Source organism: Sciurus vulgaris, assembly GCF_902686455.1.
Source record: "Sciurus vulgaris genome assembly, chromosome: 9".
NCBI classification, from domain to species: Eukaryota; Metazoa; Chordata; class Mammalia; order Rodentia; family Sciuridae; genus Sciurus; species Sciurus vulgaris.
The window spans coordinates 115,131,008-115,389,175 of NC_136469.1; the positions used below are offsets into that span (position 1 = coordinate 115,131,008).

A 258,168-nucleotide genomic window follows, 5' to 3' on the forward strand; every position below is an offset into this window, starting at 1 on the left:
AATCTGTTTCACGGACTGGTGCCTGGACCTGTTTTTAATCATTTGGGACCCTGCTGGGTTGCAGGACACTGTGCCACCAGGTGGCAGAGGATACGGACACACGGCACATAAGCCACAGAGTCAAACCTGATTCCTGAGCTGCCACTGGATGCTGGAGTCCTCTTTCTGTTTGGTTTTAACCAGATCCTTTATATATGAGTTCTTTTTATTGTATTGTGTTCCTTCCCCCAAAAACAAAGCCTAAAAATTCAACTTGAGTGCTCAAGTTAACTGGGTTCCACTTGAGGCCCAGTCCTAGTTGGAGCAAAACTCCTACTTGGCTCCCACAAAGCGCCTGGCCACGCTGAAATATGCAATGACTTTAGCATTCACTTGGCCCAGATATTTTCATTTTGCTTCCCGTTTAGTCAGAGAAATTCTAGATATTTCTGCAGTGTGTGATTGCCTGGTTTATTTATAAGAACCATTCATGGGGATGGAACTTCTCTTGTGTCTGGAGCTGTATGTATTATCACAATTATGAAATATTTATTTTCTTAGATCAGTTTAAGCTGATAAGGCACTTTTGAGGCATTAAAAAATCTTGTAGATCAAGATAGTTTAGGTAAGAATATGGTTTTTCTGGTGGGGATAAATCAGATGACTCTGTGGCCTCTCCCTTGATTGAGCTGTAACCGTAAGTGGGCATGACCATCATGCAGCTCTTTGCAGAAGTGGGGTCCCCCGGTTAGGAAGACTGCTGCCAGCCTCCCTGACTTCTCTGGCTCTCACCCCAGCTGGGAAGTACAGCCCCCAGAGACCTGGGGAGACAGGGCTGTTGCAGAGACAGTGACCAGCAACGAGTGTTCCAGGCCACAGGGCCTTTCTCAACCGCACTGGGCACAAGAAGATCAAGGAAGATATTTTATATTAATGAAGGGTTGAACAGGCTTAAGGATTTAAAACCCAAGCACAAATCTATCAGAAGGTGAGTTCTGGCAGTTTCTATCAAAAATGGAAGACACATCTTCACTTGTTCAGTGTCTGAGCATCTCTTGTGCTCAGGTGTTGCTCTAGGCTATAACAGTGAGGAAAGCAGGCCTTGCCCCACTAACCTTCCTTTTCTGTGGCCAGGACAAATAATAAGCAACCCAACTTGCAATAGGTTGTTGGAGAGCAGTAAAGAACCTGGATGGTAAAAGGAGAATACAGGCATGGAGAGGATGGGGCAGACGGTGTGGGGTGAGCCTCCAGCGTGGTCAGGAGTAACATTTGAGCTGAGGCTCCAGGGAAGTCATTAGCTGTGTGTGGTGGGAGGCAGGTGGAGGGAGCTCTGGAGGCTTCATTTTTGTCTTGTATGTTTCTGTTGTATGTTGGAGCATTCATCACCACGTGTATCCACCACAATGGAAAAAAGGTGTACACATGCCGACAATGCAGCAACCGGGTGTTAGTCGGTTTTCATTGCAGTGACTAAAATACCTGATGAGAATAACTTGAAAGAGGAAAAGTTTATTTGGGCTCATATTTCAGAAGTTTCAGTCCATGGTAGGCTGAACCCATTGTTCTGGGCCTAAGGTGAAGCAGAACCTCATGGTGGAAGGGCCTGGGAGAGGAAGGTTACTCAACTCTTGGCTGCTGGGAAGCAGGGAAAGAAAAGGCAGGCACCCAGGATATATAAACCCAAAGGTATGCCCCCAGGTGGCTTCTTTCTCTAGCCATACCCTACTGCCTACCGTTACCACCCATTGAACCATCAAATTGTTAATGTAGATTAATCCACAGATTAGGTTACATTTTTCATAATCTAATCATTCCCCACCCCCAAAATTCCCATATTAACACGGAGCTTTGGGGGGATACCTCATAACCAAACCGTGAAACTTGATTCTTTACTGGAGGACTCCTCAGCACCCTGAACACATGCTAACACACTTTTAATCTTCCTGAGAGGCAAAATTCTTAAAGTGGTGGCCTTCAGTACACTTTCAAGCAAGGTGCACTGATGGATCAACACTGCATCATAGAACCTTCCCAGTCCAGGAAGCAGTTAGAGGGGACTCAGGCTGGACACAGCCACAGCAAAAGCTGTCCCAGGCATTCTGTAGGGCTCAGACTGTCCTTCCACACTGGCAGCTCTGCCTTCAGATTCGACAGCTCTTTCAGACGTGTGTGTGTCCATCTGAATGCGAACCAGGACCAGTAGTCTGTCTTGCAAGGTCTCTCAAAACTTCTCTGCCTTCTCTTGTTCCCTCCATGTTTTGAAGCAGATTTTTCTTCCTCCCCTCACCTGCACCTGTCCTGTTTTTGAGTGGGGGACAGTGGATGTGGGGACATTAAAATTTAGCTCCAGGTGATCATTAATTTTTAAGTTTCATCTATTTATCCCAAAGATGCTCATGTACACAGAGCTCCGAGTGACCTATCAAAAACACCAGAAGTTCAACGATTTTACCCTCAATGCTTGCTACCCAACCAGTAGCTATGATCATGTCTTTCCCTGTTAAGTGAGCTAACATTCCTCTGAGTAGCTGACAACAGAGGCTGGCATATGGCAACTGTTGTTTGTTTTTTAGCTACTATTGTATCATTGTGCTATATACTCAACATTTCTAACTATTTAAGAGTGTCCAAAATTACTCAGATTTTCAATAATTGAATTTATACTATGAATATAGAACAGATAAACCTGTCTCATGACCTGCAAAATATGAAGGTCTTTATAGCAATCAGAAATCAAGAATAAAACCACAAATCAAGAATTAAGAGCCTCTTCACGGTCATGCTGTTGCTGACCCAGTTGTCTCCCATTCTGGACTCGTCCAATGGGACTCTTCCCCTCTGCACAGTGGTTCTCAAACTGTAGCATGCATCAGAAACCCCGGGAGGACTGGTTAAAGGAGTGTCGATGCCACACTCCAGAATTTCTGAACTAACAGGTTGAAAAAGAACCAATTCATGCATTTCTAGCAAGTTTCAGTAGGCACTGATACCATTGGTCTATGGTCTACACGTTGGGACCCACTGCCCTACAGTGAGTTTAGAATCTGACATCAAAGTGCATCTTGTTCAAATCAGGTCACTTGTCTAGCTTGTCAGTATCAATCAAGGTCCTGCCATTCATTGCATCCAAAAGGCAGGCTCCCTAGATCCCCATATAGGTCACTGATACAAATGTGCACCACTGGCTAAGGACCCATAAAATACATTGTCCTTTAATAAATTAAGATCCAGCTCAGGCAATTAAATTCATGGCTCTTAGGCTCACCTTGGTCTATTATCAATTACAGCAGTAGTTTTCAATCTTGTTAAACTTGAAAATCACTGAGGAGTTTAGCAAACAGAGAAACAATGTCTAGTGTAGGTAGTGCCCTGGCGAGTCTTGAGTTTATTACCCACATTGGTACTGTTAAAAATCTCTCGGGTTATTCTAACATACAACTGAGACTCAGAAGCACCATCTACAGTTCTATAAATTTATCCTGTTAAGTCAATCCATCTGAACTATCTTGTCCATGTAACTTTTCTTTAATAAGCTTTATTTTAAGCTAGCGTCATAGATGTTGTCAAAAGCTTTGCTGGCACTAAGGTTTGCTTTTCTACAGCTTCCCATCTTATGTTTGGTTGTTACACTTTGAGAAACATAAAATTATATTGGCCCAGCATGAAATGATCTTAGGGGCTCATAATGATTCTAACTATCACCGACTTTAAATGTTTACAATCTGGGGAGGAATTTTGCCTGGGGCAACTTGAAGCTCACAGAACTGGGTCCATTTAGCTTATAGCATCATAATGTAATGATAATTCACAGTTATTGTTTGTTAACTGGTGTTAGCCACACAGCTCATTGCTTTTCATAAATATTCACACAACAGTCCCTGGAAATAATGCCATTCCATTTGACAGACAATCAGCACTGGATCCAGTGACACCACGGCCTGTCCTTATAACCACTGGATGTTGCTTCAATTTACAGTTACCAAGTTTCATCTTGTTCCTCAAATATTTTGAGGATGTTATAGATTTGAGAAAGTATGAAATAACTGGACCAAAGTAAAACTGAAGAGGATCAAAATGAGATATGGGTCAGAACCAAATGACTGCACTTTGGCTAATGGGAAGGCCACCAATTTGACTTTGAATGTTTTGAAAATGTATGATCAAAATAGGATCATGTGTTCAGCTGCACAGCTGAAATTGAACTAAAAACAAACATAGTTTGGGAGAAGTACCTGAAAAGTTCTAGAGGCTTCTTAAAGAAGGCACCAAGAGGGCTGGGGAGATAGCTCAGCTGGTAGAGTGCTTGCCTCGCAAACACAAGGCTCTGAGTTCGATCCCCAGCACCACACAAACACACACACACACACAAAGGCACCAAGGATTTAAGGAATGTTTGCAAGAACATTCCCACAATCCATGCAGACAAGTTTCACCTGGCTCTGAGCCACAATTCAGACCACCAAGTTCCTGCCTTCCCACCTACTACCTCATTTAAAAAATTGATAATTTTGGCTAGCTCTATAATCTTCAAAGATCTGCATTCCCATTTCGATACCTCTTTCTACTACTGTCAACTATTGTTATTCATACCAAGAGAATACTAACAGCAATTGAGCAATTATTTTTCCTCTTCTGTTCACATTTTCTCTGGATCCTGAAATGAAATTTGAATAGTCCGGATTTACTTTTGGAGAGTTTCACAAACTCTCTTTACATTCTCATGCCATGAAATCACACCCGACTTTCCTCCAGACTTTGAGGAACGTCTTCCCAATGCCTAGCTTCCCCTTGTTGATAATCATAGCATGAAGTTAATAGGGCTGGGCCTGCAGGTGAAGTCACCATCAGCGGGAACAACAAGGCCACTTCCTGCCAGGCACCATTACTATACCATCTCACCAACTCATGTCTCCTTGCAGTTTGATGCTACATTGAGAACAGCAAAGTCTCTTGTGTTCATTGAAATAGTGGATCCAGACAATAATTTATCTTTTCTATTTATGGGACAATACAGTAGTGGGAAATTTATCCTGAGAAGTATTTTTGTTTTATCTGAAAAAGCATGCTGTCAAGTGGGTGTCTTTCTCTGTTTGAGCTGCTTAGACTGGGTGATTTATAAACAATAGGGAGTTTATTGTTCATAGTTCTGGAAGCCAAGAAATCCAAAACTAAGACACAGGAGGACAAGGGCCTGCTCTTCATAGATGAGGCACCTCCTTGCCATATCTTCCCATGGTTGGAAGGGCATGGCATCTCCTTGGAGCTTCTTTTATATATATATAGATGGATGTAATACCTTTATTTTATTCATTTATTTGTATGTGGTGCTGAGGATTGAACCAGCAGGTGCCAGGTAAGTGCTCCTCCACTGAGCCACAACCCAGCCCCTGAAACTTCTTTTATGACATTAATCTCCTTCATGAGTGGAGTGTATACATAACTCAGCCACTTCCAAAGATCCCCACCTCTGAATGCAATCACACTAGATATTAGGATCCAACATACGAATTTTAGGGGGACACCAACATTCAGACCATAGCAGATTTGGAGTTTTTGGAAGAACTTGTTACAAGACACAAGCTTGGACAGAACTGTCTATCTTTGGGAAAGGAATCTTCCCTCTTCTACTGAACTTCTCAGAATACCCTCACCCAACTCCTTTGTTAACTGGTTTCTTTTCTTATCCTTCTAGTCTCCCTGGAATTCCAGCTCTTCAGCTGAGCCTTCTCTGATCATTTCAATCTCCTATCCCTTCCTAGATAAAAAGTCAATGATGGCAGATACTGATCATGTGGCCCAAGGATCTAGCACAAGGCTTGGTGCGTAGTAGGGAGCACTATAACCCTTTCTGGGAAGAGGACACCAGCAAGCAGGTAAGACATCGTGGCTGTGGAGCTGACCCTGAAGAGGCAGGGAGGTCCAGCTCAACCGTGAAGATGAGGCTTAGTGATAATGAGAGGGATCCTGAGTGGAAAAGCTAATTTTAACCTTCCTAATAACCAAGCTATTTAGGCTGAGTGTAGGAAATGTAGAGTTGCTGGCCATGTTCTTCAAAGAAAGAAATTCCTTTGGAATTTTTGATAGAAAATTCAGGAAGAACTGAGGTAAGTGGAATATGATACCAGTAAATAGATCTCCAAGCCAACTTGTCTCTACCTTCCTAATGCACTAGTTCACCATCTCACAGGTTTTCAAGGTAGGACATCGGTGTCACCCTGCAGAGCCCGAGCTCAACAATAACAGTCGGCTTTTCCCAGAGAGAGAAGAAATTAGGAATAATGGTTACACGATTTAAAAAGAAATTTCTAGAAGAGCAGGAAGGAGACACTCCTTGGTCGGCAAGTTGGCTGGCAACATAGATCCAAATATGGAATAAGAGAAAAATAAGGGAAGGAAATTGTAGTCAGAAGATTGAGGAAAAACAGACAAACCTGCCCGTGAGAAAGAATAAAACAAAGGTGTGTGACCCCCCACCCCCGGCCATGTCAGGCTGTCCCAGTTAGTCCCACTCAAGTAACAGTGCCATGATTCACAGGCTCCAATCTTCACACACACACACACTGTTCAGTTCCTCTCTGATCTACCCAGCCAAGCACTTTGCAAGCCCTGACCATGAATCTCCTATAGTTCTGCAGGAAGGGGCTGCTGCAGAGACGACATGCCTACCCAGGTACATGCAGGTAAGCAGGTCACATGATGGCCAGAAACTTCTACCTCCACCCTGCCACTATTATCTAGAGCAGAGGGCTCCAAGTGGTCTGAACCCAGAAAAGTTCACTGAGAAAGTGCTATGGAGAGGGCTTTTCAGAAAGAATGTTTGAAAGTGTTTCCATTGTTTAGATCCATGTTTGGCAAAAATCGTGCGAGGGTGTTACTCAAACAAACTTGGAAATGCTTTTATAATTTGTTCAAGTTTCCAAATAAAGAGTTTCAGTGTTTTAAAGCCTTTGGTTAAAAATTATAAAACTCTAACACATTTGATTAGTTTGAATTACCTGCCATCAGAGAGGATAGAAATTCACTAGCCAGATTTCAACAAAGTCCTCTAACTGGTGAACAAAAATGCATACTGGGCATTGTGACTCAGTGTGACCATTAGTGTTCTTCCTTCATGGAGTTACTAGGTAAGAGAGGCTACCTTTTTTTTCAGCTGTGAGTGTGCATCAAAACCAACTGTCTCAGTCAGACACAGTGGATGCATGCCAGTAATCTCAGTGACTTAGGAGGCTGAGGCAGGAGGATCACCAATTTGAGGCCAGTCTCAGCAACTTAGTGAGACTTGTCTTAAAAATCAGAAAGGGTTGGAGATATAGCCCACTGGTAGAGTGCAACTGGCTTCAAACCCCAGTACTCAAAACAACAAAAAAAAAACCATCAAATTAGGTTTAACTTAGAAATTGACATCTGAATTAGTAGATCACAGTCTTAAAACAACATTTAAAATAATATTAAAAAGACTGGATAGGGCTGGGTGTGGTGGTGCATGCCTGTAATCCCAGCATCTTGGGAGACTGAAGCAGGAGGATTCGAAGTTCAAAGGCAGCCTCAGTAACTTAGCAAGGTCTAAGCAACTCAGTGAGACCCTGTCTCTAAGTAAAATATAAAAAGGGGCTGGGGGAAGAGAGACTGGGGAATGTGGCTCAGTGGTTAAGCACCCCTGGGTTCAATCCCCAGTACCCGCCACCCCGCCCCCAAATAAAAAAAAACTGGATAGGGCTGGGGTTATGGCTCAGTGGTAGAACACTTACCTATCATGGACAAGGGTCTGGGTTCAATCCTCAGTACCACAAAATGCAACCAAAAACCCCAGTGGATAGCAACATTTGAAAACAATTTACTTCATTCAAAACTTCTACAGTCTAATTCAGTTATGCACAAAATGTATTAATAAACATACTCATGGTGGTGTAAGTCCAAACACCTTCCTATGAGGGCTTACAACACAAATGGGTGATTAATTCACAGATTTTTTCTAAGAAGGCCTTTATCTACTCAGAGCATTGTTTTAGTGTTATCAATTTAGATGGTCCAAAAAATTACCATTGTGGCTGCTCCAGAGCAGAATGCTTATTCCCTAGTCATTGCAATAATTTCTAGAGATAACAGAGAAAAACTGGACCTCGTGGCAGGGCTTCCCTCTGTACAACCAAAGGCAACTGTGTTGATATATTTCTTCTAAAAACATTTCAATGTAAATGTTTTTTAATGTCCAAAACCAACAAAGAGGAATCAAGAATAAACAGCGCCCCTAATGGATAAATGGATGAAGGCTGTACCTAACTGAGACCCTCTTGCAGCATGCCGCTGCCTTGGAGACCACTCTCAGGGGTGCTCACAGGGGAGTCTGCCAGTTTTTAATTCATGGTAAATAAAGCCATTAAAAGAACTTCAGGAGTGACCCAGATGTGGGTTCCTCATGGAACAGAAGACCCTGTGAACATGAAGCAGCCGTCTCTGCTTTATAAAAATTTGTTCTTATCATTTATACATGATAGAATGTATTTTGACATATTGTACATATATGGAGTGTAACTTGATTCTTCTGGTTGTACATGATGTAGAATTACGTTGGTCATATAATCATATATGCATATAGGAGAGTAATGTCTGATTCATTCTACTATTTTTCCTTTTCCCACCCCCCCGCCATCAAAATCGGTTCCTGAAATGGACTGGAATTGAAGTTGGGTGGTATTCACTTGGGCAGGTAGGAGAGTGGGGGTCTACTCTGGTCCTATAGCTGACCTTTCTGATCTTGACTTAGCACTTCCTATACAAAATGAGGTAGGAGTTGATTCTCTAGTACGCAGAGTTAGGTTCCCTTCAGCTTCTCTAGTCCAAGATTATTTTGAGCCATAACAAACCCATAAAGCAGAGTTCAGATTTAAGAGAGGATGGTTTGTAAATACTGTACTACAGAGGACACTTTTGAATTTTCGCTTAAAGAATATTTGGTAACACCAGGCAGATGGGAGCAGATGAAGGGTGGGAGGGAGTCTGGGACGCCAGCATGGGTTTCCTGTAGTTTTTCGTCTCCAGTATTTCACCATCAGTGGCAAAAATCCACCTACGAATCTGAACTCTGTGAATGATTAATCATACACTTTGATGAAAGGCCTCTGTGTCATGCATCTTACATGCATGCTGACATTCAAATTAGGTGTTCCAAAGTTAACTGCAGCTTGTACTATGTCAACTTGGTTAATTCAAAACCATATTTCCCAGAGTCCCCTTCCCTGGTGGTTCCAAGTCAAGACTGACTCCGAGATGTGCTGCTGTGAGCTTTGGAAGGCAAAAGGGAAGTCATTTTCCTCTAATGGTCACTGTTGTCCAGTGTGTAACAGGGGTGTCTGGTCAGTTCTATTGTGCTCTTTGTTGTCTGCTTCATTTCCACCTCTACTTCCCAAGTGTTGACCCAGGCTGGCCCCAGACCCCTGGCTATATACACCCACTGGGTAATCACTTTGACAACAGCTTCCCCTAGTGCTGCACACCTCCTGCCAGGCCCCCTTCAGCAGCTAGCTGTGCTTTGCATCTCAGCTGGATAACTGGTGACTTTTCTTGATTCCCACAGCTCCTTCTTGGCGCTTGCTCTTTGGTTTGGTCTAATTCCTATAACAAAATCCAGATCCCTCACAGCCCCCAGCACTCAGAATTCTTCTCTGATTCCCCAAACCAGACACACAAGCCCACAAATGGACTTAGCTTTTCTCTCTATATGTAACTCTGAAGAGGGAAGCAAAGTGAGTGTTTACCAAGTCGTATCCAAGTTCTACATAGTGTGTGCTTCCTGAGGGCTCATAATGTCCAGTGTGAGAAGTATCAGTGATACCCAAAAAGCAGGACTTGCAGAACAGGTGTGTGCACATAGAGTTGTGTTCGGGGAAATATAACATGTCTTTAAAAATCTACCTCCAAGAATCTCCACAGTGACAGGAGTTGCCTCTGTTTCCTTGGTAAGTTCCAGGCTGACTGTCCAACCTACACCGATGGCTTGTGTCAAAGGTGTTCTTGCCCAATGCAATCTCAGAACAGCACTCACTGTCACATACACCTGGTGGAGCTGGTCCTCATCTGTGCTAATACCAGCACCCTATGTAGGTCCCACAATACCACAAATGCCTGGGTAAAGATGCTTGGAGACACCAATCCCTCCAATGATCTCATCGATGGCTAGTTAACATTCATATCTGGACCCACAGGTGTGTGTGAGGCACTCCTAGGCTGCAAAGCAAAGTTCCAAAGTTAAAAAGAACAAACACCATAAAAACATGGGCGTGGATTATTTACTGTTTTATTGCTTTCTTGTTTCTTACTTAAAGGAGAGTTAATGTTTTTGAATAAGAGTAGTAAGATGTCCAAAATTCAACATTATGAAACATTCGAATAGTAAAATATGATGTGGAAAGGAGCCCTCAAACAATAACTCCTCTAAGCTATCTGGTGGAACCACTTGGGAGAGTGGCTACTAGACTTTACTGCTATCATCTTGGTTTATGAGGAGAACCACTATCCTCTGACCCAGGGAACGGGAAGGAGTCTCAAATGCCAACCAACCGCTCAGGCACAGGGAACAGCATTTTGGTCTCCCTTTGAAATGGCCAGGAGATTCAAATGACTCTAAGTATAGCAATCCCTCCTTTCATCCCAGGTTTAAAAGAGACCCCACCATTAGAGTCAAAAGAAACTCCTACAGAACAGAAGACAGACCAGAAATGCGTGCTGTCCAGGAGTGAGCTGTGCCCGCGCAGTTCTTCTCTAATTCTCTAAGAAAACAGCCCATTCTAAGAGCAGGGGAGGCCCTTGCACAGTGACCAGCTGAACCAGGGCAACTGTGAGCAGCATGTCGCTTGAAGGGCCGGGTCCTCATCATCCTGAGGGAGGGAGTCGCTGGGTTGTTAGTTCTGTTCAAAACACACATTCTGCCTATGGGAAACTGTCAGCTGCCACACATCTCATTGCAAAGTTCCGCCTGATCTGTTTTACAAGTCCCAGAATATTGGACACCCTTGAAAATCTCAATGTGCCCTGCTTCTTCTACAAGGAACTAGATTTTCAAGGGATGGAAAGAACTGAAGAGTTCAAAGTGATGTGACTCAAAGGAACGTGTGGCTGCAGTACATCATACAACAGGCAAAGATAAATACATGACTCCACAGTACGAAAGTGCAGCTTCCGTGAAGAAGCGAACACCTCAGGCTGCACAACCGCAGGCACACACCGGGCGCACAGCTGGAGTCCAAACACTGGTGATTTCCCTTAACATTTTACCTACCATGACTTTGATCGACTACATAAAAACAAGCAAATAGTATGGAACATTACAATTATTTTAAAGAAGGTAAACTTCTTTAAATACCAAAGATAGTAGCCAGGTTTACTTAAGAGTGATCAAGATGTCCTATTTAAATAAATCCATTTCAGTCCTTCCCCATGGTCATCTTAGGTTTCCGTAATGAGAATGGACAAGGGCCAACTGCACCTCATGGGTGACAGAGGGTGTGGTCATGCAAACCCCCTTTTGAATGACAGACCCACCCTTAGCCTGAGGAATCATCTTTGAGCCCTTCCCGCTTCTGGAGCTCAGTATTATGAGTGCTCTTTACAACACAGTGCTACTCAAAGAGGAAATAACCAGGAAAGGTAAAGGTGCATTTATTCATGTCCATGCCATCTAAAAGCTACTGAGCACAGTAATCAAGCTGGAGAAGGGACAAATCACAACCTAAAACAGCAAAAAAAAAAAAAAAAAAAAAAACTGGGACATGGGCCCGCTGAATTGCAAGTCTGAGCTCGAAAGAAAACCTCCCTGAGAAGTTTGCTTCACGCTGTTTTCTCCCTCCAGCATCTTCTGTCTCTCCTAGTTAAGGCCTGGACAGTGTTGGGATAGTGTACCATTTCTCCAGAACCGTCAGTCCCCCGAGGGCTCGGGCTGGGTGCAGTCTGGCTCCCTAGTGCCTGGCTCCGCAGGCTGGCTCCGCAGTTCCTCCACCATCTGAAGCAGGGCGGACCTCTCCAGTTCCAGAGCCAACATGGCCTGCTTCAGCTTGCTCTCGCTGCTCAGGAGCTTCTCTACTGTGGCTTCGAGGCTTTGGATCCTGCCATTTGCCACCTGGAGAATGGAAGGAGAAATGAGAACGCACCTGCCATGGTAACACAGGCGGGGCTGCCGCGCACTCCGCTGCCCAGTCTTGAGCGCACTCTTGGCAGAGACAAACCTATAGCTGACTATTAGTTCTGGCCATACAGGGAGCCCTTTTCCAGCTTTTCTTGCAGGCAAGTTGGGCAGACCCTTACGAACACCCAAGGGCCTCTAGCACTCTCTTCCCTGCTGTACTGCCTACTCTGCGTGCCAGCTGTTGAGATGGCCGCATTGATGATCCCCTTGACTACTGGGAGATAGGGACGACACAGCCAAAGAGCCCTTCAGGGGGAAGGAGTGGAGTCCAGGGACACAGAGACTTCTTGTGCTGGGCTGCTGAGATGGGAGCTTTCTATACGACTTGCCCGCAGCCTGGCCTATTCTGACTAATACAGCTCCATGTACAAAACTGATTCCAGACTGACGAGTGGTCAAAATGGTTTCTAAGTGATGGTCCAAGAACTAATAGCTCTCTAACCAAAAATATTTTCTTTTGGTACCAGGATTTGAACCCTGGGGCACCAAACCACTGAGCTACATCCCAGCCCCCCCAGCCCCTTTTTTTGATAGGGCCTCACTAAGTTGCTGAGGCTGGCTTTGAACTGTGATGCTCCTGCCTCAGCCTCCTGAGTCCCTGGATTACAGGTGTGCCACCATGCCTGGCTTCTTTTTCTTATTTCACACAGAGTAACAAGACATAACAAACATTGGCCTTTCTCTTGGAACGATGGCGGCCCAGCATTCTGCTGAGAGGGTGCAGGCCCTGGCTCACTGACCGGTCACCACCCTCACTCTGGCTCTACAGAAGGACCGAGGATCGCATGCACCTCACCTCCGCAGCACCTAACACAATCCGTGCTAGGTAAGCAGAGCTCCAGGTGCTTCTCTAGCAACTTGGGCCTCCTCTCCAGTCTACTAGGGCAGGCTTCCCAGGCAACAAGCATCTGCTTGGTGGCATGGAGGGGCTCCCCGAGGACACGCAGCAGCACTGACACTTATGCTGAGGTCCCCAGGGCCCACCTAGCCCGTGCTTCAGCTTGCAGCTGCACGGGCAGTGCTCTGGTTAGTACAGGACAACTCTTATCTCATTGATCAGTCCAGTCCTTTCCATGCCCACTTATTTTAGGTGGGAAAAATGGTACAACTGTATTTTTTTCTTACTTTCAAAACCAGGAAAAGATTTTTTATTAGGACAATCCCTGTGCTGAACAGAAAACTCATGACTCCAAGTCTAGCTCCAGTTGTGTCACTGGAACACTCAAATTAAAAGGAGGAAAGGCCTAAAAGGCACAGCTGGTCAGCTCTATGCACATCTCTGTGCAGTACTCTCTGATCCTCAAAACCCTACCCATCATCAACACCTGGGCCAGGACCCACCTCACCACTCTGAAGTCCCACTGCACTTCAAGGGGTACCACACTACTCAGAGAACAGCAAACTAGTTCATGTGGTCACTTAACATGCAGCTGAGTAGTGAACTAATTTTGCACAGTTAGCAGTGAACTAATTTGCAAGGTCATTTCCTGTTCTGCAAGAATGGCAGCTCTCCTCAGTAAGAATGGAGCTCTTTTATAGAAAAAAATCACTTCTCTCACATGGTCTGGCCTCCTACAGACTCTAGCTCAATGTGGGTGCTCAAGAGCTTGTAGCTGCTGATTATAGTGAAAAACCCTACACGCACTGCCATGTGGCGATGCCTGGCGTGTCTATGCAGTCACTGTAAGCACTGCTGGGCAAACAGGTCAAAGAACTTCACCTCCTCCTTGGAGAACATTCCTATGTGTTTAACAAACAAAAAAGGACGCTGGTATGTTCATCAACCTATATGAACAAAACCAAGTTAGGAAATAGGTCAGTTTTGATACTGGGAGGGATTTATACACAAAACTTCGGAATTATACTGGATACCTTTCGTGTATAAAATGGAGGCAAGCTTCCCACATGTGAGATGGGTATTCCCAGAGGGGATGAGGAAACTACATCCAAAACCCACACTGACATACCACTACCCAGCCCAACTCTTGAAGAGCTGCGGTGTCCTACTCAGCCTGGTGGTCCCCAGCAGAGCAAGGACTTAGTAACTATGGTGCTGTCTTGGATTTTTCACTGTTGTGACCAAAAGAACTGATAAACACAATTTTAGAAGAGGAAAAGTTTAGTTGGGGCTCAAAGTTTCAGAATATTCAGTCCATAGATGGCAAACTCCACTGTTCTGGGTCTGAGGTAAGGCAGAACACCAAGGCAGAAAGGTGTGGAGGAAGAAAGAAGTTCAAGACATGGGATTAGGGGGAGAGAGGGGGAGAAGGGGAGGGGGAGAAGGGGAGGGGGAGAAGGGGGAGGGGAGGAGGGAGGAAGGGCGAGGGAGAGAGAACAAGAACATGTGCTCCCCTCACCACAGCCAAAATTAACCTCCAAAGGCATGCCCTCAGTGACACACCTCCTCCAACCACACCCTATGTGCCTATAGTTATCACCCTGTTAATCCCTATTAGGAGACTGATGCACTGATTAGGTTTAAAATCTGATAACAATCATTTCACCTCTGAACTTTCTTACACTGTCTCACACACGAGCTTTTGGGGGACAACTCATACCTAAGCCATAAAACTGAGATAAACTGGAGTCCTGAATAATTTTTCCACAAATGTAGAACCTTTGGTCAAGACCAAGACCATTCCAGACAAAACATCTATAATTACCAGTTTTTTTTTCCTTGAGGAATGAACATCTGAGCTGTTTTTCTCAACTCTCTGACCTTTCTAAAGCTGTACAGTATCACAGAAGCTGCATCAAATGGCTTCCCACTCTTCATCACCAAAAAACACCTGGGCAGTAGCCTAAGAAAATGAGCCTTTTATGTGAGTCCAGTTGGTCTTAACAAGCCAAATGCTTTCAGTGAGAATGGGAGCTGAGTTACATGTGTTTCCATCACGTTATATTTCAGGGACCTGCTGCTGGCTCAGAAGCCATTTAAAATGGCCACCTGCACTGTGACCTGCGCTGTAATCTCGCAGGCCAGATGAGGCTTTCTGTCTCCCCGAGATTTCCCTTCAGGTTAAAGTTCAGACTTCTGGGGACAATGTACACAGGCAAATTTCAGTTAGAACAACTCACTCTTGGGGTGAAAAATAAATTAGGTTCCAGAATGTGACTGGTAGTGAGGACTGGGTAAGGGAAGAATTTTGTTTTTGTTCCTGTATAGCTACTACTAGGGTACTACCAGGCTCTGCGAGGGAAAATGCCTTTCAGACAAGAGTTGATCTATCAGGTTCTCAAATATTGGCCTCTTTCATATCACAGCCAAGCTCCAGTCTGCAAAGCAGCAACTTTCTACAGAGCGACTCAGGCTCACATCATGGTGGAAGGTTTATCCTACCCCACAGCCCACCCACAGCCCAGGGACTCCATAAAATACATATTTTGGGGGAAATATCCATTTTTCTCCACAGCAACTTAAAATTTTAAAAATGCCCTCACAACAATCCCTGAACAATGACAGCATTCACCCATTTGTGACATTAAAAAAGTGGAACACATGGCCACTTCATGCCATCGGACTGACAAGGGAACTGTACTCTGCAGCGAGGTCTTCTTTCATCCTTGTCACACAGATTAGGGAACAAGACAGAGGGGTAGTATTCTGCTCAGGTGACAGCGTGGGTGGGGCTGCTCCACCTCTGGCAGGGTCAGGGCCTGGACTGCCTCAGTGCTGCTCCACCTCAGCCCTGTGTGCAGAGACCCTGGGCCTCTCTCCTTATGTCCTCACCCACATCAAGACAGAACTTTCTAGAGGGGATCTTGCATTTACACCAAGGATTCACAAGTAACAACTGGCTATTTTAGTTTATTTTGCTAGGTAGATTTCTGTGTCACTTTGCTCCGCTCCGCCCCTCCACAGACCCAGCTTGTCTCCCTCATGGCAGTTAAAGCTCTCACCTCTCATTTCCTCTAAACACAACTCTGGGCGCTTGGCTTTTAGTGCCATAGCATCCTAAACCAAGTTCATCTCTAGGTGTCTCCTAAAAGGGTAAGTAAGGAAAAGCCTCCCAGAAAGCCCGGGGACTGTCTGACCTTAGCGAGGATAATATGTCTGTTCCGTAATAAAAAGACCTATTCTCCTTGGATACCTTTGATCCCAACTACAAACAGATCGGGGTGAGAAAGGTCCCCTGGTCATGGGAAAGCCCAGCCTGCTGATGCCTTTGGTGAGTTAATGAACTACTATGCACTGTGGCTCAGGAAGCTGTTTAATAAATATGCTCTACCTGCAATTGCTCAAGGAGGTCAAGGTTCTGTTTGCGTAAGCTGCTGTTGGTTTTCTCTAATTTATCCATTCTTTGGTTGTCACTGAGAGGAGAGGAATCAATAAGTTCTTCTTGAAGCACATGGTACTCAACTTCATAAGCCTGTAACTGTTTAGCGATGTCCATCTCAAACACCTGTTAGATACAGAAAGGCCATCAGGCTCCAAACAGGAGAAAAAATTCACATGTAAGCCTACACACACACACACACACACACACACACACACACACACACACACAAAATTATGTCACTAAGCATCTACCAATCAACCCCTCATAATTAGCAATGTACCTGGTAAGACATGATAAATAAGGAAAATTCTCTATGCTGAAGAGGTAATAATTTTATTTGGGAAGAAAGAAGAGGCATCTAGAAACAATTCCAAGGTAATAATAAGTACAGGTTCTTGATACTCATCTTCCAAAAGCCAAAATCTTATTTTTAAAAAGACTTCCAAAAATTTATTTTTAGTTACTATTACTTCTTTCCTCCAAAATTCTATTAGGTTAGATACATAAACTTTGGGTTAAAGGGGAAAAAAAAAAAAAAAAAAAAAAAAAAAAGAATCAAAGTCTATCTGCACAGTCACCAAAGTCAAAGTTTAATTATAACTCAGCTGGGTTTTCAGGGTTGCAAGAACAGCTAAGTAACAGAACTGTGTCCTTTGTACAGATATGCAGAAATGAGCCAAAACCTCAATGCCACCCACTCAGATGAGTGAATGTGAAACAATGCCTGAGTTGTCTCCCTTCCTATCACAGTAGTAGTGATGAAAAAACCACGTGTGTGAAATGCAACCCTGCATGCACAATTGACTCAGGGATAGCGTTTGTACTTTCTCTTGGTGAGAAAGCCACAGGGCTTGATGGGGCAGGTGGGCGGACAGTCAGGAGACAGATGCTGCTGTTGCCCAACACGTCCCCTTTCCTTCCCATGATCTCTCGAGTAACAGGGAGTGAGACCCCAGTGTGGAGCTGAGAAAGCAGTCAAGCTGGGACCAGGCAAGAGCCTGCTTGATCAGAACACACTCGAGTGAAGTGAGGTTTTGCAAGAGCAGAGCTGCCTCTACCGCGCTTCCTTACAAAGCAAACTCCAACATAGCTAAAAACCAGTGGGAAGCTAGCGTCCCCTGATGGCACCTTGTGAGCATCCTAGCTAATCTACCTCCCTTGACATCAATTTTTTTTCAAAAGCTATGTTTACTTTGTCACCATTCTCAATAATCTTGTTTTCTCTGAATGGTGAATTCTTCAGCTTCCTGGTTTTCAGTTTAATACAGTGATTAACACTAAATGGATACAAAAGTCATTCTATGACTAAGAATCAAACTACACGAGATCATGTGTGAGACCATGAATCAAGTGGGTGACAGAGAAAAACTGACTGTGTTGAACTCATTTGCTCTGGCCCGCAAAGTGACGGAGAGGCCAGTGGCGATCACCACCTCCGTTGTAGAGTCAAGGTCACTGAGTTCCAGGCTTTGAGTCAGCCTTGGAACTGCAGTTCTACTGACGACTCTCTGAATGACCTTGAGAGCATTACTTAACCTCCCCATTCTCAGTTCCTGGCCTCCAACATGGGGTGGATGACACCTGCTACCAGCACTGCACTGAGGATGAAATGAGGTACTCACACAGTACCCTGCACATGCCCAGCTGCACACACCTGTCACAAACCCCCACTCTTCAATCTTGTGCCTCAGCAAAACTACCATGGATGCCACATCATGGAACTTTTGAAGCCACCACGATGTTTTCCAAGGTGCTGGGGATTCGAACCCCGGCCTGTGCGCACGCAAGGCAAGTGCTCTGTGAGCTGAGCTATCTGCCCACTCCCTATCATGGAACTTTTGAAAAGCAAAAACCACAAAAGTGCTGTGGCACTAGAGTGTAATTATAAATCTGGTACTAAGTGTCCTAAATATAATTACTTATTTTGTCCACCAAGATTTATTTTTAAATCATATCCTAACCTGGAAAACTTAGGAACAAAGCCTCTGGTCCTTTATACAGACGGACGGCCTATTAGGCTAATGGCGCTCAGCTGTGGTTAAGGGTGCACACTCCTTCAGGCTTCCGGTACTCTGTAGGAGCTACTCTGGGTCTTAATCATCTCAGCTTAATTGCATCATCACCTCCTGACTGCCAACACACTTAGAGACCTTAATTTTGCAGTTATGCCCCGGAACTGATCCCTAACCATGGCAGTGTGTGGCGGGTGGGGAAAGAATCCTGGTCCCTGAACAATGTGTTCAGCCCCGGGGCCAATTACTTGGGTAAGGGACGAAGAGAGGAGGGGTGGCAAGAGGGATCCTTGTCCTTGCACACTTAGAGGACCCAAGCAACCCACTGCTGGTGCCAGTTCTTAGCTAGAGAAAGAGCAGGAAGGTCTAAGATTAAAGCCTGAACAAAAAAAGGGGGAATGTTAAAAAATACCTGCCTCAACCAGGGGCGCAGCGCAGGAGCCAGAGTGGAGGAATGGTGCTCAAGTGCTCAGCTCTGCCTGGCACAAGTCACTCCCTGAGCACCGTCCCTCCACAGCTGCAAGGCACTGGTTCCTCTGTGAGGGAAGCTGACTCTAATCTTTCTCCTGGGTCCACTGCAGAGTGACTCCACTTGAGATGCAATTATTGGGGATCTGTGCTTTCCCACCACCCTGACTCTCTGTTTCTCCAAGGTTTCCAGGAAAGTTCCAGAACTGGGACAGGAGAAAAGGGAACGTTCTTTTTTTCTGTTTGTCAAAGTAGGAATTAACTATTTTCCTAATTTCAATATCTTGCCACAAAGATACATCATTCATTTTTTTGTTATTAAAACAATAGAGCTATATTATGGGAAGCGTGCAAAATAAAAGAAAAATTACCAATAAAACTCCCATCATCTTATTGTATTTCTCATCTTTATTTCCATAAACATTTTTGTAGTTAAAAACATAAAATTTCTTATCTTTTCATTTAACAGTATATTCTAAGAGATCTTTCATGTTGTTTAAGTCTATAACTATAATTATAAATGACTTCATGTGTACTGCCAATTTATCATACCATGACTATGTCAAGTGTTGGACATCTTGTTACTTTCAAATTTTTGTTATTAAAAATGACAACTTCAACATAATACCCTTATACAAATGGATTTTCCACATTTTGGATTGCATCCTAAGGATACACCCCAGGAACTGACACTACTGAGTTAAAGGTTATGAATATGTTACTGGCTAGTAATACATATTGCCAAATTGCTTCCCAAGTGGGAACAGTCAAGGTACAACACCACTAGCAATATACCAATGTGCCAGATACAATATACTCTTGGTGCTGTATACTGGCATTAAAAAAAGTCAGTTTTGTCATCTGGTAGGTAAAGCATTGTAATATTATGCATAAATTTAAATTATGCATAAATCTAAATATTTTTCCAGGCATGTGTTTACTGGCTCTCCCCTTCAGTGAATTGTTTGTTTATGTTCTTGGCTCATTTGCTATTGGAGACTCAGTGTTTCTCTTGTAGTTCATGGATGCTGTATAATAAAAGCATTAACTCTGGTGGTCTGTAGAACTAGCCATGTACTTTCCACCTTCCTAACCCCCAGACCCTGCTCCCCAACCTGCTGGTCCAATGACATACCAGGGCCAGACAGTGGAAGCAGTTGGCATAGGTGCTGGCAACAAGAGGCGCACTGTCTGCGGTGAATTTAAAAGCAGTGAAGTCAACTATGAGTTGGTCTGCTTTCATTACCACCACATGTGAGCAATTCTAAACAATGCCAGTGGTAAAATACTTCTCTGCTGTCCCACCCTCTTGGCGGGGCACTGATGGTCCTTTTACAAAACTAATCATTTCAACAGCACAAACAGCCCAAGACCAGACGACTCCCTCCCTGAAGGACAGAAGAGGCCACCTCACAGTTGCTGTATCTTCTGAACACTGGAACTTTGTTAGGGTTCTTCTTTCCACCCTACAGAGCTCAATTGCAAGAGACCTGTTCTTAAAGTTGCAGAGCTTTCAAATCGTCCTGTGGGTGTGAGTCCCCTGGTGATCTTGTAAAATTGCAGATTTTGACTGGGCAGTCTGGGTTGGGCCCCAGGTTCTGATCTAATGATAATGCTGGGGCCACAATGAATAGACCCATTAAGGATGCTGAAAGAGGCCAGGGGTCCTGCCTCCCAACTGAGTCTCCTTAGTCATATAGCACTCACTGTGACAAGACTATAACACTGCCCTCCTCCCCTCCATGACCACTACCCGAGCTCCCCTCTCTCTGGGTCAGATGATGCTACGGTTTACATGCATCTGACAGCTCCCTCAATGAGTACAAGGTCACACTGAGGAACTGCCTCAGAGACCCTGGGTCTTCTACCTGCACACCCATGGCTGCTCCGGCCTATGTGTACTGAGCCAGAGCTCCAGAACCCTGTCCTTGGCCTCAGAGTCTCTCTCCCATCTGGAATGTAGGCTGTGACACAACTGATCGAGCTGACTATAGAGAGAGCACATAATGAAATGGGGCTATGGCTATCACAGAGAAACCCCCAGACTCTATATCCCACCCCAGCCTGTCATATACAGAGCCCCATGCTCTGACACATGCAATGAGCACACACATTATCTCCACCCTGTGGACCTCCCAGGTTCCGGCCTGGAAGTTCTCTAAGGTTGCCTAGGAACTGCACTGCACCCCAGACCTGATCTCTATGCCGGACTCAAGATGCAAGCACCCTCTGGTAGGGAAGAGGCAGCAAGCCTGATACAGCACTCAGATGCCAGATTCTAGACAGAAACAGAAGGCAAAGAGTTACGTAGAGTTTATCTGTTTTCTACCAAGACCACTGGTGGAATGAAAACCTGGGCCTCAAATGCAGATTCTGTGTAACCTACACCCTTATCCACCCCCTCCCCCAGAGGAGAGAAGTCTGACTACTGCAACACCCCAGGAACCTGGAACTGCCTGTTCTCCCACTCCATGCCTCTGGCATGTGTCGTTATCTTCCAGCTCAGGGGTCAGCAAGCTACAGCCTGTGGACCAATTTGTTTCATCTCCTATTTTTGTAAATAAAGTTTTATTGTAACACAGGCAAGTCATCCCTTTACATGTTGTCGATAGTTTTTCAGTGCTACAAAGGCAGAGCCGAGTAGCTGCAGCAGAGACCTTGTGAGCTGCAAAGTCTAAAACACTTCCTGCCATGATGCAAGGTTCTGGCTGACCCTTGACTTAGCTTATTCTTCTAAGTCTGCCTGGACTCTACCACCTAACTCCAGCAGAAGCCTTCAGGAACCCATGGCCTTGCCCCCACAGGTCTGCCCTTATGCATGCAGTGCTGAATATGTTACTCTCTACAACTCATTTCCTTACCATAAAAATGGGAATCCTAATACTGTCTCCCAGACTTGTTAAGGAGTCAGTGGAATACTGCATGTCAAGTTCATAACAGTTCCCTGAACAAATCAGGTACGTCTATACACAAATTCTCTTCCCATTTGTACACTTCCAACATTTTAAAGAGTACCTGATGCATACTAGGACACCAGGTGCTTTTGGTAAGTACTACCCTTTACAGAATAGGGGGGAAATGGGGTTCTTTCTGGAGCTCCACACCCAGGAGGTTAACTGAATGTAACTGAGAGGCCTGTCCCAGAGCCAGGGAAAGCTGGCAGTGGGCACTCACTGGATGAAGACTTGGTCTAGGTAAGTAAGGTTCTCTAGTTTGCCCCAGAAACTATGAAATGGACATGTATGCAAAAAAAGAAATAAGAATGGAATGAATGTAAATATGCGAGAAATGAAATAACACAGACGATGGATAGTTCAGTATTAGGATGCAGGTATAACAAAGAAAACTCCATAATTAAATGACTCCCAGAGGCACTGGATGTTGAACAGCTGCTAAAGCAATGTGAGATGAATTACGTTGAAGCCCCACCTTTCCCCTTCACCACAAAGTGAGTGTGGGCCAGTTAATTAACCACTTTATACCCTCTCAGGAATGCAATCAGGACTGAATGAGATCATGTGCATGTGTAGATTTCCTAGAAGCTAGCAAAAAGCAAAAATAAGCCAAAGCTGTCCACCTCCAGAGGACTGTGTCAGCAAAGTCAAATAACATCAAAAACGCAGCTTATTAGTTAACTAAAGATCAGCATGGAGTGGAAGGGAAATCCTCTTTCACACTGGCATACGCAATAAACAGAGATCCAAGGTAACAATAGGTATGAAAACTCTCCTTTTTCAGACCAGATGTATCTTTTTCTGTGCTTAACATCTAAGGTGGAGCAGCAAGTGAAGATCACAAACGCTGAGTCTGGATGCAAACCACTGGAACCACTGGATTGTATGGGCTAGCAGAAATAACCAGAACAAGGATTTTTTAAAAATAGCTTCATTCCTATTTGCTTTTACCTGATTGCTCTACATTTTCATTACGTTTGGAAGAGGTTTTAAGGCTTAGGAGAGGCCTGACTGTTCAGTGACCCAGAGATGAAACCCCTTCCAGCACATTTTGGCCACCTGGCCTCTGAACACTTTGATGGGGACCGCCCTCTGCTAAGCAGCTCAGCCCTTCATTATCAGCAATAGTTACTGGAAGATTCTTCCTTACACAGAACTGAAATCTACTCTCAAGGCCAATCAAACCATTTACCATCTGGTTGAGTTGTAATTCTCAGCTAAATCTACCTGTAAATCTCCATCATTTCACACAGCAACAACTCTACCACATATAGAAACCAGAGGCACTGCAGCCACAGATGTAGAACTGAAATCTGGGGGAAAAACCACATTGAACAGTCATAGAATATATGCCCCTATCACAACTCTGCTATCAAAGAGTTAATTTCAGGTAATTTCAATTAATACCATTCATCAGAAAAATCATTCATTTAATGAACCCCTACACTGTAAAAATGTATGCACTTCAGGAGAATAAACTAGAGCCAAAGGCTACTAAATGAAAACAACTACTAATGACTTGAACTTGCTGCCACACCTGAACACTGCCCCCAGGTTTCCTTGCATCGTTTCACCACAACACTCAACAGCATACATACCCAGTCACAATCACGTAGCACATATTTGTGATGTGCCTCCTACACGCCAGGCACTGTGCGAGATGCTCTTCAGAACACAAATCAGCAAGAAACAGCTCCTACTCAAAAAAAATTTAAGCTTTTACAGACCCAGGATCCCTTATGTATTTGGAAGGTCAGGACTGAATCGTACCTGATTGATGGTCTTCTCCATTTGTACCAAGCCCAAGTTAGGAAGTGTGTTTTTGATAAAGTCCACTATGGTTTCTAAGTTTTCATGTTGCAGAATCAAGGGCTTATGGCTTCCCAAAAGACTTAGAGCCACTTTAAATATGACCTCTGACCCCTGAAGAAAGATCATATCTGGGAAAACAGAAACACACAGTTAAGCCATGCCTATTTCTAACAAAATACCTTTCTGTTTCCTTTTCTTCACATCACAGAGCAGAAGGATGGGAAACATAACCCCAAACTGCAAATTTTATTTCCTTTTTCAGACCCTGCTATTTCAGATAGGGTTGTCAAGACAATACCACAAATAATAATAATAAAAAAATAAACATACTGCTTAGATTTTTGTCACAGGTTCATATAAATCTTTTTTTCCACTCTGAAACTGATTCAAATTTAAGTATGCTTTAAAAGTTAGACTGAGAAAGAGAAAATGGTTTGTATTTTTTTCTGGGAATGTTCTGAATTTAAAGAAGATACTAAAACATTTTTTTAATGGATAAAACTGAAAACTTATGGAAATTAAGACAGAATGAATGAAATAGTTTTCTAATGGGGATGGAATTAAAAGAGCTTTAAAAACTAAAAAAGTCTACACCATTGCAAAAGTGCATTATATAAATGAGCATCCTGAATTTCAATGTAATAATGGAGAAAAAAACCCCTCATTTTTCTCATTGAGTTTAAAGAACTTTGTCACGGTTAGTTTCAAGTTCTTGCTGTATTTTCTTAGAATAAATGGCAAATCATAACAACTCCTACATTGATAACACATAGTGCAAGGGCAGGTGGGCAAGTGGCCAAGTCAACCAACTGAAGAGCAACCTAGCCGTCTCCCCCTTTCTTGGGGAAGTGGAGTTACTAGAGAAAGAGAAGCAAATGCCCTGGGGTTAAAGCAAAGCCATAGCAACTAGTGATTAAGTGACAACTCAGGCAAGTTACCTAATAACTAGAATAATAACATAAGAAAAAATGTGATTTTTAAAGACAAAAGCAGAAATAAAATCAGCGGCAAGAGTGAATTTCTTTTTCTTCCTCATTTGCTTTTTGGTTATAGGATAATGGAAAGGATGAAGCAGTTATAAATGTCAATTCAAGAAATTTGAGGAAAACAAAAGAGGTGAGAGGAGGAATCCCACCATGCCACCTTTCCAGGAGGACAGGGCTGATAACATGTGAGAGCCATTAAGCAGCAGCTAAGCAAAGGCTGACTGCTGCTCTGCCCATGGGGAGCTCAGTCAGAGCAGTCTCCAAAGCACAAGGAGAAACAAGAGGCCTGGGACCCTGTCAGGTTAGCCCTTGAGATGCTGAGACTCCACAAAGCCCTAACTAACCACAACTGGAGCTGGTGCTGGCTGGGACGGGTCCTATGCTAGGTGTTGGGCAGCCCTGAGATCAGCCTGCCTTGGCTAATCAGCACAGGTACCACACCACTTTCACTGACATTCCAGTTGCTAACAGTGCTGGGTGGCCCCAGGATGGAAAGGAACACCCGCTATCTTGCTTCCTTCTTAGGGCTGGCTATTGAGGCTGCGAAGAAAATTAGAGAACTGATGGCATCTTTGAAAACTAAACTCCTTCAGGGAAGTACAATCCATAATGAGGAAGTGCCATGAAAAGAATATTCCTGTAAATGTCTGTTTATAAAATATATGGTCTATCCATATAATTCACCAGTACAGGAAATAAAACAAAAAGATCTATAATAGTACTGTAAGATGCATTTTTAAACAGAAATTATATTGCTAAAAACAAAATGATAAAGTAAATTTGAAGTTTAGTGGTTAAGCTAGTAAGACTTCCTTTTAATATATGAACATTTTATAGCTGAACAAAAACTTATCTTTCAGAATAAAAATTGACCTTTTTTGGCAAGGATCTTGGAGAAAGGATTTCATTACCAGATCAGTGATTTCCTATGGCTTGGGATCTTTAGTCTCTGAGGAATAAGTACCTAAAAATTAGATGCATTACCACCACATCTAAGCCAACTGAGATAATTACTGGGAGCTTTCAATAGCATGATCAAATATGAAATCCAAATCAGTGGTTTCAGGGTCAAAAACAGGTCTTCTGACTTTCAAATCCTTACAATCTTGGTTTTCACAACAATGTATTACAGTGTTTTTTACAATTCTAGACTAGGACTTTACTGGATTGTGTGAAGAAAATGAAAGGAAATTTGGAGAAGTGTTTGTGTTTGATTTTATTGCCATGTTAAAAAAAAACAACAAAATTTAACCCTGGTCGTGTATTTTATTGGGTCTGTTTGCATTTAATGGAATAAAAAGGACATATTCTTTCCTATACTATTCAAGACCTCTAAGAGCTGTCTTCCTGAGGAGTTTCTTCTAATTTAACGTAAGCATTAGTTGAGCAGCTAATATATAAACAGGCACGAAGGATTCTGCCCTGAACAAAGTACAGAGAACGACTTCAGAGACACCAGTGCAGAGACACCAGGGGGCTTGCTATGAGAATAAAGATGAAGGCGAAAGACTAGGGCAAGTGCTGAAGAGCCAATGGAGACCTGCTAGGTAAGAAGCCAGGCACTAATGTCCTGAGCAGGACAAGGCTATGTACAGGTGGGGGGTGTGAGAGAAGCTCCTTCTGCACAGGGGCCTGAGGGCACTTTGGCAGGGGGAGAACCCTGGCTCTGCGGCAGACTGTGGGGTGCACAGCTGGCTCACCAAGGCCTTCCACTCCCACTCTGGCCTTCAAGCCTTCCAGACTGCCCGCTCCTTTGCTCTCAATGGGTCAGTGCCTTGGTAGGGAGGTGATGCTAATGACATTCAGGTCATGGGTCTCAGCCTGACCAGGGCTCCTTAGCTTCAGAGAGAAAAGGTGCCTATCATGGAGCCCACTGGTTCCTGTCAGCAAGCTCTTGAAACACGGCTAATCGAGGTGAATGCTCCACTCACACCTCCCCTACCTCCTGCTCCCTGGGCCCACCTCAGCCCAGAAGTTTCTGGCAGACTGGGTAGGTCTTAAACCAGGATTTCATTTGGGTACCTATGAAGGAACATGCTGGAAGGGTTGAAGAAAACAACCTCCACTGGCATGGGTCAATCGGGCTCCTAAATCTGACGGGGGCTGCAACTATGGCTCAGTGGTAGATACTCAGCACCACATAAAAATAAATAAGATAAAGGGATTGTGTCCATCTACAACTAAAAAAATTTTTAAAAATCTACCTGATGACATCTGGGACAGCATCTGTATTTACATCATCAGTACTTTTCCCCTCACCCTGAAAATCCAAGAAATTAAAGGGAGCCTTTCAATAGTTGTGAAAAAGGTTATGATAACCCCCCACTGCCTCACCCCAAGTATTTTAATTTTGTCTGGCTTCCAATCCATATCATTTGCATGCTGAAATTTTTTTTAAACCAGTAATTGTCCTGGGAAAGGCACACTAACGTCCTGACTAGAAACCACAGTATGCAGAGAGAACTGCCGAGGTATCAAGCTGTGAGGCAGCAGCCCAGGCACAAGGGCACTCCACTTCCCCTCCGGAGGACTTTCCTCCTGTCTCCTCCCTTCCTTCTCTGCTTTCTCAAGCCTCCTAAAAACAGGCAGGAAGTTGAGGGAATGTTCAATCTGGCTGACTTCGCAACTGTGCACATCATTCGCTGAGAATGCCAGTAACTGCTTCCCTTGGAAGATGCTGCAGAGGCCAGTTCCCCTGTTCCCACGGATGGGACCTCTACTTACAATCCTGTGATCTCAATTCAAAGTTTCCTCTGTGAACTCACGTGGTGTCTCTTCCAGCCACCTGTCTTTGTCCAGGCTAAGCCCTCTCTCTCTTTGACTTTCTCCCAGGAGGCCGCAGTCCTCTGGTTGTGGCGCCCCATATTTCTATCAGGAGCAGACAGGGAGCCAGGAAGGCTGACAACAATTTGTTCATTAATTCAGGTACTGGGGAGTAAACCCAAGGGAGCCCCACCACTGAGCTACATCCTAGCTCTTTTTATTTTTTATTTATTTTTTTATTTTGAGACAGGGTCTCAACAAGTTGCCCAGGTTTGTCTTGAACTTCCTATCTTCCTGTCTCAGCATCCTGAGTAGATGGAATTGCAGGCATGCACCACCACACCCAGCTTACTATACGGATTTTTAAAAACTCACTTCATTGTCACTGCATGACATTGCCCAAATGGCCAGACGGTTTCCTGGTCATACAGACAAACTTGTTTTCCCAGTCTATTTTTGTCCAAAAATTTCATTGAAGCCTGCACTGCACTATAGGCGGCTTATGCGAAAACCTGCAGTTTCATGCCCCACCACCTCATCATCTCCTTGGCAGGACATCCTGAAGGAAAATACCAGGAGCCCAACACTGCAGCCTCCTCTACCAGCAGGAGCAAGCAGCTCCTATTTTCTAGATTTTCCCCTACAGGCAGCTATGGTTACAAGGAGAACAGAATAAGCATTTCCCCCAGGGCCCTGTTAACCCCAACCAGAAACATACAGAGGAGAGTTGTGTGGCACCTGGCAGGATGACAGCTAGCCAGTGTGACTACCACACAAGGCTGAGGCACACACATCATTGGCAGCTGCCCTTCAGATAGCAAATCCTTAATTTCCTTAATTTGAAGTGACCTGTAATTCATACGTGAGCTATGCTGATGTAAGTGGAGAATCTCTTACTTATGTATGAAATAGTGCACAGTCAACAAAGGTCCATTTGTTTTTAGGGTTTATCCAGGCTTAGAGGCTTATGATGAAATGGGCCCTTAGCCAAAAAAGATGACAGTCTAGATGGCAGGCTTCAGAATTTGAAACTAAGCTACCTACAACCCGGAGCTCAACAAACAGGGTTAAATCACCGACACTGTATTTAGAAATGGCTTTTAAAAACTATCTTTTCAGTGGAGCCAACTAATTTTTCAAGTCCTGAAGGCTACAAGGACTATGGGAAAACATCCAATAGTGTCTGCAGAGCAACGTCGCAGCACAGGACTGCCTTGAGATACCATGGCTGCCTGTAATCCCCAGAGTCCTCGATCAGCCAGACAGGAACCCAATTAATCCAGTGGGGGACTGTGGGACCCAGGGATTAGGCAACACTGGCACCTTTATGCTGCATAAGAAACTCAAAAACCCACCACTGCCTCCACAGAGAAAAACATCCTCCTCAGCTTTTACCATGAGCTCATTTCTAGAAGGCGCTTCACAGAGCTCTAAATCATTCCACAACAGAAGGGCGCTTTGCTTTTTTTTTCATGTCCTTCGCCCACTTATGCAGCCTAAGGAAAGACTTCTCCCCAGAGCCCAGAACTCCCGGCAGGCAGCAGCTCCAGCAGTGGCCCACAGGCAGGGGTGACTCAGTGACTACCATGCAGCCCCTCCCAGCTCCAGCTGGTGGTCAGCCCAGCCCCCTGGGGAGAACTTTGATCATAAACCATGGAATGCAATGCCTGGGCTATTTTCAAACAAATGGCATTCCCTCCTTCCTCCCTCAATCCTCAGTCCTCTTTGTGACCTTGCAGGAAAAATGATGAGAAACTATAAAGTGGACTGATGATTTGTTTTTTCATTTATCCAAAGTAAAAAACACAAATTATTGGCAACAAAACAGCAAGAAAAACTGAAGGCCACAGCTAGAGATCTAATATTTGTATTTTTTTCTGCAAATACTGGGGATGGAATACAGGGCTTTGAGCATGCAAGGCGAGCACTCTACCACCAAGCTATATCCCCAGCCCTTTTTATTTTATTATTGATATAGGGTCTAAGTTATCCAGCTTGGCCTCGAACGTGGAATCTTCTGCCTCAGCTTCCTAAGGAGCCGGGATTATAGGGTATGCCATCACACCTGGCTTTTTACATAGCTAGAGATCTTATTGTTTTTGTAACTCTTTTGTTAGTGAAGTACTGAGGGTTTTAATTATTTGTTTTGACTATGGTCTAAAGCTTCATGAAATCTCACTCATGATTTGCTTAACCAGGAGGTAGTTTTTAGTTCTCTTTTAGTGATTAATTTTTCTGGGGGGGGGGCTAGAAAATAAAAATTGATTTGAAAAGATAGTTAATGCAAAAGGACAGTGAATATTTTAAGAACAGAGATTCCTTTAGTAAAGCCAAGTGGGGATTCTTCAAAGGTCCTTGTGGATAGAAGTGCATAATGTCAGAAATCCAGCCCCAGCACTCTGTGGAAGGTGAGGAGAAAAGAAGAGTTAGTGCTCACTTAGATTAAAAAGCAAATGTTAGGATTTCTATAATTTGGATATACAAGATGTCTACCAAAGTACGCCTAAAATAGTACTCTCGGTGTTTTTGTATATTCCCTTTAAGATGTTCTCTGATTCTATAAATAAATCTTTGAAAGATTACATGTTTTTAAACTATCAAATGACTTTTTATAAAGGACGTTTAAATACACTTGATATGTGATAATTATCCATTTTTTAGCAACCTCCTCCTTTACAATAAGAAAATAAGTGAAAAGAACCTGAATTGTCAAAAAAAGTTAGTTTCATCTTAACGTGGGGAAAATAAGCTTACAGGAATTGATTGTGCTCCCGTTATTTCACAGGGTCCCTGACATGCAAGAGGATGGCCCTGTCCCTGCCATTTCAAGGAGGTTGTGAGACTTTGCCTGTGAACCCCCATGTTTCTCAAAGAGTAAATCAGGAAAAGGGTAGGTTTGGCATGTGGAGTCTAAGGTCACAGGAGGGCATGGCAGGGGGTGTGAGAGGTGTCAGAGCAGAAGAGGAGAGAATCACCCACATAGAGGGGCCTCGGGTCCTGACAAGGGTCTTCCAGAGTGACTGGAGAAAATGAGAGCCACAGGCAGTGAGAGAAAAGAAGGGAAGGAGGAGACACAAAAAGAACCTAGAAAAAGCACCAGGCCAGAGGCCGGGGGTGGACATGTAGAAAGCAGAGCTCCTCGACCAAGGCTGCCGCCCACTTCCCTGAGGGAGAGCCCCGTATGAGAGAAACTGAACTCTCAAGGTGGAGGCAGCCAGGCAAGCCCCAGTACTTCCAGAAGCTAAGCAGGACCCAGGAGTCCCCAAACCAACCCTAACTAAACCCAGACTATCAATAATACCCTGCTTCTAGTGAGTGACACAGTTACAAAGTTGGGCAGAACCAAGATCGAGTGACAAGAAATGTTTTTCGTCCCACAGGTAACAGGAGAATGCTCACCAAAGACTCTGGCTACGAAGCCCAGCGGGAATTGTGAGGCGAACACAGTGAGGAACCAGGGTGCAGCATAGAGGCTGGGACCGATCTCGTGCTCCTCTAAGTGATCGTAGAGGTCTCTGTGGTAGTCATGGAGAAGCCGCGAGAGCTGGTACATCTGGATCTGCAGGGACAGATGCCCGTAGGTGCTGAGAATCCAAGATGGGCTGTGCGCACTAACTTTCCCATCCTCGTGTCTAAGAGAATCATGACACTTCAACCTTTCCAGTTGGCTGAGGCAGCCACTGACCTCAGCTACTAGCTCCTCCAACAATGCTTCCTGGGGGGACCGCAGTATAAGAGGCATTGGCTCGGAGGAGGCCCAGGACACTAGTGTTGGGTCTCTGGACACTTCCTTTTTACTGTCCCCTGTGTTCCTTGGTTAAGGGAATCTAAACATCTGCCTTGTGCTAGCATTTTAAAAATTCTCGTACAAATACACAGATGCAGGCGAATGAGAAATAAAAGGCCAGTCTCTCTGCTAAGAATAAACTGAGGCCACATCACAATTCCAGAGAAGTTCACCGTACATGTTCACTCAGTCAGTCCCTCAGGACTCCCAAAACTACTCAAAGGCAGGACAAGTGTAATTTCTTTAGATTTATAACATATGGAACACATAGATCCTGGGCAAGATCACACAGGAAGTCAAGTATTTTTCTTAAGGTGAATAACTTTTTCCAATTAAAGTTGAACTCCAAAGTCAAGGGTTCCTTCCTTAGAGAATGATACAGTTCTGGCAGGAAGCTCACTCCAGTTCCCCGCAGCCCCACGGTCCTCAGGGGTTTTTGAGCCAGCCCAGCAGTCCCATGACCTGGGCCTAAAGAAATAACAACCCAACAAGGGTTAGAATCCAACTGAGATGCTCCAAGCTGGGTATGTACTACCCCAAATGGGAAAAATAAAGTAAAACCACTTCAGAGTCCTAAAATAAAAACTTCTTTTAAACATCAGCCATAGCTCTTCTGTATCTAAAGCCTAATCAACTGAGGCCACTGGCCCACCAAAGACTTGTGTTATGCTACATTATAGGAAATTTTTAAAAAAATCCACTCTCTGATGACAGCTGCTTATACAGTAAAGATAACAAAAGGGAACATAGGAAGACCCTGATAATGTGTGGAAAGTGCTATGTGGTCAAATCTTTCAGGGGACAAAACAGTTTCCTTCTATGAGATCATGTTAATGTGGTTCATATTCACAAGTGGACGCAAAACGATTTTCGATCACGTAATCTGGTATTCTCAAAGTCTTTAGCTCTAATGATACTTTCTAAGGCTCTGAAATTATAGCACACTGCTGGGAAATGAACACATCAACTCATTTCAACATTTTAAGTGACATTTAGATGTATTCTCGAAGAAGGATCCAGCCCTCTCCCCCGCTCTGAAATGCAGAGGGCAGGGCCTGGCATGTGGCCATGCTGCTGTTTGGCCTCCTTTGACAGACCTGGTCATTCAGTACATACTGCCTATCCCCGCTCCATCCTGGGCACCACTATAGAAACTAGACACTAGCAAAACCCTCCCCTCCCATAAAGCTTACATGCCATGTCAAGTCAGAAAACAAGGTCAATGAGCAAACGAACAAAAAAAGGTAATTTCTGGCAGTAAAGATGTTATGCCAAAGAAATGAGGAGGCTGAAGTGACAGTGAGGTTGGGGTGCAAGAGGGAGGTCATGGCATACAGTGATCAGGAAGAGCTTCTCCCAGGATGTGGCATCTGAGCTGAACCCTGGATGACAGGGCTGGGAAGCAGGTCCTGGGAAGAGGAGGCTGCAGTTAGACTGCCTGAAGTTAATGAAGGGCAGAAGATGGAAGGTCCCAGAGACAGAGGCCTGGGTTTAAATGCCAGCTCTGCCACTTGCTAGCTGTGTAATCTGGCCCAAAGATGTGACTGCTTTGAGCCTCAGTTTTCCTATAAACAAAAGGAGCCAATTAACAGTATCCTCCTGTGGGTCATGGTGCAGGTATATAAAGCACAAGAAACAAGGCCTAGCACAGAAAATCTATCAGCAATGTAGAATATTAGAAGGTTCATGGGTGTTAGAAAGACTCCTTAGGTTTACATGAGGTGACAACACACACTTTTAGCATTGTTTTTATTATTAAAGACATAAGGAATGCTCTGTACCTGTAAAATTATCATGTCCGGCCGATATTGCTTCCGCAGTCCCATGTCAAACATCAAAAACTTGAGCATTTTAAATGCCTCTTCCTCACTCATATGAAGCAGCAAAATGCCTGCCACAAAGCTGAGACCTTGGCAGTATCCTACTTCCTGGTCTAGAAGTGAGTAGGCCTTCAAAATGTTGTAAAGAGACAGCTGCCCTGCTCCGAGCTGAGCAGAGAAGTACGGATGTGTTGGAAAGGTTCGCCCTGGGAAACGAATACAGAAAAATTGTAATAAAATAAGAAAGACTACTACTGAGCCAGAAATGCAATGTGCTTCAGGTTAAAGCAACGATCCTCAGAAGTTGGATCATAACATAAATCAGCCTTTAACACCACCTCTGCTCTCTAAACAAGGTCAGCTGGTTGTTTTTGGAATAATGTTTGCAATTCAAAAATTAGCAATAAATCAACTTTTTATATTTTTGGTGATTTGGGTGAAAGAAATCAGAATGATCTTTGATCCTGCAAATATGTAGATTTCAATATAAAACAAAACCATTGAACTTCCATTCTCAAGAGGAACATGAAAGCCCTAGTTTCCTGACCCCCACCCTACTCTCTTGCTACAGACCCTCCCAGTCAGCCTTTCCAAGACCACATGGACTCTGTTGGCAAATGATTCTCATCACACGCACATTTCTGCACTCCAAACCACAGGCATGGTCTCCAACAGGCTGGCGGGCAGAGGGTGTTTTCTTTCACACAAGAGTTGACTTCAAGAAGAGTTAAAAAAATAATAGAGAGCTCTCAAAAATCTTGATTATTTTCACAAAAAAAATTGACATTCAAATAAAACTTAAGGATTTGGGAGGGGGGCAGTAGGCTTTTTGTGGTTTTTGTCCTCTCCTTTTGGAATGTGATGCATGGGAGGCGGGTTTCCAGGGGGCGAAAGAGTGCCTGGTTAAGATTTGCAGGTGTGCTTGAACACAGGTGAGAATGTTGGGCTGGGTCAGGTCAACAAAGGTGCATCTGGCCACACATTAATTATAGTTATTCAGTTTCAGCAGAGGAGTGGGATACACTCATATGTTCTTCCTCGGCTTCCTGAGAAAGCAGTTAAGTCATCCAGATGTGGCTGAAGAGTATAACAGTCTCCTCCTTTCCTGGTTTCCTGTTCTGTAGTCACTTCTTCCTGCTCTACCTCTTCCGAACGATTCTTTCCCAAATACTCCTTATTCATGTAAGTCTGCTGCTAGAAAGTAATCAAAACCAGTGCTCAAAGAACAAATGCTCTACTCTACTAGTCTGGAGCCCCACCCACTCACCTCCCACCTCTGGCACATACAGCTCCAGTTTACTTCTCTGAACCTTGGCCTCTTCCTCTTTAAAATAAGCAGAACAGCAAGACACATATCTGGCAGATATACACCATACATTCTCAAAACCCCACTTCCAAGACAGAAAAAAAAAAAAAAAGAGGTATACATACCACAGTTCTGAAGCACCAGTGCAAAATAATTTACATTTAAGGTAGAGGAGTGTCCCTGCATTAGTTTATTAACTATAATGTTCCATAGAAGCCTGGAAATTTCATTTTTACTAACACACTTCCAGAGGCAAAGGAAAGTTTCAGCCCAATAACTGATTTCACAAAATTTGGAATTCAATTATGTACAACACAAAGCTAATAGGAATTCCAGGTAATAACAACAAACTATCACCTTCTAGATTCACTGAACACCTGTGAACCCTAGTCTTTCCCATCTTTAGTTACTATCAAACCAGTCAAGTCATACATGTTGCAGAGTTTTAGAAAGTGTAATTGATTTGTTTATGTCAGAAACCTATCCAAGCTAACAAGTTTCTCAGTGTGTTCCCTGAGATTCTAAATGCAATTTCCTGTCAAGGAGTGCTGTACTCAGTACAATCAGATGGGTGCTCAGGTCCTTACCAGGTAGGGGAAGAGCACTGAGCCGTGGCCTTCAGCTCCTGACTGACAGGAGAATGACTGTCATCTGACTCTGTGGCACAGCCCAATATCTACACTGCATTCTAGTTCTACCTTACCTTCTTAGAGGCCAATAGTTCACAACTGTGGTTAGTCAGAGGGCCCTGGAGGTGTGGGGGTCCCCTTTCAGGGGCCACATTTCCCTTTTCCAATTACAGATCTGTGGAGTCAGTGTTTTCTTTGTGTACTTGAAATAACATAACCACAACAGAGAGAATAAAGCAAATACGATAATCCAGCTGATTCTATTAAATCAGACATTAGACACTTCTTAACATAAAACGTCAGTGTTCTCACCTTTTCTGGAAATAGTCATTTCCACAATACATTTATATGTATGAGTTTATTATAGTTATTTTAAAATAAATATGTAAGTATTTTTAAACTTCACCAGTTTTATTTAATTTTTTAATATTTTTACAGACTGCATTTTGATTCATTGTACACAAATGGGGTACAACTTTTTCGTTTCTATGGTTGTACACGACGTAGATTTGCACCATTCATGTAACCATACATGTACATAGGTAATGATGTCTGTCTTACTCCACTATCTTTCCTATCCCTGCCCTCTCCCCCCGGCCTTATTTCCCTCTACACAATCCAGAGTTCTTCCATTAGTTTTAATTTCTAATGTGGTGAATACCAATAGAAATTGTCCATGTAAACAAAAGCTCTTTGGGCTATTCAATAATTTTAAGTGAAAGGGATCTGGATATCAGAATTTTTGGAATACCACAACTGCACACATTCCTGACAGTCCAGGTATGGAGGGGGATGCAGACTATCAGAGAATGGACCATTTGGATTAAAAATGTTCCTCAGAAAATCCTATTTATATAGTCCAGCATTGGTGCTGCAGATGGCTAGCCCCAAACTAGAAGGCACTTAGCTACCACTAGGGAGAAAAAACACAGTTCTCAAAGATCATACATGTGAAGCTCATCTGCAGTAGGGCCTGGGGCCTGCAGAGCACACACCTGAGGACATGGTCAGCCCCTTGCACTTCACTGCTCACTCAAAGCACAGTCACTATGAGCAAAATACTGTTTGTTGCTTGCTAAGTTGAAAGTTTGCGAAAAGATCCTAGACTGTCTCTGACTCAAGACAGACAGGCTTTAGAAGTCTCACTCCCACCCCCCACCCCAGACGCACACTGGCTCTGGAAGACTCCAGTTTAGGGAAACGAAGCTCATTTCTGCAAACTAGATAAAAACTGTGGAGACCTTCCTGTAAGTGAATTGAAATAAGAGCCCTGCCTCTTTAAAACGTCCTGTACAGTTTTACCACAAAGTAAAGAACTGCAGGTCTTTACAATTTCTAGCTAAAGCTATCTACCTTTCATGTGCAAAGTGAGAATGATATTTATAAGATTCAGTGGAAAATCAATTCATCATAAATGTGTAAGTTTACTGCTGGCTTCTCTATTCTGCACCATTGGTCTATATGCCTGTTATTATGCCAAGATAATACTGTTTTGATTACTACGCTTAAAATTTTGTAACACGGATCTAGGAAGTCAGGATTTTTGTCTCACAAATTCAAGGCAAGAGCAAAGTGACAAGATTTATTAGAGTAATAGAAAGAAAGAAAGCAGAGCTCTTGAAGGCAAGGGTTCTCAAGAGAGGGATGCCAGTGAGTGTCTGTTGTCTAGGGGTTTTTAAAGACATATCTGATTTTCAACAGAGGTGCTTAGAACATAGAGTAAGGAAAGGATTTCATCTCAACAAATGGTGTCAGGGACACTGGATATAATCATGCAAAAAATGAAACTGGATATCTGTCTCACGACATGTGCAAAATCAAATCAAAATACACTGAGGACTTAAGCATAACATTTGAAACGGTGAAACAGGAGGAAAATCCTTTTGAAATCAATCTTGGAAACAATTGTTTGGCTATTACTACCAGAGTATGGGTTGTTATTGTTATAGCAACAATAGACAAATAGAGTTAGATCAAAGGTAAGTGTGCATAGCAAAACAACAACCAAAAAAACTTACAGAAAACTATTTGCAAGTCATATATTCAATATTGGGTGAATTTCCAAAATATATAAGAACCTCATATAACTCAATACTAAAAAATCCCAATAACCTGATCTAAAAATGGGGAGACAAATGGATAAGCAAAAATACATTTAAAAATACATACACAGGGGCTGCAGATGTGGCTCAGTGGTAAAGTGCTTGCCTAGCATGTATGAGGCACTGGGTTCGATTCTCAGCACCACATAAAAATGAATAAATAAAATAAAGGTATATAAAAAAAAAGAAACCTTAAAAAGACACACACACAACAAGAAGAAAAAAAATAATTCACACATCACAAATTCAACAGGCCTAAGAAAAGTGCTCAAAATCTTTAATTATCAGAGAAACAGAAATCAAAACCACAATATGGTATGACCTCACACCTTTCCAGGACAACTGTTATTAAAAAACAAAACAAAACAACAACAACAACAAACGAACAAATGTTAATAATTGTTACGAGGTTTTAGAGAAAAGGGAGCCCCTGTACACTTTTGGAATCCAAAGTACTGTAGTCTTTATGCTTTATGGAAAAAAAAGTTCACCCCCAAATTAAAAATAAAACTCCAAATGATTTATCAATCACACTGTGATTGATTCAGCTTCCCTGTACTGGCCACCTAAATTCCAGTCTGAGTTCTGTGAGACAGAACATTCATATGCAAGTGACATGAGGCAGATTTGTTATATACAGATAGGCATCAAAGGACAACAGAGGTCTGGAATTCATGAGTTCCTCCAAGCCTCAGGAAAGCTGGCTGGGTGAATGGAGCCTTTTCTGCACTTTCTCCAACTGCCCCTGCTGCTGAGGGACTCTGAAGACAGGCTTCCTTGGGTTTTATAGCTTCTAGGATTTATACCCTAAGGGCAACACCAAGGCTTGGTCAAAGAGTTGAAGAGCATCCTATTTCCAGGAGAGGTCTGTAACAGAGTTCATGCTGTTCTTCCCTGCTCCAACTTGTCTGAGGATACTGATTCCCAGGATAGTCTGCCTTTACTTTATAAGTGAGCAAAGCGAGTTAGAACTGGTGCGGTCTAAGGCTACTCAGAAAACTGTCCTGCATTGACCTTTGGGTTTACATGCAAAGAACTTGAAAAGAGGATTAGGAAAAGATGCATACATGCTCGTGTTCATTTCAGCATTACTCAGTCCATGTGTTTTAAAAAATTGTCTTTGTATATTCTCAAAATCTCCACAGTATTTTAATAACATTGCTCTTTGTTTTTTGAGAGGAAGATTACAATCCACAAAAAGAATGTTTTCTGATATACATCTATTTTTGTTCCAGTGTTTGAGTTGACATAATTGTCCAGCACATATCACTCACCTGCATTATTGCTCATTTTATTATTATTATTGTACTGCCCACTTGTACAGGAGACAGAGGGTGAAGCACTTGTTAATCCCTCAAGAGACTGACTACCAACTGGTATAATTTCAGTGACATACAATAATATTTTCAATTTCTAAAAGTACTGTGCAATTGGTTAAAAACTCTTCTGTTGCTGATGATTGTTGGGTTATAAAAGAATATCCATGATCAACTCTTAACTGATTCAAAAAAAATTAAAAATTAAAAATTAAAAAAAAGATTCAGTGGAGAATGTCAAACGTGAGCAAAAAGAAAATCCCTTAATCATATTAAAGCAAATGAAGCAATTTTGCATCTTGTCTAAGTGGAGAAACATGCTAGGAAGACTGGATAAGGAGATCCACCACTTAAATGTCTAAGCAACCTGGAATTTAACTTTCATGGAAATCTCTGCCCTCTAGGTGTTCCCAAGAATTGCACTCATCTAAGGGATGCTTTTTCAGAATCAGTCTCTGCTCCCCTTCAGGCTCCAGGAGCAGGGTGAAGAGCCTTCCCCAGCAATTCCCAGGGGAACTGCATCAGATCATCTGGGGTTTGTTGAACCTGCACCTTCCAGGTTGGCCCTTCAGAAACATGTTTATAAGCTCCTCAAGGTATCCTGCAGGTGGCTCCTGTCCAATGCAGTGAGAAGCACTGTCCAGTCTGAGTGTCCTGCCTCATTCTACACAGAGCCCACCTGACCACACCTTGGATGAGGTCCCAGCTCACTTTGTCAACTACACTGCAGCTGCTATCAGAGGCCTGAGGTCTCTCAATGGAAACATGGTGCCACCTGCAAAGCTTTTCATTCTGGCTGATGCTCTGAACAATCATCTCTAATGACTTTCTTTTGCTCATTTCCTCAGGGGCCTGGAGATCCCTAAATCTCTGCAGTGGTACTGGAAACCAGAAAGCCCACCCTGACCTCCAGCTGCTGGGCTGGTTCCTTATTTGCAGAAGAAAGAGTAACCCACAAGCAAATGATATGCAGAATTCCTTCCTGGATGAAGATCTGTGGTCCTAACATTTTCTTAAATTGTTGCATTTGGCTTTGAGCAGAATTTGAAAAGAGGGGTATTCAAGACGGCGGACTAGAGGGTGGCTGCATTTCATGTTGCTCTAGGACTCAGGATTCAAAAGAGGAGATATTGAGAGACTTGGGACCAACTCAAAGCAGCCGGGTGAGTCTCTCCCGTTGGGGAGGCATCCCGGATGGGGCGGTAGTCCCAGAACGCAGGGAACTTTGTGAAGTAGAGCTGCCCGGCATGACACCCCTCCCCCCGCTGGGGTGGTGAGCTCAGACGGCTGGGAGCGTTGTGGAGGAGGCCGCTCAGCACAGCGCTTGGAATCAGACCAACCACTGGGGCTCCAGGCGGCTGCCCAGAGGAGGAGCTGCGAGGAGAGCTGTTTGGACTCAGAGCGATCACTCCTGAACACCGGGGCCTGCCCAGAGGAGTAGGAGTGCAGTGGGTCGCTTGGACTCGGAGCGACTGCACCAGAGCTATAGGCAGTTGCCAGAGGAAGAGCTGCGCAGAGAGCAATTTGGACTCAGAGCGACCACTTCTGAACACCGAGGGACTGCCTGGAGGAGGAGCGCGGCAGGTCGCTTGGACTCACAGTGACTGCATCAGAGCTCCAGGCAGCTGCTCAGAGGAGGAGGCGAGCGGTGAGTTGTTTGGACTCAAAGCGACCGCTCCTGAACACTGGGGGGGCTGCCCGGAGGAGGAGGAGGAACGGGGCGGGTCACTTGGACTCAGAGTGACTGCCCAGGGCTACGGGTGGTTGGCGGGAGGAGGCGGCGTGCAGTGAGTTGTTTGGACTCCGAGTGACCGCACCGGAACACCTGTCGGCTGTCTGGAGGAAGAGGCGTGCAGCGGGTCACTGGGACTCGGAGCGATTGTACGGGGCTCCAGGTGGCTGCTCACAGGAGGGGCCACATAGCCAGGCGATTAGGTGCAGAGCAGGGTCCCAGGACCTAGGAGGCTTCTTGGTGGAAGAGCCGCACAGAGAAACACTTAGGGGCGGAGCGAAGGTTCCAGGAGGGCGGGCAGATTCTCTGAGGATGGGCAGCCTAAGGAGACTCGTCTTGGAAGGGTGAGGCTCCCAGGCCCAGGAGGTAGGTCTGGGCCCCTGGGAACATTGCAGAGGAAGGCAGCCCAGCCCAGGTGGTAGTTGGAGATTGAGGGGAACCGCTAGGAGGGGAACTGACCAGCGAGACCTCCCCACCGGGTGAGTCTTCCCTGCCAGGTGAGGTTTTCCCACAAGGACGATAAAACCAGAGACATAGGCCCAAACAGGCCTTGCCTCAGCCCACAGCCTAGGTCCCCTTTGGATGACCATTGGTCAACAAGTGGAGGCACCTCTTTTCCACTAGCAGGGAATATACCCCACCTGAAGGCCACCACTCCTAGAGAGGCAGCTTCCTTGTGGAGCACCGCACTATTAACTTCCTCCAAGACTTCAGCCCACTGAAGGCTAAGGGGGGATATATATAGAAATCTTCAGGGACATTGTAAGTCAATAGAGGAAATCTGCAATATCTCAGCGGTCCACTGATACCTGAACAATATGAGAAAACAAGGGAAGAAAATGCCCCAAACAAATCTAGATGTTACATCAATAAAACCCAATGACAACACGGCAGAAGAAATGACAGAAAAGGAGTTCAGAATGTACATAATTCAAATGATCAGGGAAGAAAACGAGGAGATGAAAGAGCAAATGCAGGCACTGAATGATCGCACCAATTGACAGTTAAAAGAGCAAAATCATTTCAATAAAGAGTTGGAGATATTGAAAGAAAAAAAAAAGCAGAAATCCTTGAAATGAAGGAAACAATAAACCAAATTAAGAACTCCATAGAAAGCATATCCAATAGGATAGAACACCTGGAAGACAGAACCTCAGACATTGAAGACAAAATATTTAACCTTGAAAACAAAGTTGAACAAACAGAGAAGATGGTAAGAAATCATGAACAGAATCTACAAGAACTATGGGATATCATGAAAAGGCCAAATTTAAGAATTATTGGGATTGAGGAAGGCTTAGAGAAACAAACCAAAGGAATGAACAATCTATTCAATGAAATAATATCAGAAAATTTCCCAAATCTGAAGAATGAAATGGAAAATCAAGTTCAAGAGGCTTATAGGGCTCCAAATACACAAAATTACAACAGACCCACACCAAGGCACATTATAATGAAAATACCTAACATACAAAATAAAGACAGAATTTTAAAGGCTGTGAGAGAAAAGAACCAAATTACATTCAGGGGGAAACCAATACGGATATCAGCAGATTTTTCAATCTAGACCCTAAAAGCTAGAAGGGCCTGGAACAACACTTTTCAAGCCCTGAAAGAAAACGGACGCCAACCAAGAATCTTATACCCAGCAAAACTTACCTTCAAATTTGACGATGAAATAAAATACTTCCATGATAAACAAAAGCTAAAAGAATTTACAAAAAGAAAGCCAGCATTACAGAACATTCTCAGCAAAATATTCCATGAGGAAGAGATGAAAAACAAAGAAGCAAATCAGCAAAGGGAGGAATTATCCTAAAGGAATTGTCAAATAAAGGAGGAACCAAGTCGTGTCAAATAAATAAATAAATGAAATGAACCAAATGACCGGGAATACAAATCATATCTCAATAATAACCCTGAAAGTTAAGGGCCTGAATTCATCAATCAAAAGACACAGACTGGCAGACTGGATTAAAAAGAAAGAAAGATTCAACAATATGTTGCCTCACCTCATAGAAAAAGATACTCATAGACTAAAGGTGAAAGGATGGGAAAAAACATACCATGCACATGGACTCAGCAAAAAAGCTGGAGTTTCCATCCTCATTTCAGATAATGTGGACTTCAAGCCAAAACTAGTGAGAAGGGATAAAGAAGGACATTTCATACTGCTTAAGGGAAGCATAAATCAGCAAGATATAACAATCATAAACATCTATGCCCCAAACAGTGGCTCATCCATGTATGTCAAACAAATCCTTCTCAATTTCAGAAACCAAATAGACCATAACACAATAATACTAGGTGATTGTAACACGCCTCTCTCACCACTGGACAGATCTTCCAAACAAAAATTGAACAAAGAAACCATAGATCTCAACAACACAATCAATAATTTACACTGAACAGACATTTATAGAGTATACCATCCAACCAAGAGCGAACACACTTTCTTCTCAGCAGCACATGGATCCTTCTCTAAAATAGACCACATATTATGCCACAAAGCTAATGTTAGCAAATACAAAAGATAGAGACACTACTTTGTATTCTATCAGATCATAATGGATTGAAGTTAGAAATAAATGAAAGAGTAAAAAACAGAAATTACTCCAACACCTGGAGATGGAGCAGCAGAAGACAGGAAATAGTTAAAATCAGAGCTAAAATCAACAAAATTGAAACAAAAGAAACAATACAAAAAATTGACAAAATAAATAGTTGGTTCTTCGAAAAAATAAACAAAATTGATAAACCTTTAGCCACACTAACAAAGAGAAGACGAGAGAAAACCCAAATCACTAAAATTCGGAATGAACAAGGAAATATCACAACAGACAGGATTGAAATACAAAACATAATTAGAAGCTATTTTGAAAATCTATACTCCAACAAAATAGAAAATTTCGAAGACATCAACAGGTTTCTAGAGACATATGAATTGCCTAAACTGAACGAGGAGGACATACACAATTTAAATAGACCAATTTCAAGTACTGAAATAGAAGAAGTCATCAAAAGCCTACCAACAAAGAAAAGTCCGGGACCAGATGGGTTCTCAGCCGAGTTCTACAAAACCTTTAAAGAAGAGCTCATTCCAATACTTCTCAAAGAAATTCCATAAAATAGAAGAGGAGGGAACCCTCCCAAATTCATTCTATGAAGCCAATATCACACTGATACCTAAACCAGACAGAGACACATCGAGGAAAGAAAATTTCAGACCAATATCCTTAATGAACATCGATGCAAAAATTCTCAACAAAATTTTAGCAAATCGCATACAAAAATATATTAAAAAGATAGTACACCATGATCAAGTGGGTTTCATCCCAGGGATGCAAGGTTGGTTCAACATCAGGAAATCAATAAACGTAATTCACTATATTAATAGACTTAAAGTCAAGAATCACATGATTATTTCAATAGATGCAGAAAAAGCATTTGATAAAATACAGCACCCCTTCATACTCAAAACACTAGAAAAAATAGGGATAGTGGGAACATTCCTTAACATTGTAAAGGCCATTTATGCTAAGCCCATGGCTAATATCATTCTAAATGGTGAAAACTGAAAGCATTCCCCCTAAAAACTGGAACAAGGCAGGGATACCCTTTCACCACTTCTATTCAATATCATCCTTGAATCTCTAGCCAGAGCAATTAGACAGACCAAAGAAATTAAAGGGATACGAATAGGAAAAGAAGAACTCAAACTATCCCTATTTGCGGATGATATGATTATATACTTGGAGGAACCAGGAAATTCCACCAGAACAGTTTTAGAACTCATAAGTGAATTCAGTAAAGTAGCGGGATATAAGATCAATGCACATAAATGTAATGCATTTTTATACATAAGTGATGAATCTTTGGAAAGAATAATTAGGAAAACTACCCCATTCACAATAGCCTCGAAAAAAATAAAATACTTGGGAATCAATCTCACAAAAGAGGTGAAAGATCTGTACAATGACAACTACAGAACACTAAAGAAAGAAATTGAAGAAAACCTTAGAAGATGGAAAGATCTCCCATGTTCTTGGATAGGCAGAATTAATATTGTCAAAATGGCCATACTACCTAAAGTGCTATACAGATTCAATGCAACTCCAATTAAAATCCCAATGACATACCTTACAGAAATAGAGCAAGCAATTGTGAAATTCATCTGGAAGAATAAGAAACCCAGAATAGCTAAAGCAATCCTTAGCAAGAAGAGTGAAACGGGGTATCGCAATACCAGATCTTCAACTGTACTACAAAGCAATAGTAACAAAAATGGCATGGTATTGGCACCAAAATAGAAAGGTAGATCAATGGTACAGAATAGAGGACATGGACACAAACCCAAATAAATACAATTTTCTCATACTAGACAAAGGGGCCAAAAATATGCAATGGAGAAAAGATAGCCTCTTCAACAAAAGGTACTGGGAGAATTGGAAATCCATATGCAACAGAATGAAACTAAACCCATATCTCTCATCATGCACGAAACTAAACTCAAAATGGATTAAGGACCTCGGAATCAGACCAGAGACCCTGCAGATTATAGAAGAAAAAGTAGGTCCAGATCTTCAACATATTGGCTTAGGACCAGACTTCCTCAAGAGGACTCCCATAGCACAAGAAATAAAAGCAAGAATCAATAACTGGGATAGATTCACACTAAAAAGCTTTCTCTCAGCAAAGGAAACTATCAGCAATGCGAAGAAAGAGCCTACAGAGTGGGAGAAAATCTTTGCCAATCATACTTCAAATAGAGCACTAATCTACAGAATCTATAAAGAACTCAAAAAACTTTACACCAAGAATACAAATAATCCAATCAACAAATGGGCTAAGGAAATGAATAGACACTTCACAGAAGAAGATCTACAAGCAATCAACAAACATGAAAAAATGTTCAACATCTCTAGTAATAAGAGAAATGCAAATCAAAACCACCCTAAGATTCCATCTCACCCCAGTTAGAAGGGTGATTATCAAGAATACAAGCAACAACAGGTGTTGGCGAGGATGTGGGGAGAAAGGTACACTCATACATTGCTGGTGGGGCTGCAAATTAGTGCAGCCACTCTGAAAAGCAGTATGGAAATTCCTTAGAAAACTTGGAATGGAACCACCATTTGACCCAGCTATCCCACTCCTTGGCCTATACCCAAAGGACTTAAAATCAGCATACTACAGAGATACAGCCACATCAATGTTCATAGCTGCTCAAGTCACAATAGCCAGATTGTGGAACCAACCTAGATGTCCTTCAGTTGATGAATGGATAAAAAAAACTGTGGTTTATATATACAATGGACTATTACTCAGCCATAAAGAATGATAAAATTATGGCATTTGCAGGCAAATGGATTAAATTGGAGAATATCATGCTAAGTGAGATAAGCCAATCTCAAAAAACCAAAGGACGAATGATATCGCTAAGAAGTGGATGATGACACATAATGGGGGGAGGGAGGGGTTTGTGTTAGGGTTAGAGTTAGGGTTAGGGAGGGGGCAAGAATGGAGGAAGGAAGGACTGTATAGAGGGAAAAGAGGGGTGGGAGGGGTGGGGGGAAGGGAAAAAATAACAGAACGAATCAAACAACATTACCCTATGTAAATTTATGATTACACCAATGGTATGCCTTTACGCCAGGTACAAATAGAGAAACAACATGTATCCCATTTGTTTACAATTTAAAAAAAATGAATTTGAAAAGAGGAACTGAAGGGGAAAAAATGCGCTTTGTATTACTTCTTAGACTTTCAAATAACTTCATCATCAGTTGTCTAATGACTGCCTTCCCTCGGGAATATGTGCGTCCTAAAGGCGAGAACACACCAGGTGCTCAGGAACTATCTGGAATTCCCATCAATGGCACGGTTGGAAGACGAAGCAAGGAGAGCTCTTCCCTAGCGAATTATTTCTAGGACACCTCTGACAGCACAGTGACTGCTGGTGCTAGCTCCTCACGGCCCTGTGTACATCTGTGCCCAACTCCACCACCCGACTTCATGCTGGTAGCTTAAAACTGACTGCAGTAGTGTCTGGACACCATGGAAATCTGCAAATACTTAACTGCAGTGCTTCTTTGGGGGATGGTGGGAAGAACCGGTTGTTAGCACATGCTGGCACACCACAACTGACTCGAGGGAATTGGGAAGATTGCAGACCTCTAATAGGAAATGAAATCGCACCCCGTTTCACTTACATTTTATCGCCTGCCTTTAGTGATATCACTCTGAGGTTACAGGGCACATTTAAATGACCAAATACAATTTCATGATGTGACCGCAATGGTATCAGAAATGACAGCATACACTGGCATAGTGCAGGCAGCCGCTGGTGCAGGAATTTATTAGACCCTGGGACTGGGACTGTTCAGCTGACCTCCACAGAGCAGTTTCTCAAACCAGACTCCAACCCAAAGATGAAAGAGTAGGCAGTGCTCCCACCGTACCCATCAGCAAGGAACAGCAAAGGGTGTGGCACGCACTGCCACTACCAGCCAGGCAAGGGGAAGGGAGACACTGCTCCTTATGTGAGGTCACCATAAACACCCTCATCCAACAGCCTCACTGTTGAAGGTCCAGTGCTCCTTGACTTCTATTGATTCTAAAAAGGCAAGGAGAAAAATTCTTTTTGGACACTTGGACCAGTTCCTTTTCAATCAGCCACTAGGCAGGTTTTAAACATCTGGGTAAAATACATCCAGTTCAAGCATGACAGGTGCCAGGTTGGAGTCTTGACCTAAGGGTATCCTTGACACGTGCGCTGTGCCGCTCCTACAGCACGGGCAGCCTGAGTTCATCTAGTCTCACAGGCCCAGGACACCTAGAAGCCCATTCAAAAATCCCACTTGTGGGTACAGAGAAATTCATGAGACCCTCACAGGGCCCTACAGAGTGCCACCACTTTAGTGACCTATAACACACGTTAATGGGACTGCAACAAAGCAATCTGGGAAATGAGTTCCCGTTCCTGCTCTCTGCTTTAGCAGGGATTCTGTGTCTCTGAACTGTCAAGTATTCTTCCAGATAAATCCCTCCTACACAGGAGAGGCCGGACAGCTTCACCAGGTGGAAGCAGTTAACTGCTAAAGGTATTCCAGATAGGAAGCAAAGTGAGCCTGAAAGGAGGCTCCAGGTAGTTGCTCAGTTTCACCTGCAGCCCCCACGGTGGGCAGAATGAGAGCAGAAGCCCCAGCCAGAAGGCAGAAAGCTTGGTGGTCCATGTCGTCCACCCAGAACAGAGCCAAAGACTAGAGAAGAGGAAGGTCAGGGTCATCTGAATCCTGGACAATGGGTGAAGCATTGTCCAGGCATAAAGAGTGGGGCAGGTTTCTGAGTGACCTGCCAGATGTCACCTGCTAAGCCACCAGAGCAGTCATTTCCTCCTGGGCCCACATGCAGGGATGAGGGGAGCAGAGCCACGAGAGATGGAAGCAACAGGTATCTCAGAGGGGCAGGACATGGAGGCCACTGAGCAGCCTATGGCTTAGGCAAAGCACTCAACCCCTCAGGGCTTCATTCATCTCCTCTAATGTGGAACTAACTTCATCCCCAATTCCATGCAGGGCTGCATAAAGATGAAACCTGACCAAGTGTGAGAAAACACTTTACAAACTGTGAAACACCACCCGACTAAAGGACCATGATTCTTACTCTTTGGAGGTACAAATTTTGCAAAATGTTCTTTAAACTAAAAGCCAATTTCAGAAAGTTAAGCAAGAAGCAGGGGGAGGGGAACTCATGAAAGACCAAAATACATCTAACCAGCGAGCTCCCTGTTCTGGCCAGCATATGGATGCCACTTAAGAAAAACAGGACTGACTGGACTTCACTCTGTACCACACACCTATATGGCCACAAGGTGGCCAGGGTGTAGTTGAAACAAAGTGCACACTCCACAACTGAGCGGGTGCAGCATGGCCTGGGTGAGGGGCAACAGGACCCCACTGCTGGGTCTGGGCCAATGTCCAGGCTTCTCAGGGTCAAGTTGGGGAGAGGAGCTGACCAGGGAGGGTCCCTGGATAACCTCGCAAAGTGAGTTGGAAAACATATCATGGTCCTTTTAGGCCCTTGGGAGAGTGTCTGGAGCATACTGAAAATGGAGGCTGGGTCAGGTGTGGCTAAGAGGTGAGGAAAGGGTTTAGCACTGGGGGACAGGGGACAATGCAGCTGGCTTTGGGGGCACAGAAGGGAGAGGTTGGGGATGGGAAGTGACAGAACATACAGTAGCTAGGCTCTGCCGTCCTCAGCAGGCCACCTGGAGGCAGGTGGGAGGCCTGGCTGGGCGGTGGCTCTGGGGCTGTTCTGCACTGTCTCCTCCCTCAGAGAAAAGTGCTGACACTGGAGCACAGGAAAGCTGATTCTGCCTGTGGAAGAGGAACAAAGAGGAGAACGCTCCCTCCTCCCATCCACGAAGGAGTACGCGGGATGGGAGCAACTCTCCGTACTCACTCCCTTTCAACCTCCCACCCTGAATTTATTTTTCACTCCATTTCACATGATAGGAACATGATGTCATTTTCTCTGTTACTCATCACATTAGCAGCACAGCTACTGCCAATTCACAAAACTGCTATCCCTGGGGTCAGTGGGCCAAATGGGCTCCAGCCACCCAGGCCTGTCACAGCATCACCCTTCACCCACCCAGCCGCTGCCATCACAGTCTGTGGGGCTTCTGGGCGCGGGGGCCTTACTGCAATGCAGAGCTAATAGCAGATTTAGGTCCTGGCACCTCTGCTCAGGTGACCGTAATGTCTCTGTGCTTCAGGCTCCTCATTCCAGGATAAAGGGCTAACGCCTCAGGGCTGTGGTGAGAGTAGTGTGAAAATGCAGCGCTAGTGCAGTGCCTCTCAGTCAACACCCAGGGAGAGTTACTGACATCTACTATGTGACAGGCACTGTCCTAAGAGCGAGTGGAGGGTATACTGGTGAAACAGTGGAGATTAGTGAGAGCTGCACCCTGCAGGGGAGAGCTGCAGGGTGCCGGAGTCAAGAGCATGGTTTGGGCACCACACTGCTTCACAGCAAATGGGCTGTGTCATTTTGAACAAGTTGCTTAAGCTCTGTTTTAATTTTCTCAATAATCTCTCTGTGATAGTGCTGTGAGGACTAACTAAAGTAGATTGACCTTACACAACATTCAGTCCAAGATACTAATAAGTATTAGCCTCAAGTAACAACACGGTGTGAATATAAATGTTATTCATCAAGGGGAAAGCGCATGGGGCAGAGTGGAAGGGCTCAGCAGAGGCACCTAGACCAGGCTGCACTTGGAAAAGAGGCCACAGCCAGGGACAGTTTCTGAAAGATGACATTTAAGGTTAGGAAACTTGCTACTTACTGCCTGATCCCACGCACTTCCTCTGCCTCCCCCTCCATCAAGGCTGCTGGTCTGCACACACTCTCAAGTTGTCAGGGACCCTGGAGGGGGAGGCTGCAGTGGTGGCAGTAGGACAGGTATTCTGGTAGCGGGGCCACCTGCTCTACTGGCAGCACACCAGGCTCCTGAGCCTGTTCCCCACCAGTGAAGACTGGGCCCTAATGAGAGGGAGCGGACAAGCAGTCACATCACTGCAAACCCTGCAGGGCTCCTGTCAGTCAGAGGGTCTTTTGTGCTCCACCATTAAGTTCCAATTCAGAGATGTCTTCACTATGGCAACTACACATATATCTGATACACTGTTTCTATCTTCGTGTTTTTTTTTTTTAAACTGGTCAAGAGATTAGGTGGCACCCCATTTTCAAAGTAAAATCACCCCAAATGCACGCGCGCGCGCGCACACACACACACACACACACACACACACACTGGGCTTCCTATAATTTTCCTAATGAATTCTGTTTGTGAGCAGTAAAGACAAGGGAGCGGCTCCTGTAATTAAACCAAGCCTGTATGTTTCCCAGGATGTTCCTTCAGCTGACTATAAAAATGTCCTATCGACACCTGAATTACCGACTGAACTACAGTTAGGACCTAATGAATGGCCTTAATGAATTACCCCCCCAAGCAGGGGGAGCCAGCTGCCAGTGAAAACAGAGATTTTTATATACTTGAAGAGGACATTTGCGATTACTCTAGGGCTTTTTAAATTAAAAGTCTCAGTCGTAAATTTTGATTGCTAAACCTAAAGGCAGATCACTAAATAACTTGGACAGTCTCTTCAGATTTTTCGAGCGAGGGAGCCGTCCATTTCCATCTGCAGTCGATAGTTCAGACTCACCAAGGTCAATAAGAATGGCGTGCTGCTGGGAGGTTAGCTGCTTTAGGAGCTCTTTGTAGGGCACATCCTTTGGCTGCTGTTTACTAGGAAACGGGTGTTTAAGGTGGAATTGTTCTGCTAGAAATTTCCAGATTTCACCCCGGTGATGACGAGGCACACCTTTGGGGGGAGGCAGAAAATACAAAGGCACAATTTATGCATAGAACACAAGTTAATAATAACAATGAGCTGTGTTTTATTTCACTGAACCAACCTTCTCTTTGCATTATGAATTCACAGCCCAGGAACAGGAGGAAAACAATCCCAAATTTATCTCCTGCTTCCTCATGACCAACCCCCGACCTCCCCCTCACTTCCCCAGCCCTGTCCCTGGTTCCCTTCATCTTTGATTTGTTTTGTTTTTGGTGGAGGGGTGCCAGGGATTGAACCCAGGGGTGCCTAAACACTGAGCCACATCCCCAGCCCTTTTTATATTTTATTTTGAGACAGGGTCTCGCTAAGTTGCTGAGGCTGGCTTTGAACTTGTGATCCTCCTGCCTCAGCCTCCCAAGCCCCTGGGATTACAGATGTGCACCAAGCCGCCTGGCTCCTTTCCCTTTCAAAGACGTTCTACACTGGGACTGTTAGACTGCTATACAAGGAATAAATCGGTGAACATGACACAAGCCCCAACCTGATGCCAATTAATAATGTCCTAGGGAAATAAGAACGAGCATGACAGACTACAGAACAAACTGTAAAAGGGACAGAACCCAAGTGAGGCAGAGCTCAGATGAAGGAGAGCCACCTCACTGCGACCTGAGCAACGCAGGATCCACAGAATCCATCATTCAGTAAGTCAAGCCTTAAGGATGAAGGAAAAGAAAGAAAAACAAACAAGAGAGGGATCCTTAAGGATCCTTGAGTTGCTGCCGGCACCTCATACTTTAGGTGTAGGAAGTACTCTGTTTTCTCTTTTTACATCTATGAATTATTTTTTTTTTTTTTTAAAGTTGGCCTGTGGGAGAAACACAAGGTCCCAATTAACTGACCACATCCAAGCCTTCTCTGAATGTTTATCCCAGCATGAATCTGATGACTCTGCACAGTAAATTGAATGGTGCCCCTCCTCAAAAGGATATGTCCACTTCCTAATCCCTGGAGCCTATGAATATTCCTTATTTGGACAAAGGGTTTTTGCAGATTTAATTAGGTAAGGATCCTGGGATGAGGAGATGATTCTGGATCATCCAAGATGGGCCCTAGATCCAGTGACAAGTATCCCTATAACAGACACACAGATGCCTGGAAAGCATGAGGCCCTGGGTTCAATACCCAGTACCATCCAAAAAAAAAAAAAAAAAAAGGGTTAACAGACACACAGAGGGCAAGATGGAGGAGCGGGAGGAAGAAGCCGCGTGACCATGAAGGAAGAGGCAGAGGATGCAGATACTCAAGATGCTGGCAGCCAGCAGAAGCTGGAAAGGCCTGAGTGTAGTCCTGCTGACACCTTGGCTTTGGACCTCCAGAACTGTGAAGAAAAACTTGTTTAAGGCAACAATGCTGTGGTGATTTGTTACAGAGAACTAGGAAATCCTGATACCTGCTTTTTGGTGTGATTCCATTTCTTCTCTCCTTCCCTACCCATTCAGAAATATGTAGGGTACAACATACACCACTCTAATACTTCAAACTCAGACCAGAAGCAAACATGAGCAGGAAACCAGTCAGCATGGTAAGTGATTTATAGTGGGGCTTTCTTTATGGAACATTCTCTGGCAAAATGGAAAATATTCCCAAGTTATGAGATGTCCTCTTATGATAATTTCCTCTTATTACTAAATCATTCCCATTATCTTATCAGACATTTTGTTTATTTGGAGGAAGAGAATACTGGCTGTGTCACTAGGGAGCACCAGATATGCTGGGATTCAAGAGTGAGTTTAGATTCTGATTTCAAGCAAAGGATCATGCAAACGGGACCCAACATTTCTGCTAAGAATGGCCTGGAATGCCCTCTCTGTGCTGTTGTGCTTTTCTTGTTAACTCAAGAGAGGGACCTGGTGGGGAGTGTTCCAGGTCTGACAGGCAGGGTTTTGGGTAGGCAGGAGGCCATTCCTCCACCCTTCATGTAAAGAACTTTTTATTTTTACTGACTTGAGTAGTATCATATGCACCCTGGAGGCTGAAAAAGGAGAAGATACAAAGAAGAAAGTGAAAACCACCTACACTACAGTGATCAGTTAATTTACCATCCAAAACAGAAACTTCTGAAAGTGAAGGAGGAAGGCTACTGATTATTTTACCAAGACAAGAGCTGGAAACCAGGATGGCACCAGGTGAACCAGGAGGCATGGTCGCCCTGCCTATTACCCAGGTTTCTGCAGACACAAGGATACTTCTCCATGTATATGCTATGGGAATATCAACTGCACGAGATCACACTGTACTGTGCTTTATTTCTCATTGAACAACTTGTCCGAAACATCTACTGTGTTATTTTCAAGGAGTATGACATGGAATGGTCATGACTGGGTTCTTCTGGGTCTGGCTGTTAAACAGTGTCACAAGAAGCCTGTGAGCTACTACAGTGCATTTTTGACTAGCTGATTCCTAGAGAAAGTTTATCAGATGGAACTGCTGGGTCAAAGCTAAGCAGAGTTTACATCTGGATATTTCTAACTGCTCAGGTGGCCACTCTGCAATTCTATTCCTAGGAAAACATGCTCCAGCTTTCTAAGATTTTATATTTAGGAATATTTACAGAAATCTTTCTGAACCAAACTAAATTCTGAATTACCTGAAATTCCACAGAAATATTCTTCTGACTCCTTAATCCAGCCACTTCCATCTAATCTTAACTTTAAATTTTTATGAATCCCTTTATTTCTGTCATATGGGAAGGGGGGCTATAGATCATTGAGAGGAAGGGTCTTATCACCCATGCAAGGACTATCTTCTCTTTCCAAGGTCTCTGAGGTGACTAGGTCTCTATTTGAAAGGTCCAAGTGATGGTTATGATTCAATCTCACTTTTAAAATTCTGGACCACATGAAGGACAGTGGCACTAGCATGGAGTCATTCAGTCTTTCTGTGTTGAAGCTGGCTGACTGATGAAGCCCTGAACTGTTAGAGGATGGCTCTTGCAGCAAAGTGATGTGATGAGGTCAGGGATGGAGGAGGAACCCTGGTCAGCCTCAGTCCATAAAATATAAACTGTCCAGTCATCCCTGCCAGACTTCACCACTCACAGCCCAGGTTCCTAGAGCGTTTCTCCTGGTCTCCTCCTAAAACACACAGTGAGAAACCAATGACGAGGTGCTGAGAAGCTCCAACATCTGAAATAGCTACCAAAGAACACACGAGGCCTTCTGAAGAAGGAACGTCGTCAAGAATAAGAAGTGTTCTTTCCTGCCTGGAGCCACCTGGTCTAAGAGTATACCTCCAACAACCACGACAGTTACAAAAAAACGTCAGAACGACAATGTAGTCTTAAAGTCCTCTGCTTGGTCCCAGCCTCTCATGCTACCAGTGAGGAGGCAGGAGCCCAGAAAGGTGAGGACACCTGCCGAAGGTCAAAATGGAAGCAGTTATCAATTCAGAACCTCAGTCTTCACCTGTGCACACATTCCTGGCTTCTGAGAACAGCACAGTTGAGGCAGTGTGGGAGTCAGAACCCTAGCAGGGTGACCAGTTCTGTGGACCTTAGGCCATCGTTATCAGTTGTTCTAAACCTAAGGGTCCTTATTCATGGTAAAGGGAAAGTTGCAACCAGCAATAACTACCCATCCATAGTATCACTAATATGGATGCTGTCAAAACTCAGTGAAAGGTTTTTTAATGCCTAAAAGACAATGGTAGAAAAACTGCTTTGTTCTACCAACTCTTTTAGAGATGAAAAATATATGTAATGTGCTTCTTCTGCATGAAAGACAAAGTCAGGAAAAAAATAGGTAAAAACACATACATAGAGTACATAGAAACAAAGGTATAAATTCCCAACAGCTGGCGACTCAGGACCAGGTCCATTTGAACTCAACAGCAGCAGATGTAGATAATACTCAGGAGGCTTCTACTCCTGCAGTAGATGCCTTTGTAAAGGAAATTTCACTTGAATACAAGCATTTATTGAAATTAAGCTATAAAATGATACTTATCAAACTATCTTTGTGAAAGATCAGTTTTCCAGTTTAAAATTTTTTCTAATCCACTGCAGACTGATGTTTGTATAATACATAGTAAAAATGAATTGTAGAAGACAAAATAAGAGAAACAAAATGACAAAATGTAAGTCCACATTTTTTTTACGAGGGTAACTGTGTTAAATTGCTGGAAACATTTTCAAATGCTTAGCCTCAACTTCTGTACTTACCTCTTCAGGAATCAGTAAGAGTTCAGACTGACAGACTAAACTGAGACAGTAGCCAGTACAGCCCACTCTTCAGAGCCTTATGGAATAGCAGAAACACACTATGCATTTCATGTGTGTTGAAATGGGGGCTCAGAGAGGTTAAGGCTTTGCCTAATGTCACACTGCACAGTGGCAGGGCTGGGATCCAACTCCAAACCACCTAAAGCGGTAAGGTCTGTTGCCCTACACACTGTTGTCTCCCTAGAGTACTTGGGGAGTACCACGCAATTAGTTCTTAGTTGACTATTTAATTCAGAGGATATCATCAGATCATCATGCAGTTTATAGGCAACTAAACCCTTGGATTTTTCTCTGTTGTCCTCATGCTTTCTAGGCATAGTTAATTTAAGAAGTTATCATGAAAGATAATGAAACTAACATCAATTAAGATCTCAAAAAATAGAGTAGGTAATAACATGATGAAAAGGAAAGAGATGGCCATCAGCATTGAACTTGAACATGTCTTTATTCCACACTTCTCCCAGTCATCATGAGGGTGAGGCTGGCTGGCTGATTCCAGATAAGCTTACCTTGCCCAACTGCCGAGTGCATTTTTTCCATATCAAACTTGATTTTTGATCTTCCTGGAGTGCTAAGCATCTTTTCCCATACCATAGTTACTTCTTTAAGACAAGGAGTGATTTCTTCATAATCGAGCTTCAGGCGCTTGTTCAGCAAGTCATTCTCAGAGGCTAGAAGTGACCAGGTGAGAGTGGGTTAGTGGACACCACAGCTACAGCCACCTTACCCACATGGCTGCCACTTTTGGCTACTAAGAGGTGGAGTAGAAACAGCCACTGCGCAGGTCAAGGTTGAGTCACCCCTCTTCCTCGTCCTGGAAACACTAAAACACGGGAGGCACCCTTGATATCTCTTACCCTTTTACTCCAGCGCGTCCTGTTGGTCCTACTATAAGATAAATTCCACTTCTGTTCAATTCTTTTCATCTTCACAGCTACCCTATCAAATCATAGACACATCAAAAGGCAAGAGCTATGTGCTGAAATTCCCAGTGTGTGGCATGGTTAGAATGCAATCTTTGTTTTCATCCAAACGGGGAAAGGCTCTCTAAGGTAGTTCCTCCATGTTTAGAGCCAAGCCTCCTTTATCTAGTGTCTACAGTTGTCTTGTTTCCGCTTCCTGAAGCTAAACAGAATTCCATTCCTGTAATCCGACACTTCTTCATATATATGAAGAGAGCTGTTGTGCTCCACCAAACCCACTCAGTCTAAAGCTATAGTAAGAAGAATTAGACCTAAATTACCCAATGGGGTGGGGGTGGGGGTATCAATAAAGGAAAACTTCTGATGATTAAATTGATTCCCCAGTTCAATCTCTCATTTCAGGGACTGGAAACTGAAGGTCAGTGAGATTAAGCAAGTTGCGTGGGGTTGTTCACTCCAGGAGCTGAGTGCTTCCAGGCCAGTTCTGCCCTTCCTCTCACTTGAACAGCTATTCATCTACCATCTTTACCCTGTCCTTTTACTTTAAAAAATATTTTTTTCTAGGTCCTGATAAATACTACATCTCTGAAATTCACATTTTTAAAAAATGTCAACCTTAGGTTGTTTTTGGTATGAGAAAACACAATAAATTCACTAGAGGTAAACTAACCTTTGCAGTAAAACTGGGTTCAGGACTTGCTGAGCTGAAAAGACTGGTTTATACTGGGGGTCTCAGCACCAGCCCAGGTTCTCTGGCAGTGAATTCTGCCACAAACACTTCTGATTACCCCAACACAGCATAGCACACCAAGCAAGGAACTTCCTCTGAAGTCCACAGAACCTCACACAGCCAGAGAGCTGGCCAGAAGACTCGGCTGCAAAGGCTAATTCTGTGTATTTTGCTATGCTTTGGAGCGCCATCCTGTGTTTGAGAACCCTGACAAAAAAGCTGGGAAGACAGGACTAAATGAAACCAAATGTAATTCTGCATGAGTTGTCTGAACATCTTTTACCACATAACATGGATATATAAGCCAACTTGGACTTCGTGACTAATGGTCAGGTCTGATGAAGGCCCATCACACAGGGTGGACTGTCCCTGCCCATCCTCAATCCTGCCCTGTTATCCACCGCTTTCACAAACAAAACTCTGGAGTAAACTACACCATCTGTTGAAAACTTAGAAAGCTAAGTGGTTCAGTAATTAAATAATCTCCATTCTTGTAGAGATTTTAGGAGAGCTACACTAAGGATTTAATTTATTTTTTTACAACAAATATGCATTATTTAACTAGGAAAAAGCTTTTGTAAATCAAAATACCTTTAACTGCAATTGAAAATTTAATATCGCATTATGTGGAGATGTAATAATATCAGCATTTAATCTTAGTTAAACATAAAATTCAGAATTATATGAATTAATCTGACAAGCAATAACATGCTGACCCCAAACCATGGTTACATTGACCTACATCTTGCTGCCCTGCATTACAATGTTCACATATGCATTTAAAAATGGTGGGTGGGGGAGATATCAGGTGTAATGGTTCATGTCTGTAATCCAGGCTACTCTGGTGGATGAATGCAGAGGATCACAAGTTCAAGGCCAGCCTGGGCAACTTAGTAAGGCCCTGTCACAAAATAAAAAATTAAAAGGGCCCAGGATGTAGCTCAGTAGGAAAGCACTTGCCTTAGAATGTGGGAAACCCTAGGTTCCATCCCCAGCCCTGCACGAAAACTAAAAACCTTGCAGAGAGGTTCAAAGGAAAACTGCTGGCTTGAGAAAGGTGATGCATTTTAGTCCCAACACCACCACAAATTAGCTATGTAACTTTGGGGAAATCACAACCTCAGCTGCCAAGAGCCTACAAGGGAGTGAGGTGGACTCTAGTGATGTGGTTTGGTCCTTTCCAGGGTGCAGTGCTTCCAGAAGCAATAGACATTTGATCTCTGTAGTCAAAAGTCAGGAAACAGGCCTAACTAGAGGAGGAACTCCTCATGCATATCCTTTTAATTTCTTTCCCAAAGAGCATCCAAGTCAGCTTGAACCCTTGACCAATTTCAAGAGATGCAATTTAACCTCCTTTTAAGAAGCAAATGAAAAAAAAATATCATAGAATGACTGTCTCTCCAGTAACTGGTCTTTGTTAAATCTTGCTCCTTTATTTAATGGAATAGTTCTATCCCCACCCCCAAATGACCCCATACAAAACTCCCTAAATATTTTCCAGCAATCAGTCTGTTATTGCTGATTATTTTTCTCAGAAATATGGGAACTGCAGAGAATAATGGAGCAAGTTGATCTATATTCAGCAAATTGATCATGATTTAACCACAAAGACAAATATATGTCAAACAATACAGAGCTAGGAAGAGAAACAAATTCAAATAATAAAAATAAAAGGCCACAAGAACTGAACATTGCCAAAAAGCTGGATGAAACAAGGAAGCAGTTGAAAGATGCTGGCAAGGGCCAGTGACCTTAACGCAACACCTGGCAAGATGTCCAGGAAACGCCTACCTGCTCTTCCTGGTCTGTCCAGTCATCACTGGCCCAGCGGCATACACTCTTTTGGTGGTACACTGATCTCACCTCATTAATTACAGTTGCAATTTCTCTTAACATTCCCAAGAAGTCAGCCAGCATCATTCCCCCTCTGTAGCTTCACCCTGATTTTGCGTGGCTGTCATTTGCAAGACGACTGGCCGACAGACCATTAAGCATCCTGACCCACGTGAGGAACATAACTGCCTCTTTGCTTCTCAATAAAAAGCCCAATATACACATGATCAAAAATGCTGTGCTCCAAAGCTTTCACTTAGCTGATGATATTCTTAGTAATGCCATGCCCACTGTTACAGTTTAGATGTGGTGTTCCCCAAAAGCTCACATGTGAGAAAATGCAAGGAGGTTTGGAGGAGAAATGACTGGGTTACAGACTTAACCTAATCAGTGGATCAATCCCTGATGGGGTTAACTGAGTTCTAAGTGGAGGCAGGTGGGTTGTGGCTGGAGGAGGAGGTTCACTGCTGGTGTGGCTTTGGGGTGTATATTTGTATCTGGCAAGCGGAGGCCTCTGTCTGTCTCTCTCTCTCTCTCTGCTTTCTGATCATCCTGTAAGCTGTCTCCCTCTGCCATACTCTTCCACCATGATGGAGGTGGCTGTATATGGACTGACACCTCTAAAACCATGAGCCCTTAAATAAACTTTTTCTCCTCTACAGTTGTTCTGGTTGCGTCTTTCAGTCACAGCAGCTAAAAAGCTGAGTAAGACACCAATCAAATATTTTTAAGACGCCTGCTTATAGAATTACCTTCAAAAACTCATAAGAAAATGGTAGAAAAATAAAGCTGAAAAAAATTCAGTACTCACCCACTCTAAACTGCCCTCCCTGTGCCAATGCCTTCCACAGCATCCCCATGGGATGATCCATCACTCTCAGCTTCAATACTGCACACTAAAGAGCTGGTTTCACCTGAAAGTAGCTATTCCAACCACTAAACTACTTTCATATCAAAAGGTCTTATTATTTCATATTTCACTTCTTTTTGGTCAAAATGATATACCTACCTTGACTCTTCATCTTGCTATATTTCATGAATCTGAAGAGGAGCAGAGGTTCCTATACAACTGGAACTCATGGGATACAATGTATTCTTGGGGAGTTTTATAATAGATTTGGTATCAAAATTACTTTCAGATCCATACATATACCAAGGTCAAGATTAAAAGACAGAAATCTGCAATCCGGGTTAATGCTCAATGGAATGTACTCTCATTCTAAGACTCCTTCAGGCAATGGCAACATAACAGAACCCCTGCTACTGTTTCCCTTTGAGAGAGTATGTTCAGACTTCCTAAAATCTTCATTAATGTACATCCAGACAGTTCTCTTTCCACAGGCCATGTACACTTATATTCCTAAGCTATTCTGACAATGATATTCATTGGTTCAAGAATCAGTATGGAAACAAAATGAACAGACTCTAAACTTTCATGTCTTTGTCCTATTTTGACACTGTTGATATCAGCACAGGCACAGCGCAGCTCATGCTTTTTCAAGTTACATGCAACTCAGTAAAAAGGCCCCGAGTGAGGTTATGAACTTTAAGGACTTCCATAGAATCAGTCTGTACCTAACACCCAAGCAGAGAATATGGCTGAGGTTAAAGTAGGGAGACAGAAGAAAACAAAACAAAAACGACCATTCAGAAGTCTGAGTAAACTGCAGCTTGTATCTCAGAAGTTCTAGACACTGTGCTAATAATGACCAACTAGGAACAATGAATATAGTTGGGGAGGGGGACTGCTTTAAATCTCTAGAAGGTAAACAGTGTTGACATTACTTTGAAAAAGTAAACATATCTCACTGAGATGTATGATAGATTATCTTTTTTTTGTTTTAAGAATGCACGCTTGTGTCTGATGTAATTCACTTTAGTATCACAATGAATTAAGACCATCAGCCCTGTTCGATTTCAAAACAGCAAACCAACCTTGTAACTTCTGGTTTTCCTTCTCCATCCTGAGGAGCAGTATCTGTTGCAGAATAGCCTTTTTCCACAGCTCACGAAGCTCCCTCGATGTCCTCTTCCTTTCCTCTGGTACAGGGCCAAAGGGCCCATCTTCACACACTGGTTCTAAAGGAGACCGTGGGGGAAGCTCTCCCAGCTCTGAATAATCTGGAGAGGAAAGAAGATAGTACAGAATGATAATTTTTCAGCAATGACAAAATTTTAAGTATATTCAAACATAGCGCCAAATCAGCAAATTCTTCTCGTTTACATAAAACTTAACGATATCACCAAATTTAAAATTTATGTTTTAATATGCATTGGAATAAACTAAGTCTGAGCCACAAACATGAAACACTGACATGTCGGCAAGTAAGCAAAAGCTGTAGTAGCAGAGGGAATATTTAAAAATATTTAAGTTGCAAGGTATATTCTAAAGAAGTTGTGTAATGACTGCATTATTGATAATAATAGCAAATATTCTTATGATGGCTACTGTGTACCACACTCTATGGGCTGTATGTATATCATTTAACATCATCACCCTAAAGACACAGATATGCAATACCATTCAGTTTTTTTAAAAAAGTAAACCAAGGCACAGAGTCACACAAAATTAGAAAGTAGCAAAGCCCAGACTGGAACCCAAGCAGCCTGGCTTCCATATGCATTTGCACTGTGTTATGTGGCTAGGTACTCTGAATGAAGATTAAAACACGTTTAATAGTCAACAAAAACGGTGACCATTAATGGATCATCTACCAACGATTAGGCATTGAGCCAGGCATTTTCACACAGGCTCACTGAATCCTGATGACAATGCCAAAAAGCAGATATTAGTCTGACAAAGAAACTAAGGCTTGGAGAGGCCAAGTAACTTACCTGGAATTCCAGCCCATTATCTGTCTAGCTCAGAGCCCATCTGCTTCTTGCTAGATATTCCTTCTACTCAAATGTTTCCCTATTACAAGTTTCTAAATGTCTATATATTAGTTTAAATCTCTTTATATTTTATGAGTCTGTACCTTTCTCACCTATATAAAATACGCTGCTGGCACACTGTGTCATAACTCACAAATACCATACAGACATGTACAGAGAATGTCCCACCCTCTCACTGTGACGCTGGCTATGAAGAACAGTAGCAGTTCCTATGTAAGTGGACCTCATGGAACTTAGCACCCTCCTGTGTGAACTCAATCTATTCAATAAAACCCTGATTTCAATACACACCATGAAAAATCTCCACAGGCAACCTGAGCCTCAACCACCCACAACACAACCTACAAACTCTTTTAGCTGATAGTTCCAACACCATTCCACATGACTGTAACTTCCAATATAGTCATTAGCATCAACTGCTACCCTCGTCTAAAGTTGGACTTGTTTTCCTGCCATGAAACCTACGAGATCAAACAAGATTACCAAGTGTTTAATTTCTTAAAGTAACTTGTCCATTTTAACCCCTCTTAATATTACTGGATTAAAAAATACATAAACACTAAGAATACTTTGTGATTTCAGTTAAATATGGAGCTCTAAATTAAAGATTTCCATACACCATTTCTTTATACTCCTATCAAATAAAAATTCTACTTTCTTTAGAAATAACCAGAAAGTTTATACATATTCTAAGAGAAAGGATATTTGTAATGTTCAACTAAAAAGTGGGAATTACAATCATCTATATAGTATTGGGTGTAATTCCCTAGGGACCCACATGTAAAGGCGTGGTCTCCAGGTGGTATTAAAGGTTCATGAACCTTTAAGAGGTGGGACCTAGGGAGAGCTCTTGGGGTGTACCCTCCAAAAAGAATATAAGATTCTGGTTTCTGCCCCTCTTTCTTTGCTTCCTGGTCCAAGATGTGACCACTCAAACCCATGGGGCTCTAACCCATGTTAGACTTGAAAACTCTTGAGCTAAATAAACCATTTATCTGTATTAAGTTAGCTGCCTGAGGTCTTTCCTTGTAGTAATGCAGATCTGGTTAATACAAGTATCATCTATTCTATAAACAGTGTGAAAGGCAGCACAGTGTAGTGATCAACAGGGCCGGCTCAGAAACCAGGCTGACCCAGTATTCATCAAGATATGCCATTTATTGCCTGTGTGCTAGTCAGCAAGTTACTTAACCTCTCTATGCCTCAACTTCCCGACCTATCACATCGGAAGGACAGACCATGTTTCAGAGCAGTATCAAAGACTGACTTAATACGTAAGATACAAAACACCTAGAACACAGCCCAACACACAGCAAGAATGCAATAAATATTAGCTCTTACTGATTGTCTCATATATTAAGGGCACAGAAAAAAATGCTGAAAAGAAATACACTGAAATCATACCTACTCAACTATAAAAATACTGAAAAGAAATACATTGAAATTTTGCCTACTTAACTGTAGATCCTAAGAAGGCCAGATCCTTCCTTGTCAACAATGGTTTGCTCATCACTGAGTACTAGCAGGTACTACATAAATAACTGCTGAATAAAGGAAGAGGTAAATAGGTGTATGCTGTTATTATTTCCTGAAGTTTCTAAGTGTGTAACAATAAATACTTTTACACTTAAAATTAAAGGAAAATAATGCAAATCTATTTTTGATTAAAATCAAAGTTGGAAATGTGTTCTCCTGAAAAATACTTAAAAACAAATCAACCCCCATACATACTTAGGATTAGTCATTACTAAATACGTTTAAATTAATTGTTATTTAAAAGGAACTTTGTCAGTACTCATATTCTGCAGCTTGAAGTCTTCCATTTGAGCTTTCTCTTTCTCTCTAACCATCTCTGCGAAACACTGCCTTATGATTAAAGTTCTGCTTTATCTTATACAGGAAGCATTTATACTCCCACCGGCTTGCAAAGGACTATTTCAAAAGAGGCACTTGCGAGAAGTCCTGCCTGATGGGGCAAGTGGATGGGCAGTAGAGAGCAGCGCCGGGACGTGCTTTCATGCAAGTATAGGAGCACCTGGGCCTGTGCGCTTAACAGAGGGCGAGCCCCACGCACCACCAGGTGCAGCCGACTAAGAAATCCTTTCCTCTTTTCAACTCTACTGATGAACAAGGGCTCTTCTCATCAGCCTTCCTTCCTCCAGTTCCATCCTTTCTATTTACTTCTCCTCCCGAGTGTCTTAACTGCTACCTTGTTACTTTGAAGTTCTGTATCATTATGGACAGAGCAGCTGCAACTCAGGCAGGACACTGCGACATTCCTAGTAGCTTAGACTGGTTGGTCCCAGGTCCACCTCTTGGCCAACAGCACTGTTGACAAGGACCACAGAGGCTTTGACTTTAGTACACACAGAAATTAGAATGTGGTGGTGACAACAGTGATCCGGAAGGCACAAACTGCCTCCCTGATTTCTATGTTTGCCTCCTTCTTCTGATTGTCAGTCATTAGATACAGTTTGTTGAGTGACGAGTCCTTGACACAAATAAGCTTATCTGACTTTCATGAAATAGATGACATTATTATCCCCATTTTGCAGTCCAAATAACTAAGACAGTGAGCTTTGTAACTGGGTCAAGGTCATATGGCAAGTAAGAGCAGAGGCATGATTTGAAGTAAGGTATATTTTCCTGCAAAATAAAAAGTACCTAGTCTTGCTTCTCTAACTTTGACATGCACAACAAGCATTAAACGAGACTCTTTCTAAAATGTAGATTCTGATTCAGTCCATCTGAGGGGAGCCCAGGAGTGCATGCTATCAGGCTTCAGGGTGATACAGCTACTGCTGGCTCTGGAAGCACACTCTGAACAGTGGAGGTCCACACTGCACTTCTCTGGCCCTTGAACAACCCCGCAGCCTTACCATCACATCAGCTCTTCCTTCCAACCCTGTTATCACTGACAGCATGGTTCAAATGCTGCTGCTGTGAGCTGCCTGAATTTAGGCCTCTAACACATGACAAGAATTTGTCCCACACTTGGTCAGGGTACCACAGTCAAGGACAGAACACAAAGAAGTTATTATCAATATTAATTTCACCCATGAATGAACCAAATAAAAGCTGACCCTTTGTAAAGGTCAGAAAATAAACCTAATAGTTTACAGCAGGGTTTTTCAACCTCAGCACTAGTGACATTTTGGGGTGAATAATCCTTTGTCACAGGGATAGTTTTGTGCACTGCAGAATGTTTTGGAGCATCCTTGGGTACTACCCATGAGATGATGGTAGTGTCCAGCCACCCTATGAAGGAAAAAATAAAAATAAAAAAAGCTCTAGATATCACTAAATAGGTGGAAGGAGGGACAAAACCCATCCCATGAAAATCCCTGATTCCGAAAGAAAACAAACTCACTTTTCTCTCCCAAACTCTAGGAAGAGAGAAAAATATATCTTCTTCACCCAAATGTATTTAACATGGTAAAATTATTAATTTTAGAGTTCAATAAGAACAAATTTTTAAAATATATCTTGTTCATGTTAAGAATAGACCAGTTACAAATTAGTTTAGCAATTTATAAACGGGGATAAAAAAATATTTGTTTGTTCTAAATTTGGTCTGGCTCAATCAGTCCAAGTGGGTTGTTTTCTCATCAATGCAACAAGATCCAGATTTGGGACAAGGTTATAGTTTTGCAATCAGTTCTCTTTTGCATGTATGAATTTTTTTGATTCAATCTTGTGACATGTGAACTCCCATACACAGAGGCTTAGGTAGGGAAATAAAATGAAAATGTTGGATGGCTGTTGGCTAAGAACCCTGTTCTCACAATAAATATGGGCATTATTTTTAACATGGATAATTCCTAAGTCTGTCACACCAGTATTTATGTGTTCTGTGCTAAGTGATCTAGGAAGGGCTACTTCTACATATCTAATAGTCTCCAGAGCAATCCTGTAGATCAGGCTTCTTTCTTCTACTTGTGTTCTCCCAGAGTTACCCAGAGGCCCAGGTGGAAAAGCAGGGCTCAGAAGCACAGAGGTTGCCCTGGGGCTGCTCCACCCCTCTCTTCCCCTCCCGGGCTATTGGTGCCTCTTTATAAACATGTGTGCCTTTTTGGGTTCCAGTTCCTCAATGCAAAATGTGGAAAAACGACATTCACCTCCAACTGCCTGAATGTGGAGACCACAGGCACTGACAGACATATTTATAAAGTCTACAAAGCCACAAAACCAAAGGGCTAGGACAATGCAGTAGTCCAGGATTAGATTTTACTATTCTGACATCCTCTATAATGACAGGATGTAGAATACTTAAGTTATGTAGACTTCCAGACAATAGCCTCCAATGGATTCTAAGAATTTAAAACCAGTCATAATTCAGGGGTACTGAGAGACAATTGTCTCCATTTAAATCATCGCTGTGACATTCCCAAAAGAGTTGTAAATATAATCCATGCTGGTGCATAGTTTCAGTGCCAAATTACTTTCCAACAACCTTGGCTGCTACTCTCTCCTTTCTCTCTGCTCACAAATGTGCAGGAAAGAGTGTAACACTGGATCGCTGCTGTGACCAGAATCAGTACTGTGACAGAAAAGGAGAGAAAGCCACGCATACACCCTCCTCCTCGCCCAGTATCTGGCTCTCTAAAGCGTGGATCGAAGGGCTCCTCTCTTGTACTTTCACAAAACACAACATTAAATTTTGAGCTCGGTTCTCCCTTTATAGACATGACATTAAGTCCCATGTTAGTGGCCTGGAAGAGAAGCTCCAGGAAGAAAATGAAGACACAGACCTTTATTCTCCAGTTTTCTGGCTTTCTACTGAGGGTTAGCCCACCACAGAACATTTTATACACTCCCAGTCCTCCTGAAAATCCTGAACTCCCATGCCAAAAGTAAAGTAATTTTTGAAAATTTCAGTTACTCTGAAACTGTTTTAATAACACAAGCAGCTTTTGGAAATGAAAATTCAAACTGAACATGAACTCTCTGGAGAAGGGTAACAACTACAGGGATTAACATCTGCAGCATCTGTTGTTACGAACAGCCAAAGAACATTTCCTTAAAAAACAAACTAAATGACCATGTAGGCTTCTGCTGTCAAACTGTTTACAGAGTATGAACAACTTTACTTCTACTACCACAAAAGGCAGAGGCCAGGAACTCGGAGACTTCTGTATTCCCATGCCCAATGCACACGAATATCCCTCAATGAGCAGATTCATCTACCCAAGATTCAGCCAGGACTTCTTTGTACATTTTATGGAAAATAATCCAACAAGAATCTCATTATTTTCTACAGTTATATTACATATTAGTCTAGCTATAGAAGAATGTAGTACTTTAAAAATTAATTTGGATAAATAAAGTAATTTTAAGTTCTTGCCACATGCATGGAATGTTGCTAGAAATCCAGGTATGAACAAGACACAGCACCTCATATTTTAACAGGTAACTGAGAGAAGTGCATGACTATGAGAAAAAGGAAATACAAAGAAAGTGTTCTAGAGGTTCAGGAAAGAAGGATGGATTCCTGCCATTTCTCAGGTTTACAGCATGGGCCCTGGAGCCATGACTGGGATCAAATCCTGCTCCACCAGGAATCCATTTAGTCAACCCCAAACAGGTTATACGATCACTTCACACCTCAGTTTTGCTTAACTGCGAAACTTACATAATACTGCTTGTCACAAAGAATTATAATAAGCATTAAATAGGCAAATATGTGTGTCAGGGGGAAACTGCCCAGCCCCAGTAGGATGTCAATCACCAAGCTTAACAGCAGCATGAACACCATCAGTTTTTTGGAAAGGGGTTCATACTTAATGAACAGGTAAAATTCAGACAGGTGGAAATGATTGGAGATATTTCAGGTAAATAGACCAGTACAAATAAGGTAACTATCAACTCATTATTGCTAATGACTCACTTTGGCTAAGGGTCAGATGTTACACATGTGACATGAGAAGATGGGGTTGGCGAGCCTTGGCGAGAGGCCTTGGATGCCTGGCCAGTCTCTGTTTTAATAAGTTATTGGAAAGTCCAGAAGACCAGGGAGTTTTTAAAGATAAAACTGGTTTCATATACACATTCTTCAGTACTGGAAAGAAACTGGTCATCAGGGAGTACGTGGGCCCCATGCATCAGCCAAACAAAAGACCGTTACAAAACAGTGTGGATAAGAGTTTGCAAAAAAGTTATGAACCCAGAATAGAATTGGGCCCTGCCTAAGATGGGGAGCAATGGGAGGAACAGGGAGGAGAGGGATGGGGAGGCAGGCACACAAATTCGAAAAGGCAGCCAAGATCTGCAGAACAGAAGCAGGGGCCTTGCCGAGATCTTCATTCTCACCTCTCCAACACTAGCCATCCACCGTGAGTTCCATGGCTATGTGAAGATGACAGAGATGAAGCCAAAAGCTCACACCGGCCTGGTCTGGGCTATGACAGCAGCTCTAAGGAGAAGCCATCAAGGTCACATAGCAGTGGGACTCCAGGCAAGAGGGCCAGGAGATGGTGTAGGGCACAGGCCTGAAGAAGCAGACAACAGGCACAGTAGGAATGCCGGTCTGCCTCTGGCTTCCTCCCTCCTAGTCCTGGCTCATCTGTGGGGGCAGAAGGCACCAAGAGCTTTGCCTGACCCCAGCTGTGGGGAGGCTGTGGCTCTTAAAGCTGAGGTGTACAGAAGCTTGGGAAGAACCAAAAAAAAGTTGTCAACAAACTTTAAGGCATGTGACAAAACTACATCCTTTGAAATAAATGACATTTGCTTTTGAATTTGCAAAGGAAGCGATGCTATACTTTTTGAGGCTGAAAGTTAGGGCTCTCCTCTTTTTATTTAAAGATAAAAAAAAAAACTAAAGAGAAACAAATATTCAATCTTAGAATATAAAATGCCGACCTTTGTAATAGTTTGCTCTATTCCCACTTACATCACACTGGTTTCAAACTGTAGCCCACAGAAGCCCTTGGTGCATGCCAGCAGAACATGTCCCTGAGGAGTGTGCTCAGAAGTCAGGCAGCGTCCAGCCAGTAGCCACTGCATGATGGCTGCCCCTTCACCCCATGCTCACTTTCCTCCCGTCTTCAGGGCCATGAGGTTTGTGGTCAGCACTCCCAGAAGCACTGGAACTCAGAGCAGAAAGGGATGACCTCGCTCAACCCTCTTCCCTTCCAGGATATGGAAACTGAGGCTCAAAGAGGTCTAAAGTCACAGTTTCTGAGCACTTACTATGTCCCAGGCAGTGTGCTTTACAAGTACCCACTGATTTCAACTTCACAACCACCATATAAACTGGGGACTTTTTATTCCTCCATGACAAAAATTTGGGACATAGAACTAGCTGGTTAGTGGAGCCAGGACTAGAACTCAGATCCCAGGCTTGCTCATTCCAGTGCCTCAGGGCGACAGGAATGAATGCAAAGAGGAAAGGGAGAAATCACTTTAGCACACCAGGGCAGCTGCTTACTTCGTCCCTCAGTTTCCATCCGTAAATCACTGACGTCAATAGCATTTGTCTCTCACAGCTTTCTTGTGGGGATTAAATGGAAAACTTGAGAGCACTTTAGTCGGTACTTGGACAAGAGGAAGTGTTGTATTCTTATTAACATCATTATTTATTTCGTTCCCAAAATAAAGAAATCTGTTGGTAAAATTTTTCCTTTGCTTAGACTACTCCACATGCAGACAAGTAGGGATAAAAAGGAACTGACACACTAGAGAGCACTAGAGGCGAGAAACACTTGTTCTACAAAGAGAGAGAGAATAACAGTGTAGTTCCAGCTGCTTCCCCCAACAAGAGGAGGTCCCTCGTCAAAGCCTCGGTGTGTCCAGGATCCATGGTCACGTGGAGGCAGAGGTGGGCAGGGGCCGCCATTACTACAAGGGCTGGGAGGCCCTTCTGGTCTCTCCTTAGTTGGCTGACGCCCCTCCTCCTCCACCAAAGCTCAGCTCTTAGGTCACACCCTCTGAGATGCTTCCTCCTGTTGCTCCCTGTCCAGCTCGGTACTGAGGTGCTCACGGCACTGACTGGTGCAAACTCTGGCTAAGCCCCTCAGCCATTTTGAGCATAGATAATAAATGCAAGAGGGGCCCAGAGAAGCAGATCAGGTCATCCTGGAGCATCGTGGGGAAGAATGAGCAGAAGGGAAAGAAGCAGACTCCAGGCCCAAGTGACTGCGGTGTAGACATGAAAAAATGACTTGCCATTAAGTTCTGTGTCAGAGAGTCAGTGAATAGGAACCACATGGGGATTTACCCTGACACCCACACTTGGCCCTCTGATCTCATCCACATGGATTTTTAAAAACACGTCAGACCATCCAACATTTATCATTTATGTCATTAATGCTATGTGGTTGCATGACTATGGTTGTTGATCAAACTGGCTCTGTATGGACCTCACTGTGGGCACAGAAGATCAGATCTGCCTGACTGGCCTCTCTAATGGCATGGGGGTCACTGTCAGTCTACAGAAGTGGTTCTCAGAGTGCAGCCCCCTCACCAGCAGCAGATTCCCTGGAAGCTTGTTAGAAATGCAGGCTCTCAACCCCACCCAGCCAGACCTGCTGGATCACAAACTCTGGGGTAGACCAGCAGCTGGGTTTGCACAACTGGGAAATCTAATAATGAACACCAGTGTTTGAAAACTTCTGGCTTTTGGCGTTCAGCACTTTTTCAATTATTTTACTCAGTTACTCTAGGTTATTTAAAGTTAACTGGTGTCACATTATGTGACAATGTGATACTAGAGATCATGGTGTACTTTAAATAAATTATTTCAAATTAATTAAGAAATGACTTCATCTGTTAAGGGTGACATGACTATTAAAGTTTAAAAACGTATCCTGCTTTTCAAACAGTGGTCAAAAAGCATTATCTTCATCAAAGACAATTGTTTGAACTAAAATTAAGATCATTTTCTTAAGAAATGCATTCAGAAAGTGGCCCCTCCCTGCTGACCCAAATCGACCACCCACACTATTATAGCAATAATAAATTTCCTTCCAGATCTGAACATAAATAGTCAGAGACATAGACCAATGAGTCACCCAACACAAACAGAAAAATATACTACTAAAAGCTAAGATCATGATTTCCCAATCTGTGTTATTTAGCCATCTGCAGAAAAGCAGCTTGTTTACAGCATGGTTCTAAGCACCCCCACTGTGTGGGCACCTCCTTTCCAGCTCTGGCCTCTGCAAATCAGGACACTACAAATACCCCACTCTGCCAAGAAAGGTGTAGTAGGACCTGGGGCCTTTTTGCTTCCCAGTTTTACTGAGGCATGGCGAATCCAACTTCCTCACCCTCAAACTTCTCCTGCCTGTAGCACAAGGCATATGCAGGACCAAAACTAGACCTGGAAAGAATAAAGTGACTGTACGATGTACACAGTTTTCAAATTTCACCCCACAAAGTCGTGTGTAAAGTCTGTGCTAGCAACCAGGGGAGTGAAGGGGAACAGAGCTATTAGGTTGGGCTGCTATAACAAAACACCACAGACACAGTGGCTTAACAGACACGTATTTCTCACTTTCTGGAGGAAGTTCAAGATCAGGGTGTCATTCTGTTGAGGGTCATCTTTCTGACTTGCTAATGTCTTCCTTCCTACTATATCCTCACATGGTGGAGAGAGGACGTTCTGGAGCCTCTTCCTTTTATAAGGGCACTAATTCCTTTGATGAGGGTTTTACACACGTGACCTCATCTGAAACAAATTGTCTCCCAAAGGTCTACCTCTAAACACCATCTCACTGGGGCTTAGGGACTCAGCATATGGATCTGGGCAGGGGGGACAAAAACATTCAGTCCATATAAAGAGCAAATGTTGTTTGAAGCTACCATTCCATTCCATTTCAGTAAAGCAGGTTCAACTTAATGTTTTAGAGGGCCTCTCTAAATGTTCCTTTGAAGAGTTCAGTTACCACCAAAGTGGTACACTTCTGTAATCCCACTGACTCAGGAGGTGGAGGCAGGAGGATCACAAGCAAATTCAAATCCAGCCTCAGCAACTTAGCAAGGCCCGAAGTAACCTAGCAAGAACCCATCTCAAAATGAAAAATAAAAACGGCTACGGATGTGGCTCAGTGGTAAAGCATCCCTGGTACCAAAAGAAAAAAAAAAAAAAAAAAGCCATATGGAGGTGAGGCAAGGCACACTTTCCCACAATGGAGTTAAGTTAGCAGCCAAAGAAAAAGGGAAAGTTTTAAAAGCACACTTAACACTTTTTGTTATGACCAAAAAGAAGAGGATGACCTGGCACTGAGTCCTGATGGGTTGACAAAATTCAAATTGTCTTTCTTATTCTTTGTTCTTACAGGGGGAAAGAAAACCTGGGGGCCACAAAGAGGGATCTGTCTGAGTACATGTAGCTACTACTCCAGCACAGAGCTGTCCTTCCTCCAGCTCTGTGATCTCAAATCATAGCACCTGGCCTGTAAATCATTAACACAGCAACTGACCTGTGCTGCACAAGTAGCATCTTTTATATCCACTCTTCTTTAAGCCACGTCCTAGGTTAGGGCTTAAAAGTACTCTGCCATCTCATCTACCTCCTACCCAACTTCTTTACCCAGGCTGTTAGTGCAGGACATACTGACTGACCCCACAAGCAGGAAGGTCAAGGCAGCTCTTCTAACCCAACCCTTCCTGGCACACCAGCCCAGGAAGATGCTTAACTGACCTGTGCGTCCCAATTTCCAGATCATGGAGTGACATGGAGGGAGAACACAGCAACAACACTGCAGACTCCAGACAGGACATGATCATAGGCTTTTGATATAAAATCAGACAAAATACTATCCAGGCAAAAAAGAATTAAAGTTTTGTGAAAGAATTAAGAGTTAAGACATAGTTCCTACCGTATGACATTTGTAATATAGATAGGTGGATTTAGTGTATTTAATTTGTACGTAAATATGCTAATTTTATTAAGCTTGGAGCAAACAAGGACTGTTTTCTTGTGATAAAACTGGAACCCCCAAATTATTGAGGTTTATGCCATGACAACAACAAAACCCCATAGGGATTTTAACAGTAGCAGCTTTCCAATGCAGAACCTTGAACTTGACTCTCTCCTGTACCCAGCATTTCCCCATCCTTCCTCCTTGGCACTTCTTGTCTCCCTGAATACACCTGCACACTTCTTTATCCAGTGTCAAATCCAGCTTCAATCTGATCCCAAGGGAGGGCTCTGTGAACAAACCATGTCCTGTAGCTGTATGTTAAACGACACAGCACAAATCCACCTCATCATGTGATGGGCAGGGTATCATCTTTGTAAATTTTGAAATTTCACCAAAAACTATACCAGTGTGCCTTCGCAATGTGATGATAAAGACTGTGCATCTCGAGAGGCAGCATGAATAGCTATCAAGGCCATCAAGGTCTGCGAGACACAACTTGGACTGAGGGCAGTCATGAGGCAGGGAAGGGGTGGGGCTGCTGTGTACTGTAGGAGAGAGAAGCCAGAGTCCCCACTCTGAGTTTACTGGTAACATGATACAACAGACCGAATGGCAATTTTCAAGAAGAACCCAAATTCTCCCTCTGCAGTCCAAGAGGTTTCTAGACATGCTGATTGGCTTTTTCTTCCCTTAAAATCGTCCTACTTCCCAAACGTAAGCACTCAGCATTTTCCTATATTCTCCCTCTGGTCTTCCACTGACTCTTCACAGTATGACATTTGTAATACTTCTGGGCATCATGCGCATTGCCTTGGTCCATAACCAACTTTTGAAGCATCATAATGGGATACAGTTTGAAAGGTCTGAGCACACCCAAGCAGGGGCAAGGCTCAGAAGGCAGAAGATCATGACCCTTGACTCACACAGAGGTCAGAGTAGGACATGCACACTTAAATGTCTGAGAGGGCACTGGAAGCCTTTCAATGGATAAAAAATCAGCAGGGCCACATCACAGCCCTATGCTGGACAGACACTGGAAAGAACTGGAAAGAACTGCTAAGAAAAGGAAGAAAATGGGATTAGAAGCAGATGGCTTTAAAAGGAGCTTAGGAAGAGGTGACTGGGGAGTGTAGAAAAGAAACACGTGACCACTAGAAGCAGGAATGGTCAAGGTGTGTCCAGTGATCCACAAAGAAGCCCTGTCTGGGCTGTTGCTTGCATGGCCACCCTGGATTCAGGAGAGCTCTCAGCCTCAGTGGCCAACAAGGACCTAATTGTTAAAAACTCCAGCTAGAAACTCTGCTGCCTCCCCTCTGCCTCACACGCATCTGGGACTGAAAAACCCAGCCCCACCCATCCATTGCACAATGCTTATCTAGATGTGATCTAAGGTCGGAATCTGTGAAAGGAAGCCCATGACCTAAATGTTAGGAAATACTTTTGTGCTTTGCTGAGGAGAGGGGATGGGGAAGTCCACAAGATGAAACAAGAGGTTTAAAATAGTAAACCCAGTTCTTCCCTCAACTCACACAATGTTCACTGGGTATATGTGGAAATGTGACCTTTCCACCTGGGAAACCCCAGTCTCACGACTTTCCTTATAATGCCAATTTTCTGCCTGAATCAACTTGGGAAAGCGGCTTTCCTTCCAGGGAGCCAGAACCATCAAGCACCTGGAAAATGGTTCGAGTGGTTTCAGGTTTCCACATTCTCATCTAGTAAATGGAAACAGACTATCTAATCATTGAGTTGGCTTCTGTCCCATAAAGGGGAGTACACTGAGATATGTTTAAAACCTGGCATGGTGGTACACTCTGTAGCACCAGTTACCCAGGAGGCTGAGGAGAGAGGGTCCCTTGACCCCAGGAGTTCAAGGGCAGCCTAGGCAACATGGTGAGGCCCCATCACAAAAAAAGTAAACAAAAATAAAACCTTGATATATTTCAAATGCTTAAATGCAATCTGTGGACAAGTCAAGTTCAAATGTCTTTTGAAAATGGTTTTTGTGATAAGTGAACTTCTTAAAACATTACAACAGTTCTGGAAGTCTCCACTGACTAAATGAATACAGCAAATCCCAGCACACTAAGCTTCCATTTAGAATTGTTAAAAACTGATAGTTATGAATAGGTGCAGTGATGTACACTTATAATCCAAGTTACTCAAGAGGCTGAGGCAGGAGGATCACAAGTTCAAGGTCAGTCTGGGCAACTCACAAGTCCTAAAAGTGATTTTCAAAGTGAAGGAGGTTAGGATGGGAATAGGGAAGCGTAACAAATCAGACCTACGTCCCTGTTCACATGTGAATACACGACCTGATGAGATCCTAAGTGGAATGAGTCACACTCCAAGTACATAGTCAGAGTACACTCTACTGTCATCAGTACTTAACAAGAACCATTTTTTTAAAAAAGTGAAGAGGTAAGTGTAGAATTAAAGAAAAGCTGCCATTTCTGGAGGAGGCATCTTTCACTGACTGATCCCACATCCCTACTTTAGAAGTGGGTGCGATCACTGTGCCATGTTATAGCTGCAGATACTGCAGAACAGGGAAATCAAGCAACTGCTTTTGGCCCAACAGCTCAAAAATGCAAGAGCTAGGATTTAAGTCTGATTTAAAAATCATACTCAAAGCCACGTGCACTGGCACACACCTATAATCATAGCTACTTGGGAGAACGAGACAGGAGGATCACAAGTTCAAAGTCATATTGGGCAACTTGGCAAGACTATGTTTCAAAATAAAATTAAAAAGCTGGGAATACAGCTCAGTTACAGAGTGTGTGCCTGGCATGTGTGAGTACTGAGTTTAACCCCCAGCACCATACAAGCACACAAAAAAATTTAAAAGTAGGCATAGAACCTGAATAGACATTCTTCAAAGATAATACATAAATGCCAACAAGGTTATAAAAAGATGTTCAACATCACCAGTCATCAGAAAAGTGCAAAACCACAGTAACACCTCATACCATTAGGATGTCCCTGTCAAAATAACCAGGAAGAAATAAACACTGGCAAGGATGTGGAGAAATCAGAACTCCTGGGCACTGCTGATGGGAATGTTCGGGAAAAAAGTACAGATGCCTCAAAAAATTAAAAATAGAAGTACCATATGATTCAGCACTCCCACTTCTGGGTATATACTCAAAAGAATCAAAAGCAGGATCTCAAAGAGATCATTGTCACCCATATTCACAGCAGCATTATTCACAATAGTCAAGAGATGGACAATGCTAATGCACAAACCAAGGGTGGCACGTACACACGACGGAATGTAATTCAGCCTTAGAAAAAGGAAAACCTGTCCTCTGATACAATGCAGATGAACCTGGAAGACATTATGCTAAGTGAAATAAACCAGAAACAAGAAGACAAACCCTGCATGAATCTGCTCAGGTGAGCAATCTAAAAGAGCCAAGCTCACAGAAACAGAGCAGAATGGTGGCTGCCGGGGCTAGGGCAGGGGAAGGAGGAGTGCTTGATGGGTATGGAGTTTCAATTTTACAACTGAAAAAGCTCTGCAGACTCATTTACCACGTCATGAATGTACTTAACACCACTGAACTTACACTTAAAAATGGCAGAGGTGGTAATTTTATGTTATGTGTTCTTTACCACAATTAAAGACAATTTTAGAAAATTTAAAACTCTAACTCTTAACCAAGGCACTTCAGCCCATCAGGCCTTTCTGAAGTTACACATGACTTTTTCCCTCAAGTGGACAAGGCCATTAGCAGAAATATTCATCACAACAGGAACTACTAACCAGCACTGAGTTTCACTTTCTTTTGCCTTATGACATATCAAGAAAACAAGGGAGTGCAGGCTAGAATGAGCAGTGGGAAAAACTCACAGGGCCCCTGTTTGAAAAAATTCCATGGCTTGGAAAAGGTGAGGAGGGGAGACAAGAGGCTTGGTGTAAGTGAAGATCTCAGATCCTGGGACATCCTCCCAAAGGTCACAGCAGCCAAAACAGGAAATCACAACATTCCCAACCCTTCTCTCTGCCACATACGCTCACGTCTTTCTTAGGTCTCTGGATGTCTGAGCACTCACACCTCTGCCTTATTTAGTCCACACTCTCATACATTCTGTAGTCCTGCCTCTCATGGAACACAAGGGTTACTCCTAGCCCCACCTTACAAAGCCACAGAGGCAGGGGAGCAAGCCCAAAGCCCTGGAGGGATGAAGCAGGGTGGCACCCCAAAGTGCAGACCCACCCAACCCAGTGCTATAGTTGGCTAACAGGAAGCTGGCCCTAGGCACTATTCCTAAATAGAGGGTAATGAAGCTCCTGTGGGCATTATAGTCTTTGGGCCTCAGTCTTCTCATCTGTAAAATGAGGCATTGGATTAAAAACTCCCTTTCTAATATGAACAGTTCCAAATATTCAGGTCATCAACAATATCAAGTGAATTCACAGCGTTCCACAGACTCAGGGTATTACAATGGGAGCATTTAAGTAAACCAAAGAATGTCTTTTGTCATCCCAGAGTCTACAGACTCAGACAAAAACCAACACAGACATGCAGACCACAGGGACAGAACTATGCCACTTCTAAAAGAATGAAGTGGTAAGAGGATAAGAATCAAACCATTGCTGACCCACGTGGATGAGATGATTAGAGATCACAACCAAAAAGCTGTGAGCAGGGAGAGAGGGGGACGTGGGGTGGACTGGGGTTTGTGTTAATGCGGGATGACCAGAAAAGAAAAAGATCAGCAGTGAGAGGCACCCAGGGCAGCAACTCTGGCCATTATGACACTAAAATTAACCAATGTGATATGTGGTGGTTTTTCTTCTTTTTTCCTCAATACTGGGAACTGGACCCCAAGACACTACCTCCCCAGCGCTGCCCCCACCCCTTTTTAAAAAGTTTTGAGTCAGGGTCTTGCTAAATGGCCCAGGCTGGCCTTGACTTGTGATCCTCCTGCCTCAGCTTCCAAGTCACTGGGATTACAGGTGTGCACCAACACACCCAGATATGTTTGCCTTTCTCACCTCACTGATGACTTGAGATTGTTCTTTAGAAATGATAGACACTGTATCGTCCGAAACTTTAAATGACTTCAACCAGGGTTTAAACCTTATATGCTATACTAATTTAGAAATAGAACATAGTGATTTGGACTTTCCGATTTACAACAACTTAAAAAAAATGCTTTTAGGTTTTTAGAAAAACAATAGAGAAGATGAAATACAGTGTCTTTTAAGTTACTGGATATAAAGTAAAAGGATATAGAAATCATGGACTTTTTTATATTTCCCAAAAAACAAATTCCTAAACTATTCGCTGAAAATATAATATACTAAAATTTTATTTCTACTAGATCTAAAGAAATCTGTAGTCTCATTGAACATTATGCAATCAAGGTTTGGGGACACCTGAAGGCTCTTTCTTTGGGGGTGGTGGGGCGGGATCAACAGATGGCCAGTGGCAAGTGAGGCATCCAAGCCACCTGCAGCTCTGCTATCCCCAGAAAACAAGCGGCAGGAGGGTCAAGAACAAGAAACCCTTCAAAAGAACATCACGTATCTCCAACTTCTGGATTTGATTTTTGCAAATTAAAGCTGCCACTTCCACAACTCGAACTACAGACCATCCCAAGTTTAATAATTCCATGGAAGAAAAAGGGGAACCTCAAATAATTATCTGTAGTTTCAGCTCACAAGAGAGAAATGGTCTTAAAATCAATTTCATTTTTAATAAATCTGATAACATCATGACTTGTGACAGAAACATGCTTCTTTATGTAGGCGAAATGTATTTCAAATGTTCCTTTATTAATTACACATTAATTTTTCCTATTATCAAAGTATTGCATTATAAAATTTTAAAGAGAGACAAGGGAAAACATCACCCATCATACCTTCTCATAACTTCTACAGAATATCAGTGTTTTCTTTGTATCTTTCTCCAAGTGTGTTATTTCTTATATAGCATAATCAAAGTAGTTGTAAAAAAATACTTTTATAATAAAAATACCTATAGCTGGTTAGGTCCAAAATTGTACATTCCTTTATCCAAAAGAAATCAAGTACCATCCATGAGCCAAACTCCGTGGAAAGTCCTAGGTCTCTGACAAGATAGTGTCACTGTCCCCACCAGGCTTCAGGTGGATTTTGCAAATGCACTAAGTGCTCTCAAATGCTTGGTAAGACTTAAGCAGATGCAGGAGCATGTCGAGGCCTCACATCAGTGATGCTTACACCAGCCTGGAGCCCAGGTCCATGGTGTGAGATCAGCAAGGGCTCCCTGGGGGCCTATGCTTGAAGGACACCCTGAACACCTTTGGTTGTGGAACCACATGAAAACTATTTCATCCAAAGAATCCCAAACTCCTGTTATAGGATAAATATATCAATCAAACTCTGTTCCTAGCAGAGGACTTTGACCAATGGTTAGCCAATCTCTACCCAAGTCCTTCAGGTAATAAGAAATTCACACTACTTACCCCTGCACAATCTTACTTAGAATAACCATCAACTGAAAAAGTTAGTTTCATTGTCCCCTGCCTTTGGTAGATAAATGATATAATTACTAAGACCACACCAACTTATGGTGGCAGGGGGCTGTGCCCCTCCTCCCAGCTCTGGCCCACTCCATACTCCTACGACCAGATGACAGCTGGGTGGGTCCTGTGGCCACGGTGGTACCACATTTCTCCCGTCACTCCTGGGCAAGCTAATCAGAGCTGGGCCAATCAGTCCTACCTCTCAAAAACTGCAATAAAACACAGGCCAGCAGTAGGTACATGGCTACCTCCAGAGCTAAGAGGTCACACAGCTCGGGAGTTGGCATGAACCTATAAGGGATGAGTGAGCTGGCAGAACTGGCATGCAGAATAAAGAAGCAAACAGAAGAAAAAAAATGATATGACTCCAAACAGAGAGCTAGAGACGTCCCTGATTCCTGACAACTTCCTAGTTCCCCGCTCTTACCCTTATCTTGATTTCTAAAGTCTTCTTCTGGGTAAGTCAGTTTGAGTCATTTTCTGACTCTTGGAACTAAACAATCATTGATGAAAACAGGCCTACACTCAGCTGTTCCCTAAGCGTCCCCTGAGGAACGCCTACTTGCAATGGGCATGCAGGGATAGCTCAGAAGCTGAAAGCAGCTTCCTGTCTCAGAGAACTCAATCAGGGAAAACAGGATGGTGATACTCAATCAGATATAGATTAATGGAAAGAGATGGGAATGCAGATATGACTGACAAGATTTCAGTCCATTCTACCACTGACTGCCTGTGAACCCTCAGTGGGTCCCATCCCCATACACACAGCCTCAGTACCTTCACCAGTTAAATAAAGGGTTTGGAATGGATGACTTTCAAAGTCACCACTTGCTTTTAGGATTTCTTCAAAGTGGTACACTTGAAACCTCTTACATATTCATAATCAGCAACATTATTTTTAAGAGTGGTGTGGGTTGCCGGCTATCTTGACTCTGTGCAAAGTTTACCACTTCAGTTAGGAGCCAGTGAAACTCAGCACCACCCTGCAACCCTCGTTTGTGTTTCTGAAGGGTGGAGTCGGGGAAGGGCACTCTTGGAGAGCTCATCAGCTCGGGCAGTGTGTCCACGAGAGCCTCTGGGATGAGAGAATGCTGTAGGGCTGTGCTCTAACACTATAGCCCCTGGCCTCTGTGGTTCTGGACCACCTGACATGAGGCTAGTGTGAGCAAAGAAAATTGTTGAGTGTGATTAGTTAACATTCCAGGTTAAACAACTGTATGTGGACAGTGACTGCCATACTAGACAACACAGCTGTGGATATCAACATACAAGCCCTTAAGGGACAACAGGAATAGAGAAGCTGACTATTCCCATGTGGGAAGGAAACAGTGGCACTGGGTCCTGAAGAGGACACTGAAAAGTCTTCCAGTGCCAAAGTACCATGTGGGGTACAGAAGGGAGAAAATGAAGAGGAAGAACCTTCTGGGCAATAAAAATGGTCTATCCAAAACCATGGCTGCCCAAGGAACCCAGCACAGCAGGGGACAGCAGCACATTTCGCAGTCAGTACTGCAGGCCCCCAGCCCCCCACCCTTCTCCTAAGTACCAGGCAAGGTGGCAATGTACCCAGCCCCCTTGTGGCTGGCCAGAAGTCCGTCATGGAGCAGTCTTGCTCTCTGGATACAGAGGGGTCACCCTTTCCTCCTTGATGCTTCCTTCTTTGTTCTAGGTGGAAATGGAGGAGAACCCGAAAGTGGAGGCATCTGGGAGGATGAAATGGAAAGAAAGAAGGGGCTGGGCTGACCTCAAGGAGCCACCAAACCAGCTCTGCTCTACCATTCCAGGTTTCTTCTTATGGGGAAAAAATTAGTCCCTCTTTGGTGACACCCATGGGCAGGCGAGCAGATGCAATCTCTAAATGATGTCAATTTTGGACCCTGGAAGAGAAGTTCTGGACCATGTGAAAACTACACGATAAAGACGGTGAGCACCAGGCGGGGAGGAGGACCCCCACACAGTGGAAATCCAGGGACTGCGCCAGGTGCTGAAGAACAACCACATGCAGCCTGCTGCACGTGGGGACAGACGCCGTCCAAGACTGAGGTCGCAGCATCAGGGACAGTGCGGTGGGGGGCGGGGGGGGGGTCTGAATAAGGTACACATTGGCTTCTTTGAGGGAGGGTGATGAATCTGAAGTGGCCATGGGAAGGAACACCACCTGAAGGAAGGACACCACCTCACCTCTGACTTCCAACCTCCGTCTCACCCGTGAGGTTGAAGAAGCCCACTATGACTACCCTGCCCTCCCTCAGCCCTAACCACAAGCTTTGGCAAGAGAAAAAAAAAGGCTGTAACCGTAGGACTAGAGAAACCTTCCTTCAATCACAGGGGAAGATGCTCCTGCAAACTACAATCCCCAAATCTAGAGCGGCCGAGTGAGACGGGAGTTCACTTTCCATCACAGAAGTCATCAGCAGAGTCCTCATGCTAAAGACTCTAGGCAGGAAGAGGCCACACTCCTCCCCTTTCAGTGGAAATCTATCCTCCTCCCAAGAATCAAATTCACAAGTCTGGCAGTATAATCATGTCAGAATCATGCAAGACCATAATCACAGTGCTCTTGCTTTGGTGAATGAGGTTTCAAATCTTGTTAGGGCTCACACTGCAAATATTTTCATTTATATGAAAGTGATGAAACAAATTTACTTGGAAAAAATCCATTTAGAAAGCAGTTTAATGCACCCCTTGGCTTTATCTCAGGAATTTTACAAAGTCAAGAGCTCCCTGACTGTGCCTAAAGTTGTAACCCTGGAGTTGCCAACTCATGCACAGTGGGCACGCCCAGCTTTGCCCTCTACAGGAGAAAACGTTCTTTCATCTAAAGTGTAAATAACAGAAACCATCCAACTAGGTAGATTCCAATTCTGCTCAAGTTTTAGGATCACCAGTAATGCCCCAAATGTGTGCTTTACAGGCAAGCGTTAACACTCGATTCTAGAATACTTCCAACACAAGACTGTGCTTTCACTGCGACTCAGCCTTTTGCTGCACAAGCACTAATTTAAGTGAGCAAACTAGTCAAAACTCTTGATAATTTATTCCTAAAACTGTTAGCGGTTCATTTCTGTGACTGAGAGAGTGGATGTGGAATTAAGCTCATTCAATCTGAACTTGAGCTATGTGAACTGAGAGATGTGGGAGTCACAGGCACATTATTTAGTCCTTCTACCCCACTGCTTAAAAACAGGGCAGTGACACCTATAATATGTTGGTTGAGTCTAACTGCCTGTAAGTTCAGACACCAAATACTTAATGTGATAAAGACAACTATAATGGTTATTATTGATACTAGATTTGTTTTATGGCAAAGAAAAGAGGATTGATTGGCTATTTCATAAGGTCCTATAGGATCCATTTGTTTTTCAATCCACTGTTTATTTTACTGATAATCCACGGTTTTTGGCCAGCATTTAGGTCAGAATAGGATGTTCTTGTGTTTATTAGCCATTGGGGCTTGAAGAGGATTCAAGTTCCAGAATCAGAGACTGGGGTGAGGTCCAGCAGTGTGTGTTTCCACAGGTCGTGGGGGGTCCTAGGGGATTCCAGGACACACTCAGCTTGAGAACAGCTGAGAGAAATGTAGCACCATGCAAATGCCACTAACCTGTGAACCTCAGGCAGCCTTTCAGGAGCAAAGGCAAGCTGTGGGAGCCCCAGGGAGGCTCGCCAGGGACTTGGCTTCCCCCGTGCTCAGAGGGCAGCATCAGGACCCAAGACAACCTCCCTTTCAGTCTGGAGCAGAAGACAGACAGACAGACAGAGCCAGCCAGCAGGGAAGCCCAGCTGGTGGAACCGGGCCTCTCCCACCCACACTGGCCTCACCACCCTAGCCCAGCCCTCTGGAAAAGGAGGTTCCACATAGGCTAACACTTAAAACCCTTTCTTAACTTTCATCCACAAAATACCCTTCACATCAGTGTTCACAGCAGGAATCCTAACAGCCCAAAGGTGGAAACAACCCATGTGTCCATTGACTGCCAAATGGATAAGCAAAATGTAATATGCCCATACAATGGAATACTAATCTCCATAAAGAGATGAAGTACCAATAACTATTACAACATGATGAAGTTTGAAGGTATTATGCTAAATGAAAGAAGCCAGATACAAAGAACCACATAATATATAACTACATTTACATGAAATGTCCAAAATAGGCAAATATACAGACAGAAAGTAGATCTATGATTGGCTTGGGGTGGGGTGGAGGTTGGTATAGTGCTTTGGGCAATGAGAACTGCAGGAATGTTTTAAAATTATATTGCTGTGATTGCACTATTTGCAAACACACCTTAAAAACAATACTGAAACTGCTTTAAATGGGGGACTAGTATAATAAACGATTTCATCTCAATCAAGCTGTTTTTAAAGAAAAACAAGCCTTTTCTGTCAAGAAAAGCTAATCCAACCATTCCCCAATAGAGCAGAAAGAGCACAGGAGTGGGGAGGGCCAGGACAGGCCAGCAGACACCTGTACTGCAGTAGGTCAGGAGCTGAAACTCCTGGGTCCTGTGAGGACAGGGTCAGCCCCTACAGGCCCTGGGCCTCCTTAAATTTTACACCCAGGAAATCTGCTGGCCTCACCTCCTCCCAGCCCTGACTTTGAGGCTGTTTTGGGTCCAGACAGGCCTACAAATTTTATGCCTCTGGAAGTATTTTCAAACTATTTGCTTTAAATACTTCATGGCTCCCTGTGCCTAGAGATTAAAATTTGAAGGTGACAAATTGAGATCTTCTGCTCTGGGCTTTGTCCTGTGGGCAATCACACACCAGGGACACACTAAGGAAGAACTCCCTGCCAGCAAGCTAGGCAAGGTACTGTAAGCACTGTCAGTGTCACTTGACACCCTGATGGGAGCTAAGGGATTCAAACCAGGCTATCTAACTCCAGTGCCTCTAGGAACCTGTTCCCAAAGCCTTCTTCCCAAGCAGCAGTGACAAGATAATGTCCTCCTATCCCAGCCTGTAGCTCTAGACCTCACGCAAAGCTCAAGGACGAGCTATTTAACCATCAGTGGTTCACCAGGAAAAGCTCAACCAATGCTACCTTAAAAATGTTAATAGGCACAAAAATAGCAAGGCAAGGTAAAAGCTTGCCATTCACTGTGGCTTCCCTGACTTCTAAGGTGACCTGCCAAGAAGCACAACATGGGAAAAAGAATCTACTGCTTAAACTCTAGAAATTCACTGACAATCAGATTCTTGGTTTGCAATACTATATCTTGAACCTGGTCTTTATCCAGCACAGAAAAGCAAAATTATACAGAAAGTAAATTAAGAACAAGCTTTATTAAAAAGGCATGTGTCTTGCTGGCAACTGGAGACAAGCTTTTCCTTCCTTGTTTAGCCCATGCCATAAAGCCCTGTTGAAAAAAGAGAAACACCTCAATTTCAGAACATAGTTCTCTATTCAAGTAAGTTGCGGATGGATAAGGAATATAAATATTACAACAGGTCCAAAACAAAAACACTGGGGCTGAAGGGGAAGCAAGCATACTCTTTGGGGGCACTGAAAGAACAAGGGAGCAACACTGCCATCAAGTGGCAATAGTTGTTCAAGTCACCCTCTGAGGTCTACTGGATTAAGGATCAGAATCCTGGGGAGAGGGTTGGAGAAAAGGAGAAGGAAGGAGAAGGGGGCGGGGGGGGGCGGAGGATGAAGAAAGAGAAGAGGAAGGAGAGGAGGAGGAAGAGAAGAGAAGAAGCAGCTGACTCATGCCAGGTTCCATACCCACACCCATAACTCCAGTGAGACAAAGGGGCAGTCCAGCTTTGTATTTTGAAATCTCCCCAGGTCACTGTGGTGTCCAGTGAAAAGTTGAGAACCGCGGATCAAAACAGAAAGATCAGATACGATGTCACTATGGTGCTAATTTCCAGTAAAGTTTTACTTGCTGTGAGGCACAGGAGTGCACACCTAGGGAGGCTGAGACAGGAGGATCACAAGTTTGAGGCCAGCCTCAACAACTTACTATGACCCTATCTCAAAATATAAAAAGGGTTGGGGATATAGTTCATTGGCAAAGTACCCCTGGGTTCTATCCTCAGTACCATTAAAAAAAAAAAAAAAAAAAAGTTTTACTTGTTATTCTACTAATATCATTCATTAAAATTTCCCAAATGTACATAAATTCCTGTAAATCTGGCCATACACAACAAAAATCATAGTCATAAAATGCTTTTGACATTTTTTACAATACGTCATCATAGCATTCAGATTATATAGTTTTCCCATTACTGTTTATGCCCAAATTTGTATCTAATGTTTACTAGACTTAACCTTACCACAAATGGGGCATATCAACAGAGAAGTACTCAAAACACACACACACACACAAACCCTCTGAACTTCCATTCACTAGACTATTTGCTTGTATAATGGGTTTCATATCAATAAAATGTTCTTATCAACATGAAAATAGATTTTCTTTCCTTTTTCTTTTTCTTCCCAAGACATGTAAACTCTGAAAGCATTTATTGTTGGTAAAATGTACAACATAATCTGAAATCCTTAAGCGAGAAGTATTAGACTAGACTACAATCGTTCTCTAGCACACAGGTTAACAGAAGCATCTGCCTTTGGTTACGTATCATGTTGTGTTATCATTAAGTGACCTTTTTGTTTTGCTCGGCGGTTTTCAACTTTTTGCTGGGCACCACGGTCACCTGAGGAATTTCAAAATACGAAGCTGGATCTGCTCCTTAGTCTCACAGAGTCAATTACGTATTTACATATATATTACATGTTAAATTATTATGTAACAATTATATAATAATTTCTTAACAATAACAAATTTTCTTTTGTTTGATACACTGGAAAAAGAGGCTGTGGAATGTAAGTACCATCAAATATGTAGTCAGAAGCTGCTTTTCAGCCTTGCTAGCTGGCCTGACAATTAGGTTAGAGCCCAGGGCTAAGAAAACTAACACCTGCAGGTGTCCTGTGCCCTCAGTACCATCCAAAGCCAAAACTCCCCACAGCGGGAAATGGCGGCAGAAAGGGGAAGCACCATGTGTGGTCTCATTTGGCACTTCATCGAATTTCCTTCGTATCTACTATCACATGTTCCTTACCACAGCATTTTCCCCACCTCACTAGCTCTTTGCTTCTCCAGACCTTCAACACTTCTCAGAAAAAGGTATGGCTCAGTGAGAGAGCATGTGCCTAGCAGGCTTGAGGTCTGGGTTCCACCCGCAGCAAGGCAAAGAGGACCAAAAAAGAAAAAGTCACTGATAAACCCAAATTGATTTGAGGATTGAGATAGGAAACCCCTTGAGTCAGAGAGCAGCCTAATGGAGAGGCGCAGATAAAGACTAGAAGATCTGGTTTGGACTCACTGTGGCTCCTTATTCTAGGCCCTTGCTGCTCAGAGCATACCAGATGCATGAGTATCCCTGGGGAACTTGCAGAAATGGAGATACTCAGGACCCTCCCAGACCTACTGCATCAGAATCTGCCTTTTAACTAGAATCCCAGAGGTCTCTGAGGGATGAGAGCACTCCTCCTGCCGGCCTTCAGCAAAGGGCTGGGTGGCTCAACAGTGAGACTCTGAAAGAGGCCAAGTGTGCTGCAAGGGCACGAGCATCATCACCCTCCACTCAGGGCCCTTGGCTGTGCCCCAAACACACTCCCAACCTCACAACAGCGTCGCCATGGTTCACTAGCACTCGCCTCTGTGGAGTGAATAGTTTACCAAATGTGGTCCTTTCAAATTCTCAGCATCGCACAAACCTTTCACCCAAAGACCCCACAGCACAAAGAAGAGACGACATGCCTTCCCGGGGTCTCTACAGCAATAGCAATAATGACTGCCAGAAACCTAGAGCCCTGTGCTTTAAATTTAAGGCATCATGAAGCTTTTAGCATCCCATTTCATGATCTATGTTTGTTCTGTTACAAAAGCATTTGTCTTGCTAAGTGTATGAGTAAAAATTGCTCGTTTCCTACTTATGCAGTTTCCTTTTTGTGTAGAACCTGTTGTGCACCTGACCTACTGCCTAAGAGAGAGACATACCCCTTAGAGGTTCAGAATTAAATCCTGCCCTCTTAGGATTTAATTAAAGCTGAAATTCTTTTTCTAAAAAATATTTTTAGTTGTAGATGGACACAGTACCTTTATTTTTATTTTATTTATTTATTTTTATGTGGTGCTCATAATCAAAACCCAGGGTCTCACACATGCTAGGCAAGCACTCTACCACTGAGCTACAACTCCAGCCCAAAGCTGGAATTCTTAAAAAAGATCAACTAGTCACTGATAAAAGAAAAATAGGGGCTGGGGATATAGCTCAGTTGTAGAAGGCCTGCCTAGTACTCACAAATTCCCAGCACTGGAAAATAAAAATTAAAAGAAAAAAATCTGATGGACTTGGGAATGTTTGCCCAGGCTTATTTAGACATATATGAGTAAATTCCTAAATACAGATTAACCTCCTACCTCCTTCAGGCAGTGTTCCAAAGTGTAAAATTCAGATACTTGCAACTTAATTACTTCACAAGAAGATTGTATCTAGAAAGAGTCACACATCCCTGAGTAAATGACAGGCTAACGCAGTTGGAGACAGTATTTGCATAGTCTAATCTCTCTACCTCTGTCCACAGCGCTTGACACTCTCTTTTTTTTTTTTTTCTTTTTTTTTTTGGTACCAGGGATTGAACTCAGGGGCACTCAACCACTGAGCCACATCTCCAGTCCTATTTCATCTATTTCATATTTTACCTAGAGACGGGGTCTCACTGAGTTGCTCAGTGCCTCCCCACAGCTGCGGGGATTACAGGCACGCACTGCTGCATCCAGCTCTATTTCCTCTTCTAAAATTTAGTTGAAGCCACACTCCTTACTAACACTCTGTCTCCAGGCTTTAACTCATCTAAAAAACAGAACTCCCAAATTACAAACAATCCTATTTACCCTTTAGTAGTGTTACTATTCCTAAGCAAACGGTGGATCTTAAATTTCTGGCAGTTGGTCCTAGCAGTATTTTCTGAGCGGAAGGAAGAGGAAGGGACAGTACAAGTATTCCTGTCTCGAGTTTTTCACGACCAGGCTTCCTGGAGTTTAGCCAAAGTGTGCACTGCCAGAGCATAAAGGCAGAGTGGTCCATCACTCTGAGCATCTGACACTGATTTATGAGGCAACATGCTTCTCCACAGAAACATGTATGACCTTCATGCCCAAGAAAGGGGTCTCAGCCACTCACGGGTCGAGGCACTAACAGAGAGCAGAAGCAGAGACTCTTGGCACTGCCTCTGGCAGTACACACTTTGGTAGGGACAGTACAAACTCCACTAGGACCTCTGGGGAAAGCAGCCTCAGCGCCTCTCAACTGTCTTTTTCTCTCCCTCAGTTGCAGTGGACTAAATGGAGGGCTGACCATGTATGCCAAAGTGGTCACAGACCACAGAAGGCTTTGGCATCTCTGCACCCTGAGGATGGGAAGCAGACAGTGGCAGAGGATGAAGACAACTGATTTAGGAGAAGAAAAGACACAAACAGAAATCAATCTCCCACCCCTCTTCTGCACTCTGGTTCCAATGCTAACTAATGTGGAAGGAGGAGAGAGAGAGCTGATGGCAGACAAGTCCACACATAACTCTCAGAACTGTACTTTTCATCAGAGCCAGACCCTGGCCAACAGGGAGACACCTGAGCAGACCCACGTGAGGAAGAAGCCTGCAGGAACTCCCTGTGGCTGGAGCTCCACAACATGACGTACAGCAGGCCACAGCCAGCAGCTCATGCTGGGCATCCCTGGCTGAAGCCCAGGGCAAGTACCAGTCAGAGCTGAGCTGTGGAGCACACCGGCAAGCTGAGCTCCTGCACTGCATTAAACATTTTAAAACCCACATCGTCAACATATTTCAGTTTTAACAACCAATTCCAGTGAGGTCTGGTCACCTCAATACTGGGGCACCAATCTGAAATACTGAAACTGATTCTGCTGTGCTATTGGTTTGGGACTGAAATCACAGCTCAAGTCCTCCTCCACGGCTGTCTCCGCCTCCCTCTGCAGCCTGTGGGCTAATCTGGAGGACTGAGGCACTGCCATCCTGCTCATGCAGGCAGAGAGGGGAATCAAAGTTCCGCCACTCAGCACAGTAGCTCCACCAAGGCCCACAGCTGGAAGGTGCTGGCAGAGTGGCCCCAGGAGGAGGGGCTATGGCAAGAGAAGCTGAGTGCCAGGAGCACCAGGGACCGCCACATCATGGGAGGGAACTTTCCACTGGAAACATTCACTTTGATTTTGTTTCCAACGTTATGAATTTTGAATATTTTTAAAAATGTATCAGTAAGGACATCATGCTCCTTTGTTTCAATTGGTGTGGTAAAAGGCACAGACTAGACCGCAGGTTAGAAATTCAGATAGCTCGATACAGCTCACAGCCCCTAATGCGGGAAGACTGCTGGGATCCGCGTGCTGCCTCCGTCACGGCCCAGGCTTTCCCACAGAACGTGGGAGCGCTGCTACCCTGAGCGAGTTTTAATGCCCTTCTCCAAATGCACCTTCAGAGCCGCCTCGGTCTTCTGGATGCTGAAGAAGCCAGCTCTCTGCCCTCGGTCAATCCAAGGGGCCTCCTGGGGTCCTGACACTCTTCCTCCATTTCACCAGGGGCAGCCTTACCCTCGTATCTTCCGGGGGAGTCGCACGCCTTCTGTGGGGTGGCCACGCGCAGGAAAATCTGCTGCCTCCACGAGTGCCGCCGGGCCTTCACCGGGGTCCCGCCAGAGTCACCGAGGTGGTTTACTTTGGATTCAAAGTCCCTAAAATTATAAGGTAGTGGATTTATGACTGGTGGGGAAGCATTAATGTTTTTTTCACTTGACTTTTTAAAAGCAAAACACTCAATTATGAATTATTTTTGCATGAACAATTCACTAGTCACAGCAGTTTCAGCACATTCACGGTGGTCAGTATTCCTAAAGGTCTGCCTTCCTACAGGCCATGAAAAGAGCGGGAATGCACACCCTGAAACAGTTTCTACTGGAAACGGTGTTAAGAAATGCTCCACAGATCACAGCTTCCACTTCAGAAAACAGAAGCTGCCTAGAGGGGGCGCTGTTACAAGGACCCTAGGACCCAGTCCGAGCGCAAATATTTTCTCAGCATGGGTCTACATAGGGTCTACACCTCCACAACTGCCACCAAAATCGAAAAGCTGTGGTTTAGCTACATAGAACCATCCAGGCAATCATTATGCTGTTGCTTGTTGGTGACGATGGCTTTGTATTTAAAACTACAAAAGGAAGCATGATTGACAATATTTATAAATAACAATTTAATCATAAACCATCTTCCTATTCACAGGACCACTTGGGGAGGTGGTTGTAATTTACCCTTAAGTATGGACACACAATAGAAGCTATCTCCCCAACTTAAAGATCAGACACACTATTTAGGACAGCCACAAATGCTCCACCCAGTGACACTGCTCTATGACATTAATAAGAAACTTACATCAAAACTGGAGGGCACATTTTTTAAAAAGACATTCAGTAAGAAAAAAACATATGAGAAAGAAGATACAATAGATTTAGCTTGAGTGATTTTTTTTACATGGCATTAGAAGTTAAAATAACCCCATATATCTAACAGTTCCAGGTTTGATATATCTAAATCAAGCCCTACCTTTTTGTGTTCATAAAGTCAGAGGTGTTATTTTCATCTACAGGAGCCAGAAATTTTAGAAAATTTGGCACAGAGGAGGAAGAATGAAGTTTTTTCCGCAGGGCATTACGATACGAGATGCTGAGAGTTTGGTCAGAAAGTTTAGGGTAAAGAAATATAAACAAAGTAAAAAATATAAGCTTCAGAATTTTAAACAACACACATTTTCATTCTACTGCTAAGAAAAGTAGACCAGATAAGAAATTTAAAATAGTTTACAAATAAGATTCAACTTTCACTTTTAGTCAATAAGATTCAATTTTAAATTAATGGAATCAATGAATGCATTTTTTTAAATGTCTACTTTATAAATGACTCTTTCTTTCAAACTGAAAAAAATAATAATTTTCCTGACAGAAAGTTTCTGATATGGCACAAACGGTAGTATACAAAGTCAAATGAAGTTGCTCATGTGTGTGTTTGTGTGTGTACACCAACAGCAGGGGAATATGAAAATAAGTACATACAAAGTCTGCCATCAAGACTGTTTTCAATATTTTTAAGAAAATTAACAATAAAATTTAAACAACAGTGAAAATAGTAAGATCAAATCTAAACAAAACTAAATGCACACACAAGCGAGGGTTGGGTGCGCTGTGTGGCCATCCCCCCGGCAGGTGCTCAGCCAGGGTGAACTCCCGGTAAAGACAGACGACACTGAGCTTGCCATGCGAGTGTGCTCACCTCTTCGGCACAGCATTCCCACTTTGTTCTCCACTGGAATTATGTTTTAGGTACTTAAAAAAGTTTGGCGAGGAGGCGGAGGGATTAAGACGAGGTGGAGGAGCAGGCATGGAAGGCTGGCCTGAGCAAGGCTTAGACTCGCCCGCAGGTGGATGGTCCATGCTAAACAGCAATCGGAGAGAGCATGGGGTTAGAGGGGAAAGGGAGGCAGAGGGGAAAAGGGAGGCAGAGGGGAGGGCTGAAGCAGGAGGAAGAAAGGAAGCAAAGGAAGGAGCATAGAGGGCTGCCTTGTCTCATCTCTCAACACAAACTATACAGAGGCACAGGGTTCTTCCCACTTCTCTCCCACCTCTGCTCTCCCCAGCAGAGGCATTTTCCAGTGAAAACAGCGCATACCAGAGGTCATTCTTGATCGTTCCCACTTGTCTATGCTCCAGTGTTATTATACTTTTTTCTCTACTCCCTTTCTGGCAACTGACAGGAAAAAAAATTTTAATTACAACAAAAACAAAAGAAAAAGAAAAATATCCAAGGTTTTAAAAACCTATTTCCTTTTGAAACAATATCCTGCCCTACGTTTCAATGTCTTACTTCCTACAGTCAGGAGAAAAAAGAGTTTGCAAGAGGGAAAGCAAGCAAGATGACCATTCTAGAGAGGAGGACAGCCATTTCCCTGCCCTTCTCCCCTCTCATCATCGATGTCAGACATGATCCAGTTCAAAGCTACATTCTTAAGGGAGAAAGGAAAGACAGTGATACTGAGTTGTGGCATCTTAGGCTGTGTGCAAAAGAAGGCTTGTCAGAAGAACCAGGACTTTCCAGATGGCAGTGCTTCCACTACCAAAAATGCCAGAAAGAGAGGAGTGGGTGCACAGGAGTCAGGCAGAGTAGAAGTAGCACGTGGAGAGGGTGCTGGGAAACAACAGAAACTTATGTGGCTACAGCCAGGTCACGCCGTTCTCAATGTAATTATTAAAAAGTTGCTGGTGGACGACCTGCTTCTGTGATCACAGTTGTCCAGCTGAATTCAAAGAACCAGTGATGCTATCCAATGAGTGACTAAGAACAGAGTCGGCAGGCTCTGCTACATGAGTCCAAGGTGGTGAATGAATGTCACTTTTTGAAACATTTCACACACCACTGCACACACTCGCACAGCTACACCACGCCTGCACTACCTCCACAGGTAGTGCAAACCAGACAAGCTCTGGAGCTACTGCTGTCACCAGAGGAAGGCAGCCATCATTTGCAGGTCTGGCCCTAATTCATACTTACCAGCTGAGTGCTTTAAAGAGATTTTTAAAGGTAATTCTGTGTCTATTCATAGTCTCTGGCACTTAGGATTAATCACTTAAGGGGCCTGGAAGGAACAGGGAAAACTGTCACCATATTCTTCACCCTTCTTTATTCCAATTGTTCATTTGAAGCCCAATTACTTAAATTTGCAAATCTTGTTACAAGAATCCAGAATTCTGAGAGTGCAAAAAATTTTAGACAATCCAAGAAATTTTAGATAACGTCTACTCCAAGATTTGCTCAGGTCACAACTAGCTGAAGAAAGATGGAGAAACAGAACCCAGGCTACTGGATTCATCCCTGTATGCAAGGCCTGCCTCTCCCACTCTGCCCGTACAAATACAATGCCTCAATTCCACCACAGCTCATTCTAGGTCTCCAAGTGAGAGTCTGCTCACCCACTTGCCAGTTTGGTCAAGGCCAGCTGCCAAGTTCCAAAGTCAACAGTCTCTCTTACATTATTTGAGGAGTAATTCTACATGTTAAGGACCATTCTGCTCAGTTTTACTTGCTCCCTGACAATACCCTCACTTGAACAGTAGCAAGCATCCCCTATCTGCAAACTTCCTAGGGGAACTGAGGAGAATATATCACTGCTACCAGTTTTATCTTTTTAAGCCCAGAGTAAAACCTGACTCAGGTTTTTCTTTCACCCAGTAAGCATCCCTTGGACCCGCATACCTGGTTAGTCAGATACATCCCTGCTATTTACACAACACATTTTATGTTTTAAACAAATCTTACTTTCGTTCGTGAGGCGTCTCTGTGCTCACTGAGTGATACCTCATAAGTTTTCTCTGAGAGACCCCTGGAGAGCCCTGAGTGGGCTCTGGAAGTTCTGGGCACCCCACTGGGAAATGACTCAGGGTGTTCGCTCGCCTCCGGAAGGTCTGCTGAGGGGAGAGCGAACCAGGCTCTTCTGTGAAATGGCCCTCCGAGTCACTGGACAGGTCATCTGAAGAGCCAAGGAGCTTGAAGGAACTCTCAGAGATGGGCAAGGCCTCCTTGTCACCCACAGACGGCTCCTGGCAGCAAACAGACAACAGATCAGACATACTACAGGGGAATTTGTGGAACTTAGAAATCTCTACTCCCAGAGGAGGAAAACATTTTAATATATAGACACATCTGATTAGAACTCTTTCTAGTGGTCACCAAAAATATGACATAAAAATCCATCTTGTCAGAGACACAAGATGCTAGTCAGCTGAAGAAATGGGGAAAGTGCCCCAATTCAAGAATCGGTCATCACACGGCTATCCTGAGCAACACTATGAGTAGTTCCTGGAAAACAGGGGTCTCCTACACTTTCAAGTGGCACCAGTGCTGTTCACCTTGTCTCTGCTGTTTCATCAAGTTTATCTTTGCCAAGTGTGTTCGCATTACACCTCAAGGCTCTCTCTGAATCGGATCTAGGTGCTGAGGTTTTACTTGGTAAACTTGCGACTAAAACCTAGCTTTATTATTCTTAGATTTTGGAAATTTTCTCTATAGACACTTGTTATGATTCAGGGGAAAACGCTCAACTTCTTCCTGCACCTCATTTTCTTATCTACAAATAAGAGAGTACACTGAAAATTTACCTCACTGTTTCATAAACAAAGCAAGATAATACAGCTTAAGTATTTTGTGTGCCATAAAACGTAATACAAATGCAAGTTCCTGTTTCATTAAGGACTGCCCAGAACTGAGTTCTCAAACATTAAGAATCATAGCAACATTTAACACTGTATGTTTTAAGATGCTGTTTTCTTGAAGGAATGAACCACTACCATTTATGCACACCAGTGCTCAGCACTACATTCAAGACATGGCAATGGCCAATACATTCTTATCAAATCAAAAAATGACAAAATAGAGGAAGTGTACCAGCAGGCCCCTACTGAAACTGCTAGGAGGGACAGGTACATCAGCATAAACAGACAGAAAAGGAATGAGTGCATCTAATGCTGTAATGGAGAACCTAAATTCTACCTTTTCATTTGATACACAGTTGAATACCTTTTGGATGATAGATATTGGGGATTTTAACTTCAAAGAATTAGTTTATTAGAGAGGTTATATATGCTTAATTTTATAGGAATTACATAGGGAAAGTTTAGTTCCCAACATACTATAAATGTTATTTTTGTAATAAAATTTTTCATTCTTTAAAACTCTATATTTCTGAAGATCTCTTTGAGGATTTAAAATTTTGTTTAAGATAACATATCACAGAAAACAATCTCCATCATGCAAACTTATTCATCTAAATGTGGATTAACTTTCCTCTGATTTATATGCAAGAGCCCTTAACTCATAGCTTATTTTGTCGACTAAAGAGGTCAGATATAGTGCTTCTTTGCAACTGGAGGATGATCATTTATTAGAAGAGATCCAAGTATGTACTTTACATACTTGGGGAACTTTACAGCAATTCCCCAGTTCAGGATTAAGAAATGAAAAAAGTGAAGAAGTGCACCAAACATATACAATCTATACAGTAGCTTCTGAAAAGTTTCATTTCTCTCTTATGATTACTCTAAAAACTGAAGCTACTGCATATATTTCCACCTTGGAAATGAATAAAAAGCAAGCAATAAGACTTCCTGAAATAGTCACTTGAGTGGCTTTCTCAACAGTGTCTACCTGATGCTGGGGCTATTTGTATCTTTTATCTCTGACCTACGAGGTAGGCTCCTAAGAGAAGGTGCTATGACTTACTCATCTATGACAGATAAATCATAACATTTCTACCCTTGGACTCCAGGGCAGGATCAGTGTGTATTAGATGGAGGCTAGATGACACTGTGGTTCACTATATTTTAATTCAGAAAATCACCTTTAGAAGACTGAAATCTAGGGTCTCACTCCCCAAAGGGGGTCTATAGGCCAGCAACATGATCTTCGCACTGGTCAGAAATGTGACATTTCAGACTTCATGCCTGACCTAATGAACCTGAATCTGCACATTAACCAGAACCCCTACCTTAAAATTTGAGAAGCACTTAGTAAGAAATGCTTCTCAAACCATACAGTGTGGCACACTAGTAGGTTAGTGGTATCAATTTAGTGGCCTTTCATGAGCAGTTTCTAAATAAAACAGGTCAAAAAAAAAAAAATACAAGTATATATTGCATACGATTCAAAGTAAATAACCATTTTGTGGATTTTCAATTTCATGTGCATGTATAAACATGTTTGTGAACTACATCACAATGTTAAATGTATTTCTTACTGTTGGTTATGGCCTCAAAACTTTGAAAGTCACACATCTAGAAGAGATCACAGAAGAATTTAAACCATTCCTGTGGTAAGGAGCTGGCCTCCACAAAATTCCTCATTCTTGCATCAGAGCATACTCTGATAACAGAAAGAAAGCTGGCCTCTTCAGCAAAACCCCAAACCCACTTTTTGGCAATTATGTTGCGAAACTAATCAGGTTCAGATATGCCTAAATATCTAGGAAGAAGGATATGAGGCAAGGACATATACCCGGGCTTGCTATCAAAGAGAACTATATACTACTAAAATTGTGTTTGGTGGCAGGGAAGAAGAATGAAGCTAGATGCTTATTTAGAAAAATGTTAATGATTACAATCACGGAGCCACCTAGAGGATAAAGTTTCAGGAATTTCAGTAGCGTATTACTCTGAATTCACAAACCCCCTTTTGAGGTTCTCTCAATTTTAATTATTTTTATTATTGGAAAATCTACTTGGGAAAGAAATTTTAGCTTAGTTGTCTAAAATTGTGATCGTTTGTTTATGGAACAGCATCTGCTTTTTAATGTAAAACTTTTATGTCATGGTAGAACTACATGACAGGCCCTCTACCTGCACCAAGAAGGCTGGAAGCACCATTTTTTTTTTTTTTTTTTTTTTTTTTTTTGTATGAGGATTCTTTTGTTCTTTTCAAAGGAGATCTATAGTTAGAAGATGAGCGTTGAGATAACTGTTGGCTAGTTTCTTCAGTACCATAAAAAGAGATAAACATGCTTACTTTGCTGATGTTACTTAATGTGCTAGACACAGAGCTGTCCAGATCCACACTGGTAGAATGTTCCTGCAGGCCTTTGGCTTTATTACCCTACATGAAGAAAAGGCAGTTGAGTTATGACCCCTGAGGCTTTTGCAAAAGCATCAGCTACAGGCATCTTGTTCTATTTATATGAACTCCAGAAAAAAACACCTACTGAGAATTGCTGCTAAGCATTATAAACATTAAGAAAATCAACATTTCTGTCATTTTTTTTTTTTTTTTTTTAAAGTACCACTCCAGGCTAAATGTTTCAAAACACTTGTGGATCCAGTCATTTGGCAGGAAAAATAGGCTGGAGAAAGACAATCCATCTACGAAGAAAAGCAGGTGCTCAAGCAAGCACTCTCTACTCCTCCTTCCCAAGTCACGAGTCATCACAACCAGCCAGCTGCACAGCCTGCCAACATTCTGTCCCTCTGGAAGCTCTCGAATGCAGTCCTTGTTTTAAAATTGAACAGTTTCTAATTATCTCAGGGGATGTTTAATTATCTCAGGGATGTTACAAATTTTGTCAGAAATATCTTTGAACAAAATAAATTTTAATTTTCTTTAAATAAATAAAGCACATTTCAAAGGGAATTTGCCATAAAATCACAAAGAATCACAACGAAATAGTGCAAGCTCCAAAAAGGTGTGAAACTTGGGACAGAAAATCAAATGTTGATTTCTCAGAAGTGTCACCAAGGCTATTTTATACTCATGGAATTGGGGCAGGGAGATTTCTTAAAGAACTCCCAGATGGATACGTATGTGTACTTTGTTCTTCCTCTGCAGCTATAGTTGTTAACTTTTTTCTGTAAACAGTCAGAAAAGCTTTTATGCACTGTGAGTCATATGTTGTCTGTGGCAAGTACTCAGTTTTACACAAAAACAGCCTTAGACAACAGGAAAGTGGATGGACATAACTGTTCCAATACTATTTTATGTACAATGGAGGTGGTTGGGTAGACCCCTGCTACAGAGTTCCAGACACCTAACAACAGTAGCTGACAGGAACTGGTTTTTTAAGTTGTAACTAAAAACCAGGAAGAACAAAACCCACAACACAGTCTATCTGTTCTCTTTAAGGGCTGGTCAATGAAGAACACTATTTAGGAAGGAGGAAAAACATCCCATGGGATAAAATACAAAAGACTGGAGAATATTTCTTTTAAAACCCAGACTGAGCTGGGCACAGTGGCACACACCTGCAATCCTAGCAACTTGGGAGGCTGAGGCACAAGGATCACAAGTTCAAAACCAGCTTCAGCAACTAAGTGAGGCTCTAAGCAACTTGTCTCAAAATAAAAAATAAAAAGGGCCAGGGATGTGGATCAGTGCACCCCTGGGTTCAATCTCCAGTATCAAAAAAAGAAAAACAGAAAACAGACTGACTTAAAAACAATTTAAAATGTAGATAAAATTGTTTTAAGACTGAGAAGACATAAAAAAGGTTGTACATTTTTTACCTTTATGATGAACACTGATATAATAAAATCATAGAACTGAATTTCACACTTTCTTAAAAAGTGATTTAACTTAAATTAGAAGAAATTAGGCCACTTACCCGGGACAAAATACTTTCTAAAGACTCTGTTAAAGATCTCTTTGCTTTGTTTTTCAGCATATCTAGCCTAAATCGAGTGGCACTGGCTGGCAATTCACTTCCAATATTCTCTGCTGCAATCTGTGATGCCTGAAAACATGAGATCATGAAGAGTTCAGTGATGTTAGCTTCCTTAAGAAACTTCTAGGATTCATCTTTTTGAAACCAGGCCATCATTCTGAATTTGCCTGTGAGCTCATCTGCTCCTTAGTGAAATGACTACAGATTCAGGAGAAATTTGTCCTCAAAAGCTTGCTTTGATTATCCCAAGCAAAATGAGGAAATATGAAGCCCATCCGTTAGAGGAGTTCTCTCTCCCTTAACTAACAATAATATAAAACTGAAATCATAAAGGAGTTTGACAACCACTAAATGTAGTTTACTGCTACTTATTAATAAGGAGGTATGTTCAAAAAGGAAAAAAAAAATGAAAAAACCTAAATTAAATTGCTTCTTATATGGATTCTCACCCGATTGCTTCCAGCTAGACAATTCTGTTAGAAAAACACACAAATGGGCTGGGGAGATAGCTCAGTCAGTAGAGTGCTTGCCTTGCAAGCACAAGGCCCTGGGTTTGATCCCCAGCACCGCAAAAAAAGTGTATGGCAGGAAAAACACACAAATAAGCAAATGCCCAACTACTCTGAATTCCAACACATTCTTTGTTGTAGTTATTACATATGTCACACAAATAAAAAAGTGTAGAGACTACTGTAACAAATACCTCTGCTACCACCCAGGTTTAGCCAAGCTCACATTGCCAGGGTTAGAGGACGGAGCTAATACCCAGGTCAAATGCCTCACACTGGTCCCCAGCCATGTGGCCTTGTTCAGCTTATTACCTGCCCTCTCAGTTCATCACTTGAAGACTGAACTTTCCTCACAGGGCTGTTACAAGATGTTAATGAATTAACACACATTAAAACACTTGAAGCAGACTGGACCTCAAAATGTTAGCTTTCATGCCAACATCTACTCTATATGCCTCCTACTCTTAAAAGGAAGCATTACAGACATCCTGAAATCCTGTGGTCAACACCACCCCACTCCATATAACCAGTCTCCTAAATTTGGCTTTTATATCAATTCAAATTTTGTACATTTACATGTATGTATCCAAAGAACATAAATGTTGGTTTATGTGTAGCTGAAACTTTAAAGTTTACTGTACAAATTCTTCTGTAGTTATCTCTCTCCTTGTTGTTGTACTGGGGATTTATCCAGGTGGACAAATGTTCTTTGACATCTGACATCAGAGTGTAGTACCTCAACTATAAATCCAACTTATTCATGTTCCTCTTGTTAAACATTTGTCCCCTTTCTTTGCTCCTATGAAGGAGTCTGCAGTGATCGCTCCTATACAGACGTTCTTCCACTCATATGAAAGGTTATGCAAGGTAAATCATTAGGATGCCCTTGCTGGGTCACTGAAATTATGCATCTTTAGCAATAAAAGATATTGTCAAGTTTCTCTCCCCTAAATGGTACCAATGCATGGTACCAGAATTAGCACAGGAGAGTCACATTTACAGAGTATTATCATATTTTACATTTCTGTCGAACCTATTGCTATTAAGCATCTTTTAATTTTATTCAGTAATCTGATGCTCAAAGACACTACATCTTTTTCTTAAATAATGAAATCCTAATTTGCCAATGAATGTTACACATGTTTCAAGGCATAAGAAAAGGTTCTGATAATAGATACATTCAATTTTGTATAAAAATAACAACACACTGCAAAAAGTGACTTCTGGCTTGGAAATTCCTTCTAGAAGGGAGACTACCACTTACTTTTGTTTTTTCCTAGTCCTGAGCACACAAAACATTATATCTCAAAACCCTAGCAAAGAACAGATCAACACAAAAAGCAGTAGAAGACAAAAAAATAATTAAAATCAGAGCTGGAATCAATGAAATTGAAATAGAAGAAAAAAACTGACAAAACAAAAAGTTGTTTCTTCGAAAAAATAAACAAAATTGATGAATCCTTAGCCACACTAATGAAGAGAAAGAAAGAAAACTCAAATTACTAAAATTTGTGATGAAAAAGGAAATATCATGAGAGACACCACTGAAATACAAAACATAGTGAGAAGCTGTTTTGAAAATTTATACTGCAACAAAACAGAAAATCCCAAAGACATCGACAGGATTCTAGAGACACATGCTCCTCCCAAAATGAATCAGGAAGGCATACACATATAAGCAGATCAATTTCAAGCAATGAAATAGAAGAAGCCATCAAAAGCCTACCAACCAAAAAAAGCCCAGGACCAGAAGGATTCGCAGGCAAGTTCTACCAGACCTTCAAAGAACTAATTCAAATACTCCTCAAATTATTCCATGAAATAGAAAAGGAGGAAACCCTTCCAAATTCATTCTATGAAGTTAGTATCACCCTGATACCAAAACTAGACAAAGACACATCAAGGAAAGAAAACTTCAGACCAATATCTCTCATGAACATAGATGCAAAATTCTTTTAACAAAATTTTGGCAAATCTCATACAGAAACATATTAAAAAGATAGTGCACCATGATCAAGTGGGGTTCATCCAAGGGATACAAGGTTGGTTCAACATGTAGAAATCAATAAATGTAATTCACCACATCAACAGACTTAAAAGTTAAGAATCATATGATTATTTTGATAGATGCAGAAAAAGCACTTGATAAAATACAGCACCCCTTCAATGTCAAAACACTAGAAAAGGGATAGTAGGAACATACCTCAACATTGTAAAGGCCATCTATGCTAAGCCCAAGGCCAACATCATTCTAAATGGAGAAAAACTGAAAGCATTCCCCCTAAAAACTGGAACAAGGCAGGGATGCTCTGTTTCACCACTTCTATTCAACATTGTCCTTGAAACGCTAACCAGAGCAATTCAACAGACCAAAGAAATTAAAGGGATACAAATAGGAAAAGAAGAACTCAAACTATCGCTATTTGCCAACAACATGATTCTTTATTTAGAGGATCCAAAAAATTCCACCAGAAACTTCTAGAACTCACAAAAGAATTCAGCAAAGTAGCAGGATATAAAATCAACACTCATAAATCTAATGCATTTCTATTCATAGGTGATGAATCCTCTGAAAGAGAATTAGGAAAACTACCCCATTCACAATAGCCTCAAAAAAAAAAAAAAATACAATATTTGGGAATCAATCTAATTAAAGAGATGAAACACCTCTACAATGAGAACTACAGAACACTAAAGAAAAAAATTAAAGAAAACCTTAGAAGATGAAAAGATCTCCCATGTTTGGATAGGCAAGGCAGAATTAATACTGTCAAAATGACCATACTACCAAAAGCACTATACAGAAAAAAAGGTAGACTCAAATCTTCATCATGTCGGCTTAGGACCAGACTTCCTTAACGAGACTCCCAAAGCACAAGAAATAAAAGGAGGAATCAATAAATGGGATGGTTTCAAACTAAAAAGCTTTTTCTCAGCAAAGGAAACGATCAACAATGTGAAGAGCGAGCTACAGAGTGGGAGAAAATCTTTACCCACACGCATTTCAGCTAGAGCACTGACTTCCAAAAAGAACTCAAAAAACTTTATACCAAAAATATAAATCACCCAATCAATACATGGGCTAAGGAACTGAGCAGACACTTCAAAGAATAAGATACACAAGCTATCAACAGAGAAATGAAAAATGTTCAACATCTCTAGTAATAAGAGAAATGCAAATCAAAACTACCCTACAATTTCATCTCACCCCAATTACAATGGCGATTATCAAGAATACAACCAACAACAGGTGTTGGCGAGGATGTGGGGGGAAAAGGCACACTCAGATATTATTGGTGGTATTGCAAATTGGTGCAGTCACTCTGGAAAGCAGTATGGAGATTCCTTAGAAAACTTGGAATGGAACCACCATTTAAACCAGTTATCCCACTCCTTGGCCTACACCCAAAGAACTCAAAATCAGCGTACTACAGTGACACAGCCACATCAATGTTTATAGCAGCTCAATTCACAATAGCTAGATTGTGGAACCAACCTAGATGCCCCTCAATTGATGACTGGATAAAGAAACTGTGGTATGGAATATTACTCAGCCATAAAGAAGAGTAAAATTATGGCATTTGCAGATAAATGGATGGAGTTAGAGAATATCATGCTAAGTGAAATAAGCCAATCCCAAAACACCAAAGGCCGAATGTTTTCTCTGATAAGTGAATGATGATACATAGTGGGGAAGGGGAGGGAGAATGGAGGAACATTGGATTGTGTAGAAGGAAATGAGGGGAGGGGATGAGGAGAAGGAAAGATAATGGAATGAGACAAACATCATTACCCTATGTACATGTATGACTGTACAAATGGAGTGACTCTACATCATGTACAACCAGAGAAATGAAGTCATACCCCATTTGTGTACAATGAATGAAAAAAAATAAAATAAATAAAAACCCCAGTGGACACTACAATGACAATTTGTGTGACTTGCTATGTACAAACTTTACCTCCAGAAAGTTAAAAATGAATACTGAATTCTACTTAATAAGATGCATGCTAAAGTTTTTAGGGATAAAAAGCTTATCAGAAACTTTCTTCAAAAGGCATCAAAAAATAAGGTGAACTAAAAGATGGACAGATTTGTATATTAGAGCAACTCTAACAGAATGGTAAAATCTGCAAAATCCGGAGGGTGGGTATCTAAGTGCATGGCAGAATCCTTTCAACCTTCCTGTATGTTTGAAACTTTCCTAATAAAATGTCAGAAGAAAGGCAGGCAGACAGACAAACTTACTGGAAAATGGACCCAGACTAATCAATAAGTAGTTATATAGCACTAAATTCTGTTAAATTCCTTAAAAAATAATGATCAAAATAATGTACCTAGACCTCAGACAAATCAGCTTGACTGCACATTAGCAAATCAGCTGACCTCTGTTCCCACCATAAAATGTTACTTCCCACACAAAAACACTGTTTCAGCAAGAAACTGTATCTAGTGGCTAGCAGCATTCAGCAAGTCATAGTTGATTTAATATTAATTTTTGTGCCACCCCTGTAGATACAAATACAAGTAGAAAAGATAGGCCCACTGACTGAGACAGGACATCCTGTTAATATGTATATGTTAACTGCTAACTCTTAGGTCTTTGCCCATACTGACTCCTTTTCCATAAGATCAGAAACTTTGTTCAGTTTCTTTCTGATAAAAATCAATTCCTCTGTCAGCATTTGACACTGTCCTTTCAGTCTGAAAAGTTCATAGATGTCACTGCTGATATGTGCTGATTAAGACTCACGCTCCTCTGTACACATTGAAGGCTGGTGACTAGGGAATTGTCTGTCAAAGTCATGGTCCTACCCGACTAAAAAGGCAACAAAATCCATGGGGTTAAACTATCTGACAGCAAAAAAGGCAAGCAGGATTCCATCTCATGTGATCCACCTATAAGGCAGCTACTGCTCTGAAAGACCTTGCTGCTCAGAGCCCATGGGGTGTCCAGGCTGGAGCTGCCAACCACAAGCCCAGACATGGCTACCAGCCTTCCAGGTCACAGACTGTTTAGAAACCCACAGTGACAGAGTGCTGCAGACCCCAGTTCTGCTTGTAAGGCTCTCTTACGTTAAAGCCTCTGTTTTGAAAATGGAAAATAAAAATTGAATTTATTTCTCCACTGGACAGATCTATGCTCAAATCATAAAGATATTACACTGGTCCATAAAATTGAGTTTGCACTTAGGTCAAAACTTTCCATCTACCATAAACGCTTCATTCATTTCCCTGACAGTTAAGAATTATTTCGAAATTATCGATTTCCTGTTGGAACAAGTCAGATTGACTCAGAAAAAAAGAAAATAAGAACAAGGAAAAGACTATTACTAGCACACAAGAAAAATGTTTTAAAAGGTACACAGAAGGAAAAGAAATAGGTTGAAAAGTGCACTAGAGAATTCACTGGAAACCAACTGGGGCTGTCCATTCACACGTGGACAGGAGGGTGTGGAACCCGAGTTTTCCTCCAGGTCCAGACTAGGGAAGGAGGAACAGCAGCAAACCACAGCTGAGATCCAAAGAGATGACTTACTGGCCTCAGCAGCACTACTGTGGGGCCCTAGTGGTCAATGTGCACAGGTTAACTCATGGAACAGTGTCTGGGAGCTCCAGAATTCAGAAGGAGGACATGACTGTCAAAGCCCACTGGAAGGCAGAAATCAAGTAAGGGCAGTTGCTAAGTGCGCATCCAATTAAAACTGCACCAAGATTAGCCAAATTATATTGCTACATTGTGTGCATGCATGAATATTTAACAGTGAAGTCCACCATTTTGTATGATTATAATACACCAATAAGAAATATAGCAAAAAAAAAAAAAAAAAACTGCTGGAGTTTAGGTTTCTGGACAGTGAAGGGTATCCATAGGGAGAGCAGAGCACTGAGCACGAACGTGCCTTTTACCTTTGGAATAGGCACTCACACAGGGTTAAAAAGATGAAGGCAGGGCTGGGGATATAGCTCAGTTGGTAGAGTGTTTGCCTCGCAAGCACAAGGCCTTGGGTTCAATCCCCAGTACCACAAAAAAAAAAAGAGATGAAGGCAGATGGGGTGCAGTGGCAAATGCCAGTAATCCCAGGAACTTGGAGGCTAAGGAAGGAGGAAGATCTCAAGTTCAAAGCCTGTCTCAGCAATTTAGAAACGCCCTAAAGCAATTTAGTGAGACACTGTCTCAAAATTTTAAAATAAACTAAAAATGGTTAGGGAATGTAGCTCACTAGGAAAGCACCCATGGGTTCAATCCCCAGAACCAAAACAAAAAAGGTAAAGGCAGGATGCTTTTGGAAAACTAATAAACTTTAACATCTTTCACTTATACTGATTTTTATCTAAATTTTCTGGAAATATAAAACACATATGGTTTGAAGCTATTACTGATGAATTGATTTACGTGGAGTTAAGAGACACAGGAAAATGAACCATGGCATCATGTACAATAAACCTCAAACTCAAAGGTATTTGAAGGTAGGTAGCCCGAGCCCCCAACATGGTACCCCACCAACAACAAAGCTAAATAAAGCTTGTGGGCAGAAGATAGGACTCTTAATCCAGACTGTATAACACTGTATTTGACATACTGTTAATGCTACCTTGTTGTCTCATAGCATTTACACTATAAAGCACTTGCAGGCACTCTGTGTAATTCCACAGCAACCATGCAGTGTCATTCCCATTTCTTAAGGGAGAAAGGTAAGGGGACATGAGCAGCTCCCCCAGTCACAGAGCTCCCACAGCAGTATCCATTCTGAACCTAACTCTCCTGTGCTCTAAGAACTCTGCAGATCAGAGCACCTGCTCTAACCCCCAGGAGACCCAGAAACTCCTTTCATCTTCTTCAAGCATAATCCAGCCCAGGCAAATTTTCCCTATATATGTAACAAGTGAAAAGGGAACAGAAAAAGATGTTTGTTTCAGCCTTCAGAAAATCCCCAAGGCTCTGCATATATGCTGTCTTGGAAAAAGGTTAGAGGCAAAAGTGGCCTACCTGCTTCATCTCCCCAACGTGGATGTGTTCTTTCTGTTTCTCTTCATATAAACTTCTCAGAAAAGAAATTATCAACTCATTCTCTCGCTGTTCATTCCTTGGTCTCAATTTCTTTTAAAAAATCAGAAACATAATATATTACATTTATTTTTTAATTATCAACAAAATAGTTAAACCATCCCTTTGGAAGTGACAACAGACTAGTGCGCTTTTATTCGATCATCTCACCAGGGGGCGCCAACGATCTTAGTAGTGAAGACAACTTTTTAAAAGGGACAGACAGTGGTGCTAGCAATCCAGATTTAGCTTTTGATCCCTGATGTTCTACTACGAAAAATTTAACATCAGATTGAGGCAGGCAAAATATTTAATCGACAGTTTTTAAAACGCAAGGAAGAAACAAAATCCATGTAAACACCCGGAGGTCAGGAGTCATTATAAGCTCTTTCAGTTAGGGAACCGGAAAGGAATACAGTAACTGAATTCAGGATTACAGTTTCACATGCCAAATATGTTCATCATGAAGCACTCTGAGGAATCCCACGAGGCATGAGCTTCCACACAAAATCTGATGGCTGTTCTCTCCCTCTCTCGCTCCTCCCCTACTCCATTTCTCCCTCCTCTACATTTTAAGTCTTTAATTTTTAGACAGAGCAGTGGCAAAGGACTAGAAATCAAGACATGCAGGTTCTAGTTGCTGACCAAAGCAGAGTCACTCTGTCTTAACCCCACCCCAACCCCAGTTAAAAGGAGAACTGTGCACAAAATAAATCAGAATGCTTCCACCATCTCCCACGTTATTCAGATTTGAAAAATCAGAATCCATTTTTATAAGGTCATCTAATTTAACATTATTTTCTCTGAATGTGAAGAAAACAAAATGAATTACTCTGGAGACAGTTTCTGATCTATGAACTCTAGAAATATATCTCTTATACTGACAGTTATCCACTGCCCTGTTCTCCTTCTCTAACTCCAAATTTCCAGTCTGCCTTTAACCCAAAGATCGAGTATGCTAAGTGGATCAACTACACAGAGTTGATTCTTGGGTCAAGGCTACTCCTGATATTTATTACCCTTCATGTTGCAGTATTAAAAGCAAAGGTGACCCACTGTCATCCAGATCTTCTGAAGCACCCTCCCTTGAAGGAACAGATCATTTCAAAGTAGTTGTTCCTGTTACTCAAGGAAAAAGACAGTAGATGATCAGGACAGTTTCTTTTCATTAAGTGTGGGAAGCCATCCTTATTTAGCAGACTCAGACTAGGTTGAGCCATGGGATGCGGAGGCCTGGCTTCCAGGAACTAACAGCCATGGAGGTCTGTCCTGGATTGCCAGGAAGCATGTGGTGCCGCATGGGAATGGTTCCCTATCTCCTACCGGAATATTTCCCCAAAGAGAACGGCTCCCCTAACTCCACCTTATCCTGTCCATCACAGAAGAAATTCCTCCAGGTCCTGGCCCCCTTTCCCTGTGTATTATAAATAAAAGAGAGTTGGGTAAGCTGTTGTTGTTAGAGGCCAGAGCTGGTATGGCCAGACCCGTCATGCCCCATCTCGTTTAGAAAGAATATTGGCTCTTGTGTGTTTATTGAGTATATAGTTTTGGGGCAGTTGAGTGATATACAGCCAAATCCTCCTCTGGCAGTTATCCCTTTTCTCATCCACGTGGGACATGATTGAGAGATCCCCCACAATTAAGGACCTACTGCTCTTTTCAAATTTCAGATTTCAGTATTAAATATTTGAGGTCAAACAGACCTCAGCTCCAGACCACAGGTCCTGATGTCACAAAATTTTACATGTTATATGCAACAAGTGGGTTTTTTCCCAGAAAAAGTTTCCATTAGATCCTCAAAAAAGGAAAGTGGTATGCAAGTACCAAGATCCAACTTAATTACTGCTAGATCCAGAAGGTTATAGATATACTGAGATTAAAAGTTCCCAGAACAACAGAAGCTCTCATTCATTGCTGGCTGGGCTGCAAAACAGTATAGTGGCTATGAAAGACAGTTTGGCAGTTCCTTATAAAATTAAATGTACCCTTACCACATGAAGTAGCAATTGTACTCCTTGGTATTTACCCAAATGAGCTGAAAACATATGTCCACACACAAACCTGTATGTGGATGTTTACAGCAGCTCTATTCATGATTATTAACACTTGGAAGCAACCGAGATGTCCTACAAGGCAGATGGATAAACTGCAACAATCCATGGAATGGAGTATTTCTCAGCAGTACAAAGAGATGAGCTGCTAGATCACGAAAAGACACGGAGGAACCTTAAGTACACATCATTGAGCCACCGTGAAAAGGCTATCTGCTATGTTATTTCAACTATACTAACAGACTATGAAGACAGAAAAAAAAAAAAAATCAGTGGCTGCCAGAAGCTGGGGGAAAGGAGGGATACATAGGCTGAGCACAAGGGTTTTTTAGAGTAATGAAACTATTCTGTATGATCTGTAATGGTGGGTACAAGACATTATACATTTGTCCAAACCCGATAATGTATAACAACAAGAGAGAATCCTAATGTCAACTATGGGCTTTAGTTAATAATGTAGCAAATACTAGCTCATCGGTTGTAACAAATGTACCACACCAATGCAAAAATACTGTTAATAAGGGGAAACTGAAAAGTTACATGGGAACACTGTACTTTCCACCCAATTTTTCTGTAAACCTAAAATAACTGCTTTAAAATTAAATTTAAAAAGGCAGAGGGAAGCAGACAGACAGGAATTATAGACAGACAGGAATTACGAGAGGCCTCTGAGCAGGGGCAGGCAGCAGTAGGTCGACCCACCCTTTGGCTCCTGTATCTTTAAACCTGAGTTACTCACGGGAAAGTGTGTACTTTGCTTGGAAAAATTCTTCTTGATTGCTTGTTTCATAATACCAAAAAAGGCTAAGCATGCAATTAATGAGAAAGGAAGAGTATTACTACATTTTTTTCCTCCAAATATACATGAAAGAGACTACCAGAGGCAGAAAATGACATGACAAATGGGTGCAGTGCACTCTTACAATTACTTCCCATTTGAAACTGAAGCCCCTAACCAGAGATCGAATCCCAAAGCTGCCACACATCACAGAGGAAGTTGCTACAGCAGAGAATCACATGTCTGTGGGGTCACACAAGGTCAAGAAATAAATCTTTCCTCAAAATGATTTTAAAATATGACTAGAAGCTGCCCTCCCATTGGGTTCAAACAGATTAGCCAGGTGTCACCATCCTGAAACCTCCTGAGACCACCATCCTCAGGAGTGGCAAATCATCACTTCTTAAAAGTGATTTATTTTTCCAGGCATTCATTAATCAGACAAATTCAAAGAAAATAATGGTGAATCAAGTTGCATAACATCACTTTGCAGTCAAAAATGTCACATGGATTGTTCACAATCTATGGTGTCAGAAATGTGTATGATGATTGGGTGGGGTGGGGGCAGTAACCAGGTGGGGCTCTGAGGCACTGGGGCTCGACTTCTTTTCTTGGCGCTGAATTCGTAGGTATGTTCACCTTATAGAAAGTCACTGAGCTGGAAGCAGTGGCACACACCTGTAATCCCAATTACTCAGGAGGCAAGAGGATCCAAGTTCAAGACCAGCCTTGGTAAACTCAGGGAGACCCTGTCTCAAAATCAAATAAAAAGGGCTTGGGATGTAGCTCAGTGGTAGAGGGCTTGCCTAGCGTGCCTGAGGCCCTGGATTCAATCCCCAGCACTACCAAAATAAAGTCACTGAACTACACACCATCAATATGTGTGCTCTTCTATAGGTATGTTACACTTCGATTTCAAATTTAAACAACAAATTGCCTGCTGAAAGCAATGCTATTTTTGTTACATGGTTCTTAACCTCATTTCTATGAGCATCTTATAAAATTTTAAAGGTCACTGAAAAATAAATTTCTAACACTGATAATGAATGCCACAATGCTGAGAAAGTCTGTGGTGTTCCGAAGAACCTATTTAAAAGGACAATGTAGGTGATGGTAGGGAGGGCGGGGGAAAGTGTTGGGGAGTGATATTGGTCAAATTATATGGTTACAGTGTATGCATGCACAAATATGTAACAACAAATCCCATCATTTAAGTTCAATTATAATGCACCAATAAAAAAACGTGGGAAAAAATAGAACTATATTTGAAAAAAGTATAAGGAACTTATAAGAATTTTTAAAATAAATAAAAATTTAAAAGACTGCATTTGGATACATTTTTGATATCTTTTAAAAAATTATAATAAAACCTTTATTTGAAATAATTTTTAAAACCACAGGAAATCCAACCAATTTTCTAAATTCCTTAAAAAATGAACAGTTTCTTCTAACCATTAATCCTTAAGTTGTGAAAAGTCATGCTATTTAATGAATTACTGATGCCTACTGAATATAAATCTACTTGATTTATCTGCTCAGTACTTAATTAAACCATTCCCTGAAATACACTCATTCTAACTAGAAGAGTTAGACTTTGAGGTTTTTATGTTTAACTGGCCCTACTTCAGCTTGAAAAGTAATTCTTCGAGCTGAAGGTCACCAATCTGGACCTAGTGCATTCTGTGGCTGTGGCACTGTACAAGAGCAGCAAGACCCCAGGGCATCATCTTCATATATGCCAGATGCATATGAAAAGTACACAGGTCAATCAGGTCATAAATAAAAAGTTGGCTTTGTGGTATCATGCATCTTCTCTTAAATAAGCAGAAGGGCCAAGCTGCCCACATGCCATCTGACCCTGAGTCCTCTAGGGGTGCTCAAGGTCAGCAACAACCATCCCTGGTATCATCTGCATAGTTATTATTTATTTATTTATTTTTCCTCATGGTTGTTACTTTTTTATATTAAATTTATTCACAAAACACTGAATATGGCATGTATGCTTTCATAACTATTTAAGTATTCCTAAGCCATTAATTTCAGTAATTAATTTACCTCATGAAAATTTGCCCTTGACACCAAGTACTCTCCAGCAAAGACTACAAAGAAAAACATACACTATCCCATTAAAACAGGATTCACAAAACAGCAAAGCTACCTTTCTCTTTATGACCTTTTTGAAATGCACAATTTTCAAACAGATTATCAGGTACTGCTACCTCAAGACAAACCAATGATTTGGTTTAGAAAATACTTTAGGAAAACCAAGAAGACCATCAATAAGGTATTAGAAGAAAAGAGCCAAGCCAGCTTGTATCATTCAAGAAAGAGCCTTGCTGACAACCAAAATATAAACTGGACTTTTAAAGCCACTTTACAGTCACTTCTCTTTGGTTCACAGCAACCAAATATACTGCAGTCTAGAACAACACATTGAGCTCTGGGATATGGACTGAATGTTGTTTTTTTTAAGGGAACTTTTGTCACCTGCTTTTTGTGTTTCCTCAAGTCTCTTTGCCATAATGTGTGGGGTATATGAAATCCTGCAGTGGAGCAGAAGCTCTCAGAATCATACCAACAGCAACTCCTTACTGCTGCAAAACATGTGTGTATTGCCAAAACCAAGTCACCACACTGTTCTAGGGAAAGCTATGTGCCGATGCCTAAATAAAAGTGAAAACCCACACTAGGGAGGGAGGTATGTGCTCCACTCTTGCCAGGAAGATGCTCCCCAAACTGACTTGGCAGCTCTAGACCAGGAACTGGATCAGCTCTGTCCTGAGCTTCAACTGTAAGTGCATTAACAAGTAGCAGCAAATAGTCTGTCCATTTCTGAAGTCCAAGTACAAATCGCATTACATTTATCCAAGAGGTTTCTTTAAGAAAAAACAAAGTAGTGAGTCTCAAGTTGATTCAGTAAACAAAAACAAAGGCTAGTAGAAATTACCCTCTGGGCCATTTGTGAAATTTAAAAAACTTTCCCGTGCTTTCCTTCTACAAGTAGGTGCCGATCTCACTGCAGGCAGAGAACAAGGGAACAGAAGAACTCCAGCATATGATTAAAAAGGACACTAATCTTTCACCGAAATAAAAAAAATAGATTGTGGGCCCTATCTGTGAACTTTTCCCATAATGGCCAGTCCTGTTTTGCTCAATCACTCCTTTATTTGTAGAACCTGCTGGTCACCACGTCCCTCTCCAAAAAAAGATATTTATTCTTTGTCCTGGTGTGCTCACCTACCTAATAAAGTGCAAGGAAACCACAGAAAATGCTTTTGGGCTAAAGCAGACATGAAATTTATGATGAGTTCATTAAAGATTCACGTAGAACAGACCACAGACATGCCAGCATACGCAGCATGGGTTCCCAGAGATATGATGCAGCTAAACGCTGTGTAAGAGCTGTTTTCCAGGTTGTTTAACTTGGAAAGCCAATCAACGTGGTTTTATTCTAGTTTGTGTTTTTTTTTTTTTTTTTTCTTTCTGGTTTGATATCTCATGTGATTCTAAGTAGATAACATGACCAAAATTTGTTTTCAAAACTTAAAAAAAAAAAGGGAAGGAGAAACAGCTCTGTTCAAATTCACGTACAAAATGTTTCATTTAATTCCCATATTTCAGCAAAACCCTGAGCAGGAAGGAGCTGGCAGAGGTTCCCAGGGGCCAGAGTAGAGTGTGGGAACCAGCATACAGGTCCTCTCCTCCAGGCTAAGGTTCTCTTCCTTTTGCAATTTGCCCTCTGAGTCCAACATAACGTTCTAGGAGAGGTGTCACTTCTCCCCAGTTTTCCCATGAAGGCCGAGACAGGAGCCCCTCTGCAGGACTGGTAAAGCTCACACCAAGAGGAACCCGGGCCATGACAACACCACTTCACTACTCTGTGCACAAACAGTTCACAGGTCAGAGGCCTGCCTTTTCTTTCCTGCTAGAAATTAAAAACTGTACTGTACCTGAACCTCCTCAAAAATAGTTGCCTGTTCCTGGTTAGTTAATGTTGTCAGGTGTTTTTGGAGTTCTAGTTTAGTTTTGGAAGAATTCATTCCTATTGAGAGAGGAAAAAAAAAAAGACATGAAAAGCTACTTAGCGAGTTACGTGGCAGTCGGCGTCTTCTATGCTCGCTCTCTTCATTTCCTTACCCACCACCCACTTCAGGCTGCCAAGGTTTCGTGGGACTTCCCATCAGTGAGTGTCCCAGGTCACTGTCACCATCTTTCAAATGAGTGCTGATGTGGTAGGCACTGTGTTTGAGCATCTCACCTGCATCATTTCCTGTAATTCTCAAAACCACCTGATGAAGAGGGTGTTGTTACTCCCATTTCAGTTAGAAAAACTGAGGCCTAAAGAGTTTACATAATTTCCAAAGACCATCCACTTGGGCTCTACCTCAGGTCTGCAAGGTTCCAAATTATTTTCTCCAGGTTAAAACACTTCACACAATCAGAACACTCTCCTCAGAAAAACTATAAATTCACATGGACATTTATATGTAAACATGAAAACTTTTCCTTAAGAAAAAACAACTACTCTTGATTTTGAAAACTGACCCACATTTTTCTCGTGTGAGATTTCCTTCACATAAAATTCAAGTGGCTAACAATCATCCTTTACTATCACTATCACATTTATTAATAGTGTTTAGACCATTTGATTGACATCACAAAGGGTCTGAGGTACAGTTAGAATAAAATCACTATGTAAACTTTTAGTGCCCATCAGAATCTGATATTTAAGTTGTTCCATCCCCACACAAATATGACTCAGGCCCTGTTCTGTGTTTCCTTGATGACCAGAGATAAATGCTACACAAGATGAGAAGATTGAGAACAAAAGAATTTGCTGACCCAGTTGCCATGAAGAAAAAAACTGCCACCGGTTCCTTTTCTTCCAAGGGTAGTCCTCCTTACTCACCACCACCCCTGCTCATCCCTGGGGATGCCCCGGGCAGGGGCTTGACGGAAGGCTCAGAGCCAACAACAGTGGCAGACCCACTTCATGATGGGGACAGCAAGAGGAAACCCTGCTAAGCCAGGTACCCATCTGTAGTAACCTGGAAATTATACCTTTACCTGACACCTGAGTCTGCTTGAAACCCAGAGAAACCGGTGACTGCCTGGTCAGGAGGCCTAGCAGCAGCCTCTGCTCATGTCCCCCTGGAACTGCAGGCAGAGCCCCCTCCTAACAGGCTGAGTTGAGACAGAAGTGGCTGCCCCATTTCACTGCTGCTGCAAACCTCTGCATCCAGAGTCATTCTCTTTTATTTGTTTGTTTATTTGAACCCAAGATAACCCTAAGAGGCTACCCCATGTTTTGTGAATGACTGGTACACCACTTCTCTCAACACTTCATGGGTACTATCTCATTTATTCCTCAAAATTATCCTTGAAGTGGGCACTGTATTTTTAGGAAGTATAGATAAAGAACTGAGACACAACAGAGTCAAGCATTTGTCCAAGGTCACCAGTATCACTACGGACAGAGTTAGAATCCGAACCACATCTGTCTGCCTCCAGAAAGCAGATTCTTACAGATTCAACCAACTCCCTGGATTAGGAGAGCCAAGTCTCCTGAGCCAGGTGGCTTTAAAACAGAGTGAATTCAGAGGTGGGCTAAGTTGCAAAGGATAGGTGGCCTTATCAACATGCAATTCACATACTCTTATGGCCAGCTGTCTATCACACAAAGCCAGGGCAGCTGTAGAGTCATATAGGTCAAGCACAGGACTGAGGAAAGCTGACCTCTTAACAGGCTGTATATGAATTCAGAGTGGCTTTTCCAGCATCACTGACACCTACTGTATTTATTCTACTTTACAGATTCTGGGGCACAACTTAATGACAACAACCAATTAAGAAAACACAGTCTCTAATTTTCCTTGTGACCATATCACTGGTCCACTCCACATTTTATGGAGCTCGTGGTCAAACCATAACTTCCTGTTAGGACTAGCTTTAAAGCAACATGCAACAATTTTTAAAAACTGTTTAATTCTACTTATTAGGAACACAATAGCAAAAAGCAAGAAACTCCAAAACTGTCCTTAAAATAATCACCTCCTCTGCTAAGGATGCTTCTGATAATGTGCCATTCATACTTCTAGAAATGCTTCATTTCATGTAGGTAAACATACTTTCCCCAGACTTCTGAGGGCACTATTTAATGGTTTGTTTTTACATTAATAGAGCTCTTTGCCTTGGTTGGATTTTGTAAAAAATGAATTAAATGATAATTTCTAAAACTATAGCAGCAAAATTCCTACCCTGATTAAAATTTTCAGTTATAACTTTCTTAAGTCTAAGCCAGACCAAAGAAAGATTTATCAAGTAGAATCCTGGAAGCATTCCAGTACTGCAGATCATGATCTGCTTTATCTTCAAGGCCAAAGTCATTGCTGGCTTCTTACTAAACTCTTAAGGGACATTTCCATCATCATTTGCCTTATCTTGACAACCACTAAGGAAAGGGTAGTGATCCTCTGGGTTGGGAGCACTAGTTAAAGCAAAACTTTGCTCATTCCCAGAAATATTTTGTTTAATGTCAGCAAATAGCAACCACTTGGAAAACATAGTCAAAATATGAATCATGTTCACTTTTAAGAGCACTGTAATGCACAATGAACCTTCCCAGACTTTAAAATGTCACCTATTAATCTATCTCAATTTAAAGGAGAAACCAGATACCACTTCACATCCATTAAGATAGCTATCATCAAAGAAAGAAAGAAAAAAGGCTGTTTCTTTGTTTGCTGTTTCTCTCTGAAGATGGCCTACATTCTCCCTTGAATGTTCCTCTGCTTTCCTAAATAAATCTCTGTCAGTCTCTGACTTGGGCAAGTTGAAATTCTTTTTGCATCATGTATGCTAAGAACCCCACTGGTCATGACTTTCTCTGGGAACTCCTCAGACCCTTCTTCAGAGACATCTCTTCCCATGATGTCTCTTGGTGGCCTGTATTAGGATCTTCACAGGCATCAATTTTGTTTTATAAGTGAAGTCTGCTTTTGTGCCTCAGCCCCTTTGAACCTGTTGCTAAAGAAGCTAAACCTGTCACATTAAAACATCTCCCTGAGCTGAAAGAATACCTCCATTCTGATGGCCCATGCTTCACTGAGACCACTCCCCTAATGGTTGGAGCCAAGAATAATGAGAGAAAATAAAGGAAGAAGAGATGCTCTGGAACTCATTAAGGGAACAAAGAAGAACAAAATAGTTTTGTTAGAATTTAATTTCTTTACTGGAACAAGGGATTAACTTGGAAGAGTTGGGGGTTGTAATATTAAATTCGATAGACTGAAAATTTGATTTCATTTAACTCATTAAATAGTCATAAAAAAAGAAAAACAGAAAATAACAAGTTTTGGTGGGGATGTAGAAAAAATGGAAATTGTCAACTTCAGTGACAATGGAAATGTAAAATGATATAACTGTTGTAGAATTTTTGGCTCTTCCTAGAAAAATTAAGCATGGAATTGCCATATGATCCAGCAATGTCAATTCTAAAGAACTAAAAGCAGAAATCTGAATGGATATTTGTATACCAACATTCACAGTAGCATTATTCACAATAGCCAAAAGGTAGAAATAATCCAAAGTCCACAAATGAATAAATGAAATGTGGTGTAAACATGCAATAGAATATAATTCAGCCTTAAAAAGGAATGAAATTCTGACACAGCTACAACACAAATTAATTGAGAAGACATTATGCTAAGTGAAATAAACTAGAAAAAAGAAGACAAATACTACATAATTCCACTTATATGAATTACCTAGAGTAGTAGATGCCAGAGGCTGGGAGAGTAGAAAAGAGGAGTTAGTACTGAAGGAGCTGCAACTGGGGGAGATGAGAGATGGATGGTGGTGATGGTTACCCAAAAATGTAAATGCATTTAATTCCACTCAATTGCAGGCTTTAAAAAAAAATTAAAATGGCAAACTTTGTTATGTGTACTTTTATAATTATAAAAAAGGAAATAAGATCTGAATATCAATGTGGTTTTTCTTTACATAATTACAGTTTATAGTAAGTATTCTAGCTACATAAGAAATGAAATCTTTGCTTTTTATAGAAACATGGGTAGTTTAAATCATACGACACTCCAAAACCACACAAAATTGTTTCAGAGATTCTCCCATAAATGGAACAAGGTGCAAAAATCAAGAAGAGTAAGGCATAAACCCCTTCACCTCTGTATTCCCTCAGTGGGCACTGTCACCGATACCTCAGCTCCTCCATGTCCCCTCTCAGGAAGAGAGATAACCAGAATCTCTCTTTCTGCCTGAGGTAGATTTCCCACCCTCCTTCAGGAGGGACCCCTCCAGTTCATCCTGACCATGCTCAAACTTCTCTCCAATTCTACAAAAGCAGTCAGCTGATACTCAGGGTCTTCCCCCAACATGCCCTTATTCTGCAAAGACAAGAGCAGCAGGTAACAGCAAAGGCTTTGCCACCTGGGGCTGGATCCTGAGTTCATTAGATATTAGCTTATTTCTAGATGTCTCCAATTTATTTATTTGTAAAATATGCAAAATAAATGGGGCCTTTCCTTCCCACAAATACAGAAAATATTAAAAGGATAATGGCATGTGCTAACGAAAGCACTTAGCACCGTGCCTGGCACATCTTCAGCAAATATCAGCAGCAAACCCTAACATTTCATTAGTTTCTCCCTGCAATGAGTTTCTAAGAAGCCAAGGTCAATACAGTCGCTACATCTGTTACACTTTCCCATTCACTCCTCAACTACAACTTGTCTTCTGCTCTGCTCTTCATTACAACAGTGCTGGCAGAGGTCACTGATCACCTTCTAATGGAGAAGCCTAATAAAAATTCTTTACATCTTCTCTTACTAGACCTCCCACAGTGGCCAACATGACTGACCATACACAACTTCAATAATCATGAGGCAACTAGTTTGGTCACCTTTGTTTCCCTAACTCCCCGACTGTCCTCAGAGTACCTCGGATGGGGAGATGGCAAAAGGGGGGAAATGGTTATCTATATATCCCCAGCACCACACAAAATACCTGACACACAGAAGATACCCACTGCACAGTGAGTGTACCTACAACCCCTGCCACTAAAAGGACCCTCTGTTAGGCAGAACCTTGCAGCAAATGCTACAATCTATGGTTTTTCTGGACCTTTAACAACCCTATGTAGAGGCTGCAAGTGCCCCTACTCACCCTCTATCCTCTCACAGAGCTTGTGCAGGGCCTGCAAGGGGCAGCCCTCACACAGCTGGGCTGGAGCTTTTGCTGTCTGCTGCACCGCAGCCACTGTGAAAGCCTGTTTCAGGGTCATCATGATTTCATCAACCTAATGGAAGAAAAGAGAAATCATAACCAGCAAAAAGTCAATTTAAAATCGGATGGGCTGCAATGTCAAGAAAGCTATGGAAGAGAGTTGGCAATTTAAGATTACTCTGGAGTGCGCTGCACAGGTTGACAGACAACAATGATACTGACATTAGGATTATTGTCTGAGAAATACTAATTAGAGGCTCAGGGTTCTTAAAGCAGCTAAGGTAAAAAGTAAAAGTATAAATTAAATACTGAGTGAACAGCAAATTCCTCTGATTGAAAGTTCAATGACATTTTAAAATGCTACGTTAGACCAGAAGGTGAAAGTGAGCATGTTCTTCAAAAACAATTTAAATTTAAAATGCATATCCAAATAAGTCTCAGATATGTACTACTTAGTTATTAGTCATGAGCAAATAATTAAGACCAAATGACATGTCAATGAGGCTATACAGTTTTGCTAAGGACAGAAAAATCGGTGAGGCTGAAATTCCTTGTCAATAAGACTTCTAGGTAAGAAGCACTCATCCTTTCTCACCAGAGCTTCATTTGTGCACTGGAACACGTAACAGACAAAATGGAAGCCACCACCTCCTGAAGACTCCCGGCAGATAAACCCAAAGTGGTCCACATGTCTAATGCCCTGTGGAAGGCAAGGGAAGACAAACAAACATTGGGTTGTATCCAGCAGAGCGAACACTGCCAAAAATGCAAATGAAGACGCATGCAGCACTTACAAAATTACTATTTTCTCAGATATTTTAAAATCAAAAAATATTTTAAATCATCACTCAGATAAGAGAATTAACTTTGCTCCACTAAATTATTACTCTGCCTCCCAGTGAGAGAACTAAGTTTTGGTACTCATTCTAGCATGACAAAAAAAAAAAATATTAGAACTTTTCTTAAAGTACAAAAAAACTGCTTGAAAAACAAAGGCAAACTAGAGATTAATAATGAAATGCAACTGTGTGTGCGTACACATACACATGCAAACTCACATACATATAAAAATTTAAAAAAAAAAAGATTTAAAACAGTTGTAATTCTAAAATAACAAACAAGTTACTGGGGATGGGGATGTTGCTCAGTGGTACAATGTTGCCTAGCATGTAGAAGGCTCTGGGTTTGATCTTCAGTATCATAAAAATAAACAAACAAAAAAAGAGGTAAATACTGAAGTAAACTAGTTTGACAATGAAGTTAAAAAAAAAAAATCACACATATACAGAGTAGAGAAGCTTTAAGCATAAGATACTCAGGTCAAGGTTCTGCCATTGTTTCCTAAGAGCTCTTTCAAATAAACATTTATATATAAACATGTTTTGAAAGCATCAGCCAACAGAAGCAACTTAATACAGATGAGATATCCCCTGTAAATATTAACACATCAAGGTCTTCTGAAAGTCTCAGCACAGAGTTGAGTGCTGACAGACTGGAGTTCAGGGGATCACAGAAACCCAGGCTGTACTTCTTCAGGAAATAAACTATCACATCATAAAAGAAAATATTTAACATTAATATTTCAACCTAAACAGAAGCAAATCAAGATCAAAATTTTGTGAATATTCTCACTTTCAGGCTGATTATTTTCCAGTAAGTAATCCCTGATATATCCTGGCATCTCAATCGATGTTCCCCAGTAGCATATTAAGCACATACTAGTGACTGCTGCTTACAGAAATATGACTTAGGAAAATATCTTTGAAAATGGGTCCCTATTTCATCTATTAAGAAAGAACATTAATGCAACAACAAATCCCACCATTATATACAACTATAATGCATCAATTAAAAAATGTGGGGAAAAAAAGAAAAAGACAAAGACCACTATTTTCATATTTTGGAAAAAATTACTTTTGAACAATTAAGCACATCAAATTATAAATCACCAAATACTAAGACTTTCACATATCTTACTATGGAAATCTAAAATCATAGTTTAAAAGAATAGCCAAACACTAACTTAAGAGATTCCGTATTTGTTAGAATGAAACTGACACAGCTCATTATACTTGAAAGATTCCTCAAACATGAATTCCTATGAAACACTGCTGGGAAATTATTAATATGGAAGATTTCATGGATAAATACATTCTGGGTAAAACCATCAAAGATAAGCCCTATCTACTATACGTTAAGAGAGAAGAAATAAGATGATATATTGATACCAAAAAGTTATGAAATTTTTGTAAAGGATTAGTATATACATATTTATATGCTTGAGTAAACATATATAAGACATATGAATAGACCCACAACACTAGAAATCATGACTAGGGAATACCAAGAACTGAAAAAAATAGAAAGTAGATCTATTTTCTCCAGTATGCTGTTGCTAAGAGAAAATCTTTTCATTTCAAGATTATATTTATAATTTGCCTTAATAGTCTAAAAGAGAAAGAAACACAACATAATAAATCAAACACTTAGAAAACACTTGTTATACCTTTAGCACAGAAGTATGACAAATATTAAAGGAATTCTTTAACAAATTCATTTGCAATCTAACCAATAACCAGTCTCCATTTACCTGAGAGCAAAAGGATATCTCCTTAAAATTTTTCTCCAGTGCTATTTTTTTGGTGTCAGGACTGATGAGGTAAACTTCAGACTGGCCAATCTTAAAAGACAAAAAAAGAAACCAGTTTCTTATGAAAGTTGAATTCATATTTATCATACAAACTGTCTCAGGTCACGACCTATGAAAATAAAAGAGGAAAAGGGGGCATGCTCTCATAAAGTTCTAACTATAGAGTTATGGGAAATCATTTCAAAGGTTCTAATTTATCCACAGATTTCAAGTGGCACAGGACAACTGAAGCACATTCATCTACACAGGCAGCAATCTTCTTCGAGAGGAAAGGACCAAAAGTTAGCAATAAGCTCAGAATATTGACACCTTCATAAGAGGTTTCTACATAAGTGAATATTGAAAAAAAAAAAATGTTTTGAAATAATTATTTTTTACCATTTGTAGAGTACACATAATGTGTTAGGCATTTATATACTAGAGACCTGACATTTTAAAGTTGGAGCACTAGCATAAATTAACACCTCCACATTCACTGGAGATGTCCTAAAACACCTATTATACTGGAATGCTGTGAAGCAACCCCTTCGGCAGAGTGGCCCTGCCTGGCTCTGGACAACCGCCTCCCTGGACTCTAGGCCTCCATACTCCTAAGCTTCTTGGTTCCTCTGTGTGTTGTTTCTGCAGATTTAATTCCTCCTCAGGATCAACCCATTAGTCAGATCCTGACGCTGTTACTGCTATTCAGTCCCTTTTTCTCTAAATTATTTGCAACTTTAAGTAAAATATAAAGCAGATAATACAAAACTGCTGGCAATTGGGATAGAATCAAGAGTAATTATACTCTCAATAAGGAGGTCCAAGAACAACCCTGCCTTTCAGGCCTTCTCACCCGCTGCTCTCTGAACTCACAAGACCCTGCCAGTTGGCCACACAGAAACCTTAGTTCTGTGAAAAGTCACCTCCTGGCCAGGTGTACTGGCATGTGCCTGTATTCCCAACTTCTTGGGAAGCTGGTGCAGGAGGATTCCAAGTTCTAGGCCAGCCCCAGCAATTTAGTAAGACCTTGTTTCAAAATAAATTAGAAAATAAAAAGCTCAGTGGTAGAGCACTCCTGAGTTCAATCTCTGGTAACACAGACATACACACACATAAATCACTTCCACAAAGAAGCCACTCCTGATACCCTGAGCGTTCTCACAGCACCCTCTACTTCTCTGCAGTATTCATGGCAATTGTAATTAGATAACTATCAGTGCTATCAGCTGCCCATCTTGCTTGCTAGAACCTAAATTCCACACATGCAGAGACCATACCCATCTCATTCACTACTGTGTCTCTAGCATGTTGCAAGAGTCCATGTGCAGCTGGGCACGGTGGCACATGCCTGTAATCCCAGTGGCTCAGGAGGCTGAGTCAGGTGGACCACAAGTTCAAAGCCAGCCTCAGCAACTTAACAAGATCCTAAGCAACTCAGCAAGACCCGGTCTCTAAATAATATATTAAAAAGAACTGGCTCAGTGGTAAAGCACCCCTGGGTTCAATCCCTGGTTCAAAAAAATAAAAAAGGAGTCCATGTACACAACAGTCACACAGTAAGAACATGCAGATAAATGCACTGAAGCAGTTATCTAAATGATAATTTTGTTGTTGTTGTTGTTGCTTGAGGGGGAGGGGGGACTCATAGACTACAGATTAAAGTGCAAGTCTGACTGGCCGACACAGCACTCTTCAGCATACAAGGTCAACAATGAAAGAGGAAGAAATCAGAACTGGGGTTATGGCTCAGTGGTAGAGCATTTGCCTTGCATGTGTGAGTCACCAGGTTCGATCCTCAACACCACATAAAATGAATAAGTAAAGGTAAAAAAATTTTAATGGACTGTTCGATTTCAGTTAAAGGTTAATCAAAGTAAAGATTAAGAAGAAAAAAAAAAAGAGGAAGAAATCAGTCCCATTTACCCTGTCACACCACCTGGATTTTACACCTGCACACATTCACACAACATTAACGCTAATGGCCAGCTTCCTCACTCCAAGCATTTCATTGCTTTGGGTCAAGCAACGCTACTATATCACATTACATAATAATGTGTCACATTTAAGGCAATTTTGCCCACTATGGAAAGTCAGCATTAAGAAGAGGCAGAAAGGGGATCAAAGAAAACTAGCTCCTCACATCAGCAGGAACCAACTCACTGTAGGGAGACCCAGGGCCCTCCCCAGGAAGGCAAGCCTCCAAAAGAAACCAGAGTAGTTGGAATCCAGGAGCCCTCTGCCAAGGGATAGTTCCCACACCCATCCCTTTTCTGGCTTGTGGCTCACGGTCAGTTTAACAATTTTCTTCTAGGAAAACACCAAGCAACTAGCTAAACTAATATTTCAGTTTGGATATAAACTTCAAATATAAGGTTATTCACAAACCAAATTATCCAGATTAACAAAGGGTGAAAGTTTTATAAAAAAATACAATAGTAAAGAGAACATTTTCCACCTAAATGATTTCGCTGAAATACATTACTTGAAATTAGTATTTTTGAAAATCCCTCTTTTGGCCTCTTTTCCATATCCGAACTATTCTTTCCCTTGAAAAGGTAGAGTTAAAACCCTGGGAAGTGAAAATAAAACAAAAATTATACAAGCATGTGAGATGGATTCTCTTTATGCTTCCTTTTGGTGGTTTTAAAGGCTTATGGCTAATATATGGATCTTATCCTCAGTAAAAAATAATTCAGTATGAAAAGATATGGATTCCCACATAAATCCAAAAGCAATTTACTAAGAATCTTCACTCAACAAAGCAGACTTTCTGTTGAACAGGTGTCACACCGCAGATGAGCACACGCTTGACAATATTTTACCGTGAAGAGCATAGTTCGATTCTCCTCAATATCTGTTGGCTGCACAATATTGTGTCCACTAATTAGGTGGTTCTCAATGTCGTTTTCCTCAAAAGAGCTGAAGAAACTGCTGCTTCGGAGGCTGGTGTCCTGAAACTCCTTCCTGAAGGCCAGCGAGCGCAGGCCGGGCTGGGAGAAGGACTTGCGCATGGGCCTGCGGGGCTCCGTTGCCCCGTCCCAGTCCGCCCGGCGGCTGCAGCTGATGTGGTTGAACTTCTCGATGCACTCGTCGATCAGTGCCGGCGGGGCCTTCTTGTGAGCCACTGTCACGCGGCCGCAGAAGAGCACCTCGAACTTCTTGGCGAATGTGTCGTCGAACTCCGAGGGGCAACGCAGCTCCTCCTGGCGGGCGATCTTCCCAGCCTGGCGGATGGAGCTAATGATCTCAGGCACCTGAGCAAAAGAGAGTGTCAATCAGGACCTCAGCTGAGGACGCCACATGGACACCCAGGGAACCAACACACCGCACCCTCTACACAAGGGCCACCCTACTGGTCACTGCATAAGCACGATGCAGAGGGCGGGGAGGAAAACACACAACTTCCCAGAGAAGGGAAGGGAGCAGTATTCACTAAGCACGAGTCAGGGGCTTCACTAGAGGGCCCTACAAGGTGAGCAATCTACACCACAGCATCATGCAGCAGGCCTTGGATTCAAATCTAGATTGGTGCCAGTCCAAAGCCAAAGGTGCTCTCCGGAGAAGCTGTCATCTCCATGTTTGTCTCCAACATGGCTCACCAAAACATGACTCAGGGGCTGGGGGTCATGGCCCTGAGTTGCATCATCAGAACCACATAAAAACAAAATAAAGGTATTGTGTCACCTACAACTAAAATATATATTTTAAAAAATTACTCAGTTATTCTAGACTTCATGGCAGTACGCCATGGAAGCCTTTCCCAGTAAATAATGGCATAAATAGGAAATCATCTTCTGAACTATGTATGAAGATCACAGCATTATTATTTTCTTCAATGACAAGCTATTGTTCAGCCCTGTATTTCCTAGAAGATGTGGAGTGACAACATAGCTAATAGGTTTTACTCAAGGAACGAGCAACCAGGGCTCATATCCTCAAGCAATACCCTGGAGCTGCTCGCTAGGGCCCATAAAGCTCTTGGCTTCTCATGTAAAAATCATGATTAAAAGAAGGTACCAAAGGGTTTCACTGGCTCTGATGTCTCTACCACTACACCCTCTAATTGTTAACTTCTGACAAGATTCAACAAAGCATATCAGATATAAAGATGAAACCACACTGCAGTGAATACACATCTGTCAGCTGCTTAGATGATAAACAGCCACAACAACCAGTTCAATATTCAAGGCTCATGATAAGGAGGGATGAAATTAATCTTCAACACCAAGAGTCTTGTTTTTGTTATGACCTAACACCTAAACTGATTTTTTCCATTTTTCTATATAAGGAAAATTCAATTGATGGCCTAATGCTCATAGGTCCAATGTCTATTTAACAACATTTACAGAGGGGAAAAAAAAAATGTCCCCTTTCCAATTCAAGTCAAAGATCAATATGCATAGTAAAGGGAGGTGGTTTGAGTAGGTTTTAAAAGTATGCTTGTTTTCTGTGTCCATGACATAAAGACTCAACAACTCAAAAAACTTTCTCTTTGTCATTAAATATCAAGCACACCTTAGATTATTTTTCTGATCCAGGCATGTGTGTGCACTTGTAATCCCAGCTACTTTGAAGGCTGAGGCAGGAGGATCACAAGCTCCAGGCTACCTGGGCAACTTGGCACGCCCTGCCTCACAATGAAATAAAAAAGAGAAGGTAATATAATATTTCTGCCATAAAGACTAGGATATATTCTCTCTCAAGGTATTTTATCATACAAAGAATCAAAGTGCTTTTAAAAAAGTTTTAATCTAAAATTTGGGCAGATGTCACTAAATATATACTACACTGCCAAATAATTATACATCATGTGGAGGCCATGAAATTGTTGATCAATAGAAAAAAGAGAACAGAGAAAAGAAAGAGCAGAAAGCCTGGCTTTCAATCCTACCTTTGCCAATCATTCAACTACAGAACATTGGCAAAAATAGCCAGTTTCTTTCTGGGGAAAAAATGCTTAGAAGAATATAATAGTTCTAAGATTTTCCAGGAAAAACTGTTATTTCTGTGTGGTTAAAATATTAGTATTTTTTCAAACCAAAACAACCAATCTATACAAGTCACTTTTCTTAGCAAATGTGTGAGATTACTTTATCAGGAGTCATATGAATCTTCTCAATTATTAATCCTACTCCATGAGCCAAAAATTCAAAGTTTACTCAGACCTTTGGGGTTTGTTAAAACACTTGAATGTTTCTATATATCCACTGCAACTGAAGAAAGCAGTGGTGTTCTTTCATTATATATATATATTTATATTATATATATAAGTGGAGAGAAAATGTGAGAAGTCACATGAACTTATGGCAACTCAGCAGTAAGTGGAACAAATCCAAGAGGACATGACTGTCCCCTGGCTTCACAGAGTCAGATGCAGCTGAAGAGCACATCAACATACTGGTCAGAGTTGAGGCTATGGACTTTTTCCAACCAAAAATCTGATACTGTTAGTGAAATCTAAAAAAGATACAGCCAATCTCTCCTTGCTCTGATGAATTCTATTATTCAGGCATGGCTGAGCTCAAGAATTATTGATGAACAGGCTAAAGAGCATCCTGCCATTCAAAAGCACCAAGAAGCTGTGTGTAATATGGGTATAAAGAAGATAATTGGGTTTTCAAAAAAAAATAAAATAAAAATCCCTGAGATCCTGATCAAAAGAATACTATAATTTTGGGATATTATGGAATATCTGAAGGCAAATGGCACACTGCCAAATATATTTTCACCAGTAAGTTGTGAATGTTAAAAATATAATGCTTTTTATATTTTACTTCTAAGTTATTTGTGTGTCCTAAGACTAAAAGATGGGCTCTACCTGTAAGTTTTTAAAACTTTACCAAGAAGTTCAGTTTCCCTTATCAGAACAGAGTTGGAGAATTGCTTTTTGAAAAATACAGACACAATGTCCACTTGTCTGAAATCCTAGTTCCCTATTCTTCACAGCTCTGTCCTAGACTCACCTGTGCTGACTTTTTTGCACAGGGGAATTGAGCCCTTCATTTCATTTCCAAACATTCTTCAGGGGTATCTTTAGATGTCAGGGATGCAATGTGGGAGATGAATGCAAGTGAATCCCTACCTGGCTGGGAGTCGGGGACCCCAGGCCGTTTAGATTGAACCACTAATGGTAATGGAGATGAGGTAAGCTGGGAGACTGAACCAAGAACTACGCACTCAAGATTGAGAAGAGGCTGAATGAAGGTTCTGGCAGACAGAATCTGGCATCTACAAGGATGGCTGTGCCATGAGTTTAGGCAGGCAGAAAAGGAATAACAGATTTGGGGAGATGAGTTCTGCTCTTGTGACCAAGAGAAAGCAAAGGCATCTAAACTTAGGTCCAAGACAAGACATCAGCCCATGTACAGGAGGTAACTGAAGTTTTGGGAACAGAAAAAAGGAACATAAAAGAAGGGAGCAAAGATGGGCCTGGGATACCCAACATTTCAAGGATGGAGAAACTGAGGAATAGTAGGCAGAGGAGGAGGAGAGAATCAAGGCAAGCCTGCGGTTAGAGATGCAGAGAAGGGGCCACCCCATCTATAAGACAGGAAGAGTAGTGGACTAAGACTAGGTTCAGGGCTGAGAAGGGTGGGCTGGAGTTGGCAGCTCATACAGACATGTAAAAAGAGAAGTAAGGGGGTTGGGCTGTCAGTACTACTCCCAAAATAAGCATAACTGAAAAATGTCTAAGGGTGAAACTTCAGTCTATAAAAACATGTATTTCAAGTTACAATATTTACTGCAAATAAATAGACCCTCTGAGGTTAAATACACTGAGGCCACTGGAGTTTGTTGATTCCCACTGATAAGATCCGGTACTTTCAATGAAAATCTTATTTTGTTTAGTCAGAGCAGTGATCTCTACGTCATTTCTGTTTGCAGATAAGCAGATTAGTAAATCAAAACTAATTATAGTGAAAGTTGAAATGTGAAAAGCATTTTACTGGAATAAACAAGGATTTGGATTTGGTTTTAATTCCTCATGTACTGGGAATCACAATAAAAATGCTAGATAATTAAGATCAATCAACAACAATTAATGAAGAAACAAGCACATTTAGATACATAAAAATTAGGGCCAGGTGTGGTGGCACAAGCCTGTAATCCCAGCAGCTTGGAAAGCTGAGGCAGGAGGTTCGAGAGTTCAAAGCCAGTCTCAGCAACTCAGTGAGACCCTGTCTCTAATTGATACATTTTAAAAGGGCTGGGGATGTGGCTTAGTGGTTAAGCACTCCTACATTCAATCCCTGGTACAAAAAAAAAAAAAAAAAAAAAAGCAGGGGTGCAGTTCCATGATTGAGTACTTGGCTTAACATTGCTTAAAACAAGGCCCTGGTTGGATCCCCAAGTACCGCACACACAAAAAAATTACCAAACTCTCCAGGCATGATGGCACACACCTGTTAATCCCAGCAGCTCAGGAGATTGAGGCCTGATCTCCAGTTCAAAGCCAGTCTTGGCAAAAGTGAAGCACTAAGCAACTCAGTGAGACCCTGTCTCTAAATAAAATATAAAACAGGGCCAGGGATGTGGCTCAGTGGTCAAGTGCCCCTGAGTTCAATCCCCAGTACCAAAAATAAATTTTTTAAAAAATTAAGAAGGACTGGGGTGCAGTTCAGCAGTACAGTGCCTGCATAACATGTCAAAGCCCTGGGTTCCATCCCCAGAACCTTGAAAAACAAAAAAAAGAAAATGAACATCAGTAATTGCAGACTCTCTTCCTCCCTTTAGGAGTGGATGTGCATGCAATGCTCTGACCAACAGCTAAAGAACAGCTCAGACCCCCAACCCTATTTGTGGATGACCATGCAAGGAATAGCTCCATCCAGGGCCGTGATTATCAGCTTTACAAGCCAAGAAAACCCACTCAGATCTCCTGAGGAGTACTGTTGTCTTTGCTTGGGCAATTCATGAAACAGGCATTGTAAATACTATTGTTCAGGAAAGTAGGAACTCCCAAAATCTGTTGTGTAGTCAGTTTTCTTATGGCATGTTACACAAGAAACAGTGTAGCTCAAGTTTCCAAGAAAAGTGGCTTCCCCCAAAAAAGGAGGGTTGGGGCAACTTAAAATTATTCAAATAATTCACATAATCTTGTTTCCAAGTTTTGCGGAGACTGAAATCTATTTTGCTGTGACTCCCAAGGTACTTTCAGTTTTAGTTAATATTTATTCTTTTCTTGAAGAATAACACTCTAGCAGAGACCATTCTAAAGACAACGGACATTGGGTTAGTAACAGTACCACATTCTTGGCTATGTGTACATTGCATTGCCCGAGCCACCACAGGACAGAGAAGAGCAGTACTAAAATGTGTAAGTACATTAACTCAAATCAAAACAAAAACATCTACTGACCTCAGCAATGACCTATTCTAACAGTATATTAAATACTCACTTCTCTCCTGGAAGGCACAGCCAACAGCCCAAGAGTCAAGGGCATGTGCACATGGGAATGAGGGAGGCACTGGAGAAAGAAGGAAAAGGAAGAGCTGACGGGCAGGCAGGAAAGTGCTGCCACGGGATGCACAGACTCAGCCAGGAGTGGTCAAGTGTCCCTGAGTTCAATCCCTGGTACCCCTCCCCCCAAATTTTTTTTAATTACCAAACTCCTCTTCTTTCAATATATTTAAATTTACACTAAAGTTCAAATTTGAGGGTAAATTTGTACTTTGTTCACAACCAAAGCAAGATTCTATGGAATTTGCACACTAAGAAATGTAAAGGATGAAGTTTCTGGATCAGGCTTTAAGTGATGTTGTTTTAGAAGAAGGAAAATGATGCTTCCAAGAGAATTAGAAATATTCACTTCAGTAAATAAAGTCCTTATTTAAGCATTTGGGTCAACTTTCTTTTTAAGGATTTAGGGATTTTAAGGGATTATAAACATACTGCAATTGTAATTTTATTCACAAGGATTTAGGATAAAGCTTCTGAAATAATATTTAGAACAGAAAGTCACTTCTTTGCATTTACAGTTTTCTTTTTCTGCAAACTAGTAAAAAATGAATAATAAATATACCTAAAGAAGTCTGGTATTTGTATTCAAGATACCAGCAATTTCTTCTGTTAAATAATATTAAAACAATCTAAAGCTGCAAAAATATGGCAAAACACATTGCTTTGTCCTTTAGATGAAACATTTTCTCACTTCAAGAAGTTAAAACTAGCACTTCAAACAGAAAATAATCTATTCAGCATAATTATTTTCTAGAAGGAAGACACTTTGCTGTGATTAATTAGTGGTTATTTGTGTATATTGGTCATAAACAAGGAAAAAGGGCGGAAAACAAATCACTTTTTCTCATTCTACTTGTATGCCTTTAATTTCACACACACAAAAAAAAAACACAAGAAAATATCTTAATAGTGCCCACCACTTATATCAGAGAGAAAAAGATACCCAGATGTGACAAGTACGAAGTACTCAGGTGCAGACCAGTTCAGCCTGCCAGGACTAGATTCGCCCATGAAGATCTGAATGCACCTGCTCCAATGAACAAGACCAGACTCCCCTGGCCTTAGAGGACTCAAAGCCTAGGAAATAAGAGATATGTCTAAATACATGACTTCCAGTATAAAGGGACAGATGCTAACACACAACTATGAGTGAGTGGCAGCACTGCCTGCATGCTGAGGGTAGCCCCGTGCAGAAGTCTGTTCTGTCCATCATGGATCCATGTGATGAACTAATGCCTGAACTCGTGCTCTGTGGTCCCAATTAGCGAACAGGTAGGATTCATATGTTCTGTCTTCTCAAAAGAGAGATCAGACATGCTTATTGGTTGAATGAGGTAGCGTCTGGGCAGGAGGCAATGCTAATGACCCAGTCCCTAGAAACCACCTCATCACATATAAAACAGAAGTAGTACTATTCGGTTTCCCTATTTCTGAAATGGCAAACTGGATAAACAATAAGTAGCCTTTAAACCCCATAAGGGTGGTCTTCACAAACATAAAATGCAGCATTATACTCCAAAATAATCATCTGAAAAATTCACCATAGCCATTCACTAAACCAACCAACACCTCGCTGTCGTCTTGGGTCCAGAAGCCTGGATTTATCACCTATCTTGAGTCATGCCAGAGGTGAGGTGGTTGCTTCGCAGGGATGTGGGTCCACAGCACCATCCTATTTAGCCCTCAGCAAAGTGTGAACAGTGCAAAAGCAGTCAAACTGCACAGTGGATCCTACCACACTTGGAGCAGAGACAATCTGGTAAAGACAAAAATACCAAATCCATCTAGAGGGGATAAAGAACTACATATGCAAGTGACTAAACAAGGTAGAAGCCAAATGCTAGAGGAAGAAGATGACAGAGAAAGAAAATCTCAGCACAGTGCATTCCAAATAAATTAGGCAGAGTCAACAGGATGCCTTAAATCATTCCTAAACTCTGTTCTTCTTAAAATAATACCAGTCACCAAAACTCCCAGGGAGTCTAAGCTGATTCATTTTTTTCCCTATAAAAAAAGAGGGCTTAATAAAATTTTAGATTATATCGAAAGTGTTCAGAAACAGAGCCAAAGTGGAATTCATGTCTGATGGCTTGCTTGCACGTTATTCCCATGCACTTGCTGCTGTGTAAACTGAGTAAGTACTGGAATGGACAAAATTGGACCAGAAAATACAGGTCATTTGCAAAGTGTCTACACACTGCCTCATACATGGGTCAAAATGTGCCTCTCAGACATCATTTTGTTTCTCCTGAAAGGCAATTTTCTCACATTGCACCAGGGCCTAAGTCTGAAGTCAAATGGTGTCAGTCCTCAGTGACTGAGGCCCCTGAGGTATCATGTGGCTCCATTCTCACTGGGATTCACATTCATGCCTTGTTTACCTATCAGCAGAATGCAACTCAGTGAAAACACAGCAAAGGAATGTTCTCACTGTTAGCAGTATCTCCAAGAGCAGGACTTCATCTTGCATATAAAAGATAAGGCTTCCCTCGCCCAAAGCATTGAAGGAAAAAAACAAAAGTTCCCTGTGCAGATGTGGAACTCAGATCTCAAGCAACGAGAAATAGAGATGTCCCCAAGGAGGCTGCCCTTCTGAGCAACCTCCACAACTCAAACTTACGTTGGTGAACATACGCACACCAGATAGCAACATCAGGGAAGGAAAACATCATTGAACACACACACTACCTAAGCCACAAGCAGTCTAGTACTTTTCATCAAACCCTGACCTTAATTCTCAGCATAATGTGCAATGCCCAAGATTAACACATAACTAGGCCCAGATGGTCAGCACCTTACAAACTCAGTCTATCTCAACCACAAGAATGAAATGAGTTTATCAGAACTGAGACATCCACTGAGATATGTAAACTTTGATCTTTCATTCTTCCCCTCTCTATCCCCCCCCTTGCCTGAAGAGGAAAATTTCATAAGCATATATTTTTATCTCTGGAACATACACCTCTTGCACCAATCCCCAGGTCCCCCAGTCCAAATTAGAAGCAGCAGAGGTGTCTCTAAGCTAAAGGGACTGGGATCCCCAAGAGGCCAGTCATTTTATGGCCAAGATGTCATGGCTGGTTACTACTGAGCAGAATGGACAGGGAAAAAACCAAAACAAAGCCTCTCCTCGGTCCCCTCCCCTCAAGGAGGCAAAGGCTGGCCCTGGCTTCTTCCAAGAGCAGAGTAGCTAAAAGGGCCAACCTCAAGAACCAAGGAAGAACAAGTATTAATGTTTTATCACTTCTCAATAATCCATTCTCCTTTTTAAAAACAGCAGTAAGAGTTACTCTTCAGATAACTTTGATTCCTAATAATGTTTAATAAATGTGCCCCAAAAGGAAAATACAGAGATATATAAAGACACCCACAACCGCATGTCCAGAAACATCTACAGTTAATAGTTTTTCTTCTGCATGGTTCTTTGTGTATGTCTAATGGCAATTTTCTTTACCAGAAAAGGGATCACAATGCTCTGTAACATTTATTATCATGGGCATATTTCATTGACGTCAACCCATGCAGAATCATCTCGTTCCTTCCCAGTAACTACTAGATAATTTGTGGCTTAGGTAGTGAGTGCATTCAACACTATGAGCACTGTAGATGAGGTATATGGTCTGGATCTTAAATGTCCCCTAAAAGCTTGAGTGTTGATGGCTAGGACCCTGCTGGTGGTATCAGGGGACACAAGGTTAAGGGAATAATTCAACAAAATGGGCTCACTGTGCTGATCCCCACAGGCTTTCTTTTATAAGAAGCAATTTACCTGCAACCCTGCCTGGCCTAAGTGGACAGGATATGTCACATTCCTTATCAAACTACCTGTTAACTGCAGGAGAAAAGCAGACCCAAGATAATGTCAATGAGAAGAACCCAGGAGATTTTTATGACCAGATCCTGAAACTCTGGGAGATAAAAGTAGTTCCTCCTAACCATAAAGTTTGTAAAAATGTATGGTTAAGAATCCAATTAGGGTGGGTCGGCGTGGGCCCAGGTAACCTAGAGTTGCCATGAAAGTGGGGACTTGAAAATCTGATGTCATCCTGCTGTCACTCGAAAGTCAAGAGGAAGACCTGGAAGGGACTCTATGGAAACTTCTCTGGGATCCCCAATAAAACTGGAGTGTAAGAAAGGCACATTGTCCCTCTCCTCTCTGAAAGGACCCACTCTTTCCCTTAAGATTGTTCCCCTTTCCCTTTTCCTATCCCTTCAATAAATTCATTCCTGTTACTCTAAGCAACATGTTAGAGATCTTTCTGACTTCACCTCAAGAATAAGGGGTTTGAAGAAGAGGCCTTCACATTGCCTCAGTCTCTCAGAAGGCTGGAGAAGCTCTGTAACAGTGGCACTACTGGTGGAAGATGGCGAAACTTTTAGGAGATGGGGTCTCACTGGAGGAAGCAGGTCACCAGGGGTGTGTCCTTGAAGGGATCTGGGGCTTGGCCTCTTCTTGTCTCCCTCTTTGCTTCCCAGCAGACACAAAATGAGCAGCTCTTCTCCACCATGTATTTCACCATGATGTCTGGTTCCCCAAAAGCCCAAAAGCAACAGAGTCAAGTGACCATGGACTAAAAACCATGAGCCAAAATAAACCTTCCCCCCTTATAAGCTATTTATCTCTGATATTTGTTACAGCCACAGAAAGTTGACTAACACACATGGAAAATACATGGGTTTTTTTTTTTTTTTTAAGCCTACTCAGGATCCATCATGATTATTACTTAATAAATCATTCTGATAAATGCACAATGAGTACCCCAACCTTTTCCCAGACCCCAAGCTGTTGCATTTTAGAATAAGGTGTTTGTGTGCTGGGTAGAATGGTCACCAGGACAATTTTGGGGAATGAAGTCAATATTGCTCACTAGACCACAAACATTTCATTGGGAGGCAGAGGGAGGACCTGGGAGCAGAAATTGATATAGAATAACCTCTAAAAAGACAGATGGACTCTGGCTGCTGGTCACAATCATCAGGAGAAAGTCAGCCCACCTCCAACCACAACTGGAGTCATGAAAACTCTTTTTGCGCTGACAGGTCCTGCAGGGAATTCTGTAACTGGAATGCTAAAATAAGCTCCACATGTCATTAATTCCTGTGGAAACCAGGCAAGCCACCCAAATCTTAGAACCTCTGTTACCTCTTCTATCAAACTGGGACATTATCAGCTACCTTGTAGAGTTATTCTGAGACAAATTAGTGAGTGTGAATGTTCAGAACAGAACCTAGCACATAGTGGCTGCCAATGAATGCTGTTCTCATGTTTGCAAGGCAAAGAAAGGGCACTTTTCTATTAAAGTAACAGTACTCAGAGGCAACAGGCTCACTACTATTCAATTTGCCTTCAGTACAGAACTGATAATAAAGGACAAAAGAGTTATTCTATACCATCATTCTGGCAACAGGTAATGCCAATCACATCCCAAAATGTTTGAATTTCCAAATATTCTGTATGCAACATAAATCTCTTCTACCTCACCCCACCCTCAACTTCCCAGCAATTCCACAGATATAAGAGAAGTGTTTAGATTAAAAGTGGGGCTGAGAAAGTGGAACATGCCCTTCTCCTTCCACTAACTCTACACATCTCAAGGACCCACAGGAACAGAGCATGAAACCACCACCTTACAAAAGACACACAGTCTGTAAGTTATTTGTAGGGCACATTCACTAGAGCCCTACAAATGGAGAGCTAAATTCTTAAATGCTCTAATGTCAGCTTCAAGAGAGTAGAATTACCACATCACTCACTGAGGCAAGCCAAAGAGCCCAAAGCAGCGCCCAGCACAGCAAAGGTCCTCATCATATGTGTTTAATATATGAATGACTGCAATGCAAGCTAAAACTTAATGGCTTCAAAGTTTGTAAATGATGAGAAACATGGCAAATAGACCTTGGAAATCTGGGATAAGCCTGTGGCACACATCTCCATCATGAAGCCTGTGCACAGTAGGCTAGTGACAAGTACTTGCACAAGGAACAAATGATGTAAAAATAGGAAACATGAAGCACTGAGAATAAGTCCTTTTGATTTGTAAGATGTTTCTAGACAGCCGAAGACTGACCTTTTTAAGCACCTATTTTTATGTTAACCATGTTCCATGTTCGGATGGGAATCATTTAGTGTATTTTTTCAAAGGCTATACAGAATGCAATTTAACCCTCTCCTTTTTGTAATGAACATGTACTACAATGACCACAAGGGCTAGTGTGGTGGTGGTAAGCTGTGTGCTGTCAGGGCTGGGTGACAGCGAGACTACTGGGGCTCAGCGGGCTTCCCAGGGGAACAGTGGTCTCTCAGCTCTCAACAACAAACCCCACATTCCTCCAGGTCCTCTCTAAGCAAATGGTGTTGGCCTGTTCTCTCAAATGCATCTCAGGGATTGATTCTTAAAGAGTTTATGCCACAGACCCTCTGAGAGCCTGGTAAAGCCTAAGGACCATTCTCAGAATTCAGTTTTTCAAGGCATAAAATATTCAAGGGAATACAAAAGGACTTAATTATACTGAAATGTAATTACCTAGATAATTATGATACAGTATTATGCATTTGTCACCATTATTTAATGAAGTCTATTGGTAAGTCACTTACCTATGTCATTCAAAATAATAAGCATACACAGAATTTTAAAGAAATGTATAACTGAAAGGCAATATGAAAATAACTGTGATATGACCATAAAGAAATATTTGGTCTTGATTTCTGGCAAAAGAGCGTCTAAAACCTTCCAAACCTCTTGGAATTTCCTGAGTGATGGGGTAATAGGAAAACCTTTTGTTATCCACAGTAAGCCCCTTTCAACCATACCTAAGTTTATGCTAATGAGGTAACCCTCAGTCCCTAGAAAAGCTCAGGACAGGGGCTGGTTGCCAGAGGATTACAGGGTTGGAACATGAGCCTCACCCCTTAGAAGGGATCAAAGTTGTAAATCAGTTAATCACCAACAAACAGGTAGTGATTTAATCAACCACATCTACCTGACAGAACCTCCATTAAAAAAAAAAAGGGGGGGGGGGGTTCAGAGAGTTTCCCATTTAGTGAACAGATCAAAGTGGTACACAGGAGCACAGTCTCACACCTCCCAATCCCAACCCATATCTTGCCCTATGCTTCTCTTCCATTATGACTGTCCTAAGTTGTATCCTTAAAAATAAAATGGTAAACATAAACAAGGAGGTTCTGAGTTCTGTGAGCCATTCTAGCGAACTGTAGACCCAAAAAAGGGGTTGTGGGAAATCCTGATTTCAGAAGTACAGGAGACCTGGACTTGCCATCTACACCTGGTAGGTGTAGTCTTGTAAGACTAACCTCTTACACTGGCTGCAGAATCTCATTAGCTGGGTAGTCAATGTCAGAACTGAACTGAACCTCTGGCCACCCCAGCTACTGCCCAGAGGGCTGGAAAGCTGATTGTTGATGGGGTAAAAATCCATTTGACATCAGAAGTATTGGGAGTGAAAACAGATCACAGAGCTGTGGTTTTGCTGAAGATACTGTCACAGGAACTGCTCATGCAGTTTTGTTTGATGACTACTAATAATTGAAGTATGTTAGATTTTAGTTGGAAGTTAGTGAAAATAAAGATGTAATTTTTCCCCCAAAGCACAGACCCCTCGACTTCTTTTTCAGCCCCACTGTAAGGACCACTGAACTAAAGGAAGACCCTGAGGTAGAGGGAAACTAGCAAGAACTCAAAGATAAAACCATCACCACCATTCACCTCTTGGACCATGGTGTGCATATACTACATGTATAAAAAATGCCTCAAAACCACCCCCACCATACCAATGTGAACATAAATCCAGCCGAAAATGTGAAAGCCTTGCCAGAAAATAAAGTCAACAATATCTACAATGAGAAGTTAAAATGACATCATGTAATCTACAAGGAAAGCAAACTCAAATGAAGCAAACCATAAGTGTCTATTAGTTAGAAGAATTAATTTGTACATAACAAATTTACCAATACAAAAACATCACAACTCTATTCAAGTATTATAAGGGCTCAGTTTAAGACACGTGATTTATTGCCTAAGTTAGTCCTTGAACGTGATAACTTAGTCCAATACAGAAAGATGGAAAACTATTTTTAACCATTAACTTTACACTATTCCTGACAATGGAGAACAGGAAACCCAAGACAAACTAACTTTGAAACCTCATTTCAAGAAACTATTGTTTGGGTTGCAGCTCACATTTAACAAACAGAAGGCAAGGAGGTGAGCCTTTATTCTAGAACGTTCTTCCATCCCCTCTACTAGTATCTGATTCTTCTGGATCCAGTTCAACTATCTCCTCTATTCCATTTCCCAGAGGGCTGCTCTCCCAGGTTCCCATGGCACCTGGTGCCAGAGCTGGGGTAGGGTACTGTTTGACTCATTTCCATGGTTGCTGCAGGCCTGTGTCAGGGTGTTTGCTAACTACACAACTTTAATGTGTGAGGTAAACAAAAAGCAGTTTCCTGTTTCTCTACCTTCAAGTGTAAACTGGAAAATGCAACACTAATTCACCTCAATTTAAATAAATTAACTAGGTAACAGTGCAGGTAAGCTGTATTGGTTAAAATGAAAACCAAAAGGTAAGGTGGCTTCATTTTCTAATTTTACTTAATATTATGTAAGGAAAGTGTGATCAAGCAAGTTTTATACAACCAAGGGCACACCGCAGGCAGGAGGGTGTGCTGACTTTCTGACGTGGTGCTGTTCTTCACGCCCAGAGCGAATAAATGACTTAGGAAGGAATGAGCACATGACTGAGGAGAAAGAAAAGCACCACCTGAGTGGGGCGAGACAACTCCAATGGAGAGAAGAGGGTGAAGCCAAGACCCAGAGAAGGTAAAACTGGGAAGAATCAGTCACAGGACGTGAGGAGAGGGGCAGGGTGCTGCTCAGTGTTCAGAAGCAGAACCACTGTGACCAAATAACCAAATCCAGAAATCTCACTACAAATGACAGCTTAATATTCATAGGAGATTTCCGTCTTCTCAGGGACATCATATTCCCAAACAAAAAGTGGGGACTGTGTATGTCGTGAACCCAGGGTGCGCTGCAGTTCAAAACTTAAGGCAATCCCCCAGTCCATTTTGGCAGCCTAGACAAAAATTCTGAGATTTAAAACAAAAAGAAGTAGTACTGCAGTACAGTGTGAAAAGCAGTTATTTCTTCTATTTCAGCAAAAGAGATACAATTTTAAATAGGACTTATCAACAAAAAAGACCTGGATGGGGCTCCTGCCATAGGCTCCAGGCAGCAGAAACATGGCAGTCTGTTATTTTTGCATATCAGTGTGGCAATTGTATCAATTTATACATACTGCTTTTACCACTTCAGCAAGGTTATTTTTAGTTTTTTAAAAAGCACTATTTTCTTAAAACTAGTCCTTTAAAGATTACTGTCTACCATTGTTAGGTAAAGACTTGAGGGCAAAATTACTTGGAGAGAAGGAAAAAAAAAATCTACATTTTAAAAGTATGATGATAAATTATTTCAACATATAAGTGGAAATGGCTTAGGTTTCTAAGTGCCCCACAATGCATCACTATAGAGCATCCAGTCTTTAAGTGATGAAAACAAAATAAACTTCAAAATCTATAGAAACCAAAAAATTTAGATGACATACCTGAAGCAATAATCAAGACTATCTCTATATATGTATAGGTAATTAAGGAGAAAACCTATACCTTCATTTAAAATTGTGATAATACTAAAAACTGTCCTGTTTTATGAAGCTGATGGTTCAAGTTTCAGTTTAGATAAAACAGTAGACTGTTTAATCACATACATACTCTCTGCTCATTTTAGGAATTACAGGAAAATGAACATAATTCAAATTATTACATTTGTATACAGACGTACAGAATGGAATCACCTTGAAAACATCAATATTAAGTCTTTTTAAAACACAAAAAAAATCCACAGTTACCAAGCAAATATACTGCGCCTTTGTTGACATTATTAAAAGGCGAGCCCCAGAACCCCACACCTAAAAGACAAGAACCCATGTGTGGCAGATTTTGGTAAGCTGAGTGTGGATCTCAGTCCTCATTCATGTCTCTGGCTGGCTGCCTGCCTTTGAACAGTACACAACCTGCACAAATACAGCCCTGTCACCAGTACCTGTGAGATCCGTGACAATTTCCAAATGAATTTCAAAAGTTACTAATGCATAAATGTCACACTCAATCTCAGGAAAGGGTTCCTTAACATCTTGTAAAGACGTATTCACAATTTTGAAATAGATCACCTAGTTTTTACAGCATTAACTGCATTCTTGAGTAAAACCTATCACACATGTCCATGAATCTTCAACTTCATTCAGTTTGGGTGGTAGAAACAGGTCTTTTCTCTCACAGCATTTTGGTCTTTTTCTTAACAGAAACTGTATTCACCAGTGGTCATTCCTTTTCTTTAATCTTGATCAAAGACAAATCAGATGAACTTTTGGCCAATAACAGTTGCTAATTAAAAGCAATCTAATCTATTCTATACATTATAGACTTTATGTAATATCAAGTGTTAATAATAACACTGTAACAATAACAATACTATTTGTTGCTCCTTAGCTTTCTCCCTGTTATTAATGCTACAGAGCTTCAGTATGTTTATAAAACCACTTTATCCGAGGCAAATGATACCTCAAAAGCGGAATAGAGAAACAAATACTTCCTTCCTGCTTTCACTGATGAAGAAATACAAGAAAGCAAAGAAATACAAGACAAAAATGAAACAACATAAAGTCACACAGAAAATAAAATTATCCAAGTCTCAATTTGTAACAGTGCCTCGCCTTCAGCTAAAGTTTCCTCCATTACTAAATGAGAGAGAAAACCAGATCTCCTCTTGGGACCAATTACCCCACCATATCAGCTCCCCCATGGTCGTTTACTCATCATGTCCCATACAAAACTGCGGCACTCCAATCACTTTTAGTTTCAAATTGTAGTATGCTATTAAAACAAATTAGCTAACAGAATGTAAACACACACACACACACACACACACAAAAAAAAAACCTCGGCATCAAAAACATGGTAATAGATATAATATACAGAAAGTATATATGTAATTTGCAAAACACACACAAAAAAAATGATAAAAAGCAAAAACCCTGCAGCTGGTAAGTACTCGTGGGGTAGACCCAGTATGCCAAAAGTTCATGTGAAAAAGATTTAAGGATTTTAGTTGACCGCAAGCTCAGACTAAGCCCACAGAATGGCCTGGATACCAAAAGAATGAGAGGGAATAAAAAGCCCAGGGCTCAGGACAATGTTCTCCTTACATCAAGAGACAGGTCAGAGCCCCCATCCTTCTTGCTGATGAGGCCACATAGGAAGTTTTGTGTTTGGTTTTAGGACACTTTAAAAGCAGCAGCAGCAGCAGCAGCAGCAAGGGTGACATGTTGGTCTGCAGAGCCCTGAACAGAGACCAGGGGAAGGAGCTAGGGCTTGTGCCCGGGGAGAGGGAAGCCCAGAAGCACATCTGTCTTGTGGAAAGCAGTGTTGTTACCTCTGTTCCTCTCTCGTAATTGCGGGGAGGGGGGGGGTGATGTGACACAATGTTGGGTGACTTGAATGTGATTTGAATGTCACACTGACCCCATACATATGGACAATTACTATGTCTCAATTTTTTTTTTTCTTTTTTCTTTTTAAGTTTATAGGCAAAAGGGCCTGCTGAGCGGGAGTGGGCAAGCACAGCTATGCACCCACCCGGCTCCTCCACTTGGAGTGGGAGTCAGAGATGACTTCATCTTCACAAGATCAGTTAGTTATTTTACAATCCGGAACATTCCTAGAGAACCAACATCGAAACCAAGGCTGAGAAGAGATAAAGACCGGCTGCTCCAGCCAAGAGCTGCTGCTGGGAACCTGCCCACAGCTGGCTGTGTCTCCCATGCCAAGGGAGCACTACTGTGTGTCCAAGGGAATCTGAACTCACTGGAACTGAACTTTGGTCCACCCACACAATCAAGGAACAAGATTCCATCTCTCAAGTTGGAACTGTAGTCTGAATTCTAACATTTTCAAAAGTGACACTTTATTGTGATACAAGGATAAGGGGGGAAAATAAAATAAGCCCTAAGGGCAGAAGTGGGGTAATGAACTCTGAGGTAATTACTTCCTTCAGAAGTATCTATTAAAATGCTCTTCCTGGCCACAGACAAACTGGGTAAGACTTTTCATTGTGCTCTGCTTTCCTCTCTACCTTCTCTTTCTAGGAATCTCATTTACTCTCCCAAAGTCAACAAAGATGATTTCTTAATCAACATCATGAGTGCTTCTTTCTTAGACTTGACTGAAATTTCTAGATACCTCTTTAAAGAACCACTTAGTCTTTGTGCACCTTGACCTTAAAACATTCAAATCAAGTTCATTCTCTCTGCCCTACAATAGGACTCTCTCCTTATTTTCTATTTCCCAAATATTTTCTAAGTCACTGGGCCCAAAACCTGGAAAGTGGCTTTAACTCCTTTCTCCTTATATCCATCTTTCCATCAGCTATCATGAGCCTAAAATCTCAAGTGCTGGTCCAGGCCTGCGCTCAGCAGAACATAAGACCCTCAAGCCCAAGGATCTGCTTCTGGCCTTTCCCTGCATCCATCTTCTGCTCTCCACTGACAGCCTAATCTTCCAGAAGCATTGCCTGATGGAGTCTGCCTACCACTCAAAAACCATCCAGAGCCCTTCTCTAATCTCTGTTAAAACACAGACACCCAGTCGACTCAGGGTTCTCTATTATGGAGCTCTGACTGACTCACTGCCTTATTTCACTCTGTTTCCCTTCAAGTTCCCTTTTTACCAAACATGTTTTGCACAAGTCCCAAGCCTGTGTCCATCTGTGATCACACCTCCATGCCTTTGCTCATGCAGCTTCTTCCATCTGGAATGTTTTTCCATTGCCCTGGATGAGACCCCTCAACTCACTCATTCAACCTATTCATTTCAGAGATTAGAAAATAAAGCCACAGAAGGCTACAATGACTGTCCTCAGGTCACAGTCAGATTGGACAGAACTGGATCTCTCCAGTTAGGGCTATTCTTCTAGACTACACCAGCTCCCATGATTTGCTTTTAATTGGGATAAAACAGTCTTTGGTGTAAAATTTCCTTATTTTTAAACTAAACCCTCAGGCCCAGTAATTTTTAAAAAATATAAATAGAGTAGCCAGTGCCCACATTTCCAGTATGTTGGCAGGGGGTGGGGGGGTCTCTATACTCACAGTCAGCAGATTTTTACCTCTGAGTTTAGCAGCAGGTTCTATGTGCATGTAAAGGGTTTTGGTACCAATCCTGGAGTGTGTGCATGAAGGGATTAAGGAAGACTCACCCTGCCCCAACAGATAGGAGCAGGTAGGCTCCAATGCCTCTATCTATTCAATCAGGATTAAAACAAAATTTGTTAGAGAGATCTAAAGACTTCCCAAACCAGCAGAGGACACTGTGGCTCTTTCTGAACACCTGCATCTAAACCACATCATGCTCTTAGACTGAAAATCATGTTTTTAAGAAGGAAGATATTTAAGACTAACAGTTTACAACTAGTTCTGGTTATCCCTGATAATATCAATGAGATTGTAAAGTGGGATTGACTATATTTGTAAGATTACTACCACTATCTATCAAAAGGTTACCAGGAGGTCCAAGAGCTTCCCAGCCAGTTTTATGGCAAGACCACTATGTAACTACTTTCTCTGAGCTCAGGGATGGATCATGTCTCCCATTCTGCATGCACAGAGGACACACACAGTGATGTATCAGAGTTGACACTGAATTTGGAGAAACAACCAGATTCTTGGCCAAGAATGTCTGGGAACACTACTGGGAACACTACTCACCAAAATAATGTGCAGTAACTGCAGAACAACCAATACAGAGTTGTATGCTCTGGTGGTCTACTAGATGGAGCTTTCTCTGGGGTTTGTCTGAGAGAGAGAAGTGGGGAGGGGGATACCAGCTGACTGACACACACTGGAGAATTGGCAAAAATCAAGTTTTGGCATGACATCCTATCACTCACACCAAAATTGGGTGGGAGAAACTCGCAGGGTTGCCTTTACTGAAATACCAGGGAATGTAAATTCCATGTATTATTCATATACTCTTAGAAATGGGATATATTTTAGAATCCCTTCCACTCACTTGGAAACTCAGGAACAAGGTTATTTCAGGAACAATAAGAAAGTTTGGGCCATAGTAGATTAGTAATATTTCATGCTTACTATGAATTTATTAAAAATCAATACACAAGTCACAAACTCAGCACTCATTAAGTGGGTTTTTGATTTGTTTTTCTGAAGTGAAATTTTAGAAGTTCTAGCATTTTGCATTTGGAAATTTACAAGTGTTCTTTAAAAAAATAAAAGAGCCTGACACAATAGAGACCATAACAATAGACCTGTGCAAATGTCTCTAAGCAAATATTGTCTCAAAAATCTTAGTTTATTTTCACCTAATGACTGGTTTCCTTTGGATCCACCCTGTTAAAAGAACTTCCTCAAAATACCATTCAGCTAATTCTCTGTCTTTGGCAGGCCTACACTAATAAACTGTGCTAAACAAATAAACTTCCTTCCTATTTTTAAAGTTTTCCAAAATTGGAGATTCTCCATCCATGGTTGGCAAACTATCTTCTGGGGTTTAACAGCCTTGGCAATAAAGAAATTCTTCATAGTATTTTAAGAAAAAAAAAAAAAAAAGAACAGAAACTGTTGAGCAGTCCCTCCCTACCCTATTTTAAGGAAGGGGAAATAAAGGTACAGATTTGTGACCTTCAGCAAGGTCGCTCAGGCTACTGGTAGCAGAAGCAGTATAATTCTCTCTGTCCCATTTTCCCCTTATCTGATCTAAATTGCCTGTAGCCTGATGAAAGCATTTGTTCCTGTTCCGTACTACTGAGCCAGGGCTTATGTTTAACTCCTGCCCAACAGATAGAATCTAAATGTTAACAACAAGTGCAGAGGATACAAGGAGCTCTAAAGACAGTGTCAGAACACCTTGTTTTAATCTCAGCTGAGACACTGGGTGAGCCATCTCACCTATGGAGCACTTCATGATTCTCACCTTTAAAAGGAGGGAACAGAACTAAGTAAATGCAAAGGTCTCCTCCACTGCTAAGTTCAGTGAAGACAATGGCGCCGACAGTGTGGCTCGCATTTACCCAGGGCTTCCTTTGAGCCAGGTTCCATTCCACGTACATACGCTATGTGACTAACTTCTAAACAGCCTGGACGAGAAATAAATTGCCCAAAGTCATACCTCCACTGGTAACAGGTAAAGAGGCTTGTCCTGGGCTTCTAGAGGCCCTTTTCTTCCCTTAGGGTTGGATGATGTTAGATCATTGGCCTGAACTGCAGTCACAAAAACACAGATTCTCAACTAAGAACAATCATAGCCATAATTCAACACAATGCTCTCATTTTAAAGATCAAGGGCTGAGGCCCAGAGACCCGTAACTTGTCCAAGATCAAAAAACGTATGCCTACACCTATTCATTCCAACACAAGTTCATGCTAAAGAAAGCTTGGACATTTATACTCACTTGCATCACCTAGTTTGCCACCCACATGGAACTATCTGATGGACAGTAGGCAATGATGACCTTTCTCATGTCACCCAGCCAAGGCTGAACAGCAAAGAGAACAAACCTGGGTCTCCAGACCATACCATGAACTCCCCATCTGATGTGATACCAGAGACAGGAGAAATGTCCAACATGGTGGACATATGAGACATGGGTTCATGGTGCTTTGAAAGGAATATCAGATAATAAATAAGCATTCTAAAGCTTCCAGTTCAAGTCATCAAGAGAAGGAAAGCTTAGGCTGGAGTCACCTCAAAACTGCTCTCTCAGGCTGGGGAGATAGCTCAGTAGGTAGAGTGCTTGCCTTGCAAGAACAAGGCCCTGGGTTCAATCCCCAACACCACCAAAAAATAAAAAAAAAAAACTTATTTCTCTTGGCCTATCACTGAATTGCCCTTAACATTTTTCCAATCTTGACCTACCTGCAAATCCTCTACCACTGGTCTCTTATTTCCTGTCTTCATCCCTCTCTAATCAAGAACATCACAAAAAAAGAACTTTTACACTTGTTGTGTAGTTTCAATCTTGTACACCTATTTCAAAAAACAGGTTAGTTGAACATTTTACGCCTCTCACCTGAGAAAAAAACGTTCAGTTTCTCAGTGGGACAAGATATTGTTCAAAATTCTGTCAACCACGTTTCACATTCTGAACATGTGCCATCATTCCCTCTTGACAGAGGGAGCAGAGCCATGGCAGTTAAAAATGAATTCAGAGCAGGACAATTCAAGCTTTAATCTTAACAGCTGTGACTTCTATTGTACAATATTGTGATTATAGTTAACAATATATCACATCCTTGAAAAATGCTGAGGGTGGATGTGAAGTGTTTTCACGGCAAAAATGATGTGTATGAGGTTATGCTACCAAGCTAGATTTAGTCACTCCACAACATCTATATAATTCAAAACACATGTTGTAATGGTAAATACATACAAAGTAAATGTGCATTTAAAAAAATTTTAGAAGTAGCTTAAAAGAGAAGTTAGTTACCTCTCTTGAACTTCAATTTCTTCATATGCCTTTCCAAAAAACAAAAATGTAAGAGGGAATAACAACACTACAATTACTTCACGAATTAAATTATGGAACTTGACTCCCCTCGACACAAAGGCTGCCATCATATTAATTCAAAATCATTTATTATGAATCGTAATCACCTCTTCTCCTCCTTGGTTATATTAAAGCTAACCTAATTTTCTTCCTTTTATATGTTCGTTGCAGGTGATATTTTCCCAAGCAAAATCAATCTCCCACATTAGAGAAGAGATACATTACGCATGTCTCCATTTCCCAAGGACACCACCCTGGAACAGGAGACTAAGTGGGTCAGTGGGTCACTGCAGCCCAGTATTAGGGAGCCAAGTCATCACACTGGACTTTGTGGATTTTGACTCTCTGCAGACACTCAGGCTTTGGTTCCTTCCTGCACACAGTACACAGGACAGGTTAGTGCTCCCAGGCTGCAGGGACGTTTATGACACCCTTCACGTGCCAAAGGATCTCTACCCATCCCAACTGCTGCTCAGATTTCCTTTCCTTGACCCTTTCCCTACAGACACCATGGCCTGAAATTTTCATGTATATTCTTGAGTGATTAAGTATTCTGACATACAATGTACTGTTGCAAACACATAGTTTTGATTTTGGCAGAATATTCTGAAGGCAGAGCGCAAACAAATCAGCAAGGCAACACTAACAAGATACACAAAAACCTGAGGTTAAGGAATTTGGGCTTAAGTTCTGCCATAAACTAGCTATATGACCTTATTCAAAATATTTCATTGTTCTGGGTATCAGTGTCCCGAAGCAGAAAACAACAAATGGAAGCACATTGCTACATTCAGGTTACACTAGAATTACATTACTAAGTTATCCCAGAATGTCCACCATCCTAGCCATGATTATTGACAGGGTATGCTGAGATAAAAGAAAAGGGTCACTCTTAATTCTGAATCTCCCTGAATCCAGGTTAATTTGTGAGTGCCTTCCTCAAGTGAGATGCCTTCCTCAAGGTTTAAAATCCCTGGTCTCAAAACAAGGCAAAAAGAGTTGGAAAGCAACCCTGAATAACACTGAAACATGCTGGAAAACTACCACTAGTATTTCCTAACTATTCTTTTACATAATTTACCACATCAATGACCTATAATTATTATTTTTTAAAGACTACACTCAGACTTCACCTTCTCATCTCCTCAAAATTATGACTGAGTGATTTCTTGGGCATCCACCTAGATTATCACAAAATTAAACTATGGAGGCTTGCGGGTGTAGCTCAGTGGTACAGTGTTTGCCCAGCATGCAAGAGGCCCCAGTTTGATCCTCTGTGCTAGAAAAAAAAAAAAAAAATTATCATCAGAGGTCTCCCTCTCCCCAACAGATTGCGAGTTGCCCAAAGGCTGGACAGTGTCCTATTTGTCTCTGATCCACCCAGTTAACATCATGCCCGTCCAATAGCCACTGACTTCAACTGCCCACTCAACCAACTTTAAATAGTTCGTTTGCAGTTAGTCTTCACAATTTCCTAGGCAGATTTTGTTATTATTCAATTTTTGAAAACAATCTAAAAAAACAGAAAAGTAAATATAGAACATATGAAGTTCATTTTACAGAGGAGAAAACAAGCTTAACAAAGTTCAACCAAAGTAAAGGAATGAAGACTGTGAGCCTCTTGAAATCTCATTACATGACAGGTATAAAAATAATTTGTAGGAAAAGAAAGGGCATGAAAATCAAGATCTTTTCCCATCATGTCTTTCATATAAATCTAACAAAACAGCATAGTGCTGGTTCATCACTTTTCCAGTAACAAAATCAGAAATAAACTTTAGAATGGAGAAATCAGATACTTTAGATTCACAAATATAACCCAAAAAAAAGGTTTTTTTAGTTTTACAGATGTTCCTGAATAAATATGGGTACATTATAAAATAGACCCAAAAAGGACTAATGTATTATTTCTAGTCTTTAGGAAAATGCAAATTAAAACCAGGGGATACCATTTTTATGCCTTTTAGAATAACCAAAATCCAGAACACCTCAACATCAAATGCCATAGGGATACAGAACAGAAACTCTTATTTATTGCTGTGGAAATGCAAAATGGTATAGGCACTTTGAGAGGCAGTTTGGCAGTTTCTCACAAAACTAAACATACTCTTACTATGTGACTTTGCAATAACAATTCCTCAGTATCTTTCAAAGAAGTTGGAAATGTACATCTACGAAAAAAAATCTGATATGCAGACGTTCACAGTGGCATGACTCAAAACTAGGAAGCAACCAAGATATCCTCCTAGAGGTAAAGGGATCAACTACAGTGCATCTGGACAACAACATGAGCTATCAAGCCATGAAAAGACAAAGGAAACTTAAGTGCATATTACTAAGTGAAAGAAGCTAATCTGAAAAAGCTACACAGTGTACAATTCCAACTACATGACATTCTCCATAGGCAAAAGTAGACAGTAAAATAAAATCAGGTTTTCAAGGGTTCAGGAGAAGGATGAAGGAACAGTCAGAGAAGAGAAGATTTGGAGGGCAATGAAACCATTTATATACTATGATAGCTGATACATGTCATTACAGATTTGTCCAAAACCATATTTCACTGCATAATTGTTGCAGGTTTTATACCAAATTTTGAGGCCATTATGTAAAGCTTTTTTTAAAAAAATCTGCAAGTATCTCTTCAAAATCATTTATTACTAAACTGTCTTTGGTGCAAGGTTAGGACACATGGAATACTCATCAATATACGTTAGTGCAGTGGTGAAACAGGCATACACCACCATGTGAACTACGGGCTTTGGGTGACAAATGGTGTGTCAGTGTGGGTTTATCAACTATAACAAACTATGCTGGTGGGGGATGCTAACAAAAGGGGAGGCTGTGCGTGTCTGGATGCAGGGAACTATGGGATCAAAACTGCTCTAAAAATTATCTTTTTTATAAAAAGAAAAGTAGGAAATACGTCCTTTTCAAATAATACCTGACTCCTAGTCTGTGACAATATCCTAATGGTATGTGCAGTAAAGTTAAATACACAGGAAAAAAGGGAAGGTCAAAGTTTATCTGTTTTTTTTTTTTTTTTTTCAATTTGATAAACTGAACAATGCATAAAAAGTTCAAAGTTTTTATGTTTTAGCATAAAGGTCACAAAAATATGCAGTACAAACTTTTCCTTCCTTTCCTATTCCCCAGACACCTAATTTTAAGATCACTGTTGATTTAATTTTTGCTTCATGGGACACTTATTCCACTATTATCCTCCCAAAAGATATAAGGGATTAATATAAAATCATGACATTTGTTCTAAAAGATATGAATTCTTATGTCCAAGGATGAGTGTGACAGAAAATACATGCACTGAGAACCTTACTATTCAAAGTGTGGTCCCAGACCAGCTGCTAGCACTGCATCACCTGAGAGCTTATTGGGAATGCAGCATCAGTATTACTGGGAACTTGATGGAAATGCAGAATACTAAACCGGATCTACCAAACCAGAGCTAATGTTATAAGACACCAAGTGATCTGATAAACTGGTATATAAGACACACCGCCTTTGTTTTCATGGAGTTTACAGGCTAGGGAAGACTATACAAGGCATTGTACAGAGAAGACACCTACAAGAGTTTGGGAAAGATCAGTCTTGGTCCTTAATGGATCCTCACTGCCCTAGGATAAAATGGCAGCTCATAAAGAGGGAATCTGTAAACCATGCAAATCCTGGAGCCCACTTACCTGTCCAGTCTCACCTCTGAGATTCAGCATAGCAGTCTCCTTCCACCCCACAACCACCTATGACTAGTTCCCCCAACATTTCCAGGTCTTTGCATGAGGTTCTCCAACTGCCTGGCACACCCTGCCCTTCCCGTTACCCTCCACCCTATTTAGTACATTCACACAATGAATGGATGATTAATCAGAGATGTGTCAGGAAAGGTATGAAGAATTAGAAGGGGTGTTCTGTTGTGTGTCTCGCTGCAGATCAAACCCAGGAAAATCCTCATGGCAGGCAAGCACTCCACCATGGAACTACATCCCCAGCCCTATCTATCAAAGGGCTGACGGTCAGCAATGGAAGATGAGGGAACAGAAATGGAGCCTAACATCAGTTTAGGGTATTTGTCCAGGAGAACAGACTGTATTTTAATTGGTTTCTTCTCATTATGACACCTACTCTAGGTTGTTCTACTGTGTATTAGGTGGGGTTTCTACCCCTGCCTTCCTCCATCCTCTCTTAGTAAAAACCAATCTGTGCACAAGTTATCAGCACTCTTTGTGACCAGAGTTCCCAGAGACCAAAGAAAGGCTGGTAACACTTTATATAAATAGGCATGGTGCTCCACAGCAACTCTGCTGAAATCTTGGTGGGGGTTATACCAGCTTTACTAAGCAGAGGCAGCACATTTTTCAAATTCAATGAATGGTTTGACTATGAGAAGGTGTTCTTGCCTCTTTATTAAACTCAAACAAGTACTAATTAAATCTAACATGAGTTAATACAATTTAAAAAAAAAATTTTTTTTAAAGAATCCATCACCTTAACCTAGGATATACCTCAAGGACAAACCAACATCAGACTGACTTCAAGCAAGACAGAAGAACCGATGCCTATAAATACTTGCGGTGGACATGTTCACAACTCACAGTTGACTAGCTCTGTGCTGGTCAACAGAAGGGCAAGTCCAACTAGCCAGGGGCACCCAAGGTGGGCTGGTTCAGTCTGAAGGAAACCTCCAAGGCAAATAAACAAGCCAGAGTGAGGACAGGACTGTGCCTGAACCTATGGTTAAAAGCAGCAGATCAAAGAACAAAACGTACTCAGCACACAAGAAGCAATTAGTTACTTGGTCATTTGTACCAATCTCAGACAAACAAGATAGTAAGGCCATCATGTCACATCATTTCTGAAAGAACAGTGACATGGCCCCCAATGTTCTGCTCTTACCACTCAAGTCCAAGCTACCACCATCACCTTCTAATAGAACCAGAACGGCCTAAGTGGTCTCTCTGCTTCCATCCAAAATATGCATCAGCTAGTCACCCTCTCTTTTACACACCCTAACAGCTTCCCACTACACTTAGGAGCAGATCCAAACCCTGCACTGGTGACTACAGAACCCTAGCTGGCCTTGCCCAGTTTCCCCTCCCGGTCTGGGGGGAGGCAGGCCTTTCTGCACACAGTTGTACTCCAGCAACCTGGGCCGCCTTCTCAGTACTGTGCCGCCTTCTCAGTACTGTGCCTGGAGCATGCTGTGCCCTGTCACCATTCACAAAATGCCAACCTGCACTACCCCAGCCCCCAGTCCCTCTTAGTTTGCTTCTCTTCCCACCACTGACTACATCTGAAACTGCCTCTGTTTATCTATTTCTAGCTGTTTTGCTGTCTCTCTCGCCTAGAAATGCAAACTTTATATAGAGGAAACTGATCTGCCTGTTGCTAAATCCCTAGCTCATTGAACAGTACCAGATACATATCATACAGATACTAATCATGAGTTATCTGTTTTTTAACACATTGTTAAAAGACATGTTGAGTAAATAATGGCTATAAACCTATGTTTTAGGAAAGGCCAAAATATGGAAAACTTGGTTTTACCTAAAATACTAATTAGCAATCACTTGCTTTAAAAAACAATTGCTTCCCTAATGCATTTTTAAATACTTGGTTTACATATCTTCAGTGTGCTTATCAATCTTTTAAAAATATTTATTTTTAAGGGATAAATCTTTTGTGAAAAGTGAATCAATTTCCCCAGGATATAATATTGCCTGGTACATAAAAAGTACCCAAATATCTACTCTATATAAACCCATGAGGACTGGAAACTAATACCCAGCAAAAACTATACAAAACTGCACTTGAATTTGAAATAGCAAACTGGGGTATATTTAGGTCTCATTTTCCATTTTATCTGATAAACTGACATATATATATATTTAATAAACTGACGTGTATAGATAGATAGATATAAAATCCATTATCTTGACATACTAACAACAATCTTAGCCACAATCTTCACAGGCAGGTGCAAATTTGATTAAATACAGCAAGTTACCTAGCAGTTCTGATGCAGTTAGTTTTCACTAACAAATACATGGAGACATGGAGATATCAACAGATATACTTGAAACTACCAGATTGAAGGGGACATCTGTAGGTTTAGCATTAAAAAATCACAAAGCTTGAGAAGTTCATTTTTAATTATAATCTTTGTAATTATAAAAAAAAAAAGTCGTGTCCCCAACAAAGCAGAAACAAAAAAGAAATCACACTTTTATGAGCCCAGCCCCATTTGTGATTCAATGCCCACCTGCCCTAATGTTCCAAATCATACCTAATTTTTAAAAGTGCAACTTACTTTTTTATTCTTTTAAAATAATCTCTTTAATCTAAAACTCATTCCAGTTTTGGCTTTATTCCTACAACATGAAATTATCCTACCAATTCAATGTTCATACAATATTAATGCATCACCCAAGAAAAACAAATTCATGCGCAGGTATCATAATGATCAACTGACATCCACTCTCCTTCCCCACCAGGCGTTGGGCTGCACAAAGGTCAAAATGGAAAAGAAACCAACTGCTAAATGGATGCATGTGTGTTTGTGAGGCTTGTGTTTATGTGCATTTGTGAGTTCTTGAAGGAACATTTTTAAATAATCAAAGATAAATGCACTCTAGTTTCATACACATTTTCTATTACCATTACCTTTCATCTCTGCTTTTAGAGCATTTCGTAGTTCACAAGAGTGTTGTCTCTTCACCATAAACAGAATAGGCCCTATAGAACATCACTCTTAGAAATCAATAATCTCAAGAAATTAACTTTTGAAGAATAATTTTACTTTCTAAATTTCTCACAGAACACATTGTCTTAAAAAGTTAGAATATAATTTGTAATAAACTGCACAAGCTAGAGAAAATTATAAAATAAATCCATTTTCAAAAATTATGTGACAGTTACAGATAAATTTGCTCCAAAAACATTTAATAGGTTCTTTCTGCTGTTGTTCTGTCATTTAAATAACAACTTTGGAATAAGCTGATTCAGAATCCAAATCAGCTGTCAGCATACAATTCATTCACATGAACTCTTCAAAAGCACTGCCAGTTGGAGGAGGATAACAATCTTAAGGTCTTGATGTTTTTAAAAATATGGCTTTGGTTGGTATTTTCACTGTCCCTCTGCAGTGACGTAAACAGAAGTCCATCTCACTCCTATAATGCACAGAAGCTTATTAATTATGCTATGGAAAAGTAAATAAAATTTAAAAACAGGACTAGCAACAAGTTCTTTAAAATTTACTCCTTACTGATTTTTAATTAAAACAAGTCAGGTTTTTTTAAGTATTTTTGTTAGTTGTCCATGGTCCTTTATTATTTATGTATTTTTATATAAATATGCGGTGCTGAGGACCAAACCCAGGGCGTCACACATGCCAGGCACACATGCCACTGAGCCACAACCCCAGCTCCAGAACTCAGTTTCAATTTTCTCCCCCTTTGGACTTACAGTTCAACAATGTACAGCAACACAATATAAAAGACCCAAATTCTCAAGAAGGTATGAGTAAGTAAAATACAATCACAATCTGAATTACATTTTATACTACACACCATTTTCAAAATTTAGCATTATTTATTAAAGGTTAATCTTCACATAAGAAAATGTGGATATTATCAATTTATTCTTCAGTACAAAATTATAGTGGCTCCAAACTTTTTTGAAAGTTATCTCGTCTCACTACCAGCTGTTTCTAGTGAGGATTCAGAGATGGTATGTCACTACACGGTGCCTAATACCTAGTGCTATCTAATTTCTGTCTCCATTTTCTTATCACTTAAATAATAGCAGAAGCCACATCTGCTCACAAACAGGTATTCATAAAAATGTAATTAGGAAATAACACCGTAAAAGTCTCACATCATAACTAGTGCTATAACCACCTAATTATTATTTGCTAAGGTCAGAGCATGGCTAACGGGTTCTCTCAATATGAGCTTGTTCCTCACCTGCCACACACAGAAGGCAAGAGAAGCCGAGGGGCCAGCTCAGGGGGTCCCGGGGTGGGAGGAGGGCGCCCGACTGACCAGCAGGTCTCAAAAGGCTGCCAGGGATTAGAAATCAAAACACTCAAACACCTGGTGTTACAGGAGCGTATAACAAAACTTCTGTGTTCTCCCCAGCTGGTGGGAGCCCTAGAAGTCTACGCCAGCGCCTTTATTCCAGCAGGGGTGGAATTTGCCCGTTTGTAACCCTCGGGGGTTCTGAAAGCACTAATGTTCTAGAAATAAAAATTACAGAACAGAAAGCAAAAAGCTACGCTTCAAACTCAGCCCGCAGCACTTGCCCCCGACCGCGGGCTGAACCCCGAAGGCGGAGGCCGCCGGGCGCTCCGGGTTCAGCCTGCAGGCAGCCGACCTCCCCGCGGCCGGCCGCGCACAGCCCCGCGCCGAGGGCGGCGGCGTCGGGCCCCGGCGTCCCGCCTCGCACGCCGCACCTGGGAAATGGGCGCGACGCCACCTGGCCCGCGCGCCCCGCGGGGACCCAGACTAATGAATGAAAGTGCGGGGAAACGAGCTGCGCAGCGCCCCCCGCCGCCGGCGGCCGCGCCGAGCCTACGCCGGACCAGGCCGGCCGGGACGCGGGCGCCGCAGGGCGGTCCGCTCCGGTAACGGGCGCCGACCAGCCGCTGCCCCGACGCCGCCTACCTTGGCCACCCAGCTGAACAATGGTGACATCGCGGGCCGGGCGGCGGCTCCTCGCCCGCCGGCTCCCGCTTACTCCGGCCGCCGGCCCGTGGGCCCGCGGGCAGCCGGGGGCGGGCTCGGGGCGCGCCGGGGCCCGGGCATCCTCCCCTCAGAGGCGGCGGCGAGGGTGGCGGGCTCCTCCCCGCTCGTCACTGCCCGTGAGGTCGCGCCCGCCGGGCCGAGAAAGGGAAGTGGGAGGGGACAGCGCGGGGGAGGGGGCGCCTGGGGAGGGGGCGGGAGGGAGCGCGCCGACCCCGCCCTCACCCCGCCCACCCAGCCCGGCTCGCGGCGGGAAGTTGGGAAGCGCGAGGGTCGAGCTCCTCCTGGCTGCCCCGGCTGTGTCGAAACCCCGGTGTTTGGAGGTGCGGGTTGCCAAGACTCTGGGCGACTTCGTACAACTTTCAGAAATCTGAAATTCCTTTCTCTCTGGGGTTTGATTTTTTAATAAAAACTCAAGAATTGGGAGCGAACGCAAAGCCCGCCCAACTTTCCAGGGGTTCCCCCCACCCCCAAAGCGTTTCTTTCTGGGCGCTCGGGATTGCTGGTAACAAAAGCGCCAGTGTTTCCCCAGCGCCTAATACCTTTATGTAATCAGAGGTGGTTTTCTTGGAGTCGTAAAACTGCTACTGAGACTTGAAATGGGGCAGAGGCAGAGCCTTCAGCTCCTGCCAAGCCGGAGGTTGCAGCAACCTGAGAAAGCTAGGTTGCATCAGTTTTCTTCCCCAAGGCTAGATGATGAGACGAGGTGGTCAGTTTATGGCTACAAAGGTTGAGCTGAGTTTCAAACCCAGACACTCCTGAGTCCCACGCTGAGGAAGAAAAAAAAAAAAAAAAGAAAGTCCAAAGGTCTATGAGCTGATGAGTGATGCATGCGTCAGGCTGAGCTACTCCCTGAGCTCCTTTTCAGGCCCTCTGGCCAAGGAACCCAAGATTTCTGCTTCTCTTCTCCTATTGTTATATTGTGTGCATTATCCTCAGGATGGACCAGTAAGATTTTAATGTTCCCTAAATAAATGGCTTCTGAGTTTAACAAGTGTGTTACCCCCAAACCGAAACCCGTATTATAATAATTTATGTGGGTCAGAAATCTGGTGGCATCTTGGCTTGATGCCTGTGTCAGTCAAGCTGTTAGCTGTGGCTGCAGTCCTCTCAGGATGGGTGGGACTAAAGGAAAAAATCCCAAGCCAGTTCACCTGGTGATAGGATTTAGGTCCCCAGGGGTGGTTAGACCCAGGGTCTCAGCATTTTGTGGTCCCCGCCAAAGGCTATTTAGCTCTCTCAAAAGAGAGCACATGTCCAAAAAAGAAGTCAGCCATTTTATAAATTATTCAAAAGTGACATCCCAGCACTGTGCTGTGTTCTATTCCTTGGAAGTACAAATAACTCTGTTCCACATTGGGGAGATTACACAAGGGCATGAATATCAAAGGGGAGGATCATGGGGGTAAGAGTCATCCTTTTTCTCTTCTTCCGGTAGGTATAGGAACAAAACAAACCATAAAAGCATGGGGAAAGTCCAAAGTGATATCCCAACAAAGGCTCTGAGTAACTGAAAGGGGCCTTAGGAGCATCTTAAGGAAGGGCAGTTCATTCTTTTAAGCAGCAATGCTCCCTAAAGATCACTAAGAGGTGGAGAAGGGGAGTGTTTGAAGTCATTTAGGCAGATCTCCTATTACCACATCACTTTCTCAAGCAAACAGAAGACATGAAGGCTAAGAGCATCATTAAAGTGAGAACACTTCTGGCCTCTACCACCTTACTACTCAAGGTGTGGCCCATGGACCAACAGCTACCACATCAGCTGGTAATTTGATGGAAATGCTGAGTCTCAGCCCCTGCCCTAATGCAGACCTTCTGATTCAGGACTTTTCATCTTTCCATGATTCCCATTATGGCATTATGATACACTTTTTTGGTTTTTGTCCATAACTCCCTCCCCAAAGTTGGCCATAGAAACTAGAATTTCTCACAGGGCATGGTGGGGCATGCTTGTAATCCCAGCAACTTAGGAGACTGAAGCAGGAGGATCACAATTTGAGACCAGCATGAGCAATTAGCAAGGCCCTCTCTCAAAATAAAATTTAAAAGATCTAGGGATGTGGCTCAGTGGTAAAGCACTGGTTCAATCCCCAGTACCAAAAAAAGAGGGGTGGGGCATGTAGGGACTGGGTATGTATGCAGGTGATACAGTCTTGCCTATCATGTGTGAGGCTCTGGTTCAGGGAGGGAGGGAGGGAGGGAGGGAGGGAAGGAAGGAAGGAAGGAAGGAAGGAAGGAAGGGAGGGAGGGAGGGAGGGAGGGGAAGGGAAGGGGAGGGAGGGGAAGGGAAGGGGAGGGAGGGGAAGGGAAGGGGAGGGAGGGAGGGGAAGGGAAGGGGAGGGAGGGAGGGGAAGGGAAGGGGAGGGAGGGGAAGGGAAGGGGAGGGAAGGAGGGAGCCAAACAAGGAAGGAAAGGAAACTAGAATTTGTTTTCCCCAAAGCAGGTTATAACCATAAAAATGCTAATCTTCCTCCACCTGTCTTGGAGTTGGCCATTATCTTAATGGCCTACCCTTTGCCCAGTAGCCGGTCATAAGATCCTCCTCATTCCAGAGGGGGCCTGCCCCCATACCCTGAAGAAAAGAATGGGGCACAGAGAGGTCAAGATTAATACTGAAACTGACAGGCCTTGCTGGGTTCCTTATGTCCCTGGCCCCAGATCTATTGGCAGTCGTGCCTATGCAATGCGGCCTTCACAAAACCCAAAATGACAGCATCCAGGGAGCTTCTGGATAGTAGAACCTATGGAGGTTTCTGGAGGTGGCACACCCTGCAAGGGCATGGGAGCTCCATTCTCCTTCCGCACCTCATCCTGGGCATCCCTTCATCTGTATCCTTTGTCATATCTTTCATAATAAACCAGTAAATGTGTTTCCCAAAGTTCTGTGAGTCACAAAAGCAAATTAAACCTGAGGAGGGAGTTGTGAGAACCCTGAGTTATAGCAGATGAGCCGGAAGCACAGGGGAAAATAACCTGAGACTTCAAAATGGGCATCTAATGTGGTAGAGGGGGCAGCCTTTGGGACAGAACCCCCAACCTGTGGGATCTGACACTTTTCTTCAGGTGGATAGTGTAAGAACTGAATTGGAATAGATGACACCCAGCTGGGGTCCATTGCTGCAGAAATGACTGCTTGCTTGCTGGTGAGGAGAAGGCCCCACACCTTTTGAGGCCATGTCAGTCTCCTGTGTTGATTTTGGTGTGAAAGCAGAGGACAGACAGGCAGTTTGTTTTTTCCTAGACAAACCTGAGGACAAGTTGCACATTAGAGTTTGAAAAACACTAATATGTGGGATTTATTGACATTAGTCTTAAAAAATAATACTAATAGATTATTGACCAACAACCCTTTGGGATGGTATGAACCAGCTAAGCTAGAGAGAGACCTGGAGAGTCTGGACATGAATGGACTGGGCAGCAAGAACCAGACTTCACAAGCTGAACCCATGACAAACATTATCATATGCCATTAAACCAGCCCCCAAACTGAGCTCTCCAAAAATTCCCAGACCCTAGACAACTCTGGGGAGAGAGTAAGAAGTCCCCAGAATTGGCTAAAGAAGTTTGAAGTACCTGGAATTTATTGAGTTAAGTTTTCTGCCATCACAGGGAGGGAAGGCACAAAAGAGAGATTACACTAAATTTAGGAGAAGGAAAAACTACATTTCTTTCAAAAAAAAAATAATAATGTCTGATCAAATTCTGAATGTAACAGTTACAACAGGAATGTGTGCATACAGGTGAAATAGAGACGTGAAGGTGGCATTGTTTAATTCTAGAACCAGAGCTGGGCAGGTAGTTCAGTGGCAGAGTGTTTGCCTAGCATGCATGAGCTCCTGGGTTCAATGCCCAGTACTGAAAAAGAAAACTGAATCCAGTCCCCCATAAGTACTCCTTCAGGGTAGAGGCTTGACCTAGTTTGAACTTGTATGAAGTTTGCATATGTATCTTTTAGGTTCACAGAGGTCTTTCTCAGATCCAGGTCTCCTGTCCCAATCCAGAAGTGGGCAGAAACATTCCTTTCTTGGGAAAGTAGGAGTCTTTCCATTGGGTGACTTGACAGTAATTTGTGGAACTTTAACACCAAGTATTTTGAGAAATCTACATGTAAGTTCCTATTTTCATTTACTGCCAACATATACCTTGTCAGTCACATCGCACAAAGAAATTCTGTTACAATCTGGAATTTCATTATGGGGAAACTGTTCACATCAGATAATCTAACTGATATGACACCTAAATAAAACAATTTTCCTTAAAAGCACTTGCCCTAGCATCTGAAAAATGTATCCTTCCCCGCCCCCTAGAAACTGTGTATTCCCCCATGAAAGGACTTTGTATATACCAGGCAGCAGAAATTTTTAACGGCTCCCAAGGGATTTTTAGGCAGTGCGGCTAAAACTGGGAATTTCTACAAACAGAATAATCATTGCTCAAAGATACTGATGGTTCCCAGCCCTGACAGTCTAGCAGTCATCTATAATGCAAGGGTAGGTTAGCAGGGAGGCAAAGCAGATGATCTGGCTGCTTTGGGACAAGGTCAAATTCTCAGAGACCTCAAAGGGCAGGCAGGTCACACAAATATGTGAGTGAGGGCCAAATGTGAGGCAATAAAGAATGAAAGAACAGTGGCACGTTGGAGAATGTACATTCAATCATTAATACACCCTGCCCAGCCAAGCAAAATGTGTCAATCAACTAAATTCAGCCAGAGAGGTCATTATTGGGGTTGACTTCTGGGTCTCCTTAAAATTTGGATCAGACATATGATATATAACATATTATATTCATTTATATCATAAATATTTACATATATTCTAATAAATTATTCCGAGTATCAGTCTATGAAGAATCACTTCCATAGTTTTAGATTCTTTATTTTAAAATATGTGCATATATGATTGCCCTGTGGAGAGCAACAGGCAATTTAAACGGAACTGCAGAGTTCTAACTTAACAGTGGCCCTACAGAAAATCCAGGATTGCTAACCTCTGAGTGACTTTAAAAGGATGCTTGAATGTCTCACCACCTCAGTTTTCCTAAGACATTAAGGGCAGACTTTAAAAGGTGTGGCAGTGAGGCAGGTGCAGGACTGAAGGTTGCATCATACTGTCTTACCATACCCCCCGAATCAATCCACTCTCTCCTGCACAGCTCTCCTGTCCAAGTTCCTCTTTTTAGGAGGACTTATAAGCAAGGGCAGCAAAATGACCTGAGAACTAAGGCGATGGCAGACAGGCTGCCCTCCACCAACTCAGAAGTGGAGGTCAGGGAGGTGGCACAACATACAAATGCATGACCTCACCAGGCCAACCCCTTCCTCCCCATCACAAGATCTAAGTAAAAATAGACCCATTGTAATATAACTCAAGGAGGAAATTCAACTGAGTTCCAAGTGAATCAGAACCACTTGGCAACTGACCAGGAATTTACTCAGTTTACAAATATGAATATTCATTAGCACCTACTGTGAAAGCCACCTAGTCCCTGCAGGGAATACTAGTAGAGGTGAGGCAGACAGACCTGAATCCTGCCTTCACCATCTCCGTGAGGCATGTCTGTAATCCCAGCGGCTCCAGAGGCTGAGGCAGGAGGATCACAAGTTCAAAGTCAGTCTCAGAAAGGCCTAAGCAACTCAGTGACCCTGTCTCTAAATAAAATATTTAAAAGGACTGGGGATGTGAATCAGTGATTAAGCACCCCTGGGTTCAATTCCTGGTACCGATCAATCAATCAATCAATCAATCAATCTGCCCTCAAGGAACATAATGGTAGTAGGAAGCTGAGGCAGAGAAAAGTGAAAAATGCCCCTGGAAAGACCAAGGTGAGGCTTCAAGGTGCCTTCAGAGAAGGCAACATAAATTCAGGTTACAAAGGAAGAATGGGGTTCCTGCCTGGAAGATGCCAGGCCTTCACCAGGTGGTGGTGAGGGAGTAGCCTGTCCAGGAAGAAAGCAGAAAGCTTTCTTCACACCAAGTCTACACCAATGCAGACTTGGTGTACTCCTGTTCATCTCTGGAAATCAGGTCTGCATAGGAGAATGTAGCACGATACTCAGTTTACACAGTGAGAGTATTTTAATAAGTGGTAGTTCGGTAGTTGGGTGGTATGTAGTCATCACTTATAAGCATAAAAGTTTGTTTCTAGAAAAACAAGTTTCTGTTTTTGGGTTTTGGTTGTTTTGCTAAAGATAATATCAAGTATAGAAAACCCAATACTGAAAATCCCTCTGTGTGAACTGAAAACATACCCATGCAAAAACCTATCTATAAGCCAGGCAGTGTTGCATGCCTGTAATTTAGGCAACTTGGGAGGTTGAGACAGGAGGTTGGAAAGTTTGAGACCAGCCTTATCAACTTAGTGAACTTAGTAAGAGCCTAAGCAACTTAGCAAGACCCTGTCTCAAAATTAAAAAAAAAAAAAAAGTCTGGGGACGTAGCTCAGAGGTAAAGCACTCCCAGGTTCAATCCCTAGTACCAAAAAAATAAACACGAAAACAAAAAAAACTTGGCATGAATGTTCACAGAAGCATGATCAATAACAACCATAAAGTGGAAACAATCCAAAGTCCTTCAAATGATGAATGGATAAATAATATGGGGTAGGTGCAAACAATGGGATACTATTTAACTATTAAAATAAATGAGGGTTGAGGCTATAGCTCAGTGGTAGAGTGCTTGCCTAGCATGTGTGAGGCAATGGGTTCCATCCTTAGCACCACATAAAAATAAATAATAATTTTTAAAATATAAATAAAGTACTGATACATGCCACAACATAGATGAACCTAGAATACATTGTTACTTGAAGTAAGCTAGTCACAAAAGACTATATGTTGTAACATTCCATTTATACAAAATATCTAGAGTAGGCAAATCTATAGAGACAGAAAGCAGATTAATGGTTGCCTAGGACTGGAGTTGGGGGAAAATGAAGAGAGACTGCAAATGCGTACCTGGTTTCTTTTTGCAGTGATGAAAATGTTTTGGAATTAGATAGTGGTGCTGATTGCATAACTTTGTGTACATACTATAAACCTCAATTTTGTGTTATGTGATTCATATTCAATTTCAAAAATCTCTCTATGTGATAATAGCTGAACAGCTTTGGGCGCGTTAATTCCCTGAGTCTTCATCATAATGGAATAAAGGAGATGTTACACGTAAAGCGCTGACCCGAATGCTGGCACTTACTAGGTACTCAGCAAACGTGAGCTTTAGTGACCGTGGAGGTGGAGGTAACAGCAGTTGCTATTGGAGTAATGATGGGTATAATAAGCAGAACAGAAATGATAGTCCAGGGGCCTCAAGTCCAGAGCCGCCTTCACAAACACTCAAAATATGACAAGAGAAACAAGATCAAAGTGTTAGACAGAACTAACTCCAGGATGGGGAGGCCTCCTGGACATCTCTGGATGTTTTCCTCTCCCTTTTTATGAGTTGCTATGTCTAGCAACAAGATCATTCTGTTTGCTACTTTCACTCCATAAGCCAAACCGTGAATCACCCAAGTTTCTCTGGCAAATTCCTATCATTCTAGCTGAGCAGAGACCTGGTGTGCATTAGCATCACTAGCCCTCAGAAATTCCTCCCAAGGTCTTGGACCGTGCTTTCTCAGACTCTGACCCTCATTTTCTCCTTTCCCCCTCCTCAGCCCTTCCTGTCCATACCCCTGGCTTTCTCTCAAGAACACACTCAAACTCACTTTTTAAGTCATACCACAGTTAAAATGGAATCTTCCAGTGGCCTGAATTGAGTACTTGAAAATCAACTTCCAAGCAGACATTGCTCAATAAATTGGTAAATAAAGAAGAGAGAAAGCGGGGGGCGGGGAGATCGAAGGACAAATTTGGTGAGAACTTATTTGGGGGCAGGCCGTAAGTTCAGGGAATTACCTAAAGAACATTGCACAGGTTGAGTATTCTTTATCCAAAATGCTTGAGACCAGAAGAATTTTGGATTTCAGATTTAATGAGCTATTTTAGGGATGGGACCCAAGTATGAACATGAAATTCACTTATGTTTCATATGTACCTTACGTATATGGCCGAAAGATAATCTTATACAATACTTTTAGAGCACCTGCATTTCGACTGTGACTGGTCACATGGGTCAGGTGTGGAATTTTCCACCTGTGGAGTCATGTTGGTATTGAAAAGTTTTCCCATTTTGAAGCAGTTCAGATTTTGGATTTTCAAATTAGGGATGTTCAACCTGTACTTTGTAACATTTAAATTAAGGTCTCTAATTTTATATTTTATTTTGTGTGTTAAATTGTAGCTGCTTGTTAGCCAGAATAACAGCAAGCAGATTTAATAAGAACATTTTTAGTGGCTCCAGACACCTTCCCTAAATTTATCCAAAAGTCTTACAAAATTAAAAGCTGGCTGCAGCCCAATAAGAAATACTAGGAAGACTGCAGAATGAAGGAGAGTCATTGAATTGGTCACTCCAGAGAGGACAAAACAGTAATGAACTCCTGGAGAATAAAGTTCACACCAGTTCTGAGATGCCTTTTTCCTCCATGCATGCAGAAGTATTGCCAAAACAGAAATGTACTTCATGACACAAATTTATCCCTTCAAGTAAAATAATAATCAATTCATTAAAAATGCTTTCAGAATTTCAAAACCAGCTATATTATTATATTGTGTGATTTAAACATCTGTTCTCAATGTTTTGTTTATTATGTATAGTAAGTGTGTTTACTTTTTAGCTTAGAAGACATTCCAGAAATAGAAACAGCGTTTACCTATTTTTAGCTCAGTCTATAAAGTTTAAACAAATAATCTTTCCAAAGCACTGTGCAGATGTTTCAAATTCATGGAAAAATCCAGCAGTAACGAGCTCATAAAAGAAAACAGTAAAAATTTAGTCAAGATTTTGACATCCACACCCTGCGTTATAACTAAACATCGGCTCTCAGCTTTAAACTCACACATATTACTGAAAGTTATAATGGAAACATTTAAAAAATGTCCATTTATATAGCACTAATCTCACACCCCCCAATATAATTTCCTTTCTAAACTGAAAGTTATTATCCTCCTTAAAAGATGAGACTGATAAGTACCAATTTCTATTTCCTGATCAAATCTATTAGTGAATAAAAATCTCATCCAAACTTCCTCTTTTCCTCTGCTTCCATAGTAGGTCATAATTTCCTATATATTTTATTTATTTATTTATTTATTTTTTGCAGTACTGGGGATCGAACTCAGGGCCTTGTGCTTGCGAGGCAAGCACTCTACCAGCTGAGCTATTTCCCCAGCCCCTCCTATATATTTTATAAGATGGTTGCATTTACCTTTGAATATGATTTCTTTGCTAAAACTACTACCATTTACCTAAATAAAATTCCTTTAAAATTGACCAGTTTTAAACACAGACAAAGCTCTTTGTGAAAGTCCCCACTCTTTTCAACTAAATTTTTCTGTTTCCGTTATGTAAGATCAGAACTACACAGCCAGCACCTAGGAAGAATGGTTCAACTCTTCTGCATTTGCTACTGAATCCATGACAGAGCCTCTAGGCTCTGCACAGTTGCCTAGAACGATTTGCATTTGTTTCCTTGCTGTAACAAAAGATTCCAATAAAGTGCACCAAGCCACGGTACACTTGGATTTTACCAATAATCTGCTTATTCTCTTCATAATTTTCAGATGTATTAAATGAGCAAACTTTCCAGAAATCAAGGCCCACGTGCCACATTCCTCAGTAAATGCCCCTCTGAACAACTTTTAAGTAAAAAATGTCTCTGGGTTCAACGCTTAGCAAAGGAATGCATTCACTATAAAATAAACCATCATGCGCATCCTGATTTCTACACACAGCTGGAAAGGGATATAACTGACGACAACGTCTACCGGCTTTGACAAGCATAATGGTTGAGAAAATACAAGAAGGAAACGGCTTCCTTTTTCTATCTGTGTTGGAATCTCATCCAGTTCCACAAACACTTTTAAGTGGGAAGTCTGAGTCATTGCTTTTCTCACCTGGAATTTTCCAAACATGACCAGGGTTATGCTCTGGGTGAGGTGAAGATAAATCCAACTATCAGATGAGGGCTAGGAGTTATCTAAATTGTTTGATTTGCACTTGGATTTTGGAGCCTTTCTCTCTGTGAGGCAGCACTGAAGGAACAGGGCATCAGGTGTCTAGGTGTGAGCTTCTACCTACTGGTGATCAGCTGTGTGACCTTAGGTAGTTCATATAGCATCTCTGGATTTGCTTCCACCTTATAAATTGTGGACATTTGCCCAGTGTGGTGGTGTAGACCTGTAATCCCAGAGACTTAGAAGGCTGAGGCAGGAGGATCACAAGTTCTAGGCCAGCTTTGGTAACTTAGCAATATCCTATCTCAAAAAAAAAAAAAAAAAAAAAAAGGTAAGATGAGGGCGGGGGATATAGAGTTCCATGGTAGTGTGCCACTGAGTTCAATCTCCAGTACTGCCAAAAAAAATTGTGCAGTTTAGAGTTATGATCTCCCAGGTCCCCTCCAAGCTTCCCTCTGAATGCCGAGATGTATGCTAAATTAAATACCTATGATGTGTTTGGTTTGGGTCTGGAAGCCTTAGCTCAGTGTCAAGGAACTAAATATACTTGCTCATCAATATCAAGATCATATTGTGGGAAGGGCACCAAAGCTCCTATACGAATGAATACGAACTCTGGGCAAGGGTCAACTGCCTCCTTTCTGAGATATCCCTTCTCCAAGGTCAAGGTCAAGAAGAAAGCAATATCCCCATTGAGCACTTATCACATGGCAGGAGTTTCACATCTCATTAATCTGCACAATCCAAGGACGTTAGAGAAATAATAGAAATAGAACATAATGAGCTTTCTACCTGTTAGACACAACTAAACCCAGAAAACTCCTGGACAGCATCCACTGTGCCCCAGGCATTGTTTAAACATCTAGAATGCAGGAAGTAGGGAGTGTGATGACATATTGGGATGGGAAAACTGAGCACCTAGTTGGGAAAGGGCCAAAGCAGGATACAGGCACGGGCATTGCCAACTTAACCAATTTACCTCATCATCCTGATTATTATCTCAAAATGCTGCTGCAAGGTATTATTTATTCTGTTTTGATTTCTGGGTTCAGAAAAGTAGGATAATTCACTCACTCCAGGTCATGCCTGGGTAGAGCCAAAGCTCCCTCTGCATCCTGCAGCGTCTCCATGTACCACAGGTCAGAAGCCCTCCAGGCAGATCCTAACCACTATGAACACAGGGTTTTGTGCTCTAAGATTTCAAGGATCTGACATGGCCAAGAGAAGTTCTCAAGACATCCACCAGGCTCTGCCAGTTTCCAACCAAAGCAGCTTTTTCAGGGAAGGAGTTTGGCCTCCCACATGGGACTGGAGGGCTGAGCCAATAATAGTAATAGACTGAATAAGTGGAGGTTGGCTTGAAATGGCAACAGATCCTAATGAATAACTGAAAGAATGAGAGAAGAAAGAAAGAAGGGGAAGAAAGGAAGAGGGAAAGGAAGTGAGTCCTCTTTGGAATTGAGGCAGGGGGACAGGCAGGCCAGAAGCTGGTAAGAAGGAAATGAAGCCTGTCATGAGCGCCCACGGAGGCCCTGGTGAGAGCTGTAAGCTTGACACCTGAACCCAATGCAAAGCAAGGACTGGGCTTCTGGACTTGGGAAAGGCAGGAAAAGTGGTTTTCCCTGTGAAAAACTGGCCTGGGGTGGGCTGGGGGCCCAGGAAATTTGGTTGTATGAGGTTTGGCTCCTGCGCAAGCCTAATGGGAACCTGATTCTTTAGTTATGTCGATGGATCTAAGACGAGATTTAAATCATCTTACACAAAGCATATCACCCCTCTCCTCTCCAACTGTGAGATGGGGGCTGAAGGCTAGCAGAATCCAAGAAAGGGGCACACGGCTCCTCTGAGTTGGTCACAGCTGCTAAATGATTCCGATCATCAAGTGGGGATTTCACACAGCCAACCCCTGCCCACCATGTGCACAGCACTGAACTTAAACCACTGAAGGATCCACTTCAGTTATTCGTCAGTCACTCAACTGCACATCATTGCACACTGTCCCTGAGGATGCGACAGTAAACACGCCACCTGCCCCTGGAGGATCAGGTTATGGTCCAGCAAGCCCACGCAGCAAGTAAACAGGAAACAGCACAATGGGTGAGAAGAGCAGGAAGGAGGAGAAGGAGTGCTATGAAGGCAACAGGGAAGGCCCCTGCCCATCATCACAGCCCTACCAGAGGGCGGGGAGCGCATGCACGCCCCAAAGGCCACAGAGAGATTAACCACTTGAGATGAAAGAGGAGACAGATTATTCCCAACCTACAAAGGACCAGAATCTGATACTGGGCTTTTAATTACAGGATCCTTGTTTTCTAAGGTCTTTAAAAAATTGTAACATTTTCCACCAAATTAAATAACATATGACAGACACCCATTGCTGGGGTCCAAATACATATCTATCTATCTATCTTTTTTTTTTTTTTTGTACCTGGGATTGAACCCAGGGGTGCTCAACCACTGAGCCACATCCCCAGCCCTTTTCTGTATTTTACATACAGACAGGGTCTTGCTGACTTGCTTAGGGCCTCACCAAGTTGTTGAGGCTGGTTTTGAACTCATGATCCTCCTGCCTCAGCCTCCCGAGCCACTGAGATTACAGCATGCACCAAACTGCCTGGCTAAGGACACTTACATTTTTAGGGTGCAGGGCATAACACCAGCACCTCTATAGTTGTCTCCTTGTGCACCTGTCCAATTACTGGGTGTCTTAGTCTGGGCTGTTTTATCAAATTTCCATAGACTAGAGGCTTAAACAACAAACATTTCTCACAGTTCTAGAGCTTGGTAAATTCAAGATCAAGGTGCCAGCAGACCCAGTGTCCACTGAGATCTGCTTCCTGGTTGGCACAAAGCTGCCTTCTTGTATCCTTGGGTGGTGGAGAGAAGAGGGAGAGGGAGAGGAAGCAAGCTCTCTCATGTTTGTTCTTATAAGGGCACATATCCCAGCAAGAGGGTTCCACTCTCATGACCTAATTACCTCCCAAAGTCCAATAATACCAACTCATTGGGGATTATTGTCTCAACACTTAGATTTAGGGGGACACAGACACGCAGTCCATGACTCTGAATTACAGATGCTCACCTCTTTGACTTACTTCCCATCGCCATCCTCCTCTGCAGAATGACCTTATCGATTCAGATTCTGACCAGGAGTGACTGCAATCCTGTTCCCTCACCAACGCTGATGGTCTCAAACTCTGAAGTTTTGTAATTCAAATGGGCACTGAATGCTATTTTCTTACTTTAATCTGTCTTTCCCTGACTGCCCACTCTTTCATATGCCCACATCTAATAGACACTCTTCCTGCACCTGTGTGAACACAGGGCAATAAGCAAGTCACTTTTAAAAGATTTTAGTGTTTATCTTAAGCTTTTATACTTAAGAAATTTTCTCTGATTTTTAAATATCATGGAGGCAAAAAGAAAAATTAAGGGGGAGAGTGGGTCACAAAATTTTCTCTCCTATATGGAGCAGTAGGGCAGACTAAGGGTGAAATGTGCCTCTTTTCTGGAGGTCAGTTCTGAGCATCCTGTGATTCAGAGGGAATCTGGAACCTTCCCCCTCATTGCCTCTGCTGGTCCTTAAATAGTCACATGCAGATGGTGTTTTGTGGAATAACAAGTCTAGAGATCTAACGATAGTCACTTTCAGTAGAAGAAGCAAAACCACTAGCATGCATGATGAAGGCCAGTTTGTGATCATGAAAACTCACTGAGCCTTGGGATTCAGCCACACAGCCCCTCAACCTCAGAGGGGACGCAGACTGACACCAGACACCTGTGTCTCTTTCAAAAGTTTGAACAGAATTCAAGGCATGGACAGAAATGTGCTTTAAGTTAAAAAACCAGAATTCATGAATATTATTTGACCAAAATGAGTGTTAGTAGTGTGTTCCTTGCTGCAAATATATTCCCTGTGCCTTCAGCATGCCACTTGACTCTCAACCTTCTCTTGATCATCTCCCCTGGTTTCTAGAACCTCCTTAAGGCTTCCATCTGGCTCTCTCTAGGCTGGGAATGCAAGATGTGGGAAGCTCTTGACCTGACCCTGGCTTTTTCCCTTCTATCCTTTGCTATTTCCTGTCTCCTGTTTTTTCTGAGGGAATAAATCATGTTCACATATCCCAAAAAGGTGGGGGCCTCACTATAAAGGAATGTATAAGCAGGGAACAGACGAGGGAGAATAAGGGCAGAACAAGACCTACTTATATTTAAATAGACTGTTAATAATAGTGGGAACCATTGTTGTAATAACTAACTCACTACTTAGCACAGGGTTTGGGAGCCAGCATGACCCCATGTAGAGAGCACAGGCCTGAGGTCAGAGAGACCTAGCTGGGAATCTCAGCAGCACAACTTTCTGTTGACTATGAGATTTGGGAAAGTCACCTAGCATCTAAGCCCTATTTCCACATCCATAAAATAGAAGTGATGGCAGTTTTATAGGTGCTGTGAAATGTTGAAGGACCTCTCAGTTCAAGTAAAGAGCAGCCAGCGAATAAATGCAGCTGTCTTCATAGTATTTTCTAATTTTTTTTTTTTTTTATTTTGTGGTACTAGGGATTGAACTCAGAACCTTACACACTGAGCCCCATCCTCAGACCTTTCTCAAGGTATCTCGAAATTTTTATTGCGAGATACAGTCTTGCTAATTGGCCAAGTTGGTGATGCTCCTGCCTCAGCCTCCTGGTTTTTGGGATTATAGGTGTGCACCACCATGCCTAATTTATAATGTACTTTTGCATATATGATTTGACTTCTTACTCAACTTTAACAAATTCAAGTCTTCCTTTTTTTTTTTTTTTTTTTTTTTTAAACTAAGAGTGTCCCCAAAGTTCCTCTAATCTCAAGAGGGCAACATGTTTCACCCTGGCTTATCTCTTTAGTCAACTCTGATGCGTTGGTAGTGGAGATCCATCATGCAGTGTGGCTTAGTCCACTTTCCATTGCCATAACAGAATCCTGAGAATGAGTAATTTATAAAGAATAGAAGTTCTAGAGGCTGGGAAGTCCCAGACTAGCCATATCTGGTAAGGGAGGGAGGGACTTAAGGGAAAGAGGAAGAGTGAGTGGAAGAGAAAACACAAGGGGCAGCCTTGTTTTACAACAATTGGTTCTTAAAATCGTGAATCCAGTTCCCTAGAAAGAGAATTCACTCACTCAGGAAAGACATTAATCCATTCATGAGGGCTCCATCCCACAACCCAAGCACCTTCCCATAGGCCCCGCCTGCCCACACTGCTGCCTTGGGATGAAGCCATAAGCTGAGTTTTGGTGGGGACACACCACATGAGAACAATAGCACAGGGGTAGGGAGAAGGAAGAGGCCCTGTCTGGGGAACTCTAGGCATCTGCCATGGACACAGGGTACTGGAGTGTTGGAACGATTTTGCATTTGTCACCCTTACTCCAACGTAGATCAACCTCTTGATTTATAGCAGCAAAAAGTCACTTCTGTGTCTAAGGCCTAAATAGAAATTGAAGGAATTTTTTCAGAGAGCTCTTTCAACTCAGTGATAAATATACTTTTCTTTATCTCATTCCAGAAATTTTTAACCCATAGCCATGTTTGTGTCTATATTTGAGCCCATATGCAAAACTGTCCCTATTTATATATGACCATTTAAAAATATACCTATTTTTAGAGCATTTGCCTAGCATGTACTAGGCCCTAGAGTCAATCCCCAGGATTAAACACACACACACACACACACACACACACACACACACAATCATTATTACACACACACACCTGTATTGAAGGCTAACTTACCACCTGCAATGCAATGGGCCAAAGGTATTATTAGAACTCTTACATTTAACCCAAGACAGCTAGATTGTGAGTGACAAAGCCATGACATAGACCTGGTGTATCTGTGGTTGATTTAATCGCTAAGTGGTGCCTATAAACCCAAGTGCCATCAGGGGTCAGGCGGAGAATGTAAATATGTGACTTGGCAGGAGAAGGCAATAGGAAGTGAGGAAAGGGCTGGGGTAGAGTGTGCATGCCAGTCTGCAGGTGTTCGAATTCAACTGTTTTTCTTCAAACACTATACTAGGAAAATTAAAAACAGCAACAAAAAGAACACAATGCCCCCTCGTTACACCATCAGCAGAAACTATTGCTACTTGTCTTCTTGCAAAGTGTGTTTCTTTGTTTTGTTTTTGCAGTGCTGGGCATCAAACCTAGGGCCTCACACATGCAGGCAAGCACTCTACCCCTGAGCTACATCTCTACCCTCAAAATGTTTTGACCTATTTGTTTTTATGAAGATCCTTGAAAGCTTCTCTGTATCTAGGGAGAACAGATTAAAAGACATAGCATATGTGTCCCAAGGAAAGGATACAGACTGAAGAAGTGCAAGTGTAAAAGCAAATCCAATCCAGGAAAGCTCTCTGGAGGAGGTGGCATTTGGTCTGGGAGAGATGGGCTGCTTTTCTAATTGGGGTGGTGGTGGTGGTGGTCTATTCATTTGCTTTGTTTTGTTATGTGATGGGGATGGAACCCAGGGTCTTGCACATCTAAGCAAGCACTCTATATCCTCAGCCCCGTTGCTGTGCCATTTTGCTGGAGAGTAGAGTACGTCATTTTGGAGTTGGAGGAAAGGGTGTGAAGCATCACCTGAGACTAGCTGTGGTCCAGGTTCCTGACTGCCAAGCTAAGGCCTCTGGTGTTTATTGGTTTGAGACGAAAATGGCCACGCAGAGAATGAATCTGCAATGTTGCTCTTACAGAAACTTAACATGAAGAGTGCTTCTTTCCTAGACAATTCCAACTCTGAAAAAGTTGTCACTACTCAGCATATGTTCTTAAAAGTAAACTTGGTCAGCGGAACTGTACATGAGAAAGGGGGGCACAGAAACTGGCAGCAAAACCAGACACTGTGGCCACCTGGGTTTCCCTGCTCTAAGTAGAGATCGACAAATATGGAGTGTTTAAAAATATAGAACTATAGGGGCTGGGGTTGTGGCTCAGTGGTAGAGCACTTGCCTGGCATGTGTGAGCCCTGGGTTCGATCCTCAGCACTGCATATAAATAAATAAAACAAAAGGTCCATTGACAACAAAAAATATATATTTAAAATATGTATATTTAAAATATATCTATATATATAACTACAGCTGGAGTCATGTTTTCCAGAAGTTTCCACAAGTGACTGCTGATAATGTCATCTGGCATTTTAAAATAAAATATACCATCAACAAAACATCATGAAAAACTATCATCAGATGCCTTATAAATGGAGAAATGGAAGTTTCCTTTGGAAGGAAGGGAGGGGAGAAATGTAGTATGTCAAGAAATGTACATCAAGTGCACCAATTAACTTTTTAAGAGGTAATAATAGGGAAAAACAATCTACTTTGAACTTTTATGAAAAAATGGTATAGGCTGAAAAGAAATTGGAATTTGGAGTCAGAAAATCTATGTTGGAATCTCCACTCTCTCCCCTCATTATATATTCTCATCTACTGATAAATTTTCATCTCTAAAAGGGTAACATTACTTATCTTAGTGATTGTAAAGGACAAAGGCATTGTATGATATCATGTATCATGCGCATCTACCTGGTTTCTTCTTTTGGACAGAAAAAGACATGCTTGCTATATTGTATTGCTGAGGGCATGAGACTTATGCAAACTTATCAGCTGGTTATTACCTCCCAACCCAGGAAAGGATCCTAACTGTTTACACAGTTAGTTTGACCCTTCATGCAAGGGGTAAGTTATCTGCAAGTGGTGCAGATAACTCCAAACCAGATAACAATCATTCTTTATGCCTCATATGGCATGCATTAAGTGGCTGCCCTGGGAAAATTCCTTACTGTATCCACCCTGTACTAGGGATTGAATCCAGGGCCTAAAGCACTCCAGGCAAACACTATACCACTGTGCTATATCCCCAGACCTTTTTATTTATTTTTATTTAGAGACAGGGTCTTGCCAAGTTGCTCATATTGGCCTCAAACTTGTGATCCTCCTGTCTTTGCCTTCAGAGCAATTGGGATTACAGATGTGTGCCACCAAGCCTGGCTTGTATTCTTCTTTTCTTAAGTTAATATTAAAATCTGCTGGTACTCCTTAGCATACCACACGAGGTTCGGGGGGAAAAGACACAGAATGGAGGTATAGGGAAAAGTCTCCTGGGAGTCTTAAGTGTGTTCAAGCAAAGAAAAATAAAGAAAAATTGCTGGAAATGTGTTAATTCATCCATAAATATTTATTGAGCATCTATTTGAGGTCAAGTACTGTGTAGGCTGAGGAGATACAAACAAAAACTCCTGCCCTCGTGAAATTTACATCCTAGTAAAGAGATGAACATTGACAAAACAAAATTTTAAGTGGCATACTATATTAGAAGTTCACTGAAAGCAGACTGTGTGGATTATTACCTATACACATGAACAGAAAAGTGAAAAGTCCAAATTTTGAGGTTAAGCTCTCTCATTGTTATTAGCATTGATCATTCTTGACACACAGGTGCTCATGACAAATAAAGGGCAGTGTTTTGTGCAAGGGAGTAAAATAAAATCTGCAAATTGTAGTGTTGGGGGTACTACTGTTCCTCGGTATTGAAGAAGGATACATTCCAAGACCCTCAGTGGATGCCAGAAACCTTGAATCATTACCAAACCCTCTATGTGCTACATATTTTCCCTAAACATACATACCTATGATAAAGCTTAGTTTATAAATTAGGTCAATAAGAAATTAATAACAGCAATAACAACAGAACAATTATAAAAGGTGCATGAACATAGTCTCTTTCTCAAAATATCTTATTACACTTTCACCTTTTCACTTAAAGAAAGCACTTAACAGCTTCTCTTTCGCTCATGTCTCACTCAGATCACTTCAAAGTTCTCCTTTCAATTATCGAATCACCACCATCACTACTCTTGCACTTTGGGGCCACTATTAAGTAAAATAAAAGTTGCTTGAACATAAGCACTGAGATGCTGTGGCAGTCCATCTGATAACAAATGGCTGCTAGATGACTGACCAGTAGGTAGCGTATACAGTAGGGATATGCTGGGAAAAGAAATCACATTCCTGGCACGAGATTTCATTATGCTACTGAGAATGGAATGCAATTTCAAACAAAACTGCAGATAAGGGGTACTACTATATGTATGCACATAGGAATCTCTCAGTATGTCTGTATTATCTTAAAAAAAAAAAAACTGGGGAAGGCATATGCTCCAGAAGCAAGAGGAAAGGGGACACTCCTTTCTTACTTTTTATAGTTTCTTAAATTTGTCAGGTTGCAAATGGTTTTTAATTTGGTTTATTTCACATAGTTTTTCAAATAAATAAAAATTAAAATTGAGTTAGGAGCTGAAGAGGTAGCTGGGTTCAGAGGGTGCTCACCTAGCGTGCACAAGGGCTAAGGTTCGAATCCCCAGCGCCTCAGACGAAAAGAAAAATTGAGTTAAACAGAGGAACAAAGCTGAGTCTGGTGGTGCATACCTATAATCCCAGTGATCTGGGGACTGAGCAAAAGGACTGAAAGTTCAAGTTCAGTCTAGGCAACTTAATGGAATCTCATCTCAGAGACAGAGAGAGAGAGAGGCGAGAGAGAGAGAGAGAGAGAGAGAGAGAGAGAGAGAGAGAGAGAGAGGGAGCGAGGGAGGGAGGGAGGGAGGGAGGGAGGGAGAGGAGATAGTCCTGTATGTACTGACATAGAAATCAGTTTGTGACACATTAAGTGGAAAAATCAAGGTTCTAGAGCTTTGTATCCCATTATTGTGTGTGTGTGTGTGTGTGTGTGTGTGTGTGTGTGTGTGTGTAATGCACAGATGATTTATTTTGTTTATTTATGTGGTGCTGGGGGCCTCATGCATGTCAGGCAAGAGTTCTACCACTGAGTCACATCCCCAGTCCCATAGACATTTTTTTTTTTAAGTCAGCTAGTATCAGAGAGCTGAGTGAGTCATCCTATCGAAGTCTCAGGGACATCTCTCTTCATCATCCTCTGCAGGCAGTACCACCAGCTCAAGGCTGCTTCTAAGCAGTCTTCTAAATGTACCCCTTCCTCTGCTCCACCTGAGACTGTGCTGGGTCAATCCTCATCATGTCTCACTCAGATCACTTCAAAGGTCTGCTTTCAATTCTCCACGTGGCTGGGTTTACTTCTCGAAACACAGATCTGAGATGTCACTGTCTGGATTCCCCAGTGATGACCAGGTCACATTCATTTTTGTTTTAAATTATTTATTTATTTATTTATTTATTTATTTATTCATTCATTCATTCATTCATTCATTCGTTTTTATGTGGTGCTGAAAATCGAACCCAGTGCCTCACACATGCTAGGCACGCGCTCTGCAACTGAGCCACAACTGAAGCCTCAATGTCCATTCTTGTCCTGATTTCCAAGACCCTTCCAAATCTGGCCTCAACCTATGGCAGATACTGATTGCTATCTACTAATACGTCCCCCAGTTTGTCTTTACTACCAGAACCCTAATACTGTTCAGACAATGGACAGACTCTTGATCAGTTAGCCCTACAGGCTGCTCATTAGTGGGCACATAGAAGATAATCAACTGCTTTACCTGAATGAATAGTACCATTAATCAGGCCATTCCCCTTCCCAAAGAGTAGGCTAAAAGTCAACACGGGTTGACTGGGTTTAGTTTGGCAAGGGGGGTGATATTAGAAGAATTCTGCACCGTCTTTCCTGCCTGGAACTCACTGGTGTGAGGAATCAGAGCAGCATCTTGAAACTCTGAGATCACTCTGAGAAAAGCTGAAAGTCAAGAATGAGGTGAGAACCTGTGTCGCTGATGATGGTCAATGGCCACTCTGGGACTGCTCGCCTCTGGACCCTGATTTTTAAGTGAGAACCTAAATACCTTTATTGCCTAAACCAGATTTAATGTGCCTGTGAATCACTTAGAGAATTCACCACAATGAAAATTCTGATTCAGTAGGTCTGAGGCAGGGCCTGAGAATCCTGTTGATGACAGGCTCTCTGGTAATACTGCCAAGCACCACAAATTGAGGAACAAGGCTATAAGCCACCCTAAATTGGGCATCCTTGCTGTCTACTGTCCTTCCCACATGCCAACACACACCATGCCAGCTAACCACGCTAAACCATCCAAACTTCTTTGGTTTTTTTTTTTTTTTTTTTTTTTTTTTTTAGTACCAGGGATTGAACCTAGGGGTGCTTAACCACTGACCAACATCCCCAGCACTTTTTAAAATTTTTTATTCTGACACTGGATCTCGCTAAGCTGATTAGGGACTTACTAAGTTGCTGAGGCTGACTTTGAACTTGCAATCCTCCTGCCTCCACCTCCTAAAACGCTAGGATTACAGGCATGCACCACCATGCCCAGCTCGAACTTTTCAATATATATCAACAGCATCCTGGGCTTGGCTCAGTTTCAACCCTCCCTGGAAGGAACTGTAAGTTTCTGTAGATTTTATTGTTATTTTACAGATCAGCCTTGGTGTCTTTTTTCAGTCATCCTTTGTATTTGCACTTTCCCAAGGATGTTTTCTATAGTCTTTTATTCAAGTCATTATTAAATAATTACAGCAACATGCTTAATGGGCAAAATGATTTTGAAAGACCTTAAGCTTAATAGCAAAATTACTGAATTCCTAGTAGATTTAATATGTTACTCTATATAAGTGGTCGTGTTTCATTTCAGTAATGTGGGAATTAAAAACTAACAGTGTTCTATCACCAGGAATGACATGCAGGTGCCTCTACTTGGTGACGCTTTAATTGCACATGGCACTTTGAAAGCCTTTGTATCAGCATAAAACTGAGCTCAAAAGAATTATTCATGATCAGTCCCAGATTTAAAACACCATTTCCTCTCTTATCTGTCCACCTGGTTCTAGTTCATTCATTATTACATGCTTGTCATACCACCTTGGGGTATTCCAGAATTGAGCATTCAGACTTGTAGTCCAAACTTGTCAGAAAAACCACCAAATTAGTGGATCTGAATGCTTAAAATATGCCCCTATTCCAGAGTGGAAGAGACATGAAGAAAATGTGCACGTGGGGTGACCACTATCTGGGGCTGTCACAGGACCCCACACATCCATGAGCACACCATCAATCAGCACCTGATGATGACTGTTCTTCATCCATCTAACACAGTGATTTGATGTGATTTGATTTCCACAGTAAATTAGCACCATTTCTCAATTTAATCCTGCCACATAATTTGTGTAAATGACAAGATCACGTGGGAAACTGAAAAACCTGAACTTGAGATGGAGATTTCCATTCAAATTCCACCAGTGACAGCACAAGAATATCAGCGCCCTCCGTAAGTCAACAGAACTTCAAATCACAGATTGTACAAGTTAGAAGTCTAAGCACTACCCTGTGACACCCACAATTGACTTAGTGAAGATTACAAAAGAATCTGAAAGAACAGTGCAAAGAATGGTCTCAGGGCCACTGGTATGAGCGGCAAGCCACTAGGCTATTGATGGGTGGCTTTGTCAATCTTGCCCTTGCTAACACGGGTAGCTCCCTGTTACCTTCTCGGTGCAGGCTTCTCCCCCACTTCAAAGGTCCCTGATGGTGATGCAATTATAATCCAGGTTTATCCATAGTCTAGGACTCTCAGGGATTCGGGTGGAGATTTGTACACTCATGAGGCAGGGAGTATTGAAAAGTACTCTTTCATTAACAACTGACTTCATGTCAATATTTTCAAAGCTAAAAATCTTTTTTTTTTTTTTTTTTTTTTTTTTACTAGAGATGGAATGCAGGGGTGCTTTGCCCCTGAGCTACATCCCCAGCTCTTTTTTCTTCTCACTAAGTTGCTGAGGCTGGACTGAAACTTGGAATCCTCCTACCTAGCCTTCAAATTGCTGGGATTACAGGCATGAATCTGTACCCAGCCCAAAACTAATTTTTTTTTTTCTTGGTACTGGCACTAAACCCAGGGGCACTTAACCACTGAGCCACATCCCCAGTCCTTTTTTATATTTTATTTAGAGACAGGGTCACTCTGAGTTGCTTAGGGCCTCACTAAATTGCTAAGTTTGGCTTTGAACTCTCTATCCTCCTGTCTCAGGCCCCTGAGCTGCTGGGATTACAGGCGTGCTCCACCACACCCAGCTCCAAAGCTAAAAATCTTAATGACTTATTCCTATAGGCAAAGACTGTGATTTCTTTATAAACCTACAGTATTTTATTCTCCTGAACAAATGCCATAACCACTTTATAGATCCTAAGAATTTTCCTGAATAGATACTCGACTTCTTTCAAATACTTGTTTTCAACATCCTTTCCCAATATTCTTTCTGAAGTTTGCAGGGTCACCAAGTCTCACCTTCCCTAGCTAAGGGTCACAAGTTTCCTCCCCACACAGCTGATCATATGACATAAATCTTTCAGTGGGTCTCTGATACACTCAGGAATAAAAAAGAACCTGTACGTCTGATATGTTAAAGAATTAAAGTGCTGTGGTCCTTAGCCTTTAAGTTGTAGACAATTATTTCCTTCCCTTTTATAACTGTGGGATCTTAAATAAACCACTTATATTTATGGAAATTTTCAAAGAAATGAGAAAGTAAAGAGAATATTATGGTGAATTCCCAGGTCCCATCATCCAACGTCAACATATATCATCTCGGCACCAATCTTGTATCATCCATGTCCACACCCAAAGATCATTTAAAGATAATTCCTGACATTTTATGTCATTCATGCGTAGTTCAGTAGATAGCCCTAAGAGAAAAGAATTCTTTTCGTTTTTTAGACGTGAAAGACAACAGATTTCAAATCATCAAGACCTAAACTGAGGGAATGCATACTATCAGTCATCCATTTATACTATCACAATAAATAATACAAAAGATAGCTACATGTCATTATGCATTTGTCCAAATTCATAGAATATGTAAGACCAAGAGTGAATCCTAAGGAAATCAAGGACTTTGGGTGGTGATGATGTGTCAGTGTAGGTTCCTGAATTGCAGCAAATGCAGTGCTGTGACTCTGAGAGTTAAGGAGGCTGGAGGCTGTGGGGTGGGGGGTGGGGGAGTCAGGGAGCAGCTTCCTTCAAATTTTGCTATGAACCAACTGCTCTATAAAATGTCTTGAAAAAAATTTTAAAGCCATCAATTCAATCTGAAGGTTTCCTGCAAACTCTTTGCAGTGCCTCATGGCACTTTTTCATGAATGAATGAAAAACATTATGGAAGCCAGGCCTGGTGGTGCGTGCCTGTAATCCCAGCTACTCAGGAGGCTGAGGCAGGAGGATCACAAGTTTGAGGCCAGCCTCAGCAACTTAGGAAGACTGTCTTAAAAAAAAAAAAAAAAGGGTGGGAATATAGGTCAGTGGTAGAGCACTTGCTTACGCATGCACGAGGCCCTCGATTCGATCTCTAGCACTGTGAAGGCAGCGAAGAAAACCGTTTTGAACTATTCACAAGTCGCTATATTTTACAATAGTTAAATGCACTGTTATTAGGCATGCTACTCTTTCACTCAAATTAACACATAAAATCCTCCTGATCAATGGTAGGTTCTGTGATGATGCCCATATCACAGATGAAGAAAATGAGGCACAGCAGGGGGAAGTCCTCTGTCCGGGGTCATCAGGAGCACAGAGGCAGCTAGCACACATAGTCTCAGCCTGCTGGATCACCACGCTGAAGAGTGTTGTCTTGGCTTCCCAGAAAGAGATGCCAAGAAAAGGAATTGGGGGTAGGGAGTTTGTTTCCTAGAGATCTCAGGTAGCACAAATGAGGATGTGGAAACAAAAATGCAAGGAAGAAAGAAAAGCCAGCCCAGGCTGTGCCCCTGAATGAGCCAGCTCTGGAGCAGGAGTCCACTCTCTGGGGGATGGGCAGAGGAACTGGAAGAATAGGGTTGGCAAACTGTAGCCACCAAATCTCCCCTGCTGCCTCTTTTTGTAAATAAAGTTTTATTGGAACACAGCCAAGCACATTCTTTTATAACTGTCTATGGCTGCTCTTCTGCTAAATAGAGCTGAATATTTGTGACCCAGGCTATATGGCCTGCAAACTTGAAATTATTTATCATCCAGCCTTTAAGAGCAAAACTTTGCTGACCTCTGATGTAGACTCAGCAGGGAAAGAGGGAAGCTTAGCATTTATTCACCCCTTCTGGAGTGAGTTTTCCTGGGGTCATTGGATCCCTAGCACGGCCAAGCTGTCCTTCAATCTGAGCAAGCCCCTGTGTTTCCTGAGAATGCCCCAGGCAAAGCAGAGAGCTGTCGTGGTAAAATGAGAGGCTGGGAGACTCAGAGATGGGCCAAAGGGCTAGGAGTCAGACCTGCGGAGCATGTGCCACAATGTCATGTGCCTCAGAAATCCCATCTATAAGAATGATAACAGATACACACAGATTAGTGTAAGACTTATTTTGGAAAATACATAGCGATCTCATAGGAAGTGCCTAGCACACAGGAGGTGCTCAATAAACCTTATTAATTGTTTGGCAATTTCCCTAAGCATTAGTCATTAGGAAACACTATCATTGATATCCATGACCTAAGCCTAAATTCTTTGCCACACAGGAAAGTATTCCAAATGAGTCTTCAGACATTTTGTTAATCCCAACATAACCAGATGGCCTCCAAATAAATACAGAGTTTTCTGCTAGGCTGGAATTCATGCCCGTGATTGATACCTGCCTCTCTTTACCAACTGATATAACCATTGGTTGTTTAAACAAATCTGAGAATGGCAACATTCTTCATAATAGCCCCCAAAAGGAAGAACCTATGTGATTTATCAACTGATGATCAGATAAACATAATGTGGCCTAAACATATAACAGAATATTTGTTATTCAGCCATAAAAAGAAAGAAGTCAGGAAAAAAGTCGACGTGCACAATGATTCCATCCATACGAAATGCCCAGAAGAGGCAAATCCACGGCAATAGAAAGCAGATTAGTTGACTGTCTGGGGCAATGGCAGGGAGGGAAGAAAGGAGGAAACATGGGTCTAACAGACAGACGGTTTCCTTTGGGAGTGCCAAAAATGTTATGAAATTACAGTGTGGTTATGGTCGTACAACATTGTAAATATATTAAAAACTTCTGAATGTATTTTTTTTTTTTAATTTTAGTACCAGGGATTGCGCTCAGGGGTACTTAACCACAGAGCCACATCCCCAACTCTTTTTATGTTTTGAGACAGGATCTCACTAAGTTGCTTAGGGCCTGGCTGAGGCTGGCTTTGAACTCACAATCCTCCTGCCTCAGCCTCCCAAATCACTGGGATTACAGGTGTGTGCTAATGTGCCCAACTGAATGTATTTTTTAAGTAGGCTGTGAATCAACAAATGAATGAGAAGAGGCAAGTTCTTATAACTAATAAAAGAGTTTCCACAAAATGTCAATGGAAGCTCTTCTTCCTGTGTCTCTTCTCCACTGCCCCCTGGCTGCTCTTCTGACACACTGCTTGTCACCATCGTTCTGGGGCTGACTATTTTCTAGTTCTATCTCCACTCTATCCTGCAGGGTTCAAATCCTAGAGCCAACAGCATGCTGGCCACACCACTGGCTGGTTGTGTGACCTTGGGCAAGTTATTTAATCTCTCTTGGTTTCATCTGTAAAACAGACATAAAAATAGTACCCACCTATTTTTAACTACAATTTATGGAGCGCTTACTAACAGTCCCTGTTCTCATTTCTTTAAACATTTTTTTTTACAAAAACTTAATATTTAAATGTATAACTCGATGTGTTTTGACACATGAACATATCTATAAAACCGGCACCATTTACCAAATATTCCCATTACCTGCCCCACAACATTTCTTGGAATCCGTCTCTCCTTTTACCTTCTCTCTAAGCCTCCACTCCTGTTTCCTCTGTTTACTTTGCATTTTCCAGAGTTTTATATAAGTGAAATGATCCAGCATATACTCTTTTATGGAGAGAGAAGGGAGGTCCACCCCATTTCACTCAGCAAAATGATCTTGAGATTTTCCCTACCACTATGCACTCAATGATCAGTTTCTTTTTCTTGTCGAGGAACATTCTCTTTGCTGCCTGTACATAGATAGACTTCTGGGCTGTTTGCCATTTGGGGCTATAACAACTAAAACGGCCGGGAGCACTCGTGTGCAAGACTTCCTCTTGGACAGACAGCACGGAGTGGAGTCTTGTGGCCCCAGGGGCACTTCTGCAAATCCTAGTAGAGGATATGGCTCTCAGCATGTGGGCAGAAGGGACAGCCAGCATGCGCACTGCACTCCCACCAGAAATCAGTGTCCCAGCTGCTCCCACCTCAGCTCTCATTTCTCCCTGCGGGCCCGCAGCTCAACTTCCTCCTTCTGTAGCTGACACCTCTGATTCTTCTCCTGGAGCCACTACTGACTCTTCCATGCCCCTGTCGTGGTGTAGCCTCTGAGAAACAACCGAATTGTTCACTTCCTCCTCAAGCAAAGCAGGGGCAGTGTTTTAACAGAGTCACGTGATCATGCTTTTTCCAACTACCAGATCTCCTGAGGAACAACTGTGTACCAGTCAAGACACCAAAGCAAGAAAAAGCTAAATTTCAAGTAAAATATCAAAGTTGGTTACTTCCGCCTATTTTTTTTAAATTCATTTTTATTGTAAACAAATGGGACACATCTTGTTTCTCTGTTTGTACATGAAGTAGAGGCACACCATTTGTGTAATCTTACATTTACCTAGGGTAATAGTTTTTGATCCATTCTGTTATTTTTTTTCTCCCCTCCCACCCCTCTTATCCCTCTATAGAGTCCCTCCTTCCTCCATTCTTGCTCCCTTCCCACCCCCTCTTTGTGTCATCATCCACTTATCAGTGAGATCGTTTGTCATTTGGTTTTTTGAGATTGGCTTATCTCACTTAGCATGATATTCTCCAACTGCATCCATTTGCCTGCAAATGCCTTAATTTTATTATTCTTTATGGCTGAGTAATATTCCATGGTATATATATACCACAGTTTCTTTATCCATTCATCAATTGAGGGGCATCTAGGTTGGTTCCACAATCTGGCTATTGTGAATTGAGCAGCTATGAACATTGATGTGGCTGTATCTCTGTAGTATGCTGATTTTAAGTCCTTTGGGTATAGGCCAAGGAGTGGGATAGCTGGGTCAAATGGTGGGTCCATTCCAAGTTTTCTAAGGAATCTCCACACTGCTTTCCAGAGTGGCTGCACTAATTTGCAGCCCCACCAGCAATGTATGAGTGTACCTTTTTCCCCACCTCCTCTCCAACACTTATTGTTGCTTGTATTCTTGATAATCGCCATTCTAATTGGGGTGAGATGGAATCTTAGTGTAGTTTTGATTTGCATTTTTCTTATTATTAAAGATGTTGAACATTTTTTCATATGTTTGTTGATTGCTTGTAGATCTTCTTCTGTGAAGTGTCTTTTCATATCCTTAGCCCATTTGTTGATTGGGTTATTTTTATTCTTCGTGTAGAGTTTTTTGAGTTCTTTATATATTCTGGAAATTAGCGCTCTATCTGAAGTATGAGTGGCAAAGATTTTCTCCCACTCTGTAGGCTCTCTCTTCGCATTGCTGATAAGTTTCCTTTCCTGAGAGAAAGCTATTTAGTTTGAATCTATCCCAGTTATTGATTCTGGCTTTTATTTCTTGTGCTATGGGAGTCCTGTTAAGGAAGTCTGGGCTGGGGATATAGCTCAGTTGGTAGAGTGCTTGCCTCGCAAGCACAAGGCCCTGTGATCAATCCCCAGTACCACAAAAAAAAAAAAAAAAAAAAAAAAAAAAAAAAAAAAAAGTAAGTCTGATCCTAAGCCAACAAGTTGAAGATTTGGACCTACTTTTTCTTCTATAAGATGCAGGGTCTCTGGTCTGATTTCAAGGTCCTTGATCCATTGTGAGTTGATTTTTGTGCAGGGTGAGAGATAGGGGTTTAGTTTCATTCTGTTGCATATGGGTTTCCAGTTTTCCCAGCACCATTTGTTGAAGAGGCTATCTTTTCTCCATTGCATATTTTTGGCCCCTTTGTCTAGTATGAGAAAATTGTATTTATTTGGGTTTGTGTCCGTGTCCTCTATTCTGTACCATTGATCTACCTGTCCATTTTGGTACCAATACCATGCTGTTTTTGTTACTATTGCTTTGTAGTATAGTTGAAGGTCTGGTATTGCGATACCCCCTGCTTCACTCTTCCTGCTAAGGATTGCCTTAGCTATTCTGGATTTCTTATTCTTCCAGATAATTTCATGATTGCTTTCTCTATTTCTGTAAGGTACGTCATTGGGATTTTAATTGGAATTGCATTGAATCTCTATAGCACTTTTGGTAGTATGGCCATTTTGACAACATTAATTCTGCCTATCCAAGAACATGGGAGATCTTTCCATCTTCTAAGGTTTTCTTTAATTTCTTTCTTTAGTGTTCTGTAGTTCTCATTGTAGAGGTCTTTCACCTCTTTGGTTAGATTGATTCCCATGTGTTTTATTTTTTTCGAAGCTATTGTGAATGGGGTAGTTTTCCTAACTTCTCTTTCTGAAGATTCATCACTTATTTATAAAAATGCATTGGATTTATGAGCATTAATCTTATATTCTGCTACTTTACTGAATTCACTTATGAGTTCTAAACGTTTTCTGGTGGAATTTTCTGGTTTCTCTAAATATATAATCATGTCATCAGCAAATAGGGATAGTTTGAGTTCTTCTTTTCCTATTCGTATCCCTTTAATTTCCTTGGTCTGTCTAATTGCTCTGGCTAGAGTTTCGAGGACAATGTTGAATAGAAGTGGTGAAAGAAGGCATCCCTGCCTTGTTCCAGTTTTTAGGGGGAATGTTTTCAGTTTTTCACCATTTAGAATGATATTAGCCATGGGCTTAGCATAGATGGCCTTTACAATGTTAAGGAATGTTCCCACTATCCCTATTTTTTCCAGTGTTTTGAGTATGAAGGGATGCTGTATTTTATCAAGTGCTTTTTCTGCATCTATCAAAATAATCATGTGATTCTTGACTTTAAGTCTATTGATATGGTGAATTACATTTATTGATTTCCGGATGTTGAACCAACCTTGCATCCCTGGGATAAAACCCACTTGATCCGTGGTGCACTATTTTTTTAATATATTTTTGTATGTGGTTTGCTAAGATTTTGTTGACAATTTTTGCATCAATGTTCATTAAAGATATTGGTCTGAAACTTACTTTCCTTCATGTGTCTCTGTCTGATTTAGGTATCAGGGTGATATTGGCTTCATAGAATGAATTTGGGAGGGTTCCCTCCTCTTCTATTTCATGAAATACTCTGGGCTGGGGATGTAACTCAGTTGGTAGAGTACTTGCCTTGCGAGCACAAGGCCCTGGGTTCAATCCCCAGCACTGCAAAAAAAAAAGAAATACTTTGAGAAGTATTGGAATGAGCTCTTCTTTAAAGGTTTTGTAGAACTCGGCTGAGAACCCATCTGGTCCCGGACTTTTCTTCGTTGGTAGGCTTTTGATGACTTCTTCTATTTCATTACTTGAAATTGATCTATTTAAATTGTGTATGTACTCCTCGTTCAGTTTAGGTAATTCATATGTCTCTAGAAACCGGTTGATGTCTTTGAGATTTTCTATTTTGTTGGAGTATAGATTTTCAAAATAGCTTCTAATTATGTTTTGTATTTCAATCGTTTCTGTTGTGATATTTCCTAGTTCATTCCGAATTTTAGTAATTTGGGTTTTCTCTCTTCTTCTCTTTGTTAGTGTGGCTAAGGGTTTATTGATTTTGTTTATTTTTTCAAAGAACCAACTATTTATTTTGTTGATTTTTTAGATTGTTTCTTTTTTTTCAATTTCATTGATTTCAGTTCTGATTTTAACTATTTCCTGTCTTCTACTACTTTTGGTGTTGCTCTGTTCTTCTTTTTCTTGGGCTTTGAGCTGTAGTGTTAGGTCGTTTATTTGTTGGTTTTTTCTTCTTTTATTGAATGCACTCCATGAAATAAATTTTCCTCTAAGAACTGCTTTCATAGTATCCCAGAGATTTTGATATGTTGTTTCTTTGTTCTCATTTACCTCTAAGAATTTTTAAATTTCCTTCCTGATATCTTCTGTTATTCATTCATCATACAATAGCATATTATTTAATCTCCAGGTATTGGAGTATTTTCTGATTTTACTCTGTCGTTTATTTCTAATTTCAATCCATTATGATCTGATAGAATACAAGGTATTATCTCTATCTTCTTGTATTTGCTAACAGTAGCTTTGTGGCATAATATATGGTCTATTTTAGAGAAGGATCCATGTGCTGCTGAGAAGAAAGTGTATCCACTCTTTGTTGGATGGTATATTCTTTAAATATCCGTTAAGTCTAAATTATTGATTGTGTTATTGAGATCTATGGTTTCTTTGTTTAATTTTTGTTTGGAGGATCTGTCCAGTGGTGAGAGAGATGTGTTAAAATCACCTAGTATTATTGTGTTGTGGTCTATTTGATTTCTGGCATTGAGAAGGATTTGTTTGACATATATGGATGAGCCACTGTTTGGGGCATAGATATTTATGATTGTTATGTCTTGCTGATTTATGCTTCCCTTAAGCAGTATGTAATGTCCTTCTTTATCCCTTTTCATTAACTTTGGCTTGAAGTCCACATTATCTGATATGAGAATGGATATTCTGGCTTTTTTGCTGTGTCCATGTGCATGGTATGTTTTTCCCCATCCTTTCACCTTTAATCTGTGGGTATCTCTTTCTATGAGATGAGTCTCATGCAGGCAGCAAATTGTTGGATCTTTCTTTTTAATCCAATCTGCCAGTCTATGTCTTTTGATTGATGAGTTCAGGCCATTTACATTCAGGATTATTATTGAGATATGATTTGTATTCCCGGTCATTTGGCTCATTTTTTTTTTTTGACACGACTTGATTTCTCCTTTATTTGGTTGTTCCTTTATGCTAGTTCCTCCCTTTGCTGATTTACATCGTTGTTTTTCATCTTTTCCTTATGGAATATTTTGCTGAGAATGTTCTGTAATGCTGGCTTTCTTTTTGCAAATTCCTTTAGCTTTTGTTTATCATGGAAGGATTTTATTTCGTCGTCAAATCTGAAGGTAGGTTTTTCTGGGTATAAGATTCTTGGTTGGCATCCATTTTCTTTCATAGCTTGAAAAATGTTGTTCCAGGCCTTCTAGCTTTTAGGGTCTAGATTGAAAAATCTGCAGATATCCTTATTGGTTTTCCCCTGGAATGTAATTTGATTCTTTTTCTCTCGCAGCCTTTAAAATTCTGTCTTTATTTTGTATGTTAGGTATAATGTGCCTTGGTGTGGGTCTATTGTAATTTTGTGTATTTGGAGTCCTATAAGCCTCTTGTACTTGATTTTCCATTTCATTCTTCAGATTTGGGAAATTTTTTGATATTATTTCATTGAATAGATTGTTCATTCCTTTGGTTTGTTCCTCTAAGCCTTCCTCAATCCTGATAATTCTTAAATTTGGCCTTTTCATGATATTCCATAGTTCTTGTAGATTCTGTTCATGATTTTTTACTGTCTTCTCTGTTTGGTCAACTTTGTTTTCAAGATTAAATATTTTGTCTTTGATATCTGAGGTTCTGTCTTTCAGGTGTTCTATCCTATTGGTTATGCTTTCTATGGGGTTTTTAATTTGGCTTATTGTTTCCTTCATTTCAAGGATTTCTGTTTGTTTTTTCCCAATATCTCTAACTCTTTATTGAAATGATCTTTTTCCTGCATTTGCTCTTTTAACTGTCGATTGGTGTGATCATTCAATGCCTGCATTTGCCCTTTCATCTCATCCTTCAGTGCCTGCATTTGCTCTTTCATCTCCTCGTTTGCTTCCCCAATTGTTTTGATTATGTACATTCTGAACTCCCTTTCTGACATTTCTTCTGCCATGCTATCATTGGATTTTATTGCTATACCATCTAGGTTTATTTGGGACATTTTCTTCCCTTGTTTTCTCATATTGTTCAGGTATCTACCCCTCTAATAGTGAAACTCTGGGATATTGCAGATATCCTCTATTGACTAATATTGTCTCTGTAGATTTCCAATAACTCACCTCTTAGCCTTCAGTAGCCTGAAGTCTTGGAGGGACTTGATAATGCAGTGCTCCACTAGGAAGCTGGCCTTCTTGGAGTGGTGGCCTTCAGGTGGGATATATTCCCCAGTGGCTCTAAGTTGGTCCTGAGTCTCTCAATACCTCCTCTTCTTGTCTCCTGGGTCTTGTCAAAGGTCCTCTAGCCTCCTGTAGGTGTCTCAGGGAGGGAGCTGCCCTTCCAATGATGATGGCCACGCCTCAGGAGTAATTCAAAATGCCTGCACCAGCCTATACAGAAGACTCTGGCTAGGTCCATGTTGGCGACGAGCCTCAGTGTAGTGGTCGGGAGAAGTTGTTCAGTCGCGGCATCTGTCTTCGGCCTGGTGGTTGGGTGGCTTGGCTACCTGTAGCCCAGCTCTGCAAGGCAGGCGGGTTGGGTGCCCGCCTGCTACCTCCGCGATGCAAGCTCCAGGACTGCGACCAACCAGTGATGGCACCGACCAAGGTGCAGGGGTCAGGAAGGGTCGCTCAGTTATGACGTCTGACCTTGGCCTGCTGGCTGGGCTGGATAGCTGCCTACCACCTACCTCCACGATGTAGATGGCCTGGCTCACCTGCCCGCTCAGTCCACGACTGCGACCAACCAGTCACTTGTGCTTATTTCTAAATGTTGTCACTATACCTGGTCCTCCTTTCAAAGAGCCAGTGTTTCTGGGTATAAGCAACATACTATGTCTTTCTGTCATATTCATTACACAAGGAAAATAATAGTTTTTAATAAAAGCCCTTCTCTGTTATCAGCACTGAAAATGTTTTCAAATGAATCACAGCTGACAAGGCTCAACTGAATCAATTTGTACTTTCAAATGATCAACCTGTAGCTGTTTATGAAATTTTATCAAAAAGATTTAGTATTTATCCCATTTTTAAGACTATAAAAAATAACCTGGTTCCAGTTTAAATACACATATGGTACTGATTTCAGACATACAAGATTTGTATAGGAATTCTGGATGTTATGCCATGATCATATCCTATATGCTCTGTTATGTGTGGGACTGGTTATTTATTAAGAAAGTGCCTGGCACTATTCAAACATTCCCATGATGTATCTTTCACTGATATTACCCTGAGCATGTGGCAGCTGAGCCAAGTAAGCTGCAGGGAAGTGCTGGCATTTGCTTCAAGCTCCTGTGAGGTCACACCACACATCAGCCTGACACCTTACTTTTGGGCCAATCTTGATGATGGGTTGGAGTCAGCCCTGTGACATTTTGATATGCAGATATCCAACCTCACTTAAATGTATTATTCAGTTAACTGCTGTAACATGGTTCTTCATCTATTTCTTACAAATAAGAATGACTATTCTATTTCGTTAAAATTCGGAACACTTATCTTAGCAACAACTCTGTTCTTTATGTGAAACTGTCTCCTCTAAAAGCATCTCATGTTGTGCTGCCCAGCACTGAGGAGCACCTGAGCGCTGCCTCCCAGGCACTGTAAGCCAGCCAGCCACAAACACAGTGAGGAACGTCTGCAGCTGCTTACCTAGAACACAATTCCCTGGAAGGCAGCTGATGACAGCTTAGTTCTAGAACTTCCTTTAAAATCCCAGAAAATATTATTTCAGATAATATTTTAGGTGGAGAGCAGAACTCACCAGCACATCATTCTAAACTAGGAAGTGGTCACTTGGCCACTAAAATCCATTAAACCCCAATTTGGCTCACCCATCAAAATGATAGATTCCATGTCAAATATGACCCTATGACAAATCAGCCCCCCTTTCCTCTTGAGCCCCTCACATAGAAGCTAATACCTCTACCCTTACCCACTTGCACCCTGATCACAATGCTGTTGAACTATGGAGCTAATATAAGCTTGCTTTCCTGAGTATGTACAAAAGGTGCAATTTCTAAGAATGTTCTTTCCACTTTATGTGATGTAACTGGGTTGTAACGGCCACCCTCCCTCTTTCTTTGTGGTTTTCCACCTTTTAAGCTGCCATCGACCCCCAGGTGAGTGTCAGAGACTGCGGAACTGTCTGCTTTCTGCTTCCCAGGTCCTGGCGAGAATAAATCTTTTGTCTTTTCTTTCAGAAGGACTCGGAGTTTTTATTTTGGATACTGGAATAGCACCTTAACAATGCAGCTTCGTATAGAAATTGCAAGAACTCTATAATGGCTAGGAAGTCCAGCTCTGTGCAGTTCAAGAAATAATTCTTACTCCGGAAGTTTCATGAAGAAATGGGTAAGAACCTATCATGCCAACACATGCCCTGGTCATTTCTTGGAGTAGAATCAGGATAGGGAAATAGGGAGTGGATATATATTTTATACTTTACACCTTTCTGGACAGATTGAAGTTTTACAGTAAGCATTTACCATACTTATGCACTTCAAACCTGTGATGTTACTCCTCATTGAATGACCGTCTTAGGAGGCATCTGAAAACAGGTGGCAACATGGCCCCCTCTGTTGGCCGAAACGAGTACTCCCTCTCTCCTGCTTTCAGGCAACTAACGAGCATTCTCTTCAGTCAAGCAGGTGACCCTGTCTGGAACTGTGACTCTCAGAGGTAAGATCAAGTCACAGGGTCAATGAGGACCGGCACACAAGCAGGCAGTGGCGCCGCCGCTAATGACCAGTGGTAGTAGTGCCAGGGCAGCGAGTGGTGTCTGGCAGCAGCAGTGCCAGGGTGGTGACCTTGGCAGGTACTCCTGTGGCACAGACTTGGCCGTGTGAGACCTGCCTGGCTCCCCTGCTTGCTGCTTATTTGCCAGGCTTGGTTCTCTAGACTTTATGATGATTCTGCAAACTATTCCATATCTTCCCAGTGAATTCCTTCTGCTTAAGTTGATCAGGGTTGGTTCTTGGAGTCAAAGAATCCTGGGGCTGGGGAGATAGCTCAGTTGGTAGAGTGCTTGCCTTGCAAGCACAAGGCCCTGGATTCGATCCTCAGCACCACAAAAAAAAAAAAAAAAAAAAAAAAAAAAAAAGAATCCCGACCTACAATTTGTTCATTCATTCAATAAATTACTTATTAGCTGCCCACTATGTGTTGAGCACTGTTCTAAGCATGGGAATGCATCAGTGAACATAACAGATAAAAATCCCTTCCTGTGGGTTATTATATTCTGGTGAGCTACACTGTCCTTCTCTACAGACTCCCTTGCTTCACTGTTCCATTCTAACCCTAAGCTACTCGTAATCAATTCCCCTTCACAATAAGGCAGTCACTATCTGTGACCCTTTGACCTTGCTCTTGAAGTCAGACTGAAGTCCACTCTTGGACACCATGTGTGGACCTTTATCAGGGCTCCATAAATGTCAGCACCTACAATATTCCAGATTCTCTGTCAGCAGCAGGAGATACAATGCTGAACTAGTCACTGTCCCAAACAGATGACAGTGCAGGCACCAGACAGACCATGGGACCTTGGTTGACTCTAAATAGTGATCTGGGTTGGAGCTGCCAGTGTCGAGAAGCAGCCAACAGGAACGGGGGTCCCAGTTTAGGAAGGGGAGAGAGGGTTTCTGGGGCAAGTGTTGTCTACGCAGAGATCTGAGGGGTGAGTTACAGTCAGCCAATCCCTCAAGGATACAGAGCATTGTAGGTAGAAGGAACAGAAGAGCCCACAGCATTCTAGAAGTGAGAGAGACATGGCAGGTTAGAAAGGACAATAGGATCGGCCTGGAGGAGGGCAGGCATGGGACATGAGCAATGGTTAAGTTGGAGTCTGGGCAAGTAGATGAAGAGGCTTACTAAGACTCAGTTTTCAGAACAATGAGAAGCCTTATAAGAGCTTAAGCAGAGGGGGCCACAAAGGGTGTGTTGTCAGGACCATCCCTGGATGATGGGTAGAACAAATTAGAGAGGAAAAAGATGGGGGCATGGAGATTACCTAGGAGCTTGCTAGAGTAATCCAGATGATAAAAACCAGCCATGGATTATACTATTAGGGGCGGGAGAGATGAGAAAAACAAGAAATATAAAACGGACATGTACTGAACATTCTGATTGATGGATGGATATGGGGTGATGAAGGAGATCGAGAAATCAAAGATGAATCTCAGGAGTCTGATCTGGTTAGCCAGGTGGACCTTGGGCCATTAATCATAAAGAAAAAAAAAATGCAGAGGAGGAGATGACTTCCATTTGAAGTGACCAGGGAGAACTGTTGGATCTTTTCAGCACAGAGATCTGAGCTAGAAGACTCCTTAGTGACTGAGATCGTGCCAGTAGTGAAATGACCCTGGGGTAAGCACAATTACTCAGTGAACTGTACTATTGCTACAAATAGTCACTGTCCCTCCCTGGGAAAGACTAGATCTTGCCTCCTGTTAATGTCAGGCTTAGCCATTGGACTTTGTGTTGTCCAATGAAAAGTGAGTGGAAATGATATGTGTCCCTCCCTTCTGGTGCAGAAGCTTCAAGGCCAGCTCAAGGTTACCCAGGGTCTCTTTTTCCTCCATTACAACAAGCAGTAGCATTCCAGAGAGAGATGCTGCTCAGTCAAGCTGGTCTTAGAATAAGTCATGAGGAAGCAAGCTGCGGCCAACTCACAACAAACACTTTAGAGAAAGAAATACAGGTGTGTTGTTCTAAGCCAATGAGACATGGGTTCGCTTGTTACTGCAGCAAGCGGAGCGTACTCTGTTGATAGATGTGGAAAGAGAAGCAGGTCTCCGACAGAACCCTGAGGAAAAGCAGCACTTCAGACACAGACAATGTGGAGCTACAAAGAAAGCCCCCTCCCACCCTGGCCTCTCACTCACAGAAACCTCTGCACAGTAGCCTTAGTCAGACTCCCCGCTACTGGTCAACTCAGGCTTCCATCCTACCCAAAGATGGGAAGGGTAGGATGGGTAGGATGCTCGCTCTTCTCCCTTCTCTTGATATGCATCAACTGTCTGGCCGGGGTGCAACTGGGGACAGGTGAGAGCAGAGCAACACACCTTCTCCCTCTTCAATCTGTCCCTGTCCTGTCCTGGCCTCTGACTTACTCACTCCCTCCAGTTTCCAGTTCAAGTTTTGGATGCACTGTGGCTAATCTTGCTCTAGCTCTTGACTCCAGCCTGTGCCTGAGTTTCTGGGGCAGCCTGATGTCCACTCACCCCCTGGCACAGCCTCTGGGACACCCTACACCTGTGCTGTCCATGCCATTCTGACACATGCTGAGTTTCTGGCCTTGCTCCTGGATGTGCCCCTGGACAGACAGCTGTCCAGTCAGTTGACCTTTCCAGGTTCTGATCTCTCTGGTTCCCCTTCCAACCACACTGCTGCCCCTTCACCTCAGCATTCAGACCACGTGACACACCGGATGCCTCTAGCCAAGACCTCTCATCCTCTGGTTTTTTCCCAGTCTATCCAGAGGGCCACTGCCACCCAGAACAGATTGACATGTGCAAGCTTCTTCATTTATGCTGAATTTATGCAACATCGGTGGCTTCTGCTTACCTTCCACAGGCCCCTTGGGTCCCCGCCTTCCAGGTTCCTGAAATGTTTTGTTCCCTCCATCATAAATCAGGACGGAGCATGCTACTGTGTGTTTAAAAGTGTCTTTTCTTCCAAATTAATAGGACTGTGCCACTTCCCCTGGTTTACTCCCAGTCCCCAAGTCAGAGGGCTGCCAGGCCTCCCAGAGTCATCCCAGCCCACAGAGACTGTGAGTCATACCTATCTTTTCTTAAGTTTGCTCATCGGTCGACGTGGTGTACATGTCATTCACAATGTTAGCTACTAACATTTATTTATTTGGATGCTGGGGATTCAATCCAGGGCCTCGTGCAGAACTGGGGAGAATCTGCCAACTGAGTCACATCCCCAGCCTACTACCAACGTTTATTGAAAACTTGTGAGATGGTAGACAAAATGCTAGCACTCAGCACGGAGTCACTATTTTACTCTTTATAGTCAGTTAAGAATTCTATTATTTCTCCCATTATACTGAAGGTAAAACTGAGATTGAAAATGTTTACGTTATTACTTGAGGAACACAGCCATTACCAGTATGGATCTAGGTTTTCCTGGTTCCAGAGACCTTATTATTATTCTGCTGTGTGTGTGTGTGTGTGTGTGTGTGTGTGTGTGTGTGTGTAGACAGAGGTGTGCATGTATATATAGGTAAATGTGTATGTGAAGATGTGTATTATATGTAGTGTATATGTATATGTGTATAGATATATGTGTGTATGGAGCACACGTATACACGTATACACATGTATGTATGTATGTATGTGTGTATGTTTGTGTGTAGTGAAAAGCATTAGCATTTTCAGATCTTAAAAAGCAGAGTTTTTATTTTTTATTTTTGGTACCATGGATTTAACTCAGGGGCACTTAACCACTGAGCCACTGAGCCACAACCCAGCCCTTTTTATTTTGTACTTAAAGACAGGGTCTCACTGAGTTCCTTAGGGCCTAAGTTGGTGAGGCTGGCTTTGAACTTGTGATCCTCCTCCCTCAGCCTCCTGAGCTGCTAGGATCACAGGTATTTGCCACCACACCTGGCAATACATGGTTTGTTAACCGCTGGTGACAGCAGAGTAGTTTAACAGAAGTTCCAAAATATTTTAAAAACTACTCTGAGGGTAAAGAGCCACGACCTGGTCTAGTCCCAGCTTTGCCACTGCTGAGCACCTACCTTCTTGCATCAAAGTTTCTAATCTGCAAAATAAAGGACTTGAGGCCTTATCAGGGCCATTCCCACTCTAAAATGCCACAATTCAGAAGAAAGGGTGAATTGAGTCACTCTTAAATATCTAAAGTTGACAAACACTTGCTCTTTCAGGGGTATTAGAATTTGTACTTTAATTTTCTAATACTTTTTCCATCTGAAAGCTTTTAAATTATTTCCTCCAAGTATTGATGAGAAAAAAAAGTTTATTTCATAAGATCTTCAGTGTAATGAATGTGTTAAAATAGAACAATTTATAAAACCTTAGTGGGTCAGGCATGGTGGTAACCCCAGTGACTCAGAGACTAAGGCAGGAGGATCACAAGTTCAAAGCCTGCCTCACCAACTTAGCAAGGCCCTTAGCAACTTAGTGAGACCCTGTCTTGAAATTTAAAAAAATATATTTTTTATATATATTTTATATATTTATATATATTTATATATACATATATTTATATATATTTTATATATATATTTATATATTTTATATATATATATATATAAAGGGCTGAGGATATGGCTCAGTGATTAAGCATCTCTGGGTTCAATCCCCAGAACCAAAATAAATAAATAAATAATCCTTAGTGGTAATTCTTAGTTTTCCCTATAAAGTATAAGCTCAGAAGTGAATGAAATTGTATATTCTTTTTTTTTTTTTTTTTTTTTTGTGGTGCTGGGGATCGAACCCAGGGCCTTACGCTTGTAAGGCAAGCACTCTACCTACTGAGCTATCTCTCTAGCCCTGAAATTGTATATTCTTTATAAGCTTGGTGGGCTAAACCAAGCATCACAAAAGGAATGGGCTATAGAGAACAGATAGAAGTTATTTTTGTAAAGGGCAAAGGGCCTCATTCAGGATACATCCTTCCCCAGTGACTGGGAATTAGGTTTCTCGCTGAAGAGTCAGACTGCTTACTCTGGCAAAAGCCCACAAATGCAATCTTTAGCTGCCACCAGTGAAAAACAATGACAGATGAGTTCAAGATTTGCTCAGATAATTCCAAATTCATTTGTCAAAATCTAAACGACCTAAGCTCATGGGGTGTGTGTGGTAAAAATGGAACAGATATAAAATAGAAGGCTTTTCGATCTAACTCAGTTATTTTAAAAATTAATTCTTGATTCTGCTCAGTTACTATCATTAGGGCACATACCTGTAATCCCAGGGGCTTGGGAGACTAAGGCAGGAGGATCATTAGTTCAAAGCCAGTCTCAGCAAGAGTGGGGGGCTGAGCAACTCAGTGAGACCGTGTCTCTAAATAAAATACAAAATAGAGCTGGGGGTGTGGCTCAGTGGTTGAGTGCCCCTGAGTTCAATCCCCAGTAAAAAAAAATAAATAAATAAAGAATCGAAAAAGTAAAACGTACTTTACAGAAGACATACAAGTGATTAATAAATATATGAAAAAGTGTTCAATATCTCTAGTAATTAGAGAAATGCAAATTAAAACAACTCTAAGATTTCATCTAATTAGATTTTACTCCAATTAGAATGGCTATTAGTAAGAACAGAAGGGCTGGGGAGATAGCTCAGCTGGTAGAGTACTTGCCTCGCAAGCACAAGGCCCTGAGTTCGATCCCCAGTACCGCCAAAAAAAAAAAAAAGAGAGAGAAAACACAAGCAATAATAGATGTTAGTGTGAATGTAGGGAAAAAAGGCACACTTTTACATTGCTGGTAGAGTTGCAAATTGGTATAGTCACTCTGGAAAGCAGTGTGGAGAATCCTCAGAAAGCTTGGAATGGACCCACCTTTTGACTCAGTTATCCCACTCCTCCCTTTATACCCAAAGGACTTAAAATTAGCATACTACAATAATGCAGCTACATCAATGTTTATCGCAGCTCAGTTCACAATAGGTAGATTGTGGAACCAACCTAGATGCCCTTCAACAGATGAATGGATAAAGAAACTGTGGTATATATACACAATGGAATATTATTCAGCCATAAAGAAGAAGAATATTATGGCATTTGCAAATAAATGGATGGAATTGGAGAATATCATGCTAAGTGAAATAAGCCAATTCCAAAAAACCAAAGGCCAACTGTTTTCCCTGATAAGTGGATGATGATATATAATGGTGGTGGGGAGGTGGAGGTGAGAGAAGAATGAAGAAACTTTAGATTACGTACAGGGAAATGAGAGGGAGGCGGGTATGAAAAGTGGTGGAATGAGACAGACATCATTACCCCATGTACATGTATGATTACACCAATGGTGTCAATCTACATCGTGCACAACCATAGAAATGAAATGATGTTCCCCATTTGTGTACAATGAATTAAAAAGCAGTCTGTTAAAAAAAAAAAAAAAACAAAAAAAACAGAAAAGGACAGAAAAAGTAAAACGTGTTACATTGAAGGATAAATTTCAGAAACATCCTGTGTGAATGAATTTGAAGTCAAAGGAATGAGAGGAGTGGGAAAAGGTGGGGGGATAATAAGTAAAACAGTTGTTCATCCCAGGAATTTGAGACAAGTGGAGATAAAATGCAAAAGTTCCTACCATGGTGCATGGCATGAAGTGGCACGCAAGAAGTGGCAGCTACCATCATTATTTTTAAGTAAACCCAGTATTAAAGAGCCTCAGGTGGCGGGGCGGAGCTTGGGGTACAGTGCTCGCTCAGCATGCTCCAGGCTCTGGGCTGGATACCTGGAAGCACTCGTGCTTCTCCAATCTAGTCTGTCTCCATATGAAAGAGAGAATACTCAAAGAATAATCCAATAAGATTCTCTCTGCCTGTATTAAAATGAGTTTTTATCTTTTAAATGTGCCTAATTCTTCATCTTTTCATTATTTATAATTTAAAATAATCATTCATAACTTTAACACCTGGAAAATACTCCTTTAGAGAAACAAAAGTGTGTTTAGAATTTCAGCAGTATCAAAGTCTTCAATGACAAAAGCGGATTTGCTTAAAAGTATAACCAGTCCTTCTAGAAAACTGTAACCACAGAGCACAGCATTTCACAGACAACTTTAATAACTTAATTGGCTTCTCCTAACTTTAAAAGGTTTAATTATTTCAAAGCTCTATCTAGTTCATTCGAATATTTGGCATTTATTACTTCACTCTGAGTTAGATATGATCATGAGAAATGATCTAATTTAATATATCTGAGTAACAATTAAAACTAAGCACAAGAGGCGTGCAAGCCCTTCACTGTAACTGCTTTTATTGCTCCTGCCCAATCTCCTAGCGCACACGCCTTTGGACTTCCAGACTCTTCAGCTGCCGAGGGCGCTCGAGGCTTGTGTGCGTCCTAGGCTTTCTGGCGTTTCAGCTGCTTCCCTGAAAGGGGTTTTGTGGCTGTCAGTGCTGTCCTCTCACTGCTCTAGAGGAGGACCTTCTAAATTAAGATGTAAATCCTGAGCAGCAAGATGGCAGAATAAAGGAGGTCACTTTCCTTGCTGCTCTGCAGGTTGAAGCCAAGAAAGGCAACTTCCACACAAGAACTATGCTGAGTTGAATAGCTCCATAATCTTGTGACTGGTTGATACTGGCTCTGTGACTAGAGAATTCAGAATAAAATGATTCCGACATGTGAAGAGAGGAAAGACTAATAGGATGAGCATCTGTGTGAGTCCCACCTGAGAAGTGGAACACTGCCAGTGAAGTCAGGCCTATGTCACCTGCCCAGGCACCTCCCTTTCCTCCACTTGATGCCTCCTTCCCCAAAGCTCACAATCCTGGATTGTTACAGGAGATGGAAAGCTTCAGGAAAGCGTGAAGCTTGGGCTTGGCCCATCACAATCGGCCATCAACCCTGTGGAAGGAAATCATGTGGAAGATCGTGTTTCAGTGACTGGGTCTGAAAAGGATGAACCTCTGCCTACACTTCAATGATGAGAGTTAATCCCAAGACTGTTATAGGAGGGAGTAAAAACTTTTCATCTTCCTCTGAGCCATGGAAAACTAAATGGTGCAGAGAATGCATAACATTGTCACTGTCCCACAAAGTTTAGTGATTGCAAGGAAAGGATGGAGAAGGAGGAGAAAGTGGAGGGGGAGGAGGAGGAGGAGGAGGAGGAGGAGGAGAAATACAAAACAAAGATAATACAATTTCATAGACACAGTTTCTTTAATGTAATACTTTCCAAAGTTTTGTCATTCCAGCACCACTTAATAAGTTTTGCCATGATAATCTGGTAATTTCCTAAGCAACAAGGGTGCTAGGTATAACTTTTGTTCTAATAGTTGGTCATTGACCCTAGATCCTAATCCCATGGTATTGCCTGGTTGATAAGAGATTGGGTGATTTTTTTAAGCAGACAACTCCTGATAAATTCCTGGAGGGGGCTGGTCACCAGAAGATGAAACTATGATTAGAATATTGGAACTTTCATGTCCCCCAAACCATCCTCAGAGAGGGGAGAGGAACTGGAGATTGAGTTAATAACCAATCATGTCTCCATGAAAATTCCTAAAGTGCAGGGTTTGAAGATCTTTGGGGATTGTGAATGCATGCATGTGTCAGGAACATGGTACACAATTCTACAAAAACAGAAGCTCTGGTGCTTTGAAACCTCCTAGACTCAGCCTATGTACTTCTTCATCCTTGGTAATATCTTTATAATAAATCTAAAATGTATTGCCAAGTCCTGTCAACTATTCCAGCTAAGTAATCAAACCCGAGGAGGTCATGAGAAAACCCAGTTTATAGTCAGTCACAAGTTCCAGAAGCCCTGAGTTGTGATTGGCATCTAAAGTTGATATGGAGCAGTCTGGTGCACTGAGTTCTTAACCTGTGAAATTTGACTCTAACTTCAAGTAGGAAGTATCAGAATGGAGTTAAACCATGAACTCCCCCTTGGTCTCCACTAGAGAATAATTTGCTATGTGTGGAATAAACCTGTTCACTGGTGTTAGATATGTTCTGTATTATGTAGAGAATGCAGTAGGAGAAAACATTTTATTAGTTTCATTTTCTTACTACTATATAGAACCAAATTCGTCAGTCTGATGCTGAAGCCCGTTGCCTGATGGGAAGTTATAGATGGTGCTCAAATTCAGTGTTCTCTGGTTAATAAACTCAAGTCTGTTGCTAAAAAAGTGATGCTGCATACTGAGAAGAATATATAAAAGAGGTGACAACAGTTTAAAACTCCAAATGAGACTTATCTAAGGGAAATTTGACAACAAATAAAATGGATTTTTATAATGTTAAAAAAAAAAAAAAAAAAACTAAGCACAAAAATAGGACCAATACAAAACACAGCTGAATGGGTTGAGCTCATAGCACCTTACACTCTGGGTTATTACAAATAGAGATGTTTCTGACTTACAATGGGGTTATCTCTCAATGAACCCATCATAAGCCAGAAAATTGGAAAATGCATTTAATACACCTAAATGACCAAAGACCATTGCTTAGCAACACAGCACTCTGTAGAGTAGCACTCTAGTCATTTGCCCCTATGATTGCTTGCCTAACTGGAGCTGCAGATCATGAGAGCATCCTACTGCAGATCACTAGCCTTGGTAAAGATCAAAATTCAAAATTAAAAATATCATTTCAACGGAATGACTATTGCTTTCACACCATGTAAAGCCGAAACATCATAAGTCACACTGCCACAGTCAGCAAACATTTGTATCCCCACTCTATCAACACATAAATTTGTCTTTAGAATAGATTTTTTATTCTAATGAATCTCTAAAAGTTTAATGCAGGAGTATAATATACTGCCTTGAAAACTTTGTACATTATGAGAACATTAGTCTTTTGCCTAATAGCTGAGGATTAGAGCTTAACCAAATAGAGTTAGCCATCTTAAAATGTCTGACATTAATGGAAGAAAAGCACAGAGGATGGGTAAACGGAGAGGCTTTGCTCAAGTTTCCTTCAAAGCCTTCTTATCTGAACTCTGTATGAACCGTTAGTGAGTAAATTGTCCAACTTAAGATTTCTTCTCTTTTTCCCTTACTCAATAAAGGATCAGTTTACAAATGAAGCAATGAAGGCACAGCAAGAATCAGTGGTTAGTTATCTGTCAACACAGGGCAAGTCCTGGCTGATCAAGCACATCATGTCTCTTTCATGAAGGGCTTCCACACTTAAATGAGGCAGTTCCATTTATTTAGCATTTCTGACACCTTCTTTTTTCCCCTACACATTTTTAACAGCTTCAATGAGGTGTAATTGACATATAATAATATGCATATATTCAAGATATAATCTTTGTATACAACTGTGAAATCATCACACAACTACATCATGAAGATATCCATCACTTGGAGCTAGAGAACATTGTGTTCAGTGAAATAAGCCAGATGCAGAAAGTCAAAGGTTGAATGTTTTCTCTGTGTGGAAACTAGAAAAAAATACGGATTTTTTAAAGAAAGAAGATCTCATGAAAATAGAACAGTGGAGTAGGGGAAGGGAAAAAAGGGGAAAGGAAGAGAGACTGTAAGGGGAAGAACAGAAGAATGAAATTAACCAAACCAAGTCACGTGCATGTATGAACATATCACAATGAATTCCACTTTTATGTATAACTATAATGCACCAACTAAAAATAAAACATATCATCACTTTCACAAGTTTCCTTGTGCCTTGGTAAACTCTTCTGTCTATTCCTACCTTGCCTAGTTATCAGGCAGTCCCTGAGCTGCCTTCTGTCACCGTGGGGTAGTTCTTCCTGTCTAGAATGTTATGTAAGTGAAATCAAACAGCGCATTTTCTCTTTGAGCAGCTTAATCAGCATAATGATTTTTAGGTCATCTGTTTGTTGCCTGTATCAACATTTCCTCCCTTTTATTACTAAGTAATTTTCTGTGTTTATCCATGAACCATGAGCCTGCTGATGGACATTTCCTTGGTATTTTAAAAACTTCTTATTGTGAAAAATAGCACCCTTACAGAAACGGACACAAGACCGCTTATCAATTTATATCAAAATGGACACACATATAACTGCCTCTCAAGTAAGGAGGCAGATAACTATCTTCTGCCCATAAACCTTTAAATCCTGCTTCATGGTCCCAATCCCTTCCTTCTCTGGAAAACATCTTTTTAAAATTTTGTTGTTGTTGTTGTTGTTGTTTATTTATTTATTTGTTAGTTGTTGACAGACCTTTTATTTATTTACATGCGGTGCTGAGAATTGAACCCAGAGCCCCACACGTGAGGGGCAAGTGCTCTACCACTGGGCCACACCACCAGACCTCAGAAAACATCTTAACTTCCAACTTCTAAGTATACATTCCTAAATAATATGTCAGTCCTCTTTACTCACTTTAAGATTTAGATACATGGAGTTGTACAGTATGCATTTTCTCCCATCTGGTTTGCTTTGATTAGCATTTGATTTTAGCATTCATCCATGTTTTTGCACAGAACTGTAATTCGTTCGTTTTCTTTGCTGTTTAGTATTCCAGTGTATTCCACAATTATCCATTGTAATGTTGATGAGCATTTGGGTTGTTGACAGTTTTGGGCTGTGACAAATCATGCTCCTATAAACTTTCCATTCATGTTTTCTGGCATTAATGCCAGCATCCCTAGGCATAAAATCCCTAGGCCACAATCTTAGGAGTGGAAGTTTTTCATTACCATAACAAATACCTGAGACAAGTTACTTGATAAAGAAAAAGGGGATTATTTAGCTCACAGATGGCACTTGCATCAGTTAAGTTCTGATGAAGGTCCTCTTTCAGCTGCCTCAGATGTGAGAGGCATATGTATATAGGAGCTTATATAGCTAAACAGGAAGTCAGAAAGACAGGGCTCACTCCCACAATCCCTTCCAAGGGCACCCTCCCAGTGACCTAAGGCCCTCCCCACCTTTCAAGGGTTCCATCTCCCAATACTAGCACTCTGGGGACCAAGCCGCATTAACAATGGACCCTTGGGGGACACACACCATATCCCGACCACAGCATAAGGTATGTGTGTGCTTCTCTGTTGTACATGGTAGTGAACCCTTGTCCACAGTAGTGGCCAAATTCATAATCATTTGCTCACTCCTCTTTTTTCTCATCTTCCTTCTTCCCTCTTTTTGCACCTTTTCTTTCCCTAAAAGACTTTAGCACCCTTTCCCAAAAGGTCCGTTAATGCCATGTCATAGACTGCAACAGGCTCACTGACATTTTTCATGTCAGGGAGGATGAATGAAGACATTTCTTTTCTGAATTCCTATATGCACAAGTCACGATCCTAATCAGCTCTTCAAGTTGATATAAACATAGTTAAATGCTCGTTGATACCATATGTCAAAGATGTTATCTGCACACTATGAAAACACAGCCTTCCTTTTGCACATTGACTGCCAGAAAACTTGGAGCCAAATTCACCCATCTGCAGCAAGTAAGTAGGTCAGCTCCTCCAGAGTATGGTCAAGCAACCACCTCCATGAAGATCCCTTGTGGCAGGGTTCGACAGTGCAGGTGCCAGCATTCCTGGGATGAGGTTAAGGTACCTGCATTTTAAACTAATACCCTACAGGGAGTCCAAAAGACACTAAATTTTGAAACCAAGAGATAATGGCACATGTATGGCATTTAACTTTCATTTCTGACTTACTATCATGACCACTGTTTTTCTTTTACCATCCAACTTCTAATCCATAGAATATGGCTGTTTATATTTACTTAGAAATCACCTGTGATTGTTTCAAAAGCTAGGCGGATAGAGAAATAGAGAAATGTTAGGCTAGATACACAGAAAGGAAGAGTTACTCTGGCATCCCTCAACTACAGCTGCCACCAGCCACTGTAAAGTCATCAGGGGCTGTGGTGTAGCTCAGCAGTAAAGGTCTCACCTACCTCGTACAGGCCCTGTTTGATCCCCAGCTTTGCAACAAACAAACAACAACAACAAAAAGAAAAAAATCACCAGAACTAGATTAAGATACAAATTACTGAATTACTGAATGTAGTTTTATTCTGAACAATTTTACATTTCTTTCTTTTTTTCTTTTTCTTTTTTGTTGGTACTAGAGATTGAACCCAGAGGTGCTTTACCACTGAGCTATATTCCAGTCCTTTGTTGCTTAGGGCCTTGCTTAGTTGCCCAGGCTGGCCTTGAACTTGCAATCCTCCTGCCTCAGCCTCCCGAGTGGCTGGGATTACATGTGTGCACCACTGCTCCGTCTTACAATTTTATCATGATAAATTTAAAGCATCAATCAAGGGAGACAATAATGGACTCAGACCAGGAATCCAGAAATGAATGAATTCTTTGTTTCCTCATCCACGGTTTATGTAGCAACCCTGGAGACCTTTCAGAAAGAAACACAAGGTTTCAGAGAATTCTGTCTGTGATTTGCCTGACCTTGGATTTCAAGAAGTTACTTGTCTAAAATAATTACAGTACTGTAAAAAAGGAAAGTAGGTGACCATCATAAATTTATCGAAGTTATAATGACATCTGTATCTTCAATAGAAAAAATTGCAGTGGCTTAAAGTTGGATTTCTTGTGTTTTATCTAAAATTCTGGCCTCCCACTGAGGAGTGCACAGTATTTCTGAGTAGAGCAGCCAATTATCTGACAAAATTAAAAAAGAGCCTAGAAGAAAACTGGTACAGGTTGGCTATTTATCGTACATAGACAAGCCTGCAAAAATCAAGATCCAAATTTTCAAAGGCATAACCCACTGCAAAGGCTGGCTGCCTTAGTGAGGTGAGTGAAAGTAGAATCCAAATAGGCTACGCAAGATGTAAAACAGAGAGGAGGGTCTTGCCACAGGGATTAAGAAACTGAAAGAGATATAGAGACTTAATAAACAGATGTAATAGAAAGAAAAAGTATGGTTCTACTTAATGATGTTTACTCTAACTCTGATATCAAACATACCCTATTGGAGAGGGAAAACTCTTACCTAGGGTAATTCATTTTATACAAAGTTTGCAAAACACCACTCTGACCTGGAGCGGCAGCATAAGCCTGTAATGCCAGCGACTCAGGAGGCTGAGGCAGGAGGATGGAAAGTTCAAGGTCAGTCTAGCAAATTAGTAAGACTCTGTGTCAAAATAAAAAATAAAGGCTGGGGAGATAGCTGAGTTGGTAGAGTGCTTGGCTCACAACCACAAGGCCCTGGGTTCAATCCCCAGCACCACACAAAATAAAATAATAATAAGTAAATAAATGAAAAGGACAGGGATATAGCTCAATGGTAAAGACCCCTGTATTCTATCCCTAGCATCAAAATGTTTTCTTTAAATACCACCTGTTTTAACATATTTAAACATCTGGTATTTATCACTATTGGATATAATCACAATTACATTACTCAAAGAATTAAAGAATACTATATAGTAGAATATGGACCTAAATTTTAGTTTTCATGTAGGAGTTAACATGAGTAGTTTCTACAATAGGCCAGGCCCTATTTTAAGTACTTCACACATATTAACTCATTTAATCCTTGCAACAGTCAAGAGCAGCGGTGCTATTATTATCCTCATTTTAGTCGGGGAGACTAAGAGATTTAGGGCCTCTCCCTAGGGCCTTAAGCTAGCGAGCAGCTCAGAGTGCATGCTTTTTATCACAGTTGCCACATATCCGTCATGACTCTTACTGTGAAGGGACAATAATGACCTGAATTTCAACCTAACCATATTTTTTAAAGTGCATTAGCCAGATGAAAGAATAAGGATTTGTATTTAAGCAGCTCTGCTTCACTTTGCATCACATATTTTGATAAAATTATGTTTCATTTACATAATGACACAGTGATTGTTTCTAACACGAAAAATTCATGCACTATGTCTAAGACAGTGTAATTGCTGTTTTTGTTTTTATAACAACATCACCATGGTTAAACAAAAACTAGAGATCCCTGTAGCTGGAATTACAGACCTGGGCTCCCCAACCACAGAAAGAAAGAATTAAAGAGCAATGGATATGAGAGAGTTTCTAAGAGCAGTATTAAGGCGGGAAAAGATGAGAAACCAACAGACCTTATGAATTTAAGAACAAAGACTCATGGGATAAATAGACTTAATTTTTGCAGAAGAGAAGACTTTTCTTTTAAATGAAAAGAACAATTAGGAATGGGGAGTATGTTAAAGGGGACGATGACTTTGGAAGAACTAGCTTAGCAGATCTGTTCCCACCTCTCCTACCAGCCTATATTCACTTGAAAAGTGGCTAATAATGACATAGAGCACCTCTCCACAAAACTACTTGCAATAAGTGCAGCCACAATTTAGGGGACTGTGTTTAAAGTTCTAGTCTTTGTAGGAGAGTTGAGGTGGCAGCAGCCAAGGAGAAGGTGGGACTGATGTCCAGGTCCAGGCAGTTCTCCAGGGGGACTAGACTTGGACAGTAAGCCATAGTAATTATGTGTTGAACTGACGGTCACATCACCAGCGCTCACCTACAATTGGGACGCATCACCTAATCTAGAATACCTACAGCATCCACATCCCCAGAGGACAGCAAGCCTCCACAGGACAGAGCCAGGAGCATTACATAGAGCACTTTTGTTCACTGAACGAGGGTGCCTGCTCAAGGGCGCAAGTGAAAAAGAGGAAGAAGGTGCTTTTTTTCTAATTTGTACAGAGGTGCCATATGACTTGGGCTTCTGGGAGAGCAAATCTAAATAGCATGAAGAAGAAGCAACAGGGCTGGGGAGATAGCTCAGTCGGTAGAGTGCTTGCCTTGCATGCATAAGGCCCTGGGTTCCATCCCCAGCACCACAAAAAAAAAAAAAAAAAAAAGAAGGAGCTACAGCTTCTTGATCAAAAGCAATGGGAGGTAGAGAATACCCCCATGGAGTCAGAAAGGGAGGAAATATTGTCCTGGTGTGTAGCCAGGGTCATTTACATTATCTCTGCCTCTGGCATTAGCATTGAGATAATAATATTTACTCCTAGAACTGGTGATCTTCCCTAGAGAGGTCTTCCTGTATGCTTTTATCGCATGATAACTTTCTTCCAAAGCACACACATTCCTTCCAAATAGTTAGAGCTAATGCAGACAGATTATGGAGCATTTCCTTCTAATGATGACAGATTATCATAGCACCATCCCAGGGCACCATCTGGCAAATTCTGTAGGATGAATGTCCTCTAAGCCCAAAGACATAAATCTGCAGTAACAGAATTGAATAATTTAAGCATGTCAAAGGTAAATGGGGGACTTTCAGAACCAATTTATCCCTTTTGTTTACAGAGTAAATTGATACCAAACTACTTTGATCTTTTGTTATAGAGATATTAGATCATTTTATTAATTCATTTTAAACACTTATGAAAAACAATGATCTCTGGCATGATTATAGAGTGGTTTCTGTTTTGTTTGCTACATGTTTCTATTTTTTTTCCAATTGTCTACAATGATTATGTGTCATTTTTATAATCAGAAAAAGCATATACTTTTTCTTCTTAGTTTGTCTCTTTGTTCTATTTACAGACAGGGCTAGTTTCATGTAAGAAAGTATTCATGTACATACTGAAAGATGCTGGCAGAATTGGTTACAAGCTTGGTAAGAATAAAGCCCATCAGTGTAAATGGAGAAGACAAAAGTCCACCTGTGGAAGGCGGGCCAGGCACCATGCAGTCTGTCATACAGGGTGACCTTATGGTCTGGGTACAAAATGAGGCTAAACTGGAGAAAAATAGTTAAGACTCTTATGGTTGCATCTACCAGTCACCTCAAAAGGACTAAACATAAATGGGGACTTCATTGGCTTGTGCACTTGAAAAGTGTAGGGAGAGATCCAGCTCCAGGCAGACTGGATGATGTTAGAAGCCCTTGTGGCCCTGTCCTTTAGCTGTGCTGCCCTCGTGCTGATTTCATTCACAGAGACTCTTTTTTTTTTTTTTTTTTCAATTTACTTTAAAAAAATTTTATTCTTTTTAGTTATACATGACAGTAGAATGTATTTTGACGTACCATACATACATGGAGCATAACTTCCCATTCTTGTGATTGTACATGATGAGGAGTTGACCCTGGTCGTGTATTCATATACAAACACAGGAAAGTTAGGTCTGATTTATTCTGCTGTCTTTCCCGTTCCCATCCCCCTTCCTCCCCCCCATCGCCCCCTGTCCAATCCTGTGAACCTACACTTCCCGCCCCCACCCATCTTATGAGTCAGCATCCACGTGTCAGAGAGAACATTCAGCCTTTGGATTTGGGGGATTGGCTTATTTCACTTAGCATGATATTCTCCAGTTCCACACATTTACTGGCAAATTCTATAATTTCATTTTTCTTTATGACTGAGTAATATTCTATCAATACACTCTTTCCAGGCAGTGGCCTTGGGATCCTTGGCCGCCCAGGTAGAGATTCTCTTTCCAGGATTGACTCTGATTTGCCCGTCTTTAATTGCAAGCCCATCTCTCAACCTATCACTGAGGCCAGCATAACAGAATATGCTAATTAACCACGGGTCCTCCCCAGTGGACTACTTGGAGGTGCTGTTGATAAACTAAATAAAAAAGGATCTGCACAGTCAAAAGGATGGATGTTTTCTAGTAGGGGACAAAAATCAAAGGGTAGGAAGCTGAACAGAAACAAAAAAAGGAATTAAGAGCAAGTGGAGATTCCAGCAGAGGAAGTGCTGGTTCTCTGAAAGGCAGCGCTCGCTTTGCTGCCTGCGGATCCCCAGCTGTTCGTCCCCTGATCACCCACAGTGTTCACCCAACATTTGCCCGCAGACCAACTGCCATTGGCCCACAGAGCGCCCACTGCCGGCTGCAGCCTGAAAGTCCATTTTCAGGGTACACGCAGCCACCACAATCTTAAAACACTGGTCAGGGCCTGGAGTCCAGGTCCAATGGGTCTTCAGGTTTGCAGCTGCCACCACCGCCATCTCGAGGTGCGGCGCCTCCGTCTGGGGACACCGGCCTGGAGACACTAGGTCTTCCTAGTGGCCACCATCTTGCTACCTTTCTGCAGGGATGCTCCTTTGTGTGAGCGCATCCCTGGTGGTCTCTCTGCAAGTTGAAATAACATGGAGATCTTGGTACTGCAGCGAGGCAGAGCCTGGTGAATCTGAAACCCAGGTACATCAAATTGCAGCTGGGTTTGTTTGGGCCAGTCTGGGCCTAACAAGCCTGTGGAAACCTGGAGACTAGGGACATTTCCTGGGGGGAACACAGGTTGGAGAAACTGGAAAGAACCAGACTCTCTCCAGCTGAGTCCTGAAGTGCTTGGGGACAGAAGGGGCTGGCTACAATGGGTGGGAAGACTGGAGGAGGTGTGAGAGCATCTTGCTATCTGCTCACCAAGCCAACTGATCAGGCACCCACTGGACTAGAGTTACTGTCAAACTCCACACACCCTCACCTATTGGTGGAGAAGGGAGGCTGGCAAATTTTTGAAAGCCAATGGAAGCATTCATTCAATTTTGTGCCCTCTCTCACATCTCTACCATCTTTGAAACCAAATATTTTTCATGCATGAATTTATTGAAGAGTGGGGAGTCTGAATAGTATATTACAGTTTTGTTCTGTATTCTTATATTTTTACTTTTTAAAAAAAATCCGTATATATTTTTTTCTCTCACTTATCTGTCTCTCTGGATTCTCTTTCTCATTTCTCTCACGCTAACAGACAACCTCTCTTAATTCCTCCTTCAATCTTGCTATAAATTTTACTTGTATCTTCTCTCCTTCTCCCTCATCAACATGACATCCTTCACTACTTCTGTTCCCTCTCTGTCCATCATTTGAAATGGTAAACCCTTTTAGTATACTTCCTGTTTATATTGTAGACAATAATTTTTTTGTTGACAATAATTGAACGCATCACTTCTGTGTATTAGGACGAAACTATAGTCGCCTGAAAAGGAGCTATTTGGTTTAAGGCTGTATATTCTTTGCATTGGGTGTTGTTAATATTGGTCTCCCCCTTAAAGGTGAGGTACTGGAAGTCGTCAGGGACACTATAAGACTACGGGGCAGAAACTGTACTGCCTCAGATCCATACTGCTAGATGAGAAAACACACAAGCGACATGAAAAAAACAAGGGAACAAAGTGCCTCAAACAAACCAAGATATTCCAATGACAGAATCCATAGACAACACAGTAGAAGAAATTTCAGAGAAGGAGTCTGGAAGGTACATAGTCAAATGTGGCTTCAAAATAAAGGATGATATCAGAAAGAAAATACAGGAAGTGAGAGATCACTTCAAAAAGAAGTGGAGATTATAAAAAGGAATCAAGCAGAAATCCTTGAAATGAAGAAAACAACAAACCAAATTAAAAATTCAATGGAAATCTTCACCAACAGACTAGACTACTTGGAAGACAGATCCTCAGAGCATGAAGACAAAATATATACTCTTTAAAATTAAGTCGACTGAATAGAGAAGATGGTAAAAAAACAATGAATAGAACTTCCAAGAATTATGGGATAACACAAAAAGGCCAAATTTAAGATTTATCAGAATAGATGAAGGTATGGAATACAAACCAAAGGATGCACAATTTTTTTCAATGACATAATATTAGAAAATTTCCCAAATCTAAAGAATAAAATGGAAAATCAACTACAGGAGGCATGTAGGACCCCAAATGTACAAAATTACAGCAACCCACATCAAGGAACACTAAATAAGGATGACTGACATACATAATAAGGATAGAATTTTAAAGGCTTCGAGAGAAAAATACAAAATTACGTATAAGGGAAAACCAATTCACATCTCGGGTGATTTCTCAACCCAGACCCTCAACACCAGGAGGTCCTGGAATAATATATATCAAGCTCTGAAAGAAAATGAATGCCAACCAAGAATTGTATATCCATAAAAACTAAGCTTCAGATTTGAAGATGAAACAAAAACCTTCCACAATAAACAAAAGTTAAAAGAATTCACAACTATAAAGCCTGCACTACAGAATATTCTCAGCAAAATATTCCATGAGGAGGAAATGAAAAAAAAAAAAAAAAATGAAAACCAGCAAAGGGAGGAACAAAGGAAAAGTAGATCAAAGGAGAAACCAGCTCAAGTTAAAAACCAAAAATAACCAAAATGATCAGAAATACAAATCATATCTTAATAATAACCCTAGGTGTTAATGGCCTAAACTCTTCAATCAAAAACATAGACTGGCAGATTGGATTTTTAAAAAAAGGCCTAACCATATGTCGTCTTCCAGAGATTTGCCTCCTAGGAAAAGACATCCACAGACTAAAGGTGAAAGATTAGGAAAAAAACCGTATTGCTCTCATGGACTGCATAAACAAGCAGGGGTTTCCATCCTCATATCAGATAAAGTGAACTGCAAACCAAAGTTAGTCAGAAAGGATAAAGAAGGAAATTTCATGCTGCTTAAGGGAAGACATACATCAACAAGAAACAACAATCATAAATATTTATGCCCCAAACAATGGAGCATCTACGTACATCAAACAAACCCTTCTCAATTTCAAGAATCAAATAGACCACAACACAGTATTACTGAGTAATTTTAACACACCCCTCTCACCACTGGGTAGATCTTCCAAACAAAGAAATTATACAACTAAATAATACAATCAATAATTTAGACTTAATATTCATATATAGAGTATTTCATCCATCATTGAGCAAATACACTTTCTTCTCAGCAGCACATTGATCCTTCTTTAAAATAGATCATGTTATGCCACAAAGCAAAACTTAGCAAATACAAAAAATAGAAATACTACCCTGCATCCTATCAGCTCATAACTGAATGAAACTAGAAATTATGATAAAATAAAAAATAGAAGCTACTCCAACACCTGGAAACTAAATAACATGCTACTGAATGACAAATAGGTAGCAGAAGAAGTCAGGGAGGAAATAAAAAACTATGAAGGGGTAAATGAGAACAGTGATACAACATATCAAAATCTCTGGGACACCATGAAGGCAGTGCTAAGAAGAAAATTCATTGCATTGAGCTCATTCACTAAAAGAATAAAAAAGTCAACAAATAAATGACCTATTACATCTCAAAGCCCTAGGAAAAGAAGAACGAATCAACACCAAAAGCAGTAGGAGACAGGAAATAATTAAAACCAGAGCTGAAATCAATGAAATTGAAATGAAAGAAATAATTCAAAAAATTGACAAAACAAAAAGTTGGTTCTTTGAAAAAATAAATAAAATTGATAAACCTTAGCTATGCTAATGAAGAGAAAGAGAGAGAAAACTTAAATAACTAAAATTCGTGATGAAAAAAGGAAACAGCACCACAGATACTACTGAAATACAGAAGATAATTAGAAATCATTTTGAAGATTTATGCTCCAAATAAAATAGAAAATCTCAAAGACATTGACATATTTCTAGAGACATATGATCTACTCAAACTCAATCAAGACAACATACTCAATTTAAACAGATCAATTTCAAGCAATGAAATAGAAGACGGCATCAAAAGTCTACCAACCAAGAAAAGCCCCGGACCAGATGGATTGTAGCCAAGTTCTACAAGACCTTCAAAAAAGAATCAACACCAATACTCTTCAAATTATTCCATGAAATAGAAAAGGAGGGAACCCTTCTAAACTCATTCTATGAGACTAGTATCACCCTGATACCAAAACCAAACAAAGACACATCAAGGAAAGAAAACTTCAGACCAATATCCCTGATGAATATAGACACAAAAATTCTCAACAAAATCTATCAAGTAACATACAAAAACATACTTAAAAGATAGTGCACCACGATCAAGTCGAGTTTATCCCAAGGATGCAACATACAGAAATCAATTATTGTAATTCATCACATCGATAGACTTAAAGACAAGAATCATACGATTATCTCAATAGATGCAGAAAAAGCCTTTGACAAATTACAACACCTCTTCATGTTCAAAACACTAGAAAAACTAGGGATAGTAGGAACCTACCTCAGCATTGTAAAAGCTATCTATGCTAAGCCCAAGGCCAATATCATTCTAAATGGAGAAAAATTGAAAGCATTCTCTCTAAAAACTGGAACAAGACAGGGATGCCTTTTTTCATATCTTCTATTCAACATAGTCCTTGAAACTCTAGCCAGGGCAATTATACCGATGAAGGAAATTAAAGGGATAAGAATAGGAAAAGAAGAACCCAAACTACCACTATTTACTGATGATATGATTCTATATTTAGAAGATCCAAAAACTCCACCAGAAAACTTCTAGAACTAATAAATGAATTCAGCAAAGTAGCAGGATATAAAATCAATATCCAGAAATCAAATGCAGTTCTATACATCAGTGATGAATCCACTGAAAGAGATATTAGGAAAAGCACCCCGTTCACAATAGCTCAAAAAAAAAACTTGGGAATCAATCTAACAAAAGAGGTGAAATACCTCTACAATGAGAACTACAGAACACTAAAGAAAGAAATCAAAGAAGAGCTTAGACGATGGAAAGCTCTCCCATGCTCTTGAATAGGCAGAACTAACATTATCAAAATGACCATACTACCAAAAGCACTGTACAGATTTAATGCAGTACCTATTAAAATCCCAATGACACTCTTCATAGAACTAGAAAAAGTAATCTTGAAATTAATTTGAAAAAATAAGAGACCCAGAATAGACAAGGCAATCCTTAGCAGGAACAGTAAAACAGGAGGTATCACAATACCAGACCTTAAACTCTGCAACAGAGCAATAGTAACAAAAACTGCATGGTATTGGCACCAAAACAGACATGTAGGCCAATGGTACAGAATAGAGGACAGAGACAAACACACATAGATACAGTTATCTCACACTAGCCAAAGGTGCCAAAACCATACATTGGAAAAAGGACAGCCGCTTCAACAAATGGTGCTGGGAAAACTGGAAATCCATAGGTAACAAAGTAAAATTAAGCCTCTGTCTCTCACCCTGCACAAAACACAACTGAAAGTGGATCAAAGACTTAGGTACCAGGACAGAGACCCTATGCCTAAGAGAAGAAAAAGTAGGCCCAAATTTTCATCATTTCAGCTTAGGACCTGACTTCCTTACAAGATTCCTAAAGCATAAGCAGTAAAATCAAGAATCCATAAATGGGATGGATTCAAACTAAAAAATTTCTTCTCAGCAAAGGAAACAATCAATAACATGAAGAGAGCCTACAGAGTGGGAGAAAATCTTTACCACATGCATCTCAGATAGAGCATTAAGCACCAGGATATATAAAGAACTCAAAAAGAACACCAAAAAACCCAAAAAATCCAATCAATGAACAGGCTAAGGAACTGAACAGACACCTCACATAAGAAGAAATACAATCAATCAACAAACATCTCTAGCAATTAGAGAAATGCAAATCAAAACTACTCTGCGATTTCTTCTCACCCCAGTCAGAATGGCAATTATCAGGAATACAAGCAACAATAAGTGTTGGCAAGGATGTGGGAGAAAACGTACACTCACATATTGCTGGTGCAACAACCATGGAAAGCAGTATGGAGATTCCTCAGAAAACTTGGAATGGAACCACCATTTCACCCAGTTATTCCACTCCTAGATTTATATCCAAAGGACTTAAAATCAGCATACTACAGTGAAGCAGCCACATCAATGTTTATAGAAGCTCAATTCACAATAGCTAAGCTATAGAACCAATCTAGATGTCCTTCAACAGAAATGGATAAAGAAACGTGGTATATATACACAAGGGAATATTATTTAGCCTTAAAAAAGAAATTATGGCATTTACAGGTAAGTGGATGGAGCTGGAGAATATCATGCTAAACCAAATAAGCCAGATGTAAAAACGCAAAGACCAAATGTTTTCTCTGATTAGCAGATACCGATCCATAATGTGGGGGTCGGGTAGGGAAAAATGAAGGAATTCTGGATTGGCAGAAGGGAGTGAGGGAAGGGGAGGGGATGTGGGGATGGGAAGGACAGTGACATGAGATGGACATCATTACCCTATATACATGTATGATTACACGACTGGTGTGACTCTGCCCCATGTTCAGCCAGAGGAAGGAGAAGTTGTGCTCCATTTGTGTACAATGTGTCAAAATACATTCTAGTGTCATGTATAACTAATTAGAACACATTTTTAAAAAACCCATTAGAAATAAGGAATAGTCACAAACTAATACTCATTTTTAGCACCTGGGAAATCTTGGGTGTTAGGGGGATGGGTGGTTGAGGAGCAAATAAACCAAATTAAGCAGAAGAAAGAATTAATAAGATCAGAGCAGAGATTAATTATATTGAAAATAGAGATAATGAAAGAAGTCAATGAGACAAAGAGCTGCTTGCTTGAAATTATTAATAGAATTCACAAATTTGTAATACACTGATGAAGGAAAGAATAACAAATTTTCAATAACAACTATTAAATGGAATATTAATTATGACAGATCCTGAAGACATCAACAGTGAAATAAGGAAATAGGTTGCTGAGGTCTGGGTACCTGTTCCTCCCACACGCACACCCTGTAAAGGGTTCATGTATTGGCAGCTTGGTCCTCAGTGTGGTAAGGTTGGCTGATAGAATCTTTAAGAGGTAGACCAAGTGAAAGGTTATTGGTTACTGGGCATCAGGAATTTGCGAGACCATACCCACTAAAGTCTATGCACTTCATTGATAAGTCCAGAAAGTTGGACGATTGTATGGATCGATGTAGAAATGTCACATGACAAAATTCAACACCTCTGGATAAAAACTCAGAAAAATAGGAATAGAGTGTGTGATGGGTTAAATTATATCTTGTAGAACATTTATATAGGTTCTAATCCCATACCTCGGAATAAGACCTTTTTTCAGAAATGGCAATATTGTGATGTAATTACCTAAGATGGGAACACACGGGAGCAGGGCAAGCTGTTGTATCAGTGTGATTGGCACCCAGACTGCTGGTTCCGGAGGACTTGTGACCGTGTAAGGAGGGGAGGGCCAGGTCCGGATTCACTGTGCCTGGCATCCATTCATGACGATCTGCTCTCCTATCTTCTCTCATGTGAAATATTTGAATTTGCATCCCTTTCATTTTAGGCATGTCCTGCAGGTATTTCTGTGCAGTTCGCCTGGGCATCCCCTCTAACATGAGATGCAGAAACAACTGCTGTGAAACTACAGCAGCACAGCTTCAGTACCAGAAAATGCTCTTCTTGTACGTCTCTACCCATCCACCCTCCTCAGTTATTGATGTCCCAAGTAACATGTATGCATTGTGCACAGGACTGTATGGAGAAATCATGATGGACCTTCCAGGCGCCTTCTCGTCCCTTCCGGTGTTTTCTTAGCCTCAGTTTCCTCAATGTCAAAGAAGAGGATGAAATACCAGGCACCTAGGACCTTCTAAGCCTCTAGCCTAAACAACTGCAAATTATTATAATATTAAAACAAAGAATGCGTGAGCATATAAAATATGGTGATGTATGCAAAAATATTTCGTAAATCACAAAGAACCCTGCAAATTAGTTGTGGTTGTTATTTTTACTGCCAACAGATAAGGGAGGTAAAAAGGAGGAAAAAAACAAAGTGGAAGGGTATTCAAGAATAGAGGTGGTTCAGGGTGTAGCTCAGGTGGAAAGCATTTGCCTAGCATGCGTGAGGCCCCAAGTTTGCAGGGCGCGGGGAGAGGGAGAGAAGAGATAGAAATAGAAAAAGGAAGGACAGGCACAATGAAAATACATATTATATGTATATTCCTGAGTTGGGCTGGAAGTCACAAATGGCATGTCCCTGTCCCTGCCCTTCCCCCATCTACTGTCCAGCGAGCTCTGGCATCCATCCATCCCCCTCTACTCCACTGCCAGGTGGTCAGTGATCACCCATACCACCGAATCTAGGGGACATCAGTCAGCTATTAGCTTCGCAAACTTCATCACTGTTCTCAACAGGGTAAGGCTAATCTGGAAATACACAGATGGTACTGGTTTGTTTACTATCTTAAACATAAAAGGCAATGACTAAAAACCTAAAATCTTATTTGGCATAATTTTATTCTCTTCATAAAGCACAAATACTCTATTTGTCCTTCCAATAGAAAGCAATGCTGCTTTTCCCTTCTTCATTGTAAAGGTGGGTGATGGTCAGCCAGCTTGTTTATCGTGATGAGAAGGCTGCAGCCATCCATTATAGAGTGGAAGGAGCATGTCACGAACAGACTTGGGAAATCCAAGTGTTATGAATGAAATTTGAGAATGGAAATCACATGGATGTGACATTCATTCGCTTGCATGTACAGTTTGTCTCCAGTTGCTGTATTTTTTTTAAAGCTTTGAATCCCATTAAGGCATGCCATCATAATTAAAATATAATCTCTGGTTTGAAATTTAACATCCTGAAAGTAGCACAAGGCAACTATGGGTTCTGAGCCGTGCCCACTGCTAAAGGGATTATCTTCAAAATATACCTAGTGCACTTTTTTCAAGGAGTATTACTGATTTTTAAGCCCATAGGCTAGATCCTGTGCACACAATTCCTGGGTCTAGAATTGTGGAACCGGTAACAAGACTAGACACTGATTAAGCAGTAAAGGGAACGTCTTTCTTGGACAAGAATAGAAGAGGAAGGTAGAGTAGCCCCTTCAACTGCTCACCCTTGGGGGTCAGGAGCTTGTAGATATAAGGTAAAATAAATGAGAGGGAGGGCCAGACCAATAAAGGGGAGGAATAGTCATGTCCTTTCCCACAGTGAAGGTGAAGGTTGCCAGTCCCTCATTCTGGGAGCCATCTTAGACCCATCCAGTTTCAGCAAGCCAACCTGAGGAGGAAATTCTGTCCTCAGAGGCAAGCGTTGGGCAGAGTGAAAATTCAGTTAGGCCACCCTGGCAGCACAAGAGCAGGGTGGAAACAGGAGGAGCAGGGTTTCCATTCACCTATAGAAATTGGTTCTATCTACTTTGAAGCAGATGCAAGATTTTCATTGCAGAGAAAACTATCATGAAGAAGGGATAATGAGAAACATCTAAATGACCATCAACAAGGGCTGGCGGAATCATGGTATGTCCCTATACAGTCCAGGCAGCAGAACAGGTAGAGTTTTTTTTTTTTTTTAATTAGATTAAAGTTCCTTCTCATGGGGAAAGAGAAAAGAGCATCCATCCCAAACTCTCCAGGGGTTCCCACGAGTCCATGGTCCCCCCAGCTCTCTGCCGCAGGCATGCTGGCTCTCTTCCCTTTCCAGCTTCCGGATACTCTCTCTTACTGCTCTTCCTTCTCTGCCCACTGCCCTCAGACACTCCTCGTAGACTCTTCTCTTTGATTTCTGTAAGTAGTGCTCACACACTTCTTGTATGTAGTCCAGCCTAGACGGTATTTGAGGACAAGAGCAAGGGAAGCTGTGGGGAGTTCTCCTGTTGATAGAAGACCCCAGTCATTCCAACCTAGGAATTCCCTTCCGATTCAGGAGGCCTGACTTTTCCAAAATCCTGTCCCTTTCTTATGCTAAGCAAGTTAGACATCTTAGAGTCACTTCCAGCCCATCCTGGTCACAGTCCCTTTTCACCACTTAGATGGTTCACCAAGCTATCCAAGGAGCAGTTCCGACATAGCCATGAAAACAGCCCTCCTTGTCACCATGTGGCAAACAAGGGACAACTGTGTGACTACTAGAAAGAACACATCTCCACTACCATAAAAAGATGCAAAAATATATCCATATACATACGCATGTATATATGTTTGTGTGTGTGTGTGTGTGTGTGTGTGTGTGTAGAGGGAGACAGGGTAGAACAGAATACATAAAATGATTTCACACAGCAACATCTGTTTATATACATGAGAATAAAATCAATAAGGATATATACCAATCTCTTAATGTTGTTTTCTAAGAGATGGGAATAAAGAGAATGCTTTACTTTTCATTTCTTTGTACTAATTTTTCTTACAGTCAACATAAATACTTCCATAATCAGAAAAATTATTTTGGAATGAAAGATTCATTCAAAGAAAATGGGCTCATGTTGCTGCTGAAAGGACTTAACCCACACAGAAGAAAGGGTTTCTCAACAGTAAAGGCAGTTCAACATTCAGGAAGTCTCGTCCACAGCCGTCACCAATAAATGCCAAGAAAATCTTGTGTACATAAAAACTAAGAGAACTGTGCAGATTTCAAGGGACTGAGAGAGAGAGAGTGATTTTTACTCTGTGACCAAAGATTCAAGAGGAAAGGCATTCAGGAGGGATCTAAAAATGATATCCCAACTCAACAAGAGAAGTCTGCCCTGGTGGGGGAAGACAGAAAAGGGAAGCAGTGAATTAATGTGGCCGCACAGCGGGTGTGAGGGAAAAGTTTATGTGTCACCTTGGCCAGGCCATGGGATGCTCAGATATCATGTTAGATATTAATTCTTGGTGCATTTGTAGACCGAGTATGGCAGACAGCCCTTCCAGTCCCTTGAGGGTCTAGAGGAGAAAGGCAGAGTAAATTGAATTCTCTGCTGAGTGAGCTTGGACACTGATTTTTCCTCATTGTTTCCGGTTCTCAGGACTGCAGACGCGGACTAGAATCTATGCCATTCACAAACTTCAGCTCCCAAACTACACTTCCTTCAGCTTTCAGAAGACAGATCATGGGACTTCTCGGCCTCCATAATCCCGTGAGCCAAAATCTTACAATACATATCCCACTGATGCTGTTTCTCTGAAAAAATCCTAGCTAATGTAGAGGGAGATGAGATCAGGTTAAAGAAATAAAAAATACAAAGGAGGAATGCATCCTCAAGAATGAACACACACAGGTAGCATTCATGCGTGCATTCATTCATTCACGATTGTGTGCCAGGTACTGTTCCAGGTGTCAGGGTCTAGCCTTGAAAAGACAAGCAAGGGTCCTGCTCTCTGGGGATTAAACCCAGGGGCACTTTACCTTTTTTATTGAGTTGTATGCCCCCACCCTTTTTATTTTGTATTTGGAGGTAGGATCTCACCAAGTTGTTGAGACTGACCTCAAACTTGGGAGGCTGAGATCCTCCTACCTCGGCCTCCTATGTGGCTGGGATTGCAGGCATGCCCCACCACACCCAGCCTGAGCAAAATTTTATCATTAACAAATAAACCAGGTGTGGTCACAAACTTCTATAATCCCAGCAACTAGGGAGGCTGAGGTAGGAGGATTGCAAGTTCAAGGTAAGTCTTAGCAATTTAGTGAAACCTGTCTCAAAATAAAAAATAAAAAGGGCTAGGGATGTAGCTCAGTGGTAGAGCACCCCTGCGTTCAATCCCAAGTTCCAGGGAAAAAAATAAAATAAAATAAAATAAAAGATAGCAAAGAAGAGGGGGAACCTGAGAGCCCTCTGTGATGAATATTCAGATAATGGTAAGCCAGTGCAGTCCAAAGCTGACCAGTGGGAAAAGGACACCAGTCGCACATGTAATTTTAAATTTACTAGTAGGCACATTTCAGAAAGGGAAAATTAAACAGATGAAAGCAGTTTTAGTGATATACTTTGTTTAACCCAATATATCCAAAAGCAATCGTTCTAACATGAAATCAATATTGAAAATTACTACAGCGTTTTACATTCTGTCTTTCAAAGTACATCCTCAATATCCACATACAGCCCATCACAATGCGGATGAGCCACATTTCAAAGGCTCAGTAGCCACATAGGGCTACTGATTATTGTACTGACCAGTAAAGGTCTGGGCTATAAATAAACCTTTTACGATAGAAGTCAGCTTTAGTTTCAAGATACTTTTAAAGTCTTTTCTTAGGACTGGAGTTATTAAAAAACAATTATCAAATTCAAAGCACGTGGTAAAAAAAAAATACAAAGCTATATAAAGTGATAATGTCCTGAAAAGTGTTTTTAAAAGCAATCTAAACATCTATCACAAGCGAGGTGCTTCTGAAGTCCTCAGATTCATTTTTCAAAGTCAAAAATAAATTATGTAATCAATCCAGTGTCACGAGCCCAGACCTTCCAACAAATACTTCGTAGTTCAAGCAGTCCCGGACATTCTTTTTATAGACGAAAAAGAATCCTTGCCAACCCCTTGCACCCAGCAACCGACTTCTGTCTGGCAGGACAGACGGTCAAGTGCTGATTAGTGGACACGGATACACTGTTCCCTGCAACCGTGCCCTGAGTCACAGCCACCGCGTGAAACTCAAATGAAACTTTACGTAATAAACCAGAATGGATAGAAGGTGCCTGGTGGGAATTTAACACAGATGAAAAGCCCTCCAAAACATTTCTAACGAAAACTCTTCAGATCCATTCCCTGAGTAGCAAAAAAAAGAAGCTAATGTCTGAAATTTAGAAATTGCATCACACACAGAAGGGAGAATAGATAAGAATATCTGAAAAAGAATACTATGTTCTTCAGAACCATCTCCCTAAGACAAAATGCTCCAGTTTGGTGTTATAATTCCCAGTCTTCACTCTAGCAAAGAAAGTAATGGGCAGGCAAATAAAACCGCCAAGCAAGAGACACAGTGGCAGCCAGGCTCTGTTGAAAATCCTGAAATGAGCAGTGCATGTGGGAAATTGCTAACTGGGAATTCCAAGCAGAAGGTAAATTATGAAGACAAATTAGTAATGGGTAAAACACAACCCAAACAAAGCTACAATCAAAAATAAAATTCAAAAGAATTCAGAAATTAAGTAATATGACAGTCAAAGCAACCCTGGCTTTAAACATAAGGGAATGGAAGACTTAATCCTGCTAATCACAGGAAAACAACTTTAGACCACCTTCTCATTTAATAGGCAAGGTCACAAGGTAACCAGTCCAGAGAGGCTGGGTAAGGGAGTCACCCAGCAGGTATTGGGAAAGATGACGGCTCATGGGGCTTCAAGCAAGAATACACATTGGTTCTTTACTGGAAATTTCAAAAGGAGACATTTGTATTGCTCTTAGATTCCGTTTACAAGTAATTAAGTAGTCTTAAAATTAGTAGAAGGGACCCACCTAGGTTCAGTGTCAAGCTATGTGTCCTTCAAGAAATGCAGATTAATGACAAAAATCATAGACATTAAAGGGGTCCAAATACATCTTCCTGAGCAACACTTTAGAAGGCCCTCATCTCTAAAGCAGACCGCTGTGTGTCTATTTCCACAGAGCTATTCCAGCTCCTCCGACTGTGCCTGCTCCCAGCCACACCCACGCTCCTTATTTTACACAGTCCTCTCAGACTTCGCCTCTCTCCCAGCAAGAAACAATGCCCCCTCTTCAGAGGAGGGAGGGAGTAAGACCAGCAATTACAAAATTCTCTTGGGCAGGTTGGAAAAGGGGAAGCCTGGGAGCATTCCTGGGTGACATCTGTCCTGTCACAGTTATTAAACACCCACGCTGTGCTCAGGCTGAACACCAAATCCAGAAGATCAGAATCCGACCAGAGTCAGAAAAAGCATCTGAAGAACTGACATAATTCAAATACAATAAAGAACGCCAGTTAAAAAACGTTTGGCACTTACACCAAAAACACTCCCATGTACCCCATGTCAGATTGCCCTGGGTTCTGCACGCACTGTCATCTCCCCTTTCCACACACCAGCTTCTGTTTCTCCTCCACTCGTTACCATCTCGAAAGTCCCTGCCACCCCATGCAAAAACTGTTCTTTCTTTTGTCATAAAACAGAAGACAAAGTAAGAAGCCCCAGGCCAGCTCAATACTTCCACTACCTCTCTCATGCTGTAAAGTTGCTTTAAAGGAAGCAGGACTTTTTACCCCTTAGATAGAGAAAAGAATTAATAAAAAGGTAAAAACTCTTAAGAAAGGAGCTCAGTCTGAGAGGCAGATCAGGTGTCATCTCCCACCCTCATTCCCTGAACTGGGGATTGAACTGAGGGGTTCTTTACCACTGAGCTACATTCCCAGACCTTTTTATTTTTTGAAACAAAGTCTTGCTAAATTGCTGAAGCTGGCCTTGAACTTGCAATTCTCCTGCCTCAGCCTCCTCAGCGGCTGGGATTACAGGCCTGTGCTACTGCACTCAGCTCTCAGATGTTCTCCTGAGCGCAGATTTTGCTAGAGGAGCTGATGCTGAAGAACCTGAAAGAGGAAGGCTCTCCAGAGGATTTTCTGACTTGACAATTTTTCTAGGCCTGCGTCTGAGCAGAGCTCTTGATTTCTTTGTGATGTGATGGGGCAAAGTCTACTCAGGGTCTCCCATCAGTTTTCCAGAATAGATGTGTTTCTTATCACGGACCCAGACTTAAAACTAGGCCCCAATCCAGAGCTTTATACCACAGTGTCACACAGGTTTGAAGGGATGCTCAAAGGTGTTATGAAAAAAATGTCATCTATGGTACCACACATTTGGGGGAAAATTGGGCTTAACAAGGTTAAACAATTTGTCTTGCTGCAGGAATTTTCAAAGGTTTTAACACACTAACGTACAACTCGATAGGGAATAGGAAACAGCGTTTCCTTAATACAACAGTGTTATGAGTGTGGTCAGCCTAACATGAAGAATCAATATTTTCCAAAAAAAACAATGCATGATGGTACAGAATTGTGTATCCTTAAACATTCATTAAATCACAATACAGACCAATGAATTTTAATATAAGAAAGTGCAGAAGTTAGGCTGGAGTTGTGGCTCAGTGGTAGAGTGCTTGCCTAGCACGTGTGAGGCACTGGGTTCGATTCTTGGTACCGCAAATAAATGAATGAAATAAAAGTCCATTTACAACTAAAAAAATATTTTAAAAAAGCAAAAGAAAGTGCAGAAGTGCTTTGATATAGTTTCAGATTTCATATTGCAGCTAACCTTCAAGAAGCTATCATTTTTTACCACAACTTGTTTAGAAGAAGTTACTTTGGAATTTTATCAAAAACTAGGCACTCTTGAGCTATGTTGCAGTACAACTACTCAAGAACCTCAGGATTTCTGTAGGTTTGATGAAACATTTCTTTGTGAGTTTTTATAAAAACTTGAACAATTGTTATACATATTTTAAGTCACAAGTGATTTTATACAGGGCACTTTGGCTGTGAAATTTTAGAAGCTGTTTATGTTGATTAGCCAGAAGGAGGTACAGAATGTCATGCTACATTTAAAACTCCCAAGGATGCTCAAGCTATAATAATGCACACGCCAAAATTAAAAAGACTCACTGCTGGAAATTCAAGATCCTTTCTGGTGATCGCAAACAGAGGTATTGGTAGATTTTGGTAGACAGGCCAAACTTAATTGGTCTTGGGAAAAGAAAAGATGAACAGGAAGTTAATCATCAAAGCTGAAAATTTCAGATGACAAAGACTCAACAAGCAAGTAAATGAGTTAATTTTTTTCCAGATATGATTGAAAAAATTTTAGTTCACCTCGTACTTTCACTGGATGATTGAGCGATTCTTGGGAAATCCATGTTTATTATGTTAGTACCATATAAAATCTACTTTAATTAGAAGAAATATCTTCCTCAACTTGTAAACAAGACTTTATCTAAAGAGAAGTACATTGTATATCACAATTTTCATTATATACTCTATCGAAGTACATAAATCATCTTCAAGTGATTTCATAAATAAATGTGTTTTGAACATTAGAAAAAAGAAACTACCACTTTCTGAGTTGTTGCATGACAGAAAAATATCCACAACTTCCCTATTTTCCTACTACACATCTGTGTAAGGGCAAATTTCCTTCCTATTCTCAATCAAAATGACGTATCATAACAATGAATGAAGAAGCAGCTATGAGAATCCAGTCATCTTCTAATCCAGGCATTCTAGATATTAGGAAAAATAAAATAAATAAAACAAAACAAAACTATGCCACCCTTATTGCTAAAGAGTTTTGGGAAGTATAGTTATTATTCACAAAAATATTAATTATATTAGTAGGGAGTTTATTACTTTTTAAAAAATAAATTTTAACATCCGTATCTTTATACTATCTCAGTTTTAATTTTGAATAGAGTGAGTATTGATAGATATCGCCCACATCAATTCATGCTCTTTGGGATCCTCAATAATCTTCAAAAGTGAGAAGTGGTCCTCAGACCAAAACATTTGAGATGCTGCCCTCATGCATTTGGTTATGGAGTCTCTTCAGTGTGGAACCACTTGAAAATATTCCATGAAACCTAGAATGGCAAGCACAACCTCATGGTGTACCTGTAAAATCTTCCCTTTTGATGCCTCTTCTCCCTAGATAGACTTCAGCAAATTAATTTAGATTCTGATAAAAGATTTCCTGTCACACAGGAGTTTCATGCTTCTAACGCTGGCAGTAAATACCTACATCTCCTTGGGCAAGCACGGTTGATTCTGACCCCATCTGTTTAGAAGAGTCCTTAATCCAGGGAATTCTTTCACTGAACAAATGTTATAAATAGTCAAGAGAAACGACAGTGGAGGTCAACCTGCTCCTACAGCGACAATCCTCTGCTGAGATGTAGCACCAGTGGAGTCCAAGAACATAATGGACATTATGCAAGTCAGGATCATTTATCATTCTGTTTCTGACAACAACAAAATCCCTGATTCAAGTACCTATGTTGCAAATTACTCTTTCATAAGATGAGTGGGTTGGCATTTATATCTGAGTAGTGATGATCACGTTTGTAAAAACTGCACACAGGCCAAACACAACGTAAGAACTAATTTGTATTTCAACCATAACTTTTTAGAATATAGAGTAAGGCCAAGTCTCTACTTTGGGTTAAGTCTTAAAGCCCCAATCACAAAATTTAATTATAAATCTCTCCCTCTTGTCAGGTACCTACATAACTGATCAGAACCTGAAAGGTTTTGGGAAACAGTCAACAGTATAAAGTGTTCAACAACCAGACATGAAAAAACCTTCCCTAAGGAAGTTCAGTCCTTATACAGAGCTGACCTGGCTATAAGCTGCTCAATCCTCTCATTTTCATTCTGGAATCTGCCCAAGTAATGAGAACTGCTAAGTTTACTTATGCAGTTTTACAACTGCCTTGCTCAAGGATGACCAGGATCTCCTCCTTGAGAGCAGAAGACATGCATCTCAGTATCCTTTTCCTTTCTGCCAAAGACTTGAAGTGAAATTAGCACTTAATCTGCTTCCAGCCAAGCTTTCTTGAGTAAATCATTTATTATTTATTTTTTATTTTTTGCAGTCTACTAGGGATTGAACCCAGGGCTTTGTCTGCCACTGAACTACACCCCCACCCCTGAATAAATCATTGTTATGGACACAAGTGCTTAATAAGTTTCTTTCCTTTTTGGCCGTGCTGGGGGATGAACCCAGGGCCTTGTGCATGCTAGGCAAACAAGCGTTCTATCATTGAGTTAACTCCCCCAGCTTGCTTACTAAGTTTCAGGTCCTGTTCTACCCCATGTAGTCCTCCCAGCAACTCTATGAGATAAATACAGTAATTATCCCCATTTGACAGATGAGGAAACAGACTCAGTTGCTGAGGCCAAACAGTGCACGGGTGGCAGATACAGAATTAGAATGCAGGAAGTTAGTCCCTCTGAGCACAACACAGTCATGTCCATTTGAGGTACATGGGCAATAATGTTATATGATTTACAGAAAAAAGACATCTGATTCTGTGGGTGAAACGGTGGTTTTGAGCTCCACACTAGCCTTTATTTTAAAAAGCCTCCATATGCTCTGGACATGTTAGGTTCCATTTTCTTTCTGTCATGGTCTGTGCATACACTCCGTGCTCCTCTTCCCTATCAATATCTCTGCCTTTTGCTCGCCTCCACTAAAAACTTCTCAAACCACACCTGGAACAGTGATCACTGAATCAGTGAGGAAAAGCATCAAACAATTAACAAGCCAAAGTGAGTCTCCACAGATCTGCTGCCCATTGGTATCTGCCAGAGTTTGATTCTAGGACCCTGCCCACAATACAAAATGTTCGGACAATCAAGTTCCTTACATAAAATAGCATAAAATTTGCATACAACTTACAAACATCCCCCAGATTACTTACAGTGCCTAATACAACGCAAATGCTATATAAGTAGCTGTTATAAACCTAGACACATCCTGTAGATTATTTATCATGCCTAATACAATGTAAATGCTATGCAAACAATTGTTATACTCTATCGCTTAGGGAATAAGGACAAGAAATAAACGTCGTACATTTTCAGGACAAATGTAATAATTTTTCCATATAGTTTCTCTCAGAGGATGATTGAATCCATGAACGTGGAAACCAGCGATATGAAGGAAAGACTATACCAAGAACATTTATTTCCATATGAGGGTCTTACACCCTGGAGAGTCTGCAAAATAACCTAATGGGGTCGGGGGGAAACATTAGTATTCTGTGCATATTTTAAATTTGAACTGATATTGACCATACGGACAGACACTGGCATCCTCATTCAGTACACGTGGCCCAGACCTCTACTCAGTCACGTGGGTGTGCTTGACACCTAAGGTAGCAGAGGGATTCCTCTGCCTGTGCGTGGTTAGCTGGGGGTCCCTCAGCTGTTGGCTGCTCTGTCTGTTGCACAAATTGCACTTTTTCATGGGTCCAATTGAGAAAGGATTATTATATGGATTATTATTTTCAATCTTACTTAGACTTATCCCCAGAAAATGGACAAGTGGCTTTATTTGTAGTTATAAATATAATAATGATACAGTAATGAATGCACTGGACATAACAGACAAGCACAAATGAACAAGAACATAGCAGAGCTCTGACTATGTCTCATATGTTTTCCTCAAACACATTGAGATAATCAGGTCTGACATGAAGTTGGCAAAAAAAAAAAAAAGAAACCTCACAAAAGAACCCCCCAATAGTACTTGTCATTCTTTTTTCTTTCTTTCTTTTTATTATTATTTTGATTCATTGTACATACTTGTCATTCTTATCAATGGCCTTTGCATAAGTGAAAATTACACCTTGGGAAATGGCTAAAAGTATTTATTTATTTATTTATTTTTTATTTATTTATTTTTTGCAGTATTGGAGAGTGAACCCAGGATCACTCTGCCACTGGGCTATATCCCCAGCAGTTTTTATTCTTTATTTTGACACAGGTCTTGGTAAGTTGTCCAGACTGGCCTTGAACTTATGATTCTCCTGCCTCAGCCTCCTGACTTGCTGAGATTATAGGCGTGGGCCACCATGTCCAGTTTTAAAATATTTTTATATGGTTCATAAACAACTATGTTTTTCTTAATGGAATTAAAAAATTTAGAGATCACTGATCTAGAACTTTGTTACTTAAAGTGCAATTTGCAAAGGAAAAGCAAGCAGGACATCCCACCTGTCAAACCCTGTCAGTCATTAGAAATCCAGACTGGGGTCCACCAATTGCTAAATCAGGTGCTAAACACAATCCCCAGGTGGTTCACGTGCAGGTTTCAGTTGGAGAAGCACTGAAGCTTTAGACAGATACCTCAAATACAGGTCCTATACTTTCACACTTATTTAAAATTCTAGACATATTTGTCTATTGAGTTTTTGAACTCATAAACTTATAATTTCTAATATCTGTTATAAAACATTCTTCCAGAAAACTATAAACTATCCTCGCAAACCCAAAATTCAGTTAAATAATCAATGTAGAACGGCAGCACTAGCCCTTACTCATCCAATATGCTTACATTTCCTAATCCCTGTACCATAAAAACCATCTAGTCACACTGGAATCTTTGTGATCCCTTCTCAACTTACTTTCGTTTGATCATCGGCTTTGAAGACATAGCAGATGCTCTGCCGATGGGCGGCATCTTCCTTAATCAGACAAGCAAAGTAACTTGGGTCGTGGCTGTTGTGAATCAGTTTGTGAACATGCTGAGGCTTGCACTCAAAGATGCTGGAACAGATCAATGGATCCCACTGCTGACTCTTCCCAGGTTCAGGTTCGCACTTCAGTCCAGAGGGCGAAACCCAAAGTCGGACCTGCCTGGTAGTTGGCTCCTTTTTGGAGGACTGCCCGCTGAGTCTTCGGACCTCGGCCACAACCCAAGGCAGCATGGGCATGGTGGTTAGAGAATGCACAGGCAAAGAGCCCACCAGCTGAAGGCCAAAGTCCACCGAGAGCTCATTAGGGAACAGATGTTTCTTTGCCGTGAATGTTATTGGTTCCATCTTAGGAAAGGTCTGGAGAGAGCCAAACCTTGCCACTCCTCTCCTATTTTAGACGAAGTAATCTGTTACACACTTCTGAGGCAGAATCCTGAGGGAGAAAAACAGGCATTAGAATTTAATGAAGTCATAGCAATAGCTGTTTTCAGTGAGTTATTATTCCAGAACTTAAAAGTCTGAAACCAATGTAAGAAGAAATGAATATTAGTTCAAATAAGCTGTTCTGCCTAGAAAGAGCTTTCCTGAAATTGTATTACATATAAAATCTAGTAATGGCATAACTGTCACACTCATTACAGGACAAAGATCCCTCTGGGAAACCACGGTTAAACGTAAGCCTCACAGAGCCAGCGAAGGCAAGCACAATAGAAAACAATCTAGCACTCCTTTGACGGCTTTAAACCTTGTAGTATTACCTAGTAATTATTTCAAGAAATTTTTTCAAGATAATAAAATCCAGTAGAGATGATTCCCCTAAAATAGAAATCTTATGAGAAGGGGCTAGAGTTGTGGCTCAGTGGTAGAGTGCTTGCCTAGCATGTGTGAGACACTGGGTTCAATTCTCGGCATGACATATAAATAAATGAATAAAATAATAAAGGTCTGTCAACATCTAAAATATAAATAAAAAATAAATCTTATGAGAAAAAAATATATATATCATCCACCATCATCACAGAATACTGAACCAGACCAGTTTTAAACAACTGGCCTTATCCCTTGTGATACTAATCAAATTTCATCTATTTATTTATTAATTATTTTCGTGGTGCTGGGAATGAAACCCAGTTGGGCACGGGCATTGCCACTGAGCTACATCCCCAGCCTCTACTCAAATACTAACCCATTTAGTCCCATCATTCCAGATGTGGAACCATGTATAAAAACTTAAATTGAGCAGCAAATATACCACCTATGCTAACTTTGAAATAATCATTATATTTGTGAGGTCTGTATTTTGGGGAACAGTAATAGGTGAATACTTTGACTATTAGACAATATATACATATATATTTAATATGCATGGTCCATATGTGATATAAAAGCTCTAAATTATGATTTCCATCCTATTTCAATGCACCTGTGTCAATTTTGTTGACATATCTGCAAAATTGAAAACTTGACACTAAGTTAAAAGGCTCTCCCTGAGATAGTCTAGAGATTCTGAGTCACACATTCATGTTCTATTAGCATGTATTCAGTGGCTGCTAGGTTCCAAACACCATCCTAAACTTTATTTTATTTAATCATGCTCCGTAAGCCACTGCCCCCACACTTTGCCACTCTCCATCAATAGATGTCAGTGTTACTTCTACTAACCAAACTCCCTCCACTGCATTTCCCTCTCTATTTTCAGCAACAAAATTTGATGCGTTCTAAGGCCTTCTTGTCCCAGTGAATAACAAGACCCTTGAGCTCAAAATCCAGCTGACTCCAGGATCTCAAGCCCTATCCTGCACTCATTGGCTCCCTGGACCCTCAGTCTCTCATGTATCCCTCTGAGCATAGACACAAACACAAAGAGAAACTACAAAGCAGACTATCTGTCTTCTTCACCCCTGGATCCCAGAGCCTGACACAGGACCGATTTATAGAAGGGGATTCAAAAAATATTTTAAAGGTTGGGTGAAGTCTTTCCCATCCAAAAGGAGAAGAAAAAATATTTCCCCTTGACTTCAGATTCTTCCTTCTCGACAAAAATACCTTCAGGTAAAGCCTACACTTTCCATCTCCATTACCTGTTACCCATCCACTCCTGCTTATAAGTCCCTCATCTGCACTACAGAGCCACTGAAATTGCTCCCATTAAGGTCACTCAGATCCTCAAGGCTGTGAGATCCTACGGGGACCTTGTGGTCTGCAGTTCCCTGGTCCCTGCTGAACTTCTCAATGCTGGCCACACCTCCCTCAGTGACACTCTTTTGCTTCTCCTCTTAACTTTCCAGGGGCTTCTTTTCATGTTCTTTTTTTTTTTTTTTTTTAATTATTTATTTATTTTTGAAATTTTTTACAGACTGCATTTTGATTCATTATACACAAATGGGCTTTTCATGTTCTTTGAAGGCTTTTATCCCTTGCTTACTCCATCCTCTGCCCACACGACACCTGCTTTTCTCTGGACAATCTCATCTAATCTTTTGATGTCAACAGACAACACTCTAATACTCAGATGCCTTTTATTGAGTACCAGAACTTTCCATGTGGTGCCTCACTTTTAACCAACATACTTATCCAGTTAGAGTACTGGGCATGGGTACTCTGCCACCCAGCTTCACCCCCAGCCCTTTCTATTTGTATTTTATTTTTTTCTTTTGGCACCAGGAATTGAACTCAGGGGCACTTAACCACTGAGCCACACCCCCAGCTTTTTATTTTTTATTTGGAGACAGTGTCTTACTAAGTTGCTTAGGGCCTCCCTAAATTGTTGAGACTGGCTTTGAACTTGTGATCCTCCTGCCTCAGACTACCGAGTTGCTGGGATTACAGTTGTGCACCACCATACCCAGCCCCGGCCTTTTTTATTTTGAGACAGACTTTCATTAATTTGCCCAGGTTGGCCTCCAACTTGCAATCCTTCTGCCTCAGCCTCCCAAGTAGCTGGGATTACAGGAGTGTGCCACTGTGCCCAGTGAGGCTATTCTTATGAACCAAGAAACTGTTCATAAGGGAGCTCGAGATAGCTTGAATTGCTTGTCTCAAAGTGACATGAGAACCAGGTGCAGTGGCACATATCTATAATCCCAGTGACTCGAGAGGCTGAGGTGGGAGGATTGCAAGTTCATGGACAGACTCCACAATTTAGTGAGGCCCTAAGGAACTTAGCAAGACCATGTCACAAAAGTAAAAAAATAAAAATGGCTGGGGATGTAGCTCAGTGGTAGAGGGCCCTGGGTTCAATTTCCAGTATCAAAAAAAAAAAAGTGAAATGAGAGATACTGTACCTGTAGTTAAGCTATCTTCTTGACTGCTGCATAAAAGTTCATCAACCACATTTCCCCTAATGATTGCCAGGTGTTTTTCTGCTATAGAAGCCTCCTTCCTGAGGTCCAGATCAGTATCAGTCACTACATATTCTGTCTGGATAGCCTGTAGGCACCTCAGCCTGAACTTAGTTATTTCGAAACCAGATCAGTGTCACCCCTCCCTCCCTTCCCAGAATTTCTCTCCCTCCTGTAAGCCATACTGCAGTGAACAGTATCACTATTCATCCTACTGTGTGAGTCAGTTTTCTGTCACTGTAACAAGCATCTGAGATAATCAACTTATAAAAAGAAAAGGTTTATTTTAATTCATGGTTTCAGAGGTTCCAGTTCATGATCAGCTGGTCCTGTAGCTGTTAGGCCTGAGGCCAGTCAGCACATCATGGTGGGACTCTGGGGAGAAGAAAAACCACTCGCCTCATGGCTGGGATGAAATGGAGGAAGAGGAAATGGCTAGGGTCCCCTCCAGGCACACCCCCAATGACCTGAAGAACTCCTAGTAATCCCCTACAAAGGTTTCACCTCTCCCAATAGCACCTCCCTGGAGACCAAGATGATTCAGAGCAGCCATCATTATGTGCTTAGCCACTTTTTATCCAGGCATTATGTTCACTCTGAGTTTGAACTGGTGTCCCAGGACTGCACGCTTCTTAAACTCTTCAGGTTCAGGGTTATGAAAATCAGTATTCAAATTCAAATTTTAAACATTAAATAAAACTAAAGTCTATTTTTTTTACTCTAATGTTTTTCTACTATATATATATATATTCTCATATTGTAAAAGTAAAGTTTTATAATTCAAACAGTTCAGAATGGATTTTTAAAAATTTAAATGTTCAAAAGTTCAGAAATAAACCAACATTTTATTTAGAGCCCAAATATATTTTATGGAAGTGTAGTCCCTGACTCTCTTCCTTTGGAGTATAGCTTCCCCTGACAACGAAAATAGATCAGAACTTCACATAAACCAGTAAATAATAGTCTCTCCCTGTCTTTCTCGCCTACAGGTGAAAGTGGCATTAAATGTCTGGCTTAATGTCTACTTCTGTAACTGAATCTGTTTCAAGTTCTAACTGTTGACAGCCGCTAATCCCAAGACATGTTTAAAGAAGTACTAGAATTACTACAAAGGACAGATATTAGATCTATCCATTATTTTAGGTGACGCAGTTATTAATGTGGTAGCAACAAGCATAGCAAAATTATTTCAACTTTCTTGATATTTAAATCACTCGTTAAATAATCAGAATGTAGGGCATGTTTTAACACTAGCGAAAAGGCCTTTAATTTTGAGGGTGTCTGTTTCCTTTGAGATAACAACCAATTTTCTCTAAATTTTACATGGTCTCAGCAATCCAAACCTAATATTAAATTCTAAACATAAAATAAAAAATACATAGAGTAACAGAAATAAGTAATTAGTTGAGTGCTCACTATGAACTAGGCACTATTCATCAAATTTGTTAGGCCATTTTATCAATAAAATGTTATGAATGTCTAAAGTTTTCACTTTTCACCCAGGTGTGACACATTCATAGTTCTTCTGTAAAAAAATAGATTAGACCTTAAACACTGCTTACAAAATAACAAATTATAAGTCTGACCTCAGACATAGCCATGATTATTTATAAGCAATTCTGATTCTTCTAATGCAAGATTCATGGTGACTTAGACTAGGTGAGTAACACATTACTTTTCAATGGAATAGATGAACTATTCAATAATACTAACAAACCACTACATTATTTTTAAAGCCATCTCAAGCATATCCTTCACACTCAACCTTAGCTAAGACCCTTTGCTTCAAGGCTCAGGGACAATCACCTATTCCAAGGAGGCCTCTTCTGCTTCATACCCACCGTGAGAATACTATAATGCATTGTTATGCTCTTGTTAGTAGAATCAGGTGTGAACAAGCCCTGTTCTTCTACAGGGCTTGTTTTTGTGTATTCTATGCAGCACCTACATGGTCCTTAAATGCAGCAGCTACTCAAAACATAAAGACACCCTTTTCTTAAAGCAGTTTCAATATCCTGTGAGTTCTGCTATGCTACTTATCCCTAGAAGCATGCACTTAGAACCATAAAATTGTAAAGCTAGCAAAGACCTTTTAAGCCATTTAGAAATTTCTCTCATATTTGAAATGAAGCAACTGGGTTCTGGAGAAGTGAAGTGGCTTCTTCAAATTTAGTGACAGAATTAGGACAATCCCAGTCCCTGACTCCTATCCAAGAGCTGCAAACCTCAATTTCCTCAGGAGAACATTTTCAAGTGTGAAGCTGAAACAGCAAACTACGTCTCCAGATCTTGAGTTTATTCTCATAAGAGTGTAGAACGAAATCATCTCCAAGTTTTCTTCTGTCAATAAAATCTGGAGAATCTAATTTTCATAATGCATAATACAAAATGTCTCCACCATTATATGGGGGAACAAAGCTGCTCCAATCTTCCCTTCAGGAACAAAAATGTGGGGGAGATGTGTGAAGAAAGGATGGAATTTATTGATCAGGAAACAAGAGAAGCAAGGGTAGGTTTTAGTAAGCTGCTTATTGGGAAGCCCTTCTCTTCCCAGGCCCTACGGACAGTAGGAGGGGGACTTCCCAGGGGCTGCTATGCACCAGCCTCTGCATTTCAGCCTTCACCTGTTCACAATGCTGATGGGAGGGTTTGAGCGTGTCCCCCAAGGTGATGGAACCTTCATGAGGCAGGGCCTGATGCGGGGTGTTGGGGTCATGACCACCCTCCTTGGAGGAATCTATGCTGGTCTCACAGAGCAGGCTACATCTGCAGAACTGGATTAGCTCCCACAACTCTGGGTTGTTATAAAGTACCCTCGTCCCTCCCCACACTTTTGCTTCCTCTCTCAACAGGTAATCTCTCCCTCCCAAACATGCACCTGCCCTGTCATGCTGTCTGCTACAGCATTACCTAGCATGTGATATTGTGATACAGACAGGAGGTTCTTACCAAATGCCAGTGTCATGATGTTTGAACTTTTCAGGCTGCAGAATTATAAACCAAATAGATCCCTTTTCTTTATTCTGAGGAATTTTGTTATCACAAAATTCTGAGGAATTTTGTTATCACAACACAAATGACTAAGATTAAGATAGAGGGAAGAGCATTGAGACCCCTAGATTCCAGCCAGGTTAGGAACCAGCCAATACTGAGTAACTATTGCGAACCCCAGGAGAAACAGGAGTTTCCGTGGCTACTCAATGGTCTAATTTTCTGTTCTTTACCCCAGATAAAGTAGACATATATCTGAGCAGAATTATACTGCAACCTGAAGGAGTCTCATCCCATGCAGTAAGACCACTGGCTTAGGTACACCACTGGTCCACTACCTCAACAGAAATCCACCCCAGTCAGTTCAGCATGCTCTCACCCAGCAATAGCTCAGGTCGTAATGATCCTTCAGAACTATCCAGTGAGCTATTCACCAGCACACAGAGGTCCCAAAGCCAGTGTTCTAACCTTACCACCATCATGGAAGCTTCAGTACCAGATACACCTCTAGTTTAACATGTAAAATAATGATATTTTTGAAAGAGTGCCTTCTTAAATAAATCAGAGCCAATTCAAGCCTAATCCTGTGTCTGACCACTGTCACTTCTGGTGTTCTCCTATACTTTATGGTACAGGACAAAGGGGTAGAGTTTGGGGATGATCCTCACTGATCTCTAGAGATTATGTATAACATTCCCTCCTGCATAGCTGCTCTAAGTAAAGTTAACTCCTAACAGTTAACACATAACAATACCACTATGTGTCTATTAACTGATTTAACTCTCAAAACAACCATGGAAAATAAGGACTATTGTAAACAATTATTATCATTATTACTTTCAACTTAAAGGAGAGAAAGAGAAAGGAGTTGGCAACACAGGGAAGGGAAGATACCTGCCTAAGGTCACACCAGTAGAAAGAGGCAGAATCAAGATTTGAGCCAAGGTCCTTTGGGTCCAGGGATTGTGCTTGCTTTTTAAAAACTACTCACTGGAGGAAAAATCTATGAACCAACGACCTCTTCTTGGATATTTTACATAAATGAACTTTTGTACTCTCACTCTGAGAAGTAATTGTCATCATCCCCATTACAGAATGGACCCTTACTAATAAATGAAGGCAGGATTGGAATCCAGATCTGTCTAATGCATACAAATATCTTCAGACGGCAATAACCCTCAAATATCTTTCTAATGGATTAGCTTGGGTGTTCCATCTAGATTTTACCTGGCCTCAGTAATCCAAACTTAATATTAAAGTTATACTTTACTTATACTAAAAATATAAAATAAACAAATAAATATAGCAATAGCAACAAGTAACTTGAATACTCACTATGAACCAGGTGCTGTCCTGGGCACTTTACATGTATAAGTTTACTGATTCTGACAACACAACCTACTCTGGAAGTTTAGGTCCACTGATCATGTATAATGTCTTGCTAAAGTTAAATAGATGCATTTTCTTTCAAGATAAAAAAAATGGCTATTGTTATCTCAAAGGAAACAGACACATTCAAAATTAAAAGACTCTTTTTTAGTGCTAAAACATATTTCCTAGATTTTTCAGTTTCACTGAAACCAAAGTTTTAAGATTATTTCATATGGCCCAAATATGACAAACCTTTTTATAAACATTTGAAACCTGAAAAGGGATACATCGCCCTTAAATCTAAGAATCTATCAAACAGAATTTTTGACTTGAAAATGTCAGAAACCTTGAAAATGGAAACTGCTATGTCTCTTGTGAAGAATTTTGTTAAAAAATATTTTTATTGGAATTCAGAGTTGGAAAGGAAGAGACAAGGAGAAAAGGTAGAGGAAATTGCAAGGTAACAGTTCTGACTACAGACCAAAATCCTCTGGCATCAGTGCAGACCCTGACTGCTGAGCAGACTGTGATTTTTAGTGCACAGATTCTACTTCTCGAAGTTTTAATGACCAAGAAAAGAAAAGGGCTGGGGAGCAGATCAAGTATTAGGACTACTGTGGCCATTAACCTTGCGAAGGTGGAACAGTAGAAGTGGAAAGGGGAGAGCAAAGTGTGCCCAGGCATTTGCACTTGCATTCAGTCCCCAAATGAATGTATATATATTTTAGGTTTTCTGGGGGAAATCTGGAAAGTGTGGAGACTGGGGACCTACAGAAGATCTGAGATCTATTTGGGTCAGAAAGGAGTGCCCACTACAGCTGGCTCTGCACAGGGCACGGTGATCATAACTGCAGCCTTTCTGGTTCAGGCTGTCTCCCAGCGATTATTAGTGGCTGGATAATGAGGAAGAAGGGGCAAGTCCCAGTTCTACACAGTTGGCCATCTTCTCCTTATACCCACTCACACTATGACAAACTATCTTATGAGATAAAAAGCTAACACTGACCTGCCAACCACCCAACCAGAAATGCTATCATGGTGAACAGGGAAATCCCAGAGCTGGACTGTGGCAGGGAGCGCCCATGTGAAAAACCTTTCTTTAATGCTAATAATTCATAACTACACTGATTTTTCCCTCTTCTACTGGTTTGCAAATCCACATAAATGTATTTATATTAATTATCACCTGATTTTATTTCCTCCTTTAAACCACCAGTGGCCCTTTTCATGTCTCCTATACTCAACAGTATCAGAATACTCCATTTGTATTCAAAATTTTATAGGGTATCTTTTAACTCACAGCTGTGCCTACTGTCCAGTAGTTCATGTTACACAGATAGGTACTTATAGAAAAATCTGGAAAGCACTCATTATGATCTTAGTTCTCTATAACTTTGTAGGACAAAACAAGAAAAAGAAACAGGCAGACTGAAGGCTGCAATCATATCCAATATCAAATGGTGCAACTGTTTACAAACCATGCAATGGTTCCTTAAGACCATCCTCAGGGCTCCCAGAAAGGAGCTGATAATGAGTCACATCTCCCTCCTAATCAAAAGGAGCCATGTGAACGCTTTAAAAAGGTACAGAACTCACAATGGGGATTCCGAACTCCAGCCAGTCATAGAACCTGAAAAGTCAGGCAAGCAAAGAATGTTTTGCAAGGTGCATTCCCCGCCCAGCCTCAGAATATCTCTCCTTCCATTCTTCCACCTCACCCCTCCCACACTGAGCAGACTCCCCAAACACAACAAAAGTCAGGGACAGGCAATGGTTACTGATCCCATCTCGCACCTGGGAAAGAGAATGACTTTCTGCTCTTCTAAACAAGGGCTCTTTATCAGGGCCTGTACGTTTAGTTCAGCGTGCTCAACGCAAAAAGTTGGGAAGTTTGGACTTGCAGAGATAGCTGAGTTACTTGGGTGTGACCCATTTAAACCAGGTCATTTTTAAAGCTCTTTCAAAGTCTGATTTTATCAGTAAATGAAATCATCCAAGCATCTAAAAGCAAGAATGAGCGATCTATGAAGTGAACATCTACACTTTAATATAGGGTACGTCGAAAATTTAATTGTTTGGTGGAAGAAACAATCATTACTTTCAATTTCTTTTCCTTTTTAAGCAACTTCCGGAGAACAAGCTATTTTAAATAGAATCACAACAGAGAAAACCACAATTAGCTGGACTTAAAACAAAATGATACTTCATATAAAAAAAGAAAAACAAGAATGTGTGGCAACGTTTGAGAGGGTCTCATAATCACATAGCGATCAGGAAGCTGCTAGAAACAATTAAGCAGGGTTTCAAAATGACTGGTACAGGATGTGCCCATAGAAAGAAATGTTACTCGCACTGGCGGAGCAGCCAAAGTTACTAAAACAAAGTACTCTGAACTTTTAAAGGGTGGCATGGGGTCACTCTGATCATCGTCCTCCCAATCTGGTCGCTTTACAGCCACCCTGGAGATATTTGGCGGGAGAGAGGAGGAGATGAGAAGACTAGTGAGCGGGAGGAGGGGGCAGGGTAGAAGTCTGTCGAAGCTCCCGGGTCGCTATGAACGTCAAGGTTTCGCTTTCGTCCAAGTAGGGGACCAGAAGGTGGCAGTGAACTCCATTCCCCGCTCCGCGCGCCCCAGAGACCCCGCGCGCCCCGAGAGACCCCGCGCCGCGAGGACAGCAGGAACGCCCCTGGGCTGCAGGATTACGCCTTTTCTGCGGCCAGGGAGCGCTGAGGCGCGCCGGGAATTGGGAGCGATCGGGACAACCGGGAAGGGTCAGCGGGTGGCGTGGGCGAAGCCCCAGAAGGCGCCTACCTGTGCCACTGCGCGCTCAGAGCCTGGGGCCCGGCCGCGGCGCGCAGGTGCTCGGGGGCACTGTAGGGACGGCCTGAGCGGGCGGGGCATCCATCGTCCTCTTCTGGCTGCGCTCTGCCGGCCGCCCGGTGCTGGGAGGAAACCGCTCCGCAGATCTAGCGCCTCTTCTCCAGGCTGAGGACACTGCCAGTCCCACGGCGGCTGCAGCAACAGGCACCGTGGAGCTGACGGCCGCGGCGGCGGCGGCGGCGGCAGCAGCAGCAGCGGCAGCCGAGGAGGAGGAGGAGGAGAAGGAGGGGCAGGGGGAGGGGGAGGAGGGGGTGTCTGCGCGCGGCTCGCGTTTCCTCCTCCCCGGCTGGGCGAGCGCGGGGGAGGCGAGGGGAGGGCAGGAACCGGGATCTCCCTACTCGGTCCCCTGGGAGCCGAGAGGGGGACGCGGCGCACCCGCCTCCCTTCCCCACTGCGCTGTGTGACTCTGCCCTGGCCGCACGGTCCGGACGGACGAGTCACAGGCGAGCAACAGCTGCTGCAGTGCGGGTCCGCCGCGGCCTTCACCCCCTCTTCGCATCCTCCCCAGCCGCCCATCCTCAGCGCACCCTGGGGGTTCTGGGCGCGGGGAGGGTGCTCGAGCCGCCGCCCCATCCCGCCCCAGCTTAGGATCCTGGCCCAGCGCACTCCTTGGAAGCCGGGGTTGCCGGCCCCAGCACATGATTAGAGCCCTACGGCGGGATGTGCGGTAGCACACTCTGTCCTCGGCAACCTATTTATAGCAGGTGGCACAACCCGTCGCTGGTTCGGCCCGAAAGGTCCTCAGCAGGTGGCATTTCCCGCTTGCTCTCAGCTGTCCCCCAGGAGCCTCGCCTTATCTGCCCCCTCGCCTTCTCCCTCCAAAATGGACGTGGGGAAAACTGCGCAGAACACCGGGAGGCGACCAAGCCACCTGTCTCTCTTTCGCATCACCCCTTCTTCCTGCCCTACGGTTGGGTGATGGGAGGAATGAACGTAGGCTTGGGTGCCCGATGGGCGCTGGTGGCAAGGAAGAAAAATCAGCGACTGAGGGAAACAGCGAGGGCTGAAGTGCTCTCCCCGGATAAAACACCAGTGAACCCCATTTCTGACCGATTGCGGGTGTGACGCAGAGCTTGGATTGGGCACTTTTTCTCTCCCCGAACGCCGAGCGCACACGCACGCGCCAATGTGTATACGCACGCACACTTACACTCAGCTATACACACACACCCTGACGGGTCTGCCACACTCAGTTTTGGGGAATTCCCCAGCGACGTTTGGCGTGTAAGAAGAGACACAGGGGAGATGTAAAGACTGACAAAGCCAACTCCTTTGGATTAGAGGTTGGCAGTGCGCAAGAAAGAAGCAAACCTCCCCAACTCCTATTCCACCAGGTAAATAGGAGCAATTTCACTCCCAAGAGAAGAGGAGGGATCTGAGAAAAAGTAGGGGATATAACGGTCTCTGCAGAAACAAGTGGGGAGGAAGAGGCAGGCAGTAAGAGGGGTGTGGGAGGAAAGCAGATCAGAGAAAACCAGGGGCATCTTTCCGGTTTTTGCCTAGGGAAGCTGGAGTTCCACTTGAGGGAAGGGGCTGGGAGCTTGAACTGTAGGCTTGGACTGTAGGGAGCTGTAGGTTGGACTGTAACTCTTTCTCCTTGGACACTGTGTTGCTGTCTGTCCTGTAATGCTTAGCTCCTTTGTTATACAGTTATTCGTGTTCTTGGCCTAAAAATCGCTTTTAAAAAGGGGTAAGGAATATATATCGTCATGAATAGTGAGTAGAAGGTTGACTGGGTAATGGAAATTGTTGAAGTTATAAAACCAGGTAAACCAGTTAAACCTTATTGTTGTCTCTTGGGTCACACCATAATTTTTTCATGTTTTAACCTCAGCTCTATGGTACAGTTCTTTCTGTCCTTGTAGTGGCCTGTTGAACATACCAACTTCTAGAGTGCTACACTATTGAGACGGCCACACGGGCAGCCACTTCAGGGACATCACAAACTGCTTTACCTGCGTACCTAACAGATAATGGTAGAATCAATTACACATCAGGAGAGGGGCTCACGCCAGGGGAGACGCTTGTAATTTCTGCATCACTTTTCCAGTTCCCAGGGACAGTTAGTGCTCTAGAAATAATGAGGGATTTTTAATACTTTTTGCTTCCTGGAAACAGAACTTCCTCTATAAGACACAATGAAAAATTTTGACTTCCCCACCCCCAGAACAGTCTTAACCTAAAAAGTGGGAGCTAGCCCACCTATTTGCCCATAGATTTCTAACAGCTCTGGAAGAAATAGTAAAAGGACTTTGGAGCTGATAGTGATACCTGGGAGGGCAAGATGAAGACTGTCAAACAGGAAATGGAGGTCCACATTGTCCCAGAACAGAATGGAGAGCTCCACTAACCACTGGACTCCTACCTGGTAGGGCCATTAGTCCAGAGGGAAGAGGCCCCTTCCTTGTGATGCATAGACCTGCAAGTCCCAGCAGAGCTTTTACACCACCTAGCTGAGTGGTGGGGCCACGGGGCCATGGAGACCCCTAGGCCTAGGAAGGTGTCTGGTTGGTCAGTCTTTAAGCAATTTTCAAGCTAAGAAGGGAAAAGAGCCAAAACCTTCTGTGATTCTGCTTCTGATTGAGTGTAACCTAGAAGCATGAGGGATATGGAAACATTCTCTAAAGGGACACTTGGCTGACATCAGTTACTGACTCTTTGGCTTGGTGAGTGAAAACCCCTGATGGGAAGAAATCAGTCACAGCAGCTGCACTGTCCTTGTTTTTTACACACTGTGCACCTCAAATGCCTTTTAAAATCCTGCCCTGCACCATTCTTTTAGGGCTTCCCCTATGGAGTCATTCCTAATTTAGTCATTTGCAGCATAATTAATTATTCATTGCCAAAGGCCAACAACATTAATATCAACTTTAAGATGGCTGCAGAATCTTGAAAATTGTGAATCATTGATGCCATTAAATCAAGTGAAAAGCCCAGAGGCTGCAAGAAAACAGAGGCCACTTGTTTTCTAAAATATTAAGGGAACATTATATAAATCTAAAATTAAAAGTCTTTGGTTAATGCCTGAGGTCCTGGGTTTGATCCCCAGCACACACAAGGGGGAAAAAAAAAACCCAAAAAACCTTGGTTAATGTAGAAGAGACCTTTAATAAAATTACTCATTAGATCTATCAGCTAGGCATTTAAATATTCATAATTAGCGAGGAATCCAAACTCTATTGCCATGACCCATATTTATTTAATTTCAAAATTTACATAAGGAAGCAAGAGTTCCTCATCAGTGGGCCTATTTCCAGAACTGGCAACAGGAAAGACAAACATGAAGATTATACTGGCTAGGGCTGGGGTGGCGACTCAGTGGTAGAGTATGCCTAACATGTGTGAGGCACTGGGTTCGAGCCTCAGTACCACATAAAAATAAATAAATAAAATAAAGGCATTGTGTCCATCCACAACTAAAATAAATATATATTAAAAAAAAGTTACACTGACCAAGGGCTGGGGTTGTGGCTCAGTACTAATGCACTCACTAAACATGGATGAGGCACCACATAAAAATAAATAAAGGCATTGTATCCATCTACAACTAAAAAATATTTTTTAAAAAATTACATTGGCTAGAATCCCCATGTAATAAAGTAGTTCATGGAGTACACTTGCTCTCATTGATTGATGGAGACTTTCTGGAGCCCTGGGTACACAAGGGTCAGGAAGCAAGTCCATGGTCAGTGGAAAAGGGTGCTGGATTGAGAAACTTGGGAGAGGGTAGCCTGGCAGCACCAGTGCTGCCATATTTGCCAACCCCACCAAATTCCGGCAGTAACGCTTAGCCCCAAAGATATGTTAAGTAATGTTCAATCTCAATTAGCCCTAAGAAATATTCTTCATGACAAGAAAATGGATGAAATCAAGATTAGAGACTACTTTTCATTGGCTTGCCTACAACGCTAGGGCCTTGAAATTGCTTTCTGAAAGGCCTAATGATGACAAAATATGATGTTGTTAAAAATAATAATAAAACAAGCAGTTAACCAGAGCAGATTTTGGAATTTCAGTAATTTAAATAAACAAAAGTTTTCCTGCCTGAAGAACTGGTGCTGACAATGGGTGAGAGGACATAAATCCATGCATGGTGGACTGTGTGCTCAAGCCCCAGAGCAGGCTTCTGTGGAGTGTCTGATCTCCTTTTATGGACAAAGCAGATAAAACTCTGGGCACTGGTTCCACTTCCCTTTTCAGCAGGCGCCCCTATTTGTCATTGCTTGACACAAGCAAGAGCTCCACACAGCTCTCTGATGGCATCTAGCCTTTATGAGGTGTCCCCACCTCCCGCCTGAGCTAGACATGGGAGTGGGCATCCAGCACCCAACTGAACAAATGCTAGCCAGCACATCATCTTCTATTATGGTATCTAGATTTCATCTAAGGTTGATGAGAGTTTCCTTGTACATTTGCAGAGCTGGTTAATGGATTTCAGTGGTTTTACCCAGATTGGATAAGCTGACTAAGCAGTCAACCTTGCAGGATTCCCACTTCATTTTATCCCAAAGCCATCAGGCCGGTGCTGGTCCATCACGTGTAATGTCACCTAAATGCAGTAGTCGGCTAACTGGTCTCTCTGCGTTTGCCCTCACCGCCCCACAGACTATCCTAAAGGCAGAAGCCAAGGGAATCTGTGAAAATATCAATTGGAACATATCACTATGGCTTCCAGACTAAAAGTTAAGATCCTTATGCTTGCAGGGTCCTATGGGATCTTCCCCCTCCTCCACCTCCACACCACTGATCCTGTACTATATCACCTGCTACCACCCTTGACTCTGCTCCTGCCACACGGGTCTTGCTGTTACTTAAAGTTGCCAGGCACGCCCCTGCCACAGGGCATTTGCACTCATAGTGCCCTTGGCCTAGCATGTCCTTCCCACAGATGTTCACATTGCCCCTTCCTTACTTCACTTTTCTCATAACTTTGTTTAAATATCACCTTCTCCATAAGACCTTCCAGACCAACTTTTTGAAAATGGGACCATTGCTACACCTACACACACACACACACACACACACACACACACACACACACCAGCTAGGGCTCCACCACTGAACTATGTCTCAATGCCCTCACACCTTTTAAATTTTGAGACAGGGTTTCACCAAGTTGCCCAGTCTGACCTTGGTTTAAATCTTTTTTTTTTTTTTTTTTTGGCGGTACTGGGGATTGAACCCAGGGCTTATAGTGCTTGCGAGGTGAGCACTCTACCAACTGAGCTATCCTCCCAGCCCTCCAGTCTGACCTTGAACTTGAGATCCTCTTGCCTCATCCTCCCAAGTAGCTAGGATTATAGGTGTGTACATACACACATTTCGTATTCTCTTTTCCTGCTTTACATTGCTCCACTGTACTTCCTCTAATATACTATGTTTGTGACTCATACATGTTGCTTGTCATTTATCCTTCCCCTTCCCCTTTCATGGGAGCAGAGAATATTGCCTGATTTGTCCATTGCTCTATTTCCAATGCATAAAACAGAGCCCCACACATAGTAGACATTCAATAACTGTATGCTGAGTGAGTGAATGAATGAAAATAATTAATAATATGTGATACTCGTAAATTCATCGAATCTCTTGCTATAGAACTCGCTTAGATTAGAAACTTTGTAGGTCTCTGTTCCCTCCTTGTGCCTTCTCGTGGTTTCTCAACTTTGCTAAGAGGTGAGTCCTGGCCCCCAGGAGAGGTGAATATTAAATCATGAGACTCCTTGTTTAACCATCAACATGGGCTCCTATTTCCAGAGGCACCACAGAAAGACTGCAAAGCCTTGGGACACCGGAGAAATCATCAGTGCGCAGTATTTTTCAAAAATTTGGTTGAGAAAAATATGATTTTGGAGATGTGTATGAACAATGTACAGTCCAACTGTTTCTCTAGCACCTGGACCCCTGTACTCAGTTCTTTTTCAGGTCCATCCAAGTGAAGAACAATTAACCTGGACTGTACTCAGAAAAATTTCTTTTGCTGAATTATATTTTGACATTATTCCATTGGTCTAATTGAAAAAATATATTTTATAAAAATTCACAATTCAGTCTGAGGATATTGTTGAGGATGGTATTTAATATCCTCAGGAAAATTTAGGAAAAGTTCTTCTCAGGGCTCCACCAGGAAAAGTCTTTCTTTGAGCAACTGGTTATGTCTCCATCCCTGCACTGACCAGTAGGCTCAAGGGTCCAATTTGGGGTTCACAGCTGAGAGAGTCCAGCATATTTTGTGTGAATGCCCTTTCTAATCCATTGCCAGCTTGTGTCAGTTTTCATCCATCTGACACAAAATGTAAATAACAATGTTATTTTCACAACATTGAACTAGATTGCCCTGTATTCTGAGCTAATGTCCTTTCTACTTTATGGATATTAACAAAGAAATTATTTATTTTATGAGGTTAGGGTCAGAGCAAATGGTAGGATAATTTGTGCTTGTTGGTTTTTCTAAAAAATAATTTTCTATTTATTTGTTGCTGTTGTCAATGGACCTTTATTTTACTTATTTATATGAGGTGCTGAGAATTGAACCCAGTACCTCACACATGCTAGGCAAGTGCTCTAAAACTGAGATATGACTCCAGGCCTTGTTGGTTTTGTTTTTGTCTTGCTTTTAATGCTTTTACTTGCTAAAAGAACATGGTAGCATCCCTTAGTCAATTTCTGGTATTTGGAGAAATTTTATTGACTCAGAAAATAGCAAGTCTAGAAGCATTGGTTTCTACCTCACTCCTAGCTTCATTCGACTTCACCTGCTCTCTTCCTTTAGTCAGATTTTCTTATTCATTTATTTTTAAATTTTTTCCTTACCATCTTCAGTCATTTCTGAGATGTGGCAGACATGAATAAGTGAATGCATGAATGAATAAGCACACTTATAATGGGGTAAGGAACATACATACCAACTTGCTTGGCATGATCTCAACTCCACATGGTGCCAAATGCCTTTTTTTTTTTTTTGGTACTGGTGATTGAACTCAGGGGCTCTCTACCACTGAGCCACATCCCAACCCTATTTATTTATTTATTCATTTATTTAGAAACAGGATATCACTAAGTTGCTGAGGCTGGCCTCAAACTTAAGATCCTCCTGCCTCAGCCTCCAGAGTTGCTGTTGGGAATACAGGCATGTGCCAAATGCTCTTATTCACCATCACCTTGCGTGTCTTCAGCAGGGTGTACAGTGCTTTGTAATTTACGTGTCTCCTCTTACTTATCCTTTCAGTAGCCTTCAGAGGAAAGTGCGACTTCCCCTTTTCTCTTGTTCTATAGGCTTCTGGAGTTTGAGTTGTCTGAGGCAGAAAACCTGTAGGGAAGAGGTTGAAATTTTAACCTACTTTTGCCTGCAAGCTGCACTCTTTTCCTTGAAACCGTATTACTGCCTTTTATTTCTTTTTCTTTTTTTACTTTTCAAGATTCATATTTTAATAGCAATCAATTTAGTATTTTTAAATTTGTTCCAACTAGTTATACATGACAGCAGAATGCATTTTGACTCATTGTACACAAATGGAGCACAACTTTCCATTTCTTTGGTTATACCCAATACAGGGTCACACCATTCACATAATTGTACATGTACCTAGGATAATACTGCCCTTCTCATTCCACCATCTTTCCCATCCCCATACCCGCTCCCCTCCCCTCACTTCCCTCTGCCCACTCTAATCTTCCTCCATTTTTCCTTGCTCCTCCTTTCCCACCATGCCCCATTATGGATCTGCATCCACATATCAGAGAAAACATTTGGCCTTTGGTTTTTTGGGATTGGCCTGTTTCACTTAGCATGATATTCTCCAGCTCCATACATTTACCAGCAAATGCCATAATTTCAATTTTCTTTAAGGCTGCATATTCCTTCCTTTTACATTACTGTCTTTTTGTTTTGGTTTTGTTTTGTTTTGTTTTATGTTACCAGGGATTAAACCAGGTGCACTTAACCATTAAGCCACATCCCCAGCACTTTTTATTTTTTATTTCAAGATAGGATCCCGCTAAGTTCTTGGAGCCTTGCTAAGTTGCTGAGCCTGACCTTGAACTTGTGATCCTCCTGCCTCAGCCCCCTTATTCGTTGGGATTACAGGCATGTGCCACTGCACATCCATTGGGCCAAGTTTCCCTCAATCAGCACATGCTGGGAAATCTGTGAGGTAGCTTCCTTTTGACCGCTTTTCTATTGCATAATAATTCACCGTGTGCAACAGTGTTGTGGTGAGAGCTTGCTTCATTACTTAGTAATTTCCTTTAACATTAAAGCTGAGCTGGACACATTTAGTCCTCTTCTCATTTTTCTGTTGCTAAATATAAAAAGTAGGATGAAGCTGTCCTTTATTCCAAGGAATGTGGGTCCTTGACTGGGAAGCTTAAGGAAAAAATAAAGAGGGAGAGAGAATCAGGTAGGTACCGTGAAGGGCGTAGCAGAACCTGGGAGCCAAGCCAGGTCCACAGGCCTGAGGGGAAGCCCTGCAGGAATACAGGGACGTGGAGACCTCGTCCCTGTCTTCAGCATCTAAGTTTTACTAATTCAGAATGACAACATTTTCCCAAAGGCCCATATTTTAGGTTCTGCAGGCCATTCTGTCTCTGCCCCAAATTTTAACTCTGTCATAGTGCAAAAGTAGCCCTAATTGATATGTAAACAAATGCAAATGGCTGTGTTCTGGTGGATGTGATGCTGAAATTTGAATTGAATTTTGTGAATTTTCACGGGTCATGAAACATTATCCTTAAAAAACCTTTCCCCGACCATTTATAGATGTAAAAATTATTCTTAGTTCACAGGTCAGACAAAACCAAGCAGCTGGATTTGATCCACAGCTGCTGACCCCTTCCCTGGAGCAAGGCTTCTTAATCATCCTTGTATTGTAGATCCCCTTGCCAATGTGATGAAGCTTATGGACCCTTCTCAAGATAATGTTTTTAAATGCCTAAAATAAAATACAAAGAATTAGAAAAGTAACAAATTAAATGGAAATGTGGATATCAATATATATCTTAAAATATGATATTGTGATATGAGCTTCATTGGGGGGGGTAACCTGGGATTGAACTCAAGGGCACTTCACTGAGCCACATCCCTGGCCCTTTTTTGTATTTTATTTAGAGAAAGGGTCTCACTGAGTTTCTTAGGGGATCGCTAAGTTACTGAGGCTGGCTTTGAACTTGTGATCCTCCTGTCTCAGACTCCTGCGCTGCTAGGATTATAGGCATGGGCCACCGCATCCAGCAGTGAGCTTCATTTTTAACATAGTAAATAAGGTATGACCACTGGTCTAACGGTACCATGATTTTGGGGTAGTGATGAGGATGTATATTTTGAGTTACCGAAATGTGACATGAAAAATCTATGGTTTCTATTGAGGACAACATCACAAAGACTAATAATATTGTTGTGGTTTTTTCCAACATAAATAAAGAAAAAAAAAAGTCTAAATTGTGGTAAGAACTGCCACTAGTACTTAAAAGTTGTATTTTTACTCTACTCTCCATTTAAGTCCACTGTACTCCTGAATTCTAAGCTCAGAGTCACCAAAGAACCTTTTTTTTTTTTTTTTTTTTTTCTTTTGGTGGTGCTGGGAATTGAACCCAGGGTCTTACACATGCAAGGCAAGCACTGTACCAACTGAGCTATATCCCCAGCCTAGCTGTAGAACCTTTGGTCTCAGGTTAAGAACCCCTAAAAAGTTAGTGACAAGGCTCCCTAAATCTGTGCTAAATTCCTTTTTAATGTTCCAGGACCACAAACAACTAAAGCACCGTTTGGTTGAACACTCCTTGGAAGGAAAATCCCATACCTGTGCCTCCAGCCAGCATCAACTGGTCAAGGACACTTTAGGCTGTGTCACCTGAGTGAGTTTAGCCTCTGTTTTGTCTGAATGTTCCCACCCGTAGATGGAGATAACAATAACATTACTCACCTTGCAAATTTGTAGTTAGCGTGAATGAGTTAGAAAATACTTAACAGAATCTGGCATGTACTAAAAGCATGTGATTATCATTATTACTATTCAGTGATGCAATTTCTTTTCTTTCTTCTCTGGATCTTATCCGTTTTTATACAGTCTTCTCTTCTCTCTCTCTCTACAGGGAGAACAGAAGGCTACCCCCAGAGACCATCCTCTTTCAGGTCAAAATTCTGATAATTCCTATCTTTTGGAAAGTTAAGATTTCAGGAATCCTGCAGTCCTGCTGTCAGATTGCTGTAAGGAAGTTTGACACAGCACCCCGAAATGGCAAGAATTTTACCATTGGAGCAAGAGAGTTTCTCCAAAATCGGTAACATTTTTTAAACTTAAAATTACAAAAGTAACAAATTAAATGGAAATGTGAATATCAATATATATCTTAAAATATGATATTGTGATATATGAGCTTCATTTGCGGGGGAGTACCAGGAATTGAACTCAAGGATACTTAACCACTGGGCCACACCCTGGCCCTTTTTTGTATTTTATTTAGAGAATGGGTCTCAATTGAAGAAGTCTTTCAAAAGTCTTCTGAGCCGTGTTCTCTTTAATGAGATTTTCTCGGGAGCTCATAGAGTGGTGTAGGAAAGGATAGTCAGGGTTAGGCAGTTCTGCAACAAGCACACTTGCTGAATTTAAAAATTTTTACTAGAACAAAAAGTTCTAAAATACCCATGCAATTGAGTTCCAAAGAAAGAACAGGACAGTCCCAGGTATTTAATATGTGTGAACTATTTTTTTTCTTTTTTTTTTTTTTTTAAGAAAGGCAGACCGAAGCAGCAGCTCTCTGCCTGTGACCTGCAGGAAGAAGAGACCTGGGGGGGCTTTCCAGGCTGAGGGTGTAGCATCCACACTGGCTGGACCCCTCCTTTTGTACCTTGAAGCTTCTGTTGAATACTTTTTCAAACCTCCTGTTCTTGTCCCTGGTATCCTGTCCTAACCCCTGGAGTACCAGAAACCTGAAAGCACTGCCACTCTATGAAAAGGATGTAGAAAAAGACTTTCCTCCTTGTCCAGGATCGAAGAAGCTTGTTGTGTGCCTGAGTCTCCAGGCTGGGGCCAGACTGGAGCCAGTGGGGAGGAGTTGAGGAGAGTTCACCATCAAAAGAGAAAATTTCCAGCCTGTGTCATATAGGAGTAGGAGTGTGAATTTATTTTCACAAATTGGTGCTGGGGATCAAAGCTAATAAAAATAATATGAAGAGTCATCAGTAGCTGGGCACGGTGGCCCACACCTGTAGTCCCAGCAATTTGGGAGGCTGAGACTGGAGGATTATAAGTTCAAGACCAGCCTCAGGAACTCAGTGAAGTCCTAAGCAACTTAGCGAGAAATAAAAAATAAAAAGATCTTGGGAGGTGACTCAGTGGTGAAATACCCCTGGGTTCAGTTGCTAGTATTCCTCCACCCCTACCCCCCAATAAAAGGTCACCAGTAATTTAGTGAGAAAGGTTAAAATAGCTCCTCTTAGATTATCTATGGTGTTTTCACTGTTGATAAAGTCTTTTGCATACAGGAGGGATTTTGTTGTTGGTGGTGTTGGGGATTCAACCCCAATACTAGGCCAGCACTCTAACATGGAGCCACAGCCCAGCTCCTGTATATGGACTTTTTAAATTATAATGTGGTTCTATCTTTCGATTTATGGTTTGGTCTTTCTGTATCTTAAGAAATCTCCTTGGAGGCTGGAGATACAGCTCAGCAATAGAGGGCTTACCTAGCATGCGAGTGGGTTCAATCCCCAGCATCACAGAGAGAACAAAACAACCAACTAATGCTTCTGTACTATGCTATCAGAACGATAATCTACAATTTCTTTGAAAATACTTAAACTTTTGGTTGTTCACTTTTAGACCTTGGATCCTACTGGAATTTATTTTTGGATATGCTTTTGAGTACAGTTCGAGGCAGGGATCGAATTTCAGTTTTTTCCATTTGAATAGCTGATGTCCCCTGAATTTTTAATTCAGTAGTTCTTGTTTCCCTCAGCCCTGTGATGTCATCACTGTCATATTACATTTTCTTCTATGTCCATATGCCTATTTATTATACCTTTCCTATGGGGTTCTTTGTCTATCCACCAAGTTTACTCTCTATATTTTTATAATAAATTTTGCTATTGGGCAATAAATCCCCCTCTTCTCATTGTTAAGAATTGGGAGGGTCTGAGATTTTTTTGCCCTGTTTGCAAGCTAACAAATTAGCCTGCCAGAGTTTCATGAATATAGGCAAAAGACCTGAGGCTGGTGAGTCAGAGGAAAGGACTTCCTTGCCCCTGGCACAGCGGGCAGTCTGAGCTTGGTTCACCTCGGTCACCCCTGCACTCAAGTTCCCTGAATGCCCCGGGAGGGCCCAGGTGAATGCTGCACGTGTCACAGTGAAGAACCCAAGCTTAGGAAACCCCCAGCTAGCAGCAAGCCTGCCTGTCCTTCACCTCAGGGGGACACATGTCTTGGTCTTTTCAAACATCAAACAAATCTGCCCATGGACCTGGAGGGAACAGTATCTCTTTCTTGTAAACTGTTTTTTGTACAAACATCCCTGAAAAAATAGTTCATGAAGAAAAGCTGCTGGCACCTCTCTCAAAACATGTGCCCAAATGCAAGTCAGTGGAGAGCTCTTTCTCGACACTACTCTACTTCAGTGTTATTTTGCCGTGGTGGTCCTTTGCCCTTCCATACGAATTTTTTTGGGGGAGTGTACTGGGTATTAGACCCAGAAGTGCATAACTGCTGAGCTATATCTCCATTTTTTATTTTGAGACACTAAGTTGCTTAGGGCCTTGCTAACTTGCTGAGGCTAGCTTTGAACTTGTGATCCTCTGACCTCAGCCTCCTGAGTTGCTGGGATTACAGGCATGTGCCACTGCATCCTGCTTCTTTATGTGAATTTTAAGATCACGCTATACAATTGTTTGGAGTTGCATTATGTTGCTAAATATAAATTTATTATTTAAAGTTACATATTTGAGTCACTTAAATGCCTGCTTTACGATGTGTAAATAGTGTCTTATAATCACCCGTAATTGGAAGTGTACAAAGCAATTAATTTTAAAATATCACAAAATGAAGAGTTTAAAAAAAAAAAACAAAACAATAGCCACATTTTTTTTTTTAATTAAAATCTTTAGGACCTTGAAGAAGCAAACACAAAATTAGTTTGTAAAAGCATTCCTACAATCAGGACACAAGTGTCTCACTCATTTAAAAAAAAAAAAAAATCTCTACCAAAGACACAACAAGAAACACACTAGTAAACAATCCACCAGAGGGACACAACAAATGAAATAGTATTTCAAAAACTTTAGTTTAAATAATAATTTAAAAGTGAGAATAAAAAAATTACTAAGGATTCTTCAGAAATATGCAAAAATGGACCATTGCAAAAAAATGGGAAATGGGATGAAATGGGACATTTATGAACAAGAAAAGGAAGATTTGAGAAAAAAGCAGATAGGACTTCTGGAAATTTGTTTAAAAATCATTGAGATTTGAAATTCCAAAGAAAGGTTAAACAGCAGATAAAAAAACATCTCAAAAGAGATTAGCAAACTGGATGACAGTTCTGAGTGTCACCAAGACAGTGGCCCAGAGACAGAGAGCCAGAAAACACTAACATCACAGTGAAACTGCAAAGAACCAGGGGCAGGGTGTGTTAAAAGCAGTCTGAGTGAGCAGATGACCTATCCTCACATGAAGTTCAAGATCAGGCAAAACTAATCCATGGTGTTAACTGTCAGGAGAGCTGCTTTCTCTGGCAGCAAGGGAGTGAGTTCCAGCTGGGGAAGAACACCAGGTCCCCTTTGAGATGCTGTAATGTTTCAGACCTTCATGGCCACAGGGCCCTACACAAAGTAAGAAGTCTCTGAGCCATTCATTCAGGATTCTGCGTATACCTCAAATACTTTTTTTTTTTTTTTTTTAAGAGTCCTTTTAAAAAGGAGTCAGGAAAAAGAAAAAGAAAAATTACAAAGGGATTGGCTGCTGACTTTTGGTCAGAAATGAAAAGTTCAGAATATAATTCAATAGTGACTTCAAAGTGCCTGGGAAAATAAATATCAGCTTTAGGACAGAAAATAAATTTCAGCTTAGAATATTTACCTAATAGAACATGAATTAACAAATGAAGGTGACTAAAGACATTTTCAGATGAAGATTAAAATAACCTCTGAAATATGGGCTCTAGCAAGAACATATACAGTGGGCGAATCAATAAGAGCAAACAGGTTGATGAATCTACATAAGCATTATCTTTAAAAAATAATAATTTTTGAGAGGCTTTTAAAATGAAATGGCTGTGTGTGAGTGCACACACACACATACACAGGTATTAAATGATAGGTGGCAAGGTTATTCATTGCAATATTGTTCGAAATAGCACAAATTAGGCACAACCTTTATGTTCATCAGTACAGGAATTTACTTGAGTTATGATGTAAGACAACTGTATTTCTGTCTGGGTCAGATTTTTCTGAGCAGGTTAGAACAATGAACATGGATTTCTCAGTATTCTCCATCTACAGGGCAGGAGGGAGTGAATAATTGCCAACATGAAGCATGATTTCATAATTGCCAAGTTAAAAAAGAGTTGAGTGTAGAACAATGTGTACAGTGTCCTATCATTTAGATAAAATAAATCAAGACAAGAGAATCCATTACATCATTGTTTTGTATACAAGATCCCTGGAAAAATACACTTGAAATTGGCAAAGTTTGTTGCCTTAATTCATGGGAACAGGGTGGCTCTGAATCAGGGGAGAGATTTTTTCACTATATTTTCACTTTTGAGTTTTGTACTTTTGTTTTTTTTGTTTTTTTTTTTTTTTTTTTTTTTGTAGTACTGGGGATCGAACTCAGGGCCTTGTGTGAGTTTTGTACCATTTCAATACTATCTAAGCAAAAATTAAATTCCTGTATTGTTTGGGTGAAGGATAGGAATATTATTAACTTTGGGCTTCAATTAAGCAAGTATAAATGTTAAGACTTTAAAAGTAAATTCAGAAAGAATGGAAATCAAATGTACAACTAAAATAGCACAGGAAGCTAAGAGTAAAACAATTCTCTTGAGCACTTAAAATACACATGTATTTCAGAATCATTTGTGTTTCCTCTTTTGTGAACTATCTCTATCATTTGCCCTTTTTCTGTTAATTTTTTGTGTCACTGATATCTAGGGGATCTTTTTTACATTAGGGAGATAAGCTTTTTGTGACACAAGTCACAAACATTTTCTCCCAGTCTGTTGCAGATTTTGTTGAATGTAGGCAAATTTTTAAGTGCTTACTCTCATTACTAGAGTCATGGTTAGAAAGATGTAATTGTAATGCAATTTTACATTTTATATAAATCTGTATTTCCCCCAGTTCAGTTCTCCACTTGGGGAAATTATTGTTTTTCCCAAACTTTTATCTAAGAAGGAACAAAAATGGGTACATGTTGATGTCATACAAGGGGCCCGTTGCCTCATAGGTTACAATAGATAATAAATTTCTTTGGATGATGTTCATTTTCTCCTTAACTACTGATTAATATTGTACATGGTTTAAGGCAACTGAAAAAAAATTTTTTTAAATATCTTTTTAGTTGTTGATGGACCTTTATTTTATTCATTCATTAATATTTGGTGCTGAGAATCGAACCCAGTTCCTCACACACGCTAGGCAAGTGCTCTACCACTGAGCCACAACCCCAGCTCCTAAAAAATATTTTTTAAAATGATTTTGAAAAAAAAAAAAATTTGAGCTGGGCAGAGTGGCACATGCTTATAATCCCAGGGACTCGGAAGCTGAAGCAGGAGGATTGCAAGTTCAACGCCAGACTCAGCAATTTAGCAAGGCCCTAAGCAACTTAAAAATAAAATAAAAGAGGCTGATGATATAGCTCAGTGGTAAAGTGCCTCTGGATTCAATCCCCAGGACTTGCCCCTAAAAAAAAAAAAAAAAAAAAAAAAATTGTTTCTGTTCCCATTAGTTCCCATTACAGAAGAGGAAAATAAGGCTTTACAATTTTTAAGATGCTGGGCATTGAAGCCAGGGCCTTGCACATGCTAAGCAAGTGTTCTACCACTGAGCTACATTCTCAGCCCAAAAATAAGGTTTAGAGATACCAAGAAGCATGTTGACATCACACAGAAAATAGTGGAGTCACATCTGAGACCCAACCCAAACTCCTACAGGTTGTGGTGAGCACAACCTAGAAATGATATTTCTTTTTCCAGCTTTATTAAGGTATAATCAACAAGTATACTGGTATAAATTTAAGGTGTTCTATAGAATGATTTGATATACATAAATATTAGGAAATGATTTCCACAATCAAGTTAGTTAATATACCTATCAATCACCTAGGATTTTTTTTTTTTTTTTTGGCATGGGTGGTGAAAACTTTTAAGATCTACTTTCTTAGCAAAATTCAATATATACAATGCAATATTGTTAATTAATACAATGCAATATTGTTATTAATTAATTATAGTTAATTTACAATGTAATGCTGTACATTAGATCCCCAGAGCTTATTCATTATGTAACCAAAAGTTTATATCCTTTGATCAACATTTCAATTCTCTTGCCCACCCAATGTTTCATATGAGTTTGATATTTTTAGAGTCCATATATAGGTGTCAACAGGCAGTATTTGTCTATAGCCTCTGGTTGGTATTATTTAGTACAATGTCCTCTAGATTCATCTGTGTTGTCATGAATAGCAATTTGTAAGCTGAGTACTATTCCTCTGCATATATATAGATACACCACAATTTCTTTGTCCATTTGTCCATCTGTTCACAGAAATGCTGCTTCCATGCCTTGTCTGGTAACATTCTATAGAACACCTTAAATTATTGTGAATAATGCTGTAATAAACATGGGAGTGCAGATATCTGTTCTAATTTAATATCCTTCAAATATAGACCCAAGCGTGGAATTGCTGAATCATACAGTAATTCTATTTTTAATTTTTTGAGGAACCTCCATTCAATTTTCTATAATGGCTGTACCAATTTACAATTCCACCAACAGGCAACGAGGGTTCCCTTTTCTCTGTATCCTCGCCAATACTTATCTTTTTGATAATTATCATGATAACAGGCAATGTCTCTTTCTGGTTTTGATTTCCATTTCCCTCACAATTAGTGATATTGAGCAGCTTTTTATATACTTTTTGACCATTTGTATGTCTTCTTTGGAAAAATGTCTATTCATAATCTTTGCCTATTTTTAAATCTGATTTTTTTGATATTGAAGTGTATGAGTTCCTTACATACTAAGCCCCAACAGATATATGGTTTGCAAATATTATAAATGATGCTGATTTTTTTCTTTTTAATGATTACTGTCAACTCTTGGGAAACAGGGCAATGGAAAGATTTTTTTTTAAAAAACAGAGCTATATACATTAAATAGTAACTTACGAAAATAGTTTATAAATCTAATTTGTCCATTTGTACAGTGATAGTAATACTTTTAACACTTGGCAATTTATAAAGTATTTTCACCTAGATCATTTCCTGTGATCTTTTCTTTCTTTGGTACTGGGGATTGAACTCAGAGGCACTTGACCACTGAGCCCCATCCCTAGCACCCCCCTTTTTTGTGTTTTTTTTGAGAGACAGGGTCTCACTGAGTTGCTTAGTGCCTTGCTATTGCTGAGGATGGCTTTAAACTTGTGTCCTCCTGCCTCAGCCTCCTGAACCACAGGGATTAAAGGTATGCACCACTGTGCCTGGCTCATCCTCTCTTTTTAACTGAATCCCGTTGCCTTTGACTGATCACACTTTCATTATGCAGGGCAGAGCAGGAGTGGGCACAGTGGCTGGTGATTGCTAAACTCTGGGACTATGAGAACAACTCGGAATGTGATAAGTGTCCCACTCTGCGCTCCCATCAAGCGTTCTTGCTAAAAAATTAAACCTGAATCAGCTCATGCTTCTCAATCTATCTGTACCAGTTGGCAGGAAATATAGGGCACAGAACATGCTACACCCATGAGCAGGGAATGAGCAGGATAAAAAAATGTGGGAAACCCTAGGGACAAATTAGGTACTTTAGAATAAACTATAAGAAAAAGAAGAAAAGAATAAAGAACTTCTAGATTGAAAAAGATTTAAGAGGCTGATGGATCAAATGCAATGAGTGGATGCTATTTGAACCCTGATCCAAGCAAAGTATAAATGGAATGGGAGACAAATGGGGAAATTTTCACATTTGACATTGATTGGTCAATATTTTTTGGTGAGACAATAGTAGTGTAATTATATGTGAACAAGAGCATATCTTTTATGGATACATACTAAAATATTTATAGGTGCAATGATAAGTCTGGGATTTGCTTGTCCTATGTAAGAATTGTTCCATGGTAAGATGGGGGTCAAGGGAGAAATAGATTTAACAACGTTGGCCATGAATCAAGGTTTTGCTAAAACTGGGCGATGAGTATCATAAAGTTTTAAATTGTTCATAATAAGAAGAAACAAGAATAAATTCTCACATTAAGGAAAAGACAGGCGAAAGTCAGACATGAGAAGCACTGAAGATTCTGGGTAGGGTCAGTGCAGAGTCCATCATAGGAAATGGATGTGGATTACTGAGTGGGGAAAACTGATCTGGGGCCAGGCTACATTGGATGCAGTTTGAGGACATCTGACAGGGAAAGGCCAAGCAAGGAAGTACTGGTATAAAGTCAGAGCATAGTAATGAAGCTTATGGTCCTAAGACCACAGCCAGGATCGCACAGAAGCTCTCAGGGGGCAGAGGACAACAATGACACCATAGGGAATGAGCCCATTTAGGACTAGGAAGGGAAAAAAGGAAGCCTGCGGCACTAATGGAGGAGATGACCAGCCTCAGCTGCCCCCACAGTTCTCTTGTGCTTCACTAAATGCGGGAAGGCTTATAAAATAGGGAGCAACATTTCATTCTTGCCACCTACAGATTTTTACAAAACTGCTCTGTCCCAGTGAAAGTGAGAGTTCACAACGGTATTTTTTTATTTTATTTTTAATTTTTTTTTAAGTTGTTGATGGACCTTCATTTTATTCATTTATTTATATGTGGTGCCAAGGATCAAACCCAGTGCTTCACACATGTGAGGCAAGTGCTCTCCCAGTGAGCCACAACCCCAGGCCAGAAGGATGTATTTTAGGGATATATTAGGCTCTGTCATCTATAACTCGCCATCCTCACTTCCCTTTGCAAGTTGCACAATGCCATTTTGCAAGAGTTTCAGAAGCTGGCTAGACCTGGAGCTGGCTCTTCAGTTTGTACATTCAACTCCATTCCGCACCAAAGTTGGGCCAAACACTACACTGGCTTAGCCAGACCCATGTGGGAGGTGGATGACAGCTTTGTTTCTCAAATTTTAATTTTGAGGAAATACCAAGGGATTCAGGTCAAAAAAACCCATATCCAGCCGGGCGTGGTGGTATACACCAGTAATCCCAGTGGCTCAGAAGGCTGAGGCAGGAGGATCTTGAGTTCAAAGCAAGCCTCAGCAATAGCGAGGCACTAAGGAACTCCGTGAGACCTTAGCTCTAAAAAAAAAAAAAAAAAAAAAAAAAAATACAAAATAGGGCTGGAGATTGGAGATGTGGCTCAGTGGTTGAGTGCCTCTGAATTCAATCCCCAGTACCCCCTGCAAAAAAGCCCATATCCCTCAACCCTGACAATGGCTAGGACCCTGATCAGCTGGAGCTTCTCATTCTCTCCAGTTTTCTTTCTCGTTCAGTTAACCTGAGTATTCCTTATGCTTTGCTTTCATGGAGCACTCTAGAATAAGCAATGTTATTTTAAACTTTGATTTCCATCTGCCCAAGAGTGTGATATCTTGCTTTTAATGATTTATTCTATACAAATATTCTTTTTAAAAAAATTTTTTTTTGGTTGTCAGTGGACCTTTATTTTATTTATTTACTTATATGTGATGCTGAGAATCGAACCAAGGGCCTCACACATGCCAGGCAAGTGCTTTACTACTGAACCACAACTCCAGCCCTACAAATATTCTTGTAGTAAGAATAGAAAAAAGGAACAATGTAGAAAAATGACATGCAAATGACTTCACAGAGTCATTGTGCTTTAAACACAAATGTTAGAAATTTGAACTTGAAAAATACAAGTTCAAGAGGGGCAATACAGAACTGCTTGCTCATAGTTCAAGGACCTTATCATTGCCAGGCAGCATGTTATGAGGTACCTGCATACCTGTGCTTTTCTCTTGCTAGTCTACAGTTGAGATCAGGACTGTTTGTTATCAGTATCCAGGAAAGTGTCTGGCCGAATTCAAGTATGGCCCAATTAGTGAACATGTGAATTGATGTGAGTTAAATACCCGACATGAACAACTTAAAGGAAGAAAGATTCAGTTTTGCTCTTCAACCTTCAGAGGGCTCAGTCCATGGTTGATTGGCTCCATTGCTTTGGCCTGAGGTGAGGCAGAGTGTGGCGGAAGAAAGCTGCTCAGGTCATGGCAGCCAGAGAGAAAGGCTTGGG

General features: G+C 41.5%; 1 protein-coding gene across 8 annotated transcripts; it reads right to left on the reverse strand.

Moving 5' to 3' along the window:
- Positions 1 to 10,260: 10,260 nt before the first annotated feature.
- TBC1D1 (TBC1 domain family member 1) lies at positions 10,261 to 237,840 on the reverse strand. Of its 8 annotated transcripts, XM_079152792.1 has the most exons (22): positions 237,651 to 237,829; positions 227,064 to 227,568; positions 122,890 to 123,321; positions 120,029 to 120,118; positions 118,034 to 118,138; positions 117,379 to 117,511; positions 112,146 to 112,237; positions 105,310 to 105,420; positions 97,749 to 97,877; positions 96,164 to 96,250; positions 92,927 to 93,207; positions 90,887 to 91,048; positions 90,164 to 90,283; positions 89,159 to 89,298; positions 60,192 to 60,377; positions 55,280 to 55,441; positions 50,360 to 50,518; positions 33,004 to 33,248; positions 30,835 to 30,994; positions 23,645 to 23,814; positions 16,390 to 16,563; positions 10,261 to 12,094 (listed from the first exon to the last, which is right to left on the reverse strand). In XM_079152792.1, exons 2-22 carry the CDS (start codon positions 227,478 to 227,480, stop codon positions 11,894 to 11,896), a joined length of 3,756 nt encoding a protein of 1,251 aa, XP_079008918.1. In that variant the 5' UTR covers positions 227,481 to 227,568; positions 237,651 to 237,829; the 3' UTR covers positions 10,261 to 11,893. The 8 variants fall into 8 exon arrangements, 7 of the variants coding, with proteins under 7 accessions (XP_079008918.1, XP_079008919.1, XP_079008921.1 ...); XM_079152793.1 differs by lacking the exon at positions 90,887 to 91,048 and having other exon boundaries at positions 237,651 to 237,827; XM_079152795.1 differs by lacking the exons at positions 227,064 to 227,568; positions 237,651 to 237,829 and adding an exon at positions 153,838 to 154,010.
- Between the last annotated feature and the right edge of the window lie 20,328 nt (positions 237,841 to 258,168).

Excerpts from the sequence above, each read along its gene's own strand:
- TBC1D1 (XM_079152792.1), bottom strand. The coding sequence starts at position 227,480 with ATGGAACCAATAACATTCACGGCAAAGAAACATCTGTTCCCTAATGAG. Across the intron at positions 50,519-55,279 it reads GCACTCGGCAGTTGGGCAAG|GTGTGCCTCGTCATCACCGG; the intron begins GTAAGCTTATCT and ends CTCCCCCCAAAG. Across the intron at positions 12,095-16,389 it reads ACCTCCTTGAGCAATTGCAG|GTGGCAAATGGCAGGATCCA; the intron begins GTAGAGCATATT and ends TCCATTCTCCAG.